Consider the following 248,911-nt stretch of genomic DNA (forward strand, 5'->3'; position numbering starts at 1 on the left):
TAAGCATACTTGGGGGCATTATGGTTGGGACATCTGGAGAGAGGTTGAAAAGTCTCTTCAGGTTTGAGGTGTATGGTGAGTAACTTCAGACTAGGAATGTCTGAGAGAGTCTCCTAATTCCATGGGAGTATCTGGGGCTCTGAGGTAGGACTGGGATCTTAGAAGACAAAAGCTGTCCCTGGAAGGGGCTCCCCAGGATGGGGTACTTGAGGATCTCTGAGTGGGGAAGGAGGCCCTCTCTGACCTTGGCAATCTGGTCGAATTTGCCAAAGAGTTCGTTGAGCATGAGCACCAGTTCCTTAGGGGAGCACTCGCTGGCCAGCCGCGTGAAGCCCACGATGTCAGCATACAGTACACTGCACAGGATAGACCACATCAGTGGGGCCAGGGTCTCAGCCCACAGGCTCTCCCCTTCAGCCATCCTTCCTCATACCTGACTCCCTGGTGCCTCTTGACATAGAGGCTGTGGAAATTGTTCGTGCTCTCTGGTCGTGACCCCTGTACAGCCTGCAGCCGTGCCATGATCTCTGCCTTCATCTCTCGGGCCAAGTAGGCAGGTAGGATGGATAAGAGAAGGTGTTCCTAGAGGAGGTCTTTATGAGCACCAACCATCCTATATCCTAAAACCTGGAGCCCCAGCCCCCAAGTCTTCCAGAAGCCCACAGAATGCTCCACCTCTACTAGGATGCTCCCGCAGAGGCCCACCAGGGCACAAGGCCAGCCATGCTCCAGCACCCCATCCTGACTAATCACCTTTAGGGACTGAACTCTCAGTACTAACACCTCAATTAGAATTCTTCACTTCATAACCATCTTAAGTTTCAGCTTGTTTGAGTTTAGCAACAACCTTCCAAGATAGGCAATAGCCACATTTTATACAAAGGAGAAAATGCCATAGAAGATCAAATGAAGAAACCCACTTGTGTAATCTAAACAACTCTTTTCTCTGAGCACTGGTCCCAACCCTCCTTCTAGGCCCAGCTGACCTGATGTTTTTTCTCCGTGTCCAACCTCTGGCGAGAATACAGGGAACTGAGTGCCTCCCGGAATGTGGCACGCAATGCTCTCTCCATCAGCGCCTTGTGGTATGCTCCCACCACATTGCCACACAGGAAGAACACTGCATTTGCTGCCAGCTGTAGGTGAGGAGTACCCTCAGAGGGAGGCTTTAAACTTGCGATCCTCATGTTTCAGCCTCTCAAGTTGCTGGGATTATAGGCGTGTGCCCAGGTGAGGTTGGGGGGAGTCTATAGTTGGAATTGGTCTCCAAGACCTTCTGGGTCATGTTAGTGACCTAAGCATCCCTAGGGCCATTCATCTTCCCTGCTGTAGATTCTTGACTGTTGGTCCATTATGGGCTCTTAGGTCTAGAAACTTCTGCATATATGGAATACAATCCCACCATCCTCATCCTCTGCCCACTGTAGCTGCACAGAACTACTCAAGTCTTGATTTACATTCTCTGTGATGGTTCCATCATCTGTATCTCCATATCTGGCTCTCTTAAGAGCCATGAGGTCTTTCCCTTTGGGTCTGGAGCCCTCTTCTGGTATCAGTAGGTATCTGCACTGGTGTTTCAGCTCCACCAAGGGGATCTGTATCTGTATCTGTGGGGGTTTCTGTTTGTATCTTGCACTCAGTGTGCACCCTACCGCAGTCATAGCTCAGCAAATGCAGCAGAGCTGGCCCTGGACACTGCCTGGGCTACTTATGTTCTTACCTGTGGCAGCAGTGAAGGCTGGGAGTCCTGCTGCCGCCCAAGGTACAGCCCCACGACCAGCAGGTGCAAGAGAGAAGAGGTGAGACCTGCAGCAGCAGCATCCCTCATGCCCAAGGGCAGCATGGCATACACCGTGAAGATAATGAAGAGGAAAAAGGACACCTGGAGCAGGGTGGGGGTAGTAAAAGGCCTACTTATGCTTCACAAGGCCTGGGGCCAGGTCCAGGCTAAGGTGGTCCTCCATCCCTTGCCTGCCATCCCTCTCACCTGGTCCCAGGCGCTCACTATGCCTCCAGTGAATAGGAAACCGTGTCCTAGAGCCAGCAGCGCAGCCCACACAAGGCCTGACAGGGGTCGAGTCCAGCGCTGGAGTCGCTGCTCCCTGGAAGCTAGGCCCAGCAGCAGGGAAAAGCCACCCAAAGCGCATAGCACTGTGGTCAGGAAGCTCAGGTCTGAGGTCAGCTCCTGTGGGGAAAGAGTGCATTAGGCAAGACAGAAAAGCTTGGGAAGCTCACCAAAGGTGAGGAGGGACGAACTAGATAGAGGAAGAATAGATAACCCCACACGACAGTTCTGAAAGGGCACCTCAAACCTAAGTACAAAAGAAGCATGACCCCACTGCTTGCCATTCATATTAGGTTGAACTCTAAGAAATTGTCTATGTCCTGCTGTTTTTATCGACAGGGATCGGTAATTTCATATCGTTCGACCTATTATTTTGTTTGCATGATTCTGCAAGCCTGCAACATCTACCCAGAACAGGCTTCAAACAGGCTGGCTGTTTGTCAATCTATGATCTTTCCGCGCCTCAGTTTTCTATCTTTCAAACGGGAATTGTAGCACCCTCCTGGCCTCTGGAAATAAGTGACCAATCTTAACTCACAAGATGGCACGTAGGAAAGAAAGTCTCCAAATCAGATGATTTGGATGATTTGCTCCGGAGAATCCCCGCCCCAGGAGTCAGAGATTGGAAGCCTGGGGGTTGGAGGGAACAGCAGGGGGCGCCTGGGCTCCGCCTTGGTCCCCCCCCCCCCCCCCCCCCCCGCACCTCCCTAGCAGCGGAGGACTAAGATCTCGCCACCTGCCCCTGCCCTGACGCGGTAGTCCCCCTCGGTCCCGCCCTTTGTCCCCACCTCTTTCCGGACTTTGGGGGTGGACTCGGGTGAATTGGCCGCACCCAGTGACTTCCCCACCTTTTCTCCAAGGAGTGAAAAGAAACCCGGGAGCAGTATATTACCAGAAATGCAATTGAAGACCTCTTCTTCCTCAAAGAAAAACTGAAAATGGATTTCTTTGGGGACTAAATGAAAGCGGGATGGAAGGTGCCTTCTGGGAGTCTGTCCCACATTCCCAATGTGAGAGAGAAAACCAGAAACTTATTTCCTCCAGCAGCTTGAGTAGAATTTCCCCTCTGGAAAACTGGAAAATCCGGTATTGGATTGTTCTAGTATCATCAGACCACAAAAACTTAATAAGGTCTGTTAGAATTCTGTTAGAGTGAAATGGGAAGTATCCAGGACTCAGTTAACTTTCCTGGATACAGACTCAGAGACCAAGGCCCACAGGGTGTTGTGACTTGCCCAGGGTCACCACAGTTCATAACAAGGCTCAATGCTTCTTTTCCCGCTCCCAGCAAAGAGAACATTGAAAAGAAGATCCCATAAATCCCAACTCCCAAAATGTCAACTAGGCAGCTACCCTTCTCTGGGCTGCAGCAGAGTCGCAGCTCTGGAGCATGCCGCAGAACCAGAGGCCCATCTCACCCTGCCGCTGGCCCAGGCGACGAGGAGCAGCGCCACTAGCGTGCAGAGGACGATCAGCAGCAGCAGCAGCAGCAGCGGGTACTGCTGGCTCAGGCTGTAGTAGGTCTCATAGAAGAGGTCTTCTTCGCTGGGGGGTGGCCGGGGGCTGAAGAGGCGCGCCATGGTAGCCCTGTCCCGAGCCCCAGGCCTGGGGTGGACCGGACGCTGGATTACTTTCAGAGCCCAACCGGCTCCACGGTGTCTTTCTCACCTGCCCCAAGGCCCTTCCCTCCGCGCCCCAAACTTGAGGCAATCCCGGTCTGCTTACAGGCGCTCCCTGCGGCCTCCCAGCCCGCTCCCAGCTGGCTCCCAGCTGGCGGTGACCGGACTCCCAGCTCACCCCAGCCTCTCCCGCAAACTCAGGCTGTGGAGGTGCCTTAGCAAAGTTTCATCACCGGGGAGACAGGACTTGGAGTTGACGCTGCAAGGCTTTGAGTTCCCACTTTCCCCCCACCCCCCGCCCCGAACTCACTGCGTGCCACACTCCCGCAGCTGGGAAGCTGGTTGTGGAGTCAGGCTCAGTGCTACACTAGTGGCTCAGAGCCTGGGGCGACAGGCGCTTCCCTCTCGGCGCCACGGCCCCCTCCCACTTCCCCGACAGGACAGCCCGGCCCCTTCCCGTGTCGGAGCCGACTCCCCTGGCTTCCTCCCCCAGTAGGATTGTGTTCCCGAACTATCGCCTTCAGTCCTCGGTCCGCTCAAGAAAGGGGAATATGGACAGTGGGAGAGACTGTGGGGTCTGCCTGATGGGATGTGCCAAAATGGGAACTGAACATTTGGATGTGGGGAGACCGAAGGAGGGCTAGAGTGAAGCCTGGCAAGAATATAAGGAAGAGTGTGAGTCCTGGTGGGCCAGTTGGGGGCTGGAATCTAAGTCAGAATAGGGACACACACTCCTCTCCACTCCTGGCCTCTCTGGCAGCAGTTGTGGCAGAATCTGAATTGTCCATACTCCCACCATGTCCAGCTCTGGGAGCAGGGAAGTCTGTGTGGAGCTTTGTGAGCTATAGCTTTGCATTTCAAAAATGCTCCCCAAGCTTAGGAAGCAAGGTGTTTGTGAGCCACTGTGGTAGTCCTGTGTGTGTGTGTGTGTGTGTGTGTGTGTATGTGTGTGTGTGTGTGTGTGTGTGTGTGTGTGAGAGAGAGAGAGAGAGAGAGAGAGAGAGAGAGAGAGAGAAAATGACAGTAAGGGGGCTGATGGGAGAGGGCCTGCAGGGATTCCAATAGGGTAGGAGAAGGGCTGGAATCTTTGATTTCCCACAAACACCCCTTCCCCCAGGGACCCAAAGCTGAGTCTCTGAAATCCAGAAGAAAAGGGGATCTGTGAGTTTAGGCTTAAGGTGGGGTCAGTCCTGAGCTCTAGAGGAAGCACCCCACCCTGAAATAAGAGCACCAGGGCAGTCAGGCCTCTAGGATTCCTTCCTGCCACTGGCTGTGCCCTGACCTTGTGTGCCACAAGGTTGCCCATCCCCAACTCCCATTATCCTCCTTCCTGCTTTGGTCAATCCAGCTGCAGCACCTCCTATTCCTTGGTTTCGAGCTCCTGCCCTGCCCCCATCCCTGTCTCTCCCACCCATAACAGAGGACAATTACACGTCAGACTCCCTCATCTGGCTTGGTTATAGTCCATCACATTTATTGACTTCTTAGGAGGCAGATCACAAAGTCAGTTTGGGCATAGGCTGGATTGAGGGGTGACACTGGTTGCCTTAGCCTCTGCTGGCAACTTAGACTCTGATGCTTTAATTCCCATTGTGATTATGCTGGCCTGTGGCTCACTGGAGTCTTCAAGTTTTGGCAAGCCTTCTTTTGAATCTATTTTTTGGGGGGGTTCCAGCCCCTACCCATGCTGAAGGGTGTTGGGCCCTGCTTAGGCAATGTAGTTCTCTCTTGTATGATCAAGGAATTGTTTGTTCCAATCTGCACTGCAGAGCAATTGTCTAAGATAATAGACCCTTTAAGAGAAAGAGTGGTAGTGGTCAAAAAGATGAGGTTAGTAGGCACATTGGGGCAGAGGGGCAGCGGCATCTTGTGTTCAGCCTGGGGAAATGCAAGCATGGAGTCTCTGAGCCTACGAGTGGCTATGTCAAAGTGTGCCTTTCCCTCAGGCTGCCTCTCTGGGATTGATTTTGCAGAAACTCAAGAAAAAAATAACCTATATTTAGGTGTTTTTGCTGGGAGTTCTGCTGTACTTCTGTATTAACAACAGAATTTAGGGCTCTCGTAGAACTGGTGCTGGGGAAAGTTAGAATACCCAGGGGCATGTCCAGACTTTGTTGTGTGACCTCAGTAGGATTCTCTCCCAGTAGATGTTAGTTTCTTACTGTGTTTCTTACTGTGTTTCTTAAAAGATTGTGTTAGATGATCTCTAGTTCTTTCTCCCCACCCTAAAAATACCCTGGATCTACATATAGGTGTTGAAGAAGGTGGTGGTGGAAAATTGAGTAGGGGAAAAGAGGAGGGTAGGGAATAGGTACCTGTTGTTGGATTTGACTTTGGGTCTCTGGAAGACCAGTTGGCATCATATCTCTTAGATCCCTAAAAACAACACATAGTTCTCAAGCTTTCTGTCCTGGGGTCTGGTTCTCCCATTACACCCCCCCCCCCCTGCAGTCCCAGGCTTTCCCTATTAAGGGAACAGAATTTATAGGAGTCCTGGAGCATCCCTGAGTCCTGCTAATATCTCACCTGATTCCCTTGTGGTTCTGGACCTGGAATCCTAGTGAAGAAAGGGTTGCACATCTGGTTTCTGAAAGGTAAGGTTTCTGGAGTTTGGGGAATTTGAGTCGTTGAATCTGAAGATATTCTTGCTGTCCTGGCATGCTGAATCTGCTCTTCCTGTGTCCTACTCCCCTCAGGAAGGCTTGTGGATTTTTCAGGGACTGAGCTGGGGGACTCCTCCAGATTCATCTTGTTCAGCCTCTCAGAAATTGTGGAATCAGTCCAAGAGAACAGGCTTCCTGTGGCTCCCCCAGGGCCATCCATTTCTGTCCCTCTTTGACTTGTTTCTGGGGCAGACAACCTCCTGTTGTTGCTTCCTTGCTCAGACAGAAACTTCTTCACCTGTAGGGACAGGAAGAACTTGAGTTGGAAGAGCCAGATTAAACCTGAAGGCTTGGTCCATAGTCTGCTGCCTGAGAACTCATGGATAGGGTGGGAAGGTGGGGATGATAGAACAGTGGCTAGTGGCGAGGTCAGTAGATGAACAAGAGAGACATATGTGCCATCCCTGACCAACTCCTGATGGAGAGCTGATGTTGGTCACTCACCTTGGAGACAGCAGCATCCATCTTTCCCTGGACCAGGAAGAAGGCATTATCAGTTTTTGGTCGACATTCTGAAAGACAGCAGAATGGATTGCAGGTGAGCAGAATGTCCTTCCCTGGGACAAGTCCCCTCAGACAGATCCAAGGCTACCCCAGTTGCCATTGATGGCCAGCTTACCCTGGAAGGATGGCCTGTCCTTGGGCTCAGATCTCCAGCAGTGCTGCATTAATTCCTTCAGATCTTCCAAGCCAGGAGTCTCAGGGCTGGGCAGAGGTATCTCATTCAATGGGGGCCGGATCTGCTTCTCACATACTACTTCTTGCACCAGTGATATCTTTCCCACAACTGGGATGGGATGAGGGTGGTGATAAGAAAAGGCATTCAGGGCATGAGATAAAGCCTGCTATACGTTAGGCAGGGTCAGGGAGTGTTGCCCAAGGGGGAGGTGAGGAGGGTAGTGGCAGTGAGGAGGGTAGAGGCAGTTTCAGCAGGAAAGGGAGTGCTTGGGATCTTCAGAGGGAGGCACCTAGGGCTGCCTAGTCTTACATTCAGCTTCTCTTCCAGCTAGCATTGCCCACATGAGGATTCCAAAGCTGCAGGAGACACAAGATAGAAGCCTGGCCAACCACTGGCAAAACTCCTCTCCAATATACCATCCCAACAAGGACCCAGAGGTAGAAATCTGGGATGTACACTTGATGTGGGTGCCTTACCTGTAGACATCACTGGCCAGGGAGGCCTTCCGGTTTACATTAGCAAGCAGTTCTGGGGCCAAATATGCCACCGTACCTGCAGGTTCCTTGGACCCTGCCCCTAACTGTGACCCTCCCTGAAATGTGGACAGCCCAAAATCTGCCAGCTGCAAAGGAAGGGAAGGAGATGATATTAGACTGAGGGAACCAGACAGTGTCCAGAATAATCTGTCCCCATCCTCCGGAAGGTACAGGTCCTGCTTTGTAAAAAGGGGTACAGAGGGTCAGAGGAAAGGTGAGTCTACTGGGCTGGGTTTGCCATGGCTCCTGGGAAGGCCTGGTGGATTGGGCCTGAGGAAGTGAACAGGTGGGTCAGGGCCTTTGTCACCTGATATGCCAGGGGCTTAAACTCCTGGCTTAAACTCCCTGGGCAGTCCTGAGTCCGGAGGGAAAGGATGAGGGTATTCAATAGACAGGGCTGCCACAGGTCCTGAATCCAGTGTGTGGGGTTGGAACAGCTCTGGAACGGGGCATTGTCCCAAGGCTGGAGTGGAGCTTAGATGGGCTGACCTTGACATGCAGCTCTGGATCCAGCAGGACGTTGGAGGGCTTGAGGTCCCGGTGCAGGAGCACTGGGTTCAGGCTGTGCAGATAACACATTCCCAGCACCACTTCCTGCATCAGGCGGCAAAGGAGTGGCCAGGGCCGAGGGCACTCTGGCTGCAATAGCCCAGCCAGGGAGCCATTCTCCATGAATCGGGTCACCAGAGCTGGTCCCGACACGTAGCCCCACTCCAGGTTCTCGGTGACCCCCAGCAGGAGCAACACGTACTGATTACGAAGACTTGCCATGGCTTTCACCTCCCTGGATATCGCCTCCCTACACTCCGGGGAGAGAGCTGCAGTCGGGTTCCCGTCCTGGGAAGATCTCCCTCCCTTCCCCATTCAGGCTGTGTCCCGCCTTCTAGGTCAAACCTCGGCCGAGGTCACTCACGAGTTCACGATCTTGACTGCCACATCATAGCCCCACGTCCTATGTTGTGCCCGGAACACGGAGCCGAAGCCGCCTTCGCCGACATACTTTGGGTTTATCAATTCCTCGGGAGGCAGCACGGGGGCGGAGGCACCGTTGGGCCTGAGAGAGGGGTCTTGTGCACTAACTGGCCATGCCCCACGACCGCATTGCTCCCCCGATCGCGGTCACTGGGGGTGGTGAGATCAATCTCCAACATCCCCGCCCGCCCCGACCGTCCCCGACTGTGGCACCTGGGTCATAGGTATTCTCTGAGCGTGTCCTGTGTTGGGGGAGTGTCTGAGGCTGCCACTCGACATCCCAATCCCCACTCACCAAAGCTTGACGCAAGACATCAGACTGAAAGGTGCTAGGGACTTCGGGAAGTTGTAAGCTGCACCGATGGAGTGATTTCTGGGAGGGCTGGGGTTTTAAGCAGAGATGAGGATGGGGTCTGAACAGAGGTCAGTCTCTAAGCTCGAGGCACGGATTCCGCTTTCCGGATCGTTCCCCCTAGTTGGAGAGACTGAACAACTTCCTTCCCCATTCAGCGACTCTTCAGTCCCGCCCTACTCGGGGTGGGGCAGAATGAAGACTAGTGCTTTTTTCTTCTGTCTAGTGTTTCCTGTGCACCTGCTGGTTTCTGTGACCAGATTAGGTGTAGCTGAGCCCTGGAGGTGCCTCGGGAGGAGTCCTCACCTTCCGGGCAACCACAGTCAACCTACTCCTCCAGCCACTGCTCTCCCTTCTCCAACGGGATTCCCAACTCTACCATCTGCCAGGACTGGGGTGAGGTGTAGATTGTGGTTAACAGGGTTTTGGGTCCAAGCGCTTGCAGATGCCCAAGATCATGGGTAAGACAGCTATGAAGCTAACCATGTGCCAGGGCCACATATTAATTTATTTAATCTCACATCAACCTAAAGGGAGATAGGTACTGCTTTTTCTTACCTTTTTATTTATAAGGAAATGGAGGCACTGATCCTTTAAGTACCTTGCTCAAGTTCATATGAAATTTCATGCCTGGCTCAAGTTATCCTACTTTCACATAAACTGCAGGGCCATACCATTCCTCTGACGGTGAAACAGACAGTGGAAGGTCTAAAGCATCCGACAATACAGTGAAGAGCTGACATCCATATTCCTGCCCTGTCCCTGAGAGCTGCTCTTGCGGAGGCAAGCCCTGCACTAAAACTGGACTTGTCTGCCCAGTAATCAGGAGTTCCTGGGGCTGGAAGACCCAAGACCCTCTCTCAGGGTGTTGTGATCAGGCTAGGTGTGTTGACCCAGCAAAAGAGTTGCTGCCATTGTGGTTCATTGCAGTAGATATTTTAGAGCTTCATGACCTCTCCTTCACATAATTCTTCTATGCAAATACCTAATTTCTTGACAAGTATATACTCTGGATAGGGCCTTTGAGAACTCTGGAGCATGGGGAAACTTAAGGATTTAGGGTAGACAAAAGGTGTGCATATTTTATCCCGCCAAGACCTAACCATGGCTGCAGGTTGTTGGAACTAGATGGAGCCAGCTCTAGGTACTTAGTCCTTCATAGGGAGACCCAACCCTATGGGTTGAGTGTCACCTGTCACTAAAAAGTATTCTCTTTGGTACATGCTTTCCATTCTGTGGTCCACAAGCTCTAATGGTGGGAACAGAAGACATTAGCCAATAATAGTTCCCACAATAACAGAACTTCAGGATCCATGGATTTAAGTAGGGTTGGCCCATGCTACTTTGGGCAATTTGGGAATGATAAGACTGTAGTCTCCTAAAAAACCACAACATGGTAAGTGCCCAATAAATATTTGCTGAACTGAATGAATAAAGGAACAACCAAAACATGTGAGACTTCCTAAAAATGCTTCTCACCTCAGATGGAACTTCATATTCATGGAGGGGTGGAGGGAGATTGGGCTTCTTTATGGTTTAGGGGCCCTCATATGTATGACTCCATCTAAAGTAGGCTTAATTACAGAGATGTGGTAGACTCCCACAGAATCCAAGAAGACAAGTGCAGTATCCTCAGGAAAGCCTAGAACGAGGAGCTAAAAGTTATCACAAATCCCTTTGTGATTTTCTTTAGGGAGAAAATCCTGAGCTCAATGCTTGCATTTGAAGGGACCAAGAAGAAAAGAGATAGAAGGGTGAATTTTTATGGCTCCCTTTTCCCCTTAGATTGGGAAAAGATCCTGAGAATCAGGGATAAGACACTATGAAGCATAGATAGGGATGGGAGTGGTGTCAGAGCCTGTACTATTTTTTGACTCAAAATAAGCTGAGTCCCTTTAAAAGAAAGAGGGAGCAGAAAGAAAAACCTGGAATGAATATTTAAAACCTTCAGTTTCCAAGGAGCCTCAGGGAGGTGGGGGAGGGCCAGATGGTGGTAGACTTAGAAAGAGTTGATTCCTGGATTTTGGAACTCTGGCCTTCCCTGAGGCCTGGTGTCCCTGACCCTGGTTGTCCCAGGTTTTTGGAGTCTGTTTTGGTATCTTTCATTCCTTCAGCTCCTAATTGTTTTTGATTACCTTTAGCCCATCCCTAGTAGGAGTTCTGATTCTCCCTCCCTGGTTTTTGTGGGGTTGGGAGAGTAGGAGGCAGGTGTGTGATCTCTCTTGCATATTCTAGTCCTAATTCTCACCCATTGTTTATTAAGGTATCTCAAGTGTACCTGGGCATAGTTGAATAGGCCTGCAGTTCCAGCAGCAGGAGGATCACAAGTTCAAAGCCAGCCTCAGCAACTTAATGAGGCCCTAAGCAGGTTAGTGAGACCCTGTCTCTAAATAAAATATATATAAAAAAGACTCGGCATGTGGCTTTGTGGTTGGGCACTTCTGGGTTCAATCCCTGGTTTCAAAAAAGAAAAAAAAAGAATCCCAATTATAGAACTAATGATATTAAGGTGAAGTAATGAACATTATGGAGAATTTTTATTTTCCTTACTGTTTGAATTTTTTTTTTCATATTGAGCATGTCTGACTTTTATAAACTGTTAAACAGGGAAACAGGGTTGGAGGTGTAGCTCAGAGGCCTTTAGCAAGGCCCTAGGCAACTTAGTGAGACTCTATCTCAAAATAAAAAATAAAAAGGGCTGAGGATGTGGCTCAGTGGTTAAGAGTCCCTGGGCTGGGTGTGGTGGTGCAACCTTGTAATCCCCATGCTCAGGGGGGTCTTGAGTTCAAAGCCAGCTTCAGCTGTTAGGACAGAACACTCAAAGAAATCTGCTGAGACAAAGTCTCATGTTTAGTAAGTGAAGTTTATTAGCAGGGAAAGGCTGCCTAGTAGAGTGGTTTGCAGCAGAAAGAGTTATCTTAATAGGGTTTTTATATTTTTTAACAAGGAATAAGAGCAAGTTAGATATGGCCTTGAGTGCAGCAGCTAGAATTGACCTTGAGTGCAAGGTAGCTGGACAATAAAAGAACTTTGTATTTAGGGACCTTGGGAGGGGGTGAGGTGGGGGGCTATGGGAACAGGGTATTTTGAGTTTCTTTTTCTTGGTAGCTTATAAGCCTTGGCCCCAGGGCCAAGAGGCAATTCCAGAACCAAAATGGAGTCACTCATGTTCAGGATATCCCATTATTCCTCGCTTTTTGTTTTATTATGGTAGAGGGCTGGAAGTCAGTTTTCTGTAGCTATTTCTTGCTGGGAGGGGGCTGCATTCTCTGGGCGAATGGTGGGGGCAGGGGTTTAGGATTTTTAATAGTTTCCGGATGTGGTTATTCTGTAACCTTCTGGGAGTCTTCAGGTTGGAGTCTCATATATTATTCAAGACCATTTGGATGACTGTCTGATTGGTGAAGATCTTTATCTGGTCCATCAGGAAATTCTGGAGACATTGAGAATGCAAGGACCTATGTGAAGTACTAGGAGAATCATTAGAAAAGGCCCAATGAGGGGGGCTATCCAGGGCCAGAAGCACCCAAGGAGGCCCATACCCCAAGGGGAGTGGTCTCTTTTAGCTATTTCTGTGGCCATTTTTTTTAGTTTATCTGCTGCATCTCTAACTATGTTGGACTTGTTGATATTAAAACAGCATTCCTGGGGCTGGGGTTGTGGCTCAGTGTAGAGCACTTGCCTATCATGTGTGAGGCACTATGTTTGATTCTCAGCACTGCATATAAAAAAATTAATTAAATAAAAGTCCATTAACAAGTAAAAAAATAATAATAACAACATTCCTCCTGGAGGAAGACACATGGGCCTGCTTCTTTTGCCAGCATAAGGTCAAAGGCCCATGGATTTTGGAGGGCCACAACTGCCAGGGAGTCTACCTGCTTTTGTAAAGTCAGCACCAAATCAGTGATCTGTTGGATAACTGTAATAACCTGCGCCAACAGTTTTTGTAGTGAATAGAGGCTTTTAATTCTGCTACTTTTGTGTTAATCCTAGTGGATGTTTTCAGCCCTATGAGTAAGGGAATAATTTGGGGGTTCTTTTAGTCCAGTGTGTGCTGTTAATGAAATGGGTAGACTTTAGTTGTGGTGTTAAATGTTAGTTTGGGAAATGAGGAAAATTAAGGTATAGTGGCTACCCAGAGTTTTAGTTTGGGAATATTCTAGAGATGGATAGTAGGGGTGGATATGCAACAGTGTGAATGGACTTAATGCCACTGAACTGTACACTTAAAAATGGTTAAAATGGTAAATTTTATGGATCTGCTATCTTTAGAATATTCTAAAGATAAATGCTATGTTCCAGAAAGGAATGTGTGAAATTTATATTAATAAGCATTTAGCTATGTGTAAATATTACACTTTACTGAGGAAAATATGTATGTGTTTAGAAAAATACCTGAGTAGACAAGAAGAAAAAATTTAAAGTAGTTATTCCTGGTTGGTGGGCTCACAGATGGCTTATAGATTATATTTATTTTCTTATACCTGTATCCTTATTTTTTCATCTGTATTTCCTAATTTTCCTACAATAAACCTGTGAACTGTGTACAGTGATACTACACTTCGGCTTCCTCTATCCCCCTAGGACATTGGCCAGGGATGTGGTAGCACCTCTTTCCTGCCTCCTGACATTCACTCTTTGCTGCTGACTTTTGATGCTTGATTGCATTCATTAACTCTTGGAGTTTCCATCTGATCAGTAAGATTTTGACAGACATAAACTTGGGAGAGGTCATTCTAGTCAGAGAGGATGTTGTGAGCCGAGGGCACAGTTCCCAGTGTGAACCTTGTGAGAGTGTATGATTGAGTGTTCTGCTTTTTCTGTTTTAGTTTCTGTTTAGTTTGGCTCCCAGGCACCATCACGTCATTATTATCAGCAATGATATTGCTGGTCTTTTTCAACTTGATAGTTCAGAAAGCATTTTGCAGGAAATACTCACAAACCCATGAGGTTAGGCTTACTGCAGATGAACAAATAAGAATGCCCCATTTTTTGGTCTAGATGGGAACAAACAAAAGGTAAGGAATCCTTTCTACTGGGGCAGTGCAGATCCCTTCCACTGGCACAAGGCTACTTCTGCTCATGGGGGAACCCTGATCTCTACCCACAGCTACTGAGAAACAAACCCTTACAGGAGGGTAGTGGGCACAAACAAACTGTCACTTTTGGAAACTGGTCTGTATTCAACTTGGAAAAGCTACAAAACAAACTCCAGTGTTTGAGCAGACAGGAGTTATAGGAAAACTTTCCACTTGGAAAGGGACCCTGTCCACTGGGACCCCTGCTGCTCCCTCCCCTTTGTTTTTGTTTTTGTTTTGGGGAGGCCCTCCATTGCCCAAGCTCTTCTGTGGGATTCCAAGCAGTCTGAAATCCCCATTTTGCTTGCAATTCCATAGCAAACTTGAGACTGATACCTTCACAAAGAACTATGCAGTTTACCTGTCCACCTTGTGCTTTCCTGTATCAGCAAAATGGAATAACTGCACCTCACCTGTTTCCTCACCGATGAGGAATTGTGTCTTGGAGTTGTATACCAGAGAATCGCATTGGCAGACCCTACTGCCTGTAACTTCTCAAAGCCAGGGTGTTTGGGAAGGGGAATTTCTTTTGATTCTATATTAATAGAAGGACTACAAAGATTTTGAGCAGCTGTAACTACCAAGTGTCCACACATACACCCCCATAATGTACCTTCCATCAGAATAGAGTTCTTCCTCTCCATTTACTGTGTCTAATTAATGTTAAAAATCTACTTTCTGGGCTGGGGATGTGGTTCAAATGGTAGCATGCTCACCTGGCATGCACAAGGCTCTGGGTTCGATCCTCAGCACCACATAGAAATAAAACGGAGATATTGTTTCCACCTAAAAAAAATAACTAAAAAATAAGTATATTAAAAAAAAATCTACTTCATGCACTCTCCTAGCTCCTCTCCTCCCAGTGGGGCAGGCCCCTGCTTCAAATGGATTCCCCAGATGCATGTACTACTATTTTTTTTTTTTTTTTTTTAACAGGGAGTTGATGGTCAAGCTCTGGAATCAGGCTATCTGGAATGGAATTCCAATCTGTCAATTACTCACTATTTAATTGTTAGCAAGTTACTCAATCTCTGAGCTTTGGTTAAATGTAGTGCCTCCTGGGTTAGGTTGTTGCAAAGATGAAATGAAATATTCTTGAAAGAACATAGCATTGTGGGAGACCAATCTCACACGTGATTGAGTCACACTCCCTGGCTGGGTGCTGAGGCGCTCAGTCACAGAAATGTGGCAGAGCTTTCCCCACCCTTCTTGGGTTTGAGGGACAGTGTCTTGTGCATAGGTGTGTCTTGCTACAGCCCCATGGGTGAAGCTATACTCATCTGTTCCTTTGTAATATAACCCCTTGCCCTGTTTAGGATAGAATCTTCCATGGAAGTGCCTTGTGTGTATCCCCTTCTCTTACTGTGCCTTTGGGTGTGGTCTACCCAGGTGTCAGACAACCTGCTGACAATGGACATCACTTGATAGACTCAGCCCCCTGAAACCTGACCCCTTGCTTCATTTGAATAGCTTTTCCTCAATAAAAGGGGTCATCGCAAGCGTGTTCTCTCTCTCTCTCTCTCTCTCTCTCTCTCTCTCTCTCTCTCTCTCTCTCTCTCTCTTTCTGTGGACCCTTAAGGTCAGAGGAGCCATCACAGTGACCCCAAAGAAAAAAGTATTTGTGTCTCTTGTGTGGTTATTTTGTGCAGCCCAGTCAGCCCAGTTCAACTGGAGTGACCCCTGAGCCTTTTAGTCTTGAGAACAGAAACCCAGCACAGCATATTTTCAGGCATGTATTAAATGCTCAATAAACAATAGTTTTTAAAAATTATTTGTTCTAATTAGTTATACATGACAGCAGAATTCATTTTGACTCATTATATGCAAACGGAGTACAACTTTTCATTTCTCTGGTAAGAGATAGTTCTTAATAAAATAAACATTATTGTATTTCCCATCTGAGGAACATTTCTAGTTCACTATTTGTAAGAGCAGAGAAAACTGATTGAACTATTCTACTGCTCAGAGAAGCAGCCAGCTCTTCCTTCTGATGAATTCCCAGCCCCACCCTTTCCTCGGGGTCCCTTCAATGCCACTCAGTGCTTTCCCTCTCCTTTCCCCCAGACACCTGTCCTCAGGGAGCTACTCAGGAAGTCAGTGTTCCCTGCCTGTGGGCTGAGCAGAGGCATGGGTCATGCTGAGAGGGTCATGCCTGCCTGGCACAAATCAGAGGCCAGCTGAAGATGTGTGGCACAAGGCACCCCGAGGGGCTGCCTCAGGCCCAGAGCCATCCTTGGGTCAGCAGCCTAATGTTCTTAACCCTGAGCATCTTTGTGCCAGGAGAGGGAAAGCCCTGAGTGGTACATATGAAAGAGACAAAAAAAGAATTCATGCAGTGTGATTTAATTTCTATAAAATAGAAAATGCAAACCAACCTAAAGTGACATAAAGCAGATTGTGGTTACCAGGAAAGAGGGAATGACAGAGGAACAGAAGGAAAGGGTTGAAAAGGGTCACAAGGAAACTTGAGGTTAAATAGGATGTTCATTTTAATTGTGGTGATGATTTCATGGGTATACGTCAAGACTAATCAGATGGCACACTTTAAATATGTGCAGTTCACTAAGTGTTAACTCTGCTTCAATAGCGCTGTTAAACTATTTAATTAAAAAAAAAAAAAAAAACAAGTAATAGTCTTACTTGACTGAAAGTGCCTCTTCAGGTTCTATCAAAGGACCTCATCCAAAAAGGAAAGTAGCTGAAAGAACATAGATTTGGGTTTAAAACCCTAAACTGCCACAAATTCTTCATAAGGACTTGGGTGGGTTATTTAACCCCACAGCCTCCTTAGTTTCTTCATCCACCAAATGGGGCTTATAATTCTGCCTCACAAGTTTATTGCTAAAATTTGAAAGAACAGACAGAGGAGAGAGTCCCTAGCGTACTCCAGGCGCAGTATACCTTAGGTCCCATCTGTAAGGTCTTCAGATTCGTTTCTGTCCCTTCCTATCCCCTGCTTTCCTCTTTCCTTGCAGATGGGAACCCTAATCATAAAGACATTCAGAGGAGAAACAATGGGGAGGAAACAGAGTCCAGGGTGTGTCTTGGATTGTGTTCCTCTGAAAACAGTGCCTGGACCTAGATTTGAAATTTCCTGGGGGGTGGTCCCAGGGATCAGGAGGAAGGGAGCAGAAACTATGTATCAAGGAAGGAGAAGATGCCAATAAGAAGGTAAAGGTTGAGCTAGCTACTAATGTGGGGCTCAGCCCATCAGAGACCCTCTGAAAAGCTGTAGTATGTACCTCAAAAGGATCAGGAGGCTGGACACTGACTGGTATCCTCCGTGGGCAGAGGACTGCCCTCAAAGGAGCATTAACTTTCCTCTCTTCCCCACACTTCTGTCAGCTGGGGAAGAAACGCAGAAATAAAGTACACGAGATACTGGTCTCCTTCCTTGATACATAGAAATGGAATCCCACAGCATATATTCTTTTTTGTCTCTTTCATTCAATGCAATATTTTTGAGATTCACCAATGTTGTTGTCTCAATAAATTGTTCTTTTTGTTGCTGGGTAGTATTCCATTGTATGAATACAATATGCCTAACATAATATATATTATATATTATATATATAGTGTGTGTGTGTGTATGTGTGCTTAAATTCTTAAGAAACTACCAAATCATTTTCCAGAGTGGTATACTCTTTCACACTCTTACAGGATGTACAAGAGTCCCAGTACTTCTGTGTCCTTGCCAACATTTGTTATGTTCTGGTAAGTATCTTGTTGTGGTTTTAATTTGTATTTCCCTTATGACTAACAATACAGGCATATTTTCCTCACATACTTACTTGCTACTCCTGAGTCTTCTTAGGTGAAGTATCTGTTCAAAAATTTTGCCCGAATTTTATTGGATTATTATGTTGTCTTCTTATTGAGCTTTGAAAGTTCTTAACTATGGATATAAATCCTTTTATAGGTATAGTATTTTTTATATTATTTAGTTGTAAATGAACACACAGTATCTTTATTTATTTTTATGTGGTGCTGAGGATTGAACCCATCGCCTCACACACACACACTTTACCACTGAGCTACAGCCTCAGCCCCATATAGAAATAGTATTTTTTAAAAAATGTTCTTCCTGTCTATGGCTTATCCTTTAAATTTTCTTAAGTGTTTTTTTTTTTTTGGAGGCCAAAAGTTCAACTTTTGATGAAATCCAACTTATCATTTTGTTTTAAGAATCATGCTTTTGGTTTCATTTGTAAGAAAACTTTGCAAAATTCAAGGTCACAATGATTTCCTTTTATGTTTTCTTCTAAGTTGTAGAGTTTAAGTTTTACATTTATATTTATTAAATTTTTTTTAAAAATAGATTTAAGCCTGTCGTAGAGATGTACACCTATAATTCCAGCAGTGTGGGGAGCTGAGGCTGGAGGATTACAAGTTTGAGACCAGCCCCAGCAACCCTGTCTCAAAATAAAAATACAAAGGGCTGGGAATGTAGCTCAGTGGTAGAGCATCCCTGGGTTCATTCTCCAGTAGCCGCCCCCCCCAAAATCCATTCTTAAAGGTTGAGACATTTTTGCTTTTAGCGCTCCTGTGTCCTTTAGACTTTTCCCTTAGCTGTTAAGGAAGTTCATATTGAAAGTCTTAGGTTGACTCACTTTATTTATTTATTTTGGTTGACTCACTTTTGATAAGAGAACTACCAACAGGAAATTTCTGTAGCTGAGGCCATGTTTCAGGTGGAAAATGGTGCTTTCCACATCTGTCAGTTTGGAATGGAGTGGGGAAGTAACCCAGATGAACGTCAAGGATGCTTACATGACCACTGTTCTTATCTGAAGACACGTCCTCAAGAGTTTTTCTCTACCAAAGGCTTAAAGGGTTGTGCTTTAAGATTAAAAAACTGTGGAAAGGTTTTAGTTAGGTTGCAACATGTGATTTAGGAAGACCAAGCCCAGTGGCTGCTTGGAGGGTGGATGGAGATGGGGAGAACTAAAGACTGGGAAAACCAGGACCTCAGAGAAATTCAAATGAGAGACAAGAACGCAACCACCTTCATGCCAGTGGGAGGGCAGGTAGGGAGGAGGAAACCCAGTCTAGAGCTAAATCTGAGGCATTAATAGAGGGATCTGGAGGAAGGGAGGGAGAGAAGGAGGAAGAGAGACAGAGGTGGGGAGAACGCTTGCACACACTATGTGCTATGAGCTGCCTTAAGGGACCCCCAGCAGGCAGGAGAAAATATGAGACCAGATCAGGGAGAGTGGTGATAAGGTAGGATGGAAGGAATGAAAAATAGGTAGAAAGAAGACATAGAGGAAAGACAAGAAATGTAATTTTAAGTTAGAGTTTCATATATTTTCCTGTCACTCCCCAAACCAGTCTCTCTCCCAGGCCTGTCACTTTCAGATTTCTGAGAAATCTGCAAATTTTAAATTTAACCGAAAATTTACCTGCTTATGATAATTGCCTTGTGCACTGTTAATTAGCCAACCAATACATAGATTAAGCTAGGAGAGATATGACATTTTGAGAAACCTATCATATAGGGGACTTTCAGGATTATCTATTGATCAGGTCATGGAGACCATGTCAGCCTGAGGATCTTGAGAACATCAAGACCACTATAAACTGTCTTGAGATCACCAGACTCATGTCATCTTTACATACCTTCTCATACCCAACCTTGAACTCACCAAGTTTCCTGTGAAAGAAGAGCCAGGAATCTTGAAAACACATTTCTCACTCTCAAGATGGCTTACATTCTCCAGTGAATGTGTATTCCTTGATTTCCTAGATAAAACTTCATACCTCTACTGACACGGGCTGACATTCTTTTCAGTCACACATATCAAGGACCCTACTTGTCCTGAGTGGAGCCCTCCACCCCCACCCAACTCCTCAGACTCTCTTCCTCAGATGTTTCTCCTCCTGTGAACGTGAGATCTAAGCTGAAATGAATGGAATTAATCAGGAGGACCTTTGAGGGAGAAGGGAAGAAAACGAAGGACAGAGAAACTCGAATCTTCAAGGTTAGCCAGCAGAAGAGAAACTAGCTGGGTGTGGTGGCACATGCCTCCTATCCCAGCAATTCATAAGACTGAGGCAGGAGGATTACAAGTTTGAGGCCAGCCTGGGCAACTTAGACCTTGTCTCAAAAAAAAAAAAAAAAAAAAATGTTGTGGGTGGGGGGTCTGGGATTTAGCTTAGTGGTAGAGCACTTGTGAGTTCAGTTTCCAGTAGCGCCCCCCTGCAAAGACAGAGAGAGAGAGAGAGAGAGAGAGAGAGAGAGAGAGAGAGAGAGAAACAATTGAGAAAAACTGAGGACAGAGAGGCAGGAGCAGAATGAATCCAGAGAGGAGAGAAATCATCTTAGTTAGCTGCTACTAAGAAAGCATCTGAATTTGGGTTTTTCCAAAGAATCTAAACATGGGTTTAAATGCAGATAATGCTCTGGAAGGGGATCCCAGTAAGCAAGAGGGAGGGAACAGAGAGTGACATAGGGAAGGAGGAACAGCTGATACAAAGGTTTTATTGAGATTGCTGTTGTAGTCAGTGGAGGCTCCACTGAAGTAGAAGCTCCATTTAGAGAAAGCCTCCAAGAATTGTTCACACAAAAGATGGGAGGCTGGAATGGAACATATATCCACCAAAGTATGTACTCATTGGTTGATTATTAGACCTGGGAGCACTAACTTTCCTGGCTGTTTGTAACAGTGTGGCTGAGGAGGTGAGCAAGCTCCTGTTGTGTGGGAGAAGAACCTTCTAATGGTTAATTTAGCATATCAATTTAGAAGGTATTTTTGGATGAGATTAACAGCTGAATTGGTGAACTATAAATAGACTGCCCTCCACATGGTGGGCATGCCAATGGTAATACACACACACACACACACACACACACACACACATATAAATTTTTTTTAATTGGGAATTTTATATGTAGGGATGCTTTACACTGATCTACATCCCCAGTCTTTTTAATTTTTCTTATTTTGAGATAGAATATTCCTAAATTACTTAGAGCCTCCCTAAATTGCCGAAGATGGCCTCGAACTTTCAATTCTACTGAGTTGATGGGTGTGCAACACAGCATCTGGTCTGAACTATGGCAATAATACGAATGGAAATGAAGAATATACATATTGAAGGAATAAAACTGATAGGTTTCTAAAGTTAGAGGTCAAGGAAGAAGGAAACGTCAAGGGTGAAACATACATACACATGTGTGTATGTGTGTGTGTGTGTGTGTGTGTGTGTGTGTGTGTGTGTATCCAGCCTGATTAAAAAAGTAGCTATTTGGGGGAGCTTGGGTTATAAATACATGTATTCAATGCTTAGAGTTGTATCTGAATACAAAGGTTAATATGAATTTGAATGAATGATCTTGTATAAGACCTTGCCTCATGTACATTCCATTCATCTTTTTGCTCTAGCTATTGCTGTGGTAACCAACTGTTTGCAGCTGTCACTTCATAGTACTTGGTTCCACCTACAGTTTTTATCTTTTGTGTTTTGCCCAAGGGCTTTTTTGCTGTAGCCTTGTGGGAAACCTATCTTGCTGACACTTGTGTAAACCTGGAAGAGCAAGGGAATTCACAACTTTTCACTGGGAGGTGGGGTGGGATGTTGAGAACCAGAGAATAAATATTCCTCTTCTCTGTCTCTTCACATTCTATATGGTTCCACAGACACCACAATGAAATTATCTTCCAGATGTTCAAAGTGGTCACCAGTTCAACAAACACCTTTGAGTAGGCTTTACATATTTTCCGGTTTCACTCTTTACAGCTCTCCATTTCTGTTCTTTGTGATTGATTTCCACCATAAACTGCCTGCATCTTGACCTTGTCTCAGGCTCATTTTTGTAGGTAGACCAAGCCTATGACAGATTTCTATGTAAAAAGTGGGGTAGTTAATTAGCATTGGAAAAGGACTTAGGAGGCTTGGGTTCCAGACCTAATTGCTACTAATTTGATTTGTGAAAGCCACTTTATTTTATTAATAGGAAAAGTGGCACTTTGGTCATCATTTTCAGATGCATCTATACTAGCAGGAGATCTACAAAACATTCATTAATTGAGGGGGAAAACCAAATCAGGATTTTAGTGTGGGGACAAATGCATGGAGTACTGCATACATGGCATATGTTAACAGTGTCTAAGTGGCAAACCACTCCCCTGTGCTAGGCATGTGAGCCACAAACTGCTTACCCAGTAGGCACAGCCCTGGGTATGAGGCCGAGTGTTGCAGTGCCTGTTCTTGCTCCACGGCCCACTCCTCGATAGGTTGCTACAAGGACAGTTGGCCAGAAATTGTATTGGTGGCTGCCTGTAATCTGCTTATCTATATATACATGGTAACTGCGCAGTAAAATCAGACCTGCTTCCTGCTTGGTCTCTGGAGGTCTTGATTATCTTGATTAGTGACTCCGCAGCCACACTCTCCTCTACCCTGTTCCATGGACCTCCTCGCTGGATGAGAGAGAATCCATGCATTTTCGCATTATTTCATTCTCATAATGAAGTAGGACAGAAGAGGCTGGACACCTGAGGAATTTTCAGGAAGCAAGTTTATTGACTGCAGGGTTCAGAGGTGGCTCTTGCCCTAAGAATTCTTCCTCTGAACAATAAGTATAGAAATTTTTTGAACTTTATATCCAGTGGCAGGGAGGGACTAGGAGGTTCAAATGACAAGTGCGTTTGTTCCATACTCTGGACAGACAGGGGTTTCACAGATGTTTTTCTGCAAACCTGGCATTTATAAGCAAAGAGGAAGCTACAACCACAATATCTTCTGCAGATTTTTGCTGATAGCTGATGTCCTGTGCAAAAAAGCTCTCTGATAAGAAGAATTTACATGCCACAATATGGTGGGGGTTTTCATTTAATTATAGTAAGAGTCTTCTGGGTGGGGGTCTCTGGCCTCTTCAATAAAAAGAGCATGAGTGTACATACACATTAGTAAATATATACAAAAGGGTGGACTCTCTCAGTTTACAACATATTTTTGTATGGCTGGAATCTTTAAAAAGAGAATGTATCTTGTGTGATTAAAAAAAAAAAAGATAAAATCCGCCTCCAAAGCCACTGAACCATGCTTGACAGACAGCAGAAGGCAAAGCGGGCCATAAGCCACGGTAAGAAAAGCTAACTGTGCCCAGGTGTACGCGGTAGGGGGCAGCAAGCTAAAACCAAGGTCAGGCGACCAGAGCAACCTCGAGGTCGGAGGAAAGGTGGCTGGGTCTATGTGGTCGCCAGGGGGCAGGAGTGTAGAACAACCTAAATCTAAAGCTACCAGTTCTCCCCCTGGCTCCAAGGCCAACTGAGACATTTCAGAAGTCATATGTTCCATCCCTCTGCCGAAAGCCAGAGAGATTGGAGGCTTTTCAGAGTCTGGGGGCGCCCCCCGCCTTGCACCAAAAGAAGCTTGGCACTCTGGGCAGTCTCTGGGCTCCTTCGTACCACACTCGGGCTAAACAACTCTTCCCTCTGACCGCCCCCGTCACATCCCCCAACCCCGCAGAGGGGAAATTGAGTCACCAGGGGAATGAGGGCCGACGCCAGCCCTCGGGGCCTTCCAGATGCTAGGAGGAGGGGGCGGGCTCTCCAGGAAAACAAGGCGCGGGCGCTGAGGGGAGGGGGGTTGGCTGGGCAGGAGCTGAGCCAGACACATGGAGAAACGCTGCCCAGGATCAAAGGAAATATGACATTTGAAAAGAATGTGCGCGTCTGCTTGTGCTGTGCTGGGGGCGGGGGTTGAAGGGGAGCAGGGAGGGTCTGAGTCTTGGGTCTCTACCCATTATCTTCTGGCCTCAGTCGCCCACCTCCTCTGCCTCCCACTTAGGCGCAGGTTGGTAAAGGGTCTCGAGGTGTTCCCCAAGCTCTCTCCCCGTAGGTCTCTCCTTTATTTCCGCGTTGAAGCTGGAAGGGAAATGTAACCTGAGAGGACCAACTGAAAAGGCGGGGAGTGGAGGGGGGGGGTGGAGAAAAATCAAACCAGGCCGCTTCCCCGCTTGGCTTCGGAACATTCTTCTCTCCCCGCCTGCCTGGCCTCTTCTCCCGCCCCTCCTGCGTCGCGGCCCTGGGCTCGCAGCCGGGGCAGCTCCGCACGTCACTGGGGTCCCCGGGGGCCGGGGGAGGGGGTCCCCTGGGCGGGTCCGAGGGAGCACTGAGGGGAGGGAGGGGAGCCGCCTCCGCCGCAGTGGAGCTCAGGCCCGCCCGGCCAGCTCCCCCTTCCTCCAGCCCCTCAGAGCCTGTTTCTCATTAGAGTAACGGGCGCGGTCCCCGCCCGGCTCCCAGTGTTTGTAAACGTCTGACCCGAGGGCCGTCGCTTAACCCTCCAGGCGCTGGTCTGGGGTTGCTATGGGGGGGGGGTTGCGCCCCGGAGCCGAAGGGATTTCGAGATTTGACATCGCTCCGGCCTTTCGAAGTTTGAACCATGTGGCATGCGTGGGGGTGGGAAATGGTAAATGCACTCCGATGCCTCTCCGTTGACTCGAGTCCCGAATCTCCCAACTCAACTCTCACATAACCCTTGCCACTTCATGCCTGTCCTTCCTGGAAAGTCCAGTCCGGGTCTTCCTTTCTCTCCCTAGCCAGGTGACAGGTGTCCAGCCCAGAGGCCCACTGGGTTTCGAGGCCCCCGGCCTCTAGTAAACCTGGCTAGGATTTTTAGGAGAGCCGGAGCGGGATGCCAACGATTCAAAGATTTATTCCAGACTACAGTTCTAGAGAGGAGGGAGCCAACTTCCCTTGGAGGCTAATTAATGACCCCTCTGGGTGACTGGGACAAGGGTAGCTGCAAAGCCCGGCCTGGATCTACGCCCATCAGGGGTTGTGGGTCTTTGACTAGATCTCCAAGCCTCTTGAGCTCGGACTTCTCTGAAAGACATCCAATTCTGCTAGAAGTTCTTCACCTTCGGGAATGGGGAGGGATGGTGCGTGGAGCCGCTGATTCAGGAGGGCAAAGGTTTCTATAAGGTCCAGGCAAAGCGGCCTCAGCCAGAGACTTGGGAGGAAAGTCCTTTTCTTCTTCAAAGCAACTTGGAACTACTCTTTACCCCACAGTCCGCCTGAACCCAAGTTAAGAGGGAAAGGGGAGGAGAGGTAGTCCTTCCTTGCTATGTGCTGGCTACACAAGTTGTAAGAACTTAGGGAATTTGTGTACCCTGGGCCGTCTACATTAGGGCCCCAGGATGTGTCCCCTTTAAGACGCTCGGACCCACAACCCCGAAAAGAGACCTAGAGGGGTGGGGACTGGGCGCCCTGCGGGAAATGATTGTCACAACTCCTGGCCAATAGGCATCTTTAGGGTCGTAACACTCTTGGAGAAATCGTTTCCCAATTCAGTTTTTTTTTTTTTTTAATTGAGGGGGAGGGACTGGAGAAAGGAAAGAGGGAGGGAGGTGGGGGAGGACGAGGGGCGCGTGGTTTTCCCATCTCATCCCTGTAGGAGGGGCCAGAGCATCCCGAGTAGCCAATCAGGGATAGGCCGGGGGGGCCGCTTTGAAGAAGTTTGGGGGAAAAAAGTTTGGAAAAGTTTCTATAATAACGAGGGGGCGTCCGGAGGGAGGCGGCAGAGACGGAGGAGGGGGCGTCTCAGAAAAGGGAGGGAGGGAGCCACTCGCGTGAAGATACAGCAGCCTCCTGAGCTCCCCCCTCCCACCCAGGCCGGGACCTGGGGGCTCTGTCCGGATCCATGGGGGCAGCAAGCTGCGAGGATGAGGAGCTGGAATTTAAGCTGGTGTTCGGGGAGGAAAAGGAGGCCCCCCCGCTGGGCGCGGGGGGGTCGGGGGAAGGTTAGTGCGGGGCTGGGAAGGGGTCTTGGGGTCAGTGAGTGAAAGGCCCCGGAATTTGAGTCTGGAGAATTTAGGGCAGCGAGCCTGGGGTGGGGGGGTGAGGGGTCAGAGGTTGAGGGGAGTCTGGGGGCTCGCTAGTCTGCTAAAGTGAGGCTGGGGGCCCGGACACCACTTTCTCCTTTTTAGGTCGTGACTGGGGTGGGGGTGGGGGTGCCGTTGGCTGCGCGCCGCCTCCCGGCTGGGCTGACTGTCACTGGGATGGGGGGACGGGCGGGAATGGCGGCCCCGAGAACCCCGGGCGCAGTCAGGGGAAGGGGAGATTTGCCTTTGGAGTTTGCGCTTTTCGGACTGAACCTGGTTCTGCAGACGGGACGCACCTGGCTGGGGGAGCTCTCAGGCCGCGCCAGGGCGCCCCTCCCCCTCCCCCGTCTGGCCGCAATGAGAGGCAGATGGCGGGGACCCAGCCGGGGGCGGCGGCCGCCGCTCGCACGAAACCCGCGCTGCCCGCTGCCCCCCCTTCCCGGCTGGGCCCGGCACGCATCACCCCCTTGGCTGCACCCCCGCCCCCAGGTTGGGGGGAGCGAGGGAGTCACCTCCCCCTCGTCACCACAGCCATCCCCCTCACCCCGCCCAGGCCACGGTTGCGATGGCAACTGGGGCTTCTGCCAGCTCCGTTTGGGGGTTTGGGAACCGCTGCTAATTGGGTTCATGTGTGAGTCGCCCCCAGCCCAGCCCATAGGCTCGCTAAACACGCCTCCAGGCCCTGCTCCGGCCCTTCTCAACCCACTTCCCTCACCTTAAGACCCGCCCCCTCTGGTACCCTAGGTCCCAGGGCCAGCATCGCAAGAGTGAGAGGTTCTGTGAGTGGGAAAAGGCCTGGCACACCTACCTGTCTTTTCCATCTTCTGACGTCCAAGTTTTGTCTTGTGGCTCTGAAGGGCTCCGTAAAGCCCTCGTAGCTGAGGAGGGGGGTACATAGCAGGTTTTAGAGACTGACCCCTGGAAGAACCTAAACATCTCACCAGCTTCTCCCCATCTCTCTCTCCCCTCTTCCTATTTTGACAGAACTGGACTCCGAGGATGCCCCACCATGCTGCCGTTTGGCCCTGGGGGAGCCCCCTCCCTATGGCGCTGCCCCTATTGGCATTCCCCGACCTCCACCCCCTCGGCCTGGCATGCACTCACCACCGCCCCGTCCGGCTCCTTCACCGGGCACCTGGGAGAGCCAGCCTGCCCGGTCGGTGAGGCTGGGAGGGCCAGGAGGGAGTGCTGGGGGTACTGGGGGTGGCCGTGTTCTTGAGTGTCCCAGCATTCGCATCACCTCCATCTCTCCCACTCCTGAGCCACCGGCCCCACTAGAAGACAATCCTGATGCCTGGGGGGACAGTTCTCCCAGAGATTATCCCCCGCCGGAAGGCTTTGGGGGCTACCGAGAGGCCGGAGGCCAGGGTGGAGGGGCCTTCTTCAGCCCCAGCCCAGGCAGCAGCAGTCTGTCCTCGTGGAGCTTCTTCTCCGACGCCTCGGATGAGGCAGCCCTGTATGCCGCCTGCGATGAGGTGGAGTCTGAGCTAAATGAGGCCGCTTCCCGCTTTGGCCTGGGCTCGCCACTGCCCTCGCCCCGGGCTTCCCCTAGGCCATGGACTCCTGAGGATCCCTGGAGCCTGTACGGTCCTAGCCCCGGAGGGCGGGGGCCTGAGGATAGCTGGCTACTCCTCAGCGCTCCTGGGCCCACCCCAGCTTCCCCTCGTCCTGCTTCTCCCTGTGGCAAGCGGCGCTATTCCAGCTCCGGAACCCCATCATCGGCGTCTCCAGCCCTATCCCGCCGTGGCAGTCTGGGGGAAGAGGGGCCTGAGCCACCTCCTCCACCCCCATTGCCTCTGGCACGGGACCCTGGCTCCCCTGGCCCCTTTGACTACGTGGGGGCCCCAACATCAGAGAGCATCCCTCAGAAGACCCGAAGGACTTCAAGCGAGCAGGCAGTGGCTCTGCCTCGGTCCGAGGAGCCTGCTTCTTGCAATGGAAAGCTGCCTTCGGGAGCAGAGGAGGCTGTGGCTCCTTCAGGTGGTTCCCGGAAGGAGGTAGCTGGTATGGACTACCTGGCAGTGCCTTCTCCCCTTGCGTGGTCCAAGGCCCGGATTGGGGGACACAGCCCTATCTTCAGGTGAGGGTTGCATCTGGCACTACCCCTCACTTCAAACATCCCATTAGGGAAATGGGAGGGTCAAAGGATGAGTTTTAAGAGAGATTTTAGTTCTTGGTGCCTTTCACCTTTCAAAAGAGAAGTTCATGATCATACCCCTCCCCCAACCTTGATTTTAGGGACAATTAGAAAACATGAGCCTCTCTAGACTGATTTGCAGAAACTTTAAGCCCATTAGGAAAAAAACCCTTCCCCATGCTGTTCTAGGAGGACCAGTTAGGTAAAGGCAGAGTTCTGCTAGGATACCCAACAACTCCAGTTCTGTCCTGCTGTAGCTGGGTGTTGAACTTGAGCTGGATTTCAGTCTTTTCTCTGGTCCTTAAGATACTCAAGTTGCTAGCCCTATGTTCTGTTACAGAATGTTCCCTTTCTCTAGCTAACTCTTAATTTGTAGGGTCTGACCTCATGGCTTCAGAGCATAACTGCCAATTTGAATAAAATGGCATATGTTTGAAAGTCAAAGAATTACTGTTAAAACTTGCAGTTCTACCCCTTCCACTCTCAAAGAACCCTGCCTTTTTCAATAATCCTAAATCCTGAGATGTCAGACTGAACTGATTCCATCCAGAAAAGCTTCTAAAGGAAAGAGACCTTAACATGGGATCCTCTAGCTTGCCCATAAGACAGGGAGTCTCAATCTCAGCATCACTTGTATTTTGAGCTGGGTAATTTGTTGTATGGACCTGTGCTGGGCATTGTAGGATGGTTTAGCAGCCTCACTGACTTGTATCCAGGAGACATTATTAATACCCCCTCTACCAGTTGAGGTGACCAAAAATGTCCCCAGGAATTGCCAGATATTTCCTGGGGTGGCGGGGGGGGGGAATTATCAGTTGACAGCCACTAGCCTAGCTTATCTGAGAGCATACTTTAAGAAAGGGTGCTCCATTTGAAAGACTTCAGCTCCCCAGAACTCTGCCTACCAGCCTCAACTTGTGGAAAGGAAGATGACCTGGGAATAGAAAGTAGTCCTAGGACTGTCAGTGACTGCTGGCCTCTTTTATTTGTAAAACAAGGGGGTTCATGTCTGATGGCTTTTCTGGTCTGCACTGGCACTTCTTTATATTACTCTGCCCTCTCATTCTGGGGATTAGGATGGACTTGGGGGTTCCTTTGTAACCAGGTAAAGTTTCTTCATCCCAAATTCAAACCCTGTATTCAGAGCAGGGGAGAAGGGCTGTTGTCATCTTGCATTCCTCATTTCAAGGGATCTCTTACCTATTTCTTCCTGCTCTGTGCTTTTGGACTTTCCTGTGATTTCCTCTTTCTCCCACACCTGAATTCCCTCTCCCTTCACAGACCCAGTGGGAACCTGACTGGGGTTTGAGGTTGCAAATGATCAGTGCTCTTCTCTTCTACCTAGGACCTCTGCCCTACCCCCTCTGGACTGGCCTCTGCCCAGCCAGTATGAGCAGCTGGAGCTGAGGATCGAGGTGCAGCCTAGAGCCCACCACAGGGCCCACTATGAGACAGAGGGCAGCCGAGGAGCTGTCAAAGCTGCTCCTGGTGGTCACCCTGTAGTCAAGGTAAGGGGCAGAGGGCAGTCCTGATATCCTTTTTCCTCTTTCATCTCACAGCTCTGCAGATGGGCCCTAGCTGTACGGACCCATGGCACTGCCCTTTCCCACACTCCCTCTCAGCTTTGACCTGGCAGGCAGCTTGGGGGAGGGGCTGGAGTTGTGGGAGGAGGGGTGCACTTCAAGGACCCGGATATACTCTGTACTTTTCTGTCTTCCCACCCCCACTCAACTCATCCCGTGGGACACTGGTCTCATGTCTAGTCTGGAAAATGGTGGCTTGCCAGATGTGGGGGAGGGGTTCAGCTGAGGCCAAAGGTCACTGGGCCTTAGGTTTTCTCTATATTGAGTTGGGCCAGTCTCTCTTGGAATCTCTTCCTCTTTTTGCCCAGCCCAGTTTAGGTCTTATTCCAAGAATAACACTGTGAACTCCAGGCCACGTTTTCTCCACAACTGGTGCCCAGTTCCCCCAGGGGATCCCTTCCAGGATATCCTTTATCTTTTACTGTCCCTAACCCCTGGTGAACTAAAAATCCAGGGGTGGATAAAGGATGAGACAGTGGGCAGTGGGACCTCCAGTTAGGTGGCCTGTTTCCCTCTGCCAGCTCCTAGGCTACAGTGAGAAGCCACTGACCCTACAGATGTTCATTGGCACTGCAGATGAAAGGAACTTGAGGCCTCATGCCTTCTATCAGGTGCACCGCATTACTGGGAAGATGGTAGCCACTGCCAGCTATGAAGCTGTCGTCAGTGGTACCAAAGTATTGGAGATGACCCTGCTCCCTGAGAACAACATGGCTGCAAAGTAAGTCCCCACTCAACTTCCTCTCAATTTGCAGGATTTAGGACCAGTGAGGCCTACTTCTTTCTCTTCCCAGAGGAGATAGACATTATCCCTAAGAGCTGGTTTCTGGCCTTCTCATCATCTTTCTAGATTTGGGGTCTGGGAAGCACTTGGAGAGGACATCTCTGGGTTAGAAAATAGTCCCCCTAGATACCTTTAGAAGGTCACAAGGCTCTGGATGGAGAGCAGGGGCTTCCCTCCTAGCTTTAGCTAGAAAGGTTTGCCATCTATCCTCTGCCCTCAGCATTGACTGTGCTGGAATCTTGAAGCTTCGGAATTCAGACATTGAGCTGCGGAAGGGTGAGACAGACATCGGACGCAAAAACACGCGTGTGCGACTGGTGTTCCGGGTGCACGTGCCACAGGGCGGAGGCAAGGTCGTCTCGGTGCAGGCAGCATCGGTGCCCATTGAGTGCTGTGAGCATAGAGGCCCTGGCTATTTCTCTGTCTCTTATGACTGTGTGTTTGCTGCCACCTATTTCCTGTGTCCTTTCTGTCCTGGTTGCCCTTAGAGACTCTTTTCAATGGATGTGGGAGTGGTAAGGGTGGTGTTCTCGTTTGCCTTTGCTATGGACTCTGTCTCTGGGCTGACCTAAAGTGACTCTGCACCCCATCTTCCTCTAGAATGGCCTGTGCACTTGTTTGGGTAACTCCCTAGCTTACCCTGTTCACCTCTTTCAGCTCCAGGAGTGGTCCCTTATAATGGATAAGTACCATGGAAAAGTATCTCATGGATACTTTTGATTTACTGTGTGTCTGCCACTGAGGATGGCTCCCCAGGTCTGGTGGCATGGATTCCAAAGAGGGTTGGGGCAGAGGAGGCCTTCACACCTACCCCAGCCAGTCTTCTTCCTTGCACTGCTCTGTAGCCCAGCGCTCAGCCCAGGAGCTGCCCCAGGTGGAAGCCTACAGTCCCAGTGCTTGCTCAGTGAGAGGAGGCGAGGAACTAGTACTGACTGGCTCCAACTTCCTGCCGGACTCCAAGGTGGTGTTCATTGAGAGGGGCCCTGGTGAGTACCCACCTGGGAGGGGAGAGTAGGCAAGAAGAGCTTTTAACCGGCAGGTGAAAGATCTCTGGCATTGTCACTAAGCTAGTTGGTTGAGCCTTAGTTTCTTTATCTGTTGAATGGGACAGATTCTCCCAACCCCACCACTGTACTGTCTGCTTCCCATGGGGAGATGGGTAGCAATCTAAAACACTGAGAATGCTGAGTAAATATAAGAAATATATATCCTGTTTATTAAAGAGGAGCCAGCTTTAAGATGATTTACCCCCATATAGATAAAGTAAATAAAGAGAAGGGATAACTCACCCTCACAGCTTCCCCAGAGCTCTTCCTGAGTTATGGGACATAAGCACAGTTACAATTGTAAGAGCCTATGAGGTGTCCCAAGTGGAGCTCAGTGTGAAGAAACGAAAGACTGAGGGTTTCAGATACAACCACCAGCCTGAGGCCTTTCCCCAACCTCAGTCATGTTCACCAAGAGTCTCAGCCCCTAGACCCACATTTAGCACCCTGGGACAATGTTAGAGCATCTTCAGAGGTTCTGTTCATGAGACTTGGGGGTCTCTCTGCCTTCCTCAATGCTGACATCCCCTCTCAGCATGGGAGAGGATGTTTGGACTTGGGTGGGAGGTTTCCAGATTTGCTTCTGTCACTAACTCGGTCTAGTCCCTTTGCTGGTCCTGCGATCCCCTCTGATCTTAGTTTATTTCCCTGAATCTTAGGGAAGTTTTTAAACCATTCAATTGAGTAAACACAAAATGGCCTCTTTTGTGCCAGACCTTCTTAAAACCTTCTGGATTTGGCCTTGGCTCCAGTAGAAAGGGAAATGGTAGGGGACTAGGGCGGGGGCAGGGGCCTGGAGTTGGTCTGGAGCTCTCTGTTCCCCTTGCACAGATGGAAAGCTGCAATGGGAGGAGGAGGCCACAGTGAACCGATTGCAGAGCAATGAGGTACCAGTATCACTGGGGAACCCATCCTGGAGGCTGTAGGGTGGGAGAAGTCAGGAAATTCTCAAGTGGGTCCCTTGGCCATGGGAGTGGATTCCAGAGCTACGTATTCTTTCCTGGAGGAGTCTGGCCACTCTGGAAGCAGGTTCATCTCTAGGGAATGAACTTTGCTCCTCAGCAAGTGGAAAAAACTAGGAGGTGAGGTTTGGGTCCTTAGAAGGGCTGGGCAGAGCCCAGATCCTTGAGGGCCCTTGCCTCATCTTCTGCTCTTTTCCAGGTGACACTGACCCTGACTGTCCCTGAGTACAGCAACAAGCGTGTGTCCCGGCCAGTCCAGGTCTACTTTTATGTCTCCAATGGGCGGAGGAAGCGCAGTCCTACCCAGAGTTTCAAGTTCCTGCCTGGTATGCTGTAGGACAGCTATGGTGGGGGCTGAGGCATGGGGGTAGAGGGATATAGTGCCCCATCCTGAGGGGTCAAGGGATGAATGAAACCTGAGAAGGGAAGGTGATTGGAAGGTGTGCAGAGGGGACATTGACAGACTCTCACCAGCATGTCCTCCTGCTTCCCATCTTCCCAGTGATCTTCAAGGAGGAGCCCCTACCAGACTCATCTCTCCGGGGCTTCCCTTCAGCATCGGGCCCCCCTTTTGGCACTGACATGGACTTCTCACCACCCAGGCCCCCCTACCCCTCCTATCCCCATGAAGACCCTGCTTATGAAAATCCTTACCTGTCAGAAGGTTTTGGCTATGGCACACCCCCTATGTACCCACAGACAGGGCCCCCACCATCTTACAGATCAGGCCTGCGGATGTTCCCTGAATCTCGGGGTACCACAGGTTGTGCCCGCCCACCTCCAGTCTCCTTCCTTCCCCGCCCCTTCCCTAGTGACCCATATGGAGCACGGGGCTCCTCTTTTCCCCTGGGACTTTCATTCTCTCCTCCAGCCCCCTTTCGGCCTCCACTACCTTCATCCCCACCACTTGAAGGCCCCTTCTCTACCCAAAGTAGTGTTCATTCCCTACCCGCTGAGGGATACAATGAGGTAGGGCCAGGCTATGGCCCTGGGGAGGGGGCTCCGGAGCAGGAGAAATCCAGGGGTGGCTACAGCAGCGGCTTCCGAGACAGTGTCCCTATCCAGGGTATCACGCTGGAGGAAGGTGGGTGTGGGACCGGGGACTGTGAGTGCGAGTGGGTGCGAGAGATTGCTCTGCATGTTTGCTGAGGGCTGGAGCTTGGCTTTGCAGAGTTTGGGCATTCCTGATCTCTCAGAGCCAGTTGGAAGGCCCCAGGAATAAGATCTTGGTGTGTGTGATCACTTGAATTCAGTTAGCTTATTCTGAAGATTGCATGGAGTTCCTGTCCCAGCCTTTTACCTGCCTCTGCCCAAATCACAAAATCTCAAAGCAAGAAGTATTTTTCAAGGCCATCTCATTTCTCTCTGAATTTGCAGTTCTGGGGGTTGGGGACAGTGGCTTGCTGAGGTCCTAGTCAAGCACAGTTTTTCCTTGCCTCAGCTTTCCCCCAGCATGATGACTGTGGTTGGCATTGATGATGAGGGACCTTCGTGCTTTGCCTCTTCTCTCCCCCATTGGCTATGCCCACTGACACCGATGGCCCTGACATGCCAGCAGGAATAGGCTGGGTTGGGGGCCTGGGAGTCCACATGGATGAATTTGGGCAAGATTTGGTTAGGAGTGGGTGTCAAGACACATTGGGGAAACTTAGGCTCAGTGAAAGAGAAGCCAGTGGAAAAGGAACCTAGAGATGTTCTGGCCCAAGGCCTGCCTGGAATGGATTGGGGATCTCTGGGCTTGCCCCAGGCCAGTCTCTCAACTGCCCCTCCTTTACAGTGAGTGAGATCATTGGCCGAGACCTGAGTGGCTTCCCTGCACCTCCTGGAGAAGAGCCTCCTGCCTGAACCACCACCTGGCAAACCCAGCCCAAGTCTCAGCCCTGCCTGCTTCCCCTTCTACCTGGATGCTGGCTCCAGAAGCTTTGGGCCAACTCTAGTTTCTTTTCCCCCAGCTTCTGCCTATCTCCCCTCCTCTCCCTCCAACTGAGGTGTGGCCCCCAGGCCTGGTGCTGCCTTGAAGGACTGGGGGAAGGATTGTGTAGAGGACAGAGGAAGGGGGTGGAGACCGAGGCTGGGTGCCAGAACTGATGGGTGGAGATGATGTCCAGCTTGTGTGCAGGCTATGGTGCTGTGAGGCTGGGGACAGGTTGATGGGTAATAAACTGCTCACTGACCAGTGTTTCAGGCTCCAGAGCTCTTTGGAGAGGGTGGTGCAGCTTACTCCAGTCCTGGCCCAAGGAGGCTGAGAAATTGGAAAGAGATGGCCAAAAACATCGCATGCCAAGGAGCTTCCTGGGGGACAAGGGGAGGCATGAAGGGGTTCCAGAGGCTCCCTGACTGGGGCTGAGGTTGGAGAACAGGACTTGAGTAGGCCTCTCTACCCTGTTTTCTGTGGGATTCATATTCTTTTAGGAGCTTTGGGATGGGACCTAGTCATCTTTTTTTTTTTTTCTCCAAATTCTTTTGTCTTGCTGCCACCCAGATGATTCTGATTCGTAGCCAATGTGAGGAAACACTAGTGTAATCATTCCCTCATATACAGAGGAGGAATTTGAGTTCAGAGAGGGAAAGGGACTTTCTCAAGGCCACATAGCTAAATAGTAGCATGTTGGTTGCTGCATTCCTGGACTCTTTGACCTCAAAGATATGGGATCCTGAGGCTCATTCCTTGTAGTGAGGGAGATGAGGAAGAGCTGGCATGGGCCTGTCTGTACTCTGGGTCTCCAAAGTATAGATTAGGCCCTGCTGTATTCTCCAAAGTATAGACAAGGTACTGCCATTACTTCATTGTATAAGTTCCAGCTTATAGGGCTTAGAGGACTTAGCTTCATGGGGCTAGAGTAGTTAAACAATATTATAATTCAATAATTCTACTCTTGCAGACTGTGAATACATTCTGAAAGATTTGTGCTTCAGGGGTAGACTACAGAAAGCCAAGCACCCTCCCCAGCAGCTCTGGGTGCTACCTGCCTGGGACTCAGAACATTGATTGTCTAAGTTCCTGGCTTGTCCTACAGATTGGCCTTCTGCTTAGCTGGTAAATCCCTCACCATGATAGGCCCAGCCTGGAAACCTGATCTGCCCCCATCTTGATGTCCTATGAGGCCAAGTCCAAGTGAGCTGGGGAAAGTCAGATTATATCTGTCCTGCTCACTGGAGCCTGGCACACAGTAGGCTTTGAGTACAACCAGGTAACGTTAGCTGCAGAGTGTTGTACCCAAAAGACATCCAGGTAGTTAGTGCTCAGGAAACTGGCTTTACCTCAATGCTGTTGGGGCCTCTATGCTCAGGGAAGCCAGACAATTCTGGAAATTCCCAGGAGTGCTGAGAAGAATAAGACAGAAACTGCCTAAAGATTGGAGGCCAAGAGAACCTGGGTGATCTGTCCCCCCCATGCCTGTTGCTGCTTTGTAATGAATTCCCTGAACATGAACTTCTGTGAACCAAACTGACATCAAGTGATCGCTTCAACAGGCCTTAGAAGCTATCAAACAAATAGCTTCAGACCCCAGCCAGAGTCATTGCCCTATAATCTTCATGTCAGAGGATACCGTGAGGCACTTCCAGCGTTCTTTAGCTCACCCCCAAGGTCTCTGACAGGGCTGGGTCAGTCTCTATATGAATGAAAAACCATCACAATGGGGATTCACTTCCTTCCAATGTGGACTATTTCATTTTATGTCTGGGTCCTGCCATGCTTTCATTTTCAGAAATTTATTGAGCAACTACTAAGTACCAGCCTATGGGCTTGGAGGATTTAACTTCATGGGGCAACAGTAAGTAAACAGCATTATAATTCAACAATTCAACTCAGTAAATATTTCTTTTTTATTTTAAGAGAGAGAGAGAGAATTTTTAATATTTATTTTTAGTTTTCGGTGGACACGGCATTTTTGTTTGTATGTGGTGCTGAGGATCGAACCTGGGCTGCACGCATGCCAGGCGAGTGCGCTATCGCTTGAGCCATATCCCCAGCCCCTGTAAATATTTCTTGTACAGAGAGTACATCAGAGCTGGGGTTGGGAGTCAGAGCAATTTTTATGTGGGGTATAGAGGGAACAGAGAACAGAGGCACTTCATTTAGTTGTGGGGATTAGGGAACATTTAGTTGTGGGCACTAGGGACTTCTAAACTGTGACTGGAAATTGACTAAGCTAAGAGTAGGGAAAAGATAGGCCAGGCAAACTTATCGGAATAGGCGAAATCTTGGAGTAGATAGGCAATCAAGGAAGGTTAACAGAGCTTGAGGGCCTGGCATGCTTGGGGAAATAAGAGGGGTCAGCATGGGGAAATTGGGGCAGGTGCAGTTTTGGAAGAGGGGTGCTGTAAGAAGAGACCAGAGAAGGAAGCAGGGTCTGGATTCTGAAGGGCTCTGTAGCTTGCTGGGGATTTAGCTGTCCATGGCTTGTGGGAGCGCTCCTGGTAGACCTTAAGCTGGGAGTGACACACAAGATTTGCCATAAAATTATTCCTCACATGGAGTTCATATCAGCTTCCTTGTGACTTCTGCCAGGGCCGTCACCTGACCTCTGGATCCACACTGTACAGGCCTGACCCTTCTGTTTAGTAGAATCCTAATGTGGGCTGGCCTCCTGGGGTCTTTGCAAGCTGTCATTCTGGGACTCCAGGGTTATCTTCTTTTCCCAGGATCTCTACAGACATCTAGCTTCCATGAGGCTGTAGTTGGGTCCCAGCTAGGGCCAGGAAAGCCCTTCACCAGAGTTTGTCAAAAGTGTGGTTTAAGGATTACTTGTATTGGCATTACCAAGGAGGTTTGGCAGATTTTTTATTTTGTCTTTTTCTTTTTAAAGCAGACTCCTAGACCATCCCTGATCTATTCAGTTACATTCTTGAGGGGTGGGGCCAGGTATTTGCATTTTAAAGAGCACTCTACTTGCTTCTTCAGCACAGGAAAGTTTAAGTAGAGTCATCTGCCAACTAAGTGTCAGATTCTAAAATAGCTTCTCTGTTTCCTTTTCTATATCTTGTCTGGACTTTCCCGGGTGGGGTGGGGTGGGGTGGGGTTGCCTGGAAAAGAATTTGGGCAAGGGGAAGGGGGGCACACCTGCTGCATATTGCAACTCATCTTTCCCCTCACATGGCTCTGTACTGGAGTCTAGGTGCAGGAGCATCTGTTCTTGGGACTTATTAAATCTCCTTCTTTGAGTGGAACTTCTGGACCTTCAAGATACTTGTGGAGTAGCACATAGGGCTGCCTTCCAGTTGGGTTTTGGCCATTCTTGGAATGGATTCTATGATGTCTGGATGCCCGCTGTGGACTGAGATAGCACAGAGAAAAAGACCACAGTGAAACAACATTCATGCATATCCTGGAAATTCCAGATGCAGAAGGTGCACAGGAGAGCTGGGCACTGAAACACTTACCTATAGTGTCGGCTACTTAGGAGGCTGAGGCAGGATGAGCAGTTGGAGCAACTTAGATCAGGAAGGAAGGAAGGGAGGGAGGGAGGGAGGGAGGAAGGAAGGAAGGAAGGAAGGAAGGAAGGAAGGAAGGAAGGACAGGCAAGCACAGAGGTTTGACCACTTTTTTGGGGGAATCTGTCTTAGTGGCCTCAGTGTCTGATTGACTAACCAACTCCACACAAAGTCCTACAGGGCCCCTGCTCTGTGCCAAGTCCTATGCTAGATGATGGACCTGAGCGTCACAAAGCCTTGAACCTGAGGAGTGTACTATCCTGTCACTAGAGGGAGAGACCTTCCTGTCTGGAAATCAGGGTGCGATTCTTTGATCAGAACTTGTCTGAGAGGCAGAAATGACCTACTGCTATGGAATACTGGAAACCTGGCCCAAGTGAGAGTGTCAAAGAACATCTTATCAAGGTGGATGAATTTGAACTGGATCCCAGAGGAGGAGTGGAAGTATTTTGAGTAAATAAGACAGATGATAAAGAGATAAGAGAAACAGAGGGCTGTGCTTGGGACTTGAAGTACATAAGGTCACACTTGGGATGCTTTAATTGGCCATGTTAAGTGTGCCATGTGTTCTGTGATAATAGGAAGCTATTCACTCATTTGATAAGAGCATCTTTCTACAGGAGTGTGTGTGTGTGCGTGCGTGCGTGTGTGTGTGTGTGTGTGTGTGTGTGTGTGAGAGAGAGAGAGAGAGAGAGAGAGAGAGAGAGAGAGAGAGAGAGAGACAGAGAATGCATGTGTGTGTGATTTACGATTTAGAACCTATTTGAAGATATAGTGCAGGGAGACCAGAAAGAAGGGTTTTGTAGTAATTCAGGCAAGAGAAGTCTGGGTTCTACCCACTGCTTTGCTCAGCTAAGCAGGATTAGCTAAAATGAGGGTAAGAATAGGAAAGGCCCTGGGCAGGCATCCTGGCTCGGTCATCAACAGTCTATGATCTTTAATGCATCACCAGACCTAACTAGGCCCTAGCTGCCTCATCTGTAAATACTTACTGAGATCTTGCTAGGTATCAACTTCTGTGTAGTTTCCAGGGATAGAACACTGGATGAGACCAAAAAAAAAAAAAAAAAAAAAAAAAAAATTCCTTTCTTCCTGGACTTCAATATGCTCTTCCAGAATAATGTGTAATGTCAGGATAGCACTGGGTGCTTTGAGAGCTCAGAGAAGGGCCACATAACCTGCCCTTTCCTGATGCTTGTTTATGGTGATGGTAGATCATTACGTTTGAGATGACTTGTTGGACTCATCCCTTATAGGGAGGGACAAGATGTTCTCTGAAAGGAACAGATATTCCCAGTGTCAGCATCCTAAAATGAACAGCATACAGGGTCAGGAACATAGATTTGCTTCTCAGGCCTCGGATAGAGATGGAAGAAGCATCTCTCTATGCTTTTCTCTCTTGGTCCTGAACTAGAGGTGTCTAGTCAGGCCTGAGTGTAATGGAGCACCCTCTTCCACAGTGACACGGGATCCTGGCCCAGCAGGAAGCCAGGGCCAGGGTTGGGCAAGGTGACAGTTCTGTGGCTGGGAAACTCCACTTCTATGTTCCTTTGAGTTATTCCTTTTAGTCCTTCCTGAGTGTCTTCATTTCCTAAGACTATTGTAACAAGCACCACTAACTGGGTGGTTTAAACCAAGAGAAATTTATTGTTTCATAGTTGAGGAGGCCAGAAGTATGAGATCCAGCTTCTGGTGAGAAGGGCTTCTTTTGGAGGTTTTGCAGAAGAATCTGTTCCAGGCTCTCCATCCAGCTTCTGATGGCTGTTGGCGACCCTTGGTGTTCCTTGGCTTGTTAAAGCATCACTCCAATCTCTGCCTTCGATTTCACATGGCATCCTTCCCCATGTCTCCTCTGTGCCCAAATTTCCCTCTCCTTTCTCTTATAGACCCCAGACCCTGGATTTAGGGCTCATTCTAATCCAGCATGACTATTCATCTTAACATGAATACATTTGTAAAGACTGTTTCCAAATAAGGCCACATTTACAGGTAGTGGAGATTAGGACTTGAACATAAGTTTTTTGGGGCGACTGATTCAATCCACTACACTGAGTTTTTCACAAAACTTTATCAGTCCTTCTGACACCAGTTGTGCTGTGGAAAGTTAAATAAAGATATCCACATTTGGGCCTGAGTGGCACAGGGGAGAGCATTATCCTCTGACCCTAGCTTGGTGGATGTAGCCCTGATTTATGGGAGTCCCGAGGGAAAGGTGACTTCAAAGGAGGAAGGGTAGGAATTTTAAGACCAAGTCTTCAGGAGATTCTCCCTTTCCTGCTGTCTTTGAACAATCTCAGTGTAATTCTCTGGGATGCTGGTTGATTGTAGGTTTATTTAACCACTGCATTTTCAAACTGGAAGAAGTTAGCAAGATGAAACAGGAGTAAGCCACTAAAGAGAATTCTCAGTGAGCATTCATATGTTGGAAATGCTGAAGAATCTTCTAGTAAATAAGTACTTTGGACTATTTAATCAGTGCTTCCCAAACTTGACTTCATCATGAAGCTCTTTTCCATAGGACAAGAGAATACTAATTATATACTCCTGTAAAATCTACTGTCCCAAAGCTTAGTGGCTTAAACAAGAAAAGTCATCTCTCAGTTTCTGGGAGTCAGAAATTTGGGTGTGGCTTGGCTGGGCAGTTTTGACTTGGTATCTTTCATGAGGCTGCAGTCACTAACAGCTTTTGCGGAAACAGGAGCATCTGTTCTCTAAATGTCTCATTCACGTGGCTGGAAAGTTGGTACAGGCTCTTAACAGTACATCTCAGCTCTTTAATCTCCTGGACTTCTCCATAGGGCTACTTGAGTGTCCTCAGGACATAGCAGCTGGCTTTCTCCAGCATGAGACATCCAAGAAGCTATAGTAGAAACTTTACAACCTAGATTTAGAAGTCACATAGTATCTCCTCCACTATATCCTGTTGGTGTTGCCAGCCCTGGTTCAGTGTGGCAACACCAGGAGGTGAGGGTAATATGAGACCATCGAGAAGGCTGAGTGCCACAAATTTGACTGTTCATTCATTTGTTTAGCAAATGTTGACTAGTGTCTCTTATGTGCCAGGCATTGTTCTAGACACTGAGAATACAGCAATCAGTACAACATACACATCCCTATCCTCATGGAGCTCATTCTAGTGTCACCTCACTTAACATCTGTTTGAGATAATTTAGAAAATGCTGCTTCACAGGGATTTAGATCATTAAGTGAGTATTATGAATATAGAATGATAAATGCTTAGATGAGAGAACTCACATTACCAAGGGAACCAGGGCTCCTAGGACTAGGCTTAGGGGATGGTCAGGGATGATTTCCAAGAATAAGTAACTGTATAGTAAGTCAAGCAAAGGAGGAGTAGTGATGAGGAGAGAGTGTTTCAGGAAGACTGGACAGCATGTACCACACCCCAAAGCTTGATATATTTGGGGATCTGAAAGTGGTTAAGTATGCCAGGAACAGAGCATGTTTATGTGTATGTGTGTGTGTGTGTGTGTGTGTGTGTGTGAGAGAGAGAGAGAGAGAGAGAGAGAGAGAGAGATGGATAGATAGATGGATGTGAGGAAGTGAAGTATTGAAAGAGGATATTAGATTCAATGATATGTGGTGGGAGTGAAGGGACAGAAAAAAGTCAGTAATAGTGTCCATGTTTCTGGCTTAGGTAGCACATGGGTGGGTAGAGAGAAGTGGTGCCAACCACAGTGATTGTTTAGAAAGAGGGGAATGGAGAGAAGAGAGGTTTATGAGGATTATAAGATGAAAAAGTTTTCATGCTGAGGATGAGCTGCTTTTGGGGTTTCCAATTAGCAATTCTTCAACTGCTTTAGTAGAGTTGAACAAACCAGGAAATAAATTGTAGCTATTTTTCACTGTTTAGAGAAAAGCAGAGGACCTGAAGCCCAGGAAAGAGAGATGCAGACACCACATCTATAGAGAGGACAATTAAGTACCTAAGATTATCTGAGCTCACCGAGTGTGTGATCCAGAGAATGAGAGAGCTCAGAGCACCACCATGAGGAAGAGACATATTTAAGGGGTGACGAGAGAGAGAAGATGCCACAAAAGAGGATAGCTCATCTGGGGAGGTAGGAGGAAAACTAGGAGAGTGTGGGTAATGGGAAATTAGGGAAGGAGGAGGGAGGGACACATAAAGATGGTAATTAGCTAGTGGTTATAGACTTGATGAGGATTGTCTGGGACAGGTAAAAATAGAGTGATGAGCGATTGAAATGTGAGGAATTGAGACTTCCAAAGAGAAAAGTATTTTTAAGAAATTAGTTCTTGGAAACATCATCAGTGTACTGTTATTGTAATATCCTCAGTGTCCAGTTTTTAGACAATGGGGAATGGTTAAATAAGTTATAGTACCTTGACATGGAAGAAGATTATCCAGCTATTTAAAATGATGATGCCCTAATAAAAAATGACATGGTTTCTTTTAAGAAGAAAGCTTATTTCAGGAGGAAGAAGAAAATATATGGAAAATGAACTGTTTAAGATACTTAAGGAATGTATCAATAGCTTAGCCATTTTTTTTCTTTTCTTTTCTTTTCTTTTTGGTATAGGGGGTTGAATCCAGGAGCACTTAACTACTGAACCACATTCCCAGCCGTTTTATATATATATTTAAATATTTTTCTTTAATTGTATATGGATACAATGTCTTTATTTTATTTATTTTTAGGTGTTGCTGAGGATCGGACTCAGTGCTTCACACATACTAGGCAAGCACTCTACCACTGAGCTACAACCCCAGACCCCTTTTTTATATTTTGTTTAGAGACAAGGTCTACACTGAGTTGCTTATGGCCTTGCTAAGATGCTGAAGCTGGCTTTGAACTCACAATCCTCCTGCTTCAGCCTCCCTAGCTGCTCAGATTATAGGAATGTGCCACCGTGCCCAGATAGCAATGGCTGATGGAATTGTCTGGTAAGCTTATGTTTAATGTTTTATTCTTGTAACATTAAACATGGGCTTACCAGACAATACCATCAGCAATATCTCCTTTCGATATTTTCCCCAGTTAATCAAGAATTTACGCTCATACAAAAGATTGTTCTCAAAGATTTATAGATTTATAGTTTTACTCACAATCACTGAAAACTAAAAACAATCAAGATGTTCTTCTGTTAATAAGCAGAAAACCTGTGGTATATCCATATAATGGAACATTACTTAGCAATAAAAAGTGAATAGATTTGGTGGGCATGGAGGCACATACCTACAATCCCAGTTACTTGGAAGGCTGATTCAGGAAGATCATGAGTTTAAGTCCAGCCTCAGCAACTTAGCAGGACCCTGTCTCTAAATAAAATAAAAAGGGCTGGAGATGTAGCTTGGAGGTAGAATGCTCCTGGTTTCAACCCCAGTACTACACACACACACACACACACACACACACACACACACACACAAATGAACTATTGAATCATAAAAACAAAATAGATATATTAAGTATGGAAATATCAAAGATCGAATGGTCACAATTGGTGTGGTTTTATTATATGTCATTCTTGAAAAGGGAAAATGATAGAGAATAGATCAGTGGTTTTTAGGGAAGTAGTTAGGGATCAGTAAGTGGTTGACCACAAATGGACAGCACATGGGAATTTGTAGGGCAATAGATCGGTTCTGTAAGGTACCAGAGTAATGAACACAAGACTAAGAAACTGTTGAAACCCACAGAACTCTATAAAGACTGAATTTAACAGTATATAGAATCATTCAATTCCAGGATAAAATTAATATTTAATATATGTAACGTGTGAATCTAACTATACCATATATGGAACTATATATATGGCTGATGGTATTGTCTGGTGGGAGGAGTTGAAATAAATAATTTTGGAAGACAATGTTTTAACCAGATACTGTAGGAATAAAGACTCATAAGTAAATAATTGTAAATTTGTCCTGGGTTATAGGCTAGTGATAATGAAATTACTTTAAGTGTATACTAGTGTTGAATAAATAAGTAGGTAAATTGTATACAATGGGAGGCAAGATTCTCACTGTCAGAGAAAGAGGGAGGTTGTTATGGTGGTGGGGTGGGGAGGCTAGAAGGAAACCTGTGTAGCTGGTTTTGAGTTGTAGACATCAGTATGAGCTCATGTTCCCTTTAAATACAGACTTACCCACATGATATTATATGTGTAATAGATTTAAATAGACTCAGATCTGTATACATAGATTTATAATCTACAGATTCTATATATGTGGGTGTATGTGTGTATATGCACATCCAAACAGATGCAGAGATAAATATAGATATGTTGTTCTCTCTCTCTCTCTCTCTCTCTCTGTGTGTGTGTGTGTGTGTGTGTGTGTGTATTTAGTTTTGCTAGCTTTGTCTGCCATAAGGGCCTGATGTAAGTGTCACACTCCATTAGCATCAGGCACACTTAACACTTCAGACCTTGGTTTCCCAATAAAATGGACTAAGCTTCCTTGGAAAAGTGGCTGATTCTTGAACTGGGGCAGTGCTGTGGTTTGGATATGGTTTAGGTGTGTTTCCCAAAGCTCATGTGTTAGAGACTTAGTCCTCAGTGTGGGTGATGTGGAATCTTTTAGAAGTGGGCCCTAGTGGGAGGCTCTCAATGGGGGACATGTCCTCTAATGGGACTGTGGGGCCCAACCTTTCTGGTCTCCTGTTTCAAGGCCTGCCCTCTCAAGTGTGTTGTCACCATGAGGTCTTACCAGAGGCTGGACTAGCTGATCTCGGATTTTAGACATCCCAAACTATAAGCTAAATGAACTTGTTTCTTTACAAAATTATTTCATAATAGTGACAAAAGATGGACTACTAGAGGCAGGGAACATACAAGATGATCCTGAAGCAACTTGAAGTACCATAAAATAAGAAAATACTAAAAAAGAAAAAAAAAAAAGGGGAGGGGAGCATATAAAAAGGCCACATGAGCCAACATGAAGGAGCTCCCAATGGCCAAAGTGAAACAATTAAAGCAGTGTAATAAACAATAATAATATTGAATTATAACTCTAAGAATAGAGTTATAATATATAGATGTTTATAAATCCATATGGATATAAATAAATGATTAAATACATAAGTAAATGGGGGAGGAGGGACAAATCTTCCTTGCAGAAGAATTCAGAAGTCAATGTAGAAGGCATGAAGGAAGTAGAAAATCACTGTTAGGCCATCACAATCGTGATTGCTATAAGCAAGATTCATTGATGAGTGCTAGATCAGTAAATAAAGCTTTAAGGAAAAATTTTAGGATATTTACAAAACCCAGTAGGTCTGCCCTACACCTACTACTTACTGGGTGATTTTTACACACTGCATAAATTCTTTGATACCCCTTTCTCCAGGAGGTGGAAATTAATTTCTCTTGCTTCTAATAAACAGAGTATGGGAAGGGAATATATCAAATTTTCAGTACAGAAACCTCACAAACGGTGCCTTACTGAGATAGATGGTCAAGGTCAACCTCATGGGCAATGAGTTATGCTGACATCACGTGCCTCCTGATGTGCCTTAATGAGAAGGGCACATCACCTCTGTGGCCCTCTTCCCCAAATCCATAACCTTAGTCTTTCCATGAAAAAACATCAGACAAACCCCACCTGGGGGGACATTCTATTAAACACCTAACCCCGAATCTTGAAAAGCATTGGGAGTTTAGCTTTTGTTCTGTGAGAAGATCTGAGTACACGTCTCTGTTGAAGGGAAGCAGCCCACAAGAGAGAGAAGCTGGGGCTCTGGTAGGGGGCGGGGCAAGCCCTACTAAAGCCTTGGATCTGTGCACTAGCCCCATGTCTGCTGTGCACAGACCTTCGCCTGGGAGGGTGCGGCCCTGTGTCTGTTTGCACGTGTCACAGGATGCAGAGTTTTCGCAGCACAGTAAATCTCCTCGGTTTCTTCCTTCCCTCCAGCTAGGCAGTTGCTCGCGGCGGCAGGGGAATCTGGAGGGGAGAGACCCCCTCCTTCCCAGTGGGACCTGGCTCAGCTTCAAGTCCTGCTTGGTGGGTCCCTGTGCTGGGTGTTGCCCCTCTCCCCCTAGACTGACACAGAGGTTATCACCCAGATAGTTGCTAGGAAGATGACTGACACCAGGCGGCAGCAGTGACAAGGTGGAGGAGGGGTAGGCTGTGAAACGGCATCTGAGAAAGATGAGAAAAAGAAACTCTCTGTTCCTGTGTGAACTTCACAGCCCATGCCATGTCCTCCTGCATTTTCTCAGACCACCCATGCAGAGTGGTTCCTCTTTCTCAGAATCATTAGTCTTTTGGCCCTTAATAAGCATAGATTTGCATCATTAATTGTATTTTTAGGGAAGTCTCCCGGTTTTCCTCTGCTAGTTTCAAAGTCTTGAAGAGCAGAGGCAGGGCTTATGACTCTTTGTACCTCCTTGTGCAGCTAATCACAAAAGCTGCCACTGTTGTGATGCGCAGTAGGCGAGTGCTTTACGTGTTCTAACTGAAATGCTGCCATTCCAAAGCAAGGCTCAGGGAGATTGACTAAGAAGGCAGTAGCAGAAGGACATAACACTGAAGGTAAACTCACTCTGCTCCAGCCACTTCAACAAGCCCTTTACATCCATAGCTCATCTCATTTAATTGTCTCCCAAAGATCTTGGGAAGTTGGTCTCCAAGATGAGGAAACTGAGGCACACAGGACTTAAGTCTGGAGTCACACAGCTTGCTAAGGACAGAACTAGGATTTGAAGCCCTATCTCCTAACTCCAGGTTCAATGACCCCTTTCACCACATTGCAGCTGATTCCTTATCACACGGGTGAAATCAAATTAAAAGTAAACATCCAGGGCAGCCTTCAAATGAGGCAGTCAGACAGCCCAGAGAATGAACTTCAGACTTTTAATCAAAGGTCCTAGGATTCATGCTTCTGTTTGGATACTGTTTATTTTTCCTCTTGGGGTTGCCAGATACAGGATAACCAATTCCAACCACCCAGGCCTTACCTAAAAAAATTGAGTGAGAGAAGGGGAATAGTGACTGGGTGTATGTAGAATAGGAGTAGAATTTGCTTTTAGTCTCCACTGACCCCTTCCCCAGCTCCATTCTTTAGTTTAGGTGGTTTTTTTTTAAGGATATTGTTCAGCCTTGGAGAGAAGTCTACTTTGCCTATTGTCTCCCCTGGTGCAGAGGAAGGGCAGAGGAAAGAGAAAGGGCCACAGACTTGACCTGCCCTGGTACCTGGCCACTCCCCCACTCCCTGGCTATGAAGATGAACCAAGTGTTGAGACACTTTATAACTGCTACATGTGTGATGGAATAGAACATAAAAGGTTTTTCAAGGCAGAGGAGATAAATTTCAATTCCATTTCGGGTTGTTTTTGTATTATTTTCTTTATCCTGAAAATTCTATCACATCCTGACTTAACATCCCATTAGCTACTGCTCATAGTCTTGTCTGGTTTGGTAGTTTCCCAATTTGGGGTGGATCTCACTATACTTCACTTGATGTCTACATTAGGAACCCCCATGGTCTCTTGGAGGCTGTATTTGGTTAGGATGACCTTCTCTTTTTCTTCTCAGATGTAGCACACTGTCACCAAAATGCCCATCTACTCAATTAGCCACCCATTTTGTCATTCAATTAGAACTACTAATTAATTGAACAGGCTGTCTTTTTATGAGGATTTGTGGTTGTTTAACTTCATGTGTCTACTTGACTGGGCCAAGGATACCCAGATAGCTGGTAAAATGTTTCTGGGTGCCTCTGTTTGTGAGAGTGTATCTGGAAGAGATTAACATTTGAATCAAGAGAGTGGCTAATGAAAATCTTCACATCATCAATGTGGGTGGCCATAACCTAATCCACGGAGGACCTGAAAAGAACAAAAGGGGAAGGTAGAGCAAATTCTCTGTCTGAGCCAGGACACCCACCTTCTTCTGCCCTCAGACATCAGGGAGCTCCTGGTTCTTGATTCTTGGAACTTGGCTTGTAGAGCAGCACTGGCTTTCCTGGTTCTCCAGCTTGCAGACGGGAGATCACGGGACTGCTTGGCCTCCATAATGATGTGTGATAATTCCCATGAAAAGTTTCAGTAGCTGCCTCTCTCTCTCTCTCTTTCTCCCTCTCATCTCTATCCTCTATTGATTTTGTTTTTTGGAGAACTCTAATACAGGATTATAGAACTGCAGGGGGAAATGTTGATCTCTGTTGGCATCAGAAAGGCCTGTGAGACAATCCCCTATCCTTAAAGATGTTGTCGCTGTGTCCTCAGGGTCATGTGGCTACATTAGGTTGCTCACAAAGGATTTATTCAATATTAAGTTACCAGCCAATGATAGGCACTGGGGATACGAAAATCAATAAGATCACTTCCTGTCCTCGAGGGGTTCACACTTGAGAGGTAACTAGCTGGCCACGTGAGGCATTTGTTTGGTTGTCAAGGTGTTTTGATGATTTCTCTGTTATTTATTGCTATGTAATAAGTCATCTCAACTCAGTGGCTTAACACAATAATGACTGACTTTTTCTCACAGTTTTGTGGTTTTTCCTGGTGGTTCTTTTCTGATATCACCTGGGTACACTCGTTCAGCTGCATTCACTGGGCAGCTATTTGGTCCTAGCTTCCACGTCAGAGGCCTCAGCTGGGTCAGCTGGTAAGGCTGACTGGGATGACCTTGCTTTTCTGTGACTATGCTTCCTCTTTCGCATAGGGTCTCATCCTCTTTCAAGCTATCCTGGGCTCCTTTTACATGAAGGCAGAGAATTCTGAGAGGGTCAAAAACAAAGCTGCAAGGTCTCTTGAGGTCTTGGTTCAAAGTTGCAAATATTACTCCCTATGAGTGTGCAGGATCATAGACTTCACTTAAGGGGAATCAGCAACATCACATTGCAAAGGGTGTACACACAGGGATGGAAGGAATGTGTGACCATGTTTTGCAGTCTAATATAGTCATTAACTTAAAAACAAAATTAGATTTCCCATACATATCAGGTTTATTCTGTTTTCCTTAAAAATGGGGACACATGGCAACAAACCTCTGGAGCTGAGTCGTTGCTGGCCCATTTAGACTGGACATTTCACTTCTAACTCATCACAGAACCCAATACTCTTTAAAAGAAGTTGAGATTTTTAGTTTGGATGTAGTCTCTGGGCTGTAGGTGTCAGAGCTGATATTCAATTGCTATCACCAAATGGGCTCTATGGATGGTGGTATTGGAAAACCACTGCTGGAGTTATTGAATATGTTTGGGAAATACAGAGAAAGTGATGCTTTTCAATTAACCAGGGTCTGGATGTAGGATGGATGGGATGAGGAAGATGGATGGCTATCAGACCAGTTTAAATGTTGTTTTGCACTTCACTGGGCAAGGGTGATGTCTGTGGCATCTGGACCAAATGAACCTCCAAAGATGAGGGCAGATTTCTGGGTCAGACAAGGAGAATCTGCCAGAGAACTAGTGAACCCTCACGCACAACAATTATCCAATGGTGCCACTTTCCTCTGAGAAACTGTATAGGCTCCCCATACCTTTGAGTCTCAGTGCTAATTCCTTGCTATATTAAGAACAAACAAGAAGGCCCTAATGCAAGCTGTTGCCTGTTTGATAATGATGTGTCAATGTTGGTTTACCTATTGTAACAAAAGTATCACAACCGAGCAGGTTGTGAGTCCAGGAAGCAGCAACCGTGCTGGGACAGAAGGAATATGCAACCCAACTTGGCTATGGACATAAAACTACTCTAAAAATAAAGTCCATGGGGCTGGGAGGGGCATTTGTGAGGTAAATTTAGGAAACACCGGTAAACAAAGTTTTTTTTTTTTTTTTAACTGCAGGACTTAACAGCACCACTTTACATTTATAACACTTAATGCAGTTATAATGAAATAATTACATAATTACTATCATTTCAACTCCAGATATAGGCTCTGTCAGAGCAGTGCCCACAATAGAGATTGGCACATTCTTGGCACTCAGTACATACTGGTTGAAGGAAGAAGAAATTAGTCCTAGGACTTAATGATTGATGGGATGAGAAAGGTGAGGTGAGGACCTTAGCTTCAGAGTGGCTTTAATTAGTCATATTCTTGCTATGGATGTCTCTAGAACTCCCCACTTCCTGTTCTGTTCTGTTTGACTTGTGGTGGCCTCTGACCTCTGAAGCCCTCACTTGACCAGCTTTGCCTCTCACCTCCTCTCAGCAGCTTCTAGGCTACTATGGGCATGTGCTCTGCAACCATGTTCCCCATCTTTCCTCTTCAGATCTCAAGCCTCCCATAGATACTCACCCCCAAAGTCCCTTCTACTCATCCTCAAAGCCCCAGTTCAGCACCCATAGTACTTTTACAAATTGGGCCTTATAGTTTTTTGCACCAATTATCTAAAGAACACTGTTGCCTCATAGTAGTAAATAGGGAGCAAATATAGGAGCCATTAGGATCTTCTGGTATCCTGGGCAGCCAGAAAGTAGATCTTTATGAGCCTGACCTTAGGCTTGTTCTAGAAAGGGCTAGAAATATGCAAGGGCAGAAGCAAGGCAGAAATCACTGAATTAATGTGATGTCAGGGACAGAGACATTCATTGTCAGTGCAGGCCAAGAAAAATAGTAATTCCAAAGTCATAGTGATGGTGTCTGTTTCAGAAATGAGTCCTGGAGAGGTGAAAATGGTACCTTTATGTTAGTCAAAACTTTTTTTTTTCTCCCCCCAGTGTTGGGGATGGAACTCAGGACCTGGTGCACACTGGGCATGCACTCTACCACTGAGTTACATCCCTAGCCCTTTGAAATTTTTGTTCTGAGACAGGGTCTTGTAAAGTTGCCTGTGCTGCCTCAAACTTGTGATCCTCCTGCCTTAGCTTCTAAGTAGCTGGAATTATAGCATGCAACACCATGCCCAGCTGGTTAGAACTTTTATTAATAGCAAAAGACAGAGTTTCCTCTCCAAGGATTGGCATATTTGTGTTAGTATTTAGAAATCAAAATATTTAAAGATTATAAAAGAAGTACCTGCTTATCAAAAAAAATTTAAAAAGAAAAAATGGAAAGGACTCTGAAGCAAAAAAATCATGCCATATGTCTTGTCATCAGTATATTTTTTGGCCTCATAATTTCCCAATGTATAGGTGCATAGTAACAATGGAGAACAACCTGAGTGTGCATAGCCTTTAATACATCAATTCTTGTAGAAACCTGTTCCCTGAAAACACTTGTGCTAGTGTGAAAGATTGTATTATAGTGCATTATAAGATTGTCTATAGTGAGTCGAGATAAATCTGTTAATTTGTGATGTCATTGAGGAGAGATGACGCCAATATTTAGGTATAGGAAATTCTGACTTTGATGATTTTGTAGATTCCATTATCATATAGTGCATTTGTCTTTCCTACTTTTGCCAGGTGCAGTGGCTCATGTCTGTAATTTCAGCAATTTAGGAGGCCAAGGCCAGAGGATTGCAAGTTCAAGGCCAGCCAGGGCAATTTAGTGAGCCTGCCTCAAAATAAGAAATAAAAAGGGCTGGGGATATAACTCCAATATTGGAGTATCCTTGGGTTCAATTCTCAGTACTGGGGAAAAAATGAAAAATTTCCCTTAGGGAGACAAACAAGGGATTATCTGGCTACCTGTGAACTGGACCCCTGAGTTCTAAGCAAATAGGAAGGGCACTTCTGACAGTAATTTTCTTTCTTCTCTTTTTCTTTTTAAATTAAAGGTAGAAGTTTGCCTGGTTTACTGCATGTTTCTTTAAATTTTTGTAAAAAACATAGGCAAATCAAATTAAATTACATATTTTTTTAAAAAAGACAACTAAAATATACCATAAATACCCTAAACCCAGAAAAATAGAATGGTACTTAAAAAATTATTAATTGCATGACAAGCAGTTTGTGACTCCTACCTTTGTGTGGCCATCCCAGGTGAGGTAGTACAGTGGGCAGTTAAAGATATTTCTGAAAAGCATTTCAGCACAGGTTGGCAAGCAGTAACTTAACTGTGCCTGCAGGTTACTGCAGACTACATGAGTACATTCCACTAAACCTACAGTAAATGAGTCTCAACATACCTCTTTTCTTTTGGGGCTGGGGATATAGCTTATTGATAGAGTGCTTGCCGTGCATGTACAAGGCCCTGGTTTCAATCCTCAGCACCACACAAAATAATAATAATAATAATAATAATAATAATAATAATAATAATAATAATAATACCTTCCCTTTTATAAAGTCCCCAAAATGCCCACTGCTGCTCCAGTGCCACTAGATGCAAGGGGAGATATGACAGGGGAACTCAGAAGGGAAAGATTTAGTGGTCTTAAAAAAAAAAAGAGAACTATGGTTAAAAAAATTATTATTATTATCATCATTTAAATTTTTTTGTAGTTGTAGATGGACAGCATGCCTTTATTTTCATTTGTTTATTTTTAATATGGTGCTAAGGATTGAACCTAGTGCCTCACATGTGCTAGGCAAGCACTCTGCCTCTGAGCTACAACCCCAGCCCTTATTATTATTATAATTTTGCAAATTAACAACAACAAACCCAGGATCATGCACCCCACTGGGGCTCCTCCCAGGACTTTGGTAGGGACCTGTGCAAGAGAGGGCCCTGCAGCTTCAGCTTTCTTAACCACACTGTCACTATGCCTATGGGTGTGAGTGCTGGGTGCTGGGTGGTGGCGGGGCAGCCAGCAAGTGGACAGTTCCCTCCAGTCCTCCTTCCTTGCACTTGACTTCCTCAAGTTCACCTACATATGTTTTGGAGCTACTAGGATAAAGAGAGAGCCTAAATCTATTCTCTACTTTTTCTGAATGATGGCATTCCATTGTATGCACACTGGCATTTAGATCATTTTCTATCCACTATAACTATGCTGAAAAGAACATCCTTGTTCAGATTTTTTTTTTTTTTTTTTTTTTAAGTTTTGTGGTAGGGATTCACCCCAGGGGCACTGTACCATTGACCTGCATTCCCAGACATTTTACTTTTTTATTTAAAGACAGTGTCTACTAAATTGCCAGGGATGATCTTGAACCTGTGATACTCCTGCCTCAGCCTCCTGAGTCACTGAGATTACAGGCATGTGTCTGGCTCAGATGTATTTTAGCACTGGTGAGAATATATCTATAAAATAAATTCTTAGAAGTGTGATTGCTGGGTCATAGAGGATGTCTAGCTAAAATTTTGAAAGATATTGTCAACTACTGTCCTTGGAGGTTAGGAGAACATGTCAGCAGGAATGAGAATGGTTAAGACTGTGTTAGAAAATGTTGCTGATTCTTGCCACTCTGTAGGTGAAAAATAATATCTTGCTAACGTTTTAACTTGTATTTCTGTTATTAAGGGAAAAGTAGAGCAACTTTTCATATTTTAGAAGTGTGGTTGTGAGAGAATTTTTTTTTTTTCCAGAGCTGGGAATTGAACCCAGAGCCTTGCACATATTAAGCAAGTACTACCACTGAGCTGCATCCCCAGCATCCCAGCCCTATCTTTCCCCTACTTTTTTTTTTTTTTCCACACTGCTTTATTCTTTGTCCATCTTACTATTGAGTGAATCTTTTTTTTTATTGATTTGTAAGAGTTGTTCAGACATTAAGAAAATTAGTCTATTATATAATTGACAAATATATTTTCCCAGTTTGTCATTTGTCTGTTGATTCTGTTTATGGTGTTTATATTCCCATGGGAAAATTCTGTTTACATAACTGAATGTGAAATAACATGATCTCTGACTTATGATAGTTCCACTTGTGATTTTTTTGATGTTATGATAGTGCAAAAATATTATGCATTAATTAGAAACCGTATTTCAAATTTTGATTTTTACCCTGGCTATCGATATGTGTGGTACAATACTCTCTCATAGTGATATGAGCAAGATCATGAGGGCAAACAACCGACTCTATCATAAACTGTGTTGCTAAGCTGTATGTTCAGTAGGTTAGGTGCATTCAGTACATTTTTGGCTTATGATATTTTCAACTTATATGGACGTATTGTGATGTAACTTCATTATAAGTGAAGGAGCATCAATAGTTGGGTGTGGTGGGACCTGCGGCTCAGGAGGCTGAGGTAGGAGGATTACAAGTTCAAGGCCAGCCTCAGCAAGTTAGTGAGTCCCTAAGCAGCTTAGTGAGACCCTGTCTCTAAATAAAATATAAAAAGGGCTGGTGAATGTGGTTAAGTGTACCTGAGTTCAATTCTCAGTATTAAAAAAAAAAGAGCATCAGTATAAAAAGTCTCTCATGATTTGTTGTAGTACTTTTATGATTTCATTTTTAAGTATTTACCCTTCAAGAAATTTGTTTGGGTATGTTCTGTCAGGTATGGCTATTTTATTTTATCTCAGAAGGCTATAGCCATCAAGATAATTTATTGTAAAATATATCATATCTCCAGTGATTGAAAGATTATCTTTTGCCATTATACATTTAAGTCTATCGTCGGTCTTATTTTCTAGATTTTTGAGTCTGTTTCATTAAAACAGTCTGTCTATTCATGAACCAGCTGCTCACAGTAGTTTTTTAATGTTTTGATTTTGGATGTCTAGCCTCCAGAACTGTGAGAGAATAACCTTCTGTTGTTGCAAGCCAGTCTGTGATAATTTGTTACAGCAGTATAACAGGAAACTATCAGGAAACAGATACAGTGGCAAAGCTATGTTCTGAATGGATATGCAGAGATATTCATCTCTGTTCTTAAGAGTGTTTGTGAGGGGAAGTGGAGAGGTTCTCCATATAACTCAATAGCCTGTGGGATGTTAAGAGATGAAGGGGTGAGCTTTGTGTTCTGTGTACTCTTCACTCTCTCCACTGTCTGTGTCCAGAAGGCTGACCTCCCAGGACTGCCTCCACCCAACTTCTTGCCATTTGCTTCTTCTTGGGTTTGGCCAATGCTAAGCATTAGCAAGTAATTGGAAGGTGGCTCCCTCCACATGGGGTCCTAGGTACATATCTATGCCTAAACTCCTAGCTCTGGTCTTGTGACCTTCTGCAGATTCAGTTCTTGCTATTGGTTGGCTGCAGCACCCATTCTTGTCTTTTCCCTTTTAAATCTCCAGATGGTAAGAGCTTCCCAGAACACTACCAGTCTCTTACTCATTTTCCCAAACCCTGCCCACATCCCCTCAAAAGACCTATACTTTAAACTTCCTTCAGAACTCCCTTTTGAACATACCAGGTGTTTCTACCCAGATCTTTTTTTTTTTTTTTTTAGAGAGAATTTTTAATATTTATTTTTTTAGTTTTTGGCGGACACAACATCTTTGTTTGTATGTGGTGCTGAGGATCGAACCCAGGCCGCACGCATGCCAGGCGAGCGCGCTACCGCTTGAGCCACATCCCCAGCCCCTCTACCCAGATCTTGATCAATCTGGGGGAACCACCATTTTGAGTGACATACAAAGCAGTAACTCCAGCTTCCTGGGCTCTTGCTTCCACCTGCTCATTTGGAATCAACTTAACAATCCTGACAATTAAGGGAAGCCACTTCTGCTCTGATGGGAGTCCAAGCCCCCTAGGAATGAAAGCTGCTCAGGAACTATGGAAATCTAGGAGAAGCCTGTCTTCTTTTCTGGGTTACTCCCACATAAAATTCCCAAGCAGGGCTGCCTGTATCCCAGGGTTTTCCACCCCATCCAGGAACTTAGATAGGTGTGAACCTGAACTGCTAGGTATTTGAGTGACAGAACTGCTCCTCCCTCTGGAGCTTCAGAGGGATAGGATCATTCACCCCATCAAGCTCACAGTGCAGGCACCTCCTTTAATTGAGATGAGCTTTCTCCTTGGAGGCCTCTCATTCCTCATTTTAAACAGACTCCCGGCAGGGTGAGCTCCCTGTTGCCAGACATGCCTAGACAATATCTAATTCTACTTACACTTGGGCTGGGATCCTTCTAGACAATGTTGGGAAAGTAGATTTGGCCCATGCTGCAGAAGGCCTCCAATCAAACGAGTTTTAACCTAATATTGTAGATCAAGAATCACTGAATGGAATATATTTGAGCTGGGGAGAGACTTGGATCAAAAATTGTTAAGAGTTTAGCTTCTTGAATCTCAGTGCCTGTTCTTGCTTTCCCTCTAGCTGAAATGTCACCTTCCCAGAGAGGTGCCATCAAGGCACTCTCTACCTGTTTTATTTCCAGTAGAGTATTTATCATTCCCTGAAATCACACTGTTTCCTTTTTCTTCCTTTCCCTAATTCCATAAGGGCAAGGAGATACTCTGAGGGCCTGACTCATAGTAGATAATCAATAAATAGGTGTTGAAATTGTTGAATCAGGGGCCTGAGGCTGTAGCTCAGTGGTAAAGTGCTTGCCTTGCATATGTGAGGCACTAGGTTCAATCCTCAGCACCACATAAAAATAAATAAAGATACTGTGTATTTATCTACAACTAAGTAAATATTTTAAAAAAAAAAGAAATTGTTGAATCAAGATGGTGTAATGAATGAATGCAGATGAGGAAGCCTGGAGCAGTCAAGGGATATGGTGACTTGCTTAAGGGTTCACAACTCATTACTGGCAAAACTGGGTGAAAACCTCTCTGGCCATATTCACTGCATATACATGAACAGGCAGGAGGTGGGGGTGAGTTTGTAGAAAGGGCGAGGAAAGGAGGAGGGGATTTCTGGGAAGTTATAATGATTATGGACCAGACTTGAGATAGGGGAGAAGAGACAACATCTGGGAAAGGAAAATTAATACTTGTTGGGCACCTACTCTGTGCTAGGCACTATGCCAGATGCTTTACCTGTGTGGTGTGATTTATACCTATGATGTAGGAATCATTATCCCCATTTATTTAAATTTTCTTTTTTAGTTGTAGATGAACACAATATCTTTTCATTCATTTTTATGTGGTGCTGAGGATCGAACCCAGTGCCTTAGATATGCGAGGCAAGTGCTCTACCACTGAGCCCCAGGCCCAGCCCCATTATCCCCATTTTTATGAACTAAGGGAAGAGAGGCACAAGAGTTTAATTTGCCTTCTTTTACCCATTTATGAAGTACCTAATGCCTAAACTTGACCTCTTCTCTTCTTCCACATGGCCTTATTGGACACAGGATTAAATCTGGGGGTTTTCCTTAATGATGGTCACTGTGCCTGGGGTCCACAGTCAGTGGGAAGGGGAAAAACAAGAATGAAGCATTCATTCAGAGGAGCAGGGTGTGTGGCTCTTATCTTGGTTAGGAGAGAAACAGAAGCACAATAAGGCAGGGCCTCTTTGACACAGAGCACAGTTAGGGATGGGAAAGGTAGAGAGCGTTAGAGATCAATCCTAAAGGTTCTTTGCCACTTGAGAGGCAGGACCAGGAGTCAGTTAGCTAGAGCTAACACAGATCACCTTTTCCCTCTCTGAGTTCCAATCTGGGGACCAGAACTGGGGGTGGAGTGTGGTGGGCTGATTCAAGTCCCAACTAGGAGTAGCCTAAGCTCCTCCCAAGTCCCAGTTGGGCCCCTTGCCTGTACAGACACATAGATAGCCCTGCAGCCCAGATGTTTCAGGGCAGGCTTAATTTAAAATCCACATTGCTTTGTCCCCATAGGCACACTTGTGCCCATCTGACCCTGGCTCTTGATTTTGGTCTGGAAAGTAAGTTCTCTGTGTTCCAAATGCAGACCCTGCCTCCACATCACTGGGTTCTTGTCAGGGCACAGGTCTCTATAAGGTACTCTTTGTGCCTGTGGGACCTGAGTTTTGAAGGTGGCCCCCAGCCCAGGTCTAGTCCCAGACCACTTATGTCAGCTGGCTGGCAGCTGCTGTAGGTCAAGGGTGGAAGGAGACCTCGGGAGGTTATGCTACCAATCAGATCCTCACTGTCACTCCCCTCACAGCATAACTCACACTTGCTAAAAAGGGCTTTCATAAACAACTCAAGTCTGAAAACTGTGGCAGCTCCCCCTGCCCCTCTAGCCCTGGGGGGCTTCAGGAGGCTCTGGGCTGTCCGCCAGCCCCAGGCTGTCCCATTCTTGAGTGGGGGTGGGGAGCCAGTGCTATTCCCCTTTCCTTCCTGCTTGGTCTCCAGCCCAGAGTTTCCTCAGTCCCCAGCCTCCCGGGGCTCCCCACCCTGAACTCCCTTAACCCTTTCCACCATGGGAAGGGTGGCTGCAGTGCCTGTTCTCTGTGGAAGCCTGGGTGGCCCTGGGGGTAGAGGGGAGGAGGTAGCCCAGTTCCAAATCTCAAGAAAGGGTCCTTTAGACCAACTCTTCCCTCCTCTTTCCTTCCACAAGGGAAAGGGGAATGTGGGAGGAAATTAACTTTGACCCCTGGATTCTGGCTCTGGGCCCCCAAACTAGGATTGAAGGCAGAGGTTTTCAGGACCCTCCCCGCCCCCTTCTTCTCGTCCTCTCCCTCCCTCCCCCCCTTGGCTTCCCGCGCCCCTTTAAGCGACCCAGCAGACAGAGAGTTTATCCAGAAGGGACTGGCTGAGTGGTGGAGGGGGAAAGCGGAGGGGAGGGGGCGGGGGGAGGAGGGAAGGGCGGCGGGAGCCCGACCGGTCCCACCCCCAGCTACAACCCCTGGCAGGAAGAGCCTGTCGCTGGAGCAGCCGCAGAGAGGGACGGAGTTCGGGAGGGCGGGCGTCTGAGCGGTGGCGGGTGGGTCCCAGGGCTTGGAAGACCCAGGCGGTGGCGGGGGGCGCGCCGCAGGGAGGGGGCGTGGCTTAGGTTCCTCGGGCTGGGGGCTGGGCGCCTCCGGTGCTGGGACCCCGGTGACACTGTCGTTTCCCTCTTTCTAGGGAAGGGTAGAGCAGCCATGCTCTTGTCGGGGGGTGACCCCCCGACTCAGGAATGGTTCATGGTGCAGACAAAATCGAAGCCTCGGGTGCAGAGGCAGCGGCTGCAAGTGCAGCGCATCTTCAGGGTCAAGCTGAACGCCTTCCAGAGCCGCCCCGACACCCCCTATTTCTGGCTGCAACTTGAGGGGCCCCGGGAGAACACCGGCAAAGCCAAGGTAAACAGCCTCTCTCCACGCCCCACCCGTCCCTTCCAGCCAGATCCCTTTCTCCCCCACCCAGGGGAGAGGTGGTCCTCAGAGGTGTCCAGACCTAGGTCGGGCAGTTTGGCTTGCAGGTGATGGGCCATCTTCCAGTCTCTCCAGAACTGCAGCCTTGGCTCTTTCCCCACCCGCCTCTTCCCTCTAGTTCCTTCTTTCTTTTCTACCCCACCCCTCTCTTGCGTGTCACTTCTGTTCCTCAAGTGTGCTGGGAGAGCCGGCATGGTATGTCTCCCCACAGGCCTTCCCTGACCAGGTTCCAGCATTCACTCCCCTGCTTTTCCATCTGAGGAGCAGTTTAAGGCTCTGCATTTTTGTGGCCTCTGCAACACACCTCTTTGTTCTCCACCAAGACCCTGGAAGGCCTACATTCCCGTCTCCTTAAATACTTGGGGTGCCCTGGGATTGCTGGGTCTAAAGGGGGCCCTTCCAGATACTTTTGGAGCATTGTTGGCATTTTACAGATCAGACATTGGGAATCAGAGGTCAAGGGGCCTGCTGGAGTCCTCAGGGTCAAGTAGGTGTGGGATGGTGGGGGTCAGACCAGAACACAGGACTCTGGTTTCCCTGGTTCATACTCTGGTGCCCCAGGCAGGCTCTTGTAGGGCTCAGGGTGATATGTAACTGCTCTGGGACACTAAACCTTGGGGATGGGAGGGGATTGGGAGAACTGCGGGCATTTGAATGAAAGCGGCTGCTGTGTGGGGTTGGATGTTGGACAGGCCAGGTCACAGCTTGTCTCTCTTGCAGTCTCCCTGGCTTCTTTCACAAGTTTCTCCTCTCCTTTCCCATCCTCTAATTGTGGCCAATGTCTCCTTCTTTACTCAGATTCTCTTACCTTATCTCATCCTGGTAGGACTGTTACCTGCTCCCTTTGCTTCAGACCACCTCCCAGCAGACACCCACACCTGCATGCAATAACCAATTAGTCAAGGCTTTGGGTAGGGAAGGCCCAAAGCAGTCAGCTGGAGGGCAGGCAGGCTGGGAAGTTCCTCCCTCTGCCCCTTGGTTGAGCTGCTGTGTCAGCAGTTCTTCCAATTTAGACAGAGGTGCTGGGGGAGGAGAAGGTTTTCAATTCTGACTGGTACTGGGGGAGGGGAAGGTTTTTTCAAGACAGAGGTGCCGGAGAAGGGGATGGATGTCTGCCCCAACAACAGATGTGCAGGAGCCCCTGAGAGTAAGAAGTTTTGGAAGCTGGGATGGGGTAGGTTAACAAGAGAAGTCTGGGTTCCTAATCTTTTTTGTTACTTTGAAATACACAGCTCACCCTTTTATGGGGTTGCACTTTCTGAGAAGCTGTGCTCCCTTCTGTTTGCTTAAATCCTGGGTTGGCTTCTCCAGGCCTGTCAGCTCTAGCTCTCACTGCTTCCTCAGGGTTCTTTGGGCCATAGGTTCTAACATCCCAGACTCTCACTCCAAAACCATGTTAAATGAATCCAGTGGCTCCCTTAACCACCCTCCCCTTGCAAGGCACTGTTGAAGGTGAGAATGTAGTGTGAATAACTCTCTTCTTTACTGCACAAATGAGTGGAGAAGAAACTCTGGGGGAAGGAGAACAGAGAAGATGGGGAGGATAAGATTTTGTCCTAAGGGTTAGGAGATCTGGGTTTGATGTGCTGTCATCATATTATAGCCAGATAGAGGAGTGTGGTGCAGAGAATTTGAGTTCCCGTTTGCTACCTCCTCATTGAGCTCCCTGGTCAAATGCTCCCTTTGAGCCTTTTTCATTATCTATTTAACAGAATATAATACCCACTTCATGGAGTAGTTTTGAGAGTCACCTGAAATAATGCGTGCAAAATGAATTGTTCAAAATGCAAAATGCAGAGAGCTGTGGAGATAGATGTCATGTATTACTGTGATTAACTAGCTGTAAAACTGAGCAAGTCCTTTTCCCTTCCTGGGTCTTTGTCTCCTTTGTAAAATGAGAGGCTTGTATTAAATACTGTATGAATGTTTCCCAAGTGTAAGGATGTCTTGTGATTTCCACAGGGAGATGGTTTGGCTGACCCCAAATCCCAGCTGCAGAGATGTGAAATTTTGACTTTGATAATGACCTTCCTGTACATAAGCCAACTGGTGAAGAGGACTTGTGAGACTGGAGGTTGCAGGATAGGGGAGGAGTTGTGGGAGTGTGGATCTTGTCTGGGTCTGAGTGGAGGAGGGGTCAAGAAGTATATAGGATCATCTGGAGAAGGGCCTGGCCAGGGTGTGTTTTTACATTTTGTGCACTTGGGTTTCCAGGAAAATCTCTAAACTGAGTGCCTTTAATTTTTTCTTTTCTTTTCTTTTTTTTTAGTAGTGGAATTTAGAAAATATCAACGATGTTGCTGTAATCACATTTCCAGGCAGCAAAACAAATGCTGAGGAGGCCTGATTTCTCTTGGGTGAAATCAGCAAGTGGAGAGGAGAGTTTTAATAATGTTTAGAAGAACCCAAGGACAACCCCCTTTGTCCTTCTTGGCAATAATGTGAGGATGGGTTGGTGGCAGAGAAGAAAAGTGGCATGTTTGCTTCTTTCCTTTTTAGGAGAGAATGGAGGGAGGTGGTGGGGAGCCCAAAGACCCCGATAGTAGTAGAGGTGACTTTTGGAGATGGTTCTAAAACTGCAGACAGCATGAGGCTTGCCAACTCTGACTTGGCCATCAGATGATAGTTGATCTGTCCTGGTTCCCTCTGTGAGCAGAACCATGGAAGTTGTGGTCAGGGGAGTGCTGGACTTGGCTCCTACTGACCCATGGTCAAAATCTCAGGAACTTGGTAAGCCAGTGGAGGAGTATTTACAGCCATGGAGGGAGTATCTAACATGAACATTGGCAAATGTACAAATTAGGGCTGTACTCCCCTCACCCACCAGCTGATGGGGCAACATTTACCAGCACACCTAACTGAGTTGTGAGCAACTAATTCCTCTTTTTCTTTAAAGTTTTTTTTTTAATCAAATAATATGTATTTTAAAAGTCCAACAATTTGAAAAATATTTTACAAAGAACCTAGTGACTGCCCTGTCCCTCCCAACTCCCTCTTTGGTGCCCTTCCCCATAGACATATCTGCCCTGGCATTTATGCATCTCCACTTCCTTAAAAAAAAAAAAAAAAGGACATAAACAAATAAACAATGTCATGTTTTTACCGTTTTAGATGTTTTTATTTTTACTTCCAGTTATTGCATGTGAGGATTTAATTCCCTTACACTGCATTCCCTTTATCTTCCCAATACAGTTGTTTCATTTTTTTCTCAAATCGATATTTACTATTTTCCTCCTTTTACCTGTGCCCATATCTTTCATATGTATGCATTGAAGTATATTATTTTTACTTTTGGGTTTCCTTGAAATTAAGAACTCCTTGTTTTTCAATTTGTTTGTTTTTCTTTGTGCCTATTACTAATTCTTACAAGGTGTTTTTTTTTTTTTAAGGTAAATGTGTTAGTAAGGTTTCCATCACTGTGACAAAATACCTGATATAATCAACTTACAAGGAGGAAATATTTATTTTGGCTCATAGTTTCAGAGGTTTCCATTCATAGTTGCTTTGCCCTATCGCTTTGGACCTTTGGCAGTGTGGTACATCATGTTGGGAGCACATGGTGGAGATAGCTTGTTTACCTCATGGTGACTGTGAAGCAAAGATAGAGAATGTTGGGGTCCTAATGTTGTCCTCAAGGGCATACTCCCAATGACTCCACTTCCTTCTCCTAGGCCTCACCACCCAGAAGTTCAACCACCTCCTAACAGCTTCCAAGATGAGGACCAAGCCTTTAAAACATGGCCCTTTGGGGGACATTAGATATAGATCTAATCTATAGCAGTCAATCTATCCATTCAAAGGTATTCATCTAGTTCCATTTTTTTTTTTTTAACATCCTTTCTTCATTGCTTTCAAGGTTGGCAGCCTGTCATATTGAGACTTCAGTGTACTGTTCTTTTTGGTGTCCCTTTGCCTTTTTTCTTCGCTCAATTCTTTGTTTACTGTACCACATGTCTTTCTCTTTCTTGGGTTGATGGAGTGCGTCCATCAGTAGTATCATTAGGTTCAAAATATGGTGCTGTGGCAAAGGGGACTCTGGTGACTGCTTTCAACACGCTTGTCTGTTGAGTCATACTCAATCTGAACTCATTACTCTCTGTGATGGCAATCATCATCCTGAAACAGTGAATAGCATATAGTGAGTTGTCAGCAATGATTTGTTAAATGGATGAATAAACTCAGATTTCTCTTCACCATCATTCTGGAGATTGTCTTTGCTTCTTCCCTACATTGGATCTCCCTTCTTGATTTGTTTGAATTGTTCTGCAGTGGTGCTATGGTTTGAATATTCCCTCCAAAACTCAAGTTAAAATTTAGTTGCCATTGTAATAGTATTAAGAGGTGGCGCCTTTAGATCATGGGGGTTGTGCTGTCAAGAATGGATTAATGCCATTATTGTGGGAGTGGGCTAGTTATCACAAGGTGGGCTTGCTATGAGTTTGGCTCCCTCTTGCTTCTTTCTTCGTCTTGCCCTCCTGGTGTGTTACAACATAGCACAGAGGTCCTTTCCAGATGCCAATACCATGTTCCCATACTTCTCAGCCTCCAGAACCATGACCCAAATAAATTTCTGTTCATTATAAATTACCGGGTGTTTGGTATTCTGTTGTGGAAGTGGAAAACAGCAAACTAAGAGAAGTGGCTTCTTAAGAAAGATTTTATAGAGGAAAAATGTTGGGTTACATAACAGATAGGTTTCATATCTGAAGGTCTCTTGATTGATGATTATTTCTGAATTATAAGTGTGAAATTATTTTCCTTCAGAACTGTGAAGGCATTACTCGATTGACATCTTGCTTTTGAGAAGTCTGAAGCTATTCTGGAGCCGGTCATAGTATGAGATGTTTTCCCTCTCCCCCCATGTTCTGAGGTCTCCCAGTGAGACTCCTTTGCATGAGGGTCTGTTTTCCTTTTCTTGGGTCTTTCTTTGCTGCTATTGTGTTTTTAATGTCTAACAGTTGCTTGTGTTCTCTCTTTTTAAAAGCACTATCCTCTTCTTATTTAGTGTGTTCTTTTTTTTTTTGCACTGGAGATTGAACCCAGGGGCGCTTAACCACTAAGCCACATCCCCAGGTCCCCCCACCTTTTTTAATTTTTTGTATTTTGTTTAGAGGTAAGGTCTTGATGAGTTGCTTGGGGCCCCTCTAAGTTACTGAGGCCAGCTTTGAACTTGCAGTCCTCCTGCCTCAGCCTCCTGGGCTGCTGGGATTACAGGTGTTCACCACTGTGTACCATATTCTTTAGTATCTCTCCAAGAAGAGTAATGAGAGTAAACTTTTTGAAGTTTTCCTCTCCCTGCCTATTTTCTCTTCTTTTAGTTTGTTCTTTCTTCTTTATGTGTTGTTCTGTGTGTTTTGCATTAGACATTTTCCTTATATGCCTGGGAATCTTTGTTTAACTAATAGTGAAGGACAGAAAGCTGATTGGGAGCTGTGGCTGTGGAGAAGGCTTGTTGATTTGGAGCTTGATGGTACAATTGTGTGTTGGAGAACCTCTGTCATGGTCCTTAAGTCTTTGCTTTAGGGCTGGCCAGATTTCCCAGAATGTATTCTTTTCTGCAACCTAGAGGGTCAGGGTCTGGCTGCTGAATCTCTTAAATGGGAAGAATGAGTTTCTCGGCATTCAGTAATAATATGTCATTATTTGGTCCTCCTCCTCCTTCCCTCCCTGTTTCTATATGGTGTCTGCACCCTCAAGTATGCTGATCAATTTCTAATCCTAAAACCTTGTTTTAACTCTCTAGAAAACAACTCTCCAGGAGATGGGGAGGAACTTGCCTAGCCTGCATGTGTGTGTGTGTGTGTGTGTGTGTGTGTGTGTGTGTAGGGGTGGTTGAGCTTCTATATCTCTGCCCCTCTAAGAACTTGGCCTTTTTTCCTATTTCTCTTCACTGCCAGTTCCATAGTTTCTTGGTGCGGTCATTTTCTTAGCCTTTTGAGTATTCTACAATGTCAGTTGGGGTGATAGAAAGCAGACAATGAATGAAAACTGACTTAGGAGAAAGGCAAATCCTGTCAGATGTCAAGGGATAAAGCACCTTGGGACAAGTATAGAACAATATAACACTTGGTGTTAATTTTTTATTCAGCTTACAAATTGGCAAAGGACCTGTGGAACATTGGGCTATTTGCTAATACACCTCTCTTTTTCTGTTGATCTGCAGCATTTATCCAATTGTTTCTATTTCTTCTCTATTTTTTCTTCTTTTGGAGGAAGAAGGTCTGGGTGAGGTCTAGGCAGTAAAGTTGTTCTAGGTACTTTCTGGACTATAAATGCTTGTTGTTTCCTTGTGGTCTCTTGTCTTTCAATATGGATAGCATCACTGTTGGAATTCTAGACTTTGGGGTCACAGTACTTAGTATCCTATCTTATCTGAGATCTTAAACATGTGGCCTTCTTTTCTCATTAATTGGGGATAAAGGATGCCAGGCACAGTGATGCACATCTGTAATCTCAGTGACTCTGAGGCAGGAGGATCACACCCTGCCTGTGCAACTTGGAGAGACCCTGTCTCAAAATAAAATAGAAAGGGCTGGGAACCGAGCTCAGAGTAGGGCCCTGCTGGGTTCAATCCCCAGCACAGCAAAAAAAAAAAAAAAAAAAAAAAAAAGTTGTGTGTGTGTGGAAGGTGGAAAATAATGTGATTTTCTTGTAGGTCTGAGAGAGGAATAAATGAGATAATGTATGTAAAGTACCTGGCACAAAGTAAGTTCTAAATAAATGTTAGTTCACATTTATTATTTTGAAAATTATCCCAGTTCTTATATCTTTCAACTAAAAATATTGAATGGTTGCCAGGCACAGTGGCACATGCCTGTAATCCCAGAATCTTGGGATGCTGAAGCAGGAGCATTGCAAGTTCAAAGCCAGCCTCAGCAATGTACCAAAACCATATGCACCTCAGCAAGACTGTGTATCTACATAAAATATAAAAAAGGGCTGGGGATGTGGCTCAGTGGTAAAGGTACTAGGTTCAATCCCTGGTACAAAACACACACACACACACACACACACACACACACACAATGGTTGAGGAAACAATAAATCTTCTAAGCTCTTTTTGAAAAAGAGAAAGAGGCCATCTATACTTTTCTTCCCCAATACTCCTCTTCATGTTTGCCTACTGTTTTCATGTCACTGGAATGTGGGGTACACAGGACTGGGCATTTGTCAAGGTGAGAGTTATTAACACCTGGTCAGATTCTCCCTTGCAGGACAGTGCGGCCAGCTGAGGCTCTGATGAGGATTGGCTTGGGATGTCCCTCAGATTTTGTTCTGGTTTTTACTGGTTAAAAAGGGGCTACATCTGGGTGTATTTCAGGCCTTTTGGGGGAAGAAGTGGCAGGTCCATGGCCTGAACTGTGTGGAAGAGGCAAGCATCAGCCTGAGCAAGGAGGGTTGGCATGAATACTGAGCAAAGGTGGTGGTTGTGGTGCTGATGTTGCCTCAGGATGGCTCTTAGAGATCCAAAATGGAGCCACCCTTTCTTAATGGAACTGTCAGGGGAAAACAGGAAGAGGGATGATTATCACAGACACAGGGATAGGGAGGAACATGAGACTGAATGCAGTCCACATGGGCTGGTGGATTCAGTGGGGCGCTCATGCATCCTTGGAGCTCCTGGGGCTGTGGTGGTGGAACTCAGCCAAAGAGTGAAGGAACACAACCTCTCTCAGGCCCTTTCCCTCTGAACCTGAGGACTTGGTCAGCCCGAGAGTGAGAGACCTTCCTTCTGGTTAGATGTTGTGCTTTATCTGTGGGCCCCTCCCCTGGACGCTGGCCCAGCAACTTATCTTCTCTCTTCTCTGGAACAGAGTTACCATGGTTACGGGTACAGGTTGTGCTAGAGACCTTCTGGAGGGGGATTAAGCCAGAATCCCACAGGATTACCTGGTAGTCATTGCGCAGTCAGTCAGAGGAGGTAGAAAGAGCTCTGGTTTTAGAGTCAGACAGACATGACAGACAGACAGCCATGACTGTGATCCTGGCACTGTCACCTTTGAGCTGTGTGCCCTTGGGCAAACTACATAGCCCTCTAAGCTTCAAAATGGAAATGGGTTGTGCCAAGTACCATCCTAAGTACTTCTTATGTATAAGCTCACTGAAACTTCAAGTAGCCTAGTGAGGCAGGAACCATTATTATCCCCCTTTTTATGATAAGGAAACACCAGATAGATGGGGGACATAAACAACTTGGCCCAAATTCCTGACAGAGTGCCCAGTGGTGTGTGGCCCTTCCTCCTCCCCCCCCCCCCTGTGCTGTTAGACAGTACTGGAATGTCAGAGGAGGACTGAACCCACACATATGTAGTTCAGCCTGCCATTTTGTAGGTGAGGAGACTGAGTCCCTGAGGAGATGTTGGATTTCCCAGAATCCTAATCTACTGAGGCTACGTTGTAACTATAACCAGCGCCCTTGACTCCAATCCTGGGTCTTCCTCCTCCTCTCCTCTATCTAGGTCTCTCTGATTCTATTCGTATTCCCTGAAAAGAAATGGGTGTGTGAGGGGACAGGATGGGGAGAGAGGATGCCCTGGGGAAGAAAGCAACAGAGGGCACATGCTTACCAAGAAGCTGGCCTCCAGGTTGGGAGGGCAGAGCCAGTAGCAGCCCTGTAATAGGCTGGCTTCCTTTTGCTCTCCCCACTTTGCTCAGGAGTACCTGAAGGGCCTGTGCAGCCCAGAGCTGTGGAAGGAGGTCCGCTACCCGCCGCTGCTGCACTGCGCCTTCCTGGGGGCCCAGGGCCTCTTCCTGGACTGCCTCTGCTGGAGCACCCTGGCCTACCTGGTGCCCGGTCCCCCTGGCTCCCTGATGGTGGGCGGGCTGACCGAATCTTTCACCATGACCCAGAATTGGCTGGAGGAGCTGGTGGCACGGCTACGCTGGGGCCCTGCCCCTCTGCTGACTCCCCGTGGTATCTGGGAGGCTGAAGTGACCCGGGCCTTTGGGGCCCTGGTTTGGATCCGTGGTGACCAGTATGCGGGGGACCTCCTTCAGCTGCCTCCAGCAGTCCAGGAGCTGCTGCTGAGCCTGGTACGGGATGCCGCAGGGAAGGAGGACATCATTGAGTGGCTCAGCCACTTTGGCATCTCCAACACCCACTCCAACCAGGAGGTGCTGATTTGCCCTCCTCAGCAAAAGAAGGAAGGCCTGGCCATGGTGTCCATGGGAGAGAGTCCTGGGTCCTTTCTGGAGATGGGTACCCTGCAGAAAGGGGGCCTGGAAAGTCCAAAGAGATTAACCAGCCTAGGAGCCACTGGGTCCCTGATCCCAACCCAGAGCACACAACAGGAGACAGCAAACCAGCTGGTACGGTAAGTTCTGGAGAATGAGTCTGGCTTCTCTGACCCTAATCCTGTTCCCTTACCCCAGTGAAATATTATTAGGTAGTTGGTGATTGAATTGGCCTTCCCAGCTTTTCAACAAACTTGAATTTTCTCCAGGGTCGGTTCCAGCAACCAAGGTGGTAAGGACCGTGCTCAAGAGGAGGGGCCATTGCAAGCCAGCAGCAGCCAAGACTCTTCGAACCACTCACAAACCTTGTTACAGCAAAGACAGGTCCAGAGGGTGGAAGATAAACTCCCCTTCCAGGCTCCTGTGTCAGCCCTGGGAGTGTGTCCATCCTGGAAGGCCTGGGCCCCAGGGCCAGCCTTTGGTCCCTTGTGGCCTGGGGCTATTGCTGCAACCTTCTGGAGGATCAATGAACTGCATTCTCTTCACCTGGCTTGGCTCCTGTCCCAGGCGGGCTTCAATTTCCCTTTCTGGCAGAGGCCACTGGGCCCCATTCAGCTGAAATTGCCAGGGCAGAATCCTTTGCCCTTAAATCTGGAGTGGAAGCAGAAGGAGCTGACTCCTCTGCCCAGTGCAGAAAGCCCAGCTTGTAGACCAGATGGGGAGCTGGGAGGAGAGACAGCCCTACGGAATTTCCCAAGGCCAGAGACCTCCCCTAAAATCACAAGTTTATTGGTGGTCCCAGCAGGCTCTGCTGTAAAGGACAAACTTAGTCCAGGACTTCCACAGATAGGGCCACCTTTGACCTCTGTACCCCAACTACAAGCTAGAGGTGAGCCTGGGGATCAAGGAAGTATGCCATTGGATTGTAAGGGCCTAGAAAAGGGGCCCTCTCCAGCACTACCCTCAGAGCAAGGGATGCTCACAGAGCAAGAGGTGCCCACAGCTCAAAGGGGGGCCATGGCTCAAGGTCATCTGACAGCCCAGCTAGTATCTGAAGCTCAGACAGTGCCTGAAACTCTCAAAGTGCCCCTGGGTGCAGCAGTGCACAAAGCTGAAAACCCACCCATAATCCAAGGACTGCCTGCAGCTCCCAAAGTGCCTACAGCCCCAGTGATGCCGGCAGCACACATAGAGCCTGCAGCTCCCAAAGTGCCTTCCGGTCCAACAAAGCCAGCAGTTTCTGTGATGCCCACCACTGAAAAAGCAGCCATGGATCAACCGGTATCGGAATCGGCATTGACAGCTCAGGTGTTGTCTGCAACTCCAAAGACTCCCACAGCTCAGAAGATGCCTGCAATGAAAACATCACCTGTAGGTCCCCAAACACCCAAAGCTCAAGCCAGGCCTGTGCCTAAATCAGGGTCTACAGCTTCCAAAGCACCTGCAGCTCCCAAAACACCTGTGATCCCCAAAGCACCCGCAACTTCTAAAGCCTCCAGAGCTTCCAAGATGCCTGCACCCCAGAAAGTGCCCACAGATGCAGGGCCCACGTTGGATGTAGCCAAACTTCTGAGTGAGGTCCACCCTTCATCAAGGGGTAGTACATCCTCACCAAAGGGCCAGGCGGCTGGAAGGCAGGGTCCCCAGCCCAATAGTACCCTAGCCCTCAGCAGCAAGCATCCATTCCTGATGGAGGGGCTCCTGGGGGCTTGGGAAGGCACCCCAAGGCAGCCATCTCGCCACCAACAGGCAAGCAACACAGTGACCAGTTTCCAGAGGTACCATGAGGCCCTGAACACACCCTTTGAGTTGAATTTGTCAGGGGAACCTGGAAACCAGGAGTTGCGACGAGTGGTTATTGACGGCAGCAGCGTGGCCATGGTGTGAGTAGCCATGGGGCAGGGTGGCATGGGAATGCTGGGGAGCTGGGGCAGGGTATCCCTGGACAACTGAGTGTGGGCATCCTTTCCTGACCTCCATATGGGAAGTATAGGGTTTGAATTAGGAAAAGAAGGGAGCCTGACTTCGTGGGAGATGGCATGTGTTAAGTGGCCACTGCACACCCAGCAGTGGACATTGAATCCTCATAGCAGCGCTGCCAGGGCAGGTTACTCTTCTTCTTTTTAAGTAGATGAAGAAATAAGCTTAGAGGTGAGACTCTTGCCTCAGGTCCCTGAGTCAGCCAGGGGCTCAGCTGCCCTTTGGGTTTACATCTGCCCACTGCCAAGGCCCATGCTCTGCCCAGGCCAGCTTTTAAACATTTAGCCCAAATGTCGAGGCCCAGCCCGGATCCCTTCTGAAGGTTTTCCTGGCCACACTGTTCCTTAGAGATGGCCCTCCCTGCATGGTGCCGACTGTTGTAGAGATATTAGGATAGATACATGAAAGACCACTTAATTTGCCACATGGTAGAGTAGTGATCTGTGCTGAGCACACTCTCAGCACACAGTAGGTGGTTAGAGGATTTTTGTTTGCTTTAGGGTTAAACTGAGCTCTTTGGATGGAAGGGCTGCAATCGTCCTCTTCTTGTCTTCAATGAACCTAAATTCATGTGTGCGTGCACACACACACACACACACACACACACACACACACACATTGTTTGGCAGTGCCCTGTGCCCAGTGGTTGCTCACAGAATGTTTGAGGATGGAGATAAGGAAGCAGGGCATTGTTGGTGTCTTTGGTGCTGAAGCTGGTCCCCTGGCATTGCCTGCTCGCTGTCCCAGGGCCTTGAGGGAGGGACTGTGAGGCAGAGCCATTTCTCCTGCACTTGGGAAGCTGCTTCCTCACCTCCTACCACCCCACAGGCATGGCCTCCAGCACTTCTTCTCCTGTCGAGGCATTGCCATGGCAGTGCAGTATTTCTGGAACCGGGGACACCGAGAAGTCACTGTATTTGTGCCCACCTGGCAGCTGAAGAAGAACCGGAGGGTGAGAGGTGAGATGTCCACTGTCCGCCCAGCCCCTCCAGCATCACCATGCTTTTCTCCTCCCCTTCTGCCCCTGCTCCCACCATAGCCTTTCCCACCTCTCCTCTCCTAATCATCTCTGTCTGCCTTTCATTGCCAGAGAGCCACTTCCTGACGAAGCTCCATTCACTCAAGATGCTTTCAATCACCCCTTCCCAGCTGGAGAATGGCAAGAAGATCACCACCTATGATTATAGGTACACTACACCCCAGGCCTCTGTGGGGACCAGGAGTTGGGCCTGGATGGGTATCAGGTGGAGTTAGCATGGGCCATATAGGATTCCATTATGTGAGTCCCCATCTAGTAGATCTATTGATTCCCTGGTTGAAGGTCATTTGACTATTTCCCTTTTATGCTGCTCCATCTTCTCTGGGGGAAATGGAGGCAAATGTGTCATGGAATCATGCCCTAGAGCGTGGAGTGGGGTATAAGAGGGGAGAGGTCTCTACCAAGGTTTGCTCTACCCAAGTCCAAGGGTTGCTCTTGGCTTTGAGACTCTGGTGCTCTTTCCATGAATTAGCTGGCTTTCTTCCACCATGGCCTGTGTGCCTACACACACTGCTTTGGATTGGATGAACCTTATGCTTCATGTGAGAGTGAGAGGTACCCTGGACATTACCAGTTTGGGTTGAAGTTCATGTCTCAAGGAACTGCTTCAGTCTTTTTCCTTCTCTAAGCCCTGCATTGGGAGGAGGCATATGGCTGTATATAGATGGTGTCCTGGGCAGGGCTCTGGAAATGGAGCTAGATTGGCCCTGGTCTGCCTGAACCCTGATTGCTTCCCTGCCTATGGATCATAATTACCCACTTTCCAGAATGTCTATGGGAGCAGTGTGCCTAGGGGAGCCTGTGACCCTGCCTCTGTTGGGGTAAGGAAAGTCCTGCTCTTGGGCTGGAGTTGATGCCAGGCTGACAGAAGTCTTGGCTTCACTTAGGCTGGGCAGGGAGAAGTTCTGTTTCTCCCTTACTTTTCCCAACCTGACATCCACCCAGCCTTTCATCCCAGGAAGACCTGGACAGGACTACTTAGGCATCCATCCTTGGGGAGCTAGCCCTTGGGTAAGGTCTTTAACTGCCTCTAAATTCAGGCCTAGGTGTGAGGGAAGCTGCCGTCTCTGCAGAAGACCCCCTCTGCTGGGCACTTATGGAATGGCATGCTTGGGGTAGTCCTCCAGCATTGCTGAAGTAGGTCATCTTTGTTTTCTTTCCTGGTTACAGCTCTCTTTAGGGGAGAGCCTTGAAAAATGGGTTTGCTTATTCAGGTATGCGTTGTTATATCCATTAGCACATTATATATGTCTTTGCATATATATAAATGTTATGCATTGGTGAAGAATATTGGAATATTCGTGTGTATGCTATGTAGTAGGCACTGAGCTAGACACTTAAATACATCACCTCATTAGGTTCAATACTCAAAGCAATCTGGGATAGCTTTGTTTGCCTTCATTTAACAGGTGCAAAAACCCAAGTAGTAAATAGGCAGATGTGAATGTGAGTGAGTGGGTGGGCTTCTGTGCCTGCATGTGTAATAAGGGTGTGGGTTTGTATATACTGTTGGGGACATGTGCATACAAGTCCACTCTTTCAGTAGACTTCTGGTGATCCCACATGTGTTCCAGAGCTTTGGCTTCCTATGAGGGACAGTGTTTTTGTCTGACACCTCACTGTGGAACTGCTAGTTCATTTTCCCAGGGGACCCAGAAAGTGAGGGGGCCCTTCTCCCTGCAGGTTCATGGTAAAGCTGGCGGAGGAGACAGATGGCATCATTGTCACCAATGAGCAGATTCACATCCTGATGAATAATTCCAAGAAACTGATGGTCAAAAATCGGTGAGGCGGCTCCCTAGGGATTTGAGCCACTTGGTTCCCTTGATGTCAGGCAGCTCCTGGCAGGGGAGATGTTGGGGCAAAGAGAGGGGTCTTGAAATAGGGTTCATCGCACCTGTGGGGGATGGGAGCCTCAGCCACTGTGACAGGCAGCAACAGGGTGTGGGTGAGTTAAGGGCTCATCTATGACTGTGCCCCTTTCTCTCCTGTGTTCCAGCCTTCTGCCCTTCACCTTTGCGGGGAATCTCTTCATGGTACCAGATGATCCACTGGGCCGAGATGGCCCTACTTTGGATGAGTTTCTGAAGAAGCCAAACAGGTAATAGGTCAGGCCTCCCCTGCCTCCTAGGTGCCCTTAGGACTGACCAGAACTTCCTTCTAGTGCTAGCCAATATTTGTCTACTGCTTAAAAATGAACAGAGTGATTTGCTTTTCATGACCTTATAGTTCTACCATACATCAATGCCTCCATAAGCAATGTAAGGAAGATTTTAACATTTTACACAGATGCTGTAATACTGTGTGTATCCTTCTACAACTGGCATTTGCACTCAACATTTTATTATTTTTTTCAGATATGTGCAAAATCATGTAGCCCTCATTAATGACCATATAGTATTCCATTATGTGAGTCCCCATCTAGCGGATCTATTGATTCTCTGGTTGAAGGTCATTTGACTATTTCCCTTTTATGCTGTTGGTGCTGATGTGGCAGTGATGTAGCAATGAAAGCTTCATTCTTGTCCAAGGGACGCTATGTCTAGAGCATATGCTATTTCCTTTAGTATCTCCTTTGATCCTCACAATTTGAGTTAGATGCCAATGACCACTCTCAATTTCTGGATGTGGAATTTGAGATTTAAGTGACTTTTAGGAGGTTACTTTTTTGGTGTGGGCAGAATTGATTTGCAATAACTTTGATCCTCTGGCTCCACCTGAGCCATCGTGCTGCCCACCCTCCAATGCCTTGGGGCCACTTGGGGACCTTAACTTCCGAACAAGTCACTTCCTCTTGGGCCATTTCACCAGTTTGGAAGTGAGGCTGAGGTTTGTTTACTGAGTGTCAGGCTCTCTTTCCTATGTTGATCTTCCCTGGGAATGCTTATCCTGGGGTAGATTGTAAGCTGCCAGTCATCTTTGGTCAAATCATTGGTTGAAAACTGGGTTGAATACATCTCGGTCCATGAGGTTTTGATTTGATGAGTCATCACAGCACAGATGAATCTTTACAGCTGAGGTTAGGGCAGATGCAGGGGTTATAGCAGGGATTTGCTGGCAGGGCCCTCCCTGTGGGAGGCTGGCGCTCAGCTTAGCCTCATGGATACTTAACAATGAGGTAAGGCTTTGGGAGGCATCCAGAGGAGTATCTTTCCCTTGGATGATGTTTGGGTGGGGCTGCCCCCTCCCGCTATTTTCCTCCCTGTTTTGGTATAGGTTGGACACAGACATTGGCAACTTCCTGAAGGTGTGGAAGACCCTTCCTCCCAGCTCAGCCCGCATCTCTGAGCTGAGTGATGATGCTGACGCTGGGCCCCTGCAGGAGCCACAGAATGTGGAAGAAGTCAGAGAGGAGAAGGAAGAACAGCAGGAAGAGGAGCTGAGGGAGGAGCAGGGGTGGCCAAAGCTGGAAGAGGAGGGGGATGACCTTGACTCTTCCCTGGCATCAGTGTTCCGAGCCGAGTGCCCTTCCCTTTCGGAGGAAATCCTCCGGTGCCTCAGTCTCCACGACCCCCCTGATGGGGCCCTAGATATCGATCTCCTGCCAGGTGTGGCCTCTCCCTACCTGGGCATCCCCTGGGATGGGGGGGCTCCCTGCCAGCAGGTCCTCACCCAGCTGGCCCAGCTATCCATCCCCAGCAACTTCACCGCGCTTTCCTTCTTTGTGGGGTTCATGGATTCCCATCGGGATGCCATCCCTGACTATGAAGCCCTGATGGGCCCCCTGCACAGCCTCCTAAAGCAGAAGCCAGACTGGCAGTGGGACCGGGAGCATGAAAAGGCCTTCCTGGCCCTGAAGCGAGCCCTGGTGTCCGCCCTCTGCCTGACGGCCCCCAACTCCCAGCTGCCCTTCCGCCTGGAGGTGATGGTGAGCCAAGTGGCCCTGACAGCCATCCTCCACCAGGAACACTCAGGGAGGAAGCACCCCATCGCCTACACCTCGAAACCCCTCCTCCCCGATGAGGAGAGCGAGGGTCCCCAGTCAGGTGGAGACAGCCCCTATGCGGTGGCCTGGGCCCTCAAGCATTTCTCCCGCTGCATTGGAGACACTCCAGTGGTCCTAGACCTTTGCTATGCCTCCAGGACCACTGCAGACCCTGAGGCAAGGGAGGGCCGCAGGGTTTCCAAAGCATGGTTGATCCGATGGTCCCTCCTGGTACAGGACAAAGGCAAGAGGGCCCTGGAATTGACCCTTCTCCAGGGCCTGCTGAGGGAAAACCGGCTCCTAATGCCAGCTTCCTCAATGCCCCGTTTCTTCCAGGTTCTGCCTCCGTTTTCTGACCTGTCCACTTTTGTCTGCATCCACATGTCCGGCTATTGCTTTTACCGTGAGGATGAGTGGTGTGCTGGCTTTGGTCTCTATGTCCTGTCTCCTACCAGTGCCCCTGTCTCCCTGTCCTTCTCTTGCTCTCCTTACACACCGACCTATGCCCACCTGGCAGCTGTGGCTTGTGGCCTGGAGCGCTTTGGCCAGTCCCAGCTCCCGGTGGTTTTCCTCACCCATTGCAACTGGATCTTCAGCCTCCTTTGGGAGCTCCTGCCCCTCTGGAGGGCGCGGGGCTTCCTATCCTCTGATGGGGCTCCACTACCTCACCCAGGCCTGCTTTCCTACATCATATCCCTCACTTCTGGTCTGTCATCCCTTCCATTTATCTACCGAACCTCCTACCGGGGCTCTCTGTTTGCTGTGACAGTGGATACCCTGGCCAAGCAGGGTGCCCAAGGGGCTGGGCAGTGGTGGAATTTACCAAAGGATGTGCCGGTCCCTGTAGTGACTCCCCATACTATGGGCAAGAAGCCCAACTTGCTGGCATTACAGTTGAGTGACAGCACCCTGGCTGATATCATCGCCAAGCTGCAGGCTGGGCAGAAGTTATCTGGCTCCTCCCCCTTCAGTTCTGCCTTTAACTCCCTCAGCCTTGACAAGGAGAGTGGTCTGCTGATGTTCAAGGGAGATAAAAAGCCCAGGGTCTGGGTAGTCCCAACACAACTCCGGAGGGATCTGATTTTCTCGGTGCATGACATCCCCATGGGGGCCCACCAGAGGCCAGAGGAGACCTATAAGAAGCTGAGGTTGTTGGGGTGGTGGCCTGGCATGCAGGAGCATGTGAGAGATTACTGCAGGAGCTGCTTGTTCTGCATCCCCCGCAATCTTATAGGCAGTGAGTTGAAGGTCATTGAGTCACCTTGGCCCCTCAGGTCTACTGCTCCTTGGTCCAACCTGCAGATAGAGGTGGTGGGTCCAGTAACTGTAAGCGAGGAGGGCCACAAGCATGTGCTCATTGTGGCTGACCCTAACACCAGGTGGGTGGAAGCGTTCCCACTGAGGCCCTACACGCACGTGGCTGTGGCCCAGGTGTTGCTTCAGCACGTATTTGCCAGGTGGGGTGTCCCTGTGAGGCTGGAGGCCGCCCAGGGCCCTCAGTTTGCCCGGCATGTCCTGGTGAGCTGTGGGCTGGCCCTGGGAGCGCAGGTGACCACCCTGAGTAGGGACCTCCAGTTCCCCTGCCTGGCGAGCTCAGAGGTCTACTGGGAATTCAAGAGGGCCCTGAAGGAGTTCATCTTCCTCCATGGCAAGAAGTGGGCAGCCTCCCTGCCCTTGCTGCACCTGGCCTTCAGGACCTCCTCCTCAGAGGCCACGCCCTTCCAGGTCCTGACTGGGGGTGAGGTGAGGGTGAGTGAGCCCCTGTGGTGGGAGATGAGCAGTGCCCACATCGAAGGGCTTAAGATGGATATCTTCCTGCTACAGCTGATTAGGGAGCTGCTGGATCTCCACTGCAGGGTGGCCGAAAAGGCAAGTGAGAAGGCTGACAACCGGCGTTTCAAACGGGAGAGCCAGGAGAAGGAGTGGAACGTGGGGGACCAGGTCCTCTTGTTGTCCCTCCCCAGGAATGGCAGCAGTGCCAAATGGGTGGGTCCTTTCTATATTGGGGACCGGCTGAGCCTGTCGCTCTATAGAGTGTGGGGCTTCCCAACCCCAGAGAAGCTGGGATGCATCTATCCCAGCAGTCTGATGAAGGCCTTTGCCAAGAATGGCACACCCCTGTCCTTCAAGGTCTTGGAGCAGTGAGCTGGAGCATTTGTGGAGGCCCCTGCCCAGGAGTCCTGGGTTTCTGCTGCTAGGCCACCCCCAACCCACCCCCCCTTCAGCTGTGCTCGCGCCCTGAGGGGCTCCAGTTGTGCCTTTTATAGAAATGTTGCTTCATAAAGCTTTGCTGAATTGCCTTGAACTAGGGCTAGTGTCCCTATGGAAGAACCCCCAATTGGGGGTATTCAGAAAATTTGCCAAAGGCTGTTAAATATGGGCCTCTGGCACTTTTACATTGGGGAGAAGAAAGTCCCCTTATAAAAAGTAGGTCAGGTTGTCTTGTTCCCCAGGTATCCTTTTCCCCCTATATACACATGCAGGTGTAAAGACACCTGGCTGACTTAACGGTGAAACAGTGTGACTCTGGACCTCGCATTTGGAACCACAGTCCTCTCCCAAACAGAAACCTCAAATTTGGGTGCCTTCCCTCAGTCTGTATTTGGGAAGCCCTTGCTCTTGGGGTTGTTGCTGACATAAACCCATATTGGCTGTGAGGAGGCAGCTGGCTCCTCAGCCTCATGGTGAGTTTTGTAAGGCCAGGCTCAGCTTTACCCGCTGTTAAGGAAGGGCTGGCAGTCCTCCTGGGCCTCGAGGGTATCGGCTCAGGGTAAGAAGATGGCCAGCCATGAGCCACCCATTTGTCAATGTGGGAAAGGCAGGAGGGGATGAGTGCCCTACCTCATTTGACTCCAGCTGATGGAGACGACTCCTGCCCCTGCTTTGATGGAGTTGACCCCACAGGAATCAAGGATCTTGATGCCAAGTGTGGCATCTACCTGAAGAGCTGCTTCTACTGGACCAAGGGGCCCCCGGCCTCTGTTTTGCAGGTGGGGTAGGGAGGTGTCTGAAGTGAGCCGTCTGGCACACAGTCAGGTGCTGGCATGACTTTACCTCCCAACACCATTCCAAAGCCCACTACCCTCCACTCCTGCCTTCACTGTATCCTGAGACCCCACATTGTGTGTGATTGCTTTGTCTGGACACCCCACCCCGACCCCGTCCTCTGGATCTGCCTTCTGTGTAGAGTCAAACCCAAGTTCCCATTCTCGGCAAGCGTCACTCTTGCAATTAGAGTGAGTTTCTCCCAGGTGGGTGTGCTTACACTCACCACTCTGAATTGCTGCTGCTATGAACAACCAGTCTTTGGTGAAGGCCAGCACAGTGTCTCTGGCTGGGCCACTGAGTGGTTTCATTTCTGAGGAAGTTAGGCCACACTTACTTCTGGCCTCTCTCAGGTTGCCCAAACACTTGGCAGAGTGCTAGAGTCAGAAGGGAACCTGCCATTGAGTCCAGCTCACTTGTTTTACAGTAAAGAGGTTCAGAGAAGGACAGTAATTTGCCCACAGCTCGTCAGGGGCTGAGCTTGGACCATGGTTAAGCTTCCTGACTCACAGTTCCACTATGAAAAGTGTTCTGGCAATAGGTTCAAGCAAGAGAATCCTTTGAAACCCTAGCCCACGTTCCCTCTAACTCCCCATTTTCCAAACTTGTATACAAACTACCTGAGTATTATCCTTAAACCAAGTCCAGCTGTTAATCCTATCCAGGATTAGTTGATTGGGTGAGTGATTTGGTGACAGCTGAGAAACTGAAAGGTTAGCTGCAGAGTTTTTAGTAGATACCTCGCCTCCCACCCTTGTGCCTTCTCTTTCCTCTAATACTGTGTCCAACCTCACCCTACCCTCCCAGCTGTATACACTTTCTGTTAACTGCATTTTTATCTTATATCCTTTTTCATGAATTTTTTTCCATTTTATTTGTCAATAAACATTAAACCGGAGCCTGATGTTTAGTTCTTTTTCTTAGCTTCAGACTCAGTTGGACAGTGAGGAGGGTGGGGACAGTTTGGGTGCATGGCTGTTGTTTTCCAGGTGGACTTACAGACTTCTAGAGGTGGATAGTGCCTTTTTTAGATCACCTGGCTCAAGCCCTTCAAGTGAGATGAGGAGACCAGGTACAGGGAGTGATGTGCTTAAGGCCCCCTTGACTGGTTCACGGCAGAGCTGGGAGGGAAACCTAGGATTGGGGGCCCTAAGCTGGCATTCTCCCAGTTCATGTCTTGGAAGAGGGCAGGAAGATGCGTGGCTCCTGGCTTAGGAGAATGGCATTAGTGCCAAACTAGCTTGACTTACATTGGAAAGCTGATGGACCTAGGTTTGGATATTGACTATTCTGAAACAGGATAAGTACATGGCCTGTTTGCTGAAGGCTCCGTTTCCCTATCTGAAAAATATACAGGGCAACAATTCCTAAATTATGGGATGGTGCAAGGAAGACATGAAATAATCTGTGTGAATAGGCTAGCATGTTGCTGGGGTATGGAGTAAGTACTTACCATGTGCTAGTTATTACCACTCCGCTTCCTGCTCTTGCTGTTCTCCTCCCTGGAGCTCTGAGACCCTCTTGCCCTGGCCATGGTACCTGACCTTTGGCCTCTGCTTTTTGTTGCCTTTTTACTTAGTGCTGGCATTGGCATGGACTGACCCTAGGGAATTACCTTTCCTGAGAACTCCCCAGGTCATGTGTACACCATTATTCATTTGGTATTTATAGTGCACCTACTAAGTGCCAGGCTCTGTTTAGGTGTGGGTGGATAGCATGTAATATGATTGATAAAATCTCTGCCTTGTTGAAGCCCATAGTTGGGTAAAGGAGAAAGACAATTGAATTAACAAGTATGGTACAGAGTTGTAAGGGAAATACTGTGGCACAGGAGTCCATGAAGCCGGGGCCTGGGTTCTCAGCTGACATCCCATTCCAATATTCTTCCTGGAGCCCATTCACCAAAAGTAGTACATCCACTCTTGGCACAGGTCAGAGAGCAAAGGGTTTAGAACTCTTAAGCAGAAGGCTCAGCAATCCCTTTATTTTCTATTCTAGATGAAGTTAAGCAATAATTAGAATTTAGCCACACTGGTTTCTGAGGTTTTTCTTTTTTGAAATTGAACATTACAAGATGTGAGTAGAAATCTGTGATTCCTTCTATTTTTGGAGGGGTGAATAATGAGATCTATAAGGCACTGCTTATTATGTTTACACCTATCAATTTTTTCTTTTCACAGGTAGGGGTATGGGCAGATGAGCTTCTCCAGGTCTCCAACAGAGAAATTATAAAGTAGCCAGTGTGTGGACAGTCTCATAAGATAATGCAAATTATAAAGACATCCTGTTCCTATGTTAACCCATACATAAACATCTGTAAGGTTAAGACCTCCTAAGCCTGCTCTATCTTCTCTCCCACACACCATTTACCAAGTCCTTGTGTTCATAATCTGGAAGATGAAAACATTTTAACAGGTAAAGGGCCACTAGCAGAAACAAATATTCTACCTACATTTTTAGGATTATGGAAGATTCCCCAGGACATATGCAAGTTTCAACTCGTTTACTAATTCACATGGAAACAGACACTTACATATATTGAGTATTTTCTCTGTGCTGGGCACTGTTCTAAGTGTTTCCCATTCCTGTGGGGCAGATATGATTAATGTATCCATTTTACAGATGAGGAAAAAGAGGCATGGAGAGGTGAAGTAACTCACTGAGGATCATGTGCAGCTGCTAAGTGAGAGGCTGAATTTGAATGCTGCCTCCTATACCCACCACCTTAACCCCTGTGTTCATTGCTCTCACCCTGTTACATTCACATTGTTTTTAGAGTTACTCCCCCATTTTTAGTTTATGGCCTCTCCATCTTTTATTAAGGCATTATATAGTATCAGTTAGGATCTCCGTTTCAAGGGCTGGGGTTGTGGCTCAGTGGTAAAGCACTCGCCTAGCATGTACAAGGCCCTGGGTTCCATGCTCAGCACCATATAAAAATAAATAAATAATAAAATGAAGGTATTATGTCTAACTACAACTAAAAAATAAATGTTAAAAAAAGATCTCCATTGGCTTAGATTAAGATGATTCACAAACTAAAACAGGCCCTGGTTTTTACCTCTGTTGGATCTAAGAACAATTCTCTTGGTCCTGTTGTGTTTTTCAAATATCACACTTTCTTTTCCAAGGAGTGCCATTTTTCCCTCAGCTAAGTGGTGCTGTTTCTTAGGTTTTCACATGCTTGTAGATGATGAAAAATGGAGCAGTACACATTGCAATAGTTGGATTGGGAAGGGCCTTCAAAGCATGTTAAGAAATATGGAGTTCATTCTGGGGCCCACAGGGAACTTCTAAAGGGCATTAGGTAGCAGCAAAGTTTATTTAGATAGATCATTATGGCAATTCCCAAATGGAGAATGGGCTGAGAAGGGAAAACTGGAGGCCAAGGGAGGCTAGTTAGGAGGCTTTTATAGAAATCCAGATGAGAGGTTGGTAGTTTGAGCCAGGGTGAATGGAAAGCAATGAACAGAACCAATGGATATGGATGAGGAGACGGGGACCCAGGGGGATAAAGACCAGTTTCTGGTTTGGACATATACAGACAAAGAGAATAATAAAGGGAGAGCAGATTTAGAGTCAAGTCTCCAAGTTCAGGTTTCAGCATGTTGACTTTATCAAGGAACAGTTGATGTGTGACTCCAAGGTTTAGAAGGGAGATCCCAGATAGGGTTAACAGGGAAGTTGTCAGTGTAGGGATGGACATTGGTGCTACTGAGAGCGAATTTGAACTGAAGAAATTCTAGGGCAGAACTTTGAGAAACACCAACATTTCAGAAAAGGGCAGCAGTACAGAATTTTGAAAAAGAAGCTGGGACATGGGCATGTGGTGGAGGGAGAACCCAGGGAGGGAAGTCACAGAGTCAGGGCAGAGTGATTTCCTAAGAAGGTGTGGACAACAGGCTCAAATGTTTGGAGGACTAGGAGGTGTCTATGGACTTAGTGAGACAGAAGTTGTGAGTGACTGATTGAGGACCAGCTTAGGTGGAGCAGTGGAGGCCAAAGTTTGACAATGATTAACAGACGAGTGATTGGACAGCTCAGTCATGTGTAGTAAGATATTTGGCTCAAAGGGGGAGATGAGATGATGCTGACCAGCCGTAGGTGCATACAGAGCTGAGGGTAACTGCATCTGTATGTAAAGCTACTTCCATACCTGTTTCCATTTTAAATTTACGAGACTTGATCTCTTAAACTGCTGAGGCGAAGGAGTGAGCAGAAAGGACAGGAAAGACAGGAATATGTTTGGAGGGAATGGAATCCATGGCTGGTGGATGAAGATAGCCGCCTTGACAGCACGAGGGACTCGGTTTCCACTGAACCAGACAGGAAGAAGCAGGGATGGGGAGGAAGGTGAGTTTGTGGGTGTGGTGGGAGGAAGGCTCCTGCCTAAATGAGTCTGTATTCTCAGGGCGTCTGCAGCTGGCAGCGGGACCAGCAACCAGGGCAAAATGTCAAAGGAAAGAACAGAAGGCTGCAGGCGGATTCCAGAGAGGATGAGGAAAGAAGCTAACAAAGGCATCCAGAGGGTCATCTGCCTGGAATATTGGGGGCCAAGTGTGGTGGGAGGCTATGGATTTAGATCCACAGTGAATCCTTCATCAGTGGGACCTTCCTGTGTAGTGCTCAGTTGCCATGGTGCAGGCAGAGGGAAGGTGAACAGTTGGACTCTAATTTTAGGATCCTTTAAGTCTGAGGAGCTTTTGGTACCTAGAGAGGAACATGTACCATCACCTGGGTTTTATTTATTAACTCTATATTTCATTAACATTCTTGAGTAAAAATCATCAAAACACTTGAATACTTTATATAAACCACAAATCACAATCTATACATGTTACAAGGGAAATTATTTAAACATTAATCATAAAAATTGAGTCCTTCTAAAATATTTCAATAGAACTGCCAGTCTAATGTGTCAATTCCTCTAAAAGCTTTAAACACTTTGGAAAAGCAAACACATCATTAAGAAGATAATAAATTTTTTTCCTAAATATTTATTTTTTAGTTATAGGTTAACACAATATCTTTTATTTTATTTTTTATGTGGTGCTGAGGATCAATCCCAGTGCCTTACGCATGCTAGGTGAGTACTCTACCTCTGAGCCACTACCTCAGCCCAAGAAGAGTATAAAATTTTTAACCTACACCTGAAACTATTATAAAAATGGGTTGATAGACCCCAGAGATGAATACTACCTCACTTCAGATCAAATTTTTAATTTAGAAAATAGAAGAATATTAAGGAAATTTTGGATTATTAATCACTGAACTCTTGATTGAGACCTGGGAACTGATTTACTTTCTGGGTAAAACCTAAACTTTTTAAGCCCACACATTTTCCATGCGTTTAGTGTATTGTGATGGATGCCTTTTCTCTACAAGATGTCATCTTTATGTTTAAAGATTATGACGCAGATTTCTTGAAGATGTCCATGCCCTGATCCCTAGAACCTGTAAGTCTGTTATGTCATATGGCAGAAGGGACTTTGCATATGTAATTCAGATTATGGACCTTAAGATAGGGAGATCATTCTGGATAAGGTGGGTATGCTCAATCTAAGCATGTGAATCCTTAAACTCAGATAACTTTTTCCACTGAAATCAGAGAGATTAAAGTGGCTCAGTTGTTGGCAGGAAAACAGAGGGCCCAGGGAATCAGTACTACAACCGTAATTCTAAATGAGTTTGGAAGTAGATTCTTCCCTTCCAGTAAGGAAGGTAGCAGCCCAGCCTACACCTTGCTTTTGACATCGTGAAACACTGAGCAGAGAATGCAGCAATGCTTTGCAAGACTTCTGACCTATAGAAACTGAGGTAATACATAGGGGCTGTTCTAAGCCAAGAAGTTTGCCACAATTTGTTGCACATCAATAGAAAACTAATACAGAAAATTTACCATAATAATTAACAAAGTCAATCTAGCCTATTTGCATTTTGAAACACTTCTAGTTGTCTTCCCCAGTGTCTGTTTTCTCCTTCTTTCTTAATGTAAAACTCTTGACTATGAGCTGGATATGACTACCTAGAATAACAAAAGATTATTTCCTAGCCTATCTTCCTGGTTTGGTGTGGACAAATGTGATTAAAGTCTAGCCAATAAGATGTAATCAGAAATGTTGGGTGTGGTCAGATGTGGTGGCACATGCCTGTATTTCCAGCTATTTGGGAGCCTGAGGGAGGAGGATCAGAAGTTTGAGGTCAGCTGTAGCAATTTAGCAAGACCCTGTCTCAAAATAAAAATAAAAAGAGCTGGTGGTATTGCTCAGTGGTAGCCTGCCCCTGGGTTCAATCCCTACCTCTGCAAAAACAAAACAAAACAGAAATGTTGGTTGCATCTTTCAGAATGCTGCTTTAAAAGAAAGAGGTGTGCCTTTTCTTCCTTCCTACCTCCTGGGGACTGTTAGACTAGTGTAAGGACTGGCATTCATAGAGCCATCTTGGGTCATGAGGTGGCATGCTAAAGACAGTAGTACCGCAAGAAGAGAGGAGGGAGGCTGGGCTTTGATGATCATAAAATAGCCATCCATCCCTGAACTCTTTAATTGCACATTCTTCAATGTGAGACAGAAAGAATCTCCTATCTTGTTTAAGCTAGTCTTCCTGGTCATATATTATTGCCAAATGGTGAAAGAAAAAGTTGTGTGTACATGTGTGTTTATAATTTTTTTCCCTAGCATTGGGGATTGACCCAAAGCCTTACACATGCTAGCCATCGCCCCACCACTAAGCTACACCCCAGCCGGTATTTCTTTTTAAAACCATAAATTCACATCAGCATTTCTTATTTAACTTGAATATTACTATATCCTTTTTTATTTGACTGCAATACATAGTTTTATATTTATTTTTTTACAACATACCACATCTGCTTTTATCTTGCAATCCCTGATCCAAAATACATCTTCTCTCTACAGGGAGAGTGATTACCATTCTGTAATTACTATATTGATAGATTCATCCATGCTGGACCAATGGGATAGTGGGATGGGTGGGGGACGGGTGTATATGTGTGTGTGTGAGTGTGAATGTGAGCATGCAAGAGCTTATGATACTGTCAGAGAGTAGCTGAAGGTACAAATTATAGAATACCAGGTAATAGGAAGCTTAAGAAGGAGCATAAGATAGTACAGATTATTAAAAAGAAGAAAAATAGTGGAGACAGGTTGAAATAGGTACAGTGAAGGTAAATGAGTGAGAGCCCTGGAGTAAGGAGGTGGTGGTCCCTACTCTGAAGTGTGGAGTGACTTAAGTTCAGACTTCAAAGGTGGAGTAATTCTAGGAGGTGGTCAGGCAAAGGATATGTGGTCATAGATGTGTTCCATGGTCCATGTGTGACCTTCTACCCGCATCTCCAGCTCTGTACATTTGCTCTCAGCCAGAGCAAACATACACACCCAAGTCTTGGGTGGGAAGATGAGGGTCAGAGTTCATCTGGGCCCTGGTATAAGTGTACAGCCAGGATCCCTGCCTGCCAGTTGTCCCAGTACATGCAAAATATGTACTGTGTTTAGGCTAGGCATATGCCCCTTCCTGGCTCATGAACCCTGTGGAGTGCTCTGTGGCCCTCCCCATACTTTGCTTGTAGCTGAGCCTCCTACCCCAGCCCATACGGTGATGGCTGAGACCCATGATGTTGGCACTCTTCACAGGAAGGAGCCTGCAGGGTACTCTAAGGCTGGTCCATCTGGGTCCCTGTAGGAGCCTGTCAGGCCTACCTGCACCACCTGTCTCCAAATAGCGCTGAGTAGGAAGCTGGGATAGGGCAATAGGAGGAGCAAAAACTGCAAAATAGTGCAAATCTCTCTCCCTGCCAGACCTTGCCCTGATTCTAGAGCTGCAGGTACAAAGAAATGTGGCAGGAGACTAGAAGGGCAACCAGGGATGAGGGGTGGACTGTGAGAAGGGCCAGGTCTGAGCTGCCCAACTCTGCTCTTCTCTATTCTTAACCTTGGGTATTTGGCACATGCAAAGAGATGGGATATAGACAACCTGAGGGAACCACTCTCCTAACCACTTTCCTGCCCCAAAGATGTTTTTACTGGGACAGGGGAGGGCAGAAGGCAGTGATGGGGGCTGCGTCTTCGAAGGATCTGAGTCTTCAGAGTGGGAAGATGAGGAAGCCAGAGAAACTTGAGTATTTCCAGCCACCTAGCAGATTCCCCCGACGTAGACGCAGGGACACCCGGTCCCCAGGGTCCAGGGGAAGCAGCACAGAGCTGGTGGCTGCCTCCCGGGTCACATCAGGATCATTGGCAAAGGCTGAGATGACAGGCCATGTATTCAACATCAGGCTTACCTGGGGAGGGGAGCCCAGTTAGCATCCATCCCCCACACCCTAGCTCAGGACCCTCACTTTGCCAAGGGCTTCCTCTTCAGAACCTGGGGCTTAATGGACTCTCCTGGTAGTGCTGAGGGGTGGCCAGTGTTTGACTCTAAACATTATCCACACTGTGGTAGGCAGGACCTTTCCTCGCTTGCTCCTGGCCACCAGGACACAAGTCAGTGGAGAGTTTGCCCAGGGCTCAGTGGTGCTCCACTTATGCCCCCTCCCCTCCCTCAAGAGCTGGGGATGGGCCCAGCATTCAGATCACCTGGACAGTTTGGCGATTGTACACCTTCACCACATGGAACCGGAAGCTGTAGACTCCCCGGACAGGGGCCACGAAGGAGCCTGAGGCCCGGTCAAAGCCACCGCCCTCATTCACCAGGACCTGGGGGAAGCAGATCCTGCTGAGTGGGGCTCAGGGATGCCAGAGTGGGGCTCTCTGGGATAACACTGGGGATGGGACAGGGGCAATGAGTATGGGAAAGAAGAGGTGGTAAGCAGGAGTGAACAGGAATGTACAGATTTAAAAAAAATGGTAAAAGGGGCAAGGAGGAGTGTGTGTAAGTATGAAGGGAAGGGAAACAATCAGTGGCGACATTAGGGGAAGATGTAGGGAGTTGTTTTCTTGAAGGGTCATCAAAGTGGGCTTGGACAGTTGATTGCAAGTCTTTGTGGTTCTTTGGACAGGGGTGCAGGGTTGGTGGAGGGGAGGTTACCTGGTCAAAGTAGATAGCCCCGCTGGTGCCGTTGCCGGTCTCCCCTGCTGGCTCATGGTGGTGGCTTCTAACTGCAGCAAATGCCACTCTTCCGGGGGGCGCCTCTCCCAGGGCTGCTCCCCCGGGGCCCCCTGCAGCAGCTCGGCCAGGCTCACAAACCACCAAGCATTCACCCTCCAGCAGGACAGGCTCTGACCCCTCCTGGGCCAACCCTGCTCCCAGGGCCAGAAGCAACAGGGCTACGGGCAGCCCCAGGCTGTGCAAGGGATATGGCAGCCAGTGTCTTCTTGCTCCCAACATGGCTGAGTGCCTCTTCAGCTCACAAGTGTCTTATCTTCTGCCTCCTTTCTGCTGCCCTGGGCACTCACTACCCCTCACCCTGCTCCTCTGCCCTCTCTCTGGGTCTCACTGTCATCTGGCCTCTGGACCTCCCTCTCCATACCTCTCTGTGTCCTGCAGCTCTGTCCTGCCTCCCACTCGTTTACTCCTGCTGTCACTGCAGTTCCCTCCTCCTTGGCAGAACATGAAGTGACAGCAGTTGGGTTCTGGGAGGGAGAAGAGGATATGAAGACAGGACAGAAAGGCTAAGCCAGAGTTCTAGGTTGGCCCCTATGGATGGGCTAGTACGGGAGGCTCCACCTGGGGTGATGGAGAACTAGGTATAGGTGAACATGTGAGATACAGTTCTAAAGCTCCTTCCTTTCCTCCTCTATTCAAAACCTCTCACAAAACAGCAGCCCTTCCCTGTAGCACCTTTCCATTTAGTAGGAGAGAGGGGTGTCCTGTCTTCCCTACAATTGTTTTAATGGAAAGGGCTTGCACCAAGAGTCTCACAATCTTGTGACCCTGGCCCAGTCACTTTCTCTTTTTGTTCTTCCATATTTTCATGCCAAGGGATCAAACTTTCAACGAATGATTCCTCTTTCCCAAGAAACAAATGAGCAGAACACGCAAGAACCCCGAAGGCCGGGAGACAAAGGAGAGCTGGAAGGGAAGCCAGAAGGCTGAGTGGCCTAGAGAACTGCCGGCGACAGGACTGGGCGGAGTCGGGGACGCGGGGCGGGGTGGTGGCTAGAGAAGGCCCGGCGCGCGCGGGGGAGGAGGAAGCGCGCCTCTGGGCTGCGTGCCAGGGCATTGCAGGCGCGGTCGGGGGAGGAGCGGGGCTGACTCCGCCCTAACCCAGGAAGTGACTCAAAAAATAGTTTGAGAGGTGGAGAGACGAGGTGCTCGTTGGGTGAGGAACCCAGGAAGGCCCGCCCAGATTCGGGCCCCATGCCCTAGTCCCCTGGGCTGGGGGCACGGGCGAAGCTGGGGCCCTGGGGTACCAAGAGGCGCCAGCGGGACGTGAGGCTGGAGCCCGCGGCTTAGGCGGGTAGGCGCCCTTCCCTGGCGCCCGGGAGCCAGCAGCCGGGCACGCGCGGCGGCTACTGGGAGCACGGCCTGTCCCGGGGCAGAGGCCGCAGGGGACTGTGGCGGGGGCGGGCCCCGGGTGGGGCGCGTGGCGTGACGGAGTGGGGCGTGGACAGCTGGGGATGGGGCAGGCGGAGAAGTGGGAGTGGCTAGAGCCTTGGAAATGGCAGGAGAGGGGCCCCAGAGTACAGCTCAGTACAAGCCCCTGGTGAGGATTCATTAAGAGTCTTGAAACCTGAAGATTGCAGAGTACCCCGAGGAGAGAGACTCTTTCGATTCCTGCTTACCTCCAGACGGGAGCTGGCCCCCCACCCTTCCTGCTCAGGCCTGTGGTCATTCTCCAGAGGGCAGCCGCCCATCCCAGATAGCCTTGTTTACCATGACTACTTCTTAGGAAGATAGAAGGCCCATGTTTGGATACTCTGACACTCTTCCTACTGCCAAGAAGGACTCAGATACTGGTTAGCAATTGTTTACCAGAATTGTGACTAGGTGCTACCTGTTGATCTTTGATATAGGTGGGGAGATCAAGTTTTGGGTTGAGGGGATAGTGAGGCTCTGAGCTTCCTTCTTCCCTCCAGGACAAGGGGAAGAAGCCATGCCTACTTTGGGGGCTGGTTCCTCAACCCCTGACCGCTTTGCGGTGTCTGCGGAGGCAGAAGACAAGGTTCGGGAGCAGCAGGCCCGTTTGGAGCGCATCTTCAGCGTGGGAATGAGTGTCCTCCCTAAGGACTGCCCTGAGAACCCTCACATCTGGCTGCAACTTGAGGGCCCCAAGGAGAACGTCAGCAGAGCGAAGGTGAACCCTTCCCTGATCCTTCCCAGGGAGCCCTTCTGCACAGAGGCAGAGTTCTAGGAGGGGGCAGGGGACGATCTAAACTTCATCATTCCACTAGCAACCTCAGTGTCCCTGAGCTTTGAGGCACTTTCTAGCTCTGTTTTCAGTTTTGGTTTCATTTCTGCTGTGACAGCTCAGGTTCTGCAAGGACTTATTTGTGCTCTTTTGAAGAATAGAGATAATCCAGCTGAGCAAGTGGGCCCTGCCAAGGAATTCATTGTATGTGGGAGGTCACTGTATGTGGGTAGGGTGGGGGTGGGGAGGTCCAGCCACATTGCTTCCTTTGGAGTCAGGCAGGGGTTCTAATATGGCTCCACTACCTGCCTGCCTTGTGATCAGAGTCTTAGTTTCCTTATTTATAAAATGGGAAAAAATAGTAGGCATCCTGGAGTTTGGGAATAATGAGGGGTAGATTCAAGCAGTTTCCTTTTCTGACATTTCCTTCCAGGAGTACCTGAAGGGTCTCTGCAGCCCAGAACTTCAAAATGAAATCCACTACCCCTCCAGACTACACTGCATCTTCCTGGGAGCCCAGGGCTTCTTCCTTGACTGTCTGGCTTGGAGCACATCAGCCCATCTGGTACCTCAGGCACCTGGTTCACTGATGATCAGTGGCCTAACTGAGGCCTTTGTTATGGCTCAAAGCCGTGTGGAGGAGCTGGTGGGGCGGCTGAGCTGGGACTTTCAGCCAGGACCATGCCCCAGAGCCTCTCAGAGTGCTGGAGTGCTGAGTGACTTCTCTGCCTTGCTGCAGCCCTGGGAGGATGTCCACACAGAGGCCCTGCTGCAGCTGCCCCTGGCTGTTCAGGAGGAGCTTCTGAGTCTAGTGCAGGAGGCGTCCAGTGGGCAGGGGCCACAAGTGTTAACCTCATGGCAGGGGAGAAGCCCAGACCTGCCGAGTACTCAGCACTGGGGAGTCAGGGCTCTCCAGAGTGGAGGTGGGGAGTCGTTGCGCCCTGAATCTGTGGGGTGCAGAGAATCAAAAGGAGCAGAGGGAGGGAGTCATACTATTGAGAAGGATCAAGGGAAACAAGGTGGTTCCAAGGAGATGGATTTGTGGTGGAAGGAGCTGCCTAAGGAAGAGGCCTGGGACAGAGAAGTGGCTTTCAGGCCATATTCAGCAGGTGGAGGGACAGGGGAAGATGGGCCCCTGAAAAGAAAGGCCCTGGGAAAGGAGGGGGTACCTCAGGAAAGAGGTGGGTTTAGTGTCCAGGGTGAGTTTTCTGGTGCCCCTGGTCCCTGTCAGAGGACAGCTCAAACCCGGGGAGCTTCCCTTCTTCAGCGGTTGCACAATGGAAATGCCTCACCTCCAAGAGTACCTAGCCCTCCACCTGCGCCCGAACCCCCATGGCCCTGTGGAGACCGGGGAGACCGGGGAGACCGGGGAGATAAGCAGCAGGCCGTGGCTCGAGGTCGAGGGTTTCCTGGGAGACGAGGTACCCGTGGGGGCAACTTAGTGACTGGCACACAGCGTTTCCAGGAGGCCCTGAAGGATCCTTTCACCTTGTGCCTTGCCAATGTGCCTGGCCAGCCAGACCTCCGCCATATTGTCATTGATGGCAGCAATGTGGCCATGGTGTGAGTACCTAGTGGGGCTGGTGTTGGGGAGGGAGGATGATACAGTCATCTTTTTGTGTCCTGGGGACATGGCTGAGGGGCTAGTACTGCAGTGAGGCTGTCAGGCCCCTCACCTGGGTTTCCCCCTGTAGCCATGGGCTCCAGCACTACTTCTCCAGCCGGGGCATTGCCATTGCTGTGCAGTACTTCTGGGACCGTGGCCATCGTGACATAACCGTCTTTGTGCCTCAATGGCGCTTCAGTAAGGATTCCAAGGTTCGAGGTGAGTTGGGTTTGATCATCTGTGTCCTGGGATTGGCTCTGTTTCCACCTTGAGGAGAACCCTGTTTGTTCTTTTTCTATAGAGAGTCACTTCCTGCAAAAGCTGTACTCCCTCAGCTTGCTCTCCCTTACTCCCTCACGAGTCATGGATGGAAAAAGGATCTCCTCCTATGACGACAGGTACTGCTACCCTCCTTGCCCGAGCTTTGATTATTTAAGGAGTCCAGTAGGAGGTTGAGGGAGAGAGAGAATCTCCTGACCATTTGCTTTGTCTCCAAGCCTCAGGAGTAGGGGCAGAGAGTTATTCCTCCATGTGCTCTTATGACCGGTTAGGTAAACCTCCCCCGTAGCTGAGATGGGATAGACTTAGACAACCGTGTTTGCCCCTTCATCATTCCTTCTTCATTCATCAACCTGAATGACATCTTGTATTTGTGTAGTGCCTTCCTGTCTAGGAAATACTTGTTTATTGGAAAGATGGGAAAGCTACTGACACAAATAGCTGACAGATGTGTTTTTATAAGCTAAATTTCCAAATGTGTAGAGAAACTCCCCCAACATTCTGGAGAAACCAGAGTAAACAATTAAAAGTAAATATGAGGAGAAACACAGCCTGTGAACAATAGGACTGTACAAACTGGTATGGTAGGAAGATCATAGGACGTAGAATTTAAAGATCTGAATTTGAGCTTCAAGTTCACTTCTCATTGATTTCATCTATAGGTCCATACCTTAGTGAATTAACCTCTTTGGCTCAGGTTCCTCCTCCATGCATTTGTCTTCCTTATGAATATCAAAAGAAGAAAAGTAGTGTTCTTGCTTCACTCAACGGGGTAGGCAAGAGTCCATCACATTTCCTTGTATGGACCAAATTATGTGTTGCATAAAATATTATCTCTGTTTTAAAGCTGTGGACACAAAGGGTAAGAATGGTGAACTACCCTAACAAAGGAAAAATAGACCTCAGAACTGCCAGATAGTTTAAATCCAGGGCATATTCCAGCTGCAGTATGCATACATGGTGTGGGGAAAAGGGCAGATTTGAAAGCTAATTAACCAGTTTAAAAATTTTACAACTATAGGCTCTTTGTCCTTTAGGATATTATTTAGTTTTAAACAGTTAATTTCAAACTGCGGTGATCATACATTTTGTCTTTTCAAAACTTAACCGAGTGTGGTGACACGCATGACTCAGGAGGCTGAGGCAAGAGGATTGTGAGTTCAAAGCCAGCCTCAGCAAAAGCAAGGTGCTAAGCAACTCAGTGAAACCCTGCTTCTAAATAAAATACAAAATAGGGCTGGGGGGTGTGGCTCAGTGGTCAGGTGCCCCTAAATTCTATCACTGGTACCCCCCTAAAAACAAACAAACAAACAAAACTTCTTATGAATAAATACTGTTTTACAAAAGGCAGTCCACTTCCTTCTAGTGGAATTTTGTTTTATGCTGAGATTTCACAGTGAATCCAAGATGGGACCTTCTTTCCACACCAGCACTGAAAGAGAATTGAGACTGAATTGAGTCAGTTTTAATGACTTTTAAAGGCATGTGTTTGTGCAGTTGTGTAGGGACCTGATGGGCAGATAACAATGTAAATTGGGAGTTTTTCCTGGTAACAGTGAATAAGCACCGTGCTACACAGCATAGGCTGACAATGAACAATATGCCATGTAATGCAATAATAGTAAAATGTGCTTAACTGGAAAATACCTTTTGTATACCATCTGTATACCTTATACATAAATTTGCTTCCCAGCCAGAAACTCAGAACCAGACATTGCTCCTGCCTAATCCTGTCAAATACTAATTGCCTGCTTAGTGTTAGGTACATGGTCTGCAGAAGGAACATGGGGAATAAGATCTGACTCTTGACTTCAAAGAGCCAAAAGAAACTTATAAATCAGATACTACAGCAACTCAGAGGAAGGGAGCCCTCTCTGACTGGTGTTTTGCAGGAGTGGAGAGTTTGTGAATTGTTTGTTGAGAAGGATGTGGATGGGCTGGATCTCTTGGTTTCTAAAACTGTTAACAAGACTGCTTTCCACCACATGAATCTACATGATGGGATCAGAATTGCTAAAGTGAGACACCAGGCATCGATATTTTTTTGGTACTAGGGATATTATCTAGGGGTGCTTTACCACTGAATCATATCCCCAGCCCTTTGTATTTTTTATTTAGTGAGACAGGGTCTTTGCTAAGTTGCTTAGGCCCTCGCTATGTTGCTGAGGCTGGCCTCAAACTTGCAATCCTCCTGCCTCAGCCTCTTGAGTCGCTGGAATTACAGGTGTGTGCCACCATGCCTGGCTTACCTTTTTAAAGTTCCCCTGGTGACTGTGTTTATCAGCAAGGTTTGGGGAACACTTTCCAGATGGAGGGAATGGTTTGAGAAACATGAAGTCAGAGACAGTGCAGGCCATGTTTAGAGAGCAGGGTGTAATCTGATAATTGATTTTGACTGGAGTTGAGGGCACATCAGGGAATAATGGGAGAGAGAAGTCTGTGAGGGTGCTGTAGAACTGGATTCTAGAGGGCTTTAGCTGCCAGACCTGAGCATGTGGACTTAGTAGATGAAGGCAGGTGTGGAAAAGCTCTGTACAGGAAAAGAGCATGTTTTCTTGCAGGAGGGCAGGCGAACCAGGAGGGTGGTGAAGGGTGAGAGGTAGGTGAATGGTGAAGAGGCTATGTGGTATCTCACCTGTAACATCTGAATTACTAAGGTGGTAAGGAAGGAAGGGGGCTTTCAGAGTGGAGGGCTTTTCAGAGGTTGAACATAGTGGATTTTTAAGTGATTGGTTGGGTAGGATGGAAGACAGAGTCAGTACCAGATCTGTCTCTTACAAATGAGGCACAAAGTGTTGGGTGAAGGGTTGTGGCTAGTGGATGGGATGCTGTTGGGGGACCACCTAGGATTCATCTTTATTTCTGCTCTAACCCATGACACCTGTATCCAGTAAGTCACCTGTAGCGGTCAGTGTGAGGTAGGGATGTCATTTCTCCATCCCCAGAAGTAAGTCACAGGGATTGGTAATACTCTGGGCCTTGAAGACTCCTGGAATGTTGCCATGGTTTTTGAGACAGGTTCATGGTGAAGCTGGCAGAAGAGACCAACGGGATCATTGTCTCCAATGACCAGTTCCGGGACTTGGCAGAGGAGTCTGACAAGTGGATGGCAATCATCAGAGAGCGGTGAGGGAGCTCTCCCTTGAGACTAGGGCACGGACTCAGACCTTTCTCTAAAAGCAGCTCTCCTCTGGCCACTGGGTGAGAACTCTGGGAAGGGGCTTGAAATTGCCTGAAAGGATGATAGCCCGGAGATTCTGGTAGTGGTGGTCTCAGCTCTCTGAAGGTGGATAAGGGCCTCTCTCTGACCATTCTTTCTCTTCTTCATGTAGCTTGCTGCCCTTCACCTTTGTGGGAAACCACTTCATGGTTCCTGATGACCCACTGGGGCGAAATGGCCCCACCCTGGATGAGTTCCTGAAGAAGCCAGCCAGGTAATGCCCCAGACTCCCTGCCAGCAGCTCTGAGCTCTCTTCTCTCTGCAGACCTGGAGACTTGAGTGGGAGGGTGACTTCAGTTTGGGACAGCTTCATTCTACAGTAGTTTGAATTGCTTTGCACATGGCCTTTAAAACCTCTGTAAGGGGCTGGGGTTGTGGCTCAGTGACAGAGTGCTTGCCTCGCATGTGTGAGGCACTGGGTTTGATCCTCAGCACCACATAAAAATGAACAAATAAAATATTGTGACTACAACTAAAAAAAAAAAAAAATCATTAAAATAAATAAATAAATAAAACCTCAGTAGGGAATCCTGACACAGAAGTCCTGGTTGGGAGGGAAGCTCCTGTTTCAGGAATGTCAATGTGTTTGATGAAGTTCTTTGGAAAATGGTTGTTTGTACTAATAGTCAGTTGTATTCAGCATGCTCTCTGCTGGACCATTAAGTAAGTGGTTAATTTAGGGCTAGAACTACATTATTAATGGCCAGGATCACCTTGTAAAGGGTCTATCTCCCTTTCAGAAGTGGATTGATACTGCCACTCAGTGGTCAGTTTAGGGAACTTAAGAATTGTTCTTCCAGTGTCAGGAATAGGCAGGCTAGTTAAGAGGAGGAGGCGCACTGAGGGCTACTTTTCCTCTAGATGCTCATCACCTCTTTTTGTTCTGCTTCTTCCCAGGAAACAGGGATCTTCTAAGGCTCAGAATACTTCCAGGGCCTTTGCAGAACATGGTAATCAGCAGCAGGAGAGGGAAGAGGAAAAAGGTAGTGGTGGCATTCGGAAGACCCGGGAGACCGAGAGGCTCCGGCGCCAGCTGCTGGAGGTGTTCCGGGGTCAGGATCACAAGGTGGACTTCATCCTGCAGCGGGAACCATACTGTAGGGACATCAACCAACTGTCTGAGGCCCTGCTTGGTCTCAACTTTTGAGCCTTACTTGCTTTTGTGGCTGTTGCCCTGTTTAGCCTCCCTCAGCGCAGCACCTTCTGGGAGAGTCCCTCTGCTGTTCATACTCTGACCCAGGCTTACTCTGGGTTGGTGATTTGGTTCAGGGAAGCACTGGGGAAGAATATGTAAGTGAGGGACATTTCTTGCCTGGGCCCTTTGGGGGCAGATCCACAAACTGACCCAATGTCAAGAGAAGACCACAGCCAGCTCTCAAGAGGTCTACTCAGCTTTAACTTTTCAACCTTGTTTTTAACACAGGGCTTCAAGAAAGGGTAAATCCTGGAGATTGGGACTGTGGCTGAGTTGGGCAGAGGCTAGGGTGGGCCAGAGGTGGCAAAAAAGCTGAGTCTTTCCTCTCCCTTGCTGCTGCTTTGGTTGGCCAGAGGACAGGAGGCTCTGCTGGCTGGGCTGTCTCCTGGGAGTGTCAAAGGGAATGCTAGACCCTGGAGGGGCTATAGAGTATTGGGTTGTAGGGAAGTAGCAATGAGCTGGTGACAAAGGCAGAGGGAGACCTGGTTTCCAGTCCAGATATGCCTGCCTGTGACCTTGAGCTGCTTGGCTTTTACTTCTGCCTGTAAATCAGAAGTAAAACTACCTGTTGGGAGGAGATATGAGATCCTAGAGGAAAGCTCCTTGGAGGAAAGTACTTAGACAAAGTCTCAGGTATGTCTGCCTGTGGCTGCACAGGCTCCCTAACCAAACCTCACTTTCAGAGATGTGGGTCCTCCATGTCCAGGGTCCATGCCCTAGATTTTATCACTGTGTCCTTGTATAACATGCCCTATAATGGCTGCATCCCTTTTGGGCAACCTTTAAAGTCCACATTTACAAGATAGTTCAATTAGGACTGACTGTTTGCATTACTGAAATACTCTCAGGGTTCCTATAAATGGCAGCTCTCCTGTTGTATTCAAGGGTTTGTTTACAGTATATATGTCAAAAAGCCCAGTTAGATCCTCTAGCTGAAATGTTGACAGCATTCACCAAATTGATGAAGCCATGCTGTGCAATGACAATGTAGATGTGATTGGCCCCTAAAGTTTTCTTTATGGAAGACATAGGTTGCTTAAAGTAAGGCACAGTTCTGTTTGGTGTATGTGTGGAGGTGGGAGGGCTATGAAAGTTTTATTAGATGAACCAATTATTTAGAAAATGAAAACTGAAGAATCAGAGTTGGAAGGATCTGATTGGCCACAAGACCAAATCCACTGTCCATCATAACATGTTCTTTCCATCCTGATTCCCACAGGACAGTGCCTTGTATCTGTTTGAATTCTTCTTCTGGGGCATTTTCTCCCAGCAAGGCAGCACATTCCTCCTGGGGACAGTATTAATCAGTAGTCTGTCTTCTAGTGTAGCCTAAACTATGCTTTTATGTTACTGCTCCTTCCCCCAGGAATAATAGTCAACTTTTCCTAGAGTCCAAGACCAAATAAAAAGATAAGACAGTTACCTGAGTTCTGTTTGTTTGGGCCCCCAGTTTCCCTGAATAAGAACCTTTTTTAGGCTCACTCTGCTTTCCTGACTGGCACAGGAAGTTGTGTACTGCATGGGGAGCAGAATGAGGGAGAAGGGTCCCTAGGCTCCAGTGTCTGCCTGTGTCCCCAGTGGTGATTTATATTATTTATATTGACTCATGCTAGGAGCAGGTATGTTGGAGACCTTGGCCTGCAAATCAGAAGTAAACTACCTGTTGGGAGGAGAAATGAGATCATGGAGGAAAGCTCTTTCAAGAAAAAAGTATTTAGACAAAATCTAGGGTGTGTTTCCCTGTGGCTGCACGGCTCCCTAACCTGTGCAGGGAAGTTAGGGAAGTAACAATGACTCAGACAATCTACAGTGCCCTGGGAAGAAAGGAGGTGATGGGTTAATACGGTCCAAACTGGGAGCTGGGAGGATTACTTCTGGTTAAGCTGTAGCAGATATCACAAATTCAGGTAGATTAGAAGGATACTAGATGAACACTTGGGATTTACTTCTTCCTAATAGGGTCAAGTTTGTTGTTTGTGATTGGTTCTCTGCCCTTTTTACTTTCTATGACTCTGAGAATACCCAGAGGACAGAAGTATTTTCTACCCTTTTGTGCTGAAGGCCTTGGTAGAATGAAGTGGCCCCCATTAGTTGAAAGGCAAATCCTAAACTTCGTGTTCTACTGAAGTTTGATAAATTGGGACCAACATGTGATTGCTTTTATTAATTCACCATTTGATGACACAGGTTGGAGGTTGCCCTACAAGGGGGCTTCATTTCTTCCTCTGCTGGCATCCTAATGGCACTCTGAATGGGTGTGCAGGATGACCACAAAACTCACTGGAAATGGATTATCATTTCTCTTGTCTTCTAATCTCTACTTTCATCATAACTTCATGCCCCAGAACTGTGACCCGGTTTTTTGGTTACTGAGGGACCAAGAAGAGAAAAGGTGAGGAGAGATGTTGCCTATTATAACTTTCAAAACTATGTAGAGAAATGAATCATCTGGGGTGACAGTCCTTGAAATAAATTCCAGGAGAATCTAGGTTAAAGAGATGAGCAGAAGCTAGAGAGATAATTTATCTTTATTGCCAAAACTACAGAGCGTTTTCTACATAGAACTGGGACAACAATGTAGCACATAAACCAAACTTGGAAATTCTTTTACAAGGAGTGGAAATAGTTAAGGTCCTAACTTGATGAGATTATAATCTTGAGTCTGGAGAGTTTTTAAACTCAAGTAGAGGACCACCTGAGCCAATTCACAGGAAGCCTCTGCTGAGGGATGGGCTTCTGCCCCTGCTATGCACCTCCCTACTTAGGCTACAATTTCCTTCAAGGCAGCCCCCAGCTCTGGGAAGGAATACTGGTAGCCAGTGGCCAGTGTTCGCCGCGGAACTACCTTCTGTCCCTCTAGCAGCATGATGGCACGCTCTTGCCCAAAGACAGCTCTCACCACAGTGGCAGGGAGAGGGATAAAGGCTGGGCGGCCCAGGGCAGTGCCCAAGGCCTGGGCAAACTCAGCATTGGTGGTTGTGGAGGCTGGAGCCACTCCATTCAGGATGCCCTGCACGTGATTTACTTCAAGGGCATGGGTTAGGATTCCTGCCAGGTCCTGGATGTGAATCCAGGGGAAGAACTGGTTGCCTGAGCCGATGGGGCCCCCCAAACCCAGGCGGAAGGGCAGTAGCATGTGGCCGATGGCACCACCTCCACGGCCTAGCACAACCCCTAGAACAGGCAAGAGAGATGGTATAGGGAGTCCTTTCAGCCTTGAAGCAGCCTGAATGCTGTTCCCATTTCTCAGTTTTCCCTTCTTTACTCCCCGTGTGGACCCAGTTCTATAATAAGAGTTGAGGGTTATGGCTCTCCTTAGACTTTCTACTCTCCCCTCTGCAGACTGATGAGAGTGATGGCATACTCTCTTTGTAAATTTAGCTCCTTGGATATCCTCCCTACCCAAAGCCTAGAGAAGTCATTCCACCCTGTCTGGGACCCAGGCCCTTGGTTCTCACCAGAGCGTACCACCACCTGGCGTGTAGAATCTCCAGGAAGCCTGGCTGCAGCTTCCCATTTGGTTACGAGGTTGGAGAAAAAGTCAAAATCCCCTCCTGGGCTGTCCTCATCATACTCTGCAGTCAGGCTGGGACGGTAGTAAGCTGTTGGAAAGCACTTATTTGTTCTGGGTGTCTTTTTCCTGCCTAGTCCTAGACTAGGCAGCCAAGACTCCACTTGGCTTCTCCTATTAGACCCCATGAGAAGAAAGCCATGGATACCTTCCCCTTGAGCTTCTTTATGACCTGACTTGGTCCTGCTTGGAAGAACTCTCAACTTTGGTTGCAGGGCTACTCTCAGAGGCTGCTAGCATAATAGTGGTTAAGAATAGAATACATGGGACTGCCTGAGTTTTAATTCAGCTCTGACTTTTGACAAATTATTTAACCTCTCTGTATGGAATTTCTGCATCTTTAAAAATGGAAATAATAGTACCTACCTCATAGGGTTGTTGTGAGGATTAACAATGTAATATGTATAAAAACACTTAGAATTGTGGCTGGTATGTATGTTATAATGAAATACAACAGTTAAGAGCTCTTCCTAAAGAACTTTGGTATGAAAAGCAAGAGACTTGGGAGGAGGTGGGCTTTTCCTTGGCCTTAGCAGTGGTATCATTCCCCCTCTTTCTCTGAGATTCTTCATTTCTCAGTGAAAGGACACAGGTCAGGAGAAACATGCATGGATCCAGGGCCTAGAATTTACCATATCTGGGAATGAGCAGCTCTCCAAGGTGTATACAGCTACAAGGGCTGAGCTACCCTCTTAATCTGCACCGCATTTCCCTTGGCTAATGTAAGAGGTTGGTGATTTAGGGGCATACCTACACCTGTGACTAAGATCCAGGCTTTGGGGGGTTGTGGAGCTTTGGTGATGGCTTTAGCTAGCATTTGGGTGGTCTCCAGGCGGCTGCTAAGAACATCTTTTTGGAAAGCTTCATTCCACCTGCAGGAAAAATAAGAGGAAATGAAAAGCCACTAAATACATACACACATCTTCCCCTCTCTTGTCTCTGGGACTTATTCTATACCAATTTCTAGTAAAATCCTGCATGTGGCTAAAGAAAAATGGTTCATGTGTACTGAAAGTGGAAAAGACATATCTTCCTTGGGCATTTTATACGTGAGAACTTAAATCAACTGGCTGACTGGGTAGGGGAGCAGGTGGGCATAGACTTGGAGTGGGATGGGATGAATAGTATATCTTCAGTTCTCATTCTGACAGCTCCATTAGTCCCAGCTTACAGGGTTCCTTTGTACCCTCTCTTCTTTCTGCTCTGGGGATATTTTATTTGTTTTAGGGACCCAACTACCTTCGGAGAGGGTTGAGGATGTTCTCTCCGGCCAGGTTGACAGCGACATCACAGCTGGGCAGCCCAGATCTAGCAAGCTCATCCTGTCAGAGAAAAGCTCACAGTGCCTGCGGTCCCGCCCAGTGCTGACAAACTGCCTCCCTACCGAGTTTCTAGGGGTTGGGCATACCCACGTGATCCGACCCGGTCTGGGCTGTCGGGAGACCAATGTCACTTCGTGGCCTCTGGCTTTCAGCAGCTGGGTTAGGGCTGTTCCAACGAAGCCCGTTCCACCACCTGATCAGAGAATACAAACTGTTTAAGCCTCGGGGATGAAGGCTGATGCTTTGCTTCCCCTCCTCTCCCCTCGAGACAGGAGACACAGGTCACAGGGGTCAGGGAGGTTCGGCTTTTCGGGCTAGGAGACTAAGGTCAGGTTGCTCGTGGAGGAAACTGTGCCCTTTCGGCAAGGCCTCCCAACCCTCCATCTCTGGTAAGCCACCCCCGACTCTCCCTTTCTTCCCTCCCTCACCCACAAGCACCCGCATAGCGATCAGATCCTAACACGCCTGCGCAAGATTTAAAGCTCCCCCTCCTTCCCTTGACGCGACTATGACCCTCTGCGCATGCGTATTTTAGAAAACGCGCTCCAATTGGGAGCTGACAGGGTCGAGACTGGGCGTGGCCCTGCCCAGCAACCCGGAAGAATTTACAAAGATAGACACTGGATTTTACCGGGAGGCGTAGGGCGGGGAAAGAGGCAGAGGAAGGAAGTTCAATCTCACCCATCGCCCAAAGAAACCAATAAAAACTGAGACCTGAAGCTCAAAACTACTGAAACCGCAGACGTCTGCAAATCCGGTTGGTTAGGTGGGTCAGGAATACACCCGCTGATAGGGATTTTTTTTCTACTCGTCCTATTTTATCTTCTCACTGTTCTGGTCTCGTATTTGAAGAGTTACAAAATTCCTCTCATTCTTGATCCACTCCAGCCTTTTGTTTTCTCTGGCCCATCTTCTGTTTCTTTACCTTCATAGCTATTCTGCTCAAAAGTGTTTTCCGCCCAGTGCAATTGCACAAGCCTGTAATTCCAGCGATTGGGGAGGCTGAGGCAGGAGAATTACAAATTCGAGGCCAGCCTGGACAATTGAAACAAACAAACAAACAAACAAATAAACAAAAACAAAACATGGGGGATATAGCTCAATGGTGGAGCATCCCTGGGTTCAATCCCTGGGTTCAATCCCCGGCCAAACGCAGACATACACGTGTTTTCTATTTTGTACTTGACAATACACGGTCTGTTTTCTGCCTTTGCCATTCATTTCCCCTCTCCAAGAACACAATTTTCCCATGTGTCACCAAATCTAACGCCTAGTTTTGACTATTTTTCTTGACCTCTCAGAATCATTGGGCACCTACCAACTTCTCTCTCTTTAGAAATGCTGTCCCTTACCTCTCTGAAAAAGCACACTTTCTTCTGGGCCTTTCTGTTAACTCTTCAGTCTCCATTGCTTGCTTTATCTCCTTTAAATTCTTAAAATATTAGTATTCCTCAGAGCTGGATCTTAGGACTTCTTTACCCATCCTGTGCTTTCTCACAAATATCTACATCTGAGTTCAGTTACTAGTTTTTTACAATAGCTCCCCCATCCCAAATCTCCTGTGCAATTCAGATTTGTCCTCTGACCTCTTGACTCCTATAGAAGATCTCTTCTTGGTTGCCTGAAAACCTTTGATTTTACTTACTAAATATCCCCCAGATCAACCACTTCAACCTTCATTCCAGCTATTCTTCTTTTTTAAATTCTTGTAATAGGCTTCTCATAGGTATTCCTACTTAGTCTTTCCTCACCATACTATTGCAAGCTGAGTGATAATAGAATAACATGTGGAAGGAACACTACAGTAATCCTGAAACATTTCCAAATATAAAATTCTTGGATATGTTGGATAGAATTTAACATACCTCCATTTGAATGCATTGTGAGGTTATCCAGAAAAATAAAGGAAATCTCTAGAGACCAAAAAGCAGAGAGTGCTTTGGGACTGAGGCTATCATGAAGATGCTTTGCTTGGTCAAACTTCAGTCAGACTTTTTTTTTAGTTGTCGTTGGACACAATACCTTATTTTACTTTTTTATTTTTATGTGGTGCTGAGGATTGAACCAGGGCCTCACACATGCTAGGTGAGTGCTCTACTGCTGAGCCACAACTCCAGCTCTAGTCAGACTTATGAATCTTCTTTTAGGCTTATTTTTGTACTTGTAAAATCCAGTTTTCACAAAAAGCCCTACTAAGTCAATTTAGCAAGAATCCCTTCCCCTCCATATCTAGTCAGTTGCAATATACTATTAGGTCCCTCATCCTCTATCACTACCCCCAGGTGATATCTGGTAACCCTGGTTTATCTTTAACAAGAATCATGTTAGACTGGTTTTGTCAGAATCTCCCTTTCCTTGATATATCCTCACAACGATAATGTTAAGCAAAAAACAAAATTGTAGAAATGTACTTATACTATAATGCCATTTATTTGATGATTAAAAATAAACTATACTATTTTTATTGGGATGAGTAAATTTATAAAGTAAAAAGTAATGCATGGGAATGATAGAAAATTCAGAGAAGTGCTTAGTGCTCTTCACAGGATCCTCTCCTCTTCACCATCAGTCTTCTCTCCGTAGCTGCAGCCATGAAGGGCAAGCTTGGCTATGTAGTTTTAGTGGGTACAAGGTATAACACGGATAGGGGAGACTCTGCGCCAGGACTGATAGGAAGGTTTTCCACTTTCTTTTTTTTTTAAAAATAAATATTTTTTAGTTGTAGTTGGACATAATACCTTTATTTTTAAATTTTTATGTGGTGCTGAGGATTGAACCCAGGGCCTCACACATGCTAGGCAAATGCTCTACCACTGAGCAACAACCCCAGCCCAGGTTTTCCACTTTTCTTAATGCAAAATGTGAGTTGGTGTTCCTTTCCTCAGCAGAAAAACTGGGCTGTCCTCTAGAGAAGAAAATGAGCCTGATACGCATTCAAATTCCAGAGGGTCATCACTGGTGTCTCTCCTGCTGGCGTAATGGCTGAGGAATCAGAAACCAGAAGTTGGAAAGGCTCAACAAGAGCAAGCTATCTGGACTGCCATGGAAGCAAAAAAGGCTAAGCAGGCATTTGAAAAGGGAGCAATGACTGTTGCTAAGGCTTCCACAAGCAAAAGCAAACCTGTGAAGGTTTTGCTCCATGAGTTTGAAAACGCCAAATTGGCAGATCAGATTTTAAAATAAAGTGCCATCTAAAACTAAATAAAAAAAATTTCAGGGTTGCATTTACCTGTGGAGGTAGAGTGGGAATATGATCAGGGAGCAGATAGAGGACTTGATGTTGTTATTTCTTAGGCCAGGTGACAGGTATGTGGATATTCATTTTATTTTTCTTTGTATTTTGGTATGTCTGAAATATTTCATAATAATAAACATGTAGTGGATTTAAAATTTATAGTCACATTTTGATGCGCAAGGACATAATTTTATTTTCTATAATTAAATACAACATGCTTACAAACGATTCTCCTTGATAGTAAATTAAACTCACCCAACAAAGGTAACTGTCATTTTTAGTTTAAAACTTCTCACATTCTCAGTTTGTTAGCCTTTGGAATACTTTTGTCTCTCTTCTTTCCTTCTCACAACTAGACACCGGGGTATGGCAGGTCCTCTGGTCAGTCACTGTCATTTAGTCACCAATGCCTGCTCAGAGGATCTCATCTCATTTGGATCTTGGATATTGCTTGCTGAGACCAGCTAAGGCACAGCTGGCCAGGCCAGATCTCTTGGCATGGTATTTTGTATTCTATTTCTGATACCCCCAGTTCTTGCCTTGATATCAGTGTTTGAGAATGTCCCCTAGAGGAAGGAAAATGCTTGTTTTGCCCTTTGGCTGACAGCATAGAATGTGTGGATCTTGAAACAACCAGCAATGGTTGAGGGGTCTGCTCTTCTCTTCAGGTTTATCTCTTCTTATTTTCCATAGCTATTACTGCCAGACAATTTGCTGTGGTCCATCAGTTAGTTATATGTTGCTGGTAAGAAATTATTTCAAAACATAGTGGTTTGAAACAATTTTATTTTGTGGTTTCTGTGGGTTAGGATTTGGGAATAGTTTAGCTAGGTGATTATAGTTCAGGGTCTCTCAAGAGGTCATGGTCAAGTTTTTAGCTAGGGTTGCAATCATTTGAAGACTTGACTGGGGCCAAAATATTCTCTTTCAGAAGGCTTACTCACATGCTGTTGGGAGGAGGTCCTGTTCCTTGCTGGTTTTTCTTGCTGTGTAGACCTCTACATAGGGCTCCTTTGGGATCCTTATGATGTGGCTGCTAACTTCTCTGGAATGAGTGATTCAAGGGAGGGAGAATGAGGAGAAAGCCATAATGCATTTAATGATGTCCTAGTCTCAGAATTTGCATATAGTCATTTTTACCACAGTCTGTTTATTGGAAGCGAGCCACTAAGTCCAAGGGCAGGGAAATTTGGCTGCAACTTTTGAAAGGAGGATAATTGTGGGCATATTTAAAAATCACCACAAGCTCTGTGCTGCAATTAAGGGCTTCTCTGAGGGGCTTGCAGTCTTTCAGCTGTGCCTGGGAATGTGGTGCAATCCTTGTCTGTTTGTCTTTCTTTTTTTTTTTTTTGGTACCAGGGATTGAATCCAGGGGCACTTAACCACTGAGTTGCATCCCCAGCACCCCCCCCCCCTTTTTTGTATTTTATTTAGAGACAGGGTCTCATTGAGTTGCTAAGGGCCTTGCTGAATTGCTGGCTTTGAACTCACTATCCTCTTGCCTCAGTCTCTTGAGCCACTGGGATTATAGGTATATGCCATTGCACCTGGCCAATCTTTGTCTTTTTCATATACTCCTCTGCCCCTCTGGGTTTTAAAACATTTGCCTACTTCCCTAGCTGAGCTCCTTCTCAGAGAACCCAGGTAGCATTTAGAATCTAGTTTTATCCTCTCTAATTTCTCTTCTAGTTCCAACCCAGGAAAAGCTTATAATGGGCAACTGCTCTGATGTCATATGGTGTTTCTTTCCTACTCTCTTGATTTATTGGATCAATTTTTTGCTCAATCTTTTCTGAATATTTTCTTCTCTGAACAAAACCTTGCTCTTGCATGTGAATTCCCTACTTTTCAGGATATTATTTATAAAAGGAAAAAAAAAGAAGTTAATTATACAAGTCAAAGTGATACTTGTCTTATTTGTTCCCTTACACTGCAGAGAGAAGGAAGTCCTGGGAAGGGAAAATGCATTGGATAATAATGAGAACCATATTAATGTCACTCATGGCTGTATGCAAATACTACATTAATGTCAACAGGACTCTTGATCTTTCTTAATTCTCAGCTCTTCCTTTTTGTAGGCTGGTATCCTTTTCAGGAAAATTCCCCCCCTTTTAGAGCAAGAATGAATTCTTGGCTTCTGTTTTTAGCACAGTGACTATTTCCCTTAACCCCAGCAAAAATCTTAGATTGTCTGTCATTGGATTGATTTGGGTTACAAGCCACCTCTGAACTAATCATGAGGCCAACTATGGAGAGTTCTTTTTAATGACCAGGGTTGGGTCATATGTCTACTTTTGGCTTAGAGAGTCCCCACTGACTGTACTTCATTGTGTAAACCCAACTATAGTGCTGAGATATCGGGGACTCCTCCCCAACTCAACCACACACACTGGTTATTGACAACCCTTTCCTGTCTCCCCAGGCTCTTTCTTTCCTCCACTGAACTGGAGATGGTGGGGGAAGGGTGAGGAGGGTTTCACTAAATCACATGCTTTTGGATCATAGATTCAAAGGTGGAGGATCCATCAATATCCTCATGAAAGTGAGATAGGAATCCTTTCTAGAGCTTTGTTCCCAATATACATAGGGAAGGAACCATTGTCCCAGAAATCATTGCCTCCTCTCCAGGGAGACTGACTGGGGAGTATGCTCTGCTGAGTGTGCTCAGATTTCTTTTCAAACTCCTTAAAGTCTTTCATCTTCTGGGATGGGTCAGTTAACTTTCTCTTCCTCCTCAACTTCTTTAACCACAGAACTGTTTCAGTTAAATTATTTGCAGCTCTCATCGTCGATTTGACACTTTGTTTAAACATTCAAATTTAGGCAGCAAGACATGAGATATTTCCATTTGCATGTCTTGGCATAGGGGCAAATGAAGCTTCTTTGTCATGAGGGAAGGTGGGTGTCCCTCCCAAGTCTGTGGCAATCACAGGAACTTCGATAATTGAAATGGGACTGTTTTTGCACAGCTGCTTCCTGAAACAACATCAGGAACTGAGCACAGTCCCTCTGGTTGGTCAGGCCTTCTCTGTGGGGCAGAATAGGAAGTCAGGTCTTGGGGACGAGTCCTAGCTGCTTCTTTAAGCTTAGCTGAGGCCTCCTCTAACTGTGTGAATGCTCTCTGCTTTGTTTTGTTTGGATAGATTTTTTCAACTTTTCTCAGTTTCTGGAATGTTATTTGGTTAATGGTATTTACATCATAATCATCATTTCACATAGTTTCGGATGAAAATGTGACAGAACCAACTAACTATCTTAATCCTGATTCTGGAGACACATCAAATAAAGGATCCTAGATACCCCATTCACCTACTCCCCTTTTAAAAAAATAGTCTGCCTTGATCCCAGGATCTGTGGAACTAAAGTTTATATTCCCTGAACTTCACCTTTTGTGGAGATGCCAGCTGTTCTCTGGGGCTGCACCTTCTCTTCTCTTGCCTCCCCTCCACAAAGATTTCTTGATGCTGCCCTTCTTGTGCAGTCCTATCCAGTATCTGTTCCCATGGGACTTGACTCAGAAGTTGCCACCTCAGCTTCCAGCATCAGACCCATCTCTTTTTGCAGTTTGCTGGGATCTGAGAGCTTTCTGCTTTTGGTGTCTAGGGAGGGGAACAAGAAATGATGTACAGATTGCCTTTCCATGTGCTCTGTCAGTAGTGCTGAAGTGTGTGTGTGTGTGTGTGTGTGTGTGTGTGTGTGTGGTGAGGGCATGGGATGAAGTGTTTTTGTGGCTCTGGGGGATTGAGGCAATGCAAAGCTACCTTTTTTTTTTTTTTTTGTCTTCCACTTTTTATCCATTCAGCTCACATTTTCTTAGACCATACAGCAGTCAGTAAGCTGCAGAGTTTCCTAGGGAGGAAGATGTAGATTGATCTGTCTTCTTTTCCATGGATCAACCTAGGCCAGATCCATCTGGGAGGCTGAGGCATTCTTGCTGGTTTAGGGAGAAAGTCACTGTACCACAGAGATATCTCACTGAGGACTTGATTAGATAGAGAAGATGACAGGAAAGAAAAAAAACTGGGAAAGGAGAACTAGGTGACCAAGGCAAGAGAGGACTCATAGGTATCCTCAAGGTTTATATTCCCTGTAATTGGGAGATAACTATGAACTCAGTATCCAGTTTGGGTCTGGGTGGGCTCCTGGGGACACTAGATTGAGGGCAGAATTGGAAGGTTCAGGATGCTTGGTATGGATTGTGGGGAAGAAAGTTTTAACCAGGACATTTAATGGAGCATTTATAAGACTCCACATCTAGGCAGACACAAGAGAACACAGAAACAAGACTCTGTTCTGTACATAGAACAGGGACTTCAGTGTTGATACTGAAGAACTTTTTAAGGAGAATTATAATTTTTGAAGGAAAGCCAAGTCCCATTTAGTGCCTCCCTTCTGTTTTTTGAAATCGCTCCAATCAGTGACATCTCATTGCTAAACTCATTGATCTCTTCTCAGACCTCGACGTGCTGTGTCTCTCAGCAGCATTTGTGGACACACTTTCTTTGCTTGGTTTCCAGGACCTGCTCTATCCTCCCACCTCTTACCAAAGCTACCTTTTTCTTTGTCTTCTTCCACTTTTTATCCATTCAGCTCACATTTTCTTAGACCATACAGCAGTCAGTAAGCTGCGGAGTTTCCTAGGGAGGCAAATGTAGATTGATCCATCTTTTCTTCCATGGATCAACCTAGGCCAGATCCATCTGGGAGGCTGAGGCCTCCTTAGTCCCCTTTGGTAGGTTTGAATGTCTCCTCATCTTCAAATATAGGAGTGCCTCAGTCTCTGGCCTTGGGCAACTTTTCCATATATACTTATTCTCTAGTATGAATCTCATGTTTTCAAGTAGTATCCAATTGTTTTAATCAGTGTTTTCGCCACAGTGATCAAGACATGACAAAAACAATTATAGAGGAGGAAATGTATATTTGAAACTCAGGGTTTCAGAAGTCTCAGGACATGGCTGACTCTATTCCTCAGGGCCTGGTGGTGAGGCAGAACATCATGGTAGAAGAAAAGCAGGTTAGGACATGGAACCAGGAAGGGGAGAGGGGAGGGGAGAGGGAGGGAGGAAGGAGAGATGGGGGGGGAGAGAGAGAGAGAGAGAGAGAGAGAGAGAGAGAGAGAGAGAGAGACTCTTCTCCTCCAGCTATACCCTACCTGCTCACAGTTACCACCCAGTTAATCCCTATCAGAGGATTCAGGCACTGATGAGGTTAAGTCTCCCATAACCCAATCATTTCACCTCTAAACTTTTTTGCATTATCTCACACATGAACTATGAACCCCAGGTTTCTGACTGTAACCTGAACCTTTTCTGTGAACTTCAGACATAATTAGTAAATGACCTATTCAACTTCACACATTGTAGATGATTAAAATGCATTTAAAATTAATATCCTGAAATTCACTCTTGATTTTCATGGCTCCAAACTTGCTTCTTTGCTGGTTCTCCCAGTCTAAGCCAATGTCAGTGAAAATTTTCTAGTTGCTTAGGTCAAAAATTTGAAGTCATCATTGACTCCTTTCTGTTCTTCTCCCACAGCCCATCTATGAGCAGGTACCATTAGTCTCTCTCTAAAGTAAATCCATAAATGCAATCAGTCCTTAATTAGACTTCCACTTCCAACACAGTTACCACCTGGCTCAAGCTAATGCTGTCTTTTGCCTAGATTATGATCAGAACTTCTATTTTATTTACCTGCTCCAATTCTTGCTTCCTTACAGTTCCTAATCCAAATGGTGCCTATCCACATGGATAGGCAGAGTGATACTTATAAAATTTTTAAACATATCATATCACTCCTCTGCTCTGAGTTCCTCTCTGCTTTCAGAGTAAAAGCCAAAGATCTTATGACCTTTAAGACTTGCAGCCATCTGGTCCTCACCTGTCTCTGTGACCTCATTGCCTGTCACTCTCCCTAATGCCTATCTTGCTGAAGCCACCTGGCACTTTAGTTGAACACACCAAACCTGTTTATGCCTCAGGGCCTGTTTGCTCCTCCTTGCTGAAGATGCCATACCTCCAAATATCTACCTGGCTCTCCCAGACCTCATTTCCTTCAGGTCTCTAATCTGATGTCTTATGAGATGTTGTTTGATCAGCATATTTTAAGTAAGTTTCACCTCTGAAACTTCCTACCACCTTTATCCCTCTTTACATTTCATCTCATTTTTCATGTATTTACTTGCCTGCCATCTGTCTTCTCTCACTAGAATACAAGCTCATAAGGGCTGGACTTTTATCTGTTCATTGTTTGCTTTACCCTTGAATTTGAAAAAAAAAATTTCTTCATTTTGTAGGTGCTTTATTAGTATTAATTGGATAAATGAAAGAATGGTGGTTAGGAGTATAGGCCCTGGAAGAAGAGGTCCTGGGTTCAAATTCCCTCTCTTCTCGGTAACACTTTAGTGGTTTCTTTCTTTCTTTTTAAAAAATTTGTTCTTTTTAGAAATACATGACTGTATAGGATATTTTGACATATTATACATACATAGAGCATAATTTATTCTAATTAGATCCCATTCTTGTGGTTGAACATGATGTGGAGTTAACACTGGTTGTGTATAAACTGTAAATAACTGATTTATTCTACTGTCTTTTCTATTCCAATCCCTCTCCCTTCCTTCATTCCCCTTTGTCTAATCCAATGAACTTCTGTTCTTCCCTCCTCCCCTTATGGTGTATTAGCATCCACATATCAGAACATTTGGCCTTTGGTTTTTGGGGATTGACTTATATCACTTAGCATGACAGTCTCCAGTTGCATTCATTTACTGGCAAATGCCATAATTTCATTCTTCTGAAATTATGGCTGAGTAATATGTTAAAAGAATTTTTATTTGTTCTTTTTAATAATATGTGACAGTAGAATGTATTTTAACATATTATACATACATAGATATAATTTCTATTCTTGTGGTTGTATATAATGTAAAGTTACACCGGTCATATATTTATTTATGAACATAGGAAAGTAATGTCCAGTTCATTCTACTGTCTTTTGTCTTCCCTTCATTCTCCTTTGTCTAATCCAAAGTATTTCTTTTCTTCTAGACACCGCCCTCCCATTATGTGTTATCATCTGCATATCAGAGAGAATTTCAACCTTTGGTTTTTGGGGATTGGCTTATTTCACTTAGCATGATAGTTTTCAGTTCCATCCATTTACTAGGAAATGCCATAATTTCACTTTTCTTTATTGCTGAGTAATATTCCATTGTGTGTATAAACCACATTTTCTTTATCCATTCATCTGTTGAAGGACACCTAGGTTGGTTCCATGGTTTAGCTATTGTGAATTGAGCTGCTGTAAACATTGATGTGGCTGTGTCACTGTAGTATGCTGATTTTAAGTCCTTTGGGTATAAACCAAGGAGTGGGATAGCTGGGTCAAATGGTGATTCCATTCCAAGTTTTCTGAGGAATTTCCATAGTGCTTTCCAGAGTGGTTGCACCAATTTGCAGTCCCACCAGCAATGTATGAATGTACCTCCCCCCCCCCCAATCTGGCCAACATTAATTATTAGTTGTATTCTTGCTGATTGTCATTCTGACTGGAATGAGATGGAATCTCACTGTTTTTTTTTTAAAATGTATTTTTTAGTTGTTGATAGACTTTTATTTTATTTATTTATATGTGGTGCTGAGAATCAAATCCAGTGCCTCACACATGTCAGGCAAGTGCCCTATCGTTGAGCCCCAGCCCCAGCCCTAGCCCCTAGTTTTAATTTTCATTTCTCTGTTTCTAGAGATGTTGAACATTTTTTCATGTATTTTTGACTATTCATATTTCTTCTTCTGTGATGGGTAAGTTTCTTAACCTCTCTTTCTCTTAGTTTCCTTATTTGCAAAATGAAAATAACAGTGGTAGCTCTCTCATAATTTACCAATTAATTAATTAATATATTTAACTCTTCTATAGCAGTTCACAGTGTGTAGATTTGATAAATGTCAACAATTATAATCATTGTCATCATCATCACCATTGTCATCTCCAAATTTAGGAGAAACTAGAGGATGCAGAACATGAGGCTGGGATTGGTAGGAGCTTTTTATGGCAGATTGTGTTTTCCAAAGATGACTGCAACAATGTCTCGGTTTCACATGCTTTTCTGGAATCTTTTCATTCCCTATCAAGAAGTGGATGGCATGTCCCTTCCCTTGAGCCTGGATGGAAATTTATGACTGCCTTAGATAATATGAGTTCCAGGACTAGATCTTAAACATATCACACACTTCCACCTTGTTATTTTGAGATGCTCATTCTTAGCATCCACCTACTAAGCTATGAGGAAGTAAAAAGTAACTCATGGAGATAGACTACATGGAAAAGCCACATATCGGTGTTCCTGCTGTTAGCCTAGTTGAGCAGCAGGCCCTAACCAAGGCGGGGTGGGGGGTGGGGGGTGGGGGTGGGGGCGGGGAAGGAGATAGATGCCAGATGTGTGAATGAAGGTACTGCTGGTAACACCTGCCCCTGTTGAGTCATCAGCCTTTAAGTCTTTCAGGGTGAGGCACCAGTCTTCATGGAGCTGAGAACAGGTATCCCCATGTTCTCTGTATGAATTCCTGAACCATAGAATCCATGAAACAATACCAAGATTGTTTTATGCCACTAGATTTGGAACAGTTGTAGCACAGCAACAGTAACTGGGCATTTTGTCAAAAGACCGATCAATACTGTAACAAGTAAATCCAGGCAGGAGAAGCTAGGCCAGGAACCAGGTGACAAATGATCCTCCTATTTCATTGCTGGACTGCAGATCATTAAACAGGAGACTGAAATCCTTTACAACATATCTGATGATCAGGGATGTAATGGGAAGATGGTTCATGGGACATAATTTCAGAGTGAAATAAGGAGGGGATGCTATGTGCTGGGAAGACATGAATAATCTTGAAGCAAAAATTTGTAAAATGTCTATGGGAGGAAATCACACTCTTCCAAGAGGGTAAAAAATCACATTCATACGTAAAAAATATGTTTGTGGATTTTTTTGACATTGTTAGGTAGTAGTTAGTAACGAACAGTGAAATATGAACTAATAACAAAGCAGCGTCATGGGTTTCATTGAATTGCTTTTAATGAACAATCAAGTAGCTTGTAGAACAACAACAGGTGTATAAACACCTGTGGAATAAACATGTAGAAACAAAGGAAGTTGATTAAGAAATACATCAAAAAGGAAAGATCAATGGTAATAACTCCTGACAGGGTCTACTGAGGTCATTGTAAAATTAGGATTTATGGACACAGATTTCTCAATGTATTTCAGAAGAGAAATTTCATTGATAGCTCAGTTGCACTAATATGAAGTCTTCTCAGTTACTGATCCCAGCACCTGCACTAACATAGAATTGACTTGTAGCTGAAGTCTCCCTGAACAGGATGGTTTCCAGGACAGTTCCTGAGGGGAACTACTGGGGTCAAAAACTCCCCTGCCTGATGTGAGAGGAGATAGACATCTTATTGGTAAAGATGGCAGAAGGTGGATCCCAGTTCTTTTGGCAAACATCAAACAGTAATAAATTTGGAGACAGCATTGTTTCCTTTGTTGTTCTCTGCTGGGCATTGACCCACTCACTCTGAGTGTTCTTTGCTCGAGTCTTACTTTACTTTTGTTGTGGGATTCTGGCACAGGGAGACCAGACTCGGGCTGTCAGCGGGAAGCAGCATTTATTAGAGACAGCACTGGCCCAGAAGGTTAGCATCCAAAAGTTGAGCCTGGACTGCAGTGGGTTGTTGCCTTATATATCTTCAGCTAGTTCCTCCTTTACATGTTAGACCCTTTATTTCCTCTATATGGTAACATACATTGTAACAGAGTTGGGATAGAGTTGCTGGAGAGTTGCACACAGTGCACATATAGACTGGCATATAGACTCCGACTGAGTGCCTCACTTTTTCTTTGTTTTGGGAGAGCTCTTCCTACACTGTCACTCATAATAAAATTCTCTTGCTTGTCTTTTCATGTCTGACTTTAAATTTTCTCACATTGGGACACAAAAATGGAGGTTTGGGGCTTCAACACTGCACTCTCGTGACAACATAATGTACTCGTGGAATTTGCTTTAGAAAAGATCATTGTCAGATGAATAAGACTCATCCATTCACTGACCTACTAGAACAAATTTGGCATCCATTGAGTGGGTGAGGTGGTGAGAAGCGAAGTATACTTTTTTTTTTTTTAATTTTCAAGTTGTCAATGAACCTTTATTTTATTTATTGATACGGGGTGCTGAGACTCGAACCCAGTGCCTCACACATGCTAGGCAAGCGCTCCACCACTGAGTCACAACCCAGCCTGTGAAGTATACTTCTATTATTTGCAATTTTGTAGGTGAAACATGAATATAAAAAAGTGGAAGTACTCTCTTGTGGATCACCTGACCTGTCTGAGAAAACAGAGTAAAAAATGAGATCAAAGAAGCTGTTAATTTAATATAAACAGTAATATAAACCCCAAAATATTATTACCTGGGCAGAGGGAGCAAAGAAAAAGCAGCACATTGAAGGCATTTATTCTTTCCAGTGGCAGAATGATCTCTAGAAAGGAAGCCAAAGTATTGATCCTTCCCCAAATAAATCCTTTCTCAATGACAGTACCATGGGACCCTGAAGGGAAAGAGATACACACTGAACGCTGACCCCAGACTCTCCATTCTTCTCCAAGTAAAACATTGCCCAGTAAAAACAAAATGTCAAATTATCACAAGCCTGTTACTGAGTGCCCAAAATTGACTGCTGACCCTAGATGTCCCCCATCTCTTCCAGTAAGACAGACCCCAAATTCCTAAGTGCCCCAAACTGACGAGTACATTAATTAAGTCACCTCTCAGTATAACCTATATCTAGTCCCCTCCTTTGTTCAGGGGCTCATTTTCTACCAGGGGAGTGGGTCCATCTGAGGTAATTCTGTTTCTGAATAAAGGCTATACTGATCCATGGAGTTTGCATGGCTCCGGGCCTTTTGTGCTAACAAACAGTACTACTCCTTAAATAGTTAAGGAGACAAATGGTGGAAAATGAAGATGATGTTTTTAAGATCTTGGGATGTGGAGATAGACTGGGATATAAACCAGGCCAGGTGTTAGCTGTAATTCTTTTAGTAGTAGTGTTTATGCCTAATTAAATTCAACATCCTTGCGGGACAATGGAGGTAACTGAGATAATAGGGAAATTAGTTAATGAAAAACTGAAAAATAGGCTATTAAAAGGCAACAGCCTATAAGAACCCTGTAAATTACAGATACAGTGAAAGTTCAAGAAATAAAAATTTCGGGATCAATGTTCCCAAGCATGTAAAATATCTTCCTTTGTGATTAACCAGCATGTCAAAAAGACTGCCAACAGTAAAAATACACCTTCTAAAAATGTAGTATAATTGGCTGGAAGACAAAAAAGTGAAGCCACTAAAAAGCAAGAGTTAAATGTTGACTAGAAATTAGGTAGCCAAATTACTTAGAGGGATTGAAAACTGACTTTTAAAAAAATCCAGTGAAAAACTTTTAACTGCAGTGCAATGCTAATATGCCCCAGTGAATTATCACGAGGTGAACATGTGCCTGCATTTGTTACTCACCATGCAAGGCAGGCACTTAGGGAGAATCTCCTGTACTTGGTGGGAGTGGTGTGTATATGTGTGGGGAGGGCAGAAACTGCAGTCCCTTTAAGAGAGACTTCAGTGTTCCTTCAAAGTTTTTTTTCTTTTTGTTTGAGCTAAAACTCTTCTGGAGAAACTTATAAGGAACCAGCCAAAATCACCGAGTCACTCTTGACTCATTTTTATTTGTGACTTAGAATAAACTTTGTTATAACACTAAATTCTTTGCCCAGAGGCAGTCACATCTGCCATTTTATTTTGAGTGTGTGATTATGACCTTGACCTGAGATGCTTGCCCCTGCATGTGATGGTGAGTCTTCTATGAATATGTGTAAGTTTCCCCTGGTAAAAACCCCTTGCTTTCCCTGGGGAGAAGATGACTTTACAAATGAACTCCAGGGCTCTCCCTGCAGCAAGCAGTAAACTTCTCTTCACTCCTTTGTCTCCTGGTTGTGCTTGTTGGTTTTGCACTCATCAAGGGGTGAACTTGTCACATAACCACCATCCCAATCAGGAAATAGACATCTGCAATGCTCTGGAAGTACCCCACAACCATGTGCCTCCTCCCAATTCCCACCTCACAAAATGTGACTGCCATCTTGACTTTTAACACATAGATTAGTTGGTTGTTTATGAATTTAATGTAAGTGGAATGACTCAAAGGCTCATTTACTTGTTTTTTTTCTTCCCTCAACATTATATTTGTGAAATTCATCTGTTATTGTAATAACGGTTAATTTTTATTGATGAATAGTATCCTGCTATATGATTACATCACAGTTTTATTTATTCATTGTACTGTTGATGGAATTTTGTGTTGTTTCCACAGATGTTAGGAACATTCTTTGCTGTGATACGTGGCTAAATCATTCAGGGCACTACAGGTGAATTTGGATTGGCATGAAATAATTACACAGATGGAAAATACCTTTTTCTTAGGGTCCAGTGATGGCTCTTGACTTTAGGGGTCCATTGGAAAGACAGAGCCACCTGAATTCTTTATTTTATGGGGAGGTTCGATGGAAAATTCTGTCCAAAAAATTAAGGGGTAGTATTACAAAGGAACAGAAGGCAGCCCATTCCATTGGGTAATGCCTACTTCCAAAGCTTTGCTCCTCTGCTGAGTGGAGATGGGGATCCACCTGCATAAGTACGCAGGGAAGCCAGTCTCCACATTTCCATTGGTCAAAACTAGGGGGCGCTCAACTCCTATGTGGCAGCTCCCAACAATTCTTATTCATGCATTATGATGCAGAGATTTCTTTTGGGTGTATTCCTGCTATGGAACTGATGTCATAGAATATGTGCATTTTTGGTTTCTCAGTTGATACTGTTAAAGTGAGAAATAGTCTAAGAGCTGATAGCAGCCTTCTGAGACACCCAATAAATGGTCTAGAGCAGTATTCTCAAGTATGTTGTATCTATTTACAAATCCAAAGAGGCCTGGTAAGCACTGGTCCTCTTTGTGGGCCCCGTCATCAATATAGTGGGCCAGTCTGATGTTTAAAGGCCCCTTTGGACTATATTGGGAGAGAACAGGAGGGTTAACATGGTGCTGGGGTAAGACTTCTTTCCATCCCAATTGAATGAAAATTGCTCAGATCCTTCTCCCTGATGGGATTGAAAAAAATACACCTTCATGACCAAAACCTTTACATATCAAATGCTAGAGGTTGTGTTGGTCTATTCCAGTAGAGATATGATATACATCTGCCTGGCATGCTGATGTGTGCATTTAATGCAAACTACTCTGGAGGCTGAGGCAGGAGGATTGCAAATTCAAGGCCTCAGTCAGAAGTCGGTGCTTATGTCTCATACCACTGTCAATAACTTAGCAAGACTTTGTTTTTTTTAAAAAAGACATGCAATCTAGTGGCAGTAATTGGGCAGTTGAGGCTACCACTTGGTGAAATTGAAGGTGGTCTTTGTCGTCTATGGTGTTATGGTTTGGATATGAGGTTTTCCCAAAAGCTCCTGTTAATGAAAGAATATTCAGAGGTAAAAGGATTAGCTCACGAGAGCTGTAACCTACTCCGTCCATCCTAGTTTGGATATACTGACTGGATAGTAACTGTAGGCAGGTGGGGTGTATATAGCTGGAAATGGTGGGTCACTGAGGGCTTGCCCTGAAAGGGTTATTCTTCCCGTGACCCTTTCCTCTTCCTTCCTCCCCTACCCCCTTGCTTCTTTGCTACCACAAGGGGAGAAGCTTTCCTCTGCTGAGCCCTTCTGCCATGATGTGCTTCCTTACCCTGGGCCCAGAGCAATGGTATTGGCCACCTGTGAACCAAGAGTCTCAAATAACTTTTCCTCCTCTAGTTGTTCTTGTCAGATATTTTGGTTACAGTTATAAAAAATGTAACTAAACACATGGTACATTTGGTTTTCCAGGGGACCATATCCTGCATTCAGTCACTGAGGGTGCCATCAAACTGTGCCATTTTACCTAGAATGTTGTGCTATTTCTGATTTACCATCGTGGCCAGGGGTGGTGGGCTTGAAGTCAACCTTTCTTGTCATAATGTCTCTTATTTTATAAACCAGGGAATTATTAGAGTTCTGATATCTTCTAGGTAATGTATATACATTCCTCATATACACTCAGGGACCAAGGATCAATCATATGGGGGGTTCAAGTACCTAATTGGCCACTATGGGATGAATTTAGGCTAGGATTCCATTTATCATTTTGCATCTTTTAAATTCAACTCTAGCATATAGGCCATGATTTCATTTTGAGTTTCCTGGTACTACTCCCTGCTCAGATCCTATACATAAGAGCCCTTAAAAGTATAGCTCTCTTTAGCAAAGCATTGGAAGAATACCTCCTACAGATCAATCAAGTGTAATGGGAGGATCCAATGTCATCTCCTCTCTCAGATGGAGCAGTGAGAGACTAGAGAAAGCACACAGTGTAGAAGAAAGAGGGCAAAACACAATGCAGAAGTGATGTTAAATTCTTTGTTCTCCTAAATCTGTTAGCTGAGCTTTGGTAAGTGTCATTCCCTGTTTTCTGGTATGGGTGAACATTCCCTCTCTGTGATGGGAGGGTGGAATCCAAGTTACATCACTGTTAGTGGGAGCCAGGATTAGAACTTGTTACTCCTGGCCATGGTGGTGCCTGCCAGTAGTTCAAGCTACTCCACTGGCTGAGGCAGGAGGGGCACAGGTTTGAGGTTGGCCTGGGCAACTTAGTGAGCCTCTGTCTCAAAACAAAAGAGGCTGGTGAAGTAGCTCAGTGGTTAAGCAGTAAAGCTTGCCTAGTATGTGTAAGTAAGTCTCTTAGTTAAATCCCCAATATTACAATATTACACAGGGATGGAAAGAAAGAAAGAGAGAGAGAGAGAGAGAGAGAGAGAGAGAGAGAGAGAGAGAGAGAGAGAAGGGAAAACATGGAAATGGTAGGAGACCCTCAATGTTACACAAAATACATAGAAGAGGTTGTGAGGGGAAAGGGGGGGAAACAAGGGAGAGAATTGAACAACAGCACAAGAGGTAGAGAGGGGAGATGGGAGGGGAGGGGAGGGGGGATAGTAGGGGATAGGAAAGGTAGCAGAATACAACAGTCACTAATATGCCATTATGTAAAAAGGTGAGTGTGTAACCAATGTGATTCTGCAATATGTATTTGGGGTAAAAATGGGAGTTCATAATCCAATTGAGTCAAATGTATGAAAGATGATTTATCATGAGCTTTGTAATGTTTTGAACAACCAATAAAAAAATTAAAAAAAAAGTAGCATTTCCTGTCCCCATGTGAAATTGAGTTATGCTCTTGGCTTGCTACCTTCCTTGTACAAAAACCTACTTAGCATAGGTTTGAAATTATGGAAATCTAAGTAATGTGATTTTTTTTCTTTTTCATCTGTCCTTGAAGAGGAAGAGTTGAGGAACATCCTGTTAAAAAAGAGTGTGGCTTATTTTTGGAGTTTCAACCAAAGACACGGGAAAGAGAACAGGCTAAAGGACTCTATGGAAGGCTCTCTTAGTGACTGGGCTCAGACAGTAAAGGGACTACGTTTAGTTATTTTCCATTTATCATTTCTATGGTTTGGATGTGGTTTGCTCTCCAGAGTTCTGTGTGCTGGAATCTTGGTCCTAATGTTTTGATATTGAGAGGCAGTGGATCTCCAAGAGATGGGGCTTCATGGAAAATGATTAAGTCATGGGGGTACCAACCTCAGTCAGAAGTCAGTGCTTATCTTTTGACAGTGGTATGTCTCATGTGACTGCATTAAATATTTCTTAGAGTGAGTTGTTATAAAACAGGGGTGCTCCCTGTGCTTGACTCCTTCTGCATGAGGCTGGCTCCCTTCCCACTTCTCTGCTCTCTTATGATGTAATCAGATGGCTATACCATGCTGTTTGGACCCTCTTGATACCAGAATTATGAGCCCATTAAACCTCTTTTCTTTATCCATTACTTAGTGTCAGGTATTTGTTATAGTAGCACAAAACAGATCAATCTGCTCTCCACTGGGGCTTTTTTGGAAACTGTCCTTGTTCCTGTTCTCTGCTTGCAGGTGGAGTTGATATATCAGCTGTGGGTTCTTCCTCTATCACAGCCCACAGATGCTGTCCTATAGCTACTACTAGAGCTAGTAGAAATAGCACTTCGACTCTCTCTCCAGTTCCAGCAGCTTCTCCTTCCCGAGACCTCTTCATGCTGAAAAGGCAGTGCTAGCCAGCCTTCTAAGCTCTGGGGTCTGGCACTTCCCATTAGTTTCCTGAACTCTACCCAGATTGTCCCAAATGAATGTGCCATCTGCTGCCGCTGGGACCTGACAAAAAGGCCCATTGAGGATAAAGGCCCAAAGAACAAATCATTATCACTGCTTTACAGCCCAGAGATGGGGATGGTGATGGAAAACATGCCGTTGGTCGTGGCACACTTTTTAGAGCCTGGCAGACAGAGTAAAGATAAGGTCATGTGCTAGAGGAAAACCACAGCAGATTTTCATTAGAAAAAGCATTATGATAACTAGCAAAGATCTCAGCTTCTTGGCTATCCTGGCCTAATGATGCAATTATTGATGGGGAAATGAACCCCAAAGTAATGCTGCCATCTCCTCTTCTTGGGGTTGATTGCATTTGTAGCCCTAAAGCCATGTAACACAAACAAAACCAAATAATCCAAAACAAACTATTCAAGTAAGTTGAAAGTACTGGAAGGTTGAGTGAGGACAGGAGCCTCTTGTCATTTAATTAAAACCATAAGCTCAGTAAATAACGGCCCCAGCCACAAATCACATAATCTGGGTGGAGATCTGTAAGCTTTTTCTCCACCTCTCTCTAGCCTGGCAGACTGAGAGGTCTGGGGCACAGAAGGGCAGCCACAGTAGGTTTGTGTGAAGAATGTTTAGTCACGGGATGTTTTACAGGGAGAAGAGAAGCAGCTCAGGGTTTTCCAGGAAAAGCCAAGTCTCCCCTAGACCCTTTGTGCTGACACCCACACCCCCTTTTACCACATGCCCCCACTCTTTTGATGGAGCTTCATTAGTTGCGTTCATCTTGGTCAGTGACTGTGCTGGGGACGCCTGGGTGTCTCCTGGATGTTGGTGAAAACTCTTGTGATGAGGAACAAAACCCACACAACTTCCCACTCTTGGCTTTTAGCTCCAGCCCGGCAGCAGCCAGCAATGGGAACAACCCTAGCTTCTCAGAATCAAGTCTCTACCTCTGGCTACTCCCATCTTTCCTGACTACAGGCCTGATGGAGCTTGTTTATAGAGTTACTGCCTTGGGCTGAATCATGGCATTAGGCCCAGATAGCAGGGCTTGGCTGTGTCCACCTTTCAGGCCTTCTTTCAGCCGCTCCTGAGTGATTCTCCCAGCACTGGGCCTGGAGCCTTAAGAGTCTTTTCTTGCACATTTTCTGCCCTGGGCACCAAGTTTTTAATCTTTAGGGAAGATTAAGATTGTGCTATTTTAGTTTACATTCTGTACCCCTATGATGATGTTTCTAAAAAAGTCTCTTGCTTCTTTGTGGTTTTTTGTTTAATCATGTATGTTGGAGAAAATCAATGTAATAACTTTGAAATTAATTTAAAATTACATATAATCTCACAAACAAGTACATGCATTATCACACTGTCGGAGATATGGTACATAAACATTTTTTCCTTTGCCTCTACATGGTGTTATACGTGGACCAGAGGCAGGACAATGGTTTCATGTGGGCAGGTGGCCGGGGGGGCGGAGTCTGGCCTTCATTTTGTCTTGTACAGGGAAGAATATATTTCAAGGACAAAGGAGGGGGCCATATTCTTGTGTTAGATATTATATCAGAAACATTTTCAAAGTCTTATTATGCATGAATACATGACCATTGTAACTCCATTTCATGTTCAACCATAAGAATGGGAAGTTACACTCCATGTATGTATGATATGTCAAAATACACTCTACTGCCATATATAACTAAAAAGAACAAATTAAAAAAAGAATTAAATAAAAAAGTCTTATTATAAAAAAATTCAAACATACAAAAATGGGGAGGATTATATAGTGTGCCTGTTACTCAGCTTTAACCATGATCAGTACATGGCCAATTTAGTTCCATTTGTACTTTCCATTCCTCTTCTTGTGCCCCCACTCCCCTCATTATTGAAGCAAATCTCAGATATCAACACGCATCAGCTACACCATGACTCTGACACTTGAATGATTGGATCTCAGTCAGGGGAGGGACCTGATTCCAATTTGTGACCTTGACTTGCCCCACTCCTCCAGTGACCTCAGCAACACCTCATCTTGTCCCCTTCTTTATTGTGGGGGGTCAGGGTAAGGCAGGGCTCTTGCCTCCTGTTCTTGTAGGTGGTATCTCACAATAGCTGGATATATGAGGGACCTGTCCCAGGAATGCACGGGCTTTATTCTGAGGGTATTTCCAGCAAAGTGAGTGAGGTAGTTGGAGAAATGAGAGCTATTAGCAAGGGAAAGAGAAGATCTTTAAGCACTTGGAGGGTGGTCTTGGTTTGAAGTATTAGACTTATTCTGTGTGAAGACAGAATGAATGTAGGCTCCTAGATGTCTCCTGGGTGTTTCTCCTGGGCACAAACTACCAGGAAGCAGATTTTAGGTCACAAACTTTCTAATTATCTGAGTGATCAGAAAGTGGAGTAGCCACCTAGGTTGGGTGGTCCCCAGGGGATGAGGAATGTAAATATCTGTTTAGGGTGGGACATGGTAAACTCAACCACTAAGTTCGTTTGAATGAATATTCCAGTTCCTAAAGGCTCAATGACACAGGAAAAACAACCTTGGCTAAGAGTCAGAAACCTTGTGTGACCACAGAAGTCCTTTTACATTTCTGGGTCCTGTTCATACAATTAGGATTTTGGATTAGGTGACAGCAGTTGGAGCAATAGCAAGTAACTAAGTTGAGCCCTTATGTGTTTTAAGCAAGAATTTGTTTATTAAATACTGACAACTGAATGTGATAGGTACTATAATTATCTATTTTTTTCAGATATGGGAAAATGGAGGCACAAAAAGATAAATATTTTGTACAAAGTCACATAATTCTTACATGGTAGAGCTGGGATTTGAACCCAGGTGTCTAGTTCCAGAGTTGACCACTATACAGTACTACCTTTCTAAGATAAGTTTGAGTGTTTTATCTCTAATCTTATTCTGATTCTAGGGTTAAATGAGATAATACATGAACTCTATCGACCTGCTCTACTACTCAGTACCCCAACTCCCATCTCTAAACTTGTTCTTTGTTGCCCTTGTGCATGAAGTCTACTTTTAGAATTCCCAGGGCCACTTTGACTCTTGGGGCTACTGCCCCTAAAAATTGTCCCACGGCAGTAAGTGCAGAGGAAGACTCCTTTAGGGATACTTCATCTGCTGAGGAGAGTGTTAGCTCTGCTGTTATTCTGACTTTTTTTTTGGCTGGTGCCCATGGCTGGTCAAGAGCACCTTTCCCCACATCCCCACTGTGCTCTACCTCTTGCTTTATTTGACCCAGCTCTTGGGCTGGGTGAGACTCAGCCTATGCTGCTTGCTGTTGCTGGCTCAGGGAGAAAGATTCCTGCTTACACCCCCAACTCCCCCTACCCCCCAGCACTGGTTAGTATGCAGAGCCAGAGGATGATGGCTTTTCTCCACTCCCTCCCTGTTAGGGCACCACACAGCTAAAGAAAGTTGTGAAGACTAGGGAAGGCTCTTCTTCATATTGGGAGTCCCAGGATATCTGAGCAGCTCTTAAGGGTTCTGAGTGAGTGGGGGCTATTTGTTCCTGAGGGATAAATGCTTGGGGGGATGGTCTTGGGCTGGCATTTTAGTCCCTGGACACTGATACTGACATTCCTGAATAAGAGGGAAGGCACAGATCCACTACGGAGTGTCCTGAGTGTGACTAGACTGAAGGCAGATTTGGGAGAGTATGGGAGTGTCTTGGTTCTGTCGAACCAGTGATTCTGGGTATGTGAATAGAAGCACAGCTTGAGTCTCTCATAGTCATGAGTCATCAAGACAGTGAGGAACTCAGCTCAGTCCTTCCTGTGTATCAGCTGCTATTCTACCCTAGGGTTTAGGGTTTAGGGTTAGCGTCCTGCTTCCTTGTAGGCCCTGATTCCCTTTCCCCTGTGCCTCCCATGATTGCTGACTTTGGTTTAAGCACCTCTGCAGTGGTTAAATTTTGCAGAGAAGAGGGTGATTACTTCTCTGGGACCTGGGGTGGATTGCTGTACCTGGAGACCAAGGGCCAACTGCTTGCCTCTTGACTGTGCTGAGTCCCCAGGTCTGATTTTTTTTTTCCCCAAAACATATTGAGAAACTTTACTCAATGCAATAATAATGATACATAATAATAACAGTAGTAATTGCAATAATGATGAGTAACAATAGTGAGAATAATGATCTTCAGTATGACGATGACAATGGTAATACTTATGAACCTAGGAGACAGGATAACAGAGTACAGTGGAGTCTTCGAGTGAATGGCCAAGCGTTCTAATTGGGACTCATGGGTGGTTTACTCTCAGAGTCATGGTGTTTCACCTTGAAACTGGTACTGTGAACATGAAGCCCAAACAGAAGGAGAAGAAAATCACTGCTTAAGCTGGGCCTGACTTAGTGTGGGAACTCTTGAAAGGGTGTCAGAGGTGAGGCCTCTAGGGAACCAAGGCCAAAGCTTGCCTGCTCTCCTCCCTGCCCCATGACCCATCTTCTGCTCTCAGCTTGGACATCTGGCTGGAGGAGCTGGCCTTCTGGAAGACAGGTCAAACTCCAAAACCAAGGTCACCTCCCCCCCACTCCCATAGGGCTGACTTTTTCAGAGTCACAGCCTTTCAGTCACTGTCAGTTTGGAGCTCTGTACAAAGGCCATTGGAGTTCAAAGGAGAATCTCAAGGCCAGCTGACTTTGCTTTGATCATCTCAATCAGCTTTCCTTCCCAGTTCACATAATTTCCATGATCATAAATCCCTGGCCACATCAATCTTTGCTAAAGAACAAAGAACACCCATACATGGTGCCTGTTGACAAGAAAAGACCACCATGCTTGAGTATGGGCCAAAGGGAACTCATATAGCCTCAGCTTCCCTAGTAGCTTTCTGGGTGGGCTGAGTGACATGACTTACAAGGATGCTTACTCCCCATGGAGCAAACCTTGACCAGTCAGGGACTGTGGATGGGTGTGTTTATCCCCCGGTGGATTAATATGTAGTAGTGAGTCTCTATAGTTGTAAAACATGGGTCTCAGAGCCAGTATATAAACAAAATAAAAATGGCTATTAATTCTATCCTTTAGAGATAACCACCATAATTATTTTTATATAATTACTTCCAGTTTTTTTTCTTATGCATACATGAAATATTTAATTAAAAATTGAGATTATAGTATAGGGAGATTTGCATATTGCTTTTCAAAAGCATTAAATTATATTGAATTTTTTCATTAGAGTGTATTTGAACTTAATCTTTTAATGAGTTAAAAATATTCAGTCACATGAATTTATGACTAAAATTGTTTCATGGCCAGGAAGATAGTTTTTTTTTAAATAATTAAACATGCTGAGATGAAAATATACATGAATCTTCATGAATGTCTTTGTTACTTCTTAAAGATAAATTCCTGAAAATAATTCATGTGCTCAAAGGAAATCACCACACCTCACCTGCTGTGGGTATTCCCGGGCTCCTGTTGGCATGTCCCTGGCCTGCTGTTTCTCTCCTCTAGCTAGTCCTTCCCCTGACAAATATTTGTGCCAATCAGGCTCTAGGCTCTAGTCTTCCTGTTGGAGTGGCCAGAGCCCTTTGTGGAAAGCTCTGCTCAAGCAAACTCTGTGATGCTGTCCTCTCCTGCTCCTGGTATCTGTTTTGCATCATCATGTGAGAGGCCATCTCCTCTGTATCTCAGATTGAAGCTGCGGTGATGGAAGAGCTTCTCTTATCTCATGGACCGTGAGGAGGACACTGTGCGGCACTAACTGCCTTCTTTATATTATGTACCTAAACCAATGGTCTTTTCCTGAGGGTGATCCCCACCCCCTCCTCAGGGACATTTATTAATGCCTGGTAACATTTTGGTTGTAATAACTTGGTGGACAGGAGAGGGGTTGCCACTGACTTGCAGTGGGGGAAAGACCAGAGATATTTAAAGATCCCAAATCTTGTTTGCAATGCAAAAGGTTCTCAGTGATGCTGCAATTACTAAAGATACATTAGAGTTGATACAGGGTTCATGATTAAGATAAGGAAAGATTCTGAATAACTTCTTGCTTACCCTGAAAATATGGATCCTGCCTCTTCAGGGAAACTTTCTCTTCTTTATTTTTTTCATTATTTCCTTTCTGTGTCTGTCTCTAGGTCTCTGTGTTTGTCACACACACACACACACACACATACACACACCACACACACACACACACACACACACACCAAACACACACACACACACACAACACACACACACACACACACACACACACACACACACACACACACCCCGGGAGTCAGGTTGCTTTGTGTAGGGAGAAAAGAGCAGCAAAGAGAGGAAATGGATGCTTAAATCTGGATTCTGGGTCTTTATTGAGAGTTTTGTGACTTTAGGAAGTTTTTGAAAATTCAGGGATGTGACAGGACTTCAGCTGGAACCTGGGGTGGGGTGGGCCAGAGCGAGTGACACAGAGAACCTGCTCATCTGTAGTTACAGATTTCCTCAGGCTGACCCAGGTTCCAATGTTAATTCTCCTTCAAGATCTTGTTGATCCAGGGTCGATAATGGGAGATTCGGGTGAAGACAGCAGGCGGCTTTGCGTTCAGATTTACATAGGATGCAATGCCCTGGGCTATCCCAGCACACAGAAGGGGGCCCCCAGAGTCTCCCTGTGGAGGGGGAGAGAGGAGGAGAGAGGGAGAGCAGGAGGGAGAGAAAGAGAGAATAGGTGGTTAGTCAGGAAGTTCTTCACTCCTGTCCATGGGCCCCAGCTTGGAGTCAACAGATCAAGATTCATATCAGGGCTACTCATGGAATATCTAGGTCTTCCTTTCTTGGAGTGTCCCCCCCCCCCCCAATTATTACTCTGTGTGTGTAGACTGGAATGGGTTGTCAGATATTGTCCAGGGCCACAGGAGGAGGGACACTTTCAGTTTTTTCACTCCTGCTATTCCAAACTCGGTCATTGACTGACAATCTAGGGGGAACCTAGTTGGAGGATCACCTTGTATACAGAATTTGTCTTCCTGGGATTGCCTGCACACAGCTGGAGGTTGTGTTTAAAGCTTCTGAAGTGTTTGCAGGCCTGGGGATCCAAGAGTCTCAGTTTCACCTCCTGTAGACTGTCAGACGTAGGTTCATCCACATTTGTTCTTCCCCAGCCAGTTGCCCGGCACATTCTCCAAGGTGGAATGAAGTTGAATTGGGATGGGAGGGGTAGTGTCCCCACGGCTAGGGTCAGGTTGGCTTTCTCCTCCAACTGTGAAGGGAATGATGGTTTGTCAGTGCAGGAAATGGATTGGGAGGCAGTTGGAAGCAACCAGGGATAGAGAGGTCAATTGCCTTATGTTAGAATTCAAGCCCAAACAGGGAGTGGAAAGGTGGTACCATCCAGAGGAAGGCCAGGGAAATTTCAGGGCAATGGGGATCTGAAGGAGAAGTCTAAGGAAGTAGAAAACGGGAAGAAAAATGTTGTCACCTTTAGTAACATGATGTCATGGAGAAGCAAAACGTCATCATATTTTGGATGAGGGAATTGCTTTATGACCTCAAGCCTCTGCCATGTGTCTTCTTTCTCTTTTTTGTTATGGACACCTAGCATAACTGTTATAGATCTGTTGTGAAGAAGAAGGAAGGACAAACAGAAAGAGTGACATCTTGGTGTTTCTCCTGGGTTGTGCCTATTCTGACAAAAGGGGCTGGACCCCCATCCCCCAACTGGGGTCCTGGACTCTATGTATCCCCACTTTCTGGACCACTTGTGGCTTTTTGTATGGTTGAGGTTTTAATCAGGGAAGAACTTTCTCTGGAACAGATGTATTGTCCAGGACAGGATCCTTAGGAATTTCTGGGGAATGAGCAGACCACTGAGATCCCAGAGGAGAGGGTTAGTACTTCCTAATTCAGAAAGCCCTATCTGGGGCCAGCACCTCAGAGCTAGAGACAGTGAGAAAAGTGGGAAGTGTGTACCCTGTTCTCTGCCTCCCATTAAAAGGATGGGTTTTGGACCCTGGGAACTAGTGGCCAATGTTCTTGAAAGGACATGGAGGAAGTAGCCCAGAAAACTGGGTGGGCCCTGAGAAGAATCATGTATCTTATGTATTTGGGAGGGGGTGAGGAGCACTAATTCAGGGGGAGGACCTGGGATGAGGTCTCCTTTTCCTTGTAGGGGAACTGAGCACACAGTGACTGAGGCTCAGGGAATCTATTTAATAAGACTGATTTCTTTAAGCATGTGTCTTCTCTCTCCTGAAAGCTCCCAGGCCTAGGATTCCCTCTTCAGAACCCACCAGAGTATATCCCAGGTCTCCAGCCTGGTTGTTTATTTCTCATTTGGAGACAAACAGGACTTTTTTTTTTTTTTGTCTCACCTTCCTGCACAGTGAGCAGCTGTCAGCACAAAATTCCGTCTTATCAGGAAGCCACCACAAGATATCAGGTGACCTCGAGGAGTGATAATTTCCAGATAGGCCATGTAGGGGCGGGAGTGTGGCTTACATTCTGTGCCCCCAATGATCTCCCCTGGAACAGAGAACCACAGGGTTTAAACATAAACATTGATGCTCTCTCCAGAAAGTGCACAGTGGGTTAAGATTGAAAGAGACTTACCTTGAATGTCATCCAAGCCCTGAGTTTTGCCTATCAACCTCTCAGCTCTCTTGTACCTACTCTTTCTGCCCATAAATTCTCCAAAAATTCTTACTCCTTCAGACACATTAGCCAACCTTGCCTTAGATGCCATTTAGACATTTTTTACCTCAAATTTCTCCCACTTCCACCCTGACCCAGCCCACCCTTCCTCTGTCTCTGTGGAGAACATGGTCTCCAGATTCTCATCTGGTCTTCTCACAGCCTATGAGCAGTTCACAAAACAACCAAATCACAAGTAATTTGTATCGCTGAAACTCAGAAGATGAAGAGAACATATTTTCATGGGGATCCCCCACTTGTTCTGGACTTTTCTCCCTATCAGTACAGGATTCCTTGTTACTGGGAACTGCTGCAAGTTGCAGAGAATGGATAGGAATATCCCAAATGGAGATATCACTCTGGGAGTGTGAAGAGAGAGCTTCAGAACCTGTTCAATGTTTATCTCCCAATAGTCAACTATATTCAGACTAAATGTCTTTGTTCTAGGAGCTGATCCTGGAAATTACAGAGGGAAGAAATATAACACTCACCGGCTTCAGCACTGGAGCATACGAGAAAGAGCAGCAGAAAGAGAGAAAGAAGATGCATCTTCTTACAGAGGCTGCCCATGGCAGGTGCTGATTTTATCTTTGGTCTTGGGATTTATTGCTCCCAGCAGGCATGGGAGGAGCAGAGCTGGTAACCATAGGAACTGTGTGGTCATGTTTTCTTCTCTCACTCTAAGTTGACCATCTCTCTGATTGGAAGTTTCCCCAGAATCACAATCTGCTTTTCTAGAGGTGAAGTTAAACTTCTATCTCCTGGCTCCCCAGATGAGTGCTCAATTCCCAACCATGCAACTTATCTGGGGTATGGTGTGGGGACAGAATATGCAGGGACCTTGTCTTTCCCAGTTAGGGCAGTTTGTTAAAGACCCAACAGAAACATGGGTTGGGGAGAGTTTACTGAGCGTTCAGAAGCATGCACACAGTTATGGCTATGGCCTACAGTGGGGAATGCATTTGAAAAAAGACCCAGTGCACATACACCTGTATGTACAAATGCCTGAGTGTAAACACACACACACACACACACACACACACACACACATACATACACAGAGAGAGAGAGAGAGAGAGAGAGAGAGAGCGCGAGAGAGAGCAATCAAGCAAAAGTTTCAGGAGGCAGTATTTATCCTAATTATATGCAATGCTCTTTGTTAGTTTCCATGACGTTCCATTCAATTTCATTGTACTATATGTCAGAACTTGAAGAGCACACTACTTACAGGATGATTACCTATAATTTGGAAATCATTGATCTGCGTCTCTTTCTTCCTCTGAATCAATGTTAACTGACAGAGGAAGAGAGAGATCCAAGGAGAGTAGATAAGGGAAGGAAAGATATGTCTTTGCACACAATTGATGATGGTTTGGGTGTCTGGTGTTGCTTACAATATATGGACCAATCAAATGGCAGTGGTACTTTTGTTGGTATAAGTTGGGGCATTGTTTATGACTAGGTAGCCTCTGGGCTTAATTTTACAGCATCTTCTATTTCAATGTTTAATGAAGAACTTACTAACAATCAGTTGTTACAAGATGAGTATACAGTCAGGGGAGGTAAGTAATTTCTCCATTGCTAAAGAGGTTGAAGAGTCTTGTTTAGAGTGCACAATTTGTGAGAAAAAAAGATGGCTCGATGCAGAAGCCATTTAAATGATGTCAGTGATTCCTTAGCCACTACAATGCAGAGGGACCGTCCCTCTTCTGAGTACTTGAAACATTGCTTCTCAGTGCTCTTATGCACTTTGACATTTAAGGCACACAGCAGTTATATGGAACAAGTTCAAATTCTAGTTCTGTCACTTAGCTATCTTTCTGAACTTCAGAAAGTTCCTGAAGTTCTCAGACTAGTTACTGTATCTCTAATTTATAAAGAATGACACAGCACAGGGCTTTTATGGAGAATTAAATATGGTGTTAAACATAAAATGTCACATCATTGGTCTTTCATAAATGTTGGTTTTATTCCTTTAGTTGTGTTATCCTGTGTACTGCATTACAGCCATATGAGGAGTAAGTGATGGGTATGTCCTCATAGGGCTGATACATTTGCTTGGGCAAAGAATAAGTCTTATATTTCCTCTAAGTTCCCCTAAACACATTACAAATTAGCATTAGGGCTCCAGGTTTTTAGCATGCTGTGCTTTGCATAGCACTTTGTTTCTATTCATTTAACTTGAAGCTGCCAGACTGTTTCTTCAACATTATTATTTGAGTAAGGCTAAGTCTTCCTTGAATGAGCATGTATAAAAATGTCATTTTAACCCACAAGTTGCCAAATAGGGATATAATACCTCTAAATCTCCATCAGCATTGAAGCCTATAGTAAGGAAATACCATGGATAAGGGACCACAGATAGGATGGCTCATGCCCTCTTGCATCAGATTGAGACAGCAGCACAATGCAGCAGGCACAGTGCATTCTTTATTGTACTGGCCACATATTCCTGAAGCAGACTGGAGCTTGCTCTGTTTGCCCTTGCTGTAATCTCTATCCACTTCCATAGCTGATATTTCTAAATGACCAAATTTTTCTAAATTTAAAGTGTAAATTTAATTTCTGTTAGCTAACATTCAACATCTATGAAGTAAGCTGTCAAGGTCCTTTTCAATTTATTTATTCTACTATGTGCTTGTCTTAACCCCTAATGCAATATTTTGCATTTGAATTACTACACTCTGTACAACTCTTTTGACTGGACAGGGAGTCCAGGATATTGATAAATGGAGAAGTCCTAGGAGATGACCACACATTTTTGGATGGGAGTAAGATATCTCAGGGTTGTGTGTGTCTTTATTTTTTCCTCATGATTTTCAGCAAGAACTCAAAACATGTCCCATTTTGAGGTTATTTCTGATATTTCTCTTTCCAATCACCCTTCCTGTAATAGGTGAGTAGGGAGGAGTAAAATCCTAGGGTGCATTTTCTCAGGAGTTTTGAAAAACTTTTAACTGGATGGCTTCTCCTATAGACTCTATGGTGTTACCACTCTTCTTGTCACTCTCAGAACCATTTAGTGGTTCACTCTTTGGGCCATCTTACTTTACATCTTAGAATTGACTCTGTAGCCATGATGATCTTATTTTCTCTCTGTGTGCACTATGAGGGAGGCTAATGACAGTGAATGCTTTTTCCTTTCCTGTGATCCACAGGATGCTTGCTTAATCTGTGGTGATTGCCATCCGTGGAGCCAAAGCTTGCAGACCCAGTCTTCTTCTCATCATCTCCACTCTTGCTTCCTCTGAGCCACACTTCCTTGATATAGTTCTGGGATTGGAAATGATTGTCTCTTAGATGGTTCTATGGATTTCTGATGTTGTATATTATGTTGGGACTTCATAAGGATATCTCTTTGGTCTAGTCTTTCTTCCCCACCTTAGGTTCTTTGTTACATTTGTTTCTTCAATGGCAGATGCTGCCCAGGATATACGTTTTTGGTAAGGCAGATGGGGTAGATAGTATGAAGGGGCAAATTTTGAGAGAATAATGAGGTAGTATCAAAATCATGTAACAAAGTCACATGGTAGGATCAATCCTCCATGGGTCATTCAGGGAATTTTTTCATTGGTTCTTCTTCCTATCAGCTGAAGGAAGAACAGAGGTGGAAAATCAGCACTGTGGACAGTTCAAAGAGTTTAATGTCAGGGGCCAAAGCCACATTGTTGAAAGAGATTGAGTTAAGAACTGGAGATGATTGAACAGTGGAGATGCATGTGAAGAATGGAGAGATGCTGACAGGGTGATCAGGAAGAGGGTATAAATAACATGTATGTCTATATTTTCCTTCTCAAACATGAATTTCTTTTTCCCAATTTTGAATATTTCTCTTAATGATCTCGAATATTGCCAAAGGTAGAAAAACAAATACTTTGCCTTAATTCATGATTAAGGAGAGGAAGGAGTAATGGCTATCCAGGATATGGGTCAGTGAGCAGCAGGAAAGGAAATCATACAAATAGGCTTGTGATCTGTGTCTTTATTGGGATTCTTGGGGATGCAAGTAGCCAGGGACTCTACCAGAGGGTATTCTTAGAGCTCATGAGGTGGACAGATCTTCTGTATGATTGAGTCAGACTTGGGGTGGGCTGGAGGGAGAGAACTGCTCAGGCAGTTTTTAGAGCTTCTCTCTGGTTGTGGTTAAAAACTGAGGCTATAATATTAATGTTAAAAACTGAAGTTATAATATACATACTTAAAATTATAAAAGATATGTTTAGTTTAATGAATAATTGTAAATCAAACACCCACATAATCCACACCTAGATCAAGAACTAGAACATAGGCAGTTCACCTCTCACATAGAGACGACTTCAACTCAGGTTAATCATTTATCTGCTTTAGTCTCATAAACTATGATGAGTCTTTAATTTTGCTTAAGAAAATCCTGAATCCCTAAGTCCCATACTTTACAGGGGTAGAAAAGCATGTCCAAAGGAGAACCAGGAGAGTACATGCCCCAGAAACTGCAGGCGAAGGGAGGAGGGGATTAGAGATGGCTTGGGAGGAGAGGGCCCAGAGGAGGCCTCACATTTCATAGAGTTGCTACTCTATAAGAGATGGCATATTCTTGTAGGGGTGGAGAGGGCACTGGAAAGCAGAATGACAAGGTAACATTGTGGGTCTGTGTAAGGCAGAGCTAGCAATGAGCACTTCATGATGGCGAAGCTGCTTGGGTGAGTTCCCTTCCCTGGAAATGTGGCCAGGCTGAGCATGATGGCCAGAGGATCATTCCCTGAGGACATCGAGTAGGATTTGACTTAGACTGGCCCAGCTGTCCCTTGAGATCTTACTGCAGACCTTCCCTAATCACTTCAGTCCTCGGTATTTTCCTCTTTTTGTGAACACCTGTCTTTGATGTCTGGGCTGTTTATTTTTAACATTAAAAGGATGAAAAAACAAAACAAAACAAAACAAAACTGCAGCAGAAAACTTTGTAACTTTACAATGAGTTGAGACAGGTATTTTATAAATTTTTTTTTGCTTTGAATTATAGTTGTACATTAAAGTTGGGTTCATTTTAACGTAACTGTCCATGCATGAAACTTCATTTATTCCATTTTAGTCTCCATTGCCCCACCTTTCCCTCCTCTTCTCCTTCCCCCTTTCCCCTTTTTCTACTCTACTGGTTCACCTTCTATTCATTTATATATTCTAATTGCACATAATAGACACACATAAAGTAGAATTCACGGTAGTATATTTTACATGCACATAGTGCAATTTTCTTAAATTCATTTTGCATTTCCTCCCCTTTCCTGTCCCTCCTCCTTCCTCTTCAATCTTCTTCTTTTCCTTGCTCTTCCCCTGAGATAAGACAGTGTTTGAAACCAGGCTCTTCAATGTTTTGTCTGACTTTGTGCTTCTTTTTGCCCAGTTTCTTTACCTGTAAAGTGACAATGGAATATTGTGAGAAAGTTTTTAAATTTTAAGTTATCATGTAGCCTTGCCACCTGCTTTTTGGTGTACAGTTCTATGAATCCTCATGAACTCACTGCCACTGTCAGGATGCACAACAGTTTCATCACTCTCAGACTTCCTCACGCTGTCCTTTTAGTTACACTTCCCCACCCCAATGTCTGTCAAACCCTTGATCTGTTGTTCAGAGAATACCATATAAATTGAATCATACAGTGTATAATGTTTTGAGGCTGGCTTCCTTCACTCAGCCTAACACTTTGAAGTACATTCACATTTTTCTTGTGTCCACATTTCTTCTTTTTATTTCTGAGTTGTTTTATTCCATTTTGGTGCTATAACAAAATATCTTAGACTGGATAATATATGAATAACAGACATTTATTTCTTACAATTCTAAGTCTGTGAAATCCAAGATTGATGTGCCTGTAAATCCAGTGTCTTGTGAGAACTGGGTCCTCATAGATGGAGCCTGCTAGCTATATCCTCGAATGGCAGAAGGGATGAACAAATCCCTTCAGGCTTCTTTTATGAGGGCATTAATCCATTTGCGAGTTCTTTGCCCTCAGAACATAAGAGGGGCCTCCTGAAGGCTCCCCCCATCCCACAATGGAGTATTACTCAGCCAGAAAGAAGAATGGTATTTCTTGGTAAACTAATGAAACTGGAGACTATCAGGCTAAGTGAAATAAACTAGAATCAGAAAGTCAAAAACATTCAAGGGTCGAATGTTTTCTCTGGTATGTGGACTGTAGTCCTCAATCAGTGGGGGAGGGAAGAAAGAGAGAGAGAGAGAGAGAGAGAGAGAGAGAGAGAGAGAGAGAGGGGGAGGGAGGGAGGGAGGGAGGGAGGGAGAGAGAGAGAGAGAGAGAGAGAAAGGAAAAAGGGAGATTTCATCAGAAAAAGAGAAAGATTGGTGTATTTGAAGAAGGAGATTTATGGGGAGGGAGGAGGGATGGGACATGGGAAGAACAGTGAAATGAATCTGACCTAAGTTTCCTATGTATGTATATGAATATACCAAAGTGAATCTTACCATCATTTATATTCACAAGACATTAACTAAAACAACAACAACAACAACAAACCCCAAACAAATCTAAAAGTAAATAGTGTAAAGATCAGTAGAGGGGAGGAAACAGGGTAAGGGAGGAGAGGAGGGAAGGAAATGTACTAGGGACTGAATTAGAGCAAATTGTATTCCATTGCTTTTATAATTATGTCAAAATGAATCCTAATGTTATGTATAGCTAAAAAGAACTAATAAAAAGAAAAAAGTATAACATGAAGTTGTCAATCATGAGATGCAGTCAAGTACTGATTTCATTAAAAGAGTTATCGTTTTTTTTTCTTAAACAGAAACACTAAAAGGATACACGATGATTTTTTTGTTTTGTTTTAACATAGGGCCTCACACAGGCTAGACAAGTGCTCTCCCACTGAGCTGTATCCCCGGCCCTTTTTCCTTTTCAATATGTATTCCATATGCTCATCTGGAGGAAAAATGTAGGTATTTATTTTAAAAAATAAATTTGGATATGAATTGAAAATAAACAAACAAACAAAAGAACAAAGAGTTCTCTGAAGCAGCATAGAGTTACACTCAGTAAACATGGTTATAAAGATCTCTGGTCCACTTCTCACAGATTCTTTCTTCAATATGTTTGAATGGCTAAGTGTTTGTGAATCTAAAACATGCTCAGTAAGAAGCATTTATGAAAACGAATGATGATTTTAAAAGAAAATATTTCATTCCTCACACTCTGCCTTGATTATTGTATTAGTTTCCTAAGGCCACTTTAACAAAGTTCCACCAACCAACCAGGTGGCTTAAACAACAAGAACTGGTTTTTTCACAGTTTAGGGTGTCAGCAGGGTTGATTCCTTCTGTGGGCTGTGAGTCAGGACTGTTCCAGCCTCTCTTCTGGCTTTTGTTGGCAGCTGGAGCTCCTTGGTGTTCTTTGGCTGGCAGACACTCTGCTGAACTCTGCCTCTGTCTTCACAGGGCCTCTTGCACTGTGTTTTCTCCTCTTCTTCTAAAAACATGCCAGCCATATTGGGTTCAGAGTCCCTCTTATTTCAGTATGACCTTATCTTAACTAATTACACCTGCTGCAACTCTTATTTCCTAGTAATGTCACAGTCTGAGGCACTGGGAATTAGGGATTCAACATATTTTTTTGGGGGGGCAACACAATAAGCCCTAACAACTCCCTCAGTACCTTACATGAGGGTGAAAGTTGCCAGCAAACTGAGGTGCAGGGTAGACACCATTCCCAGATTCCCAGGGAGGCTCTAACATTGGGGTGAAGTAGAGAGCTGATATTTTCCTATTGGACTTTTAACTGGGGCCCCAACAACCATGAAGACCCCAAGAGGAACTGGCTCTTTTGCATGTCTCTGTGTGCTGTCCTGGGCTCTCCAGAGGTCCACTTCCTATAAGTTTGGACAAAGCTCTCTTCTCTCCTGCCTGCTTCCTCCATAATGAAGATATTATTAGTTGTGTTGAGACATTTCACTTTGCACACAATTCTTAAATGAATGCACTGAAAATCTAAAAAGTCATGTATTTTCTTTTTAAAGCTATAATTACATTGACTTTCCAAATTAACATTTGGAGGTAAATCTTTCTTAATGGGAAATCAAATACTTCAAATGTTGATAACTGTTAGGCAAGTTCCACTGATTCATGGTTTAATATCCTATATGCCATATATTCAAATTTTTAATCTTTCACAGCACATTAACCAAGGTATTGGAAAAGTTGATCAAAGGCATTGTGAAGTGCACACAGGTCTGACAGGGACAGCCACAACCTGGGAGTGGTTTTCTTTAGGAAACAAACAATTCTCTCTTTATTTCTGGGTGGTTGGGGGGGTATTACTGGAGATTGAACTTAGGGTTGCTCTGCTCCTGAGCTACCCCATCTCTTTCTTATTTTGAGTCAAGGTCTCATGGAGTTCCTGAAGCTGACCTTGAACTTGCAATCCTTGCCTCAGTCTCCTGAGAAGCTGGGATCACAGGTGTGCACCAACATGCCCAGCTAATGATACTTTCTTTAGGAAACAATTCTATAATTCGGGAATAGAAATTATTACAGCTGTTGAAAACATTAAATGCATGAATGTGACTCCTAATTGCCATTTATTAGCTTTGCATTATATAATGAAAAAAAAGTATTCCTTTACCCCCAGGGAGTGTTAAGCTGACACTCAGAACAGTCAAAGCCTCCCACAACCCAACATCCTGGTATTTTCTTGTTGTACCAAAAATAAGCAACCATAATAAAATCATGTACACTTTATAAAATGACACATGGTGATATTCTTTCCTTCTTAAATATTTTTTTGAGCTACCAAAAACTTGCATTTGTAAAATCGTTGATAAAAATATTTCTCTGGGTTGTATAAGAAGGGAGACAGAGACTAGTGATTAAGATGTGGCATATAAGTAATCAGACTTGGCTTTTTTCTCTCCTGCTTTACCAGAGGTTGGATTTTCCTCATCTTTTGTTTTCTGGAGGTAAATCTTTATTTACCTCCAGAAAACATTGTATGCCTTAGTTGGCTGCTTTGGCCTGTTTTGCTTTCCTTTTCCCTTTTATTTGAATGTTTTTGTCTGAAGATTTATCCTTTCTTGCTTTTCGTTTTGATTTAGTTTCTACTTTTGAAGCAGGTATGGCTGAAACTTGCCCCTTGGCTCTTGAGCTCCTCCTGCACTGAGCTTTTGACTGAGCTGGGCTTCCCCTTGGTGTCTTGGTGGTGGGAAGGGGGCCTGCTGGCCATAGTGCATGAGGGCCTTCACCAAGCTGGGCTGCCTGGCCCTGCTGCTCCTTCCGGCCTATGCAAAACTCTTATCTGGACCATTTCTCCTGCTGACCTTGTGATGAAGCGACTCTCTTATCACTCTGTGTCTGTCAGGCGGCCCACTACTTGGGTCCTACTCACCACATCTCAAAATTAATGCCTTAGCGATAATGATGTTCTTATCTTTTCTTTTTCTTTTTTATTTTTTTTGAGTGGCTGAGCCACCAACTGATCTTTTCACATGAGAGGACCATGTGATGTTCTTTTTGTCTGTGGTGGTGGCCTTTCTGGAAGCCCTTGGATTCCATTTCATCCTGTAGGCTCAGCCGAATTCTCAAATGGTCTCTACCTGTCCTGCTACTTCTTATTGGCCAGGTGGGCAGTGTAGGCTCACCACTGTCTCCCCCTATCCAGTTGCTCAGCTTCCTGGGAAGAAGTGCTTCCCTGGGTGTGTTGCTGTCCTTTGGATATGGGGATAAAGAGGCAACAGGGCTCTAGCTGAAACTTAGTGTGTATTTGAGTCTTTTAAGCAAATATATACACAGTGTCTCTGCTCTTTGTATTCCACATTTAAAAAATGTTATTTAATTATACAAGTGTAAACCAGAGTTGGGAAAATAAAAAAAAATCATCCTTTTAATTATGGTCCAAAATAGGGTCTTTAATTTTTTTTTTTTTTTTGGTACTAGGGATTGAACCCAGAGGTGCTCAACCACTGAGCAACATCCCTAGCTCTTTAAATTTTATTTAGAGACAAGGTCTTGCTGAGTTGCTTAGGGCTTCATTAAGTTGCTGAGGCTGGCTTTGAACTCACAATCCTTCTGCCTCAGCTTCCTGAGCCACTGAGAATACAGGCGTGTGTCACTGTGCCTACCTGGGTCTTTAAGTTTTGAGATCTATTTTTGAAAATGTTCCCCGGCCCCATGTGCTTGTTTTTTTCACATGGAGGAGAGTTGATAGTCAGTCCTGGGCATTATCTTTCTATACTTTACATCTGTATTGATCAGTGGCAAAACTGGAAGCCCAGGTCTGTGGGCTGGCAGGCAGTGGGGACGGTGGAGGTGCTAAGTCCCTGGTCTGGGGCTAGTGGTGGCAGCAGTTTCTCACAGTTTGGTGATCAGAAGCCATATCTGTTTTCTTAGGCATCTAGGGACTGTGGTGGTCCCCTGTGTGCATCCCCTATAATTGTCAAAGAGTTGTATGGAGTCCATGCCATGTAGGGTATGTGGCTGTGAGTGTACTGATCCCAGCTCAGACACTGATGGCTGTGGGATTCAGAAGACTTCAGGTCACTTAGAGGAGGACATCTTTGAGAATTTGACCTAACTCAGGTATTCCTCTTCTGGGAGACCTGGAGACACTGTCATCTTTAAGGGAGATGAAAGTTGAATTGAGTGGCTGATGTAGTTCTGGGGCCAGGCTTACCCTGATGTTCTTGGGGACCCCTCTCCTGGGCTGACATGGGCTTTCTCTGTGTACAGCTGTAGAAAGGGCTGATCCCCTCCTTCTGCTGTGACCTCTTTATTCACAGAGCCATCCCTGTGGAGGAGTTGGGGGACAGATGTTCCTCTGGCTGCAGATACAGCATTGAGGCAGGTGGTGAAGATGTGTCAAGGACACAAGATATCAACAGCCAGGCCTAGGGCCATCTCTGGCATGGTCATGGGAAGTTTGCTTCAGTGGGCAGATGAATTGCAGTGACTGAGGCATGGGGTTTGTGGGAGGAGACATGAGGGGAGGAGGAGGAGGAAGAAGAGAGGGCAGCAGAGAAAGAAGGTAAATCAGTGCCTTTCTGACTCTGGTTGTGAAATCCTATTGTGTAGATGTACCTATTTTAGATTACCTTTAATAACCCCCAACACCACATCATGTGCACGGAAATTGGTTGTCAGGATTATTAACTCATCAAGAAAGGAGCCCAGTGCACTTCTTCAGTCAAACTAGAGAGGCAAGTGAGTGAGGAAGCAAACCAGCACTTGGTCATGAGCCCAGAGTAGGTAGAGTCAGGCACGCACACTGGAGGCTGCATCTTTATTGAGGTTCATTGGGGACAATCACCAGTGTCTCCAAGAGTCTCCCTGGGTTCAGGTTGGGACCAGGCTCCCATGAAATTCTCGGCTACCAGGGAGAGTTCTGGCTTGGAAACTCTTCTTCATGCTGGGCACCTTCTCAGCTAATTGTCCTTTAAGACTCTTTTAATCCAGGGCACATATGGGGAGATGCGAGTGAAGACAGCAGGTGGCTTTGCATCTGTACGTCCATAGGACACAATACCATGGGCCACCCCAGCACACAGAAGGGGGCCCCCAGAGTCTCCCTGTGGGTTAGAAAAAGCAGACCATGAGAAGATTGTCACCCACCCCCACTACTCTCCCCACCCCCTGGTTCATTGAGACCCCAGCTAGCTCCAAGGTACCCAAAGTTGGGGCTGCAGTCCTGGCTCCCCATGGGGTCATCAGTTAGGGGTTTAAGGCCTGCTTTCTCACACTGGCCTGGGCCCACTGCTCTGGATCCTGTCCCTTCCACCCTCTTCCTTTCTTTTCTGGAACCCTGTGTGGCAGACTAGATGGGAAGGTTAAAGACAGGACTTGGACAAGGGAAGAGGGGACCCAAAGGGAGGATTCCAGTTCCCAGAGGGCTAGGAAGCCATGAACACAGACACCAGTCACTGTGCTAAGCCACCTTTCAACCCCTCTCCCTCCCCTCTGTGGAGGGGATGTGCAGGTGTGTGGTCACCTTGAATGCTGATCTCTTCTTCCTGGGGTTGCCCACGCAGATTTGCAAGTTGTGATCATAAAGCTGAAAGTGTTTGCAGGCCTTTCTCTTCATGATTTTCAGCTTCACCTCTCTCAGAACATCTGACCCTGGCTTCATCACTCCTGTTCTCCCCCAGCCAGCTGCCCGGCACACTCTCCCAGGCTGAATAAAGGCAGACCGGGTGGGCAGAGGAACTGTCCCGACAGCATGGGTCAGCTTGGCTCTCCTTTGCAGCTGTGAGGGAAGGAAGAGGAGCTGGATTGCCAGGCCCACGGAAGAGGGGTGGTGTGGCAGAGGCTCCCTGGGGCAGGGCCAAGAGGTTCTCCCCAGTGTGACTGTGAATGACATGGAGTGGAAGGGTGGGCCCTGAGCACAGGAGAAGGGTACAGGCATGAGAAGACTTAAGGAAGGGGGAGTTGTTGAGAAGGGGAAGAAAGGTAACGGCACCTTCAGTAACATGATGTCATTGAGATTAGTAGAGGAGTTATAGTTCCGGTGAACAATTTGTTCTGCAACTTTCAGCCTCTGCCATGTGGGTTCTCTCTGTGTCATGTTATGAGCACCAAGAGTGACAGTAATTTTTCTGTTGAGAGGGAGGACAGAGGTAGTACAAAGTGCTTGTTCCCTGCAAGTACCCATTCTGAGCAAGCTGTCACCAGGCCATTTTCTTTTCCAGTGCAGAGCCACTGGAGGGACTCAGGTCATTTCAGGAAGGGTGGGGCTCTGGCAGACACCCTTATATACTAGGTGCAAAATTTTCTGGCACCAGGATAAGAAGGGCAGTGCTGGCTTGCCTTGACCTGGGCTTCCCTGTACAAAGTCCTGGCCTCTGGAGATGGGGATGACCAATGAAATGGCCCAGGTTCTCCCAGAAAACATTGCTGACTTGCTAGAGAAGAAGAGGGCGGGGAAACCTCTCTTCAGATTACTTCAAAGTTGTCTGAACTTGGTTCCCCACCTCCTCATATGAAGAGAGAATAATCCAAAGCTTCTTACCTTCCTTCACAATGAGCAGCTGTCACCACAAACTGTTGACTTATGAGAAACCCACCACAGCTGGCAACAAAACCTCTGTCAGTGAGGATTTCCAGATGGGCCATGTAGGGCCGGGAGTGTGGCCTGGACTCCATACCACCGATAATCTCCTCTGGAACAGAGAGCCCCAGGTCCCCAATCACAGGATGATAGAGCCTTCCAGCAGAGCTTGGGGTGAGGAAGATGGACTAAAAGCTGAGGGAGTGCACCTGCTTCTGGTCCTCATCTCTTGTAAGGATAAAGCTCAGCCCCTCCACACACTTTTTTTTTTTTTTTTTGCCTTTCCCCACCCCATACTCCACCCTATGAAATGCCATCTTCCTTTTCCGAACACAATGCCCCATCTTGTTTCTGAGTTGTCATTTCATTTAGACATTTCTTCATGTCCTTATCCTGACCTACTCAATACAAAGGCAAAGCCAGAGAAGGGCCTTGATTTGTGGGTATCTTGAGGAAAGCAGGTAAATGGGAATCAGTTTTCGAATTCTTTCTCTACCCAAGACTTCTCGTCCCTGGGAAACTGCCAGTGTCGGAAGGAAAGAGTTTGACCCTTCCAGGTTGAGATTTCCCTTGGAATGATTGCAAAGGGATCCTGTAGCCTCAATTTAGGGTCTTCCCTGATCCAGGCCAATTCATCTGGGGTGGGAGTGGAAGACCCAGAGAACAGGGAGGTCCAGGCAAGACTCACCAGCTCCGGCTTCAGGAGCCAAGAGAACCACCACCAAGAGGAGCAGGGCCTGCATTTTCCCAGTGGTGCTGGCCATGGTAAGATTCCTGTGTCACCCACTCGTAGGTCCCTGCTTTTATAGTCCCAGAAGTAGACAAAACAGGAGGGCTGGAAACCACAGAGCCTGTCTCGTCCAGTTTTGTTTTTCACTCTGGCTTGCTTGCCTTCCTTATCAGTCGTTCTCATGACTCCTGTCTGCTGTGCTGTAGTCGAGGCTGTGGTCAGATCCCAGGAGTCCTGGTTCCCAGGATCAGACATGTACCTTCCCCATCCAAAGCAGCTCTCCTGAGGCAGAATGGGGGGTGGTAGTAAAGGATTAAGTATAAAAAATAGCGTTTATTATTATTGTTATTACTAGCATCATTAATTCCCAAGATCATTAACCTATTCCAAAAGTTTATGAACTAAATTGTCTTATTTTGATTTGCACCAGAACTCTAAGGGGCCAAGAGAAATATAGAACTCCGCCTTAGAATTGTATCAGAACTCTAAGGGGCCAAGAGAAATACAGAAATATAGAACATCTCCCAATCCAATTATAATATCCAACTGGTTCTGGGCCCTCTACCCTATTTTCCAGCCCCTGTTTTGTGGAGCAGTTCTTCCTGTGCCCTAGATTTCCACAGCCCCATGACAATGATATACTGGACTCTGAGTTATGCTTAGGAAGTTGAAGGCTAGGGTAATTAGTTAGTTGCATCCTGTTTGTTTTGGATCTGTGTATACCATTATTTTTGTGTATTCTTCTAGTTACTCAACCCCACCCCCCCTTTGTTTTATGGCCTCTTACATATGGTCTGGATTTCCTGATAATCACATGACACAAATTGGCATTATCTCTTCCAGCCTCAGTCTTCTCATTGCTTTTCCTTTGTTGTCATAGGAAATCTTTCAACAACAACATTTATGTCAACTTGGCTATCAAAATTCTCCATCCCAGGCTCTTGGTTTCTGGATAAAATGCCATTCACTCATGCAGTTTAAATTTCAATGGAAATTTAACTAAATGTCTGTCTCTAGTAATACAAAGGAGATCATGATCTGCAAGCCACTATTTGCAGCACAAATAGCATCATGCTGCAGTGTAGAGACCTATAATAATGTGGGAGGGGGATGGTAAGTGACACTACCTGAGGTAGTGAGAGCTTCATTTGAATGGAGGTCTGAAGAATAGGTTAGATTCCATCATTGATTAAATTAAGATAGGTCTTTTTTGGCCAGAAATAGTAATCTATACAGAGTGTATTTGAAGAACTTCAAGTCATTCAGTATCACTGAAGATTAAATTAAGAGATAAAGAGTAGGAATAGTGAAAGACGAAGCTAGGTTGGAGCTTTGAATATTAGCTACATTTTTTGGGAAGGTGTTGTATATATAAGATGTAAAATGCACTAATCTTGAGGTTGTGGCTAGATAATCTTATGCATAATCATGCACCCATGTAACTACTGACACGTTTAGGACAGAATGTTCTCAGTCTAGAACACCCTAGAGACCATCACTGCTCTGACTCAACCATCAGAATGTTAATAGTTATCCACCTTAATGTAAAAGAAATCATAGAGCACAAATAGTTTTATTTCTGGCCTTTTTCGCTTGGCATAATATTTGTGACATTCATTAATGCTGTTGGGTGTTCTAGTAATTTCTTCTTAGATGTTACTTTGTAGTTTTCTTTGAACAAGTCACAACTTCTTATTCATTCTGTTGTGGATAGGAATTTGGAATGTTTCCAGTTTTTCACTATTATGGATAAGATTGTCACAATTTTTCCCAAGTAGATTTTATAAACAACATCACCACCACTGTGACTGGATGCCGCAGTCTGTCTGGGCACAAAATAACCGAGCCACCACCAAGCCTTGTAGATTCAAACAGCAACTCTTTATTCCTCAACTCTCACCTACTCTACATGCACGTTCTGGGAAAAATACACTCCCTCCACCGGGCTCTGCATACCAGTTCTCTCAGAACCCCGCGAGAACTCAATGGGAACTCAAGGAGCCGGCATCTGAGGCAGCAGCATATGCCCTAATCCCAGCAGGATCCGCCCTAAACCTGGAGCTGCCCTATTTCAGCAGGATCCACCCTAAACCCAGAGCCACCCTAATCCCTGAGCAGGGTCACCTTTCAACCCCAAAATGTCATGCATCATTCCTACTTGGCTATGGCTCTCAGCAACTGGATATGGAAGCATCACACAATCTGAACTTCTGGTGACCTCTGTTGTTTCTGGTATCAGAGCCCAGCAAGCCTGTCTCTTCAATCCACACTTTTGTGATTCTATTATTTTTGTTTCATGCTGGTGCTTATTCTATTTTTTTGCCAGATCACCTTTCATTACTTATATTTTCAAAAGTAATTTTTATGTGTTAAGAGTTGAGGAGGGCTTATATAGCCTAAGTACCAATTTCACTCCCAGTTTCTCCCTTTAGCATACCTTTCTGGAAAGGCAATTATTATATTATAGGATGTATGTATCTTTAGATTCTTTGTAAATATTGACTTGGACCATATGGCCATTTCTGCTTCTATAAATAAATATAGTTAATTGAAAAAATGTCCAACTCAAACTTGTTGATTAGGTAATATTTTATGAAGCTTGAATCTTCAAGACATTACAGTCCTTACATGGTGAAATTCACATAATATATACTTCTTCAAATCTTATGCACACAAAATAAATTTTCAGTGTATAAATTTTTAGTGTTCAGGTGCTCTTAAGTATCATTTTTCAGTTTTGCAGAGAAGAAAGAGTAGCATAAATGACCCAAGTTTGAGAGTTTCTGGCATAGAAAAAATTCACGGGAAGCACATTTTCTTTTAGCTCATACTGTAATCTGAATGATTGTAGGATTGAGGGGTCATTTACTCTGATGCAAAAATCTACTGAGCATCTACATTGTACAGAGTCCTTCAGAGCTAAGCACTAAATTTAGGCATTTATAGATTCTTCCCTTGAAGATTCCCTATTTTCATGTGAAAGACTGTGGTAGGGATCAAACAGGGAGGGACATGGTGTATAATGAGCCAGGTTTGATTTAGGGAAGTGTGGTTGTCCCTCCAAACTCACAATGTAGTCCTGCTGGGGCTGTGGCATGGAGGGGTGAAGAAAAGCATGTGTACTGGGACAAAGACTTACACTTTTTGTGTGGGTCTTAAGTATATTAGACATCTCCCATGGGACTATTTGTTGCTCCTGTGTGATTGCCCAGGACATAGATAGAGGGACCTTCAGGAGCAGAATTAACAGCAAAGGCAGCAATATAGAGGCTTAGAGTAGAGGGATGGGACAGCAGGAGAAAGAATGAGTGTTGAAAAAGTAGATGTGCTTAGGTGAGGACAGTAGGTGTCATTCCCCTCATCCATTACTCATAGGAACCAGCTGGCTTGGAAAGGGGGCTGCCCTCCTAGATAGGGGTATGGTGAAAAGGGCTGGGGGGCAGGGATCTGTGGCTTTGCATTTGATGTGGCTGTGCTCAGCAGGGTTTTGGGCTGCTGATCTCCTCAGAACAGGATTTACTCCTACTCTTGGTTATTTTTCTTATTTTTCCCAACTGTGATTTAGAGACAAGTTCTACATTCTTTATCAGTTGTCAGCACTTTATCAGTGTTATCTATTGGTTCTGATAAGAGAATAAAATTTGCCAAACTATATGGATATGAATATACCTTTTTCTTTTGTTAAAAAATCTAGCATGACAATATTTATTTACAGAAACACATGTGCATGAGTGCAAACATCTGTGTACACAGAGACATACACTAGAGAAGATGGTTTTAAAGCAACAACTCAATCACTCAGTATTCTTGGTTTCATTGCCCAGAGGCAAACTCAATTATTTCTATTTTTTTTGGCATGTTTGTCAAAAGTCAATTGAGTTTTTCCTAGTTGCTCCACATTCTTTATAATTTTTTAAATTTAAAGATTGTATTAGGTGTAAATAGAATTGTCATAGGTACTAATTTGCATGTCCCTGATCACTGATGATGCTGAACATCTTCTCTTGTGCTTTTCGGCCATTTGTACACCTTCTTTTGTGAACTGTCTGTTAAAATTTTTGGCCCACTATATTTACACTGGTTGTGCAAATATCAACACAGGGACATAAGAAACATGAAAGAGCAAGGTAACATGGCCCATCCAAATGAACTCAATATTCTCTAGCAAGACCCCAAAGAAAGGAAATTTATGAAATGCCTGAAAAGGCATCCAAAGTAATGATCTTAAAGTAACTCAGCTGAATTCAAACTAAAAAGTTTTTTCTCAGCAAGAGAAATACTCAGGTGAATAGAGAGCCTACATCTTGGGGGCAAATCTTTACCCCTCATCCATCAGATAGAGGTCTAATCTCTAGGGTATACAAAGAACTCAAAAAGCTAAATACCAAAAAAACACAAATAACCCAATCAACAAATGGGCCAAGGACCTGAACAGACACTTCTCAGAAGAAGATATACAATCAATCAACAAATATATGAAAAAATGCTCATCAACTCTAGCAATCAGAGAAATGCAAATTAAAACTACTCTAAGATACCATCTCACTCCAGTAAGATTGGCAGCCATTATGAAGTCAAACAACAACAAGTGCTGGCGAGGATGTGGGGAAAAAGACACTCATACATTGCTGGTGGGACTGCAAATTGGTGCAGCCAATTTGGAAAGAAGTATGGAGATTCCTTGGAAAGCTGGGAATGGAACCACCATTTGACCTAGCTATTCCTCTTCTTGGTCTATACCCAAAGGACATAAAAACAGCATACCTCAGGGACACAGCCACATCAATGTTTATAGCAGCACAATTCACAATAGCTAGACTGTGGAGCCAACCTAGATGCCCTTAAATGGATGGATGGATAAAAAAATGTGGCATTTATACAAAATGAAATATTACTCAGCACTAAAAAAATAACAAGATCATGGAATTTGCAGGGAAATGGATGGCATTAGAACAGATTATGCTAAGTGAAGTTAGCCAGTCCCCAAAAAACAAATGCCAAATGTCTTCTCTGATATAAGGGGGGTGACTCAAAATGGGGTAGGGAGGAAGAGCATGGGAAGAAGATTACCTCTAGATAGGGAAGAGAGGTGGGAGGGAAAGGGAGGGAGAAGGGGAATTTCATGGATTGTGGAAGGAGACCCTCATCATAATACAAAATACATGTATGAAGATGTGAGAAAAAAGAAAGAATAGCATCACCTTAGATTAGGTAGAGAGAAGTGATGGGAGGGGAGGGGAGGGGAGGGGATGGGGGGATAGGAAGGATAATAGAATGAAATAGACATTATTATTACTGTGTGTATATATGTGACTGCATGACCAATATGATTCTGCAACCTGTACACTCAGGAAAATGAGAAATTATATCTCATCTGATTCAAATGTGTGATATGTCAAGGTCATTGTACTGTCATGTGTAACTAATTAAAAAAATAAAAAATTAAAAAACGTAACTCAGTGAGATGTAAAAGAGTACAGATAGACCATTCAGTGAAATTATAAAAATGATACATGATTCAAATGAGAATTTCTACAAAAAGAGATAACAAAACAAAATGGAAAATTTGGAAGTAAAGAATTCAATGAATGAAACAAAACATACCAAGAACAGACTAGATCTGATGGAGGAGAGAACATACTGGAAACTGTGTTTAGTAGAGTAGTTGCTAGTAAAACATTTGTTTGGTGGGTAGATTACAAATCAGTCATTTTTATGAAGGCACAGAAGCCCCTCTCATCATCTTTTCTGGTTTGGGAGCAGACTGTGATGTTCTGCTGTCCACCCTTCACCTCACCTCTGAGGTCACTGCAACTGTGGCACACAGTCCCCTGAATACCCTCAGGAAATGGGGCAGTCTGGAAGGTGCTTAGGTGGCTAAGTGGGCAATTTTCCAGTTTGGTGCTGAATATGCACGAAAGACTGTGGGTTTTGCTGGACTGGAAGATGAAGGCTGAACTCGCCCCATTCATGTGGGAGGTGTGTGGCCAGGCCTGTGCATAGCCTGTCTATCACATTCTCATAGGCTCTGCTCTAGGGTGGGGAGTAGCACATGTAGCCTGATTTATCCTGATCACTATGATAAGCTGATGGGAGCTGACAGATCCCAGTTGGGACAGTGGTTCAGAGTGAAGACTGTTTGAGCTGTGGCCACAGGGAGGCCAGGGAGGAGCCTGGAGGTGGGGGTGGGGAGAAATGAGCCTCCTGGAGCCAACCAAGTCTTTGATGCTGGAGTGGGATCTCAGGTGCTTTTCTCTTTTTGTGGCTGGCCTGGATTCAGGAAGGAGAAAGGGATATCTTTGAAATTCCCTGGAAATGAGCTCCATTGCTTCTCAGGGGAGAAGGCTCTTTTCCCACTGGTCAGAGACTGTATCTGACCTAAACAGATGCTGACAGGACTGGGTCAGTGCATGGGTTTGAATCAGAGGGTTTATGGAAAGTGTTTAGAAGTGGGTAACCAGGAGGAGAAGAGGGTAGAGAGGGATGGCCATAGAAGGTGTTGAAGAATATATTCAAGGAAGAAAGAGAAATCAGCTCCTCTCTACCAGGAGACAGTCTTTATTAAGAGTCAGATAGTTGTCCTCCACAAAGTGAGGACACTATCCCAGGACACAGGGCCTGTCATATAGCTATGTCTGAAGAGTTCATTACTGTCTGAATCCAAGCCATGAAGCTTGAGACCCTGGCGAAGACCCAAGGAAGTTTCCCAGTAGTATGTCAATAGCTGACAATGCCTTGGGCCACACTGTCACACATGAAGGGTACCCCAGAGTCTCCCTGTAGACAGAAAAGGGAGAAGTCTTAGCACAGGCCCCTCTTGTTTACCCCCTTTCAGGCTCATTTTCTATTATCTTTCCTCAATAATGGCCCTGCCTTAGCCATCTGCCTAGCTGCAGCCTCTTCCTAGCTCAACCCAGACCAGCTCAATCATCTGTCCTCAGTATCACTCTGTCCCTAGGCAAAAATTCAAAGGTGGCTGTGTCCTTACTCTATCAGTAGCCTTCTTGTCCTTAGGGCTCCCCACACATAGCTGGATGGACTGCTGTAGAATGGGAAGATGTCCCTGTATTTCTGCTTATTCTGTATTTCCAGGTCCACCTCTTGGAGTGTGTCAGGATTTTTGCCATCAGCCAGTTTCCCCCAGGCTGTCACACTGCACACCTGCCCAGATTTTACCCAGTCCTAGCTCTTCAGGAGGGCAATATTCTTCACCACTGACTGTATTGAGTTGAACCTTGTATGTCAGTCTCCTTTCTAGGAGAGGGATGGCAATTGAGGTGCCATCCTCTCAGGGAGGCTTAGACCAGGGATGAGGATGTCTGTATCTCCACTGCCTAGAAGACCTCCCAAACCTTCTTCTATTGCACTGGGACTAGCTGATCATCTACTGAGAGGGGAGGAGGGGACTGAGACTGCACAAGCTGAATGATCCCCAGAGACTTGTGCAGGTAGACCAGAAGTCAGCAAGATGTTACATTTAGGAGCATGATATCATTGACCACTGTTTTATTATTATATTCTTTGTGAGGGATGGCTTTTAGAACAGGAATGACTTGTTGGGTGTTTTCCTTTTTCTTGATATTGTGAGCATCCAAGGTGACATTTATTTTGCTATAAAGTAAAGATGGATAAGGCTAGTCATTGGAATCATAACTCAGTCTTTGAAAGGCAAGTTGAGGTCTCAGCCTAAGGCAGAGCAATGGCTGAGTCCAATTGTTAGGAAGGGATGGGCAAAACTGTGCCCCACCTTTGTCCAAATGTTGACTGTGTTGCTTTTCTTTGCAGTGAGCCAAGGCTGGGTTTTTGGCAGCCTCCTTGCTGCTCAGCCTGCTCTCCTGCACTCTTCAATCCTGTGGAACAGCTTAGGGAATCTCAGGTGGTTCCTCATTAGCCCTTGGTCCTATATCTTAGGGATTTTCATGAGCTATGATCCCTTGGTTAGTCCCAGATCAACAAAGACCCAGGTATTTCTCACCTTCTGTAACAGTGAGCTGCTGACATCACAAAGTTGTTTTGCATCAGGAAACTCCCACAGTATTTCCTGACTAGTTTGATTTCATAGAATCTTATGAATGGCATGTAGGGCCTGGAGTAGGGTTTCACCTCTCTGTCCCATTTGATTTCCTCTGAAAGAGAAAATTTGTCCTGGATGTCTGTTCATAGAAACCAGATGGCAAGCCCAGTGGCTGTAAGACAGGGTGGTCGTGCTGTGATTGTCTGTGAACTTGAACATGGTTTGGGAAGAAAGCCCTTTATACAGACTACCACAGGCTGAGAAGGGGTCCTGGTTTCTGTGGGTAGCATGGTGAGCTTGAATCTGGACCCAACTCTTTCCCTAGTTATCAATTTATTTTTGTAGAGATGAGAGAGCTCAACTCTGTTTTTAAATTAAATAAGCTTCATAAATATGTTAAAGGAAAAGGATCTGAACCCCCTAGACCATCCAGAAGACCTGGAATACACTCTCTGTCCAATCACGGTTGCTTCTCTTCCAGGTGCTTCTCAAACACCTTATGAATGGCACACTTCCAGCACTGGGCTGCTTTTGAAGAACTGTATAAACTTGGGGCTTCTTCCTGTGCCCACATCTGAGTCAGGTACATAATAAATACTTCACAAAAGCTGCTTTGATGCACAATGAATAGTCTTCAAATGTGCTGTGTCCAGCAGGTGGGTAGGAGAGCTGCTAATAGATCCTGATCACAGCACAGGCTCATCTTCCTAAGGTGCTGAGCCATCAAGATAAAGAGGGAAGAGTACAAAGGATTGCCGCAGTCTCTGGCTGGGCACAAATCACGAGTCTCCACACAGCTTGTAGATTCAAACAGCAATTCTTTATTCCCGAACTCACACCGGCCGTCTACAAACACGTTCTGGGGGAATCCACGTTCTCTGCCCAAATCCACTTCTGCCCAAATCCACTACTCTGCCCAAATCCACTACTCTGCCCAAATCCACTCCGCATGGGCTTCTGTCTCCCAAAATATACTGTCTGACCCTAAGAACTCAAGAGGAATTCAGCAGCAGGATACGCCCTATTCTAAAGGGAGAACACCCTAATCTCCTATTATGCTAAACTGCCCTATTCTAAAGGGGGAACACCCTAAAAACGGATCCTGCCCTGGTCCTTGAGCAAGGTCACCTTTCAGAAGTCCTTCCACTAGACAGCATGGGAGTAAGCTGGCAAGGAATTTGTCATACCTACTTGGCTGATGGCTCCCAGCAAAGGATAGGGGAGCAGAAGAAAATGGAGAAAGGGCTGAGAGGGGAGCATCCTTTGGGAGCTTGTCTCCATTGCTGTGAAGCAGCACTGAGGCCAAACTCTGTTGGCTCCATTACTCTCTGGGTAACTGTTCTTTTGGAGCTGAATAGCTCATCTGAATGGGGACAAGATCAGGGCCACATCTAGGATTTGGAGTAGAAGATACTTCTTCCAATTTTAATCCAGATGACAAAAGCTGTCCACTTTTAGATTTGGAGGATGGAAGTTTATAGCCCTAATATTCAGCAATTCCCCGCCCACCAGTGTCCTATGTCTTCCCAATAAGTAAGTTACTTTCAAGGTGACAGAGGTGTGACCCATCAGGTATCTTTGAAAGTAGGATTCTAGAATTTCTGCACACTCTATCCAGTGATAAAGCTCCTTTTAGGAATAAAACTTCTGGGAATAAAGTGAGGCAAGGATGGCCCTTAGAGCTAACCTGACCAGGGCACTGTGGAGCACCCCTAGCTTCTGGGGGTGTGAATGGTCATTTATCTCCTTCAGGTGCCACAGAATAGGAGAGTCATCAAGAAGATTATCAAGAAAAGACAATAAAACTCTCAATGTTTATACAGTCAGTCAAATGAAGGGGGTTTGGAGTCAACACTTAGGTAGCACGCCTCCCAGAGTGATTAGGACACATCTTCATTCTTCTCTTGTTGCAGCGCTGTTTCAACAGTACCTTCACCAGGGCCCACAGATACATTAGGGACCAGGGCTGGGATGTACAGCATTTTTCCAAACCATTTTGGAGAGTGCTATTCCTGCTTAGAACACTATTAGGATGGATCACTACTTTAAAAACAGTGAAAATATTTTAGAAAAATGGAAATAACTCAAGCTGGTCTCCTAGGTTCTAAACATAATCATGTTCAGGGAACACTAAGCCCAGGGCCCTCACAAGAAGCAGAGAGCAGGAAGATGGAAATGCCTCTCTTGAATTCCAGGTCATTCAGAGTCCTAGGACTGCCCTCGGAAGACAAGGATAGTATAGCTCAATCCCTGGCTATAGAAAGCCACAGGAGGGCAGGATCTAAACCTCTAAGCCTCATCTGCTCTGGCTGGGCACCTGAAGTGAAGACACACTCCTCACAGATGTATAGCCCTTCATCTTGCCCCAGGATTAGAGGAGGTGCAGATGGCCATATCCAGTGCTACTGCCTGGGATCCCTGACTCAAGAGGATGACTGTATGAACCAGGAAGCGGCTCTCACCAGACTCAAACCTGCTGGCACCCTGGTCATAGACTTCTCAGCTTCCAGAATTGTGAGAAATAAATGCTTTTATAAGCCACCTGGTAGGTGGAATTTTGTTATAGCTGTTCAAACAGACTAAGACAGTACTAAATGATGTTTACTGAAAAAATATTTACACTCCAAACTGTTATTTATTAAAGCTCTGGCAATCCATTGGAGCTGGCCTGTGCCCCAAAGAAAAAGAGTCAGTCATGGGGCATCTCAGTCTGATCCTGCCATTCGAAGCGTCTCATTGTTCTCCTTATCCAGGGCAGGTAGCTTAAGATCCTGGTGAAGACTGCAGGAGGGGTCCCATTCCTTTCTCCGTAGGAGACAATGCCCTGGGCCACATTGTTGCATACTAGGGGGCCACCAGAGTCTCCCTGTGGACATAGAGTGGAAAGGACACTAAGCCAGGCCTCCTTGCTCCTGCTGCCCTAAAGCCATAGCTCTCAGAGAAGGCAGGGTAGGGTTTCTTTAGTTGCTTGTGTGTGTGAGATGGGGCTTTGAGGTGCAGGAGTCAAGACTCTGGACGTTTAGCTGCTGGGCTTCAGCACAGTCAATGCTGCTCTTCCAGCTCAATTTGAGTCTAGCTACTCTTTCCTTCCCAGGGGAACGCTGCCTGTGTGTTGTGGGTTTTCCACCCTTATCTCTGGGGCCTGGATTGATGAGGGAAAAAATCTCCACCCAACCCTGGTCTGGCCCCAGGGCTGAGGCTGTGGGGATGGAGTCTTTTCCACAAAATGTTGGCAGTTGTCCATGCTCTTACCCTGAAGGCGTTCTTCCTCTCCCGAGGGTTCCCCACACAAATCTGGGTGTTTTCAGCGTAGAAAGCAAAGCGTTGGCTGCACACCTGACCTCTCTGCACTCTCAGCTGCACCTCCTGGAGTCGGCTTGCTAATGTGTTCTGGTTGACCAGGCCCCAGCCAGTTACTGTGCACAAGGCCCCAGGCCTCAGCACATTCCTGGCTTGAGGAAGAGCCACGGGCCTCACCGCTCCATTCTTTGTGATTCTGCTGCTCAGCTGCCAGAGAGAGTATGGGCATTCCTGCTCAGCTGGACCCTAACCAAAGCTTAGGTACTGCTGGGACAGTACTTGCCCCATTCCTGCCCCACTCCCCCCAGCCCTGCCTGGGATCCCTGCCTTGATTCCCCCCAGCCCTGCTCTGGCTTCTTCCATGGTCCCAGAACACAGCAAACCACTATGACATTGGAAGGTCACTGGCTAGGGTGGAGGTGTCCAGGGCCAGGTAGGTAGTACCTGCAGTAACATGATGTCATTCTGGATGTTCTGTGGATTGTATTCAGGGTGGGGGATGGCTCTGCGCACAGTGATGTGTTGCTGGGTCCTTTCTTGCCTCTGGATGTTGTGAGCCCCCAGAGTGACATTTATAACACTGTGAAAGGAAAGTTGGCCTAGAGGTAGGTATGAGCAGCAGAAGCTTGAGTCCAGCAGCTCTGCAGTACAGATGGGCCACCTAGGGCAGGGCAAGCCTGTAGTGGAGGGGACCGGAGGGCCTGGAGGGGAGCCCTGCCCTCTGTTTATCAGCAGCCCTGAACTGGGGATGGCAGGGGACCATGACCTTAAAATTTGCTCTTCCAGATTAAGTTGAGAAATAGCTTGAGTTCACATTTTTTTTTAAAGCCCTGATTGATCTACTGAATCAATGAACCTTTATTTTATCTATTTATATGCAGTGTTGAGAATCGAACCCAGTGCATCTCACATTCTAGACAAGCGTTCTACCACTGAGCCACAACCCGGCCCCTGGAGTTCACATTTTGAGACCCAATTTGTGTTTTCCGTCTCCTACTCTTGTTCTTTGTGGTCATGTTTACCTCTACTGTGCTCCCCTCCCCAGTCCTACCTGGTCCCGTTTTTTATCTTTCATTACTACAATGTTACTTTCAGACAGTTCATCAAAGGAGGTCTTCTTCCCACTCCCCACTGCCCCCAACTGAGCTCCTCACCTTCCCAAGCAGTGAGCTGCTGTCATCACAAAGTCTTCTCGTACCAGGAACCCCCCGCAGGTGTGCCCACCTCTTGAGGTCTGGGCCCGAAGATATGCCATGTAGGGGTAGGAATGGGGTCTGGCCTCTCGGCCTCCAATGATCTTCCCTGGAAGGAAGCGTTCAACACTTACCTCTGCTTGAGCACCTGCAGTGGGGCCCCCAGGTTGATGGCTTTACAAAGACAGGAAGATGAGGAGGGCAGGAGAGATAATGCAGGACAGGGAGCAGTTGTTGGTGAGGTTGGGTCTTTGAGGCACCAGGCATTGGGAGAGAGCTTCAGGGAGACCCATTTCCCTTCAGAACTCAGTTTGCTCCTCCTCCCACAAAGGAGACAACAAGGCTCACTCTAGGCAGGACCAGCTTTAGCCTCAGTATGAAGGAAATTCACTGTTGTGGGCATGAGAGCTCCTTGAAGTCCCTGGCACTTTCTTCCTCATGAAACTTCCTATATCCCTCTGACCACTTATGGGCAACATGGGATTGGTGTTGGAGAACCTGCACAGGAGCTTCTGGGACTGCTATTCCTGTATCCTTGTCTCCTAGGCTTTGACACATGGGGTACAGAATGAATTTCCATGAGCATATATATAGAGAGAGCTTACTATGTGCTAAGGCCAACTCTAAGAGTTTCTATATACATTCACTGATTTAACTTGCATAGCAACTCTGTGAGGTTTGTTGTAATATTATTTCCATTTTATAGATGAGGAAACTAAGGAAATGTGAATACAAATACCTTGCTCAATACAACATTAGAATGTGCTGAGGCATTATGGCTGGTTCCAGAGTCTGGAATGGGATCAGACAGATCTCTGAGGTTGGGGTGGGTCACTTACCTGCCTCAGCCCCAGGTGGGAGGAGGAAGGCCAACAGAAGCAGGAGTGGCTGCATCTTGCTTGAAGGCTGCCCAGTCAGTTGGTGTGTGTGCCTCCTCTGGTCAGGCTTTTAGCCCTCAGGAGAGGAAGGAAGGGGTGGGAGGGGGCTTGAGAATTCACAGTCCCGTTCTCCTGCTGGTGTGGTAAGTTTCGTCATCCAGCGCTGCTCAGGAGGTTTGCCCACAACTGACAGTGAGCTGGGCGAGGGGAGAATAATCCAAGCCAACGTCCTGATGTCCCACACCACTGCTGAGTCAGTGCTGACAGCAGAAATGGGGACCCAGGGCATCACGGAGGGGCCTTTGAGCAATGTGTCCCTGAAGCCTCAATCCACCAAAGACCTCAATATCCTTAGTAAGACAAAGACACTGGCAGCTGCCTGCTTCCTCCATTTCCTATCCCTCTGGGATTCCAGATTCAGTCCTTTGGAATTTCAGCATTTCTCTGAATGAGTGCAAATTCCCAGATTGCTTATTCACATATAAGGTGAATAAAAGATGTTGAGGTATGATGAGAAATGGGTGAGAACACCTGGAAAATGTCAAAAGAGTCAGAAGAGGAAAGATGAAGCTCACCTGTTTTCCCTGGTGGCCCCAGGCATCCCTTGCTGAGATCCCTGTTGCTCCCACTTGAGTAGACCTTATCAAGGCAAATTGGGCAGCCACTCCCCTGAGTCGGTGGAGGGTGCTGTTGAAGAAAGAAAAGGGGAGAACAAGGCTCTGACACTGACTATTACCTTTTCAGGTCACTTGATTCCCGATAGGCCCTCAGTGAAAGTTACATCACATTTGAAGACTTCCTACTCAAGGTGAAGTCTTTGTGTTCCTGAAGTTTCCCTGCATGTAGATAAGACTCAAGACTATTTTTCAAGGGTTTTCAGGCTAGCCAGAAGACATCTAAGATCTCATTTCACTGATGGCATAAGACCAATTAGCCTAATTTCCTTTCTCTGCCCCCGAGGAGATAGCTTCAAAAAGGAGGTGCATTTATTGTTATGAAGCCTATAAGACAAAAAGAATTATAGTAAATAATCAACACTGGGATAAAAGCACAGGAAACCACTGCAGAGTCACACAGTGGTTCATTAAACACTGTTGGAAATATTTATATGGTCAACAAATGGTGCTGGGAAAATTGGAAAACCATATGCAACAAAATGAAATTAAACCCCTGTCTCTCACCATGCACAAAACTCAACTCAAAGTGAATCAAGGATCTAGGAATTAAACCAGAAACCTGCATCTATAGAAGAAAAAATAGGCCCAAATCTCCATCATGTTGGATTAGGCCCCTACTTCCTTAATAAGACTCCTATAGTACAAGAATTAAAATCAAGAATCAATAAATGGGATGGATTCAAACTAAAAATCTTCTTCTCAGCAAAAGAAACAATCAATGAAGTGAATAGTAGCCTACAGAATAGGAGCAAATTTTTACCTCATGCACATCAGAGACAGCACTAATCTCTAGGATATATAAAGAACTCAAAACTCTTAACACTAAAAAAACAAAATGATCCAATCAATAAATGGGCCAAGGAACTGAATAGACACTTCTCAGAAGATGATATATAGTTAATCAACAAATATATGATAAAATGTTCAGCATCTCTAGCAATTAGAGAAATGCAAATCAAAATTACTCTAAGATTTTATCTCATTCCAGTCAGATTCACAGCTATTAAGAATACAAACAACAATAAGTGTTAGTGAGGATGTGGGGAAAAAGGCACACGCATACACTGCTGGTGGGACTGCAAATTGGTGCAGCCAATATGGAAAGCAGTATGGAGATTCCTTGGAAAACTGGGAATGGACCCACCTTTGACCCAGCTATGCCACTTCTTGGTTTATATCTAAAGGACTTAAAAACAGCAAACTACAGGGATGCAGTCATATCAGTGTTGATAGCAGCACAAATCACAATAGCTAAAGACTGCTATAAGATTTCTTCTGGGTAGATGAATGGATAAAGAAAATGTGATTTATATACACAATGGAATATTATTCAGTATTAAAAGAGAATAAAATCATGTTTTCTCTGATATAAGGATGTTGATTCATGATGGGGTGTGGGTGGGGCATTGGAGGATTAGATGAACACTAGATAGGGCAAAGGGGAGGGAGGGGAAGGGAGGGGTAAGGAGGGTAGGAAAGATGGTGGAACGAGACAGACATCATTAACCTAAATACATGTATGAAGACATGAACGGTGTAATTCTACTTTGTGTACAATCTGAGACATGAAAAATTGTGCTCTATATATGTAATATGAATACTAATGCATTCTGTTGTCATATATAACAAATTAGAATAAGTAAAAAGATATTCAGGAGTTTCTGCATATTCACAGATCATTATAATCCTGCATAAGTTTGCAAAAATAGCAGTTGAAGATGAATTCAATTCCCAACCTTTTGTGGAGTGTGATAGGTCCACTTGAAAATCTTATGAAGGTTAAGGATTCTCTTCTAACACATAAATAGGTATAATTTTAGAGCTGCACAGAGTTTAACTCCTTCTTCAGCACATGATCTATGAAATTTCTTTATGTGTATGATAATTAATATGAAGAAAAAGAGAAAATAGTGTAACAGCTTTTTAGTGCCTTAGTATTTGGGACAATTTTAATTGAATTACTTTTGCAACACTTTCAAAACATTTTGTTTTAAAAATATTTTGTTTTAAAAACATCAATTTAAAGGAAAAGAATAAAATACAGTCTGTAGAGGAAAAAAGGAAGCAAAGGATCCTTGGTATTTATCCTAAAAATTGAATTTATCATACTGCAGTGATACATGCATACCCATGTTTATAGCAGCACAATTCACAATAGTCAGAGGAAAAAAGAAAAGAGGGGTGGCGGTGGGTCTCTTAAAAATCAAAGGGAGATCAGTAAAGGAAAGGGACCAAGTGAGAGGAGGAAGTGCTGGGGAGTAATATTGGCTAAATTATATTGTTATATTGCATGCATGTATGAATATGTAACAATAGATCTCATCATTATGTACAACCAATAAGAACTGTGGGAAAAATAAAAGGAGTAAAGATGTGCATATCAGCCAGGTGTGGTGACACATGACAGTAATCCCACTTACTTGGGAGGCTAAAACAGGAGGATCCCAAGTTTGAGGCTAGTTGGGGCAATCCAATATAATATATATGTATATAAAAATACATATTCTGACACAGGCTACAGAGAAAGAGAGTCTGGAAGTTACACATTTGTTAAGTTTGAAAATTCATGGAGAAGTATTAGAATGAACATGTGACTAGTTTTATAACACATACCCTTGATAAAGGAAAAGGCAAGTCAAAATATACACAATGCCTCCTGTGAACTAACTATTTCTTTTATTTTAGGTTTATTTTTACCCATAATGTTAGGATTAGCAGTCAATGCTTAGTAGGGTATGGGTTAGGGTCAGAGATTCAATACTTCGATCAGAAAATATGAAAATTCATAGAATGTGTATGCGAACATGTGCTACACAAAAATACTTACAAATGCCATCTAGAACAATGACATGACATTGCCATCACCCCAAGTAAGGGACAATTAGAGAAAGAAGAAGAATATCTGCGGTGGCATATCTGGAATGGAAAATGCTCAGGAGCTCACAACCTTGGAGGTAGCAGAGAAGATTACAAAAGTAAAGGACAGGGTAAACATGCCACCAACATGGAGGTGTGCTGGCCTAATCGCTTCCTGACAACCTGCCTCTAAGCTTTTGGTACTTGAAATATATGTTTCTCCCGTCAGGAGCGTTGGCTCCCTTTGCAGTGAGACAATCAAAGCTGGATTCGCATCTATATGAACTGGAGGACATTGTTTCATATTTTCCAATGGGCATGAGGCAGCAGAGCTGAATCCTCTTCTTGGAGGTGAACTGTGATCACTGGGGGCTGAATGTCTCAAAATGAAAAACAAAAGGGGTTGAGGGTGTAGCTCCTTGGTAGAGTACCCCTTGGTTCAGTCCCCAGTACCAAAAAAAGGAAGAAAGAAAAAAAAAAGATGCACACAGGGAATTTTCTTTCTAGGATTTAATGTCAACCTTCCTATTAAAAGCAATCAAATACATACATGTATTTGCTAAAATACATGTATGCATGTATCACTGTAGTATGATAAATTTAATTCTTAGGATAAATACCAAGGCATTTTAAACAAAACTGTTTAAAATGCCTAAAAACCTTAAAAGTTTCAAAGAACTTTCAAAGCAAGAGTGAGTTTCAGGCCAAAATCAAAGGATATTGAGGCCAGATAGAAAGGTACTATTGCTCTAGGAGAATGTACTGCACCCATAAAGTTTGAATTTTGTTTTGATAACCTCATAAAGTGAAAAATCTCTAGAAAATACTAAAAGACTGCTATAAGATTTCTTCTGGGTAGTGAATGCTATCTAACTTCTTTATGGGGCTAGCATCACCTTGAGGGCAAACCCAATGGGCCAATATCATTTTTGAATATTTATGCAAACCATATAGATCAACAAGCAGAAAGATGCATCATAAGAAGCCTGGGTTTATTCCAGGACCATGTGGAGAGAAAAAATAAGGAATAAAAGATCCTTGGTATGTATCCTAAGAATTAAAGTTTATTAATTTATTAATTCTAGGCTTTATTAAAGTTTACTAATTTAATAATTCTAGGCTTTTTATTTGAAAGTCAACTGCTGTAGCACACCACATTGATTAAAGAAACATCTTTACTATTCAATTGAAGCAAAAATAAACAAGCATTTGCTAAAATTCACCCTCATTCATTAAAATTTTTTTAGTAAACTAGGAATAAAAATAAATGTCTATAATTGATAAAAGTTATCCACAGAATCCCATAGCAATTAGTATACCTAATGGTGACGTGCTGAAAGCTTTTTCTTTTTTAAAAAATATTTTAATATTTATTTCTTAGTTTTCGGTGGACACAACATCTTTGTTTGTATGTGGTGCTGAGGATCGAACCCGGGGGGCATGCATGCCAGGCAAGCGCACTACCACTTGAGCCACATCCCCAGCCTGAAAGCTTTTGCTTTCAGAACAAAACAATACAAGAATACCTGGCACAAATTATAATCTATTCTGTTCAATATTCTACTAACAATTTCAGCTAGTGAAGTTAGGCAGGACATAGAAATGAAAGGTCTAAGAAAAGAAAAAAGGAGACAAAATTGTAATGATTTGAAGAGATAATAGCATATAATGAGAATCCAAAAAATTTTACAGCTCAAATTACATAATTAATAAGAGTTCAATGAAATTGCTAGATACAGATCAATTAAAAATTAATTATATTTCCACATGTACAGCAACAGTATTAAAAAATAATACTGTTACATTAAAATTAACACTTAAATGGCATAGAAATGATCAAAGAATAAAATGTAATCTAAAGGGACATGTGCAGTACATCTTTGGTGAACATTTTAAAATTGAATAAAGAGACATTTAGGAAGACCTATACATAGAGATTCTGTGTTCATTAATTGGAAGACTAAATATTATACAAATGTCAGTTTTTCCAAAATTGATCTATAAATTCATTGCACCCGAATTAACTAATTCTAAATATATTTGGAAAAAACAAATGGACAACAGTAGCCAGGAAACTTTTAAAGAATGAGAAAAAGATGTGAGTTCTTGCTTTAGCAAATAAACCACAGTAATGAAGATAGTGTCATATTGGTGAGGTACCCAGACATAGATTAATGGGCCAGAAATACAGATCTTGCAGACACATGGACACTGACAAACATACACATATGGATACTTAATTTGTGATAGAGGTTGCATCCTCCATTATAGGAGAGAAAAGATTATTTTTTTCTTTTCTCCCCATTAAATGGTATGCAGAAAATAGAAGTCTTTATGGTATCCTAGGTATCCTACAGAGACACATATTTTCTGTGGGTGAGGGGGGAGGGGAAAACTTGATCTTTTCTCACACCATATCAAAAAGTCCATCCTAGGTAAGTTATGGATCCAAGTGTGAAAAAAATTTGAGAATATAATGTAATAATATTTTCATTATAGCTAAAGATTTTAGATATTATCTAAAGTATTAATCATAAAGAAAATTATTGATGAATTTGATACATTAAAGTTGAGAGAAAAAAGGCAATTTATAGAATGGGTCTAAAGATGCTTAGAATACACATAACCAACAAGTATTCTAACTACACAAAGAATGTCTAAAATAATGTCTAAAAAAATAACCAATTCAACAATATAATGGGCAAAAGACTTTAATACCCTTACCAACAGAAAATACAAGTGACCAATAAGATCTATGGAAAGGTGTTACTTTCACCAGGTACCAGAGAGGCATCAATTTATTTCTATTTTTATTTGTTCTTTTTAGCCATACATGACAGTAGAATGTATTTCGACATGCTACATGGAGTATAACTCCCCATTCTTGTGGTTTTACATGATGTATATGAACATAGGAAAGTTATGTCTGATTCATTCTACTGTCTTTTCCCCCATCCCTCCTCCCTTCCCCCCACTCCACCCAGTCCAATCTGGTAAACCTCCCCACAGCCCCTCTGCCTATTGTGAGTCAGCATCCACATATCAGAGAGAATATTTGGCCTTTGGGTTTCTGGGATTGGTTTATTTCACTTAGTATGATAGTCTTCAGTTCCATCCACTTAACCTGCAAATGCCATAATTTCATTCTTCATTATGGCTGGATAATACTGAGAAGCACCAATTTAAAGCACAACAAGATACCAGTTCAGCCACTCACTCCTGGGCACATACCCTAGAGAAACATGCACACATTTCTATCAGATACATGTCCAAGAAGGTTTAAGCAGCATTATTCACAATAGCCCCACATTGAGAACACTTGCAAGGTCCATCTGCAGCAGCATAATCATAATTTGCATGATAATATTATGGTAAAATCACACAATGGAATATTGTATAGCTATGAAAATAAATGAGCTATTGCCTCATGCAGTGGCATAAAGAAGTTATGCCAACATATGTAGAAAGAACCCAAGAAGACTAATTTTAGCATGATTTCATTTATATAAAGTTCAAAACCAGGCAAAGTGAAACTATAGTGGATAGAAATGCATACATGAGAATATATGTGAGAAATACATAATAAAAATACATAAAAAAATCAAGAAAGTGGTTACTACTAGTCAGAATGGTAGTTAACTCTAAGATTGGAGGGCAGAGAGTCTTCTGACCAGGAGGGGACATGTGAGAGGTTTCTGGAGTGTTGAATGTGCCCTGCTTCTTGACATGAAACATAGTTTCTACATTATAATTAATCTTCATGCATTTGTATTTTGTGGACTTTTCATGTGCCTGTGTTTTACAAAACATTGAAAAAGTCTGTCATGGGGTGTGGGTTGGAGAGGACATTTGAATGAATAAGGGGATATATGAGATAAATTAATGTCTAAATTGTAGAGTATAATTAATTCTAAATATATTTGGAAAAAACAAATGGCCAGCCGTATTGGACACTTTTAAACAATAAGCCAGGAGGTCTTGCTTTAGCAAATAAACCTCAGTAAATGAAGGGAGTGTCATATTAGTGAGTTACAAAGACACATGCTTTTTAAACATTTTTTAATTTTAATTAAAAATTGTGATCTTTTGAATAGGCAAGACTGATCTGTTTCACAATATTCATAGTTGATTGCATCTATTTTTGGCTGTTTTATTTCATTTCCGTCAGTTACAAGGTTTTTTCTCCTCTGCGATGTTGGGACATTAAGGTCAGGTGTTTCCCACCTCCTCCCTGGGCCCCATAAGCCACCAACAATGCGAATCCTCTGGGCAGGCAGTTGCCAACTGTTGCTGGATTGAATTCCCCTCTCTTCCTTTAATCCTCCTTTAGTCAGTAATCATTCTAGTTCCTCTTGGTTTTATAAGAAGACTTGGGTTCTATTGTGACACTCCAGATCCTTATGGCAATCTTGATATCATTTTTTGAGGGACATTTTGGAAGCACCTTTGGAATTGTCTGCAAATGAGATTGTGGTTGCTTCATGAAATGACCATGCCAGAGCCACTTGTCGTTCCACCATATGTGACTACTGGGAGCCAGATACTGCTAAGACCTGGCCTGTGTTGTGGTCCTTGAGGGAAAGAGCAGCTGACTAAGACAAGGCTGAATCCTGCGGGGGTGCAGGGTGTCCTGAAATAATGATTTGTAGTAGCAGATTCTCATAGAACTCTTCAGTCAGTTTAGTTACAAGGAAAGAAGCATCCCAGAAACCCTAGAGATGGCAGAGACTGATTCAAAAAATGATTCAAGGTTCTCAGGGGTTTCTGGCAGAAAAGCTTACTTCTAAGACTGGGCTGCTGACCCTAGCACCCTGGCTCAACATGAGAAAGAGGTAGAGGTGGACATTTCTCCTGAGACTCTGGCAAAAATGCTCAGACCAAATATTTAACAATTGGAGAAGAGTGATATGCAATATAATATATTCATGGGATGACATGCTATCGAGCCATTCAAAGCATTATGCTGTAGAAGACTATTCAGTGGTGTGGGGAAATTTGCACCCTCTGATATTAAGTGGGAAAAGTAGAATGTAGAACCATGTGTACGATTCAACACTAATTCTGCAGGGAGAAAAGGGCAACAACCAGAAGATGATTTTGTGCAACTCTTATTTTCACCTTAATATTATCTATTTTTTTTCTGTAATGTAAATGTATCAGAGGATACATTCTCTGATAAACAGAAAACATTATTAAGCACTGTAATAGAGACATGCTAGCAGTTTAGCAAGACAATTACTTTTTCTTTCCAAGGGACACAATGAACTCCATCATCCAGCCTCACTTGAAGTTAGGTGTGGCTGTGTGACTGTTATAGCAAAAGGAATATGAGTGGAAATGCCATGGGCACCTTCCAGATCTGGACCAGCTCATTCTCCTGTGCCCAGTCATCTAGGCACTTCCCTTTCCAGGTTTGTTGCAGATAAATTTGAGGAACTGGGAAGCTATTTTTGGGGGACTGAGCTTGGGTTCTTTAATCATGGGCTAACCATGTAATTTACTGCTGAGACTGGAACACTTAAGAGTAAAGAAGGACAGTTACTCATCAGGAATACTCATTTTGTGAGCAAGAAATACATTATTGTGTTAGTCACTGAAATTCTCAAGCTTATCTATTAGTTAGGTTTGTCTTAATATGTTCCAACATACTTAAGGCGACCTTTTTCTGACATGAAGTATTCTTTTAAAATGAAGTTATTTTAATAATTGTAGCATTTAAAATATTGAATAAATTAAAACATGAAAGAAGAAATACATCAGTCTCAATCCCACTACCTAACTGACCATTGTTAATAGAGATGTTTTATCTAGATTTTTTCTTTGTATATTTTTACATAGGGGTAATCATAACATGTTTCAGTTTTGAATCCTGTATCTTAAATTGTTTAACATAAACATTTTCCCTAATTTTATTAAAAGTTTGATAGTGGATATCATTTTAGAAGCCCAGGTATATTTAGTAAATATTCTTTTGAGTTATTTAAATAATACATAAGATTTATAAATAATTAATCTCTCTTATTCTTGGATAGGCAGAATTAATATTGTCAAAATGACCATACTACGAAAAACACTATACAATTTAATGCAATTCCAATCAGAATCCCAATTACATTCCTCATACAAATAGAAAAAACAATGATGAAATTAATCTGGAAAAATAAGAGACCAAGAATAGCTAAAGCAATCCTTAGCAGGAATAGTGAAGCAGGTGGCATCAGTATACAAGACCTTAAACTATACACAGAGCAAAAATAACAAAACCGGTCTCATATTGGCACTAAAATAGACTTGTAGACCAATGATACAGAATAGAGGACACAGAGACAAACCACATAAATACAGTTATCTTATATTAGACAAAGGCAACAAAAATGTATATTGGAGAAAAGATGGCCTCTTCAACAACAGTGCCGGGAAAACTGGAAATTCATATGCAACAAAATGAAATTAAGCCCCTATCTCTCACCATGCACAAAACTCAACTCAAAGTGAATCAAGGAGTAGGAATTAAATCAGAAACCCTGTACCTTATAGAAGAAGAAGTAGACCCAAATCTCCATCATGTTGGATTAGGCCCTGACTTCCTTAATAAGACTCCTATAGTGTAAGAATTAAAATCAAGAATCAATAAATGGGATGGATTCAAACTAAAAAGCTTCTTCTCAGCAAAAGAAACTGTCAGTGAAGTGAATAGAGAACCTACAGAATGGGAGCAAATTTTTACCACATGCACATCAGAGAGAGCACTAATCTCTAGGGTATATAAAGAACTCAAAAATCTTAACACCAAAAAACAAATAACCCAATCAATAAATGGGTCAAGGAATTGAACAGACACTTCTCAGAAGATGATACAACCAACCAACAAATACATCTCTAGCAATTAGAGAAATGCAAATCAAAACTACTCTAATATTTCATCTCACTCCAGTCAGAATGGCAGCTATTAAGAATACAAACAATAAGTGTTGGTGAGTTTGTGGGGAAAAAGGCAAATACATTGCTGGTGGGACTGCATATTGGTGCAACCAATCTGGAAAGCAGTATGGAGATTTCTTAAAAACTGGGAATGGAACCACCATTTGACCCAGCTATCCTGCTCCTTGGTTTATATCCAAAGGACTTAAAAACGGCAAACTACAGGGCCACATCAATGTTTATAGCAGCACAATTCATAATAGTTAAACTGTGGAAGCAACCTAGATGCCCTTCAATAGATGAATGGATAGAAAATGTGATATATATACACAATGGAATATTATTCAACAATAAAAGAGTATAAAATAATGGCATTTGCAGGCAAATGGATAGATTTGGAGAATATAATGCTAAGTGAAGTTAGCGAATCCTAAAAAACCAAATGCTGAATGTTTTCTCTGATATAAGGATGCTGATTCATAATGGGGTAGGGAGGAGGAGCATGGGAGGAATAGATGAACACTAAATAGGGCAAAGGGGAGGGAGGGGAAGGAAGCGGGGACAGAGGTAGTAAAGACTGTGGAATGAATCAGACATCATTACCCTAAGTACATGTCTGAAAACACGAATGGTGTGACTCTACTTGTGTACAACCAGAGACATGAAAAATTGTACTCTCTTTGTGTAATATGAATTGAATTGCATTTTGCTGTCATATATAATTAGAATAAATAAAATAAAAATTAGAAAATTGTAAAGAATTAGAAAAATAGACATGTAAGAAGAAAACCACCTGCCAGGAAAATATGTGTATAAGCAAAAATTTGATTGTAGTATATACTGACCTATAATTGCCTTCTGTCTTAAACATACCATGAACATTCTTCCATATGACAAAATGTAGTTTTATAACAATCTGTAAGGATTTCGCAGTGTTTAATCATATGCAACTAAAAAAGCTGTTCCTCAAATAGTGCTGGACATTGCCATTGTTCCTAAGATTTTATTGTAACAAAACTCTAAGGAATAATCTTAAACTCCCAAGCACATGCCGTCCTTTCACCTCATAAACTTATATAGAGATCATTCTAAAGAAACAAGTACCAATTTTCTTGGTATGGCTGATGCCCTTCTGTGTCAAAGTTGCCCTTGTTCTTCTTCTTTTTTTTAAAGGTCTTTGTTGTACTGGGGATGGAACCCATGGTCTAGTGCATGCTAGGCAGGTACTTGATCACTGAACTATACTCCAGCCCCTTTTTGTTCACTTAAAAAATAATATATATATGTATGTGTGTATCTATCTATATCTATCTATCTATCTATCTTATCTATCTATCTATCTATCTATCTATCTATCTATCTATCTATCTATCTACTATTGATGTACCTCTTTACTTTATTCAGTTATTTATATGTTGTGCTGAGAATTGAACCCAGTGCCTCACATATGCTAGTTAAGTGCTCTACCACTGAGCCATAACACCAGCTCTGCTTACTTGTTTTTGAGACAGGATTTCACTTTGTTGCTGAGGCTGATCTTGAACTCCCAGGCTTATGCTGTCCTTTCACCTCAGCCTCTAGAGTAGATGCACAGAATTTTTAAGGATATTTGTGCACAAGGTGAGAAAATTCCATTTTCCAAATGTCCACACTGAATCTGATTATTTTTTATTTTTGAAAATCCTTCCAAATAAGATAAGCACAAATTATTAATATTTTAGCTTACATTAGTCAGTGAGTTTTAACTTTTTAATAAATGTTTATTAGTATTTTTAAAAGTAACTTGCCTATTAATGTTTTCAGCCTATAACAGTAGATAATGTCAATGTTAATGGCTGCACAATGCATAAGATGAATGTGCCATGGACTACCATTTTACTACTTGGACATTAGTACTGGTTACAGTTTGGAATTTAATACTGTGATGAACAACTTTATGAATAACCCACCTATGCATCCACACTTGCACATGCACACACATAAGATAAAGTCCTAGAAATGAAAGTTACTAGGTCAAGAGAGAGAAATAAACATAAGCTTATATAGAAATCATTATAAAGAAACAAGTACCATCAAAAGCAGGCCAGTCTGCATGGTGCTAAGTTTATTATAAGGAAATTTTTTCTTCCCGAAGTATCTCATGCTCAGTGTTTTTGTCTGGTATAGAGGGGAAGACTGACCATCTGGACTGTCCTACAAGACTATCATCCCTTAGCTCTGGTGGTGAAAACCTTGTACACTCTGCTGCTGGCTCAGGTTTATACCCTGGGACTCCGTGCTGACTTTCTGTGGTCTCTGCATTTCTGTTGAGGGATTGCTGCAAGCTCCTGCACCCTATAATATCCACTTGTTCATTTCTGCTTGTGCATTTAACTCCTTTCTCACCTGTGCTGCTACCAGTGTTGTGATTCTCAGGGATAGACTTCGTAGTTGGCCATCGACTATTGTAAGAGAATTATGTCTATTTGTTTTCCTGTTTTTCAATGTGCTAAACTTATTTTATAATATCCATGAATTTTATTTGTTATTCTTTGTAATGAAGTTGCTCTACTTTTTGATGTTGGTCTCACTTGATTCAATGTTTGTCTTCATGTAACTCACCAGTGACTTTTTTTTTTTTTTTGTACCAGGCATTGAAGCCAGGGGCGCTTAACCACTGATCAACATCTCCAGCCCCCCCTTTTTTTTTTTGAGACAGGGTCTCACTAAGTTGTTTAGGGCCTCACTAAATTGATGAGGCTGACCTGGGACTTGAGATCCTCCTGCCACAGGATCCAAAGTTGCTGGGATTATAGATGTGCCCCACCACACCCAGCTAGTGGATACAGGACACTGAATAAGGTCATCTTGGTCACAATGAGCTGTCTCATACTTGAATTGTAGCATTTTTTGGGGTGGTGGTGGTGGTTGTCATGCATAACACAGATAGAATACAGATAATTCAATTATTTTCAAAACAAGATTTCTTGTGGATTCCAAATACAGATCCATCTGTGCCAATTTGATTTGTCTGGTGCAAGAAAAATTTAGAGGAAAAATTTTCATTATCCTAAGCTTCCAAAGATGAAGACATAGTCTATTGTGTGCCTATTATAAAGAAAAGAGATCAATCCGTGTCCATCAAGGGATGGCTCATAGGCCGCAATAACCTCAGGTTGCCAGCAGGGGGAGTCTGGGTTCCCAGGATGGGCCAGGCTGAAAGGGGCTGAGGTTGCTGAGTGACTCCACCAGAGGTGGCCACGTCTGGGCCTCTGGAAGATGCTGGTCCAGCCCTGCCCAGGTGGGAGGTGGGAGCATCAGGTGTGTTGTCAGCCTAAATCTGTTAGGAACAATCAGTAGAGGAGAACTCTGTTAAGGAGATGAGAGAAAGGCTGACTGGAACCAGGGTGGGCTGGAAGGAAAAGGAGCTGGTGGCTAGAGGAACCTGGAAGGAAAACAGGGGCTAGTGTGGAAAGCCCAGCTGGAGAGGAGGAAGGTTGACTGAGCTCTGTGCTGGGGCCAGGGCAAGGCAGGAAATTGGGTCCTGAGTGAGCCTGAGGTTCATTGGAGGGACATTTCAGCCTTGTAAGCTGCAGACACTCTGATGGTGGGAGGAGTCTGTCCCACTGGAGAGAAAGGCCTGGGAAACAGGAAACTGGGCACGGTCCCTGGTTTCCTGGGTCCCTGGAATTATCCCCTTTCCATTGCCCTGCCCCTGTTCTCTGCCAAAGTTTTGGGGGCTTGATAAAGTTGGTTAGCTTAGAGATGATAAGAAATTCCTGATGGCCAGAGAGATTCATCTTTTGAGGGCAAAGTATGAAAAGTGTGTGAAAGAGCATATGAGTACACCTCTAATGCTGCAGATGCCCATCTGTGCAGTGGGGAAGCCAACCTTGTAGAGCTGAGAATAAAAGAAAAGTGTGTGGTGGAAAAATTGTTGGGAAACTGTACATCATGCAGTTCAGGGAGGAGGGAGGGCTGGGGGAGAACAGAGGAAGGGAAACCCAGAACTGACGGTAGAGGGCTGCCTAGAGCAATGCTGTTGCAGACTGAAAGTGGTTCAATGAATAAATAAGACTTCAGGCACATTCATTCTAGAGTTCCATTTATTGCAATCCTGCCCACCCCCCATTGAATTCTTGTTCTGCCTCAGAAAAGATGGTCAGACACAGAGGAAGGTTAGCCATATGCCTGCTGTTGGAGGCCCTTTGTGGTTTTCTTTATCTAGGGCAGGAAGTGGGAGATCTTGGTGAAGACTTCTGAAGAGGTCTCGTTTTCTGTCCATAGGATAACGTGCCCTGGACCATGCTGTTACACACATAGGAACTCCTCTGTATCCCCCTGTGGGCAGAGAGAAGAATTGCTAAACTGGCCCCCTCCTGGCACTGCCCCCTGGCCTCCCTAGGGGTGGGTGGTCCCTGTTAGGGAATTGTGTGTGTGGGATGGGGGCCAGGGTCAGACTCATTGCCTCTCTCACTCCCAGGCCTGACCCTGAGTTTTCTCTCCAGCTCCACTCAGGCCACACCCTTCTCTGCAATCCTCAGGGATATTCTCCTTTGGGATGACTGATCCTCCCTCACCTTCCACTCCTGATCCATTCAGGGAGTGGACTGAAGACTGGATTCCGGGGGAACCCAGGTGGCCCAAATTCTGAGCTGGGACATGAGGATTTGGACATTCTCATACCTCAGACCTACTCCAAATTCCTCTTTCCCTGAGTTCTGTCTGTGCAATGCTGGAAACTCACCTTGATGCCAGTCTTTGTTTTCTTGGGGCTACCCTACACAAATGTTGATGGCATTGTCGTAAAGGCAGAAAAGTGATTTGCACTCTAGGTCCTCCTGCATTGTCAGCTCTACCTCCTAAAATGGAGTCAATCAAGTGCCAATTGGTCCGTCATCCTCCAGCTGGCCATAAGATACAAATTCCCTGGCTTCATCCTGTCCTTACCCCTGGGCAGCCCGAGTGGCTACACAGCGGCATTCTGCTTGGCCTTTTTCTTCAGCCGAGGGGCACAAGAAACAGAGTCCAGTTTAGGCAATGGTCTCTGGGCTTGGACACCATGATGTCAGGATGGAAGGGAGGCAAGGAGCAGTGTCACAGTGAGAGGAGTAACATCTGAGGAACACCTGAACCAGGGAGGGCAGAAGCAGGGCCTTACCTGCAGTAACCTGATGTCACTGAAGAAGCATTTAGGATTGTAGTCTGGGTGGGGGATGGCTCTTCTCACGGGGATGACCTGATGGGACCTCTCCTGCTTTGTGATGTTGTGGGCCCCCAGGGTGACATTTATTGAGCTATACAGAGAGCAGAGTGGGGATGGGATTTGTTGCTGAATCACAGAGAATACAGCCAGGAACTGTGAAGAGCAGGCTAGAATAGGGGCAGGTTGGGGCTGCAGCTGAGGGGAAACTGAGAAAGTAGGCCCCAGCTGAGGGGCTGTACCCTCTGCTCTCAAGGACCCTAAAGTAGGACTTCCAGGGGCCCTTTCTTGCTTTTAGTCAGAATTGTGAAGTTGTTCAAGTTTGCACTGGGGCCCTAATGCATGCTCTCGACCTCTACCACAGCTTTAATTGTCCATTGTGGTCCCTCTCTTCTCAACTGTGCCACTTGCCTTGACCTCTCACCCTCTGACCCCAGAGCTTACCTGCCCTATTTCTCAGCCTTTCATTTCATCTCCCCAGTCCTGCTTTTGATGAGTTCTCAGGGGCTTGTGTAACCAGCACCTTGGAAGTTCCTGCTGTCTGTGGTATCTGGGAGAGAACAAGGATCCTTATGGGGGTCTCAGGATGTGTGGGCTTGCTGCTGTTCCTCACCTTCCTGGGCAGTGAACAGCTGTCAGAACGAAGTCCCCTTGCACCAGGATACCACAGCACCTCTTCTATCTTTCTTATCCAGAAACTAAAAAAAGGCCATCTAGGGTTAGGAGTGGGGCTTGGCCTCATGGCCCCAATGATCTCTTCTGAAAGAAAGATGGGTGAGTGGGATCAGCTGTGGTCAGGAAGAAAGGTGGTGTTTGAGGGTGGAATCTACAGTGCTTGTAGACAGCAGGGATGAGTGATAGGCTCTGTAGGCAGCACTCTTTATAGGCAAAATGACTTTTTTTCTGATCCTCAAACCTCAGAACTTTGAAATGAAACAGGGGGGTACTGTCCCCTTGTTTTCAGCACATATATGGAGATATGCTGTGCCATCTTCTAATCTACCCATGACTTATGGCATTGGATTTTCTAAAGTCTTTATGTTCTAGAGTTTAACACATACTGAGTTCTCTGTAAATATTTATAGCTGCATGAACGAATGACCTCCAATTAGAGGGTGTGGTGGGATTGCTGGAATTGTCCAGTGCTGGTGGGATCCAGGACTGGTGGGATGTTGGAGGAGAATTCTGCCCCAAACAGGAGAGCAACTAGGGGCCTGGGAAGGCAGAAGAAAGAAGTGGAGAGGCCAACTAAAACTGAACTGCAAAGGCCTAGTAGGGAGACAAGTTTATGGAAAAGTTGGATGCAGTCATGTTGTTACTAAGATCAGTTGCATCCTGGCTTTTTAGGATGTGGGGGATAGCACTGAGTAAGGCAACTGGTTCTTAAGCTGGGTTCAGTAACCTCTTCTGAACTGCAGGCTGGTGGTCTGAGGTCCCTTTCATGAGTTGGAGTGAAGGATTTGAATTATTTATCTTTTGGATCTTTATATCAAATTTCTCTTTAAGGATAACCCACTCTGTGGATAATGGAGGAAAAAGTCCAGGGAAAGGTTAACACCTAGTAAACCTTCTAGAGAATACCCTCCCTTCTGCTATTCTTGATGAGTCTCTAGCCAGCCACAGACTTGTTAGTCGGGGTTTGGGATGGAAACTGGGCTTCAGAAAGTCCTTGGCTTCAGGTTGAGGAAAATTTCTGACCCATGCTGAGTAGAAAAATCCAGAGCCCAGTGAGATGGGCTTGGGTTTCTGGAATAGGATGGTCACTCCCTACTCAGCTCCAGGGCCAGAAGAAAGGTCAATAGGAGCAGGAGTGATGGCATCCTTCCAGAAAACTGCCTGGGTCAGAGCTGCTCAGATCAGAGCAGACAAAGCCCCTGGAGGAGAAGGTGTGGATTGTCCAGTGCTGGTGGGATCCAGGACTAGTGGAATGTTAGAGGAGGGTGCTGCCCAAGACAGGGGAGCAACTAGGGGCCTGGGAAGGCAGAAGAAAGAAATGGCCTTACTCCAACCCAATCCACACACGAAGAAGGTGTGGGCTCAGTGACCTCACAGATATCTTAGACCTGTGCTTCTTTGGTTTTGATGGGTGTTATGGTGCAAGCTGGTTTGTGGAGGTACTGTGGTTTGGTTTAGGTGAAAATGACACTGTCACCACATTGACATCTCTACTGCTGAGTCACAAGGCCAAAGGAAGAATAAAGAACAAGGAGGTGGAGGGTGATGAGGTTGTGGCTGCAACTACTGGAAGGGCTGAGACCCTCCTCTGACTGAACAGAACCAAGAAAGTCCTCTTTTCTCAGCTATTGGGCCTTTTTCCATCCTAATAAGATCATGAATAATTGTTTAGCAGGCTAGATACATGGATAAGAGAGACATGGATCCTGCCCTTGAAAAGCTGATAATTGATTGGCACAGACTGAAAATTTGTGCTCAGAGCAAAAGATGGCCAGGGCTCTGGTGAAATGTGCTTGGTAATGAGAGAGGTTTTGACTTGCCCTAGGAATATGTGGAGTTGGACATATCCAAAAAACCCAAATAGTAATCCTTCCTGTCTTACCACCACCACAACCTCATATTTTCTAAATGTTTAGAATTTCCTCTTTGAAATTAATATCTCAGTTTTGAACAAAAATCCTGGACTTGATATTCATTGGATTAAAATGAATATTGAGGCTATCAAAATCAAGTGGCCTGATTGGATAGGAAGAAGTCACTGAAAGAACTATCAACATTCCAGTTGCTCCAAAGACAAAGTATCTTACCAACACCTATGGTGGGAGACATGCTTAAGCATTAATGTTGATGCTCCCAAAACTTTGCTCTTCTCATTTACATGTTCCATATTTAACTAGCTTTTTATGATAAATATGCGTGACTTTTATATCTGGACATTTTCCCATTTTCTAAGCACACTGATCAGTGTCAGACATTCATTAAACCACTTCTTATTTCAGTTTAGTCTTTTCCTCCTACGTGGAAGTTTTGAGAATAAGACTCCTTTATATTGAAAAATGGTAGAAAATATCCAATAGTCTATAAGATATCTTTGAGGCAGATCTTTGTTATAATGAGTTTCCTTTGGGTTAAACACACACCTGTGTATTTTCCTCTATAACATATATTTTGAATAGTTGTGACAATATTAAATATGCTATTTGATATTCTATATTTAGTCACTTAACATAAAACATGATAAGCAATTCACAAGAGTATTAAAATACTTTAATAAGCAGCATGTGATTTTATTTATGTATTTTAAAGTGAAGCAACCAAAAATTAAGATCACTAGTGACAACAAAAATTTTGGTGTATTTTTCTGCTATGTTGAAAGTCTTTTAAGCTTTAGTGTATAATATATGGAGCACATTCCTCTCTAAGGAGAGAGCATTCCCCTTACTGGGTTATTTTACTTCTTAATAAACTGTTGTTTAGAGTAGTTTATATTAACAGAACAACTGTGAAGATGACGCAAAGCTTTCATAGACTCCATATCTAATTTTGTGGTTATTAATATTTTATATTAGTATGCTATATTTGTTACATAAATAAATTTCTATTGATCAATTATTGTTAATAAGGTTCATAGTTCATTCAGATTTCTTCAGTATTTACCCTCTCTGACCCAGGATCACTTCTAGGATACTACATTACAGTTTGACTCCTTTTGACTGTGATAGTTTCTCGAACCCCTTGCTTTTAATGACCTTGAGAGTTTTGAGGGAAGCTGGTCAGGAATTTGTAGCATGTCCCTGTACTGGGATCTGTCTCATGTTTCTCTTATAATTGGAGCAGAGTTATGGGGTTTGGGAGGAAGATTACAGAGGTCAATGCCATCTTCATCTCTCCAAATCAAGGTTACATATTATCAACATGATTTATTTAGTTTTTGTGGATTTAAAAAAATGACCGCAGAATGCATTACAATTCTTATTACACATACATACCACAATTTTTCATATCTCTGTATATAAAGTATGTTGACACCCAATTCGATTCTTCATACATGTACTTTGGATAATGATATCAACATGATTTATGAATGTTGACGTTGACCTTCGTCACATGGCCAAGGTAGTAATTTATCAGATTTTCACTGTAACGTTATTCTTTTTATTTCCTTCTTTCCAGACTGTACTTTTGGAAAGAAATCATTTAAGGAATGGAGACTTAGATAGCCAACCCTGTCTGTAAGCTAGAGAACATGTTAAGTAAATTTAGCCAGTGTTGCCTACAGTCCAGGGCACTGTGAAGCTGGCAAGCTGAGAACTTCGCAGTTGAGCAGCTCACCTAGAGTAGGCGCTTAGCCTAGAGCTACCAGAGAGCAGCTGACTGGCAAGCCAGGAGCTTCCTCTCCAGGGAATTTTCTGAGCAGATGCTGAAAAGCTCTTTGGTTGGGAGGCTAGAAATTCATGTGGGGTTAGTATCAGATGGTTTTTTTTTCCTTTTAGCTCTTTCCACATTTTTATATTGATGTATAATAGTTGTACATAATGATGGAATTTGTTATTACATATTTGTACACACACTATATATAACCATACTATTTAATATTACTCCCCAGCATTCCCCCTTCCTTTCCCTCCTCTCTTCCTGTGGTCGTTTTTTCTCTCCTGATCTCCCTTTGATTTTCATGTGATCTTTATCCCCTCCAACTTTCTTTTCCTTTTTCCTCTCTAGCTTTCACATATGAGAGAAAATATATGACCCTTGACCTTCTGAGTTTGGCTTATTTCACTTAAGATAATGGTCTCTAGTTCCATCCATTTTTTGGGCAAATAAAATATTTCAGTTTTTTCTTATGCCTGAATAGAATTCTAGTGTGTTTATATACCACATTTTCTTCCTCCATTTATCTGTTGATGGACTCCTAGGCTGGTTTCTAGTTTGGCTAATGTGAATTGTGCTGCTATAAACATGGGTATGCATGTGTCACTGTAGTATGATGACTTTAATTCTTCAGGATATATACTGAGGAGTAGTATAGATGGGTCATATGGTGGTTCTAGACTTTTGAAGAACCTCCATACTCATTTCCATAGTGGTTGTACTAATTTACAATCTCACCAACAGTGTAAAAAAGTTTCTTTTTCTCCACATTCTCTCCAGAACTTATTATTGTTCGTATTCTTGATGACTGCCATTATGTAGTGTCAGATGGTCTTGAAGGCATCTGGCCCTGAGGAGGAGTTGAGGGAGGACTGATCCCGTGACTGAAAGAGACCTTCTCTGATGTTGGGAGGTCTGGGCCTAGCACTGCTCTGTGGGAAACTGGCTGTGTGACCCAACTGGGGTCAGATATTTCATTTTTAGGCTTTTTTTCCATTAAAAGAGACTCTGGGCCTGTGACACTGATTATCTTCATACACTCTAGTCACAAAGTATATTCCTATAAATAAATGCATCACCCAATTTGAAAATGTATGCCCTGTTTGTAATCTTTTGAAATGCCTGAATTTTTTTCTTTTCATTTTGTGTTTTCTGTCACATGTAGAAAACCAAATTCTTCTTGTGTATCTGTCTCACCAGGTTTTTTTATTTTATTTATTTCTTTTTTTGGTGTGTGTCTGAAAAAGTTGTGTGCTGTGAAAGAGATTAAGCCAGAGAGTGGCTTGATGGGCAAAGAGATGAAGATTCAATCTTTTGAGGATATCATGATTGCAGAGATGCTTTACCCAAACTTAAAGAGTGTGATGGAGCAGGAAGGGGAAAGTGTTGACTGTAGCCTGAAGCCCAGGCTCTCTCTGCTGTAACCACCAATCTGGCTAAGATCTCTGAGGGTTGGATTGGTGTGTCCTTGTCAGTCTGGCTTAACATGCAGCAATTCAGTCAGACTTTAAGTGTGATGTCTTGATGATTAGAAGAGCTTCCATTTTCCACACAGATGTAAGCTTGCCTATTTTGGTTCAATTGTGGGTAAGACTAGGTCTCAGTAATAACTAGGGTTACATTTCACACTGGCCCAGGCTTAAAGTCAGGCCCCAGATTTCAGGAAAATATGAAATATTTTTCATATCTGAGTTTGTCGACAATGTTCATTTTCACTCCATAAGAGCTAAATCAGGGGCAGGGGTTGTGGCTAAGTGGTAGAGTGCTTGCCTAGCAATGTGTGAAGCACTGGGTTTGATCCTCAGCACTATATAAAAATAAATAAATAAAAATAAATATTGCGTTCATCTACAACTAAAAATATTAAAATAAAAAAGTTACCTCAGGACTGACACCAGTCCATAGGCACAGACCTGTGTGTCCTTGGGCTAGAGAGTGGGACGTCTGGCTTCTGACTGGGAACTTTCTTTGCGCTAGTGACAAAAGAAGGAATTAAAAATGGGTGATGTTGAGAAAGGCAAGAAGATTTTTGTTCAGAAATGTGCCCAGGGCCACACCATGGAAAAGGGAGGCAAGCACAAGACTGGGCCAAATCTCCATGGACTGTTTGGGCAGAAGACAGGTCAGGCTGCTGGATTCTCTTATACAGAAGCCAACAAGAACAAAGGCATCACCTGGGAGAGGATACACTGATGGAGTATTTGGAGAATCCCAAAAAGTACATCCCTGGAACAAAAATGTGTCTTCGTGGCATTAAGAAGAAGGGAGAAGGGCAGACCTAATAGTTTACCTCAAAAAAAACACTAATGAGTAATAGTTATTGCCTTATTTATTACCAAACAGAAATGTCTCTTGGCTTTTTTATGTGCACCATAATTTAATTGATGTGATACACCAGAAATCAGATCATGAAAGACTGACAAAATATTTTTACTTAAATCCTGATTTAAGTAAAACTGACTTGTAGTTAAATTAATATTTTGGTTATATTACCACTTCAGTAAATTCTATCACTGTTTCCCCTTTTTAAACTTATGGTTGGACTTAATTAATAATGTTCAGTATTTCACAAAAATGGTGAATGATGTCTGAAAACTGGTTTTATATTTAGTTTTATAGAACTGATTATGTGAATATGTTTAAATATGGGGGAAATCCCTTCACTCTCTCAGAACCAAGTATGATTCACATTTGTTTCAATTTGTGTTCATTACCCTATTAAAGGCAGTGGTTGAAGATAAGGAAGCAGTGTCTACTTTATATTTTTGTTGACCCTGCCAATTTAATTAGAATTCCCTGTATCTAAAATGCTGTTCTTTCCTTATGGAAAGACATTTTAGTGTAGTTTATGTATGATATTAAATAAAGAATATTTAACACTTCTCACATTTTATAGCTGATCCATAAGTTCAGATGCTTTTAAGTCAGCATAATACAATAACAAGTTAGACTTTACTTTTTAATTATTTATTTTCTAAGACTAAGTTATCATTCAGGATTGTTTTTAAACAACTGTTCAGAAACAATACTTTGGAATATCTAGGTGGCGGGTAGTGGTGCTTTTTGCCAACTTATTAGATGGAAAGATTAAGGTAAAAGAGATATACCCATCAGTACAAATTTGTAAAATTTTTACCATAAGATTTAAGATAATTAAAAACAACCAGAGATCCCAAAAAAAGTTACCTCAGGACAGTCCTGCTCACAATCCTCTCCCCCTCACCATCTTCCTCCAGCCTCCTGGGAGGGAATGCTCTTAAGCAATGATAGACTAGACCCCATAATCAGCAATTCTTGGGTCTGCTGTGATAACGCACCCCAAAACTGTACCATGTAACATCAGGACAATTCAAATAAGTTTTATTATCTTGAAAAAAAGATGACTGTGATTCTTGTAAATTTTAAGCTCAGATTCAGGAAAGCCACAGAAAAACCATATGGATTCCATGATGACTGCTGCTTTGCAGGGACCCTACTGCCTGGCACACAGTATTTGCTCAATGAGCATTGATATATTGGTTGATGCAGAATACTGCTTTGATCCTTCCACAGAGGCAGGCTGTCTCACTTAGATGGACATTACAGTCCAGAGTACCAATCAGTGAGTTCTGTTCCAGAGGCCAGACTGTCAGTGGTGCCCAAAAGGAAGGGCCTGTAAGGGATCAGGCTGCTGAGTGTGACCTGTCCTTGTTGGGCTCTGTTGAATGACATGGCTTTGATCCAGGTGAAAGCTCTGGACTAGAGTTCTGAGGACATACCCTGCCTCCTGGTCCTTTATGAATGGGGCAGAAGGTTAGCTAGTGCTCAAGGTTCATCAAGGATAAGAATCTTGGTAAACACAGATAGAAAGGGTGCTTGGATCCTCACAGGATTCCAGGGAACCTGGACATGGGAGGTGGAGAGAAGCTGGCTCAGACTAAGATGGAAGGTCATTTGAGGGGAGGATGGGCTTTCAGGAGACCAGACACCGCACTGGGCTCTGGCCCCATGACAGGGCAGTGACAGACACTTAAGGTGCATCTGGGGACACTGAAAATTCTTCCTGAAACTGTTTATGCTTCCAAGCTGCCAGTTGTGCTGACTTGGAGAGGGAGCCCTGCATGAAACACACCTTTCCAAAAGGCTCCTACCGATTACCATTAGGGTGGGAATTATGTAATTTATTTTCCAAATCTGGGTTCTTTTGTGTTTTCATATTGGCCCTGAAGGTGGGTAGGGCAGGGATATAGGTAAAGAATGAGGTAAGATGGCACTGTAGGAATGAGTTTTGTCTAGAGAGGGTCCTTTTTTTCCTGGGTAGCTTAAACTCAGCCTGCTGCAGGGAGCTGGCATTGAACAGTTATTTGGAGCCAGTATCAACAAAGCAAGGTTTTATATTCTAGAGGTGGAAGGTGGAGTGTGCCTGAGGGGAAGAATGTAAGGAATCATAAATGTGAGCAGTTCCTGCTGGACATACAGTCAGAACCTTACAGAATGTTATGCTGGTGAAGAAAGGAGGAATCCATCATTTCAGTTGCAGAGATGAAAGTTTATTAAGCACCTGGCAGTCTCCCCTCGACTCCTCCACCCAGTACACTTTGGGGCTTTGTTCAAGAGAAGATGAAAATCAATCCTGGAGGCCCCTCAGTCTTGTGCCTGGAGTTTGAAGAATTTCATTGTTTTTTTAATCCAGCGCCGAAAGCTTGAGATCCTGGTGTAGACACTTGGAGGTGTCCCCTCCTTTTGCCCAAAGGACACAATGCCCTGGGCCACATTTTTACACACAAAGGGACTTCCTGAGTCTCCCTGTGGGCAGAGAAAGGACAGCCTTAGCAGGCCTGCTCCAGGTCCCATACTGTCCCCCAGGTAGGGGGCTCCAGCCTGACCCTGACTATTCCTTCCAGTTGACTGATGCTCCTTCTCCAGTAAGTCTTTGTCCATGAAGTGACCAAAGGGCAGTCAGTCTCCACTGACCCCAGGACCAGAGACTGAATTGGTGAAAGGCTTAGTACATAGGGGTATGATTAGTTCCCTTTGCCCTGGTTTTCCTCAAACTCTGCCGTGTCCAAGGCAGGGAATAGACAATGCAGGTGAACTTACCTTAAAGGAAGCCTTCTTCTCTTTTGGGTTCCCCACACAAATCTGGATGGTGGAGTTGTATGGTTCTTTGAAACGAGAGAGACATTCCTTGTCCTTTTGGATTTCCAGCTGTACCTCATGCAGTTTCGTTGTGGATATGTTTTGGCCAATGCGTCCCCAACCAGCCAGAGTGCACACCATCCCTGGTATAACCTGGGAATTTTCTGAGGGTAACTTGAGGAGACTCACCTCAGCAGTCAGCTTGGCCTTCTTTTCCAACTAAAGGCAGATAAAGGAAATTCTGATCAACCAACTGCTCACGAAAATCCACACAGTCATGGGGTTGCCATCTTCATGGCATTGGGACAAGTGAAGGCTTCATTTTAGGAAGGAGGGTTGGACAGAAGGACATGAGGATTTAATCTCCCAGGATTAAAGTGTGCAAGACCCATTGGAATGATATGCCTCACCTGCAGTAACATGATGTCATTGGAATAGTTGCTGTTGTAATCTGGGTGGGGGAAGGCTTTTTTTACAGGGATGATCTGCTGGGACCTCTCTTTCTCTTTGATATTGTGGGCCCCCAGGGTGACATTGATGGAACTGTACCAAGAGCAGAGAGGGAGGTAGAGTCACAGGGGATACAGCTCAGGATCCCTGAAGGAAATGGTTACTCAGGGCGGGGCAGGGTGGAGTTGGGAGGACGTGTAGGGGAACAGGACCCTGGGCTGGGCATCTCTGCCCTTTGCTTTCTGGCAGCCAGGGCTGGTGCAGTTCCTGGAGCAGATGGAGTGTGCTCAGTCATGCACAGAGCTCAGGTGTCTCCAGGTGAGACTCTGAATTTCTCACATGTGCACTCTGGGCTCTTGGGAAAAACCCGCCTCCTTCCCATCCAGCCTTGATCCACGTTCTCCCTTTGTATAAGAAGCCACCTGCACTGACCTGCTTCTTTCTCCCCATAGCTTACCTGCCCTCCACAGAGTTCTTGTCTTCAGCCCCAAAGGAGGGGAAAAAAACCCTGTGGGGTTTTTCTCTAGAAAGGTCAACTTACCTTCCCCAGCAGTGGGCTGCCGTTACAACAAAGTCCTCACGTACAAGGAAACCCCCACATCGTTCTGTTGTGTTTAGAGTCTGGATACGAAGAAATGCCATGTGGGGATGAGAATGAGGCACAGCTTCTCGGCCCCCGATGATTTTGCCTGAAAGAAAAGTTCTGTCCTGACCTTGGTGCTCATGGAGCCAAAGGCTGAAGAGAGGAGACTGGGATCAACTCCAGGGAGGGAAGGATTGAGTGTGGTGGTATTACCATCTAGGGGTGCGGGGTTCATTGGCCTTGATCAGCAAAGAATTGACCAACAGGATGCAGAGAGAGCAAGCAAGCAGCAGGTTTATTGCCAGAGAATCAGGCAGATTTCTCTGAAGAGAATGTCCCCAGAGCTGGGAATCTGGTGGGAGAGTTTCCCTTGTTCTTTTATGGTCTCTGAAATTTCCTTTCTTTCCTTACCCTCTTCCCTGTTTACCTTTTCCTCACTATTATTGATTGGTGTCCCATTGGTACACACATCTGTTTAGTTTTTCTATTGAATCCCCCACTTCGGAGCATAAGCACAGAAGTGTCTGTCTGATAGGTCCCCTCCATTTGTGCAAAAGCACTTTTTCAAGCAGGAAGTTGACCTCATCAGAAGACCCTCTCCATGCTCCTTTGTTCTGGCCCTGCCCCTGGTCTCCTCACCTGCCATGTAGCCCTGGCTGCTCAAGCCCTTATACATGTCCCTAGGGGCAGGGTCTAAGTAGTCAGCAGAAGCAAACATGGGTCCCTGAGTGTTTGTCAGGCAGCATTCCTGGCTTGAAGAGTGAACCAGAAGACTCAAATACTCCCTCTGACCAAGAGCAGGGCAGTCCTTGCTTCAGACATCAATGTTGACTGACAGGATTTGAGTTTGGAACAAGTAGCAAAGTCCCTACAGATCCTGGTCAGTCCTTCCTCTGAAGCATCCCAGTCTTCTTTCCCCCTTAGTTCCCACTTAGCTCCCACTGGGTTCTGCACATAAAGTCAGGATGCTGACTCGTGTTTTATGTTTGTCTGCTGGAGCCAGACACCAAGTAGGTGCCCAGTAAAGGTCTTGGCTGTGTGAAGGAATGGCTCCTGAGTGTCCTGTGACTGAGGTTGGAGGGCAGTGCTGGTGAGATTGTGAGCACCAGGGACGATGGGGTCTGAGAAAGCCATTGCACCCATCTGTAACTGAAAATGACCTGAGAGAACACGGGGCTGAGCCAAGGTACATGTAAGTGTTAAGGGGACGAGAATGCCCATGACTGAGATCAAATGGCTGCATTCCTGTGCAGTGTGAGAATGATAAAGTTTGGAGGAGCAGGTGGAGATTGAGGGTAGATTTTAAGACATTAATTTAGAAATTAGTGAACCTTACCTTGACGACAGAAGCCAGCACCTTTCTCCCCTTTCTCTATGGGGAATTATTTATTTTTTCATAAGTCTTTGTGAAAGATCCTGCTTTCCAGATGGTAAAGGTAGAGCTGGGGAAGGGGAAGGTTCCCAGTGTCTCTTATGGAGACCAGCCTTCTGCCCTGCTCCTCCCTTGTGCTTCCATCCCCATGAGACCTGCTAGTCTTTGGGTGAGGTTTACCTTGCTGTTCAGAAAGTTGTTGGAGGTGCACCTGAGCCAGGATGGTGGGGTGCAGCGTCTGAGCAGGGCTGAGCTTGGGGTTGGGCTTCAGTTGTTGGGGATAGTCACTCACCTGCCTCTGCCCTTGGGCACAGAAGAAAGACCAACAGGAGCAGGAGTGGCTTCATCTTCCCAGGAAGGCCTCTCTGGTCAAAGATGTTGTGTTGTCCTGATCTTTAAACTCCCAGTGTTCTCCTCTGGTGTGGTGGGGGCTTTTTCCTCTGAGATGATCTCACCCTTGCCTCACTGTCTGATCAAGATCTGATGGTTGAGTTAGACTTTAGCCATGGCTTAGCTCCCACCACTCTTGATTCAGTGCTGACCGCAGAAGCAGAAAACAGAAACACATGGTCACAAGGTGGGGTGCTATAGGTGCTAAACATTGGCTAAAGTGAGTCCTGTGGTCTCAGAAATATGTTTATTTCTGTGGTTCTCATTGAATGATGATCATGGAAGGATGATAATTTGTTGAAACCCTTTTCTTTATAAGACTTAGGATATTGGAGATGAGATTCTTTGGCTGTGGTAGAAAAGAAGAAAACATTAGTGAATAGATAAGATGGTGGGGTTGGTGTTACAGGGATGGGCAGAATGGGGTGGGGGCAATGCTGAAGACGGTGTGCCTCAGTGACCCATGTACTCAGTTCAAAACAACAATGACATATCCTTTGCCCAGGAAGCTCAATTTGGTCATGGTTGCTGAGGACAGCTTGTCTATGCTCCTCTGTGTGTCAGCAGGCTGGTCTTGAGATGCAGAGAGGGGAATCGTCTGAAGGCTTCCTGCCTCACAGGTCAGTGCTTATGCTGGCTGTCACCTGGGAACCTCCTTTCCTCTCCAGGGGTTTGTTCCTTGCAACATGATGATTGGCTTCTCCAGAGAGATCATTCTGTCTAATTGCAAAGAAGCAGAATTTGTGTTCTTTTTTCACCCACAGTTTATTTTTTATTTTTATTTTTTTTACCTTTCCTATCCCCCCTCCCCTCCCCTCCCACAGTTTAAAGCCAGGTGGTATCAACTCTACCATATTTCATTGCTTGCATCAATCTCAACCCCACCCAGAGTAAAAAGCCAGGGACAGACCTTGCCTGAAGAGGGGGCATTAAATGATGCTGTAAGAAAAGCTGGTGGGATGGGAGACACACAGTTGCTGTCATTTAGAAAAGTATTATCTGCCAATCACTTTGGGTGTTTGTAAAGTTGATCAGAGGAACAGAAACCAGTAGATCATCGCCTTTGGATCAGTTTGGAAGTCTGCTTTGTTTAAACCATGCAGAAATGGAAGAAGGTTTTTTTCTCCCAACGATATTCTGTTTAATAAATGAATGATACCATGTGAATTGGAATCCAATGCCAGAGAGACAAAGTAGTAGTCTTTGTGCACTGTTCAGAGATCTACCTTTCTGACATCCCACTACCATTTGCTAATAAATGACCCTGATGATTCCCCCAGCATGGAAAGAAAGAAAGAATCATGAACTCAAAAATATTGTTTGTTTGGAACATCTCTGTGCTTTTTAAAAAATTTGTTCTTTTTAGTGAAACATGGGAGTAGAATGTTTTTTGACATATCATACATATATAGAGTATAACTTCCTATTTTTGTATTTGTACATGATGTGGAGTTACACAAATCATGTATTCATATATGAATAGAGGAAAGTTGTGTCTGATTCATTGTACTGTCTTTCCCATTCCCATTCCCATCTCTCCACCATATCCCCATTTCCCCCTGACCAATAGTGTGAACCTCCACTCCTGTCTCCCCTCTGCCTATTGTGAGTCAGCATCCACATATCAGAGTGAACATTTGGCCTTTAGATTTTTGGGATTGTCTCCTTCACTAAACCTGATGGCTTCCCATTTCATCCATTTATTGGCAAATGGCATAATATCTCTTTATGACTGACATTATATTGTGTATATTTACTACATTTTCTTTATCCATTCATCTATTGAAGAGCACTCAGATTGTTTTCATAGCTTAGATACTGTGAATTGAGCTGTCATAAACATTGATGTGGCCACATCAGTATAGTATGCTGATATTAAATCCATTATATATAAACTGAGTAGTGGGATAGCTGAGTTAAATGGTTATTCCATTCCAAGTTTTCTGAGTAATCTCCATACCACTCTGCAGAGTGGTTGCACCAATTTGTAGTCCGACTAGGAATATATGAATGTACCTTTCCCCCACACCCTTACCAACATTTATTGTTTGTTGTATTTTTGATAATTGCTATTCTTCCTGGAGTGAGATAAAATCTCAGTGAAGTTTTGATTTGCATTTCTCTAATTGCTAGTGATGTTAATTTTTTTTTTTTATATATTTGTTGACCATTGTATTTCTTCTTCTTTGAAGTGTCCGTTCAGTTCCTTTGCCCATTTTTTGATTGGGTTATTTGTTTTTAAGTTGTTAAGTGTTTTGAGTTCTTTATATGTCCTGGAGATTAATGCTCTATCTGAGGTGCAGGTGGTAATGATTTTCTCCCATTCCGGAGCCTCTCTCTTCACATTATTGATTGTTTCTTTTGCTGAGAAGAAGTTTTGAGTATGAATTCATCACATTTATTGATTCTTGATTTTACTTCTTGTTGCTCTAGGGGTCTTGTTGAGGAAGTCAGACCCTAAGCTGACATGGTGAAGATTTGGGCCTACTTTTTCTTCCATTAGGTGCAGGGTCTCTGGTCTAGTGCCTAAGACTTTGTTCCACTTTGAGTTGAGTTTTGTGCAGAATGAGAGATAGGGGTCTAGTTTCATTTTGTTGCATATGTATTTCCAGTTTTCATAGCACCATTTATTGAAGAGGCTATCTTTTCTCCAATGTATGTTTATGGAGACTTTGTTTAGAATGAGATTACTGTATTTATCTCTGTGTTTTCTATTCTGTTCCATTAGTCTTCATGTCTGTTTTGGTTGTAATACCATGCTGTTTTAATTACTGTGGCTCTGTAGTATAATTTGAAGTCTGGTATTTTGATGCCTCCTGCTTCTTTTCTTGTTAAAGATGCTTTGTCTATTTTTGACTTCTTATTTTTATTTTGCCTTCAAATCTAAATTTCATGACTGCTTTTTCCATTTCTATGAAAAACGTCATTGAAACTTTAATAGGAATTGCATCAAATCTGTATAGTGTTCTTGGGAGTATGGTCATCTTGACAATATTAATTCTGCCTATCCAAGAACATGGGAGATCTTTCCATCTTCTAAGGTCTTCTTCAATTTCTTTCTTTAGTGTTCTGTAGTTTTCATTGTGAAGTCTTTCATTTCTTTGTTGGATTGATTCCCCAATTTTTGCGTGTGGCAATTGTCAATGGGATAGTTTTCCAAATTTTTCTTTCAGTTGATTCATCACTTATGTATAGTAACACATTTGATTTATGGGGTGTTAATTTGATATCCTACTACTTTGCTGAATTTATTATGAGTTCTATGAGTTTTCTGGTGGAGTTTTTGGGCTTTCTAAATATAGAATCATGTTATCTGCAAATAGGGATAGTTTGAATACTTCTTTTCCTATTTTTATCCCTTAATTTCTTTCTTCTATTGCTCTGGTGAGATCTCTAGGACTATGTTGAATAGCAGTAGTGAAAGAGGGCATCTCTGCCTTGTTTCAGTTTTTAGAGGGAAAGCTGCCAATTTTTCTCCACTTAGAATAATGTTGGCCTAAGGTGTAGCTTATATAGCTTTCACAATGTGAGCTATGTTCCTACTATTCCTAGTTTTTCTAGTGTTTTGAGCATGAATGGATGCTATATTTTGTCAAATGCTTTTTCTGCATCCATTGAGGTAATCATGTGATTCTTGTCTTTAAGACTATTGATGTGATTAATTACATTTATTGATTTCCATATGTTGAACCAACCTTGCATCCCTGGAATCAACCCACTTGATCATGTGCACTATCTTTTAAATATGTTTTTGTATGTAATTTGCCAGTATTTTATTAAGAATTTTTGCATCTATGTTCATCAAGGATATTGGTCTGAATTTCTGTCCTTGATATGTCTTTGTCTGGTTTTGGTATCAGAGTGATACTAGCTTCATAGAATGAGTTTGGAAGGGTTCCCTCCTTTTCTACTTCATGGAATAATTTGAGGAGGATTAGTTTTAGGTCTTCTTTGATAGTCTTGTAGACCTCAGCTGAGAATCTGTCATTCCTGTGCTTGTCTTTCTTGGAAGGTTTTGATGGAATGTTCTATTTTTTTTTTTGCTTAAAATTGTTCTGTTTAAATTTTTTATGTCTTCCTGATTCAATTTGGGTAGGTAATATGTCTCTAGAAATTTGTGCATGTCTTTCTATTTTATTAGAGTATAAATTTTTAAAATAGCTTCTGATTTTCATCTGTATTTCAGTAGTGTCTATTGTGATATTTCTTTTTTTATGGTGAATTTTAGTAATTTGAGTTTTCTTTATTTCTCTTTAATAGCCTGGCTAAGGGTTTATCTAATTTTCTAATTTTTTTCAAATACCCAACTTTTTGTTTTGCTGATTGTTTGGATTGTTTCTTTTCTTTCAATTTCATTGATTTCAACTCTGATTATAATTATTTGCTACCATCTACTGCTTTTGGTGTTGATTTGTTCTTCTTTTTCTAGGACTTTGAGATGTAATGTTAGGCTATATTTTTGTTGTTTTCTATTCTTTTAATGAATGAGCTCAATGCAATGAACTTTAGCACTGCCTTCATGGTGTCCCAGAGATATTGATATATTGTATTTCTATAGTCATTTACCTGTAAGTATTTTTAAAATTTCATTCCTGATTTTTTTCTGTTACACATTCTGATATCTGTGCTATCATTCAATAGCATATTATTTTTTTCTCCAGGTGTTAAGAGTAGCTTCTAGTTTTTATTTTATCTTTGATTTCTAATTTAATTCCATTATGATATGATAAGGATGCAAGGTATTATCTTTATTTTTTTTGTATTTGCTAAGATTTGCTTTGTGGCCTAAGCTAACATTATTTTAGAGAAGGATTTATGTACTGCTGAGAAGAAAGTGTATTCAGTCTTTGATGGATGAAATATTCTCTATATGTCTTTTAAGTCTTAATCATTAATTGTATTTTTTAGTTCTATAGCTTCTTTATTTAGTATTAGTTTGGAGATCTATTCAGTGGTGAGAGAGGTGTGTTAAAGTCACCCAGTATTATTGTGTTGTTGTCTATTTACTTCTTGAAACTGAGAAGGGTTTGTTTGATGTACATAGATGCACCATTATTTGGGGGATACATATGTTATGTCATATTGATACATGATTCCCATAAGCAGTATAAAATGTACTTATTTGTTCCTTCTGATTAAGTTGGCTTGAAGTCTACTTAACCTGATATGAGGATAGAAATCCCTGCCTGTGTATGGAATCCATGTGAATGGTATGTTTTTTCCTATGATTTTTACCTTCAGTCTGTAGATGTCTTTGCCTATGTATTGAGTCTCTTGGAGACCCCATGTTGTTCATTTTTTTTAAAGAGAGAGAGAGAGAGAGAGAGAGAGAGAATTTTTTTTAATATTTATTTTTTAGTTATTGGCGGACACAACATCTTTGTTTGTATGTGGTGCTGAGGATCGAACCCGGGCCGCAGGCATGCCAGGCAAGCGCGCTACCGCTTGAGCCACATCCCCAGCCCCTGTTGATCTTATTTTTTAATCCAATCTGCCAGTCTATGTCTTTTGATTGATGAGTTTAGGCCATCTACATTCAAGGTTATCATTGAGATATGATTTGTATTCCCATTCATTTTGGTTTATTTCTGGTTTAAAATTTGAATTAGTTTTTCCTTTGATTGACTTTTTCTTTAATGTAATTCCTCTCTTTGATGTTTTCCCCTCCCTGCTTTTTTCCCCATTTCATCTTCATGGAATATTTTGTTGAGACTGTTTTGTAGTACAGGCTTACTCTTTGTGACTTCTTTAAACTTTTGTTTTCCATGGAAGATTTTTGTTTTGTCTTCAAATTTGAAGCTTAATTTTGTTGTATATGGAGTTCTTGGTTGGCATCCATGTTTTTTCAGAGCTTTGTATGCATTAATCCAATATCTTCTGGCTCTGAGATTCTGGATTGAGGTCAGCTGAGATCCAGGTTGGTTCCCTTTTAAATGTTACCTGTAATATTTCTCTGGCAGCCTTTAGATTCTATCCTTAATCTGTATGTTAGCATTTGTTAGCATTTTTATAATAATGGTAACATTATTGGTATGTTGTTGAGGGTATGTTGGAATTTTGTGTATTTGGAGTTCTGTAAGCCTTCTGTATTTGATTTTCCATTTCATTTTTTAGGTTTGGGAAATTTTCTGATATTATTCCATTGAAAAGATTGTGTTTGTGTTTTTCACTTGTGTCTCTGTGCCTCATCTTTCCCTATAAATCTTAAATTTGGTCTTTTTAGGTTATTTTATATTTTTGAAAGTTCTGTTCATGGCCTCTTAACATCTTTCCTCCATAGTCAACTTTGTTTTAAAAATATATATTTTGTCTTCATTGCCTGAAACTCTGTACTCCGAGTGATCTCGTCTCTGGGTGATTCTTTCAATTAAAAATTTTAATTTGTTTTATTGATTTCTTTATTTTTAGAATTTCTATTTGGGAGTTTTTTAGAATGTTCATCTCTTTATTGAAGTGATATTTCACTTCCTGTATTTTCTCTTTGCATTCACTCCTTATACTGTCCTTTACTTCACATGTTAGTTTAACTATATATGTTCTAAATTCCTTCTCTAACATTCCTTCCACTGTGGTGTTGATGGATTTTGTTATAGGAATATTTTGGTTTGTTTGGGACATTTTTTCCCTTGATTTTTCATGTTTTTTTAAATGTATCTACCTTTCTAGCAGTATGGGTCTGAGGCAGTAGAGTTTCTATCCTTGTGGACTTATAGTGTCCCTAAAGTTTTCTAGTACCTTACTTCCTGAAAAGCAAGCTACCTGTCTGCTTTCTTGATTTCATGCCAGGTAGCAGCCAGGAAAGTGACTGCTTCGACTCTGCCATCATGAAAAATTCGCAGTTTGGAACATTTTGATCTCAATTCTCTCAAAAGTAACAGAAACTTGCTTTCACAGTGGTGCACAGCTGTAATACCAATGGTTGAGGAGGCTAAGACAAGAGGACTGTTAGTTCAAAGCCAGCCTAAGCAATGGAGAGGTGATAAGCAGCTCAGTGTGACCCTGACTCTAAATAAAATACAAAACAGGGCTGGGGATGTGGTTCAATGGTAGAGTACCCTGAGTTCAATCATTGGTTCTAAGAAAAAAAGTAACAGAAACTTAAAGAAATAAGGTATGCTGTCAACGGTGTCCTGGCCGTGGGGGGAGACATATCCATGCCTTTGTGGGTCAAGGAAGGCACTCATCACTCCTCTCTTCAATATGAACACCCCACCACATTACATAAGCTCAGATACCTGCAGTTTGCATTTGAACTTCACATGTCAGAACACATAAAGGGAGGGGGACATGGCTGTGGACATCCCTACAGAAAGCATGGAGGTCTAAGCAGGATGAAGAAGATTTTTGACCATATACCATGGAGGTGATGGAATTGAAGTTCCTCATCATGGAGTGGCTGGCTACAAAATAAAGGTTAAGAAAGAAAAGGTGGCGAAAAATCCACAGGGCATAGAAAGTAATTTTTAAAAAGCAGGAGCTGGATGGCTAGACTATCTTAGGGATCAGGTTTCTACAGTAGAAAGAGTGAGATGGAGCTGCACTTGCTTTGCTTATGTTAAGGAACATCAAAGGTTTTCCATGGAATGTTCTTTGTCAAATAATGTAGGAGGTGGGCTGTCCAGTTCCCAGTGGGTTACGGTTATGCTCAACTCTGGAGCTATGAGAGCTGTCTCTGCAGTAGAGCAAACACAGAGATCTCATGCCTTGGGTGATCTGATACGCATGGGAGAACTGGGATAGTTCCCAAGGAAAAAATATAAGTCTCCATGGCTTGGTACCCAGTGAGGACCCCTCAAGTAGCTCATGGGTGTCTCTCCACAGAAGATGTTCATGAAGGAGGCTTGTCTGTTAAGTAGTATTGGAGCTCAATGGGAAAAAGGGGCCACATGTGGGGAGGCAGTGTACTTGTCAGAGCAGGCTGAGTAGAGTGAGGCAGGTATTGTCATGAAAGAGCTCCCTGCTGTGGAGCATCAGAGCCTGGATATAGAGAGGAGGGGGTGCAATAGGAAAAGAGAGATGTCAGTGGTGGAAGACTTGATATATAAATCTCCGTGAGCATGCATCAAATAAGTAAATATTCAGATGACTTAACCAGGTTTCTCACTGTCTGAGGATTAAAGTTTATTGGTTGTATTGATGTTAGTTTCTTGATTCCGATGGTTGTATTGTGGCTATATGAATGTTCTTGTGTGTGAGAATTAAGCACTACTGTTTTGGGGGAGTTATGGAGCACCCTGCCAGTAACTCCACTCTGAAATAGTTCAGGAGAACAAAGTTCTTTGTGTGCTCTTGTAATTTGTCTGTAAGTCTGAGATTGTTTCAAAATTAAAAGAAAATCCATAGTCATTACATTTACAAAAAACAACCAGTTAGTAAGTAGATAGAATTGAAAAGGAAATCTGTTACAACAGTAACAAAATAAAAACTTGACTAGAATTGTGAAAAACCTATTTGAAGGAAACTGTAAAATACTCTACTGGAATGGAAGATGGTGGTGTTGAGGAAAGCTGCATTCCAACTCTGCCATGGCCTGAGAATAAAGCAGCAGGTGGACAGCTCCTTAGTGAGATGGGCGAAAGAGGGATTTCACTAAAATTCAATATTTAACACTCAACGTGGCTTAGAGACTCAGAAATTTGGGTACAATAAACAAAAAAGAAAGAATACATCGAAGCTGACCCAGGAGCCATGTAGGTGCCACAGACACAAGGAAGGGGAACACAGTTTTGATATGGAAAAGGCTGAGTACTAAAATGCTGCCTCAACTTAGCTCATCACTGTCGACTGGTGCTTGAAAAGCATGCTCTGTGTCTCACCTGGAAAGCAGAGGGCTGAGGCAGGAGCCATCTTGGCATTAATGACTTGGAGCTGTGACTATGGGGCCCCAGGATATCAGGAAGAAAATAAATAAATACATAATAACGACAAAAAACAACAAAAACTGTGAAAATACCCACAAGGCACCTATCATGTGACCTATACTATGTCTGGTAGAATATGAGTGAAACAAGCTTAGAGCAGACTATACCCAAGGGGATTCAAATTGGAAGGGTGAAGGGGAGCCCAGTTCACTTCTCCTTTGTGTCTGGCAGCTCATGTGCCCAGTTGGTGTGGGATAGGAATCTGAGCAAGCAGTTGTGAGTACACTCAGAAAATAATCCTGGGAAGGCTGTGCCCCTGATCTGCAGTGAGTGAGGACCAGCCCCTCAACCCCATGATTGTTTTTCTTGGGAGACTCCTGACAATCAAACTCACATCAGAAATGGGCTGCTGTTAAGCCCTAGGGAGAGGTGGTATAATCTCTTGAAAACAGGCCTCACCCAACAAACGCCCTGAGGCCTGATTAGACTCTGGTGGCAGCTGCTAGAATTCCCCTCATAGAATGCTGCAGAAGCTGTATCCTGGGAATTGACTGAACTGGTCCAAAAGGACAAAATTCCAACTGACAGCTAATAACCCATCTCAACTCATACTGGTGAGAAGGGAATAATTATAATTATTATATTTGCATAATATAATAATTATATTCATTAAATAACTATATAGAATATATATTTAAATATATAATAAATATATTTTAAAATATGTGTTTATTAAATATATATGAACTAGATCAGGAATTTATTAAATACGTATATATGTATGAACTAGATAATGATATTTATATATTTTTTGTTGTTATTGTTGTTAAATGCAAAAACCACCATTCCTACTTAGGTGGCAAATAGTATTAAAGACATTGAACAGGACAACAGATATTTAACATAAGGTTACACATTTTCTGCTGATATTAGTGCCACTCCTGGATCCCTCTTCCACTAAAATGACTGAAAAGAGATTGGGACACTTCAAGATCATAGAGCAGAGACCCAGCAGCTGAGAAATACTCAAATCTCAACCAGCAATAGTAAACCTGCCTTCACACACAATCTTCTCTACCTGAGCCCTGACATTACTCCAACTCAAAGAAGTGAAGAGATGAAAGCCCCAAACCAACAACAAAGACACAAGGAGGAGCAATCTGAGAGGGAACTGAGGTCTCAACCCTGGGCATCACCACAAAATTCACAATCACCCAACAAAAGAATTCACTGATAGCAAATGTATAAAAGCCTAGAGAAATATTATATAAAAATTGATTATTAAAATGTCCTTGAACTAAAGGAAGATCTAAGAAAGTAATAAGGGAGCAATTACAGGAGATGAAAGACAGCTTAATCAAGAAATCAAATAGTAAAAATAAATCAAGAAGAATGCTTAGGGGCTGGGGTTGTGGCTCAGCAATAGAGTGCTTGTGTAGTACGTGAGAGGCACTGTGTTCGATCCTTCGCACCATGTTAAAAATAACTAACTAAATAAATAAAGGTATTATATCCAACTACAACTAAAAATACTAAAAAAAGAAGAATGCTTAGAAATGAAGGATACAATCAATCAAATTAAAACCATACTTGAAGTCTCCACTAACAGATTAGACTGCATAGAAAATAGAACCTCAGTCCGTGAAGACAGAACTTTAGGAACTTAAGACAAACCTATATGATATTGAGCACACAAAAGACAATAAAGGGAAAAATTATAGAAGATGTTCAGAATGTACAAGAATTATGGGACATCTGTAAAAGAGCAAACTTGAAAATCATGGGTATAGAAATATGGAGATGCAAACCGAAAGCATAAAGAACATTCCCAGAAGATACAAAAAACTTTTCTTGTATCTTATATACAGGATGCTTGAAGGACTCCAAACACCTAGACAAATGAGGAGTTTGCTAATACACATCATAATCAAAATGCCTAACATAGAAAATAAGGAAAGAATATAAAAACCCACAAGAGAGAAACACCACATCACATTTAGAAGCAAACCAATAATGCTCACTTCTGATTTCTCAATTTAGACTCTAAAATCAAGGAGGAGTGAGATATTCAAAGCCCTAAAAGAAAACAAGTGCCAGCCATAGTTAGTATATCCAGCAAAGTTTCATTTCAAATTTGAGAGGGAAATAAAAACTTTCCATAACAGAATGAGCTAAAACAATTCATGAGCACCTAGCTAGCACTAAGAATATTCAAAGACAAATTGTGCAGAGAGGAACTACAAAACTATCCCCAGAGCTCCAAATTAGAGGAAGTTCAGTTAAAGAAAAATCCACTAAATGAGAATCAAGACAGAAAAAATATAGCAAGGAAAAAAAAAAAAAAAGAAAAAAAGCAAATGCAGGAAATCACAAATACAAATCCATACTAATGCTGAAAGTTAAGGGTCTTAACTCCCCATTCAAAGACACAGATTAGCAGAATGGATAAACAATGTGATCAGACAATAGGCTATTTAAGAGACTCATCTTAGAGGCAAGACATCATAGGCTGAAAGTAAAAGTATAACAAAAAAACCCTCTATTCACATGATCCCCAAACAGGCAGGTGTAGCTATTCTTAAATCTGACAAAGCTGATTTCAAGCAAAAATTAAGCAGAAGAGACAAAAAGGTCACTACATTCTAGTAAAGATAACAATCCAACAAGAAAATATAACCATAGTTAACATGTAAGCCCCAAATGTCAATGCACACTTTACATGGAAAAAACACTCTATGACAGTAAATCCCATATAGATGCCAACACAATAATATTGGATAATTTTAATGCACTCTTATTTCCAATAGACAGATCATCAAAGCATAAAATCAATAAAGATATCTCTGACCTGAACAACACTATAAATCAAATGGACCTAATGTACTTCTACAGAATATTCTACCCCAAAATAAATGAATTTATCTTTTCTCAGCTGTGCTTGAAACTTATTCCAAAATAGATCATATTCTGGGCTACAAAGAAAATCTTAGCAAGTATGAAAAAAGTTGATAAATTGCATGTATCCTATCAGATCATAAAATACCAGTGGAATTAACCTAAAAATCAACAGCAAGAAAAATCATGGAAACCACATGAACACCCGGGGATTGAACAATACTCTCTTATTTGGTAAGTGGATCAAAGTAGAAATGAGAATAGAAATCAAGAAATTCTTAGAAACAAATAAAAACAAAGACACAACATATAAAAATCTGGGAAAGTATGAAAGCATTTCTAAGAGGATAATTTATATTACAGAGGCCTATGTTAAAAAAATCAGAGAGACCCCAAATAAATCCACTTATGTTCCACCTTAAGTCCTTAAACAATAGACGAGAGGAAATAATTAAGATCAGAATTTAAATCAATGAAATTGAGAATAAGAAAACAATACACAGGATGAATGCAATGATGAGTTGGTTCTTGCAAAGCTAAATAAGATTGACAAACCCTTAGCCAAACTAACCAAAAGAAAGATGGAGAAGAAGCAAATCAATAAGATCAGAGATGAAAAAGGAAATATATCATAGACTCTTCTGAAATCTTGAGCATTAACAGATCATAGTTTGAAAATTTATCCTCCAATATCCTGGAAAATTTGGAAGACATTGACAAATTTCTAGACACCTATAACCTGCCCAAATTTAAACAGCAAGTACAGACAACCTAAAAAGACCAATATTCAGTAATGAAATTGTAATTAAAAGCTTTCTGAAAAAGAAAAATCCCAGGACCCAATGGAAATAGCAAATAAAAGCTTTAAGAAAAAGAAAATCCCAGTACCTGATGGACTTTCAACTGAGATTTTCCAGATCTCTACAGAAGAACTAATACCAGCTTTTTTTTTTTTTCAAATTATTCCATGATGTTGAAAGAGGGGAACCCTCCAAAATGTTTTTTATGAGGCCTGTATCACTCTGTTACCAAAACCAGACAAAGATGCATCAAGGAAAGAAAACTACAGAGCAGTATCCCTGATGAACATAGATACAAAAATCTCTAATAAGATATTAGTAAACCACATTCAAAAGCACATAAAAAGATAATACACTGTGATGAAGTGGGTTGCATTGCAGGGTTGCATTAATTCAACATATGAAAATCAATAAATGTAATTCACCACTTAATCAGAATTAAAGATGAGAGTTAACGTGATCATCTGAATAGATGCCCAAAAGGCCTTGGTTAAAGTCCAACACCCACTCATGTTAAAAATGATGGTGAAACTAGGAATAGAAGGAACTTATCTCAACATCAAATAGGTTGTATAAAAATATATGAAAACTGTTCAACATCTGTAATAATCAGGGAAATCAAATGAAGACTATGCTAAAATTTTATCTGCATTTTGGACTAGGAAAAAAAACTAAAAAAATTTCCTCTGAAATCACAAACAAGGCAAAGTTGTCCACTCTCACCACTCCTATTCAATATAACACTTGAAACATTATCCATGGTGATCAGGCATGAAAAGGAAATCAAAGGATAGAATTAGGAAAAGAGGAAGTTGAACTATCCCTGTTTGCCTACAATATGATCCTATATCTAGAAGACTCAAAATACTGACAAGAAGACTTCGAGAGTGTAGAAATGAGTTTAGCAACATAGCAGGATACAAGATCAACACCCATAAATCAATAGTTTCCTATACTCCAACAGTGATTCAGCTGAGGAAGAAATCATGAAAACAATCAAATTCATAATAACTTCAAAAAATCAATCTAACTAAGGTGGGAAAAGAGCTTGGCAATACAAATTATAGAACACCAAAGAAAAGAATTGAAGACGACCTTAGAAGATGAAAAATAAATCCCATTTTTGATAGGCAGAATCAATCTTATTGAAATGGCCAAAATACCAAAAGCAATATACAGATTCATTTCAATACTCATCAAAATATTACATAGCATTAGAAAAATAATTCTTAAATTCAATATAAATTCAATTAAATTCAGAGACCCAGAGTAGCCAAAGCAATACTAAGAAAGAAAAGTGAAGTATGAGACATAATAATTATACTGATCTGTAATTACATCCAAAATAGTAGTACAAAAACAGCATGGTATAGGCATCAAAATAGACATGAAGACCAATAGAACAGAATAGAAGACCCAGAGAGATATTAACATACCCATAGCTGTCTGATATTTGACAAAGTCACCAAAAATGCCTCTTGAAGAAAAGACAATCTGTTAAAACAAATGGTGCTGTGGCAACTGGATAGATATCTGTAGAAAAATAAAATTAGACTTTTCTCTCACACCACGCACAAAACCCACATTAAAATGGATCAAAGCCTTGGACTACAAACTGTAAAACTGCTGGAAGAAAACATAGGTCAATACTTCAGCATGTATTTGCTCCCACCAATTTCCTTAATGAGACTCCTAGTGCATAAGAAAACAACAAACAAACAAGTTTCGACTAATTGGGATGCTATCAATCTGAAAAGCTTCTGCATAGCCAAGGAAATGATTAAGAGGGTGAATAGTTTGTTTAGAGAACAGAAGAAAATCCTGGCCTGCTAATACTTCAATAGGGGATTAATATCCAGAATATACAAAGAACTCAAAGCCTTAACACAAAACACCCCACCCCTGCAAAAAATCCAATCAATAAATGGGCAAAAGAACAAAATGGAAGTTTCTCAAAAGAAGAAACACAATGGACAACAAATATATGAAGAATGTTCACCATTTTTAGAATTAGGGAAATCAAATCAAAACTGTCCTATGATTTCATCTGATTCTAGTCAGGTGGGCAATGATCAAGAATATGAACAACAATAAATAAATGCTGGCAAGGTTGTGGGCAGAAAGGAACACTTGTACATTGTTGGTTGTACTACAGACCAGTATGAGCACTCTGGAAAGCAGTATGGTGACTCCTCAAGGAACTGGGGATAGAACCACCATGTCATCCAGCTATCCTACTCGTTGGTATTCCCCCAAATATAAGAATCGACATACTACAACCACATCAATGGTTATAGCAGGATAATGCAATAGCCAAATTATGGGATCAATCTAGATACCTGTCAGTAGATGAATGGAATAAGAAACTGTGGTATATATATTCAGTGGAGTTTGACTCAGCCATAAAAAAGAATAAAGTTATGGTCAGTAATGAATGGAAATGGAGAATATCATGCTAAGTGAAATAAGCCAACTCTGAAATCCAAACATGGAATGTTTACCGTTTTATGCTGAAACTAGAGTAACATTAAGGAAAGTGGAGGGAGGAATAGATATTACAAAGAATCAAGCAGATATAATTAATTATGCCAATTAATAATTTGATTAACTTTACTAATTAAATATAATTAATTAATAGATGAACAAAAGGGAGTCAAGTAGAGTAGATGAAGGAGAATGTGAGAGAAGAGTTTAGATGAGAGGTAAGAGAGGGGAGTAAGAAGATTGGCATTATGAACTGAATAGATTTTCATGTATGTGTAAGTTTGTCAGGATGAACCCAGTTACAATGCTTCACTGTATATCTGCAATAAAAAAATTAAAAACTATTAGAGAAAGCTTCCATTTTCCAAGCATACCTAAGCCTGCCTATCTTGGTACAATTGTATGTGTGGCAAGGCCTCAGAAATAACTAGGGTTACTTTTCACATTGGCCCATGCTTAAAGTCAGACCCCAGATTTCAGAAAACGTGGACTATGATTCGTATCTGAGTTTATGTATATGCCACAAAGTTATATCAGGACAGACTTTCTCACACTGTGGTCCTTCTTCCCATCTTCCTCCTGCCTCCTGGGAGGGAATGCTCTTAAGCACTGACAGACTATAAAGTCTCTATTTCCTCTAGACCCCAAATCAACACTTCTTGGATCTGATGTGATAATGTGCTCTACCATGTGACATCAGGACACTTCAAATAAGTTTTATTATCTTGAAAAGAAGATGCTTGTAATTCTTGAAAATTTTAAACTGAGATGCAGGCCAGGAAAGCCACAGAAACACCACATGGATTCCATGATGACTGCTGCTTTGCAGAATGTTGCTTCTTTCCTGTTACAGAGGCAGGCTGTCTCACATAGATGGACATTATAGTCCAGAGTACCAATCAGTGAGTTCTGTCCCAGAGGCCAGACTGTCAGTGGTGCCCAAAAGGAAGAGCCTGCAAGGGATCAGGCTGCTGAGTGTGACCCATCTTTGTTGAGCTCTGAGGTCAGGAGCAGGACTCCTCTGCATGAGGAGGACTGATATGGCCTTGACCTAGGTGTAAACTCTGGACTAGAGTTCTGAGGACATACCCTGCCTCCTGGTCCTTTATGAATGGGACAGAAGTTGAGCTAGTGCTCAAGATCCATCAAGGATGAGAATCTTGGTGAACACAGTTAGAAAGGGTGCTTGGATCCTCACAGGATTCCAGGGAACCTGGACATGGGTGGTGGAGAGAAGCTGGCTCAGACTAAGATGGAAGGTCATTTGGAGTTTTGAGAGGATGGGCTCTCTGGAGACCAGACACTGCACTGGACTCTGGCCCCATGACAGGGCTATGACAGAACTCAAGTTGCATCTGGGGACACTGAAAATTATTCCTGAAAGTCTTCATGCTTCCAAGCTGCCAGTTGTGCTGACTTGGAGAGGGAGCCCTGCATGAACCACACCTTTCCAATAGACTCCTACCATTACCACTAGGGTGGGAATTATGTAATTTCCTTTCTAAATCTGGGTTCTTTTGTGTCTTCATATTGGTCCTGAAGTAGGATAGGGTAGGGATGTAGGTACAGAATGAGGTAAGATGGCACTGTAGGAATGAGTTTTGTCTAGAGAGGATCCTTTTTTCCTGGGTAGCTTAAACTCAGCCTGCTGCAGGGAGCTGGTATTGAACAGTTATTTGGAGCCAATATCAACACAGCAAGGTTTTATATTCTAGAGGTGGAAGGTGGAGTGTGCCTGAGGGGAAGAATGTAAGGAATCATAAATGTGGGCAGTTCCTGCTGGACATATAGTCAGCAACCTACAGAATGTTATGCTGGTGAAGAAAGGAGTAATGTTTTGAACAACTAATAATAAAAATTAAAAAAAGAAATAGATTGTTTTAGAAATAAAGCAAAAAGGTGGTTTAAAAAATTAAAAAAGAAGAAAAGAAATCCATCACTTCTGTTGCAGAGATGAAAGTTTATTAAGCAACCGGCAGTCTCCCCTTGACTCCTCCACCCAGTGCACTTTAGGTCTATGTTCAAGAGAAGATGAAGATCAGTTCTGAAGCCCTCTCAGTCTTGCCCCTGGAGTTTGAAGGATTTCATTGTTTTTTTAATCCAGCGCAGAAAGCTTGAGATCCTGGTGTAGACACTTGGAGGTGTCCCCTCCTCTTCCCCAAAGGACACAATGCCCTGGGCCACATTTTCACACACAAGGGGACTTCCTGAGTCTCCCTGTGGGCAGAGAAAAGAAGCTCTTAGCTGACCAGGTTCAGATCCCACACTGCCCACTCCCCAGGTGTGTGTGGGCACTATTAGAGGGTTGTGTAGGTGAAATCAGGACCAGGGCAGTCCTCATTCAGTCTGGGGGGCTCCAGCCTGACCCTGACTATTCCCTCCAGTTGACTGATGCCTCTCCTTTTCCAGTAAGTCTCTGTTCATGAAGTGACCAAAGGGAAATCAGTCTCCAGGACCAGAGACTGAATTGTTGAAAGGCTGAGTACATAGGGGCATAAGTAGTTCCTTTTGCCCTGATTCTCCTCAAACTCTGCTGGGCCCAAGGCAGGGAATAGCCAATGCAGGTGAACTCACCTGAAAACAATTCTTCTTCTCTTTTGGGTTCCCCACACAAATCTGGGTGGTGGAGTCATATATACTTTTGAAATTAGAGAGACATTCCTCGTCTTTTTGGATTTCCAGCTGTACCTCATGCAGTTTTGTTGTGGATATGTTTTGGCCAATGCGTCCCCAACCGGCCAGAGTGCACACCATCCCTGGTGTAACCTGGGAATTTCTTGAGGGTAACTTGAGGAGGCTCACCTCAGCATTCAGGTTGGCCTTATTTTTCAACTAAAGGCAGATAAAGGGAATTCTGATCAACCAACAACTCACGAAAATTGACACAGACATGGGGTTGCTTTCTTCATGGCACTGGGACAAGTGAAGGGGTCAATTTGACAAGGAGGGATGGAAACAAGGCCATGAGGATTTAACCCTCTAGGATTAACCTGTGTAAGACCCAGGGGAATGGCATGCCTCACCTGAAGTAACATGATGTCATTGAATGGCTCTTGTTTAAAATTTGGATGGGGGATGGCTCTTCTTATAGGGATGACCTGCTGGGTCGCCTCTTGCTCATTGATGTCATGGGCCCCCAGGATGACAGTGATGGTTCTGTTCCTATAGCAGACAGTGAGGTAGAGTCACAGGGGATACAAGTCGGTATCCCTGAAGGAAAATGGTTGGCCCAGGGCAGGGCAGGTTGGAGTTGGGAGAAGCTACATGGGAAGAGGACTTGGGGCTGAGCATCTCTTCCCTATGCTTCCTGGCAGCCAGGGTTGGTGCAGGTCCTAGACTATTGCAGTGTGCTCAGTCATGTACAGAACATGTACAGTCATGCACACAGACTGTCTCCAGGTGAGACTCTTAATTTCACATATTTGCACTCTGGTGTCTGGGGCAAAACCCACCTCCTTCCCATTCAGCCTTGATCCACGTTCACCTTTTGTATAAGAAGCCACCTGCACTGACTGCTCCTCTCTCTCCATAGCTTACCTTCCCTCCACAGAGCTCTTGTCTTCAGGCCCAAAGGAGAGGATTCCCTGTGATATTTTCTCTAGAAGGGTGAACTCACCTTGCCCAGCAGTGGGCTGCTGTTAGGACAAAGTCCTCACGAACAAGGAAACCCCCACACTGTTCTGTTGTAGTTTGAGTCTTGATACGAAGAAATGCCATGTAGGGATGGGAATGAGGCAAAGCTTCCTGGCCCCCGATGATTTTCCCTGAAAGAAAAGTTCTGTCCTGCCCTTGGTGTTCATGGAGCCACAGGCTGAAGAAGAGGACACTGGGGTAAACTACAGGGAAGGCAGGATTGAGTGTGGTGTTGTTACCCTTTAGGGGTGCTGGGTTCATTGTCCTTGTTCAGCAAAGAATTGACAAACAGGATGCAGAGACAGCAAGCAAGCAGCAGGTTTATTGCAAGAGGGACACAGAGAGAGGTCTAAAGGGAAAGTTCCACAACATTCAGAATCTGGTGGAAGAGTTTGTCTTCTTTTATGGTCCAAGGAATTTCTCCTTTCCTTATCATCTCCCCTGTCCACCCTCTCCTCACTATTATTGATTGGTGTCTGTGAATACTTCTCTTTTAGTTATTCTATTGGATTCCCCACTTAGGAGCACACACAAAAAAATTTCTGTCTGTTTGGGTCCCTGGCTTGTGTCCTCCCGCATTTTCATCAAACAGGAAGTAACCTCACTAGAGGACCCTCTATGCTCCTTTGTTCTTGCCCTGCTCCTGGTCTCCTCACTTGCTATGTAGCCTTGGCTGGCTCAAACCTTATACATGTCCCTAGGGGAAAGGTCTAAGTAGCCAGCAGCAGCAAACATGGGCCCTGAGTGTTTGCCAGGCAGCATTCCAGGCTTGAAGAGAGACCCACAAGACTCAGATACTCCCTCTGACCAAGAGCAGGGCAGTGCTTGCTCTATAATTCCCGCTTCAGACGTCAATGTTGACCGACAGGATTTGAGTTTGGAACAAGTAGTAAAGTCCCTACAGATCCTGGTCAGTCCTTTCTATGAAGTGTCCTAGTCTTCTTTCCTCTCTTGTTTCCCCGTTAGTTCCCACTGAGCTCCCACTGGGTTCTGCACAGAAAGTCAGGATGCTGAGTCGTGTTTTATGTTTGTCTGCTGGAGCCAGACACCAAGTAGGTTCCCAGTAAAGGTCTTGGCTGTGTGAAGGAATGGCTCCTGATTAGCCTGTGACTGAGGTTGGAGGGGTAGTGCTGGTGAGATTGTGAGCACCAGGGACGATGGGGTCTGACAAAGCCATTGCACCCATCTGTAACTGAAAATGACCTGAGAGAACATGGGGCTGAGCCAAGGCACACGTATCTGTTAAGGGATGAGACTGCCTACAATTCTGAGATCAGATGGATCTTTGGCTTCATTCCTGGGCAGTGTGAGAATGACAAATTTGGAGAAGCAGGTGGATATTGAAGGTAGATATTAAGATATTAATTTAAAAACATAGTGGGCTTTACCTTGATTACAGAAGCCAGCCCCTTTCTCTCAGCTGCCTTTTCTTGGGGAATTGGTTATTTATGTTTTCATATGTGTTTGTGAAAGGGCCTGCTTTCCAGATGTAAAGGTTATAGCTGGGAAAGGGGAAGGTGGCCACTGACTCTCATGAAAACCAGCCTTCTGCCCGGCTCCTCCTTTGTGCTCCCATCCCCATGAGGCCCACCAGTTTTTGGGTGAGGTTCACCTTGCTAAGCAGAAAGTTGCTGGAGGTGCACCTGAGCCAGGATGGTGGGGTGCAGTGCCTGTGCAGGGCTGAGCTTGGGGTTGGGCTTCAGTTGTTGGGGATAGTCACTCACCTGCCTCTGTCCTTGGGCACAGAAGAAAGACCAACAGGAGCAGGAGTGGCTTCATCTTCCCAGGAAGGCCTCTCTGGTCAAAGATGTTGTTGTGTCCTCCTGGTCTTTAAACCCCCAGTGTTCTCCTCTGGTGTGGTGGGGGCTTTTTCCTCTGAGATGATCTCACCCTTGCCTCACTGTCTGATCAAGATCTGATGGTTGAGTTAGAGTTTAGCCATGGCTTAGCTCCCACCACTCTTGATTCAGTGCTGACCACAGAAGCAGAAACAGGAACCTATGGTCACAAGATGGGGTGCTATAGGTGCTAAACATTGGCCAAAATGAGTCCTGTGGTCTCAGAAATATGCTCATTTCCTTGGTTCTCTTTGAATAATGATCGTGGAAAGATGATCATTTGGTAAAACCATTTTCTTTGTAAGACTCAGGACATTGGAGATGAGATTCTTTGGCTGTGGCAGAAGACAAGAAAATATTAGTGAATAGAGGAGATGGTGGGGCTGGGGTTACAGGGATGGGCAGAATGGGGTGAGAGCAATGCTGAAGACCGTGTGCCTCAGTGACCCATGTACTCAGTGTTCAGGAAGCCCAGTTTGGTCATGGTTGCTGAGGACAGCTTGTTTCTGCTCCTGTGTGTGTCAGCAGGCTGGTCTTGAGATGCAGAGAGGGGAATAGTCTGAAGGCTCCCTGCCTCACAGGTCAGTGCTTATGCTGGCTGTCACCTGGGAACCTCCTTTCCTCTCCAGGAGGTTCTGCCAATGTGGTCTCCCTGCAGGGGTTTGTTCCTTGCAACATGATGATTGGCTTCTCCAGAGAGACCATTCACTCCTAATTGCAAGGAAGCAGAAGTTGTGTTCCTTTTCACCCAAATTTTAAAAGTCAGATGGTATCAACTCTACCATATTTCATTGCTTGCATCAATCTCAACCCCACCCAGAGTAAACAGCCAGGGACAGACCTTGTCTGTAGAGGGGGCATTAAATGATGCTGTAAGAAAAGCTGGTGGGATCGGAGACACACAGTTGCTGTCATTTAGGAAAGTGTTATCTGCCAACCACTTTGGGTGTTTGTAAAGTTGATCAGAGGAACTAAACCACTAATCCAAAGTCATCGCCTTTGGATAAGTTTGTGAGTCTGCTTTGTTTAAACCATGTGGAAATGGAAGAAGGTCTTTTCTCCCAGCGATATTCTGTTTAATAAATCAATGATACCACGTGAATTGGAATCCAATGCCAGAGAGCCAAAGTAGTAACCTTTGTGCACTGTTCAGAGATCTGCCTTTCTGACATCCCACTACCATTTGCTACATAAATGACCCTGATGATTCCCCCTGCATGGAAAAAAAGGAAGGATCATGAACTCAGAAATATTCTTTGTTTGGAACATCTCTGTTCTTTTAAAAAAATTTGTTCTTTTTAGTGAAGCATCACAGTAGAATGTTTATTTTGACAAATCATACATATATGGATTATACCTTCCTATTTTTGTAGTTTACATGATATGGAGTTACACAAGTCATGTATTCATGTATGAACAGAAGAGAGTTATGTCTGATTCATTCTACTGTCTTTCCCATTTCCCATTCCCATCTCTCCACCATAATCCCATTTCCCCCTGACCAATAGAGTGAACCTCCACTCCTGCCTCCCCTCTGCCTATTGTGAGTCGGCATCCACATATCAGAGTGAACATTTGGCCTTTGGTGTGTTGGGATTGGCTCATTCAGTAAGCATGATGCCTCCCGTTTCATCCATTTATTGGCAAATGGCATATTTTCTTTTTTCTTTACGAGTGATATTCTATTGTGTATATGTACCACATTTTCTTTATCCATTCATCTATTGAAGGGCACCCAGATTGTTTTCATAGCTTAGATATTGTGAATTGAGCTTCTATGAACATGGATGTGACCACATCAGTATAGTATGCTGATATTAAGTCCATTGGTTATTAAGTGAGTAGTGACATAGCTGGGTTAAATGGTGGTTCCATTTCAAGTTTTCTGAGTAATGTCTATACTGCTTTGCAGAGTTGCACCAATTTGCAGTTCCACTAGGAATATATAATTGTATCTTTCCCCCCAAATCCTTGCCAACATTTTTTGTAGTTGTATTTTTGATAATTGCAGTTCTTCCTGGAGTGAGATAAAATCTCAGTGTAATATTGATTTGCATTTCTCTAATTGCTAGTGATGATGAACATTTTTTCATATATTTGTGGACCATTTGTTCTTCTTCTTGTTTGAAGTGTCTGTTCAGTTCCTTTGCCCATTTGTTGATTGGGTTATTTGTTTTTATGTTGTTAAGCCTTTTGTATTCTTTATATATCCTGGAGATTAATGCTCGATCTGAGCGCAGGTTTTAAAGATTTTCTCCTATTCTGTAGGCTCTCTCTTCACACTATTGATTGTTTCTTTTGCTGAGAAGAAGCTTTTGAGTTTGAATCCATCCCATATATTGATTCTTGATTTTACTCCTTGTGCTCTAGGAGTGTTATTAAGGAAATCAGATCCTAAGCCAACAGGATAAGGTTTTGGGCCTGCTTTTTCTTGTATTAGGCACAGGGTCTCTGTTCTAACTTGGAGTTTTGTGCAGAATAAGAGATTGGGGTCTAATTTCATTTTGTTACATATGGATATCCAGTTTTCTCAGTACCATTTATTGAAGAGGCTATCTTTTTTTAATGTATATTTATGGTGCCTTTGTCTAGTAAGTTGAGATAACTGGGTTTACGTGGATTTATCTCTTTTTCTTCTATCCTTGCTATTGGTTTTCATGTCTGTTTTGGTGCCAATACCACGGTATGTTTTTAAATTCATTTTTTTATTCTAATTTGGTATATACAACATCAGAATGCATTATAATTCATGTGACACATACAGAGCAAATTTTTCATATCTCTGGTTGTATACAAAATATATTCACACCATTTGTGTCTTCATACATGTACTTAGGGTAATGATATCCATCTCATTCCACCATCTTTTCTACCTCCATGCCCCGTCCCTTTGCCTCCCACCCCTTTGTCTAGAGTTTGTCTAATCCTCCTGTGCTCCCTCCCAACCCACTATTAATCAGCCTCCTTATATCAGAGAAATATTTGGCATTTGGTGTTTTGGGATTGGCTAAATTCACTTAGCATTACATTGTCCAACTCCATTCATTTACCTGCGAATGCCTTGATTTTATTCTCTCTTTTTTTATTGGTTGCTCATGACAATACAATGAGTTTGACATATCGTATATTTGAATCTAATGGGGTTTAATTCCTCATTTTTTCCAAGTGTACAGGAGTTGGAAACCAGCTACCTATTCTGCCTGATTCCCTCCGATAGCCACACCCCCCAAGAGCTGGGGAGAAAGGTTTTGGATTTCCTTGCTGGTGGGAGGGGAAGTTGGAGGTCAGGTGCCTTTTCAGTTTCCCTAGGCTTTGATATTCACGCCCACGGAGAGCTGGGGAGAGATTCTTTGAGTTATCCCAGCTGTATGGAGGGGGGGGGCCTGGGGGTCACACACCTGATCTGTCGCCAAACTTGCTGCCATGCATTCCCATCCGCCGAACGCTGATGACAAAAGTTCTTCAGTATGGTGGCCGCCCATTTCTTTGATTTGGGCTGTTTCTCCACTAAGTCTCAACTTCAGTTCTTGGTCCAGTGCCTGTGGAGGCGTGGTTGGCATATCATCACAGGATCCCAAGTTCTGTTTCTTTGAGCTGACAGATCTCCGCAGGGTTCATATTCCTCCAGCTGCTGCGGGTTACTGTTCAGCTGGCCAGTACCTCTGTGCACAGGGCGGCTGGGGTTCTTTCGCATATGAGCCATGTCCCTGTCCCTCAGATGCTCAAACTCTTGCCTCAGGTTCCATGTAGACCAACTTCACCGAATATTCCTGTAAAGACAGCTACCGGCCCTTCTGAATTCACACCCTGCTGGCGCAGCAGCACAGGTCACAAGGATGCTCACTCCCTTCCCGCCGCCATGATCTAAATCGATTTTATTCTCTTTACCATGGTATTTTTGTTACTATGGGTCTGTAGTATATAGTTTAAGCTGGTATTGTGAAGCCTCCAACTTCACTTTTCTGTGGAAGATTGCTTTGGCTATTTTTGTCCTCTTATTTTTTTAATGAATTTTATGTCTGCTTTTTTCTATTTATATTTTATCTATTTCTATGAAGAACATCATTGAAACCTTAATTGGAATTGCTTAAATCTGTACTGTGCTTTTGGTAGTATGACCATTTTGACAACATTAATTTCTTTCTTTAGTGTACTGTAGTTTTCATTGTAGAAATCTTTCATGTGTTTTGTTAGATTGATTCCCAGATACTTTATTTAGTTTTTTTGTGTGGCAGTTGTGAATGTGATAGTTTTCTCAATTGATTTATCACTGATGTATGTGAACACGTTTGATTTATGGGGTGTTAATCTGATGTCTTGCTACTTTGCTGAATTTATTGTGAGTTTTCCAAGTTTTCTGGTGGAGTTTTTTTGGTCTTCTAAATATAGAATCATGTTGTCAGCAAATAGGGATAGTTTGAGTGCTTCTTTTCCTATTTTTATCCCTTTAATTTCTTTTTTTTCTGTTTTATTCCTCTGGCTAGAGTTTCCAGGACTATGTTAAATAGAAATAGTGAAAGAGGGCATCTCTGCTTTGTTCCAGTTTTGGGAGAGAAAGCTGTCAATTTTTTTCCATTTAGAATGATGTTGGCCTTGGGCTTAGTGCAGATTGCTTTCATAATGTAGAAGTATGTCCTACTATTTCTAGTTTTTTTTTTAGTGTTTTGAGCATGAATGGATGCTGTATTTTGTCAAATGCTTTTTCAGCATCAATTGAGATAATCATGTTATTCTTGTCTTTAAGTCTATTGATGTGATTAATGATCTTTTTATTGATTTCCATATGTTGAACCAACCTTGCATCCCTGGGAGGAACCCCACTTGATAGTTGTACACTAGCTTTTTAATATGTTCTCGGATGTGATTTGCCAGTATTTCATTAAGAATTTTTGCATCTATGTTCATCAGGGGGATATTGATTTGAATTTTCTTTCCTTAGTATGTTTTTGTCTGGTTTTGGCATCAGGGTGTTACTAGTTTCACAGAATCAGTTTGGAAGTGTTCCCTCCTTTTCTGTTTCATGGAATAATTTGAGAAGGATTGGTTTTAGTTCTTCTTTGAGGGTCTTGTAGACCTCAACTGAGAATCTGTCTGGTCCTGGGCTTGTCTTTCTTGGTAGGCTTTTTTGGAGCATCCAATTTTCTTGCTTGAAATGGATCTGTTTAAATTTTCTATGTCCTCCTGATTCAATCCGGGTAGATAATATGTCTCTATAGATTTTTCCATATCTTCAAGATTTTCTATTTTATTAAAGAATAAATTTTTAAGATAGCTTGTGATTTTCATCTGTATTTCAGTAGTGTGTATTGTGATATTTCCATTTTCATGGTGAATTTTAGTAATTTGAGTTTTCTCTTTCTTTCTCTTTGTTAGCTTGGCTAAGGTTTATAAATGTTATTGATTTTTATATGGTCTATTTTAGAGAAGGATCCATATGCTGTCGAGAAGAAAATATATTCTCTTGTTGAAGGATGAAATATTCTTTATATGTCAGTTAAGTCTAAATTATTGATTGTATAATTGAGTTCTATAGTTTCTTTGTTCAGCTTTTGTTGGGAAGATCTATCTAGTGATGAAAGCTGTGTGTTAAAGTCACCCAAAATTATTGTGTTGTGGTCTATTTAACTCTTGAACTTGAGAAGAGTTTGATAAACGTAGATGGTCCATTGTTTGGGGCATATATATTTATAATTGTTAAGTATTGTTGGTGTATAGTTCCCTTGAGCAGTATGTAGTGTTTTTCTTTATCCTTTTTGATTGACTTTAGTTGGAAGTCTACTTTATTTGTTATGAGGATGGAAACCCCTGCTTGCTTCTGCAGTCCATGTGAGTGGTATGATTTTTCCCACCCTTTCATCTTCGGTCTGTGAGTGTCTTTTCCTATGAGATGAGACTCTTGGAGGCTGTGTATCGTTGGGTCTTTTTTTTTTTTTTTATCCAATCTGCTAGTCTATTTCTTTTGATTGCTGGGTTTAGGTCATTAACAGTGAGGATTATTATTGAGACATGATTTGTATTCCCAGCCATTTTTGTTATTTAACATGACTTGCTTTCTCCTCTGATTAGATTTTCCTTTTGTGTAATCCCTCCCTCTGCTGATTTTCATGATTGTTTTTCATTTCTTCTTTTTGGAATATGTTGCTGAGGATGTTCTGTAGTGCAGGCTTTCTAGTTGTAAATTCTTTTAATTTTTTTTCATGGAAGTTTTTAATTTCATTATCAAATCTAAAGCTTAGTTTTGCTGGATATAAGGTTCTAGTTTGGCATCCATTTTCTTTCAGAGTTTGATATATGTTTTTCTCCTGGTTTTGAGGGTGTGGGTTGAAAAATCTGCTGATATACGAATTGGTCTCCCCCTATATGTGATCTGATTCCTCTCTCTTGGGGCTTTTAAAATTCTATCCTTATTCTGTATGCTAGGCATTTTCATTGTAATGTGCCTTGGTATAGATCTGTTTTAATTTTGTATATTTGGTGTCCTGTAAGCCTCTTGTATTTTGTTTTCCATTTATTCTTCATGCTTAGGAAATTTTCTGATATTATCTCTTTGAAAAGATTATGCATTCCTTTGGTTTGAAACTCTGTGCCTTCCTCTATCCCAATAACTCTTATATTTGGTCTTTTGAAGCTGTCCCATAATTCTTGGATATTCTGTTCATGGTTTCTTACTATCTTCACTGTGTGATCAACTTTATTTTCCAGATTGTATACTTTGTCTTCATTATCTGATGTTCTTTTTCCCAAGTGTTGGTTACGCTTTCTATTGAGTTTTTTATTTGATTTATTGTATCCTTCATTTCAATGATTTCTGACTTTTTTTTTCAGAGTCTCTCTCTCTCTCTTGAAGTAATCTTTTGCTACCTGTATTTACTCTCTTATGTCTTTGTTGGAGTGATCAATTTCTGCCTGTAATTGCTCCTTAAGGTCAATCTTTAATTCACAGGTCATTTAAGTATGAACCTTCTGAACTTCTTCTCTGACATTTTATCAAATTTGCTGTTCATGGATTCTGTTATTATAGTATCCTAGTTTGTTTGGGGCACTTTCCGACCTTGTTTTTTATGTTGTCTATGTGTCTTCCTTTCTTGCAGTGTGGATCTGAGATGTTACAGTTTCCACCCTATATTCTTGTATTACTCATGCAGATTTTCTGTATCTCACCTTGATATTGGGCTTCCATACCCTGCTGTTGTCCCTCAATGTATGCTACTGCTTGTAAAGTTAATGGTGGCAATAGCAGAGGTAACTTGAGATAATAGTCAAGGTGCCCTAAGATGGAAGCAATGTCTTACAGAGGTGGGGCTGAAAGAGTGGGACTCACACTCCCTTTGGGATGCCTGCTCTGAGATGCAGCTGCTTCTAGGGTGTGTGTTGTCAAAAAGTTAGGGGCTACTCTGTAGGGAAGGCTATGGTGTTCCAAGGTGGAAGTTAGGCTTAGGCTCCTAGGTGTGTGTGGGGAGGGCAAGACCTACCCTGGACTTGGATTCATCACAAGTCAGTGTGGATGGATCTGGGCTGGGCCTGTACCCCTGCGGTAGTGTGCTGGTTGGAAGAGGCAGTCCTGTGCTGGAAACTGGGCTCTGGTGGGTGCCTGCTGGTGGAGGGGTGGACCCAGGCCACCTGTGTGGGCTGGTGTGGGCACACATTTTCATATATTTGTTGCTGGATTGTATTTGTTCTGCTGTGAAGAGGCTGTTTAATTCCTTAGCACATTTTGTAATTGGGTTATTTGTTGTTTTGGTGTTAAGTTTTTTGAGTTCTTCATATGTTTGAGAATTAATACTTTATCTGAGTTGCATGTGGTAAAGATTTTCACCCAGTCTGTAGCCTCTCTTCTCACTTTACTGATTATTGCTTTGCTGAGAAGAAGCTTTTTAATTTGAATCTGAACAATTTATTGATTCTTGATTTCATTTCATTCCCTTTAGGACAGTTGTTAAGGAAGTCAGATCCTAGGTCGACATAATAAAGATTTGGGCCTATTTTTTCTTCTATTAGTCACAGAGTCTCTGTTCTAGTGCCCAAGTCTTTGATTCACTTTCAGTTGATTTTTGTGCAGGGTGATTGAGTTTTAATTTCACTTTGCTACATATGGATTTCTGGTTTTGCCAGCACCATGTGTTGAATAGGCTATCTTTTATCCAGTGAATGTTTTTATCACCTTTGTCTAGTATGACATAACTATGTTTATGTGGGTTTGTCTCTGTGTCCTCTATTCTGTACCTGTGGTCTAAGAATTTTTTAATCTCCTCTCTGATGTCTTCTGCTATCCATTGTTCATTCAATAAGTTATTATATAGTCACCAGGTGTTGGAAGAGCTTTTATTTTTTAATTTATCATTGATTTCTAGTTTCATTGCATTATGATTAGACAGAATTCTGGTTAGCATTTGTGTTTTTTTTTTTGTATTTGCTGAGAATTACTTTGTGGCATAATATATGGTCTGTTTTAGAGACAGATCCATGTGCTGCTGAGAAGAAAGTATATTTAGTTTTTGATGGATGAAATATATGAGTGAAATAGGCTTGGAGTAGAATATACCCAAGGGGATTCAAATTGGAGGGGTGAAGGGGAGCCCAGTTCACTTCTCCTTTGTGTCTTGCAGCTCATGTGCCCGGTTGGTGTAGGATGGGAATCTGAGTGTGGGGGGGATAAGTACACTTATAAAATAAGCCTGGGAAGGCTGTGCCCCTGGTCTGCAGTGAGTGGAGGACCAGCCCCTTAACCCCACAGTTGTTTTCCTTTGGAGCTCCTGAGAACCAAACTCACACTAGAGATGGGCTACTGTCAAGCCCTAGGGAGAAGTGGAATAATCTCTTGAAAGCAAGCCTCACCCAACAAAGGCCCTGAGGCCTCATTAGACCCCAATGCCATCTGCTGGAACTCCCCTCATAAAATGTGGCCGAAACTGTATGCTGGGAGGGGACTGAACAAGTCCAAATGGATGAAATGCCATCTGACAGAACATCCTAACCCATCTCAACTCACACTGGTAGAAGGGAAGCTGAATCTTATATCAAACAGCTTCAATCTTAATCTGCTCCAATTGGCAACCATAGAGCAACACAAAAATCTCCAACCCTTACCATATCAGCACATACCTCAAGAAGAAACAGAAACAAAGATTGTTGGAAAGGGACAGTGACCACCCAATATGGTCAACTATTTTGACCATCTCAATGGAGATATTTCCTTCCTCTGAGATTATTCTTTGTTTATTTCTAATACTTCTCATGTGTTTTTGTGTGTATGTGTGTGTGTGTGTGTGTGTGTGTGTGTCTGTGTGTGCGCGCGCGCATAGGTATGTGTGAATTCTGGCTGTGCTGATGGTTAGGAACATAAGTATTTTTTTCTTTCATTTTTAGGATTTTCAATTGCAATTTTCTGTAATCTTATCTTTTGAGGGTTTAGGCTTTTTATTATATATTTTGGTTTGGTTTGTATTATTTTCATGTTTATTTCTTTTTCTCTCTTACCTTGTCCTAGTTATGGCCAAATTCTATTTTTATCTCTTCCTCTCTCCCAATACTTTGCTTCTTCAATTTTTCCCCTTGTATCACTTAAACTTCACATGCTACATCTCTTCTGCATTATCTCTATTCACTTTTTGAAACTGGGCAGTCCTTTCTAATTTACCCATGTATTTTCTTTCCCCCAAAGTGTATTTTTACCATCTTTCAAAACTAATTGTCTTACGTAACTCTGGCCCCCTCCGTTAGTGGTGATATAATCATTACTGCTGTGGATGATATAGTTGACACCTGCTGTTTTCTTTGAAGCAAAATATAGTTTGTGATTATTGTTTTAACAGTTGACAACTGCTGAACCCTCTATTTCTTATTATTGGTGGTGATTAATGTTGGAGACATCATAGTGGGAATTGGGTATTTATTTTAATGCTGTGTATCCTTTGAAATCATCTTTAGTGTTGCTTACTTTGTCCATTCTGTAAGGTTATAGGTATATATAAAGTTCACAAGTTAGAGGCTTTGTTGCTGAACTAAACTCTACCAAAGACAATAAACTTTACTCCACAAGTGGAATAATGCAACTAAATCTTCAGCTAGTCCTTTAATACAAAGAATAAAGAAGACAAAAACCAACACTAATAATTAGACTATGTGATTTCTACCATTTGAATTGGGGTGATCATCAATATACCCGATAAAATAGTAGACATCTTTAGTTAAATTCCTGATTTAGTTCATATATATTTATATATATATATATATATATATATATATATATATATATATACACACACACACATATTATATACATACACACATATATATGTGTATATATATCTTAAATGTATACTTATTGTATGTATTTTATAATATATAATCTATATATACTTATTTACTTAATATAAGTATTAAGTATATATTTAAACACATATTTTTAAGTGTAAATAAACACTTAAAAATATGTGTTTAAATATATACTGAATACTTACATTTAAAATATATATTCTATATATATCTATTTGATAAATACATAAAATGTATATTTATTAAGTAAATATATATATTTAGTAAATATAAATGAACTACATCAAGAGTTTATTAAACATTTGTATATATATAAGTTAGATAATGAATATTTATATATTTCTTGTTGGTATTATTGTTAAATGCAGAAACCACCATTACTACTTAGGTGGCAAATAGTATTATAGACATTGAACTAGATACCAGATATTTAACATAAAGTTGTACATTTTCTGCTGTCATTAGTGTCATTCCTAGATTCTTGTCCCTCTAAAGGAGCAGAAAATTGATTGGGGTACTTCAAGAGCACAGAGTAGACATCTGGCAGCTGAGAAATACTCAGAACTCAACCAGCAACAGTGAATCTCCCTTCACACACAGTCTTCTCCATCTGAGCCCTGTCATTACTTCAATTCAAAGAAGTGAAGACACAAAAGCCCCAAACCAACAACAAGGAACCAAGGAGGGGCAATCTGAGAGAGTACCAAGGTCTCACCCCTTGGCATTACACCAAAATTCACAATGCCTCAACAAAAGAAGCCACTGATAGCATGGTGGATGAAAACCCCCCAAAGATGATAAGAAATAGATTATTAAAATGTCCATTGAACTAAAAGAAGATCCAAGGAAGGAATCAGGGAGCAATTTCAGGAGATAAAAAAAGAGCTTAAAAAAGAAATAGAAATAGTAAAAATAAGACAAGAAGAATGCTTAGACATGAAGGATACAATGCATCAAATTAAAAACACAGTTAAAAGCATCACTAACAGATTAGATTGCATAGAAAATATAGGTCAGTCCTTAAAGACAAAACTTCAGGAATTGAAGGCAGACCTATATGATTGTGAGCACACAAAAGGAAATAAAGAGAAAAAATTATAGAAGATGACCAGAATATACAAGAATTTTGGGGCAACATTAAAAGACCAATCTTGAGAATCATTGGGATAGAAGAAATATGAAGATGAAAGGTAAAAGCACAAAGTACATTTCCAGGAGATAGTGCCAGAAAACTTCTCCCATATAAAAAACAAGAAGAACATCCACACATGGTACACTTGAAGGACCCCAAAGAGACCTAGACAAATGAGGAGCTTGCCAAGACACATCATAATCAAAATGTCTAAGATAGAAGTAAGGGAAGAATATTACAACCCACAAGAGAGAAACACTACATCACATTTAGAAGCAAACCAATAATGCTCACTTCTGATTTCTCAATTCAGACTCCAAAATCAAGGAGGAGTGAGATATTCCAAGCCCTGAAAGAACACAAGAGCCAGCCACGGTTAGTATATCAGGAAATCTTCATTTCAATTTTGAGAGGGAAATAAAAACTTTCCACGACAGGAATAAGCTAAAACAATTCATGAGAACAAAGCTAGCACTAAAAGAATAGTCAAAGACAAATTGTGCATAGAGGAACTACAAAACAATCCCCAGAGCTCCAAATTAGAGGAAGTTCAGTTGAAGAATAATCCACTAAATGAGAATCAATACAAGAAAAATATAGCAAAAAAAAAAGCAAAATGCAGGAAATCATAAACACAAATTCATATGAATGCTGAATGTTAAGTGTCTCAACTCCCCTTTAAAAGACACAGATTAGCAGAATGGATAAACAACATGATCCAACAATAGTCTGTTTAAAAGAGACTCATTTTACAGGTAAGACATCCAGAGGCAGAAAGTAAAAGCATGGCAAAATAGACTTCATTCCCATGATCCAAAAAAGCAGGCTTGTGTAGCTATTCTCATATCTGACCAAGCTGATTTCAGCAAAAAGTAATCAGAAGAAACTAAAAGGGTCACTACATTCTAGTAATGATAACAATCCAACAGGAAAATATAACAATAGTTAACATTTAAGCCCCAAATGTCAATACACACAATTACATAGAAAAACCATTCTATGAGAGTAAGTCCCACATAGACCCCAACACAATAATACTGATGATTTTAATGCACTCTTATCACCAATAGACAGGTCATCAAAGCACAAAATCAAGAAAGATATCTGTGAGCTGAACAACACTATAAATCAAATGGACCTAATGTACATATACAGAATATTCCAGTAAAAACAAATGAATTTACCTTTTTCTCAGTTGTGCATGAAACCTATTCCAAAATAGACCATTTTCTGATACACAAAGCAAATCTTAGCAAGTACAAAAAAGTTGATAAAATTGCATGTATCCTATCAGATCATAAAATCATAATGGAATGAGCCTAGAAATTAATAGGAAGAAAAATCATGGAAACTCCATAAACACATGGAGATTGAACAATACTCTTTTATTTGGTGAATGAAGCAAAGCAGAAATGAGTATAAATCTCAAAAAATTCTTAGAGATGAACAAGAATAAAGACACAACATATCAAAATCTCTGAGACAGTATGAAATTATCTAAGAGGATAATTTATAGTATAGATTAAAATATTAGAGAAATCCCTAGTAAATACGTTTATGTTCCACCTCAAGGCCTTAAAAATAAAGGAGTAAACAAACTCCAAACCAGTAGAAGAGAAGAAATAATTAAGATTAGAACTTAAATCAATGAAATTGAGAAGAAGAAAATAATACACAGGATGAATGTAATGACAAGTTCGTTCTTGCAAAGCTAAATAAGATTGACAAATCCTTAGCCAAACTAACCAAAAGAAAGATGGAGAAGAAGCAAATCAACAAGATCAGAGATGAAAAAAGGAGATATTACTCTATATTCTTCTGAAATCCTAAGCATTAACAAAATGTAGTTCAAAAATTTATCCTTCAATGACCTGGAAAATCTGGAAGACATTGACAAATTTCTAGACAGCTATGATCTGCCCAAATTGAAACAAGAATGTATAGAAAACCTAAACAGATAAATATTCAGCAATGAACTTGTAACTAAAAGCTTTATGAAAAATAAAAATCCCAGGACCCAATGAAAATAGCAAATAAAAGCTATAAGAAAAAGAAAATTCCAGGACCTGATGGATTCTCACCTAAGTTTTTCCAAATCTGTACAGGAGAATTAACACCATTTTTAAAAAAAAATTATTCCATGAAATTGAAAGAGGAAGACACTCCCAAATATATTTTATGCAGCCAATATCATCCAGATACTGACTGATAAATATGCATAAAGGAATGAAAACTACAAAGCAATATCCATGATGAATGTAGATGCAAAAATCCCTAATAACGTATTAGCAAACCACATTCAAAAGGACATAAAATACTCCATGATGAAATGGGTTTCTTTTCAGGGTGAAAGTTTGGTTCAACATATGAAAATCAATAAATGTAATTCACCACTTAATCAGAATTAAAGATAAGAATGACATGATCATCTGAACGAATAGATGCCAAAAAGGCCTTTGATAAAATTCAACACCCATTCATGTTAAAAATGATGAAAAACCTAGGAATAGAAGGACATTACTTCAACATCATATAGGCCAAATAAAAATATATGAAAACTGTTCAACATCTGTAACAATCAGGGAAATCAAATGAAAACTATGCTAAAATTTTATCTGCATTTTGGATTTGGAAACAAGCCCAAAGCCAACACCATCCTGATATTCAATGGAGAAAAACTAATAGCATTTCCTTAGAAATTAGTAACAAGGCAAAATTATCCACTCTCACCACCCCTATTCAGTATAACACTTGAAACATTAACCATGGTGATCAGACATGAAATGGAAATCAAAGGAATAGAATTAGGAAAGGAAGAAGTTGAAGTACCTCTGTTTGCCTACAATATGATCCTATATCAATAAGACTCAAAAATACCATAAGAAGACTTCTAGAGCACAGAAATCAGTTTAACAATGTAGCAGGATACAAGATCAATACCCATAAATCATTAGCTTTCCTATACTCCAACAGTGATTCAGTTGAGGAAGAAATCATGAAAACAATCCCCTTCATAGTAACTTCAAAAAATTAATCTAACTAAGGAGGGAAAAGAGGTTGGCAATACAAATTCTAGAACACCAAAGCAAAGAAATGAAGATGACCTTAAAAGATGGAAAAACATTCCATCTTCAATATGATAATCGATATTATCAAAATGGCCAAAATACCAAGAGCAATATATAGATGCATTTCAATCCTCCTCAAAATATCAATGACATTCTTCACAGAATTAGAAAAATAATTTTTCAATTCAATTGGAAAAATCAGAGACCCAGAATAGCCAAAGCAATACTAGGCAAGAAATGTGAAGCATGAGACATCACAATACCTGAACTGTAATTACATCCCAAACTGTACTAACAAAAACAGCATGGTATTGGCATCAATATAGACATGAAGACCAATGGAACAGAGTAGAAGACCCAGAGATATTCACATATCCATAGCTGTCTGATATTTGACAAAGGCACCAAAAATGCCTCTTGAAAAAAGACAGCATGTTAAAACAAATGGTGCTGCGGCAACTGGATAGGTATCTGTAGAAAAATGAAATTAGACTTTTCTCTCACACCATGCACAAAACCCACATTGAAATGGATCAAAGACTAGGAATTAGACCAGAAACTGTACAACTGCTGGAAGAAAACATAGGTTCAATACTCCAGCAGGTAGTTGCTGACACCAACTTCCTTAATGAGACCCCCAGTGAATAAGGAAAAAAAAACAAGTTTCAAGAAGTGGGATGCCATCCAACTGAAAAGCTTCTGCACAGCCAAGGAAATGATTATGAGTGTGAAGAGAGAGGCTACAGAACAGGAGAAAGTCCTGGCCTGCTAATTCTCCAATAGGGGATTAATATCCAGAATATACAAAGAACTTAAAGCCTTAACACAAAAAACCCCCACTCCCACAAAGCATCCAGTCAATAAATGGACAAAAGAACAAAACAGAAGTTTCTCAAAAGAAGAAACACTGGGCAACACATATATGAAAAATGTTCACCATTTTTAGAATTAGGGAAATCAAATCAAAACTGTCCTATGATTTCAAGTGACTCTAGTCAGGTTGGCAATGATCAAGAATATGAACAACAATAAATGCTGGCAAGGTTGTGGGCAGAAAGGAACACTTGTACATTGTTGGTTGTACTACAGACCAGTACGAGCACTCTGGAAAGCAGTATGGTGACTCCTCAAGGAACTAGGGATAGAACCACCATGTCATCCAGCTATCCTACTCGTTGGTATTCCCCCAAATATAAGAATCGACATACTACAATCACCTCCATGGTTATTGCAGTGCAATGCACATTAGCCAAATTATGGGATCAATCTAGATACCTGTCAGTAGATGAATGGAACAAGAAACTGTGGTATATATATGCAGTGGAGTTTGACTCAGCCATAAAAAAGAATAAAGTTATAGCCAGTAATGAATGGAAATGGAGAACATCATGCTAAGTGAAATAAGCCAACTCTGAAATCCAAATGTTGAAATTTTAGTGTTTTACAATGAAACTAGAATAACATTAAGGAAAGTGGAGGGAGGAAAAGATATTACAAAGAATCAAGCAAATATAATTAATTATACCAATTAACAATTTGGTTAATTTTACTAATTAAATATAATTAATTAATAGATGAGCAAAAGGGAGTCAAGTAGAGTAGATGAAGGAGAATGCAAGAGAAGAGTTTAGGTGGGTGGTAAGAGAGGGGAATGAAAAGATTGGCATTATGAGCTGAATTGATTTTCATGTATGTGTGAGTTTGTCAGGATGAACCCAGTTACAATGTTTCACTATAAACCTTCAATAAAAAAAATTAAAAACGATTAAAAAAAACTTCCATTTTCTAAGCATACCTAAGCCTGTCTATCTTGGTTCAATTGTGGGTGTGGCTAGGACTCAGTAATAACTAGTGTTACTTTTCACATTGGCCCATGCTTAAAGTCAGACCCCAGATTTCAGAAAAATGTGAACTATGATTCGTGTCTGAGTTTGTGTATATGCCACAAAGTTAAATCAGGACAGACTTTCTCACACTGTGGTCCTTCTTCCCATCTTCCTCCTGCCTCCTGGGAGGGAATGCTCTTAGCACTGACAGACTATACAGTCTCTATTTCCTCTAGACCCCATAATCAACACTTCTTGGATCTGATGTGATAATGTGCTCTACCATGTGACATCAGGACACTTCAAATAAGTTTTATTATCTTGAAAAGAAGATGCCTGTGATTCTTGTAAATTTTAAACTGAGATGCAGGCCAGGAAAGCCACAGAAACACCACATGGATTCCATGATGACTGCTGCTTTGCAGAATGTTGCTTCTGTCCTGTTATAGAGGCAGGCTGTCTCACATAGATGGACATTATAGTCCAGAGTACCAATCAATGAGTTCTGTCCCAGAGGCCAGACCGTCAGTGGTGCCCAAAAGGAAGAGCCTGCTGAGTGTGACCCATCTTTGTTGAGCTCTGAGGTCAGGAGCAGGACTCCTCTGCATGAGGAGGACTGATATGGCCTTGACCTAGGTGTAAACTCTGGACTAGAGTTCTGAGGACATACCCTGCCTCCTGGTCCTTTATGAATGGGACAGAAGTTGAGCTAGTGCTCAAGATCCATCAAGGATGAGAATCTTGGTGAACACAGTTAGAAAGGGTGCTTGGATCCTCACAGGATTCCAGGGAACCTGGACATGGGTGGTGGAGAGAAGCTGGCTCAGACTAAGATGGAAGGTCATTTGGAGTTTTGAGAGGATGGGCTCTCTGGAGACCAGACACTGCACTGGACTCTGGCCCCATGACAGGGCTATGACAGAACTCAAGTTGCATCTGGGGACACTGAAAATTATTCCTGAAAGTCTTCATGCTTCCAAGCTGCCAGTTGTGCTGACTTGGAGAGGGAGCCCTGCATGCACCACACCTTTCCAAAAGGCTCCTACCATTACCACTAGGGTGGGAATTTTGTAATTTCCTTTCCAAATATGGGTTCTTTTGTGTTTTCATATTGGCCCTGAAGGTGGGTAGGGTAGGGATGTAGGTACAAAATGAGGTAAGATGGCACTGTAGGAATGAGTTTTGTCTAGAGAGGGTTCTTTTTTCCTGGGTAGCTTAAACTCACCATCCTGCAGGGAGCTGGCATTGAACACTAATTTGGAGTCAGTATCAACAAAGCAAGGTTTTATATTCTAGAGGTGGAAGGTGGAGTGTGCCTGAGGGGAAGAATGTAAGGAATCATCAATGTGAGCAGTTCCTGCTGGACATACAGTCAGCACCTTACAGAATGTTATGCTGGTGAAGAAAGGAGGAATCCATCATTTCAGTTGCAGAGATGAAAGTTTATTAAGCACCCGGCAGTCTCCCCTCAACGCCTCCACCCGGTGCACTTTGGGCCTATGTTGAAGAAAGGATGAAGATAAGTTCTGAAGGCCTCTCAGTCTTGCCCCTGGAGTTTGAAGGATTTCATTGTTTTTTTAATCCAGCGCAGAAAGCTTGAGATCCTGGTGTAGACACTTGGAGGTGTCCCCTCCTCTTCCCCAAAGGACACAATGCCCTGGGCCACATTTTCACACACAAGGGGACTTCCTGAGTCTCCCTGTGGGCAGAGAAAAGAAGCTCTTAGCTGACCAGGTTCAGATCCCACACTGCCCACTCCCCAGGTGTGTGTGGGCACTATTAGAGGGTTGTGTAGGTGAAATCAGGACCAGGGCAGTCCTCATTCAGTCTGGGGGGCTCCAGCCTGACCCTGACTATTCCCTCCAGTTGACTGATGCCTCTCCTTTTCCAGTAAGTCTCTGTTCATGAAGTGACCAAAGGGAAATCAGTCTCCAGGACCAGAGACTGAATTGTTGAAAGGCTGAGTACATAGGGGCATAAGTAGTTCCTTTTGCCCTGATTCTCCTCAAACTCTGCTGGGCCCAAGGCAGGGACTAGCCAATGCAGGTGAACTTACATGAAGACAATTCTTCTTCTCTTTTGGGTTCCCCACACAAATCTGGGTGGTGGAGTCATATATACTTTTGAAATGAGAGAGACATTCCTCGTCTTTTTGGATTTCCAGCTGTACCTCATGCAGTTTTGTTGTGGATATGTTTTGGCCAATGTTTCCCCAACCGGCCAGAGTGCACACCATCCCTGGTGTAACCTGGGAATTTCTTGAGGGTAACTTGAGGAGGCTCACCTCAGCATTCAGGTTGGCCTTATTTTTCAACTAAAGGCAGATAAAGGGAATTCTGATCAACCAACAACTCATGAAAATCGACACAGACATGGGGTTGCTTTCTTCATGGCACTGGGACAAGTGAAGGGGTCAATTTGACAAGGAGGGATGGAAACAAGGCCATGAGGATTTAACCCTCTAGGATTAACCTGTGTAAGACCCAGGGGAATGGCATGCCTCACCTGAAGTAACATGATGTCATTGAATGGCTCTTGTTTAAAATTTGGATGGGGGATGGCTCTTCTTATAGGGATGACCTGCTGGGTCGCCTCTTGCTCATTGATGTCATGGGCCCCCAGGATGACAGTGATGGTTCTGTTCCTAGAGCAGACAGTGAGGTAGAGTCACAGGGGATACAAGTCGGTATCCCTGAAGGAAAATGGTTGGCCCAGGGCAGGGGAGGTTGGAGTTGGGAGAAGCTACATGGGAAGAGGACTTGTGGCTGAGCATCTCTTCCCTTTGCTTCCTGGCAGCCAGGGTTGGTGCAGGTCCTAGACTATTGCAGTGTGCTCAGTCATGTACAGAACATGTACAGTCGTGCACAGAGACTGTCTCCAGGTGAGACTCTTAATTTCACATATTTGCACTCTGGTGTCTGGGGCAAAACCCACCTCCTTCCCATTCAGCCTTGATCCACGTTCGCCTTTTGTATAACAAGCCACCTGCACTGACTGCTCCTCTCTCTCCATAGCTTACCTGCCCTCTACGGAGCTCTTGTGTTCAGGCCCAAAGGAGAAGATTCCCTGTGATATTTTCTCTAGAAGGGTGAACTCACCTTCCCCAGCAGTGGGCTGCTGTCAAGACAAAGTCCTCACGAACAAGGAAACCCCCACATCCTTTTGTTTTATTTGGAGTCTGGATATGAAGAAATGCCATGTAGGGATGGGAATGAGGCACAGCTTCCTGGCCCCCGATGATTTTCCCTGAAAGAAAAGTTCTGTCCTGCCCTTGGTGCTCATGGAGCCACAGGCTGAAGAAGAGGACACTGGGGTAAACTACAGGGAAGGCAGGATTGAGTGTGGTGTTGTTACCATTTAGGGGTGCTGGGTTCATTGTCCTTGTTCAGCAAAGAATTGACAAACAGGATGCAGAGACAGCAAGCAAGCAGCAGGTTTATTGCAAGAGGGTCAGAGAGACTGTTCTGAAGAGAAGTTTCCACAACATTCAGAATCTGGTGGGAGAGTTTGATCTTCTTTTATGGTCCAAGGAATTTCTCCTTTCCTTATTATCTCCCCTGTCCACCCTCTCCTCTCTATTATTGATTGGTGCTGTGAATACTTCTCTTTTAGTTCTTCTTATTGCATTCCCCACTTAGGAGCACACACAAAAAAATTTCTGTCTGTTTGGGTCCCTGGCTTGTGTCCTCCCGCATTTTCATCAAACAGGAAGTAACCTCACTAGAGGACCCTCTATGCTCCTTTGTTCTTGCCCTGCCCCTGGTCTCCTCACTTGCTATGTAGCCTTGGCTGGCTCAAGCCCTGATACATGTCCCTAGGGGAAAGGTCTAAGTAGCCAGCAGCAGCAAACATGGGCCCTGAGTGTTTGCCAGGCAGCATTCCAGGCTTGAAGAGAGACCCACAAGACTCAGATACTCCCTCTGACCAAGAGCAGGGCAGTGCTTGCTCTGTAATTCCCGCTTCAGACGTCAATGTTGACCGACAGGATTTGAGTTTGGAACAAGTAGTAAAGTCCCTACAGATCCTGGTCAGTCCTTTCTATGAAGTGTCCTAGTCTTCTTTCCTCTCTTGTTTCCCCGTTAGTTCCCACTGAGCTCCCACTGGGTTCTGCACAGAAAGTCAGGATGCTGAGTCGTGTTTTATGTTTGTCTGCTGGAGCCAGACACCAAGTAGGTTCCCAGTAAAGGTCTTGGCTGTGTGAAGGAATGGCTCCTGATTAGCCTGTGACTGAGGTTGGAGGGGTAGTGCTGGTGAGATTGTGAGCACCAGGGACGATGGGGTCTGACAAAGCCATTGCACCCATCTGTAACTGAAAATGACCTGAGAGAACATGGGGCTGAGCCAAGGCACACGTATCTGTTAAGGGATGAGACTGCCTACAATTCTGAGATCAGATGGATCTTTGGCTTCATTCCTGGGCAGTGTGAGAATGACAAATTTGGAGAAGCAGGTGGATATTGAAGGTAGATATTAAGATATTAATTTAAAAACATAGTGGGCTTTACCTTGATTACAGAAGCCAGCCCCTTTCTCTCAGCTGCCTTTTCTTGGGGAATTGGTTATTTATGTTTTCATATGTGTTTGTGAAAGGGCCTGCTTTCCAGATGTAAAGGTTATAGCTGGGAAAGGGGAAGGTGGCCACTGACTCTCATGAAAACCAGCCTTCTGCCCGGCTCCTCCTTTGTGCTTCCATCCCCATGAGGTCTGCCAGTCTTTGGGTGAGGTTCACCTTGCTAAGCAGAAAGTTGCTGGAGGTGCACCTGAGCCAGGATGGTGGGTTGTAGGGTCTGAGCAGGGCTGAGCTTGGGGTTGGGCTTCAGATTTTTGGGATAGTCACTCACCTGCCTCTGTCCTTGGGCACAGAAGAAAGACCAACAGGAGCAGGAGTGGCTTCATCTTCCCAGGAAGGCCTCTCTGGTCAAAGAGGTTGTTGTGTCCTCCTGGTCTTTAAACCCCCAGTGTTCTCCTCTGGTGTGGTGGGGGCTTTTTCCTCTGAGATGATCTCACCCTTGCCTCACTGTCTGATCAAGATCTGATGGTTGAGTTAGAGTTTAGCCATGGCTTAGTTCCCACCACTCTTGATTCAGTGCTGACCACAGAAGCAGAAACAGGAACCTATGGTCACAAGATGGGGTGCTATAGGTGCTAAACATTGGCCAAAATGAGTCCTGTGGTCTCAAAATATGCTCATTTCTGTGGTTCTCATTGAATGATGATCATGGAAGGATGATAATTTGTTGAAACCATTTTCTTCATAGGATGTTGTAGATGAGATTCTTTGGCTGTGGAAGAAGACAAGAAAATATTAGTGAATAGAGAAGATGGTGGGGCTGGGGTTACAGGGATGGGCAGAATGGGGTGGGAGCAATGCTGAAGACCGTGTGCCTCAGTGACCCATGTACTCAGTGTTCAGGAAGCCCAGTTTGGTCATGGTTGCTGAGGACAGCTTGTCTCTGCTCCTGTGTGTGTCAGCAGGCTGGTCTTGAGATGCAGAGAGGGGGATCGTCTGAAGGCTCCCTGCCTCACAGGTCAGTGCTTATGCTGGCTGTCACCTGGGAACCTCCTTTCCTCTCCAGGAGGTTCTGCCAATGTGGTCTCCCTGCAGGGGTTTGTTCCTTGCAACATGATGATTGGCTTCTCCAGAGAGACCATTCACTCCTATTTGCAAGGAAGCAGAAGTTGTGTTCCTTTTCACCCAAATTTTAAAAGTCAGATGGTATCAACTCTACCATATTTCATTGCTTGCATCAATCTCAACCCCACCCAGAGTAAACAGCCAGGGACAGACCTTGTCTGTAGAGGGGGCATTAAATGATGCTGTAAGAAAAGCTGGTGGGATCGGAGACACACAGTTGCTGTCATTTAGGAAAGTGTTATCTGCCAACCACTTTGGGTGTTTGTAAAGTTGATCAGAGGAACTAAACCACTAATCCAAAGTCATCGCCTTTGGATAAGTTTGTGAGTCTGCTTTGTTTAAACCATGTGGAAATGGAAGAAGGTCTTTTCTCCCAGCGATATTCTGTTTAATAAATCAATGATACCACGTGAATTGGAATCCAATGCCAGAGAGCCAAAGTAGTAACCTTTGTGCACTGTTCAGAGATCTGCCTTTCTGACATCCCACTACCATTTGCTACATAAATGACCCTGATGATTCCCCCTGCATGGAAAAAAAGGAAGGATCATGAACTCAGAAATATTCTTTGTTTGGAACATCTCTGTTCTTTTAAAAAAATTTGTTCTTTTTAGTGAAGCATCACAGTAGAATGTTTATTTTGACAAATCATACATATATGGATTATACCTTCCCATTTTTGTGGTTGTACATGATGTGGAGTTACACAAGTCATGTATTCATATATGAACAGAAGAGAGTTATGTCTGATTCATTCTACTGTCTTTCCCATTTCCCATTCCCATCTCTCCACCATAGTCCCATTTCCCCCTGACCAATAGAGTGAACCTCCACTCCTGCCTCCCCTCTGCCTATTGTGAGTCGGCATCCACATATCAGAGTGAACATTTGGCCTTTGGTGTGTTGGGATTGGCTCATTCAGTAAGCATGATGCCTCCCGTTTCATCCATTTATTGACAAATGGCATATTTTCTTTTTTCTTTATGACTGATATTCTATTGTGTATATGTACCACATTTTCTTTATCCATTCATCTATTGAAGGGCACCCAGATTGTTTTCATAGCTTAGATATTGTGAATTGAGCTTCTATGAACATGGATGTGACCACATCAGTATAGTATGCTGATATTAAGTCCATTGGTTATTAAGTGAGTAGTGACATAGCTGGGTTAAATGGTGGTTCCATTTCAAGTTTTCTGAGTAATGTCTATACTGCTTTGCAGAGTTGCACCAATTTGCAGTTCCACTAGGAATATATAAGTGTATCTTTCCCCCCAAATCCTTGCCAACATTTTTTGTAGTTGTATTTTTGATAATTGCAGTTCTTCCTGGAGTGAGATAAAATCTCAGTATAGTTTTAATTTGCATTTCTCTAATTGCTAGTGATGATGAACATTTTTTCATTCATTTGTTGACCATTTGTTCTTCTTCTTGTTTGAAGTGTCTGTTCAGTTCCTTTGCCCATTTGTTGATTGGGTTATTTGTTTTTATGTTGTTAAGCTTTTTGTATTCTTTATATATCCTGGAGATTAATGCTCCATCTGAGTGCAGGTTTTAAAGATTTTCTCCTATTCTGTAGGCTCTCTCTTCACACTATTGATTGTTTCTTTTGCTGAGAAGAAGCTTTTGAGTTTGAATCCATCCCATATATTGATTCTTGATTTTACTCCTTGTGCTCTAGGAGTGTTATTAAGGAAATCAGATCCTAAGCCAACAGGATAAGGAATTGGGCCTGATTTTTCTTGTATTAGGCACAGGGTCTCTGTTCTAGTACCTATGTCTTTGATCTACTTGGAGTTTTGTGCAGAATAAGAGATTGGGGTCTAATTTCATTTTGTTACATATGGATATCCAGTTTTCTCAGTACCATTTGTTGAAGAGGCTATCTTTTCTTCAATGTATGTTTATGGTGCCTTTGTCTAGTATGTTGAAATAACTGGGTTTAGGTGGGTTTGTCTCTTTTTCTTCTGTCCTTGCTATTGGTCTTCATGTCTGTTTTGGTGCCAATACCACGGTATGTTTTTAAATTCATTTTTTTATTCTAATTTGGTATATACAACATCAGAATGCATTATAATTCATGTGACACATACAGAGCAAATTTTTCATATCTCTGGTTGTATACAAAATATATTCACACCATTTGTGTCTTCATACATGTACTTAGGGTAATGATATCCATCTCATTCCACCATCTTTTCTACCTCCATGCCCCGTCCCTTTGCCTCCCACCCCTTTGTCTAGAGTTTGTCTAATCCTCCTGTGCTCCCTCCCAACCCACTATTAATCAGCCTCCTTATATCAGAGAAATATTTGGCATTTGGTGTTTTGGGATTGGCTAAATTCACTTAGCATTACATTGTCCAACTCCATCCATTTACCTGCGAATGCCTTGATTTTATTCTCTCTTTTTTTTATTGGTTGCTCATGACAATACAATGAGTTTGACATATCATATATTTGAATCTAATGGGGTTTAATTCCTCATTTTTCCAAGTGTACAGGTTGCAGAATCACATCGGTTATATGGCCATGTATATACATACAGCAATACTAGTGTCTATTTTATTCTGCTGCCCTTCCTATCCCTCCTTCCCATCCCCTTCCCTCCCATCACCTCTCTCTACCCAATCTAATGTGACACATTTCTCTCTCTTACCCCCCCACATCATCATACATGTATTTTTTATAACAATGACGGTCTCCTTCCATCTTCTGTGGATCCCCCATTCTCCCTCCCATTTTCTCCCACCTCTCTTCCCTATTTAATGGTAATGTTCTTCTCATGCTCTTCCTCCCTACCCTATTTTGAGTCACCCCCCCTTGTATCAGAGAGGACATTCGGCATTTGTTTTTTGGGTTTGGATAACTTCACTTAGCATAATCTGCTCTAATGCCATCCATTTCCCTGTAAATGCCATGGTCTTGTTATTTTTTAGTGCTGCATAATATTCCATTGTGTATAAATGCCACATTTTTAATCCATTCATCTATTGAAGGGCATCTAGCTTGGTTCCACAGTCTAGCTATTGTGAATTGTGCTGCTATAAACATTGATGTGGCTGTGTCCCTATAGTACGCCCTTTTTAGGTCTTTTGGGCATATCTGAGAATGGGAATAGCTGGGTCAAATGGCGGTTTCATTCCTAGCTTTTCATGGAATCTCCATACTGCTTTCCAAATTGCTGAACCAATTTGCAGGCCTACCAGCAATGTATGAGCGTACCTTTTCCCCCACATCCTCACCAGCCCTTGCTATTGTTTGACTTCATAATGGCTGCCATTCTTACTGGAGTGAGATGGTATCTTAGAGTAGTTTTAATTTGCATTTGTCTGATTGCTAGAGATTGTGAGCATTTTTTCGTGTATTTGTTGATTGATTGTATATCCTTCTCTGAGAAGTGTCTGTTCAGGTCTTTGGCCCATTTGTTGATTGGGTTATTTATTTATTTTTTGTTTAACTTTTTGAGTTCTTTGTATACTGTGGATTTAGGGCTCTATCTGAAGTGTGAGGAGTAAAAATTTGTTCCCATGATGTAGGCTCCCTATTTACCTCTCTTATTGTTTCTCTTGCTGAGAAAAAACTTTTTAGTTTAAGTAAGTCCCATTTGTTGATTCTTGTTATTAACTCTTGTGCTATGGGTGTCCTATTAAGGAATTTGGAGCCCGACTCCACAATATGTAGATCGGAGCCAACTTTTTCCTCTATCAGATGTAGAGTCTCTGATTTGATATGAAGCTCCTTGATCCATTTTGAGTTAACTTTTGTGCATGGTGAGAGGAGGGGATTCAGTTTCATTTTGTTGCATATGGATTTCCAGTTTTTCCAACACCATTTGTTGAAGATGCTATCCTTCCTCCATTGCATGCTTTTAGCCCCTTTATCAAATATAAGTTAGTTGTAACTTTGTGGATTAGTCTCTGTGTCCTCTATTCTGTACCATTGGTCCACCCACCTGTTTTGGTACCAGTACCATGCTGTTTTTGTTACTATTGCTCTGTAATATAGTTTGAAATCTGGTATCCCTATACCGCCTGATTCACACTTCCTGCTTAGAATTGCTTTTGCTATTCTGGGTCTTTTATTTTTCCATATGAATTTCATGATTGCTTTATCTATTTCTACAAGAAATGCCGTTGGGATTTTGATTGGCATTGCATTAAACCTATAGAGAACTTTTGGTAATGTCGCCATTTTGATGATGTTAGTTCTGCCTATCCATGAACAGGGTATATATTTTTCCATCTTCTAAGATCTTCTTCTACTTCTCTTTTTAGGGTTCTGTAGTTTTCATTGTATAAATCTTTCACCTCTTTTGTTTGGTTGATTCCCAAGTATTTTATTTTTTTTTGAGGATATTGTGAATGGAGTGTTTTTCCTTATTTCCATTTCAGAAGCTTTGTTGCTGATATACAGAAATGCCTTTGATTTATGCGTGTTGATTTTATATCCTGCCACTTTGCTGAATTCATTTATTAGTTCTAGTAGTTTTTTTCTAGACCCTTTTGGGTCTTCTAGGTATAGAATCATGTCATCCATGAATAGTGATAATTTAAGTTCTTCTTTTCCTATTTTTATGCCTTTATTTTCTTTCATCTGTCTAATTGCTCTGGCCAGTGTTTCGAGAACTATATTGAATAGAAGTGGTGATAGAGGGCATCCCTGTCTTGTTCCAGATTTTAGAGGGAATGCTTTCAATTTTTCTCCATTCAGAATGATGCTAGCCTGAGGCTTAGCATAGACAGCTTTTACAATGTTGAGGAAAGTTCCTATTATCCCTAGTTTTTCTAGAGTTTTGAACATGAAGGGATGCTGTACTTTGTCGAATGCTTTTTCTGCGTCTATCGAGATGATCATATGGTTCTTATCTTTAAGTCTATTGATGTGGTGAATAACATTTATTGATTTCCGTATATTGAACCATTCTTGCATCCCAGGGATGAATCCTACTTGATCATGGTGTACAATTTTTTTGATGTGCCTTTGTATCTGATTCGCCAGAATTTTATTGAGGATTTTTACATCTAGGTTCATCAGAGATATTGGTCTGTAGTTTTCTTTCTCTGAGGTGTCTTTGTCTGGTTTTGGAATCAGGGCGATGTTGGCCTCATAGAATGAATTTGGAAGAGCTCCCTCTTTTTCTATTTCCTGAAATAACTTGAAAAGTATTGGTATTAATTCTTCTTTAAAGGTTTTGTAAAACTCCGCTGTATACCCATCTGGTCCTGGGGTTTTCTTGGTTGGTAGTCTTTTGATTGCTTCTTCTATTTCATCCATTGATATTGATCTGTTCAAATTGTGTGTATCCTCTTGGCTCAGTCTGGGCAAATCATATGACTTAAGAAATTTATTGATGTCTTCACTATCTTCTATTTTATTGGAATATAGGTTTTCAAAATAATTTCTAATTGTCTTCTGTATTTTTGGAGCATCTGTTGTGATATTGCCTTTTTCATCCCGTATGTTAGTAATTATGTTCTCTCTCTTCTTCTCTTTGTTAGCATGGCTAAGGGTCTGTCAATCTTATTTATTTTTTCGAAGAACCAACTTTTAGTTTTGTTAATTTTTTCAATAGTTTCTTTTGTTTCAATTTCGTTGATTTCCGCTCTGATTTTAATTATTTTTTGCCTTCTGCTACATTTACTGTTGTTTTGCTCTTCCTTTCTAGGGCTTTGAGATGAAGTGTGAGCTCATTTATTTGTTGGGAAATTCCTCCAGGCGATGAATTTCCCTCTTAAAACTGCTTTCATTGTGTCCCATAGATTCCGATATGTTGTGTCTGTATTTTCATTTATCTCTAAGAATTTTTTGATTTCCTTCTTTATGTCTTCTATAACTTATTGATCATTCAGTAACATATTGTTCATTTTCCATGTGATGTAGGATTTTTCCTTCCTTCTTTTATCATTGATTTCCAGTTTCATTCCATTATGATCAGATAAAATGCATGGTATTATCTCCACCCCTTTATATTTACTGAGGGTTGCCTTATGGCATAATATATGGTCTATTTTTGAGAAGGATCCATGTGCTGCTGAGAAAAAAGTATATCCACTTGATGATGGTTAATATATTCTATATATGTCAGTTAAGTCTAGGTTATTGATTGTGATATTGAGTTCTATAGTTTCTTTATTCAACTTTTGTTTGGAGGATCTGTCCAACGGTGAGAGAGGTTTGTTGAAGTCACCCATAATTATTGTGTTGTGGTCTATTTGATTCTTGAACTTGAGGAGAATTTGTTTTATGAACTTCATAGCACCATTATTTGGTGCATAAATATTGATAATTATTATGTCTTGTTGGTGAATGGTTCCTTTTAACAGTATATAGTGTCCTTCCTTATCCCTTTTGATTAACTTAGTCTTGAAGTCGATTTTATTTGATATGAGGATGGCCACCCCTGCTTGCTTATGAGGACCGTGTGCGTGGTATATTTTTTCCCAACCTTTCACCTTCAGCCTGTGTATGTCTTTTCCAATCAGATGTGTCTCCTGGAGGCAGCATATTGTTGTATTTGTTTTTTTAATCCATGTTACCAGCCTGTGTCGCTTTATTGGAGAGTTTAAGTCATTAACGTTTAGAGTTACTATTGATATATGGTTTGTACTTCCAGCCATGTTTGATTATTTATCTCTCTTTTTTTTAAAATTTAGTTTGTTTCTCCATGATTAGCTTTCCCCCCGCCCTCTGTCTTTACTGAGGCACTCCCCACTGATGTCTTTGGTTATTGTTTTTCATTTCTTCCTCGTGTAGTATTTTGCTCAAGACACTTTGCAATGCTGGTTTTTTGGCTGCAAATTCTTTTAGCTTTTGTTTCTCATGAAAGATTTTTATTTCGTTGTCGTACCTGAAGCTTAATTTTGCTGGATACAGAATTCTTGGTTGGCATCCATTGTCTTTCAGTGTTTGAAATTTGTTGTTCCAGGATCTTCTTGCTTTTAGCGTCTGTGATGAAAAATCCATTGTTAACCTTATTGTTAACCCCTGAATGTAATCTGCCTCCTTTCTTGTGTAGCTTTTAATATTTTCTCCTTGTTCTGTATATTGAATATCTTCATAACAATGTGTTTTGGCGTTGGTCTACAGTTATTTTGTGTGCTCGGTGTCCTGTATGCATCTACAATTTGTATATCCGTTTCCTTTTTTATTTCTGGAAAGTTTTCTGTAATTATTGCATTCAGCCAGTTACTCATTCCCTTGGTTTCAATCTCTATATCTTCCTCTATCCCAATGACTCATAAGTTTGATTTTTTAATGTTATCCCATATCTCTTGGATGTTTTTCTCGTGATTTTTTACCAACCTTTCTGAGTTGGCTAGACTCTTTTCAAGATGATATATTTTGTCTTCATTATCTGACATTCTGGCTTCTACTTGCTCCACTCTGTTAGTGATACTGTCATTTGAGTTTTTAATTTAGTTTATAATTTCCTACATTTCTAGAATTATTGTTTGATTTTTTTATAATCTCTATCTCCTGATAAAGATGCTTAACTTCTTCTTTTATCTGTTTATGTAATTCATTTTCAATGAGTTCTTTCACTGTTTGAATTTGCTGTCTCGTATCCTCTTTAAGGTTACAGTCCATCTGTCTAAGGTATTCCTTGAGATCTTTATATCACCATTTTTCTGATGACTCTAGGTCCTCCTGAATATTTAGGCTGTCCTGCATTGTTTGTAGTCCTTTTTTCCCTTGCTTTTTCATGCTGCTCATGTTATTTCTTGTTCTGTTTGACTGCTGAGTTACTGTTTACTCTTTTAAATTTGTTTGATGCTTGGGAGGAAAGATATTAGAAGGGAAGGGAAGTAGTCACTAAAGAGAATGAGAGTAAGCAGGTAGAATTCAAGGAAGGGGGAATAAGAAAATTGAAAAGAAAAGAAAAGACAAAAGAAAAGAAAAATAGAAAATAAAAAAAGAAAAAAAAATTTTAATAATAATAATAATAATAAATATAAATTAAAATTAAAAAAATAATAGTAAAATAAAAAATTAAAAAATTAAAAAAATTTAAACAACAACAATAACAACAATAATAAAATGAAAATAAAAAAATGATAAATGCAGTCTTAGAGTTTTTTTTTTACAATTTCAAAAGATCTGGTTTTTATTTCTTGTATAATAATTGATACTCTTTACAACCTTATTTTAAAAATTAAATCAATAAGCTATTTATAGCTGTAGCTTCATTAGTACTGGTTAACAGACAAAAAAATCCATCTGACAAACCCATTAATATTCATCAAATGAGTTTAAGGTTAATTGCCTAACAACCATGGTAGAAAATTTTATTATAATACCTAATTCTGTAGAACTGTGGAATCTGGAGTCACGTTCATGTATGACTTGATGAAAACCTTTACATGTGACATTTTGTTAGTATCTGGGGATTGGATTACAAAAATCTGCTTAATTTTGTGGGTACCTCTAAAAAAGTAGACAAATGACTACAAGGATTCTAGGCATGAATTTGTTAGAACTCTTTTGATCTCACAGTCAATTGATTCTTTACTAGCCAGATCTTCAGTATTAAGAATCTACAAAAGAGATGAGGAGTAACTAGAAGAAAAAGAAATGATAAAGAGATTGAGAACATGTGGCCATGCTAGGTGTGGTGGTGCATACCTGTAATCCTAGAGGCTTGGGAGGATGAGGCAGGAGAATTACAAGTTCAAAGTCAGCCTCAACAGTTTATCAAGGCCCTAAGCAACTTAGTGAGATTCTAAGTAACTTAGTGAGGCCCTGTCTCAAAATAAAAAGGGCTGGGGATGTGGATCAAAGGTTAAGTACCCCTTGGTTCAATCCCTGGTACCAAAACACACACACACACACACACACACACACACACACACACACACACCTCCATTAATAGAAGGAAAGGCTGTACCTTGACTGTTGTATGTCACTACTACACTAAGGAGCAAACTACTATTGTGTCAGGAAGTAAGAAGATTCTGGGTGATCCCTCAGTAGGAAAAGAATATTTAGAAGACAAAGTTCTGGAATAACAATCTTCTTGGAGAGGAGTAGATGATAAATGGTTATCATGCTTAGAGTTCTAATTCTGATCTGATACTGATTTCCTAAAGTAGGAAATTGAAGTGATATATAGACATCATTGTGAGTTATAAAGAATTACCCAATGATATTCTATGACATTTCTCAGTCTTAGAGTTTGATTAACTTCTCTTCCAGTAGGTGGAGCTGTGCCCACTGGGCGAAGCTTCTCCACTTGATAAGCGGGAACCAATCACTGTGCAGCAGCTCTTCCTCCCAGACTGGGCAGGTCTCCAATCCTGAGTTCCTAGGGCCTTCTCTTGTGTCTAGTCACTTCCCCACTTTTTCTCAAGCCAGGCCCCGCTCACTGGTGACACTCACCACAATACTGGCTACATGCCAGATCTGCTGCTCCTGGGAGCTCAGTTTTCATGAACGCCTGGACACACTCTCCCTGTTTGCCATTCCCTCAGACCCTAAGTTTGTAGAGCGTGGGGCTGAGAACCCCCAGCGAATTTGCTTGCCCTCCGGTAGCCACGCCCCGGTAGCTGGTGTAAGAGACCTCAGTTGTCAGCACTGGTGGGAGCGGTAGCCAGGAGTTCTGAGTCGCGAGTCCCGCGCCTCGGGTTCGCGCCACTCCTGATTCCCTCGGTCTGGCTACCGCACTCATGGGAGAGCTGGGAAGGACCCTTACGGGAGAGCTGGGAGGGGCCCTTAAGGTTTCCCCACTGTGTGGAGAGGGAAGGCTAGGGGATTACACACCTGTTGCTGCTGGTTTCAATGAAGTTATCTCCTCCACCGCGTTCTGGCGATGTCAGTTCTCTGCCATGGTGGTATCCCATGCAAATGGCGACAGTTCGTTCCCTTTGCAGGGTGACCAATGCGACAAGTGGGTCCTGTCTCTCCCAAGCCCCGTTTCAATTCTGTGGCCACTGCCTATGAAGGCTCGGTTGGCTTTACCTCCGTAAGTTCAGGAGGGCCGACCAGTTGTTTTGGTGGGGTCATTAGTGCTGAGTCACAGTAGTTTGGCTGCAAGAAGCAGGCGAACGGGAACTTGAATGCAGCCAATCCGGGCTCAGTGTGTGTTCTGAGAGCCCAGACTGTTCGCCCCAGATCCACGTCAGCTCAGCATTGCCTAGTGATCCTGAGCAAACAGCATTTAGATAGTTTACGACTCCCTATGCCCTCGCAGCTGAAGAGGTCAGAGACTTGATCTCTCCGTGCCCGTCGCCATGTTGGATCTCCTCCTGAAATAGCCTTAAGAGTATTGGTATCAGTTCTTCTTTAAAGGTTTTGTAAAACTCTGCTGTATATCCATCTGGTCCTGGGCTTTTCTTGGTTGGTTGTCTTTTGATGGCATCTTCTATTTCCTCATTTGATATTGGTCTGTTTAAGTTGTGTATATCCTCCTGACTCAATCTGGGCAGATCATATGACTTAAGAAATTTATCGATGCCTTCACTATCTTCTATTTTATTGGAATATAAGGTTTTAAATTAATTTCTAATTATCTTCTGTATTTCTGTAGTGTCTGTTGTGATATTGCCTTTTTCATCCAGTATGCTAGTAATTTGAGTTCTCTTTTTCTCTTTGTTAGCATGGTTAAGGGTCTGTCAATGTTATTTATTTTTTCAAAGAACCAACTTTTAGTTTTGTCAATTTTTTAATTGTTTCTTTTATTTCGATTTCATTGATTTCAACTCTGATTTTAATTATTTCTTGCGCTCTACTGCATTTGCTGTTGTTTTGCTCTTCTTTTTCTAGGGCTTTGAGATGAAGTGTGAGATCATTTATTTGTTGTTTTTTTCTTTTTTTGAGGTATGAACTCCAAGCAATGAATTTTCCTCTTAGAACTGCTTTCATTGTGTCCCATAGATTCTGATATGTTGTGTTTGTGTTTTCATTTATCTCTAAGAATTTTTTGATTTCTTCCGTGATGTCTTCTGTAACCCATTGTTCATTCAGTAGCATATTGTTCATTCTCCAAGTGATGTAGGAGTTTTTTTTCCTTCTTTTATTGTTGATTTCCAGTTTCATTCCATTATGATCAGATAAAATGCATGGTGTTATCTCTACTCCTTTATATTAGCTAAGAATTGCCCTGTGGCATAGTATATGATCTATTTTTTAGAAGGATCCATGTGCTTCTGAGAGAAAAGTATATCCTCTTGATGATGGTTGATATATTCTATGTATGTCAGTTAAGTCTAGGTTATTAATTGTGTTATTGAGTTCTATAGTTTCTTTACTCAACTTTTGCTTGGAAGATCTGTCCAGTGGTGAGAGAGGTGTGTTAGAGTCACCCATAATTATTGTGCTGTGGTCTATTTGTCTCTTGAAATTGAGGAGAGTTTGTTTTATGAACATAGCAGCACCATTGTTTGGGGCATATACATTGATGATTGTTATGTCTTGTTGGTGAATGGTTCCCTTTAACAGTATATAGTGTCCTTCTTTATCCCTTTTGATTAAATTTGGCTTGAAGCCAATTTTATTTGATATGAATATGGTCACCCCTACTTGCTTCTGAGGTCCACGTGAGTGGTATAATTTTTCCCAACCTTTCACCTTCAGCCTGTGTATGTCTTTTCCTATCAGATGAGTCTCCTATAGGCAGCATATTGTTGGATCTGTTTTTCTTTCAATCCAGTTTACTAGCCTATGTCACTTAATTGGTGAGTTTAAGCCATTAACATTTAGTGATATATGGTTTGTACTTCAAGACATGTTTGTTTATTTTTGATATTTAACTTGATTTGTTTTTCCTCTTTGATTAGTTTTTTCCTTTACTGAGCTACTTTCCACTGTTGATTTTCATTGTTGTTTTTCATTTCCTCTTCGTGTAGTGTTTTGCCCTAAATGCTTTGCAGTGCTGGTTTTCTGGATGAGAATTCTTTTAACTTTTGTTTATTGTGGAAGGTTTTTATTTGGTTGTCAAACCTGAAGTTAATTTTTCTGGATACAATATTGTTGGTTGGCACCCATTATCGTTCAGCTTTTGAAATACATTGTTCCAGGATCTTCTAGCTTTCAGCGTCTGTGATGAAAAATCAGCCGTTAACCTAATTGGTTTACCCCCAAATGTAATCTGTCTCCTTTCTCTTGTAACTTTTAATATTCTCTCCCTGTTATGAATGTTGGATATCTTCATTATAATGTGTTTTGGTGTGGGTCTCTTGTGGTTTTGTGCATTTGGAATACTGTAGGCTTCTAGGATTTGGATTTCTGTTTCATTCTTCATGTTTGGAAAGTTTTCTAAAATTATTTCATTTAACAGATGCTCATTCCTTTGGTTTGGACCTCTATATCTTTCTCTACCCCAATGACTCTTAAGTTTTTTTTTTTTTTTATGATAGCGCATATCTCTTGGATGGTTTGCTCATGGTTTCTTACCAGCCTTTCTGAGTTTGACTACACTCTTTTAGAGATGATATATTTTGTCTTAGTTGTCTGATGTTCTGACTTCTACTTGGTCTACTCTACTGGTGATACTCTCATTTGAGTTTTTAGTTTGATTTATAATTTCCTTCATTTCCAGGATTTTTGTTTGATTTTTTTGTATAACCTCTATCTCCCTGTAGAGTTGTTCTTTTGCTTCTTGGATTTGTTTATGTAATTCATTGTTGAAGTAATCTTTCATTCTTTGCATTTGCGTCTAAGGTCTTCTTTAAGACTCCCTACCAACTGAAGCAAGTATTTCTTGAAATCTTTATCTGACCATCTCTCTGCTGTGTCTAGCATCTCCTGTAATGTTGAGCTGTACTACATTGTTTGTGTTCCTTTTTTTCCTTGTTTTTTCATGATGTTCATGTTTCTTTCCAGCTCTGTGTGACTGCTGTGTTATTATTTTCTCCTATAAATTTGTTTTGGTTTTGTATAGCTCTGAGATCTCTCCTTTGTGATGGGAGACAATGTCTAGAGATGTTGGGTTTAATTGTAATTTAAAGTAAATTAATTAGTTTCATAAAAGCCATACAGATTCTAATGGTGTATAGAGAACTGAGGTTTGGTCTTAGAACTTTTTTTTTTGTTTAGGTAGAAAGATGTGATGACATGGGGGTTAATATATCTTAGCTACTTTGGAGGATAGCTCTAATGAAGGGGGATATTAACAGGAGAATAGACAGGAGTATTTTGGGGTAGCTAAGTACTTAGGTGCTCTATAGAAAGCCTCGAAACATTCACCTATTTGCATTTAGTAAATTACATGTAGTAGAAGTAATAATGCTTGGGAGGAAAGTAAGGAAAAAAAGAAAAAGAAAAAGAAAAGAAAGAAAGAGGAAAAAATATATATAAAAGGAAAAGAAAGAAACAACAACAACAAAAATGCACTCTTAGAGTTCTATTTTCTGCTGCAGTCTGGCTGGGCACAATTCAGGAGCCACTTGTCAAAAGAAACTAACTTTATTTTTAGAACCACACACGATAAACAAAACAGCTCCTCAGGAAAAAACCCTCAGAGCCCAACTGCCACCACCGGCTTCCCACAAGTCACACACCCCAACAACCTCTTCCTCCCACAATCCTCCTGCTCTTGAGGCCGATTGGCTGGGTCGCATGGGCGGAGCCAAAAAAGTCCCCCAATGAGCAGATCCGTGGTCTGAAAGGGCAGGGAAACAGCCCAATGAGCATCACCGCAGAGGAGCCAATCAGCTAGATGTTGCTGGGGCCGCTGTGAGCCAATCATCAGCTGGCAGTCTGAAAGTTTGCTGGGGCCCTTTCAGCTCATCAGCTGGCAGTCTGAAAGTTTGCTGGGGCCCCTTCGGCTGTGGCTCTCAACATCTCCCCCTCTCTGTTTAAACAACAAGCATGTGGCTTAGGGACCGTGCCTGCCTTAGGTTGTCCAATAGTACATATGGTCCTTACCCGTTATTGGATGAGCTGACCTCAAGGCGTCAGCCTCCTGTCTTAGGTTGGTACCATAGTAATTGGATCTTACCCGTCATTGACTACCAGTCCAGTATACAGCCACACCTGTGTAGAGGTCTTCGTACCAGCGGGGGGGGGGGTGAGGTTCTTTGCGTCACCTCTGTTGGCCCCCAAATTTTAGGTGAACGATCATGACAAACAGAAGGGAGGAAGATACACCAAGCCAGCTGACGGCTCCTTTTGGAAAAAATTGTACCACCGATGACACCATCAGCATAAATACCCCAACACTACCAGAAGTTGCTGCACCAACAGATAGTTCACAATGCATACAAGTGAGTTCACAATGCATATAAGTGATACATAGTCCAGGCAAGTTCTGCAAGCAGTTCAGTGATGGCTATTGCAGAAGCTGTAGATTGGTTTTATCTTTGTCTTCATGCACTGGGATGAAGATAGGAATTCTGGCAATAATGGCTAAAGAAAAATTATATAACATTATATAACATTCCAGAAGTCACTAAAAGAAAACAATTTTCTTAACAATTTACATTGTCTTCACTGAAGATAGGAATTCTGGCAATAATGGCTAAAGAAAAAATTATGTAACATTCCAGAAGGCACTAAAAGAAAACAATTTTCTTAACAATTTACATTGTCTTCACCGGCACTGGGATGAAGATAGGAATTTTGGCAATAATGGCTAAAGAAAAAATTATGTAACGTTCCAGAAGGCATTAAAAGAAAACAATTTTCTTAACAATTTACATTATCTTTAAGAGAATTATTAAATATAATGAAAAGGAAAGGTGAAAGTAAACAAACAGATCTGTTAACCTCCTTTTTTTGTTCACATTTTAAAACAATCTTCAACAGCTGTTTACCCAATTTAAATTAAACCATTTAAATCACGTGAATAAAAAAAAAATTATTTGGATCCATTTTTTCATGAGCGCTCATCATATATGACATATGGACATACGTACATTCAAACACAAAACACAAATGTGCACACATAATACATACGACACATAACATAATAGTAAAGGCCTTATAACTTTTTACAGGTGAAATCTCCATTGCAATGTTTAAAAACTTTATAGTCAAAAAATAGAACTGATCAGCAAAACATTAACCTAGGTTTGTATGAGCTCAAAAAAAAAATATGGGAAAGGGCAATAATAAAATAGATATTGAAAAAAGCATTCTGGTTCTGTCGCAGATGTAAGAATAACCAAACTGGAGTTCTGGATATCACATCTTCTTTTTGGTCTGTAGAAATCGCTTTAGTTAATCTGTCTGGAATCCAAATCAGCTGCTGTTCTCCCTGTGGAAACACATAAATGGACCCCCGATTCCAGGCAATCACTGGGTCAGGACCTTAGTTAATCTCTCTGGAATCCAAATTGGCTGCTGTTCTCCCTGTGGAAACACACAAACAGACCCCCGACTCCAGACAATTACTGGGTCAGGACCTTTCCATTGTCCTGTTAGAATATCCTTCCAAAGTACCTTGGGCTTATATACATTTTTTGGACACATATGCCTTTCCGCAGCACTAAGCCCTGATGAATCCAAATTTAAAAAGTTTAGAGTAAAAAGGGTTATTTTAAGTTTATCTTTGGGGAATATATACCCCTTCCCAATTCCTTCTTTTTGCTTTAATAAGTACATTTTAATAGTTTGATGATAACGCCAAGGTCGCGGGTTCGTTCCCCGTACGGGCCACCAAATGCCGCAGTCTGGCTGGGCACAATTCAGGAGCCACTTGTCAAAAGAGACTAACTTTATTTTTAAAACCACACACGATAAACAAAACAGCTCCTCAGGAAAAAACCCTCAGAGCCCAACTGCCACCACCGGCTTCCCACAAGCCACACACCCCAACAACCTCTTCCTCCCACAATCCTCCTGCTCTTGAGGCCGATTGGCTGGGTTGCATGGGCGGAGCCAAAAAAGGCTGTGGCTCTCAACAATTTTCTTCTCTTCCAGTAGGTGGAGTTGTGCTTTCCAGGCTAAATCTCTGCCCTTGGGTTGTAGGAAGCAATCCATGTGAGGTGGCTCTCCCTCCCCAGCTGGGTGTCTCTCTAATCCCAGTCGCTTAGGGTTGCTCCTGGTCTCTAGCCCCCTCGCTTCTCCTGCCTGCCAGGCCCCACTTACTGGGGCACTTCTCCACAGTTCTAGGTACACTCAGGGCCTGCAGTTTCCTGGATGGCCCACTCTCTTGAATTACTGGGTGCTCTCTTTGTTTGTTATTCACCCAGCCATCATGGCTGTGGAGAGCAAGAGCGGGAGTTGGAAACCAGGGACCTATTCTGCCTGATTCCCTCTGATAGCCACACACCCCAAGAGCTGGGGAGAAAGGTTCCTTGCTGGTGGGAGGGGGAGTTGGAGGTCAGGTGCCTTTTCAGTTTCCCTAGACTTTGATATTCATGCCCATGGAGAGCTGGGGAGAGATTCTTTGAGTTATCCCAGCTGTATGGGGGGGGGGATGGGGGTCACACACCTGATTTGTCGCCAAACTTGGTGCCATGCATTCCCATTCACGGAATGCTGATGACAAAAGTTCTTCAATATGGTGGCCGCCCATTTCTTTGATTTGGGTTGTTTCTCCACTAAGTCTCAACTTCAGTTCTTGGTTCAGTGCCTGTGGAGGCGTAGTTGGCATATCATCACAGGAACCCAAGTTCTGTTTCTTTGAGCTGACAGATCTCCGCAGGGTTCATATTCCTCCAGCTGCTGCGGGTTACTGTTCAGTTGGCCAGTACCTCTGTGCACAGGGCGGCTGGGGTTCTCTGGCATATGAGCCATGTCCCTGTCCCTCAGATGCTCAAACTCTTGCCTCAGGTTCCATGTAGACCAACTTCACCGAATATTCCTGTAAAGACAGCTACCGGCCCTTCTGAATTCACACCCTGCTGGCGCAGCAGCACAGGTCACAAGGGTGCTCACTCCCTTCCCGCCGCCATGATCTAAATCGATTTTATTCTCTTTACCATGGTATTTTTGTTACTATGGGTCTGTAGTATATAGTTTAAGCTGGTATTGTGAAGCCTCCAACTTCACTTTTCTGTGGAAGATTGCTTTGGGTATTTTTTTTTTTTAAAGAGAGAGTGAGAGAGGGAGAGAGAGAGAGAGAGAGAGAGAGAGAGAGAGAGAGAGAGAGAGAGAGAGAGAATTTTTAATATTTTATTCAGTTATCAGCGGACACAACATCTTTGTTTGTATGTGGTGCTGAGAATCGAACCCGGGCCGCACACATGCCAGGCGAGCGCGCTACCGCTTGAGCCACATCCCCAGCCCTGCTTTGGCTATTTTTGTCCTCTTATTTTTTGAATGAATTTTATGTCTGCTTTTTCTATTTCTATGAAGAACATCATTGAAACCTTAATTGGAATTGCATTAAATCTGTATTGTGCTTTTGGTAGTATGGCCACTTTGACAACATTAATTTCTTTCTTTAGTGTTCTGTAGTTTTCATTGTAGAAATCTTTCATCTGTTTTGTTAGATTTATTCCCAGATACTTTATTTTAGTTTTTTTGTGTGGCAGTTGTGAATGTGATAGTTTTCTCAATTGATTTATCACTGATGTATGTGAACACGTTTGATTTGTGGGGTGTTAATTTAATGTCTTGCTACTTTGCTGAATTTATTGTTTGTTTTTAAAGTTTTCTGGTGGAGTTTTTTTGGTCTTCTAAATATAGAATCATGTTGTCAGCAAATAGAGATAGTTTGAGTGCTTCTTTTCCTATTTTTATCCCTTTAATTTCTTTTTTCTGTTTTATTCCTCTGGCTAGAGTTTCCAGAACTATGTTAAATAGAAATAGTGAAAGAGGGCATCTCTGCTTTGTTCCAGTTTTGGGAGAGAAAGCTGTCAATTTTTTTTTTTATTTAGAATGATGTTGGCCTTGGGCTTAGTGCAGATCGTTTTCATAATGTAGAAGTATGTCCTACTATTTCTAGTTTTTTTTTAGTGTTTTGAGCATGAATGGATGCTGTATTTTGTCAAATGCTTTTTCAGCATCAATTGAGATAATCATGTTATTCTTGTTTTTAAGTCTATTGATGTGATTAATGATCTTTTTATTGATTTCCATATGTTGAAACAACCTTGCATCCCTTGGAGGAACCCCACTTGATAGTTGTACACTAGCTTTTTAATATGTTCTCGGATGTGATTTGCCAGTATTTCATTAAGAATTTTTGCATCTATGTTCATCAGGGGGATATTGATTTGAATTTTCTTTCCTTGGTATGTTTTTGTCTGGTTTTGGCATCAGGGTGTTACTAGTTTCACAGAATCAGTTTGGAAGTGTTCCCTCCTTTTCTGTTTCATGGAATAATTTGAGGAGGATTGTTTTTAATTCTTCTTTGAGGGTCTTGTGGACCTCATCTGAGAATCTGTCTGGTCCTGGGCTTGTCTTTCTTGGTAGGATTTTGATGGAGCATCCAATTTTCTTGCTTGAAATGGATCTGTTTAAATTTTCTATGTCCTCCTGATTCAATCTGGGTAGATAATATGTCTCTATAGATTTTTCCATATCTTCAAGATTTTCTATTTTATTAAAGTATAAATTTTTAAGATAGCTTGTGATTTTCATCTGTATTTCAGTAGTGTGTATTGTGATATTTCCATTTTCATGGTGAATTTTAGTAATTTGAGTTTTCTCTTTCTTTCTCTTTGTTAGCTTGGCTAAGGTTTATAAATGTTATTGATTTTTATATGGTCTATTTTAGAGAAGGATCCATATGCTGCCGAGAAGAAAATATATTCTCTTGTTGAAGGATGAAATATTCTTTATATGTCAGTTAAGTCTAAATTATTGATTGTATAATTGAGTTCTATAGTTTCTTTGTTCAGCTTTTGTTGGGAAGATCTATCTAGTGATGAAAGCTGTGTGTTAAAGTCACCCAAAATTATTGTGTTGTGGTCTATTTAACTCTTGAACTTGAGAAGAGTTTGATAAACGTAGATGGTCCATTGTTTGGGGCATATATATTTATAATTGTTAAGTATTGTTGGTGTATAGTTCCCTTGAGCAGTATGTAGTGTTTTTCTTTATCCTTTTTGATTGACTTTAGTTGGAAGTCTACTTTATTTGTTATGAGGATGGAAACCCCTGCTTGCTTCTGCAGTCCATGTGAGTGGTATGATTTTTCCCAGCCTTTCATCTTCAGTCTGTGAGTGTCTTTTCCTATGAGACGAGTCTCTTGGAGGCTGTGTATTGTTGGGTCTTTTTTTTTTTGATCCAATCTGCTAGTCTATTTCTTTTGATTGGTGAGGTTAGGCCATGAACATTCAGGGTTATTATTGAGACATGATTTGTATTCCCAGCCATTTTTGTTATTTAACATGACTTGCTTTCTCCTCTGATTAGATTTTCCTTTTGTGTAATCCCTCCCTCTGCTGATTTTCATCATTGTTTTTCATTTCCTCTTTTTGGAATATGTTGCTGAGGATGTTCTGTAGTGCAGGCTTTCTAGTTGTAAATTCTTTTAATTTTTTTTTATCATGGAAGGTTTTTATTTCATTATCAAATCTAAAGCTTAGTTTTGCTGGATATAAGATTCTTGTTTGACATCCATTTTCCTTCAGAGTTTGATATATGTTTTTCCATGATCTCCTGGCTTTGAGGGTGTGGGTTGAAAAATCTGCTGATATACGAATTGGTCTCCCCCTATATGTGATCTGATTCCTCTCTCTTGTGGCTTTTAAAATTCTATCCTTATTCTGTATGCTAGGCATTTTTATTATAATGTGCCTTGGTGTAGATCTGTTTTAATTTTGTATATTGGTGTCCTGTAAGCCTCTTGTATTTTGTTTTCCATTCATTCTTCATGCTTAGGAAATTTTCTGATATTATCTCTTTGAAAAGATTATGCAATCCTTTGTTTTGAATCTCTGTGCCTTCCTCTATCCCAATAACTCTCAGATTTTGTCTTTTGAAGCTGTCCCATAATTCTTGGATATTCTGTTCATGGTTTCTTACTATCTTCACTGTGTGATCAACTTTATTTTCCAGATTGTATACTTTGTCTTCATTATCTGATGTTCTTTTTTCCAAGTGATGTAATCTGTTGGTTATGCTTTCTATTGAGTTTTTTATTTTATTTATTGTATCCTTCATTTCAATGATTTCTGACTTTTTTTTTCAGAGTCTCTATCTCTCTCTTGAAGTAATCTTTTGCTACCCGTATTTACTCTCTTATATCTTTGTTGGAGTGATCAATTTCTGCCTGTAATTGCTCCTTAAGGTCAATCTTTAATTCACAGGTCATTTAAGTATGAACCTTCTGAACTTCTTCTCTGACATTTTATCAAATTTGCTGTTCATGGATTCTGTTATTATAGTATCCTGGTTTGTTTGGGGCACTTTCCGACCTTGTTTTTTCACGTTGTCTATGTGTCTTCCTTTCTTGCAGTGTGGATCTGAGATGTTACAGTTTCTACCCTATATTCTTGTAGTACCCATGCAGATTTTCTGTATCTCACCGTGATGTTGGGCTTCCATATCCTGCTGTTGTCCCTCAATGTATGCTACTGCTTATAAAGTTAATGGTGGCAATAGCAGAGGTAACTTGAGATAATAGTCAAGGTGCCCTAAGATGGAAGCAATGTCTTACAGAGGTGGGGCTGAAAGAGTGGGACTCACACTCCCTTTGGGATGCCTGCTCTGAGATGCAGCTGCTTCTAGGGTGTGTGTTGTCAAAAAGTTAGGGGCTACTCTGTAGGGAAGGCTATGGTGTTCCAAGGTGGAAGTGGGTTAGGCTTAGGCTCCTAGGTGTGTGTGGGGAGGGTAAACTCGGACCTACCCTGGACTTGGATTCTGCACAAGTCAGTGTGGATGGATCTGGGCTGGGCCTGTACCCCTGCGGTAGTCTGCTGGTTAGAAGAGGCAGTCCTGTGCTGGAAACTGGGCTCTGGTGGGTGCCTGCTGGTGGAGGGGTGGACCCAGGCCACCTGTGTGGGCTGGTGTGGGCACACGTTTTCATATATTTGTTGCTGGATTGTATTTGTTCTGCTGTGAAGAGGCTGTTTAATTCCTTAGCACATTTTGTAATTGGGTTATTTGTTGTTTTGGTGTTAAGTTTTTTGAGTTCTTCATATGTTTGAGAATTAATACTTTATCTGAGTTGCATGTGGTAAAGATTTTCACCCAGTCTGTAGCCTCTCTTCTCACTTTACTGATTATTGCTTTGCTGAGAAGAAGCTTTTTAATTTGAATCTGAACAATTTATTGATTCTTGATTTCACTTCATTCCCTTTAGGACAGTTGTTAAGGAAGTCAGATCCTAGGTCGACATAATAAAGATTTGGGCCTATTTTTTCTTCTATTAGTCACAGAGTCTCTGTTCTAGTGCCCAAGTCTTTGATTCACTTTCAGTTGATTTTTGTGCAGGGTGATTGAGTTTTAATTTCACTTTGCTACATATGGATTTCCGGTTTTGCCAGCACCATGTGTTGCATAGGCTATGTTTTATCCAGTGAATGTTTTTGTCACCTTTGTCTAGTATAACATAACTATGTTTATGTTGGTTTGTCTCTGTGTCCTCTATTCTGTACCGGTGGTCTAAGAATTTTTAATCTCCTCTCTGATGTCTTCTGCTATCCATTGTTCATTCAATAAGTTATTATATAGTCACCAGGTGTTGGAAGAGCTTTTATTTTTTAATTTATCATTGATTTCTAGTTTCATTGCATTTTGATTAGATAGAATTCTGGTTAGCATCTGTGTTTTTTTTTTTTTTGTATTTGCTGAGAATTACTTTGTGGCATAATATATGGTCTGTTTTAGAGACAGATCCATGTGCTGCTGAGAAGAAAGTATATTTAGTTTTTGATGGATGAACTATATGAGTGAAATAGGCTTGGAGTAGAATATACCCAAGGGGATTCAAATTGGAGGGGTGAGGGGGAGCCCAGTTCACTTCTCCTTTGTGTCTTGCAGCTCATGTGCCCGGTTGGTGTAGGATGGGAATCTGAGTGTGGGGGGGATAAGTACACTTATTAAATAAGCCTGGGAAGGCTGTGCCCCTGGTCTGCAGTGAGTGGAGGGCCAGCCCCTTAACCCCACAGTTGTTTTCCTTTGGAGCTCCTGAGAACCAAACTCACACTAGAGATGGGCTACTGTCAAGCCCTAGGGAGAAGTGGAATAATCTCTTGAAAGCAAGCCTCACCCAACAAAGGCCCTGAGGCCTCATTAGACCCCAATGCCATCTGCTGGAACTCCCTTCATAAAATGTGGCCGAAACTGTTTGCTGGGAGGGGACTGAACAAGTCCAAATGGATGAAATGCCATCTGACAGAACATCCTAACCCATCTCAACTCACACTGGTAGAAGGGAAGCTGAATCTTATATCAAACAGCTTCAATCTTAATCTGTTCCAATTGGCAACCATAGAGCAACACAAAAATCTCCAACCCTTACCATATCAGCACATACCTCAAGAAGAAACAGAAACAAAGATTGTTGGAAAGGGACAGTGACCACCCAATATGGTCAACTATTTTAACCGTCTCAATGGAGATATTTCCTTCATTCCTTTGAGATTATTATTTGTTTATTTCTAATACTTCTCATATGTTTATGTGCGTGTGTGTGTGTTCGTGCGCGCGCATAGGTACGTGTGAATTCTGGCTGTGCTGATGGTTAGGAACATAAGTATTTTTTTCTTTCATTTTGAGGATTTTCAATTATAATTTCCTGTAATATTATCTTTTGAGAATTTAGGCTTTTTATTATATATTTTGGTTTGGTTTGTATTATTTTCATGTTTATTTCTTTTTCTCTCTTACCTTGTCCTAGTAATGGCCAAATTCTATTTTTATCTCTTCCTCTCTCCCAATACTTTGCTTCTTCAATTTTTCCCCTTGTCTCACTTAAACTTCACATGCTACATCTCTTCTGCATTCTCTCTATTCATTTTTTGAAACTGGGCAGTCCTTTCTAATTTACCCATGTATTTTCTTTCCCCCTAAGTGTATTTTTACCATCTTTCAAAACTAATTGTCTTACATA

General features: G+C 43.4%; 13 protein-coding genes, 1 non-coding gene and 2 pseudogenes across 34 annotated transcripts in view; 5 read left to right on the forward strand and 11 right to left on the reverse strand.

The window, feature by feature from the left end:
- Positions 1 to 4,047, reverse strand: part of Adcy4 (adenylate cyclase 4) — a 17,000-nt gene extending 12,953 nt beyond the window's left edge. For 4 of the 9 annotated variants that reach the window (XM_076850097.2, XM_077109138.1, XM_076850101.2 and 1 more), the window contains exons 1-7: positions 3,791 to 3,971; positions 3,484 to 3,670; positions 1,988 to 2,185; positions 1,721 to 1,882; positions 987 to 1,136; positions 434 to 582; positions 245 to 356 (exon numbers count right to left, since the gene is read on the reverse strand). In XM_076850097.2, coding sequence (XP_076706212.1) covers positions 245 to 356; positions 434 to 582; positions 987 to 1,136; positions 1,721 to 1,882; positions 1,988 to 2,185; positions 3,484 to 3,645 — 933 coding nt within the window. In that variant the 5' untranslated portion in view covers positions 3,646 to 3,670; positions 3,791 to 3,971. Of the gene's footprint in view, positions 1 to 244; positions 357 to 433; positions 583 to 986; positions 1,137 to 1,720; positions 1,911 to 1,987; positions 2,186 to 3,418; positions 3,671 to 3,790; positions 3,972 to 3,994 lie in introns of those variants that run through there. The other 5 variants (XM_076850102.2, XM_076850096.2, XM_076850095.2 and 2 more) reach the window with 5 other exon arrangements.
- Positions 4,048 to 5,141: 1,094 nt separating this feature from the next.
- Positions 5,142 to 9,037, reverse strand: Ripk3 (receptor interacting serine/threonine kinase 3). The gene is made up of 10 exons (XM_076850111.2): positions 8,830 to 9,037; positions 8,476 to 8,616; positions 8,052 to 8,361; positions 7,503 to 7,648; positions 7,336 to 7,382; positions 6,967 to 7,134; positions 6,792 to 6,859; positions 6,211 to 6,585; positions 6,000 to 6,060; positions 5,142 to 5,477 (listed from the first exon to the last, which is right to left on the reverse strand). Exons 1-10 carry the CDS (start codon positions 8,847 to 8,849, stop codon positions 5,338 to 5,340), a joined length of 1,476 nt encoding a protein of 491 aa, XP_076706226.2. The 5' UTR covers positions 8,850 to 9,037; the 3' UTR covers positions 5,142 to 5,337.
- On the forward strand, positions 6,258 to 34,488 carry Nfatc4 (nuclear factor of activated T cells 4). 6 transcript variants are annotated; one of them, XM_076850106.2, is made up of 13 exons: positions 6,258 to 6,278; positions 6,828 to 6,885; positions 7,354 to 7,463; positions 11,150 to 11,254; positions 26,782 to 27,877; positions 29,280 to 29,442; positions 30,039 to 30,238; positions 30,522 to 30,694; positions 31,147 to 31,287; positions 32,179 to 32,234; positions 32,509 to 32,635; positions 32,812 to 33,393; positions 34,087 to 34,488. In XM_076850106.2, exons 5-13 carry the CDS (start codon positions 26,892 to 26,894, stop codon positions 34,152 to 34,154), a joined length of 2,496 nt encoding a protein of 831 aa, XP_076706221.1. In that variant the 5' UTR covers positions 6,258 to 6,278; positions 6,828 to 6,885; positions 7,354 to 7,463; positions 11,150 to 11,254; positions 26,782 to 26,891; the 3' UTR covers positions 34,155 to 34,488. The 6 variants fall into 6 exon arrangements, with proteins under 6 accessions (XP_076706221.1, XP_076706222.1, XP_076706225.1 ...); XM_076850107.2 differs by lacking the exons at positions 6,258 to 6,278; positions 11,150 to 11,254 and having other exon boundaries at positions 6,573 to 6,885; XM_076850110.2 differs by lacking the exons at positions 6,258 to 6,278; positions 6,828 to 6,885; positions 7,354 to 7,463; positions 11,150 to 11,254 and adding an exon at positions 17,660 to 17,681.
- A 23,337-nt stretch (positions 34,489 to 57,825) lies between these two features.
- On the forward strand, positions 57,826 to 78,762 carry Nynrin (NYN domain and retroviral integrase containing). 4 transcript variants are annotated; one of them, XM_076850113.2, is made up of 9 exons: positions 57,826 to 57,845; positions 58,421 to 58,635; positions 67,363 to 68,021; positions 68,151 to 69,764; positions 70,690 to 70,820; positions 70,952 to 71,048; positions 72,584 to 72,685; positions 72,900 to 73,001; positions 74,117 to 78,762. In XM_076850113.2, the coding sequence occupies exons 2-9, from the start codon at positions 58,438 to 58,440 to the stop codon at positions 76,968 to 76,970; spliced, it is 5,757 nt and encodes a 1,918-aa protein (XP_076706228.2). In that variant the 5' UTR covers positions 57,826 to 57,845; positions 58,421 to 58,437; the 3' UTR covers positions 76,971 to 78,762. The 4 variants fall into 4 exon arrangements, with proteins under 4 accessions (XP_076706228.2, XP_076706227.2, XP_076706230.2 ...); XM_076850112.2 differs by lacking the exon at positions 57,826 to 57,845 and adding an exon at positions 58,232 to 58,280; XM_076850114.2 differs by lacking the exons at positions 57,826 to 57,845; positions 58,421 to 58,635 and adding an exon at positions 59,808 to 59,881.
- Positions 78,763 to 85,971: 7,209 nt separating this feature from the next.
- Positions 85,972 to 87,215, reverse strand: Cbln3 (cerebellin 3 precursor). Its single transcript, XM_076848189.2, has 3 exons — positions 86,916 to 87,215; positions 86,465 to 86,584; positions 85,972 to 86,169 (listed from the first exon to the last, which is right to left on the reverse strand). The coding sequence occupies exons 1-3, from the start codon at positions 87,213 to 87,215 to the stop codon at positions 85,972 to 85,974; spliced, it is 618 nt and encodes a 205-aa protein (XP_076704304.2).
- Positions 87,216 to 88,133: 918 nt separating this feature from the next.
- On the forward strand, positions 88,134 to 96,900 carry Khnyn (KH and NYN domain containing). Of its 4 annotated transcripts, XM_076850117.2 has the most exons (9): positions 88,134 to 88,287; positions 88,720 to 88,786; positions 88,907 to 89,124; positions 89,612 to 90,741; positions 90,873 to 91,003; positions 91,086 to 91,182; positions 94,082 to 94,189; positions 94,396 to 94,497; positions 95,181 to 96,900. In XM_076850117.2, exons 2-9 carry the CDS (start codon positions 88,735 to 88,737, stop codon positions 95,428 to 95,430), a joined length of 2,088 nt encoding a protein of 695 aa, XP_076706232.2. In that variant the 5' UTR covers positions 88,134 to 88,287; positions 88,720 to 88,734; the 3' UTR covers positions 95,431 to 96,900. The 4 variants fall into 4 exon arrangements, 3 of the variants coding, with proteins under 3 accessions (XP_076706232.2, XP_076706234.2, XP_076706231.2); XM_076850119.2 differs by lacking the exon at positions 88,720 to 88,786; XM_076850116.2 differs by lacking the exon at positions 88,134 to 88,287 and having other exon boundaries at positions 88,484 to 88,786.
- A 1,088-nt stretch (positions 96,901 to 97,988) lies between these two features.
- On the reverse strand, positions 97,989 to 100,881 carry Sdr39u1 (short chain dehydrogenase/reductase family 39U member 1). 2 transcript variants are annotated; one of them, XM_076850120.2, is made up of 6 exons: positions 100,800 to 100,881; positions 100,458 to 100,564; positions 100,289 to 100,371; positions 99,800 to 99,921; positions 98,937 to 99,080; positions 97,989 to 98,652 (listed from the first exon to the last, which is right to left on the reverse strand). In XM_076850120.2, the coding sequence occupies exons 1-6, from the start codon at positions 100,813 to 100,815 to the stop codon at positions 98,240 to 98,242; spliced, it is 885 nt and encodes a 294-aa protein (XP_076706235.1). In that variant the 5' UTR covers positions 100,816 to 100,881; the 3' UTR covers positions 97,989 to 98,239. The 2 variants fall into 2 exon arrangements, with proteins under 2 accessions (XP_076706235.1, XP_076706236.1); XM_076850121.2 differs by lacking the exons at positions 100,289 to 100,371; positions 100,800 to 100,881 and having other exon boundaries at positions 100,458 to 100,543.
- A 25,350-nt stretch (positions 100,882 to 126,231) lies between these two features.
- LOC143395170 (chymase-like) lies at positions 126,232 to 129,128 on the reverse strand. Its single transcript, XM_076850122.2, has 5 exons — positions 129,057 to 129,128; positions 128,247 to 128,397; positions 127,355 to 127,490; positions 126,881 to 127,135; positions 126,232 to 126,545 (listed from the first exon to the last, which is right to left on the reverse strand). Exons 1-5 carry the CDS (start codon positions 129,112 to 129,114, stop codon positions 126,402 to 126,404), a joined length of 744 nt encoding a protein of 247 aa, XP_076706237.2. The 5' UTR covers positions 129,115 to 129,128; the 3' UTR covers positions 126,232 to 126,401.
- A 10,702-nt stretch (positions 129,129 to 139,830) lies between these two features.
- Positions 139,831 to 142,349, reverse strand: LOC143393757 (mast cell protease 4-like). The gene is made up of 5 exons (XM_076848190.2): positions 142,273 to 142,349; positions 141,546 to 141,696; positions 140,997 to 141,132; positions 140,529 to 140,783; positions 139,831 to 140,109 (listed from the first exon to the last, which is right to left on the reverse strand). The coding sequence occupies exons 1-5, from the start codon at positions 142,346 to 142,348 to the stop codon at positions 139,966 to 139,968; spliced, it is 762 nt and encodes a 253-aa protein (XP_076704305.2). The 5' UTR covers position 142,349; the 3' UTR covers positions 139,831 to 139,965.
- A 6,586-nt stretch (positions 142,350 to 148,935) lies between these two features.
- Positions 148,936 to 150,393, reverse strand: LOC143394604 (mast cell protease 8-like; annotated as a pseudogene).
- A 2,624-nt stretch (positions 150,394 to 153,017) lies between these two features.
- LOC143394605 (cathepsin G-like) lies at positions 153,018 to 155,715 on the reverse strand. Its single transcript, XM_076849297.1, has 5 exons — positions 155,661 to 155,715; positions 154,783 to 154,930; positions 154,073 to 154,208; positions 153,581 to 153,835; positions 153,018 to 153,194 (listed from the first exon to the last, which is right to left on the reverse strand). The coding sequence occupies exons 1-5, from the start codon at positions 155,713 to 155,715 to the stop codon at positions 153,018 to 153,020; spliced, it is 771 nt and encodes a 256-aa protein (XP_076705412.1).
- A 14,251-nt stretch (positions 155,716 to 169,966) lies between these two features.
- Positions 169,967 to 170,044, forward strand: LOC143396120 (small nucleolar RNA SNORD55/SNORD39). Its single transcript, XR_013090997.1, has one exon. It is a non-coding gene; the product is annotated as a small nucleolar RNA SNORD55/SNORD39 (small nucleolar RNA).
- Positions 170,045 to 177,659: 7,615 nt separating this feature from the next.
- On the forward strand, positions 177,660 to 177,975 carry LOC143393758 (cytochrome c, somatic pseudogene; annotated as a pseudogene).
- Positions 177,976 to 180,284: 2,309 nt separating this feature from the next.
- On the reverse strand, positions 180,285 to 183,537 carry LOC143394607 (granzyme B-like). The gene is made up of 5 exons (XM_076849299.2): positions 183,477 to 183,537; positions 181,771 to 181,918; positions 181,190 to 181,322; positions 180,741 to 180,998; positions 180,285 to 180,446 (listed from the first exon to the last, which is right to left on the reverse strand). The coding sequence occupies exons 1-5, from the start codon at positions 183,529 to 183,531 to the stop codon at positions 180,285 to 180,287; spliced, it is 756 nt and encodes a 251-aa protein (XP_076705414.2). The 5' UTR covers positions 183,532 to 183,537.
- Positions 183,538 to 200,669: 17,132 nt separating this feature from the next.
- Positions 200,670 to 204,026, reverse strand: LOC143394608 (duodenase-1-like). The gene is made up of 5 exons (XM_076849300.2): positions 203,972 to 204,026; positions 202,231 to 202,378; positions 201,638 to 201,770; positions 201,189 to 201,446; positions 200,670 to 200,831 (listed from the first exon to the last, which is right to left on the reverse strand). The coding sequence occupies exons 1-5, from the start codon at positions 204,024 to 204,026 to the stop codon at positions 200,670 to 200,672; spliced, it is 756 nt and encodes a 251-aa protein (XP_076705415.2).
- A 17,897-nt stretch (positions 204,027 to 221,923) lies between these two features.
- On the reverse strand, positions 221,924 to 225,282 carry LOC143394610 (mast cell protease 3-like). Its single transcript, XM_076849303.2, has 5 exons — positions 225,228 to 225,282; positions 223,485 to 223,632; positions 222,892 to 223,024; positions 222,443 to 222,700; positions 221,924 to 222,085 (listed from the first exon to the last, which is right to left on the reverse strand). Exons 1-5 carry the CDS (start codon positions 225,280 to 225,282, stop codon positions 221,924 to 221,926), a joined length of 756 nt encoding a protein of 251 aa, XP_076705418.1.
- Positions 225,283 to 248,911: the final 23,629 nt, after the last annotated feature.

Source organism: Callospermophilus lateralis, chromosome 3 (assembly GCF_048772815.1).
Source record: "Callospermophilus lateralis isolate mCalLat2 chromosome 3, mCalLat2.hap1, whole genome shotgun sequence".
In the NCBI taxonomy this organism is placed as follows: domain Eukaryota; kingdom Metazoa; phylum Chordata; class Mammalia; order Rodentia; family Sciuridae; genus Callospermophilus; species Callospermophilus lateralis.

Coding starts and splice junctions, on each gene's coding strand:
- Ripk3 (XM_076850111.2), bottom strand. CDS start 8,849: ATGTCTTGCGTCAAGCTTTG. Junction 7,383..7,502: donor CTGGCCAGTGATGTCTACAG/GTAAGGCACCCA, acceptor TGTCTCCTGCAG/CTTTGGAATCCTCATGTGGG. Junction 6,061..6,210: donor CAGAACCACAAGGGAATCAG/GTGAGATATTAG, acceptor TGTTGTTTTTAG/GGATCTAAGAGATATGATGC.
- Nfatc4 (XM_076850104.2), top strand. CDS start 25,617: ATGGGGGCAGCAAGCTGCGAGGATGAGGAGCTGGAATTTAAGCTGGTG. Junction 25,717..26,781: donor CGCGGGGGGGTCGGGGGAAG/GTTAGTGCGGGG, acceptor CTATTTTGACAG/AACTGGACTCCGAGGATGCC. Junction 31,288..32,178: donor GTTCATTGAGAGGGGCCCTG/GTGAGTACCCAC, acceptor CCCCTTGCACAG/ATGGAAAGCTGCAATGGGAG.
- Nynrin (XM_076850113.2), top strand. CDS start 58,438: ATGCTCTTGTCGGGGGGTGACCCCCCGACTCAGGAATGGTTCATGGTG. Junction 58,636..67,362: donor AGAACACCGGCAAAGCCAAG/GTAAACAGCCTC, acceptor CACTTTGCTCAG/GAGTACCTGAAGGGCCTGTG. Junction 72,686..72,899: donor AAACTGATGGTCAAAAATCG/GTGAGGCGGCTC, acceptor CCTGTGTTCCAG/CCTTCTGCCCTTCACCTTTG.
- Cbln3 (XM_076848189.2), bottom strand. CDS start 87,215: ATGTTGGGAGCAAGAAGACACTGGCTGCCATATCCCTTGCACAGCCTG. Junction 86,585..86,915: donor GGGCTATCTACTTTGACCAG/GTAACCTCCCCT, acceptor TGCTTCCCCCAG/GTCCTGGTGAATGAGGGCGG. Junction 86,170..86,464: donor ACAATCGCCAAACTGTCCAG/GTGATCTGAATG, acceptor TCCCCTCCCCAG/GTAAGCCTGATGTTGAATAC.
- Khnyn (XM_076850117.2), top strand. CDS start 88,735: ATGTTTGGATACTCTGACACTCTTCCTACTGCCAAGAAGGACTCAGAT. Junction 89,125..89,611: donor AGAACGTCAGCAGAGCGAAG/GTGAACCCTTCC, acceptor ATTTCCTTCCAG/GAGTACCTGAAGGGTCTCTG. Junction 90,742..90,872: donor GGCAGCAATGTGGCCATGGT/GTGAGTACCTAG, acceptor TTCCCCCTGTAG/CCATGGGCTCCAGCACTACT.
- Sdr39u1 (XM_076850120.2), bottom strand. Junction 99,081..99,799: donor GATCTTAGTCACAGGTGTAG/GTATGCCCCTAA, acceptor GCTTTCCAACAG/CTTACTACCGTCCCAGCCTG. Junction 98,653..98,936: donor CCAGGTGGTGGTACGCTCTG/GTGAGAACCAAG, acceptor TGCCTGTTCTAG/GGGTTGTGCTAGGCCGTGGA.
- LOC143395170 (XM_076850122.2), bottom strand. CDS start 129,114: ATGCATCTTCTTTCTCTCTTTCTGCTGCTCTTTCTCGTATGCTCCAGT. Junction 128,398..129,056: donor ATGCTCCAGTGCTGAAGCCG/GTGAGTGTTATA, acceptor TCTCTGTTCCAG/GGGAGATCATTGGGGGCACA. Junction 127,491..128,246: donor GCTGCTCACTGTGCAGGAAG/GTGAGACAAAAA, acceptor TCTTCACAACAG/ATCTATAACAGTTATGCTAG.
- LOC143393757 (XM_076848190.2), bottom strand. CDS start 142,348: ATGGCCAGCACCACTGGGAAAATGCAGGCCCTGCTCCTCTTGGTGGTG. Junction 141,697..142,272: donor GGCTCCTGAAGCCGGAGCTG/GTGAGTCTTGCC, acceptor TCTCTGTTCCAG/AGGAGATTATCGGTGGTATG. Junction 140,784..140,996: donor ATGACATCATGTTACTGAAG/GTGCCGTTACCT, acceptor CTTCCCTCACAG/CTGCAAAGGAGAGCCAAGCT.
- LOC143394605 (XM_076849297.1), bottom strand. CDS start 155,715: ATGCAGCCACTCCTGCTTCTGTTGGCCTTCCTCCTCCCACCTGGGGCT. Junction 154,931..155,660: donor CCCACCTGGGGCTGAGGCAG/GTAAGTGACCCA, acceptor GCTTCCTTCCAG/GGAAGATCATTGGAGGCCGA. Junction 154,209..154,782: donor GCAGCTCACTGCTTGGGAAG/GTGAGGAGCTCA, acceptor TTCCTTTCACAG/TGTTATAAATGTCACTCTGG.
- LOC143394607 (XM_076849299.2), bottom strand. CDS start 183,531: ATGAAGCCACTCCTGCTCCTGTTGGTCTTTCTTCTGTGCCCAAGGGCA. Junction 181,323..181,770: donor GCAGCCCACTGCTGGGGAAG/GTAAGTTGACCT, acceptor CTCTTGGTACAG/TTCCATCAATGTCACCCTGG. Junction 180,999..181,189: donor ATGACATCATGTTACTGCAG/GTGAGGCATATC, acceptor ATCTGCCTTTAG/TTGGAAAAGAAGGCCAAGCT.
- LOC143394608 (XM_076849300.2), bottom strand. CDS start 204,026: ATGAAGCCACTCCTGCTCCTGTTGGTCTTTCTTCTGTGCCCAAGGACA. Junction 202,379..203,971: donor GTGCCCAAGGACAGAGGCAG/GTGAGTGACTAT, acceptor CTTTTCTTTCAG/GGAAAATCATCGGGGGCCAG. Junction 200,832..201,188: donor AGAAGAAGAATTGTTTTCAG/GTGAGTTCACCT, acceptor CTCTGCCCACAG/GGAGACTCAGGAAGTCCCCT.
- LOC143394610 (XM_076849303.2), bottom strand. CDS start 225,282: ATGAAGCCACTCCTGCTCCTGTTGGTCTTTCTTCTGTGCCCAAGGACA. Junction 222,701..222,891: donor ATGACATCATGTTACTTCAG/GTGAGGCATGCC, acceptor ATCTGCCTTTAG/TTGAAAAATAAGGCCAACCT. Junction 222,086..222,442: donor AGAAGAAGAATTGTCTTCAT/GTAAGTTCACCT, acceptor CTCTGCCCACAG/GGAGACTCAGGAAGTCCCCT.